Below are 237,143 nucleotides of genomic sequence, written 5' to 3' on the forward strand. Positions count from 1 at the left end.
TTATAAAATAATAAGTTTTTTTATGCCTCTGACATTAAAATAGGTGATTCTGGCAGACATTTCAAAAAGCACTTTAGATTTTCCTATCACGCGAGGATCAAAAGGTACACACACGTCTCTGTATAATGGTACGCATACCGAATAACACGCGTACTGTAGCCGTGAAAATCATTCTAATGTTGGTTTTATTTCTTTATTTAAACCGTTTTGAACGTCGGTAGATACATCGGGGTGGGAATTTATATTTTTACGCGCAATCCCGACCGTGTTTTGACACCGCAGGATATCGAGAGCCAGGTGAATATGAACTTTTACTCGTATTAATATTTATCTGTAAGTTTTTATAACACAAGGTAATACAGATTAAAAGGTATGTACCGGTTAACAAATCGGTAAAGGCTGACTATAATTTAATTAGAAATTAATTCATTTATATATCACTGGATGGCGCTACTATCTTATATAAACTACACTCAGGCAATTGTAACCGGTGTTACCGAGTAATTTCAACTATTAAAAATATAATATATTTTTAAATAATAAAACTCATTTCCCCCTCAAAATTAAATTTTTTTGCATTATATAATAATTAGAAATAGAAAAAGTTTTTAATAATAAAATATCGTAACAGATGGCGCTACACGCTATTTTAAATTTTTGCCGGGAATGTTACGCAACTACGTGCCGGAGTTTTTTTCAATATGTAACCGTGTTATGTAGTGTTCGAGAAAAAGGCATTCGTATTACTTTATTTACAGTAAATATCATTGGCTCTTGCTGTTTTCATTTTGCTACCCAAGGATTGAGACCATAATGGGCATGTGTTTGCAAGGGGCTGGAAGTGTTTACCGTTTTTTCCGATTACCTTTATACTCACTTATCCATATCTACGTTATGTAATGTATGGACAAAGGGAAAAAGGTGGCTTCGATATGAGGTAACCATATAAATAACCGCTCATTTTTACTGTTTTTACATTTTTTTTCCGAAAGGAGGAGGAGCCAAAATTAAAATATTGCATAGGGCACAGGAAACGCTAGTTATGGCACTATTAGCAGGCTTATCGAGTGTTGTAACAAGCACGACTTTCCTTTATTCGGTACAGTGAGGAGCGGCTAAATTAGCGCCGAGCTCGGCATACGGATATTCCTCTTTTCGGCGTTGTATTAAACGTGTGGCAAAACACATTCCTAAATTCCAGCCGAGCAGGTGCCGAGAGGCCATTCGAGAGTGTTTTTGGATCAATAAGCAAACATGGCGGCCACCATGCACGAGGAAAAGAAAAGGAAAGTTGTTTGCTTACGTAGAGAAAACTTCAAGAGGAAACTTTTTTTGGGTGCAGTAAAATACACCCAAAAAAAGTTTCCTCTTGTTGCACTTCGAAAACCGGCGATGAGAAAGTGGCAATATTAATTAGTTCAAGAATAATTCAGTCACAATGCTGGTCTGTAATTTTTTATTTATTCCATTTAAAATATATGCTCTCCACCTCAGATTAGTAGTGGCTTGCCCCCGTGCATCATACTTCTCCTTTAACAAGAGAATAATGCCGGTCATCCATCTAACACATTTCGGGGAAAATATTTGAATTGAAATAACATCACCTCCAGCTTGTATCGGAAATTCGTATATAGTTAATCGGGACCTCCTGCCCCCATGGTTTCCATATTTAGTCTCGGTTTTCGTCCATCTGACTCCATTCTCGAAATTAAGGAAAGACAGACGGACAACATTTGTGGACCACAAATGGTAAATTACACCCCTTTTTATTAAAATTAATCTCGAGAACGGAATTAGATATATACTAAACGAGACCACGTGCAAAAAACCTTAAGGGGCAATCCAGTAACTTCTAGATCCTTTAAATGCAGAACATTCGAAGGATCTAGAAGTTACCGGAGGAGAAATCCTTCAGGAGAAATATTTCCACCTCTTTATTTTTCTTCTACTCTCTCTCTCTACACTTTTTTTAATTGAATGTTAAGATGTCAACGTCCCTTTGCGGGGAAATGGGGAACGAATCCAAATGGATCTAATCCACGATCCACCTCCTTCCACCCCTCTTATGAAGTCAGATGTGGCTACTAACAAACGTGGCGGTTTGCTTAGTGAGCCTAGCTTTAAATCTTCGTTTGGAAACATTTTTACTCTTGGATCGAGTTCCTCCGATTCCTCACATTTTGATAACGTATTAGGAAAACGCTTTGCTATCATTTTATTAAAATTAAATGGATTGTTTTCAAGATTTGACTGGTTGTCTAATTTACATACTGAATACGAGGAACGTCTCGCCGGTATTGCACTGTTCCTTTGACTTTTTTGTTTCTATGAGTATGCTCTACAGCTCTGTTTGGGACCTATATATTATTAAATATAGGTTTTGACGGCCGGATGGCCGAGCGGTCAAGGTGGCAGCCTACCGCTCTGGGGGACCCGGGATCGAATCCGAACGGGTCGAATAATTCCCAGGAATTTTTCGGGGGGTGGTCCGTTCGGATATGTTGGGCCCCGTCCCTCACCACCCGGTCGCCCCATTGTGGGCCTGGCCGAACCCATAATGGGCCTACTAAAAGAGGCCCTCTTAGTGCCCACAGGGCGGAAAGAGTTAAAAAAAAAAAAAAAAAAAAAATATAGGTCCCAAACAGGGCTATATATATATACTATATATATATATTATTGCCTGGGCGAGCAGTAAGCGAGCTCGGGTTTCTGGGATGACTTTTTCGGTTTCGTTTCGGAATTTTTTAAAAAATAAGGTTATGTGAGCCTAGGTATACAAAATGGCGGCGCTTCCGGTAACCTCGATGGCAAGTGTTTTTAGAAAAGAAATGTAGATGGCGCTGACAGTAATGATGCCTTCGTATGCAAATATCCATCAAAAAATTCCGTTCGGGAAACGTGAGGAATAATGTGAATTTCGAATTTTGGTTACGATGTAGACGGATTATGTACAGTACGTTGTTAATTTTTTAAAAGTGTCTGTGTTTTTTTCAAAGTTTGTACAATTTACTCGAAGTCTAAAGTTATCGAGGAGGAAAGTTTGTCAATGGCAATTAACATGATAAACGTGTCATTAATGTGTTTAATGCGTGTTAAATGTCATAAAAGTGTATTATAGGTGTGTTAACATTGTGTGAGGTAAAAATTTTGTAAAGGGTTTATATGTGGTTCAAATTTGCGTTGAAAGTGTGTAAATGTGTTAAATGTGTGTTAAACGTGTTTAAAAGTGTGTAAATGTGAGTTAAATGTGTTTAAACGTGATTTAAATATGCGTTTATAGTATGTAAATGTGTTTAAACGTGTTTTAATTAAAGTGTGTAAATGTGAGTTAAATGTGTTTAAACGTGGTTTAAATGTGCGTTTATAGTGTGCAAATGTGTGTTAAACGTATTAAATTTGTCATAACCAAGTATATGTAATAGTGATTTCCGACACGAAAGACACATGGAAGGCTAGGTGGCCGTGGATCGCAGGTGCCAACCTCTATGGAGACGCTGCCTATCGTAGATGAAAAGTCGAGAGATGTGAATCGTAAGACTGCAGTTCTTAAGAGGAGTAAAATTTATGTACAATACAGGCAAATTTTGTTCGAACCACTGATGTACATAATCTCGTAATTCACTTCGTCCATGCATCGATTGAATTTATACGTAGTATGATGACTTATTTTTCGTTTCTGGTCCAAGAGTAGGAAAAGTAACCAAAAGCAGGGGAAAAAGTAAGTAGCAAATTTACGTTTTAAAAATGTTTTAGTTTTAAAAAAGATTAAATATAGGCACGTTTATGTTATTGTCGACGGTCGCCATCTTGTTTGCACATTTGCGTGTGCAAACAAGATGGCGACCGGAAGCGCCGCCATTTTGTATACCTAGGCTCACATTAACCAAAAATAATTCCACGTTAGATTTTGATGATTTTGGTGTCAGAATGCTCAGTGAAATCTTAGCATGTGCATAAAATAATTTCTGGAAAATATAATTAATTCTGAGATAAGATATAATTAAAAAACAAAAATGTCGACTTTCGCTTCTGATGCTTAATAACAAAAAAGTATTTTGACATTTTTGGGTGCCGATTTTTGGAATATAGAGTCAGTGAGTTGCTTCATATTTTTATCGCCGTCACTGTCGCGTATTCGGTTATTACATACATCTCAAACATATTTCTGTTTACTTGTTAACTCCAGCACGTAGATCATGCACCCGTGTCTTACGTTTTAAGCACTGAATCGTGTTTTGTTCACGCAATATTCTGCACAAACAATACAAAACCAATCGTTTTTCCTGTTTTGGTATTTTTCTTTTTAATTTTCGTTGTTTCAACTGCTCATTTCCTTTTTATTTTTTACTCTTGCCATTGAGGTTGCCTCTGGAGTGCGTAAAGGGTGATTTTTCGTGAATTTATATTATTATTTCTTCCCTGCAATTGTTTTTTCTGTGTTAAAACGACGTGGTAACTTGTTTTCCCGCCAATTGAAGCGCCAGTTTTCGTAGACTAGCTGCAGTAAGCCCAAAGAAACGTGATTTCAAACTCCGTTTGAAATATACAGGTGTAATTTGCTGTATATTATGGTGTTTACTTCGTTGGTGGCTGCCTTTTTTGTTAATTCGTCGGCTCTTTCGTTGCCAATGTCCCGGTGTCCTCTCAGACAATTAAGGGAGAAGGCATCACTTGAATTTTGTAGCATGGTATTTAGCAATACAGTCTTCCACTGCAGTTCTGCTCGTGTAACACTGCGTGTATCGTCTAATTTGAGAAGTTTACTCTCGATTTCCGTATATTTATGATATATTACGTAACTGTCACCAACGTTATTGTCAATTTTAGACCCATCTGTGACCAATAATTTTCTCTTGTCCGAAGTCCTGGGTCAAAAAACCATAGAAGCGGGCCCGTGCCCTGTGGACGGCCCCTATTATATTCGTTCTCAAAAGTAATATTCCCTGTTTTGATGGCAATAGTTCTCTCGTGAAGGTATTCTTTCATCGGTAGATAGATGTTTGTGGGGCATTGATTCATTATAGACACAGGCAACTACAGTAGCCACCACGCGCTGTCGAATGCCTTCCGAATGTCTATACTAAGTCCCAAAACGTATTTATTTCTGTTGTTGACTGCCATAGCGATAGCGTAAACGGTTGATCTTTGCTTTCTAAAACCATACTGATTGTCACTCAGTAGTTTATTTGACTCAAGGTGCCAAGAAAGTCTGTCTGTAAGCAGTTTTTCTATTACTTTCCCTAGTCAGGTAACAGGGAAATCGGTCTGTAATCTCCAGGTTTATTTACTCGAGGGACAAGTACCAGCTTTGTTCTCTTCCATTCCCTAGGGAAGATGCTGAATTGTAGGCAAGTATTGAAGAGGTAAATAAGTATTGTTTCCGACTATTATAAATTCGTTTTGACACGTTTACGGTCTGTAATAAAACAAGAAACATCAAAATCAAAGCAATATTATATGTTGCTGAATGCGGTGTCTTACATCTCGGCAGATAAAAGTTTATAACAGAGTAATTCCTAAGTGGGTACGACTTAAGACACGGCGCGAGTTACATTTGAATTAAACATAAGAAAACACCTAATGAAGCTATTACGATTCTGTTTCGAGTAAACAACTATTTAGATACTTATTTATATATTTAGAGAATTACTATTATTAATTTCCAGGGTAGGGATGGATTTTATTTTAAAAAAATGTAAATGCTAGTAACGGATAAAATCGTCATTAAGTCCGACCGTACTCGAGATACAACACACGATCCCCTTTATCTCCTCGCTCTTTGATCTTTAACCACCGAAATTTAATAGCATTAATACATAAACCTCCCTGTAGAATTTCAGGTTTTGACAAAAAGCACGGGAGTTATTAAACTTCAAAGAAGGTGAACAAAATCGTGCTCCCAACACACTAATATCCACACATACATGGGGAGGGAACCCCTAATTATTATGGATTTCTCGACGTTTCGAGGTTTTCCGATTTGAGAAATGTAAAAAAATCGGGGAGGGGGTCATCTTTTGACCGATCGCCATACTTTCCCTCTGTTGTACAGTATATAACAGAGCCGAAAAAGTAATAGTTCCTGTTGCACACGGACATTGAATAAAAATTGAAACCGCCCCTCCCTTATTTGCTCGGCGTTCGTTCAAAACGTCTAGACACCCGGGCCGCAACCAAATTTGCAAGTTAAGAGTATCATTTTTATAGAATATTACACTTTTTGTCCGCGTTGTTAACGTTTACGTGTCCGTGGTGGAATCGGCCGGGCTTACAATAGGGCAGACGTGTGGTGAAAAGAAGATTCAGCATACCCGAGTCAACCCACGCAGGTGAATTTCTGAATTAGCTGGACCCTTTCGTCGATTTAAAAAGTATAGACTTTACAATTATCTACGTATTGACTAATGTTTCACTCGTAATAGGGATTCGTAGTGTTGCATAAAATGAATTGTAGGATTTGTACCGGTACGGTAGATACTTTAAACATTGAACGAAGTGTTATCGGCCGACTTACGAAACACGTAAGAAGTGAAATAATATGTTTTTACTCGGTGTGGTTGGAGACGAAGAAAAAGACGAGACGTTAAATTGGAATGGTGTTTTATTAGATCACAGCTACAAATGTGCAAGTGAAAATTCAAAAAATAGATTCACAACTCACGATTACCATACGTGCAAATACATGGATGAAAAACTATGAAAATTTCATCTAACGGTATGGCTTTAGAAACTAAATAGTCAAATCATGTTCTATAGAAGATGTAAAATGTTCCGTTAAAGATTCCTCTGCAAATAAGCTTTCAAAAACACTGTAAAAGTGAATACATTGTATGTTTGTATTTCTAATGGCCAGATCATTTTTGGAAAGTGAGAAACTGTTCTTTGAAATCAACTGCTGTTCTAGATGAATGCTTGGCATATCACATGAATTATGAGACACGTAAATACTTAGCGAAAACAGATACCAGCACCATGATTTGTCTCGTCATCACAGTTGGTAGCTTCTACATAGTCTGAGATCCCACGGGTTTTCCTTCTATCAATCGACACATGCTGCCAAACGTACTGTACAAGAAATCATAGGAACTACACTTGGGGATACTAATCTCTTTGGAGTTTTTGGCATTTAACAGCCTGAAAATCTGATACGAGTACATAAACACGTTACACACGAGTAAGTTTCTGTACATCACAAATTACCAATACATTACTACTGACAACCTCGAGGGTTTTTTAAAAATCGATTTGACTTACAGCCATGGCACTGTCATTTGTGAATCATTAAGTGATCTGTCCGAGTTGAGAACCACAATTTTGTGTACAAATACAAAAAGCATATGTTTTAAACAATGCCTTGAAAACAGTTTTCTGTCTTATTTGAAAACCGTCTCTTCCATCATCGGAGCCTTGGGCTCCTGTTTATCTACAGTTCACTCGTTATTCTCTGCCACACACACCTTCTGCTGGTATATATATATATGTATATACGTTCCAACTATTTCCGAAAAAAGAAGAGACAACACACGGAGCACCAATAAAAAGCAAGCCACCACATAAAGTATTACTATTATTGAGACGTGAGCAGAACGCTCCAAAATATTTCGGCATATTGAGCAAGCGACCTCGTCCATCTTCTCCATTCCTTCACGTGGTATCTCCAGTTTCGTATGGTAAAACCCGGTGATTTCAAGTTGTGATTACTTTTTTTTAATGAACGTTGAATATATCCACATGCAGATATAACAATAAAATGGACAACCGATAGGAGTCTATATCACACCGTGGCCATCGTGCAGCAGAGTCGACACGTTGGTATCACCATTTTGTTTTCGGATCAGAAGACAGTAATAAATAAGTTAGTTCGGCGATACAGATCACATCTGAATTAGTAACTTGTGTTTTGGCTTTAGATGATTTCAGAGACGAGTCCTCGGCCACGTTTCCAAGGGCTGCGGAGAGAAAACAATACAAATATTTATTTAATTCAACGCTAATATATCTAAACTACAGTGCTAAGCAAATTCGTGTATGCAGTTTATGCTTAATTTCTGCATACAAGTTTCTACTGTACTGTATTGAACTACACAATTGATAAATTAATATTAAACTGCATACTTCGTGCGCGTTAAATTATTACGTACTGTACTTAGTACGTATTACATACCAAATTTATGCAGTTTTAAGTATGACACAAATATAGTATTTTTTTATTTAAAGAAATGCCAGTCGAGTGCTTTAATATGGAAAATTTGGCACTTCGGTTATCTCTCCAATGCATTTTCGCAGTGAAGGAACTGATACAGAACCATATGTGAATTTATTAATAATAATACTTTCCCGGCTGTTATATATATAACAGAGGGAAAGTTTGGCGATCGGTGGAAAAAATGACCCCTCCCCCAGATTTTTGGACTCGGGACACCTTGAAACGTCGAGAAATGCAAAAAGTTCGGGGTTTTCCCCCTATATCCATGTATGGGGCATGGGCTTCACCCTGTTTGGAGCTTAACTGGTCGAAAATTTCTGATATTTTGCAGGGAGGTTTGTGCATTGGGGATCGATGGTGTTAAATTTTGGTGGTTAAAGGTCGAAGGGTGAGGAGATAAAGGGGGGTCGTGTGTTGTATCTCGAGTAGGGTCGGACTTAATGGCGATTAAGTCGTTATTACCATTTACAATTTTTTTTAAAAATAAAACCCATCCCTATCCTCAAAATTAAGTTTTTTTTATCATTCTATAATAATTAAAAATATAAAAAGTGGTTTTTAATAAAATGTAGTAACAGGTGGCGTCAAATTAATGTAGCAGTGTCCTGTACATTATACAAGAATTTTGGACAAATCGAATACGACTCTAGTTTTTTCGGCTTGTTTGCAACAGCCGGATAGCCGAGTAGTCGGCAGCCTATCACCCCGTGAGACCCCATTTTTCGGGGTGGTCGGTCCCTCACCACCCGATCGCCCCATTGTGGGCCCGGGCAAACCCACAATGAGCTTGCTAAAAGGCCCTCTTAGCACAGAGTGGAGAGTTAAATAAAAAGTTTTTCTCTTCATTTTTTAACTCTCCACCCTTTTGGCCTTAAGGCCTATTTTATACCCATCGTGGGTTCGGCCAGGCCCACAATGGGTATAAAAGCCATTGTGGGCCTGGCCATTGTACGACAGCCGGAAGATTTTTTTGAAAACAAGGACAAGCTAGTTATACGCATACGGATGGCTCGTTTAACCGCTGTAAAGTAAAAAAAAGTAAAGACGAAGAACTTAATTTTGAGGGTGAAGACAGGTTTTATATAAATTTTATATTGTAATAAGCTTTGTAAAAGCTATTGTAAAAGCACAGGAGTCGTTAAACTTCAAAGAGGGTGAAGAAAATCGTGCCCCCCACTAAACATGCAAAAACACGAGGGTTTTTTCCGTATTTCTAGACGTTTCGAGGTCCTCAGAGTCGAAAAATTCACACATCTTGAGGGGCATTTTTGACCGATCGCCACACTTTTCCTCTGTTATATAATTAACAGAGCCGAGAAAGTAAACTGTTGTAAATAAAATTTTGTTTTCGATATTATATTAACAATTTACGGTTAATGTTACCTACGGTTCCAAGATGGCGGCTCGTCTCTGATTCCAGCAAATAGAAGAAGGAAAATAGTAGGGACGCACGTTCTAACCTAACCTATTCTAATAAATTACCATAATTATTAGAATAGGTTTAGGTTAGAACGTGCGTTCCCACTGTTTCCCTTCTTCTATTTGCTGAAATCAGAGACGAGCCGCCATCTTGGAACCGTAGGTAACATTAACCCAATTTACAATATTTCAGTATACTTAATGCTGTATAACGAATTATTATAATACTTAAAATTAATTATTATTATTACTATAATCACAATAAACGTTTCAGTGAACATTAAAACGAAATTACTTTTAATGATGCGAGGCTGCGTGTCTACTGGTTGTGTCCCAAGTTGCTGTCCAAACGGGTGTATTTCGAGGAGAGATTGGGATGGCACAGCTGTAAAATTGTTAGCATTGTTTAAAAAAATGGTTATAGAAATATATTATCTTATAAATACGACGCGATATAGCGATATTGACTTACTAATTTAACAGTACGAGGTGTAATTAATACACTACTTGATACACACTAATCAAGTACAGAACACTCTCGCTAATTCGAACTCCGCATAATCCAAATGCCCCCAATGTACGGGCGCCCCCGTTTGCCTGTAGTCTTTCTTGACTTCCTTTTCTTCACGTCTGACTCCGTTAATCCGAACTGAACGACTTCGTACAATAATTGGTTCGAATTAGCGAGAGAGAATTGTATTTAAAAATAATCATTAAATTTCAGTTTTATACATTTTATTATTCATAAAGTGATGTTTCGCAGGGGCCGCAGGATGGGGGAAAAAGTGGTGTGGCCGAAAGAAGAGAGCGGTTGTCACGGGGAAAGCACTCCCTAAAGTATTGTTTCTCCCTTTCCTTTTACCATTTCCCGTAGTCTATTGGTGTGGAATTGTATTAGTAACGTTGGCAGCAAAAAGCGACACGTTCCTTAAACCAGGCACACACATACCAGTGTATGTAGAAGGTATACGCGCCTGTTCAGGTATACAGTTACGTACTGTACCTACCCCGCCTTACGGCCCTGTTTCGTTAATTTTCCGTTGGGAGAAATACAGAGATTTGGTATTGTTTCGACGCAGTGCACGAAGAAAAATCTATCGTGTTGTTTCCAGCCGAAAATTCAATCGATTCTGTACCGTAATAAAATGAATTACGGAGACAGGAAACGTGATGATTCATCAAAATCACAGCGAGAAAAAGTAAAAAGAATTAAATCAAATGCGGACAGAGATCATCCTCTCAACCTATTCGCGAATAAAATTATTTTACTGTTCTTCGAGAGTCTACCAGTAAGAGTGGTATTATAAAGGAACTAGTGTTTAGCTAACCACTTCATTTATAATCCCTAGCTTATTTACAAGAAACGAAAAATTAAAACTAGAATAATATTGTCGTGTATGGGTAACTGCTGTTTGGCAGAGCGGGTTTTCCCCCCTTCCATTGACGTAGCCAAGGTTTTGTTATGGGGGCCTAGTAGAGGCTGTAATTTTCTGGGGAGGGGCCGTGCCCACCCGTGCCCCCTTCCTCAACGATCTACAGAGTCTGTCATCACAATCATTTTTAGGCCACTCAATATATATATTTCTATTCGAAATACTTAGTAGTTTTATAAGAGTACTGATATAATCCCAGAGGTTTAAGGAAAATATCGATTTAACTGTCTATTTAGGCTGTTTTACCGAGCATTTTTCTGATTCATAATGTAGCTAGGTAATAAAATATCGACGACACAGTATCCGATTCTTATAATTTATAAGAACTGGATTTACGTGTGACGTAGTAATTTTATCTGTAAATATTTACCTCGTTTGCAGCACATCCATTGGGCCTGGTCCTCCTGCTGCCGTTAGTTCGTCATCTAAAAAAAATACGTATATATACATAAGAAACTTCTAAATATTCCCATGCACTAGTATAATGTATTATATTACAAATATACAGGGCGGCCTAAGTCAATCAGCCATTGTATAGTGTAAGTTGCTACCTTTAGCCAATTGTACAATTTACCAGTATTCAGAGCGCGCGAAATGCGATTAACTGATTTTTAAACAACCCTAGATACGTACACACACATGTACAGTACTACATTTTCACGTGTATCTGCGCGTGTGTATAGGTGTATAATTATATTGTAAGCACAAGCGTACACTTTTTTCTGTATCCATAGTCCGTCCACACATTTTACTATTTTATAAATTATTTATAAGAAGAAACAAATATAAAATAAAACAAATTGACCGACATTTCCTGCCACCGACGGTTTCTCCACAAATCAAGATGTCACCGAAAGTAGGTCGAGTTTCGAATACAAATGGTACGAATCTTTTATAAGGAAATATTCCCTGGAAGAAGTCAACGCCGTACGTGGGCCTGCCTAATTTGTATTCGTCCGGGCCCCTTGAAGCTACAATATTAAATCCACGTGTGGTTAACTTTTGTTCATCATCAACTAACACAGTCAGTCAGAATAACAACTTTGGCATATTTAATTTCAAATTAACAACTAAGTTTCTGACAAAAGGTGTTATCGAATGAACGCGAGGACACACTCGAAGCTTTTAACAGTATCTGAGGGCCCTAACCCGCAGGGCCTGGTTAAATCACCCGTGGCTTTGCCTTCTTAAAGGCCTGGTCCGACTACTAAAGCAGTAAGACGAGGTCTACGTCCAAGGTACTATTAAAAGTTATAACAAGTATGCATATTTTTAGATGTTAGAAAAGTACTGTGCTGTATTGTACAACTGTTTTGTATATTGAAAGTTGAATGCATATCATCAAGGCTTTAATAATAATTATCCAGTAATAAAATGTCATATGGCTATTGTATAAATTCATTAATACCACTTGTAAAAAAACTGTTTATTATTTCATTAATTAAGATATTAATAACTAACCGTATTGTAATTAATAAAATAATAATTGCATTTTCAATATTTCCAATCAGTTTGGAAGTATAATATAGTATCATTAATTGTTACATATTCTCATTTCTATGAGTTAATTCTTTTTTATACTGTGCATAACATTTTCAGGATTATGGAAATTTTCAAATAAATTATTCTAAAAGATTTAATTCATTAGACAAAAGTAATTATTAAAATACTTCACTTAGAGCATCCATTTTTGTGAAGTATTTTAACCGAATGGAGGAATTAAAATTTCCAAATTTACTTCGAGTATCGTAATTACAATTATATACAATAGATATAAAATATTTAATAAAAATAAAAATATAATCGCTTATAACCGAATAAATTCGGTTATTTTCTTTTTATATTTCTACGATAACACAGTAACAATGAAGTTGTACACTGTAATGATTCTATAGAATTTTTTTTCCAAACTTATTAATCATTAAAAGTTATTTTCATTTTGGAAAATATTGAATATGGTAACACCTTGTATAATAGTTTTATCTTTTTAAATTATATATGAAATAAAGAAGAGCAAAACTATATGATGATGTAGTTTTGTAAGGCAATTTTCTTTGTTAATAACACATGCTAATACTTTAGTTTATAAAACCGAAAATATCATTTTATTGAGAGTCAAATAGAAGAAAAATGCACTAAAATAGAAGAAAAATGAACTGAAATAGAAGAAAAATGAACTGAAATAGAAGAAAAATGCACTAAAATAGAAGAAAAATGAACTGAAATAGAAGAAAAATGAACTGAAATAGAAGAAAAATGCACTAAAATAGAAGAAAAATGCACTGAAATAGAAGAAAAATGCACTGAAATAGAAGAAAAATGAACTGAAATAGAAGAAAAATGCACTAAAATAGAAGAAAAATGAACTGAAATAGAAGAAAAATGCACTAAAATAGAAGAAAAATGCACTAAAATAGAAGAAAAATGCACTGAAATAGAAGAAAAATGAACTGAAATAGAAGAAAAATGCACTAAAATAGAAGAAAAATGAACTGAAATAGAAGAAAAATGAACTGAAATAGAAGAAAAATAAACTGAAATAGAAGAAAAATAAACTGAAATAGAAGAAAAATGAACTGAAATAGAAGAAAAATGAACTGAAATAGAAGAAAAATGCACTGAAATAGAAGAAAAATGAACTGAAATAGAAGAAAAATGCACTGAAATAGAAGAAAAATGCACTGAAATAGAAGAAAAATGCACTGAAATAGAAGAAAAATGCACTGAAATAGAAGAAAAATGCACTGAAATAGAAGAAAAATGCACTGAAATAGAAGAAAAATGCACTGAAATAGAAGAAAAATGAACTGAAATAGAAGAAAAATGCACTGAAATAGAAGAAAAATAAACTGAAATAGAAGAAACATGCACTAAAATAAAGCATAGATATTTATTTATCGTTAATTACAAATATAAATATTAATAGGATGACTTATAGAAATTATAACCATTTATTTCGGTATAGAATTCGAACACATAATTAGAGAAAGAATTATTGAGTATTTAGAAATGAATGATTGTCGTTAATAGAAGTAATGTAGTTTCGAAATGGAATGGAATAATGAATAATTAATTGTGAAAATTTCTTAAAAAACTCTTCCACTTATTTAACAGAATAAGTACGAAGCAACTGCATTAGACCGGAAACACAGAGTTGGGACGGAGGAGATAGGCCCAGAATAATATTTTAAAATAAAGGCGAAATAGCTTGTTATATAATGTATAGAACACAACTTTAGGTATAAACATTTAATAGAAGATATATTAACAAAAAATACATTTAATAATAGCGCATTACTTTTGTCCTTAAGTCTGGTTCGAATGAGTGAAATTCTGCAGAATGGTGACTATATTTTTAGTGCACGGTGGCTGCATCAATTGATATGGCAGCCACAAATTGACTATAGGCTATTTTATCATACTGAATTCACAAATGGAAGTTTGAATATGCATTGAGTCATGTGGTATCCAGTTTTGGGCTATAAAGACCGGCGGCTGGCTTGGGCTGCAAAGTGCTATCGGCAACAGTTTGCAGCAGCAAAATTTCTAAAGAAGTTTAGAAAATGCCTCGGAGACAACGGTGAGCCGAATACCACCAGTTAACAGCTGGAGAACAAGACCATATCCTAGAGCTGCGTGACCTCGGTTTGTTGATGAGCCAGTTACCATGTGTTGGGCACGACGTGAATACCATCTGGTGATATGTGACACGACGGATGCAGGAATGTCTGCACCACGCCAAAGAGGGAGTGTATTGCATTGGCACGCAACAGATTCGCCGAACGGTCCATTGGACCCGCTCGCCACAGCACGTGACATCTAAAGCTGCCTGTCACTGTCAGTGGGTGCGTCTGTTCACCCAAACCATCTGTAACAGATTGTATAAAGTCAAGCTGCACGCACGGCAACAGGCAACCATTAACCAGTAGACACAGGGTTGCACACCTGGCATGGTGTTGTTGTTATTGCAACTGGATTATAGAAAGTAAACAAGCTGCAGAATTTTTTAACATTACATTTAAGTAAACAAATAGGGCAGTGACTATCCTTTGTTGAACACACAAATCCTTATCGGACCATCCAAATTAAGCAATAAGACATTCAGACAACATTCCAGTTGGAGATGACATAGAATTGCCAGGCACTGTTTACTAATACTAGTTAGCGCCTGATGATTGTGACCGGCTCCAAATCCAGATCAAACGAGAGGGTGGCAACAGGAAATGTATCCAGCCATAAGACAAAGGCAAATCAAAAAAAGCAGTTACCTTACAGAATGAGAGATTAACTGCTTATGAACTGCCTTAATTCTTAATAAACGTTTATTTGAAATAGTTCAACCTATGCAGACTAAGGGCTCATTTTGTTGAGGAGGCAGCAAAATACTGGGAACAAAGTATATATTCGTACGTTAGAGTGCAAAATATTGGAAATGAATAATATCAGTATTGAAAAGGACCCCGAAGAGGCCAAAGTTTACAGGAAGTCCTTTATTGCCATATTTACATTGGGGCTCAAAATTTGAAGCTCTGTTGCTAGCCTCAGACTCTTTCTCTGTTGTACGTGACCCCGAGACCTTCGTAAAACTGTCTCGCAATTTACTAGAGTCATCCCTACTATAGTTATACTTTTGCCTATAATTATGTAGAAAGTGTCCCATAATTTTTTACCATTTTTACTGTATGTAGTAAAAGTATCTCTTGTATTCCTGAAGTTACTAAATACTTGGATCATACATCATTTACAAACTGGGGATACATTTCAGAATCAGTGAAAATAACCAGTTGGTTTAGACTTTATTTTTTAAAATTTATTTATTAATCTATAAATTAGTGATGATATATTGACATGTTAATAAAATTGCTCTATTCAAAGATTGATTTTACAATAATATATTAAAAACAAGCAGAACTGGGGACAGTCCCTAGAAGTTGGGGCCGAGCGGTCAAGATGGCAGCCTACCGCTCTGGGGACCCGGGTTTGAATCCGGACGGTCGATAAATCTCCAGGAATTTTTCGGGAGGTGGTCTGGTCCATCTGGATACGTCGGGCCCCGTCACCCCATTGTGGGCCTAGCTGAACCCCTTTTAGTGCCCATAGGGTGGAAAGAGTTAAACAAGAACAAAAAAACCAGGTAGTTCTATTCATATATCTTTACAAGTTCTGTAAACTTGCAAACGTCAGTTTTTAACACGTAGAATAGGCAGTATACTGATACATGCTTTGCAAATAGTTGTGCCAACGATAGCAAGCACCTCGGCACCCACGTGGGGGCAAGCCCCCACACCCCTAAAACTATATAATATCGAGTACTCTACGAAGAGTCGAGTGGGCTACTCGAAGCCAGCACGGTCGTGTGGGCTAAATAGTTAAACGCAATAATTTTAGCAGACGATGGTATTGTGCATTGGATTAATACAAGTTACAATCATTAACAGAAAAGAACCAAAAATTACTTTATGGCTTTAACACCAATAATTAATTACGAAACAAAGATATGCATGTTTTCTATTTATATTATTCTTCATTTAGATTATTATAAATGAGGAAGATGCAAAAACCTTCTCTGTTAGGGAAATAAATAATTACAACTTTTATAACTATTTATAAATTTTTTAGGGCCTACGTGTCCTAGCTTAGCTAAGACAAAGTATTCGCAGACCTCGCATCCTAGCATTTGTTGGAGGATCTAGACCTGTAGTGGCCAAACTATAGATCACGAGCTGTATGTGGCTCTTCTAGACAGTTACTTCAGCTCCTTATTTGTACACAATTTCTTTTCATAAACTCTGTGTATGAATTATAATCATAACTTACAGCTTTACCTTAAACTGGTAACCGAAAGCTAAGGATGCATTCATAATTGAAGGAATTAAATGAAGAACTTATCATTGTTACTTTACAGCTGGCTAACTATTTCATGTTATATGTAGTAAAAACACTGTACTGTTCCAATAGAGAATGTAGCTGTTGTGTATTTCCAATAGGCTTCTATCATGACGGTTTGACCGTGATCGAGACAATTTTTGTTGATTTTCATCAAATAATTGTCTGCAGCTTTCTTTGGTAACGACTGCCTCTTCGACGAACATAACTTTGTTTTCGGACGTTTTTAAAAAATAATTCTCAAAGGTCTTCTCGGAGACTTGACGCATTACGTTGCGAGTGTATGACAAAAGGGAACTTTGTTACAGCTCTATAGAAAATTTGTAATGATAGTCCAAAGTATTTTTGTAGCTGAGTGGGGACAATCCAAGAGTAACAACAGCAAATGGTTACAAAAAAATTGCTTTTAAAAGTTTAATTAAATGCCCTTGAGAATGCTTCCTTTGAGAATTTTATTCTGTACAGAGAAAAGTTAAAAAAGTCAAACAACTTAAAATGGATCACATTTATATTTCTAACATATAGTATTTGTATGAATAAAATCTGATAAAATTTTTATTCATCGCAACAGCTATTTTGGAGTCACACTAATGGCTCTTCCAGTCTCCTGACAATTGACAGTCTCTTAGGTCCATTTCCTCAAATCTGCTTCTTTACTTGTGTTCTTGTTCTTGAAACCACCTCTCTTCTTTCTCTCATTTTCTCAAGTGGCTCTTGTTTCTTTATACTTCCTCACTGGATTTCTGGAAGATTCTAAGGACTTGTTTGACCAAGTGAAACATATAGGGGTAGGAGTTTACATGCTCTCTGATTAGAAAAGTCAAAAGTTATAATAAAAGAAAAGTCAGTAAGAGGAACACACAATGGTTATCAGATCACAATATCTTCTGGCAATGTTATAGGATCAAGTGGGGAAAATTTTTTAGCAATAATCAAAGATGAACTGATATGATTTCTGTCTAGTTCTAAAGAGTGTCAGATACATTTCACTTACATATTATATTTGTTTTTTAAGTTAGATATAATTTTTTGGTATTATGGCTGAACCAGTAATGTAGTATTTTGCAAGAAGGAACAACACAATCTTGTTTTGAGTTTATATCCGCTTAACTAATCGGTTGTTACTTCACTAGAGCATACACCAATAAAAGTACAGTATTTAGTGTTGATTTCTTTAATACTGCATTTGTGGTGGCTGATTTCTTTAACCTTATACAGTTAAAACCCTCCATAAACACCTCTTAACCTAGACTGTTGAGGTTAAATCCCATAAGAGCTTTTATTAATTAAAGATTCCATCCCACACAGATAAAGAATTTTCTAAATTCTACGTTTCTTTGGAACATTATAAGAGATCATTACTTAACATGCACTTCTTCTAAAGATGCAAAAGATAGTTATTTGGCTTAGAAATCACTCCATGACCAACATTATTTTCATTGTATCATTGTTTGTCAGTATCCACAATTGAAGTTAAAAGTAGCATTTTGGCAATCGTAGTAAGCAAAAGTTTCCCCCGCATGTCATCCTGCAGGTTAGAGAAGCAATCGGCATTATCGACAACGGCAACTATCTGCGAATTTCCCATTCTCTCTTATATTAGCAGAATTTTTAATGTGAAATTTAGAGCAGAAGATATTCCTTGTCCCTATTACTGTAGTATACCATCTCATTTTTAGATTTACATATTTTTCTTACAGGCAGTAACTTGGTGTTTACGATATGCCACAAATTCAATGCCCCTCCTAACATTGCCCCAAGCAACTTTTCCAACCGCTACAATACAGGTAAATAGACATAAGTACGTTAGAAAAATCACCAAATGATCACCTAAATAATACATATCGGGCTTCACAATCTTTGATATACTTGTAAGCACTTTAATTTGTAGCTTTTAAATTTGATATTGTCTTCAGATATTTTATGGGAGTTGGTTACAATCCATTTATCTATGAATATTACAGGTTGCCAAGTGTCCAAGTTCAATTACAAATATAGGTCACTGTTACACTTTTTTAAAAATATAAGTACCTTCTACCAAACACTCTAAAGAGGTTAATAGTAATGAATTGGACACCTTGTTGGAACATTCTGGGATATATGCGAGTCCCCTTTCCCTTCCTACTCATTACTATATTGGTGCCACCATGAGACGGCTTAAAAAAACACATCAGTGAACTTATTTTGGTAACCAGTAAAAAGGGGTTTATAGATGAATGAACAAATTTATTTGTCTAGGAAGAGGTCTTCGGTAACCACTAGAAACGGGTTTCCCTTTCTAGTTGTTACTGAAGTAAGTGATTATATCTGGCAAATATTGCTAATTTTAGCTTTACATATCAATAAACATCAAGTTATCATCAATAAGTGTAATATCAACACAGCTAGTTTTATACCCGAATGGGATGGGGGATATCTTTTTTTTTTTTAGGAGTGTGTCTGATCTCAGACAGGTATTCTTATGAGAAACCTTACTGACCAGGCAGTTATCTCCAATTAATGACTGCGCTACATTAACGTGATTAACACCAAATACTAGATTATCTTGCTGACAAACTAATCAATTGTTAAAAGTGTCAATTGCCATCCAGTCATTTGAACAGTAATCCACTTTCATGTCTTTAAAGCAGTGGTTCCCAAAGTGTGCACTATCACTCTGTGGGCAGTGAGTAAATCTAGAGGGTGAAAATAAGCAAATGGGTGGCAGGGGTACTGAACAGTAACCACAGGAGAGGGCCCAACCCTCTCCTGTGGTTACTGTCACTGACGATCTTTTCCTTTCCTCCATTAAAATAGGTAAGAAGAAACATTGCATTTAATGATTTCCAGATATGGAGAACAATGTACGGTAAGGACACAAAGTGTGAAGTTCATAGAAAAGTTTTTCTACAAATATTTCCAATCCTTTCTCACACACCGAAATGGATTAAGGGTGATTGGGTATAAGTTTACAGAACCAAGGGGTGGTAGCTTGTAAAAGTTTGGGAATAACTGCCTTAAAGCATCTAATAATTAAAAAAAATAAAAAGTAAATATCTTTGAAGGACAAATCTGTGCATTTCTTATTCGCTTCTTTCATTTTGTTCAGAGGAATGGTACAGTACTGTACTTTAATTAAATAGTAATGAAGAACACAGTTTTTGACAAAGCAAACAACTAGCATACAAATGAAGTAACAAGTGCCAGAAATCAAAATTTAAACTACAGAAATGAAAGATTAAAACAAATGTTTATGTATTAATTTAAGAGAAATCGCCGAATCAAATAAGATGTTTATAGTTACTGTAAACTGATTGTTCTAACATTTTCATTAGAATGACAGCTTATCTGTTTTTAACTGTCTGTAAGTAAATTCAAACTTATCATTAGTAACATAATGATATTATAACCAGATTTTAACTTATAAATTAAATAAGCAAGAGTTTCGTATAATGTTGTGTTTTTGGGCTTGTCGATACTGATAATAGATGATTTACAACAATAAGTGACAGTATATCAAACAATAGAATTACTTGAAATATTTTCATATAGTTAGTCTTTATATAATAGAACAGGCCTGGCCAACCCACGGCACCGTCACGTTAAATTGTGTGGCCCTCTAAGCGATATTATATATCTATATCTATTAGAACTTTTGTTTCTCGTTATGTGTATACCAAAACAATTAAATAAATGAAAATTTGCACGTGTCATTGTTACAATGCGCAAGTACGAGTATGAACTCTTGGTATAACAATAAGATCTTATTCATTTTGTATTTGTTTTACTTTTTTAAAAGCACTGTTTGCCTAAATTGTGGCCCACCGTAATGTTACGCGTGATCAAAGTGGCTCGCGAAACAATTTGGGTTGGCCGGGCCTGTAATAGAACATTGATGCATTGTCAAGTACATATAAAATCAAATGGTCCGGATCAATTTTCAGAAGTTTTCGTGATAAAATGAAGTCAAAATTCTATTTTAAATTAAAATAAGATGGACATAATTGCTTTATGATATTAACAGCAATAGCAACTTTTAATACTTACTTAAAAAGGAATTTAATTTTAAAATCAATGTGGTTGTCATACTAACCGTGAACGTATAAAACAAATATCAGTTAGAAAAACATTTACATTAACATAATATAAAAACATAAGTTATAGTGTTTTCAGACTTATATCCATTATCTAAGAAATGCTCGAAGGATCGTAAAATGCTAAATTTTCTACAATCCTTTAAGAGAATCCAAATGAGGGATGGAACTTCAAAAGCACTAGAACTTATATTTCTTACGTTCTGTTTGTTTTTAAACTCTATAAAAATAACAGAAAAATGTTTGCTTTAAAATTTATGAAGATTTTATGTATTTAAATTAAAATTCTTTAAAAGACAACAGAGTTAATGTTCTTATTAGCAAGGTTGAGGCCGAAGTTTTAAACGTGTACGTCGGACGTTCGGTGCCGCTTTCCTGTAAGCCTAGAAGTTTGACAATGGCGTTTGGAACGTCGAGCATGATTCTACTGACTTTCCAAATGCCATTGCCAAACTTCTACACTTATTGTTCACACAAATAATCCAAAAACTAACGGCTGCAACATTCGTTTCTACAAATATTTCGAACCTATTTATTGATAAATGTCTTCCATCATGAACACCACGTTATTGAGTTTTTACAATTCACTATATCGTCGCATTTAAAGTATGTAAAAATTGCTCAATAACATGGCATTCACGATAAAAGTAAATGTATAGAAACAATTACACACAAAATATTCCGATATCAATGACGTATGGGTTTAACTGCAAATAAAATATATTTACAATTTACATTTTCTTTGCCATATATTTGCAAACTAAAACGCATGATAATGGTATTGCAAGTAGGGAACAACGAGAAAAAATATTAACTAATAGAAATGAGAATTTATACACAATTTATTATTTTTTTGCTTAATTCTGGAATAGTATTAAAGAACTTTTTATTTAAAGAAAGAAAAAAAACCCAAATGCCGAAAGTTTTGAATAAAACTATTAAAAAATGCATTTGACATTACGAAAGTAATATAATGGAAGGGGAGAAGATGTAGGTTAACCATGATTTTCAGTTATATTTTTATGACTATGAATTGAATAGATGCAAAAGGTGATAGAAACTCAGATAAACTCACTGTTTTTAAATAAACTATATGCTCATTGACAAAAAAGTTACACATAGATAGAATTATCCATATTACTGTACTGATTGCAGTTGTGGTCCAGTTGCACACCAGGTAATTCCACCAGAATGACTTAAAATTGTTATCCCAGTATGCTATGAAAAGGCTTGCAGATGCTCATTGTGTTCGGAACTTTTGTTAGATCTGTTGTTTGGAGGTCTGTATGAAAGCCAAACGATTGCCAAATTATATTTGGCTATATTATTACTATTATTATTAAATGCTGAATAATTTGGCATTAGAGGCAGGTGTTAAATATCATCTCAATATCTTTTACTGCATCACAGTATGCACACCTGAGAGTTTGAGAAAGGCTGCATCATTGGGCTGAGGAAGCTGTGTCTGTTTTACTGAATTGCTCACCATTCTGATCTGACTATGAGATGGTGTTGAGGGCAGTGGATATATCAAACACTTAGTACTGTATATGACAGTAGACTCCGAATCACCTCTCCTAGTGGTGTGTCTGGGGCATCATCTGATTATGAGACAAGCACAAATGCTGCAATAGCATCTTTGTCCATCATTCAGAGACAAGGTTCTGTAGTGAGGCTTTTACCTGTTATTTCCCTTATTATTGGCAGGCAACTAGTACAGACAAATTTGCATGCACGTCGATTGCTACACGTCCTGCTATTAGCAATCCAACATTATTGACTTCCAAGTGGAGTAGGGACAGAAACATGGCTGCTTTGGACTGACAATGTACCATCATTAGTGACAAATCTTGGTTCTATTTGTGAATGTGGGACTACTGTTTTAGTGGGGAGGAGTGCTGAATTGAAGTGCCATTGAAGTAACCTTCAATGGCACTTCAATTCAGCAGACAGCACCCTGCATCCATTGTTGGCATGCTGGACTGGAAAGCCATCTTATATGATAGTTGGTCACTCCTAGTATTGGTATGAGGGACATTGACAATACAGTGGTATATTAAGAAAATTCTGCACTGCTGACTGCAGTCCTGCCACGAAAGGCATTTTTCAGCTAGATAATGCTTGGCTACACATAGCTAGGGGCTACACACTTTCTCAGAGAAGTCTCCATCATGTTGCCATACTTCTTTAACCTGTCCAGTCTCTACATTTGTTATCCATCAAGCATTTTTAGGACCAGATGGAATGCCAACTTCAGCCATCTATGAGCACAATACATTAAAAGTGGCAGTTGCAATATCTGTGAGCAATTCTATTGCAGGATAGCATACAGTGCCTACATTTCTCAGTGCTTGATTTTGCTGTAAATCTAGGCCGGTGGTGTTCTATTAGGTACTAAAGGTTCCTTTAAATTGTACTGTTTTTTCTACAGGAAATTATGTCTTTGCTATGGCACCGTAATTGCTTATTACCATTCATTACGCGCTTTTAAAGACTTTGTTAGCAACCTCCCTCTTATGACCTACTCTGGCATTACTGCAAACCAGCCTGACACCGCCTCTACATTTTCTTAGTCAACTTGGCCGGGACCTCTGCAAGTTCACCCTCATAAAGTTTGTATTCTGCCTCATCTTCTGGTGGCCCCACTGCTCGGGCTATTTTCCCCGGGCGTGGCGCCCCTTTGTCGGGGTTTCTGTAAATCGGTTTTGACCGGCCTTCTGTAAAATGGACTTTGTCGGGATTCTGTTAGAAAATTATTGTCGGAAAGTGACGCATCTGTTCTTTTGTCAATCATGTCCTCTTATTCCTATTTGATAACCCTACTTTGCCCTTCACTAGGCGCCATTTGTTTCACACTGCATATACCTTTTTCTGTTAATTTATTTTGATTGTAATTAATTATATCTCCCGGTGCGCGCCACGAGACTACCCTTTTCATCTCCTTTTCTATCTCACTTTTCCTTCACCTTCGACCTTCTACTATGCTCTTAATCTATCTCTCCTTTCACACTCAGGCAATACCAGTTGAGTAGACCTGAGCCTTCACCCCCTGTTAATGAGTATGAGTATGAGTATGTGATAAGACTAAAGAGGAATTAGTAAAAAAAGAGAAAGTTCTTGTCCCTGATATTCAAACATGAGTAACTACCCTGAACTAAGACAGATTGTTAGGCAGCCAAAACTAGAATCATTTCTCACCCTTTCTACTCCAGTATAGTGGAAGAATGCAAAATCTTTAACAGAACAGGAACAAGTTCTCATCTAGCACTGGCAATCCTCTTACGCTTGTTCATGCATAAAGATGACCCAGTCAAAAACATTAAAATTTCTCTAACATTACCCACTATTGAAGATATATTGCTTATTTCATTTTATTTAAACTGAAATGGCTAGTTCTACTTAAAATATTCAAGCAAAAACTTGGTTTCTGCTTGAATATTTTAAGTTTTGGTTTGGTTGAAAACAACCGAATTAAAAACAATAAATAGCTGTTTAAATCTGGTTTTAACTGTTCTTAACATATATCTTAGTTAATATGCTTTGTATATGTCTCTCTGTATTCTATAAAATCAAGATTATGTAAATGCTTTTATATTACCTGATATTAAAAAAATAATTATATATGTATGTATATAAGAAAAATTAATCATTTATTTATGACAGTCACTTTTTATAACAGTTTTTAAATATAATATTTATTTAAAAAGATAAAACTATAAACATATAAAATTCTAAATATATAAATTTGTATAAAAAATATATTTCAACTAATTATTTAATAATTCTTAAAACATTTTAGAGTTTCAATAAATAAAAGAATATTTATAATTAAGTTGATATGAAAAGTTTTGGTTATACGTAACAGTTAACTATCAGATATCCAGAAATATTGTGCGCTGAATTGTTAAATATTATATCAAATAGTTTATAAAGAAATAATTGAACCGTTTTATTTATTGTAGTTTCAATATAACATTTCTATTTTCTTGTAAGGTTGGATTATAATAGAAATTCACCAACTTAATATAATACCGGCATGCTCGTAAATTGCTATCAATACTTTTGAAGTATAATAGCGAGGTTGAGGCCGAAGTTTTATACACAAAAACGCCTACGTCGGACGTTCGGCACTGCTTTCCCGTAAGCCTAGAAGTTTGACAATGGCGTTTGGGAAGTCGGTAGAATTGTGCTCGACATTCCAAACGCCATTGCCAAACTTCTAGGCTTACGGAAAAGCGGCGCCGAACGTCCGACGTAGGCGTTTTCGCGTTTAAAACTTCGGCCTCAACCTCGCCATTGTTTCATCATCAGATGCTTCAGTTTAAAAATGAAATCAGTTTCAAAAGGTTATTTAAGAAGCTCAGTTATAATGATTTAAATGGCTTTTCTGTTTAATTTACATAAACATATTTATATAACTTAAATCCAGCATTAAATCGTGAGTCGGCCGAATAGATAATGCCTAATATATTGAACATACTAAATAATATGTTTATATTTTTCTATTGGTAATAAAACTAAGTGCAATGCAGATTGATAATGAATGTTATAGTGTTTTTTAAGGCCTATTTGTAAGTCTGGAGATGGTACACAAGCCTGAACTATTTCAATTATCAAATCATGAGTTGTTCTTTATTCTTAAAATTAAATATATACATATATTTAACTATTTTGAGGCTGCTAAAATCACGAGGCTTTTCACACTTATGAATTGCCAATGTTCTCGGATATTGCTTTGTAAGATAGCAGTGTGTTATAGTTGCATCTTCCTGATTTATTTATCCAGCACCTTTTCATCAGGGATTGTAAGGAATTGAAAATAAAGCAAGAAAACCTAACATATTAAGTAATAATTTTCTTTAGTAAGTTTGGGAAATATTTAAAATGCAGTAAAACTTTTAATCAAACAATAAGAAACATGTACAGTACACTGACAAATATTTTCAATCCCACTCAGATCATCCTCAGGTCAAATATGTTCACAGCTATTTCCTTGTTAATGATGGATTTCAGTTATATCAGTACAGTAAAAGTTTAGTCCTGTAGATTCTGGATTAATGGAGGAGTGCCAAATTATCGGACGTTTCTGTATTTTTGAAAAATTCTTTAAGTTATGAAATCTGAATGATGCGGACACGTACGTTTTGTACCAGCACGTACTACTATGCACTTCCAATTTGTTTATATATGCTCATTAATCAGTCTGATTCAGTTACGTATATTGCATATACACTGCCTTTGCCACTAAGAAGAAGCTGACGGTCAATGTTGGCAACTAAGAGTGCCAGAAGTTTGGTTTAGATACAAGGTGCATTGCCTAAAAGTCAGATTGGCAAATCGGTTCTATTTTCTTAACTTTAATTGTCTGTAGGTTATAAAATGAGCAATGGGCAATTATGTAGAAGTTTCGTCTGTTTCAATCATGTCCATTACAGAACAGTGAATATTTGATCACATTATGTTTTTCACCATGAGGTATTCTGTCTAACAGTATACAAATTACTAATAATTTCTAATGGTTCCAAAATTTTCATTTGTATTATTATTAGTTTTTTAGATTTCATCGTGATATTCTCCAAGATCAACTGTATAAAAATGGATATTTTTCTAACCAGCTCAAAAGGTTTATGTTACAAGCTGCCATAACTTTTGAATATTAAGTGTTCAGTTGTTAGCGGATATAGCCCATAGGCTGCTGTTTGAAATTATGCCTATAGATAGACATCATCAATGTCTGTAAATGGTTCATTGCTTGGTAACAGTCTATATACATCCATTTTAATGGATGAAATTGTATAATTGAAACTAGCCTTTATGGTACTAAAAGAAAAACGTTTCACTTAATTCCCTATGAATGTTTAAATGAGCAACGGGCAATTGAGTGATGATTTATGTTAAGTTCCTAATAGTAACATTAACCCTCCTATGTCAAAAGACCTAAATAAAAGACTTGGGTTAAATCTAGTGTTTTTGAATGTTTTGCATAACCACAGATGAAAAATATTTTGAATAATGATGAAAAACACTGTGAAAAAGAGTCAGTTTTAATAGGAATGCACGACGATTCGCTTGATAGGATGAAATTCCATTTTGGATTAATATTATCTAAGTATATTTTAAGTTATTATTTAGAGACTGAGAGTCTGTCAGGTCTGACTCTGATTCATAATAGATCAAGTCCAACTCTAAAATTCTGACTCCATAGCCTGAATGAAAGCACCTTTTACTGCGCAGACATTCTTGTCGAAAGCTGCAAACATCAAACAATGTTTGCACTGACTTCTTCTGATTGAAACAATAAATAAACATAGTTGAAAAGAACTTTGAAGAGAGAGTTCAAGCCCCCTGACTTGAGTGGGTGCAAGGCCCTTAGCTGCCGTGGTCGCTTCGGGATTCGACCTCGAGTCGTTTGGGAGTGCGGCCATAAATAAACATATTATAGTAGAAGTTTGTTAAATCCAACAAAGTCTTTCGACACTTTTTTAACCAGTTTATATAACAAAGTTCAAATAAAAATTGTTTAATTTTTCATTTGAGGCATCAGATGATGATATGCTTTGAAAATAATAATAGTAATAATGCAATGAAATTGGTGAACTTCCATTACATTCCTATTTACTACAGCAATTACGAGCAATAACATGAAATAAATTAGAAGCCATTAAACAGCGAAAAAATTATTAATACTTAAGGTAATAATTAACTTAACTAAGAATTCCAAAATAATTATCTGGATATTTGAGAGTAAACTATGTTAATCACATGCAAAAATATACTTATATAAATATAAGAATTAACACATTTAAATACTTAAAAAACTACATTTAAATGAAAAATTCCATTTCTAAACCATAAAAAATGTCATGCACATTCCCCAACCATACAACCCACCCACCTCCAGGAAAGGCAGTCTGTGGCAGGAGGGGCTGGGGTACTGAAAACTGGCCCCTGTAAGGGGTGTATGTGGTTCCTGCAAAGGGTGGGGGTGCCGAAGTGGGAAAGCCTAAGAAGAGGATAAAGGAATTTGTGAGGATATAGCATCATAGTAAAAGAAATGAAGTGCATAAATAGCAGCCAAGATTTTTAAGTGCTTCTAATTTTGTAAGAAAATGATCGGCGTTAAAATTTCGGCACAATTAATAAATGATATTTATATCGAAACAAATAGTAAGACGACAATTTCGATCGTTTCTTTTCCTTACGACAGTCCGAATAGCAAAAAACATTTTCTTACAAAATTACTAATATTTAATATATATTTAAAAGCAAATTAATTAAGATATAGAAGATTCAGGACAGCACTATGATTAAATTCGTCGTGTCGAATAAAGCTTTTCAACTTACGAGCTTTGGTGCGATTCGTTAATACTTATTAAATTTTGATTCGAAAATTTATGGTAAATATTAGCTATAATATTTTAAAGCCACTAATTCAGTTAATTCTAAAAAATCTATTGAATAGTCTTCTTTCTTCTCGTTATCTGTTTTCAGAAATTCAAATGCTGAAATTTTATATACTGAAAATACATACAAAAGATAAACCGATAAAATCTGTAATTACTTCCTTTTAATGATCATAGAACAATAGCAAACTGCCATTAAAAAAAAGGAAAAAGAAAACATTATCAGAGGTCGGGAAACCAAAGTTTTATTTTATTCAATTTTAGCCATCCTCGGCTTACAATGATTACAAACCAATGATGCAGAATACCAATTTAAAATTTATATTCTATGATAATCATATATAAATCAAAATTATTAATTTACCATGTTCGTTAACAAGTCTAAATAACACGCATTGCAAAATTAGAATTATCAAAATCATCCACACCAAGAACCATTGCTATGATGATATTACTATTGATAAACAGATTATTATTAACTTTAGTTTAAAAGCTATTATTGTTTAAAAACTTTTATGGCAAAAATTGCATGCGATTGTATACATCGACGGTTCCCAAAGTGGTGCTACCGCCCCTATGAACAGTGAGTAAATGAGTGAAAAGAAGCAAGTGGGCAGCATGGTGTGCTAGAGGCAGGGTACAGAACAGTGATGATAGGCAAAGGTGAGGATCACTTAACAGAGAAAAGGGAAAAGTTGTCAAACTGGTAAGAAGAAATATTGCATTTAATGGTTTAATGTTGACAACAACGTATGGTAAGAACATTGTTCTCAACATCTAGGTGTGAGGTTCATAGAAAAGTTTTTCTAAGAATATTTCCAAGCCTTTCTCATACAAGGAAAAATGGGTTAAGGGGCATTGGGTATAACTTGATGGAATTGAAGGGGTGGTGGCTCGAAAAAGTTTGGGAATCACTGGTGTACGGTATATAATATAGTCGAGTCCACTTAACAGAGTATTGGATAAGTGAACAGTTTGCTGAAGAGAGCACTCTCCCATATCTGTGATTTTCACCCCTATGTTTTACATTAATGGGATTCCTGTTAACGAACAACTAGAACCATAGATAGAGAAGTCCACTTAAATGAGTGCCGTGTTGGCAGCATTTTTAGAGAAGAAGCATGCATAAAGGAGCACTGTTCTAAGGAAGATTTATAAGGATCTATCTTTAATCTTAGGGGACACAGTTAGTTTAGAAAGCTTTGACAACATATGTTGTGAAAATGTAACAAAACCTTCCATTGCCCAGTTTTCTGATACACAGACAGTCAAAGCATTTCTTACAGAATCATAATGAACACACACAAGAAGCATATTACATATCACAAAATATGTATGAACAATCAGTGCACATCTTTTCAGCTAGATCACCTACTGTATTTCTGGGAAGAAATGAAAGAAATGCTAGTAGCAAATATACTTATTTTCTGATTATTCAAGAAAACAATAAAATTTATGACATACATGCACAGATCCAAGGACTGCTATAGGGGCTTCAACCCTCTCCATTGAACAAATAGATTTTTATTTGTGTCAAACTTCAAAATACTAATTTATTTTTAAAAACATTTATGATGGCAAGTATGATTTATCAGAGCAATCCACATTATGCACACGTTAATAAAAGGTCCTTATTAATTAATCAATCAAATATTTCAGTTATCCCCGTTGGGTTCTTTTGGATACACTACTGTTGATATAAGAATGGAAACCAATACTTAAGTAGAGTAAAATTATATGATAATGAATTTTAAATGTTGTCGAGCGTGTAAGTTACATAATTTCTAAGACACGTTAATGGTATTTGATTTTCATCACTTTTTCAATTCCTGGGTTATGTTACTTTGGATAAGGGAGCATGACGCAGTGATCCCAAAGGTGCTCTGTTAAGCAGACTTGACTGCATGTTAATTTATGTAATTAATTTGATGTTTGTTATTATATCAATTTGTTGAGTAACTTCATTACTAAACTACTAATTAATTGATATTAATATACAATAAATAATAAAAAATATTTAAGTGCTTAATATGCTGAAAGTTAACAACAGTTAATCACTAACATTTTATTTATTTATTTACTAAGCTTTTAGTCTGTGTGATGCTTTATTTATATGCACAGTGAAAATTTAATAATAAATCATTGTTGTTTTAATAATAATTTAAATAATTAAGTAATTATTTAAGATAGAACTGCATTGTAATTTAGGTTATCTTTTCGAATTAACAAACATTCCACCAACATTTGACTAACTTTGTCATACAAGTCTCATCTTATAATTTTTCTGTCACGTTTCGGCCACATGTGGAGTGTTAGATCCCTTTCACGTGATCGGGTTTGAAACTGTGACCATAAATTACCATCGACTGGTGATTTCCATGATTTATGCTGATAAAAGTTTGTATGATAACTTAAATATAAATCTCAAAATTTAGCCATAAATCAGCAGAAATGAATTTCGAAGAAATAAAGCAACCTTTTCTGGATGTGGGCTGCAAGTGGATTTCATAGCTCGCCAAGTTCCAACATACTCCATAACCAGTATACTAGGTACTAAAATAATAAATTCTAACAGTATGAAAACTAGTAATATACAGGGTGTCTCAAAAATGTACCAACAAACTTTTAGGGGAGTTAGATAACATCTAAAGGAATGAGAATTGCATAGGAACCCATAACCGAAATGTCACTGTAAGTCAATAGGCAATGCTGTTTATCCATATGCTAAAGGGGAAATTTAGGATTTCCTCATTTGTGTGATAGCTTGCATACAACAAGCATGCAATGGTATATGAGTGGGAAGCTGGCAAACATGCACTAAGTTTATGGAATAGCTGAGAGCAATGGATGAGCCGCAGCACAAATTTATCGAGAATGCTTCCCACACATACCAACTGCACCACAGTTCGTTTGCATGTGTGCATCGAAATTTGTGCGATACCGGGTCATTAAAAGGTAGCATGACTAGTGACGGCAGGCCACGCTCGACGCATTCGCCCATTATGGAAGAAAGTGTGTTGAATGCCATGGAGACCAATCTTAGTACCAGTATACGTGCCATTGCCTCCGACTTAAGAGTGTCTCGTTGCAGTGTACAGTATATTTTGCATACTGAGTCCTTACATCCCTTTCATCTCCAAAGGGACCAGTTACTGGTTCCCAATGACCATCCTATACGTGTGCACTTCGCACAATGGTATCTGCAACAAAGTGCCCAAGATGTGAATTTCCCAGCATATGTTTTGTTCACAGACGAGGCCTTTTTCAATTGGGATGGCATATTCAATCAGCACAATGCGCATTTGTGGGCTCACAAGAACCTGCACGGTGTGCAGACCCACGTGGCACAACATCACTTTGGAGATAACGCGTGGGTAGGTTTGGTGGGCGACTGCTTAGTCAGGCCGTACCTTTTACCATTCCGCATGACCGCTGCGAATTATCTGATCTCTCTGGAACAAGTCCTACCGACCTTACTTGAAGATGTTCCAGCAAATGTGAGACACAACATGTGGTTCCAACACGATGGGGCACCTCCCCATTATGGAATGGATGTTCATGTGCATTTGAACAGGTCTCTCCCACATTGATGGATTGGCCGTGGTGGTCTGGTTCCCTGACTCCCATGCTTACCTGATTTATCAAGCCTTGATTTCTTTCTGTGGGGGACCTCAAGGCTATCGTGTATGACTCGCCTGTGGAGTCTGAAATGAATCTTGTGGCAAGAATCATTTGTGTTGCTGCTACAATCAAAGAAACTCCCAGTGTGTTTAAACGTGTCCGGCAATCAATGCATCGCATCTGATAGTGGAAACTTCGAGCATCTGTTGTAACATTATGAACTGGTATGCCATTTGTACTAATTATGTCCAATAAATGTTTCCCCATTAATCACTGTCTTGTGCCTTTTCAGATCTACTTCTACTACCACTTTTCCCTGACATTTCTGGTTATGGGTTCCTATGCAATTCTCATTACTTTAGATGTTATCTAACTCTCCTAAAAGTTTGTCAGTACATTTTTGAGACACCCTGCATAGTTAACTCTGATGTTTTTACTGGTCAAGTTTAGTTTAATGTTCTTAATCACAAATATCAGTTAATTAGGGTTGCATAATGACGGCAGTAAATGGAAAAATTAAATTACATTGTCAAAGATCTGGGAGCTGCCTATTAGGACCACAAAAGCCACAAATTTCTATTGACTGAAGTAAAGTATTGTACAAGCTACTCAGTAATTCATCAAATATTGACTCGGACGTACAAAAGTAATTAAAAAATTTAGAATCATCCCACCTTATCGTAGAAAGAAGTATGCTGGGAATAATATACTATACTTCTCTTGGATACATTGTTAAGCATTTGACTATTTTTTATTTATGTAATACAAATAGATGGTAAATTTTATCTGGTCCATCACAAACCACTGCTCCAAACTAATTGAAAATATAGAAAGTATTGTATGCATTATTGCCACAAGTAGCCATGGTCACAGTTTCAACCTGAATCATGATAAACCTTCAGGATATTTTATTAATAAAATTCAAGTAATCATTTGAGACTGAACAGTAAAGGTTTTATCATATGACATATAGCGTGTAAAGTTTGATCTGATTTCCTTTAGGCTGATAAAATGCATTATAAAAATTTTGCTCGTCAAGTTGTGTGTTTTGGAACCTGCTAATTTTGATAGCATTACTTTAAAGTTGTATATGCATACATTCCGTTAATCCATATGTGATTTATTTAAACTTTTACTAATTAAGATCAAGTCTAATGCCCAGCAAAGAATTTAAAGAATAAAGGTTTAAACCTTAATTTGGATATAGAATTGAGTTTAATGTAAATTTTTCATCAGTAGAGTCATATAACTTTTGAACAAAGCACAAGCTGTAAATATTAGAAAGTCTGAAGGGTTTATTTAATTGAGAATACGTAAAATGACTATTGATTTCACTTGTTTCTCACAAAAATTTAATAAAAATATTATTGCATTATGATAAGTTGACAGACCCAAAATGCAATGTCAGTATTAAATATATTATATACAGTGGACCCCCAATATAACGCACGTGTCGGGTGGGAAACAACACCCATGTTATACTGAGCGGCGCGATGGCGACACAATAAATTTACTCAGAATGATTTGAGCTATATACTTTAGCAATAATGTCAAGCTTTTCTTTTACTCATCATGCATACAATAATTAAACAGTATTCAAAATACATGCAGAAACTCAATACATACACAATTACTCAATACGCAGTAACAATAAAATGTGCTACTCGCTAATGCCACACGGACCCGTATAAACGTGTTTGAGCTTAATGCGTTGCGAACATCGCCCGCGCTATAGCAAGCAGCGCTATAACGAAGGTCCACTGTATATATATTTTTTCATTAGTAGCAGCTGAAGGATAGTAACAAAAACCTGAAATGCATATTACCGAAAACTGCTATAAATTATAGAACTGCAAGGTCTGTCAACATATAGTGCAGCAACAATGGAAGATATAATATGGTTCAAAAGGAAAGAAACTTAGATTATTACAGTTAAACGGATACATTTTTTTTGGTATCCTCTTTTGCATTGTTTCTTCGTGGATATTTTAAAAACACGTTTTTAAGCTTTCCGAACATCTCCATTTCTTTCTATTTTGAGTCAATTTCATCTCCTCGTGTGCCAGTTTGACTGACAGATGGAGAGTGATGGCTCAACATATACGTACTATCCACAATACATTAGAGAATCTGGTTTCAAACTCGTCCCAGATTTTTTTATGGCAAAAGGCCGAGATCTTATGCGTAGATGACCTATCACTGACCTTCTAAAGTCTCTCTCTTTAGTCTTCAATAATTATTTATAATAATATAATTTTCTTTGTATATTTCAACAATACTTTCAGGGTTCTTTCTGTTCATTAGCTAATGTATGTTTTTCAACTTGTTTAATTCTACATTAAAGCAGCAGGATATTTTTAATTATTGTCTTGAGATACGAAAAAAAAAACACGGTATATTAATTCAATTTTTGTGCTAACTTCTATTTTATTGCAATTCTTACCATTGTTTGATCTAATTTTTTCCATCTTACATTATTAACCTAGAAGAAGTCCTAACAATTTAACTAGGATTTATATTAAAACATTATTATTATTTACTGTTTTAGGAATGAAATTCATTTACCGTATTTTACGGACTATAAGACGCACCTTAATTTTTAAGCAATTTAAAAAAAAAAATACCTATAAGACGCTATGGACTATAAGACGCACCTGAATTTTGGAGGCAATTTTTCGAAGAAAAAAGTGCATCGTATAGTCTGTAAAATACGGTATATAATACTTATTTACAATAAAATTTCAACATTTTTTTTTCCTAGCATACCTAAGTAAAATAATTTATGTATATTTCACAATACAACATATCAAAGTAAGACTATATTAACAGACTATATAGTAATGTAAGTATTTTTTACATGTTACGGTAACTAATGTTCGTGTCGACTTAAAGACCAATGCCACACGGTGCAAAATTAAGTTAACGGCAAATGTCGACGAGTTTGAAAATCAACACAAAACGATTGGTCGAGGCCAAGAAAATCGACTAGTTCGACAGTATTAAATTTGTCGTCTACGTGCAGTGTCCTCGAGACATTTTCTTCGTGTTAGTATGTAGTATGTTTTCTCATATTTGCTTTATTTTTATTGTTACCATTTATAAGTTTTATAAATTTTTTTTAACCGATATTATAATGCAATAGGTACTTTCTCTGTCAAACATATTTGTCTGTGCATACTAGTTTTAGTTTTACCTTGAGACATTATTAGTTGAGTTAACATAATAGGTAATAGTTTTATTAATTCTTTAGAGCTCTTACCAAAAATTGGTCTTCATCAGTACTAAATAAGCCCAGCATTGCCTGGGCAAAATCAACAAACATTAAAACAAACACCATATAGAGAGTTTGGTTATTTTAGTCTAACGTTGTCACATTTATTGTGGTACTCGGATAGTGCAAAAATGGCACAATTTCGTTGGTCAAATTTTTTGAGAGTATCCTGTTTACTTAAGATGTATTTTTTTTCTAAACATTAACTCTAACATACCGTACCATTTAAAATTTGGCTGTGAATGGTTTATCTGCTAATGAATCAAATTTTGCAGTGTATCTTTCATTACAAAGAACAAATACATATAAGATAAAGAAAAAAAATTATATATATAAAGATTGATGACAAAGAAGTAATTTAAATATAGGCTTAGGGATTGAATCTGGGCGGTTTGTCCCGGGTACGTTGGACCCTGTCGCTCCCTAGAAAAAGACCCCTCGATGCCCACACGATCCCAAACGTCAAGAACGAGAGCAGTTGCCAAGATTTTAGTTTCACCCCCATTAATTTCTCTTTTTCTCTATAATTTTATACCCATAGACTCTATAAGTATATCTATTCTGGTCGAGTGTTTAATAGATAATATTTTTTTTTCAGTTCAATTCTTAATTTCGATGGATAATAACCAGAAAAGTTCTAATAATTTTATGGAATGCTGTCGTCGGACAACAATTGGCACCTATTTTCGGGTAAATTTTTAAATTACTTTCCAAAACTAGCACAATCGGTTTCTTTCTCCACATATTTCCAAATTGTGGTTGATTATGACTTCAATTGTTTCAAATTTCTTTATAAGGATCCTTTTACACTAAGATTTTATGGGAAAAAGAACTGTTTAGAGATAAGACTTGTTCTGATTACAGACTAGACATTTGTGTGCTTTTAAAAATTAAAATTAAGTGTGCATATATATATATATATATATTTGTATATATTTCCAAAATTTGCAGGTTTTTTCTATTGGTCATTATTATTATTAATAGAAATTTAATTTAAAAGAAATAATTGCATATACAAAGCAATTATTTGCTCTTACTTCATTAATATTAACTGAATGTTGAGAATAGATCCTAATGCAATATTTATAAAAGTGTGTTTTTCCTATCTTTTCCGATTTTAAATTTTCTGTAACGACAAGGGTAGTTGGAGCCACGTTAGCTGCCTGTTATTAATCTAAGGACCCAGAACCGAATTTAGACAAACCGCTGTACAAATTTTTTATGGGCAGTCTGTCCTGGTTATTACCAACCTCACTGCTTTCATTTTGGGTACAATTAAAAAGGCTCTCTTAATGTCCACACAATGAAAGAGTAAAATAAAATATTAAAAAAAAAAAAAAAAAACAGATATGTATATAGCCATTTTTTCACTCCCTCACTTCATTAAAATTTCTTTATTTATTACGTGCTGGAATTCGCATGTAGTATTCGATTAACTGACACCTTTTACATTTAATTATTGGAAATATACACCTACAATATAGAACTGAATAAAAACAATACACTGGACACCTCAGTTTTCAAGGTTGGTTCATTGTTGGCTATTGTATGATGATGAAATTTCAAAATTTTCTTCCTCAATTTGTTTCCAATTTACTACTTAGCAAACCAAGTTCAATAATAGCTTTGACATCTGTACATAAGAAAATTTCTATACGCAAAAATACTACAGTAAAACCTCTAATCTCTTTTGAAGTCAAATTGGATTGCCAGTCTCGGATACACCCTATACGGTATTTTTCTACTCCTAAAGCCGAACGAAATTTCGCAATCTCGATGTTTCTATCCGTAAGTCCAACCGGTCGATGTCGGTCGAGACCTGCCAAGACTAAGTTCCGTGCCACTTAACTGAATGAGTTGCCTGGTTAGGTAGCACAAAATTTAAGCTGATATGTAGTGGATAAGCAAGATCTGTAAATTCCCACTGGTGTACGTCTGTCTATCTGTCCTTCCTCAATCTTGAGAAAGGAGTTAGACAAAAGTCGAGACCAGATACAGAAAGCTTAGGAGCTGGATGCCCGATTACATGTATATGAACTTCCGATGCAAACCGGAAGTCATGTTATCTCACACAACTCTATTGTTAACAGAAAAAATTTATGTTGTGACAAAAACTTGCAGCCTGGCATCGAGATGATGTCGCAATAAATAATTGCTTGTATTTACTTCATTATACAAAGCTGTAATAATGATTTAAATAGACAGCATTGACTTAAATATATCACAGAATCAATCTTTCATTCTATGCTAAAATTTTTTACTTTTAAAACCACATGTAGAACTCTCCATAACTCAAAGTGGCCACTTTTTGATTTAGAAGTTTTACTATAATTTATTATGTATGGGAACCAGATCAAAAATGTTAAACATTGCATATAGGGATTGCAATTGCTGGATCCCTCATCCAGCAATCCAGCTGGATCCAGCGCATTCTTTGGCCTGCTGGAATCCAGCAAATACTCAATTAACTTTCTAAATAATTGCTGCAAAAGTCTACGTTGTCGCGTTGCCGCTTTGCTAACTATTAGACTGCTACTAATTACTTACTCACTACTTTACTAACACTAATAATTAAATTACTTATAAATAAACTATACCTTAATCAATCCAGCAAAATTTAATAAAATAATAACGTATTCAATCGCTTTTAACGATCTTCCTCAGTTACAAAAAAAAAAAAATACAACATTAACTATAGAACATAAAATGTGTTTCGAATAAATATAAAAAGAATAGTGCTTAATTACATCCCATTTTTTTAAACAAGATACATAGATGTACTGCCAGGTCTGATAATTTTCGTATTGTATACCGACGTAATCCCACTGTTTTCAAACTTTAGAAACGATTAAAAAAAAAGCGGATCGGAATTCAACAATGGGTATATATTCGGTGCCTTTACACAACCAACGTTTCAATTCCAAGCTTGTTTATGTGGGTGCAACGATGCGCAGTTTAAAACAAAGGCTCAAGAGCAGAAATATACAATCAGTAAGAACCTTGACAACACTGCGCTGGCATCATACGCAAGACAGAAGGATGTTAACGTCCAATGGGATCGAGCGGCAATTATAAAAACGACGACGAATAGGCAAACGGTCAAACATCTTGAGAGATTGGAAATCTGCATGGCGCACATGACAACTGGTTGTATAAACCATAGAGATGCGGACTCATTGTCTACCATGTGGAGATCCTTTTACATTAATTAATGTTATTAACGGACAATGCTGGTTTCGTTGTTATATCTTATAAACAGTAATACCCCGAACTTACGCGATAGGTGGGACCGAGCGATAACCGCGTAACTCGAATTCGCGTAAGTCGGGGTATAACTTCGCATATAAATACATACAAATTATTTTTAATTGGGGCCAGAGACTAAAGAAAACAAAAATTTAGAAAAAAAATGTTTAATAAAATCTTAGATAATACATATGTATAACAAATTATATTATTAAAATCGTAAACCGAAGTTATTTTGTTATAGAAGGCTTCCTAAAATCTAACAAATTCGTCTGACGGCTCAAAGATTTTTTTTTCTCCCGCAAAATTTCCTCGTAGCATGCTAATAATTTTTTTTATTTCTCGTTTTGTAGAAGAAATGCGCTCTTCGTTGGAGTCTATATTTTATAAAATTTGTAACCTCTTTTTAATTAAACTGAGGCCTGTCAAGTTTCCAACCGTCATTCGATCATCTGATTGAACTGGGTCTAAAGGATCAAGTTTTGCCAATTTACAAATTTTTATTTTTGTATCGAAGTCTTTGGAATGTAAAGTTAACATTATTAAAGATGGAGTTTTTTTTTTCTTGTTTGATGCAGAAGAATCAGTTCTACTTCGTTTGGATGACACAGTAGAGTCTCAAGTCTCCGTAGATATAACAAACACAGAAATAAATAAGACAAAATAAATTGTAGCTATGCGCCGATTCCGCGCGACACGTCCGAACCTATAAGCTGAACAATAGTTTGGGGGGAGTGAGTGATCAAGGGTTACGTGGCGCTCAAACAAAAGACGAATCCTCGAGATTTGAAAATCGCGTAACTCTGGGTTCGCGTAAGTCAAGGTATTACTGTACAGGGTGTTTTTTTAAACTGACGATACTCAGAGACATCTGTAGAGCAATCTAACATCCGTACTGTCGCCAAATTTGGGAGAGTGACTAAGGACGACATGGGAAAGAGATTCCGCGAAGAAAAAAGTAGTACCCAAATTTGCCGGTAGGGGTGGATTTGGCGCTGTTGTAGCAAAACAGCTAAGAATCTGCATAAAATCCAGCTGCAGTTAACAAACACACGAATAAATAATCAGACAGAGGTTTCAGTGTAATAACGAAAGTTTAATTAATCAGCAAATAACCTTCTCCCTTCTTCAATGTGATCACCGTCCTGCTGGACAACTCATTGCATCCTGAACACCGTGTTCTCTATGGCCGAACGTAACATGTCCGCAGGAATGTTCATCACAGTTCGAGAAATGTTGTCCTTCAAAGTCATGAAGTTTGGGACACTACTAAGATAGACCTTGGACTTTAAGTAACCCCACAGGAAAAAGTAACATGGGGTTAGATCCGGGAAGCAAGGCGGCCATGCAAGTGGAAAAAAGCGACTGATGACCCTTTCTTCAGTGAAGTGCTGGTAGCTTTTTCGCTACAACAGCGCCAAATCCTCCTCTACCGGCGAATTTAGGTACTACTTTTTTCTTCGCGGAATCTCTTTTCCATGTCGTCCTTAGTCACTCTCCCAAATTTGGCGACAGTCCGGCTGCTAGATTGCTCTACAGATGTTTCTGAGTACCGTCAGTTAAAAAAAAACACCCTGTATATATTTTTTCCGCTATTTATTTTGTTTATTTATCTATATTTTGTCCGTTTGGTCGTTTTCCGTGAATTTTCATATTTATTCAGAACACATTTTATGTTCTATATTTAATGTTCTATTGTTTTTGTAACCGAGGAAGATCGTTAAAAACGATTGAAAACGTTATTATTTTATTAAATTTTGCTGGATTGATAAAGGTGTAGTTTATTTAACTTATTCTACCTCCAGTACATAGTTTTATATACTTATAAATAACTACAGACTAATATGTAGAGCCTATATATGGAAATTGGTAAGACTGATAACTACTTAGCCACTGATTATCCGTCCTTACATTATTATAATATATTAATATAAATTAATCAGTAGAATTACCTTTGCTATTATTTAACTTAAAGATTACATTATAATTATAATCTAACTAAACATTTAAAGTTAATTATCTCTATCTCAAGTGTTAAACCGAAACAAAGTTAAGTTTACTACCTAAATGTGTAAGAAGTTTTACTGATTTATAGTGACCAGTCTAAATAATAAAAGCTTCTTAAGTATTTTTTAGACAGATAATACTATTGCACCAAAAATACATCCATGCTAGATCCGCGCTGGATCCAGCTGGAATGATTTCAATCCAGCAAATATCCAGCTGGATTCAAAACACTGATGGATTGCAATCCCTAATTGCATAGGATAAACCAAAAGTGTAAATAATTTGACTAAAATTCAGGGTGTTTGGTGCCACCCCATTTTTTAAATACTAAGAATGTTTTTTCGTGCTCAACCTATATGGGATCGCTGGATGGTGAGGGAAAGAACCTATTTTATTTGGATTGACTAACTTGGATTTGAAGAAGACCAGTCCCAGAATTGCATACTAGTACATTACCACTTAAAAAGTATTCAGAAAAGACAACAAAAAAGTGCAATCTCAAGGTACAAACATACTCAAGCCACCTTGAAATGCAGTAATAATTTAATAATTAAAACATTCACAGTTGTTTTTAATGACCTCCTCCAAGTAGAATACACAGCAAAATGAAGTTTAAACGATTACATTCTAGAATACAAATTCAAATATTACTATCAAACCATTAATAAATTGTAAGAAGAATGCACAACTTTGAACATATTCAAAAATAAAAACAACACCAAAACTAAACAGATTAACTACATTAAGTACAAAATAAAATTTTAATGGACCACATCATACCCGTCGTATGGCTTTGAGTCACTTAAGTAGCGGGTATTCAAAAAAGGACTTCCACACCGCCAGAAGAGTTAATAACCAAAAATGTTTTAGTTATTAAACTACCATTGCATTCGAAGGTTGTTTGAGCGTGTTTGTTTCTTTCCACCGCATCTCTCGAGGAATTTGGCAATGCCATTAATCGGGGTCACATACTACCAACTCCCCAGCATTAGATTAAGACATTTACAGCTATTGCAACACTTAATAAACTGTGTTTAAGAACTGTCTTGATTATTTAATTTGAGCATTTCGACAAAAAGAATTGAAAAATTGTATTTAAGTTTTGTCTGTCTGTTCGGTTTTCATAAAAATCGAAACCACTGTTTGTCAAGTGAGACAGAGTTGTCCTTACTGCAAGCACACGACCACGTAAATATACAGAAATGTAATGAGTGAGTGACCTGCTCGGAAACAAAATGAACTATTCTCTTGTTTAATTGCTACTCGTTCTCCCGATACGCTTATCGCTAAAGGATCAAATTTTGCCGGAGAGCAGCAAATCATACGAGGAACATACCAGTAAATGGAATAATCAGTTATTGGTGTGTTCTTTGTATGTTTTGTTCTCTTCAGCAAAATTTGTGCTTATCACTAAGGAAAGTAAACTATTGTGTTTTAAAAGTGAAATCAGAACAAGATTCCTGCAGTTTTTGCAAATTTTCCCAATTAATGTCTATGAGCTTAGCATAGACGCTGTTCTATTTTATAATAATGCTTTTGCAGCTATTGTCATATTTTTCCACTGTAAATTTTCCCTCGACGTACTCTATGTCAGAGTCTGCCCTCGAGTAAAAACGTACATCGCAAAAAAGCAATGCTGGGCATACTTTCCTTTGATAGTGTATTCGATCTTTTTACTTTCATAAAAATTGATTAAATCGAGTCCAAACAAAAATAAAATGTTTACAACAGATAAATTATTATTCTACATTAATAATGCTTTAGAATCTTTGGGCCAATTTTCAATTAGCTAATTCCGTTTTAGATCAAAATTGAAGTAACCGAACTAGTTTGCTTAATAAATTTTGGGTTACTTCGGTGTTTCGGTTAAATTCTACCCGTCTGATCTCTGCCATCCTTAAGGACCCTGTATCTAATCTGCTTATCTTTAGTAATTATGTTGGAAAAATGTGGTATTTACGAAGTTTTCTTATGAAATTTAACTCCAAATAACTTTACGTTTTATATTGGTACTACATCTAGAATGCTTGCTATGCACGTATCAGAAATTACTACTCTGCAAATGTTGATTAATATGTAAAAAAAAAAAAAATGATAAAAAAGATCACATTATGTAGAGATTCGTGTAGCCATTTTGAATGTGTTTAACATCTATTTGCAAACTAAACTGTTATTACAGATATTAAAATTTATATGATTAAAAAAAATTGTATGTTTTTCTTTGCTACAATTATAAATTTTTCTATACATGATCATTTTTCCCTGGATTTTGTCAAGTATTTGTAATTTTATAGGCAAAAAAAAACTTAAATACATAAAACAAAACCCTTTGCTATTAAACGATAATTCCTTATAACTATCACACACTGAAACTTTCATAAAGCTAATTTATTAAATAAATATTCATAGAATAGTCAAATATTTATTTAATAAATTAGGTTTATGAAAGTTTCAATGTGTTATTTATAAGAGGTTAATAGTAAAAGATTGAACTTGACAGAATGGGATTAGCTGCTTAATACTTAGCATATTAACAAAAGTTTTATCTTTTATAAATTTTATTGAAAGAGTATAAATCTGACCCAATTTATATATTTTGCTTAACACTTATCATAAATTACAAAAATAATTCCTCGCAAATGCTGCATATGGTAAGTCTGGCATATTCACAAAGCACACAGTTATGATATTTACAACATTGTGTTATTTAATAGCTCTTGGAAGTCAACATACTAGGAAAAATGGCAGCCAAGTACTCGACTTTAGCATTAGATAGCAAAATCGATTAATCCCGACTGCCTCTAAAATATTTGACTCAAAACCTCTGTAAAGTTGTCATCAAATGCAAAAAAAAATTTATCTAATTCTACTTATAAATTTATATATATATAACGTTAATTTACATTTACAACTATAGTTTATCCTTATTTTACTTAAGTGCATACACAAATTCAAAATGAAGACCTTAGATTATCCTTGAAGATCCTTAAATCAAAGCATAAGAATACCAAATGGATTAATACATTGTCAAAATGACAATGCAAATAAACAACTCAACAGATCGTGACGAGCACAACAGACTTATCCTAAACTTTTAAGCAATACTTAGAAAAGAAACAGTTATAACACACTGTTTTATTTCTGTCGTGTAACACTTCACAATAGTAAGATATGTTTACAAACCGTCGAAGTTTGTAGATTCAAACTGCCACTACACAATATGGAATATACATGGTACGATCCAAAAGTTTGGGGAATGCAGTAATCTATGATAACAAAAGCGTGTATTTGAAGTTACAGCGTATGAAATGGATTCTACCAAACCACCTCTACGTGTGTAGGTTAATTTCACCCATGTCATGTGATTAAACCGCGAGCGCTGCTGTTTTTTTCCGGAGATTGATTACGTCGCAGGACAAAGGTAACTATCTCCAGAAAAACACAGCAGCGCTCGTGGTTTAATCACATGACATGGGTGAAATTAACCTGAACACGTAGAGGTGGTTTGGTAGAAACCATTTCATATGCTGTAACTTCAAATACATGCTTTTGTTGTCATAGATTACTGCATTCCCCAAACTTTTGGATCGTACCATGTATATTATATATATAATGCACAGTAGAAACTCAATTATTCAAAACAGGTAAGAAAAACTGAAGGAACACAGAAGGTGCAGCATCGCATATTATTTGCCAATGACTACAGTATTAAACTGGGCTAGTTCTCTGCCATTATTTTAAATTAATTTATAAATAATTTGTCGCTAGAGGCAAGTGTTAGGCATCGTCTCTTATTAAATTTAATAAGAGATGGCAACTAATGCCTGCCTCTAGCGACAGTAACCCGGTTTAATATGGCAGTCATCTGGCATATTACTAATATATCAAGTTTTGTGATCTTTGTATTATGTATTATACTCTTATATATACAGAAATCAAACTCCCCATGTATCTGGAAATTACTATGTCATCTGTCTTTGTACCATCGTGTAACTAAATCATATGTATTAACATAATTTACTTTCAAACATAATAGTAATTGCATTACAGTATTTATAGTTCACAAACTTTAAATGCACAGAGCTCGATGTACCCAAAACGTAAGTTTCTAGATTATCTGAAAGACCATTCTCGTCAAGTTCCAATAACTGAGTTTCTACTAATATGTATATATCGAGCTAATTTTAAATTTCTTGACATTTAAAGCTTAAAAATTGTTAATGCTGAGTAATGAAATGTTTTTAAATTGTCAATTATGAATAAAAAAAGTTATCTAAATTCTAATTTGAATTTAGAAATTAGATTATGTGTCAAAATTATTGTTAGCGTTAGGTTACGTAAGAAGTAAAACTGGACAAATAATAGTAAAAATTGACGAGGTTCTTTTTTTGAGTTTTTAGATGTTAATCATAAGAAATTTGGATTCATTTACGTCTTGTAAAATTGAAAGCGCGTCCTGTAATTTCCAATTGGTTCTATAAGTGCACAATAAAGTAATACCAAGGAACTAAAACAAAATTAAATCACTTAGTACTGTAGACCACAAAAAATTTTTGTTTCCAAAATTCAATAAGTAAATAGGCTTATTGGAAACATGTTTATATTTGATTAATAAAAAGTATATGACTTATCATCTCAAACAGTTAACAAAGGCTGTTGATACAACAGATTTACTTTCGTATAAAAAAAAATATGCACTGAAAATAATTTTTAAAGATATAGATTATATTAAATATCATATGGATCACCTCAAATATTTATAAAGCATATATAGTATATACGATAACATCCATAATCCGATTTACTAGGATAACCTAACGGTCTGCTTGATTTTATCTGTCATAAGTGACCGGCATGTTTATATCCAGATTGATTAATGGTCCTGGAAGTAAAGATCGGGAAGACGTCCGGACGGTGTAACTTGGAACACGATTGCACAGCAAGCGAGAATTGTGGATTCGAGTCCCGCTTCAAACAAATTCTTTTCTTCCAAAGTATCCGAATTAAATTAAAATTTATTTATAATCATTAAACTTAGGCAGTTATGTTGCCATCTCTCGATATCTCTAGATGAATTACTTTGTTTTGGATTATTAATTAAAGCACTTAAAATAATCCGATAAAAATCCGGCAGACCATTTGGTTATGATATCTAAAACAACATTAAAAAATTGAATGTAAAGTGAATTAATATGCCTAAAACATATTAAAAAATATTTCAGGAATATTTTTTGACATAAAACAACAATCGAGCAAATGCAGAAAGCCTAATTACGGGAGCGATCTGAAATGATTTGGACCGTTTCCTAACTGAAAACAAACCCGGAATCAGAATTAATTTCTCTTTCGGACTAATTCATTTGATTAATTCTGGTTTTAATTTTGTGTAAAGATACTAGTTTAAAAGAACGTCAACACTTTGTTAGTTAACAGTCCCAATATTTTCTTAATATTAGAGCCGAAAGATTAGTAAAATTGATTTTTTACCTTCTTTGTCCGTCGTCCTGGAATATTTTGTGTTTGATTTTAAGTTATTTATAATTAAAGAAAAGTTATAACTAGCTCTTAGTTTGCAAATCACTTCCTTTGAGACAACAATAAATTATTATTTTAATGTGCAACAATCCTCAAACTAACGAATGAAAAATTCGTATTACTACTATTTTTTAAATTTTGAATCGTCCCGATTTTTATAGTAAAATTCTACCGTACGATAAATACCCACGTACTGTACAAACGTATTAAAACAGAACGTATACTCTAAACGTTATATTAATTTCTCACTTTGACAAACGTTCGGCATCGGCAAAATTGCATTCGTCAAAACAACAAATTTCTACTGGCATGTAGTTTAGTTTTGTAATATTTATTGCTAGATTGTTATCGTATTTTATACTGATTAAATTTAAGTTAATTTTTATGTTAAAATGAGCTGTCCTGAACACTTCTTAAAATTAAAAAAAAAAAAAAAATTACAAACTAACAAAATCACATTTTTTAAAGTCAAATAATTCAATTAATAATTTATAAAAAACATTTAATATTTATTGAATTGTTTATAATTATAATACTTAATATTTATTTAACATTTTTAAAATACAAAATACTACTTGTATTTTCTAGGGTAAGATTCAATAATTCATAATTTTAAGGGGGAAAAAATGAATTTCAAATTGAAATATTTTAGTATCTAAAAGGAAAACAAGTTTGAATTAACAATTATTAACAACTCAATGTTTAATTTGCATTATTGCTTTGTTTGTCTCGTAAGATCCGTTAAATTCTTTTCTAGTTGAAATTGCTCGCATTTTTTAATTGGAATTATTATTATTATTGTTATTTTTTTTTAATAGAAAAAAATCCGACAACAATGCACTAAAACAGTGAGTTGAAATTATGATAGTAAACAGCTCGGCGTAGGGAATAAATAGAAAACAAAAATTGTAATCCCTACAAACCTAGCTATCACACCACAGCAACTGCTTAGCCCTGTTGTGACAGGGTGTTTAGGTACAGAATCATCGTCATGCATTATTTCCTTTCGGCAAAATAAATCTTACAGAAAAAAATATATGCAAATAAATGACACCAACAGCAATCAGTTTAGTAAAAGCAGCAAAGCTTTAATCCTCAGCAACAGCAGGCACTACAGGCAACAGAAACAATTCCTACCTAACATGGGATGGTTTCATGCTCTAAACAATCACAGGGACACACATGTACATGGACATGATCAATAATAATAATAATAATAAAAAAAAGTCAAATGAACTAATATTTTGCATTCAATCCTTTTTTTTTATATCCATAGAAAGAAAAACTTTCATTTTTTTTGTAGTGCTGTTTCCATTTCTCACCACAATTTAGTTTATTATAAAAAAACTACTATGTGAAGCAACATACAGCAATGGTGCAAGATAGCAAAGTTTTAGGAATCATACAAGAATGAAATAAATGGCCTTTTAACACAACATTCATTCACAACATTCAAATTAATCACAGTAATACATGCCAATTACTGGCATTCCTATCTCAGCATTGTTTGGCCAGAATAAATAGAAAATCTTTGTACCACAAAAATCACTGTCTGTTTAAGAATGGCCAAAGCTGAGTACATGATGTGCACCTGAATGGTATTGTTCATAGGAAAAGTCCAGCACTTATTTACTTTTATACAATAATATACTGGTAAAGAAAGGCAACACCACATGCCACATGCTGTCTGTTTTTCTAATTTGCACTCAATGGAATGCAGAACATGCTGGTAACTGCACTAGAATAAAAACACCATTCCCTGGCTTGATTGGCTGCATTGGCAAATATCACTGGTTGTGTCTTTGGTCCACCAGCTGTAATCTTGATGCATTGTAGAGAACAAGATGCACAGGAACTGGATTGGATTGAACAAGTACACAAACTAAATGGATGCAGACCAGCAAAGGAATGCCAAAGTACCAGCCAAGCAACACGAAAGGGTCTAGTCATTCACCCCCGTTTAGCTGGTTACTTAGACAAACCTGCTTGCTGCTGAGACTGGGGAGGGGTTGGCTGTTGCTGGTGCTGTGGTGTAGCAAAAGCGGGGGTCTGGCCTGGATTCAACGAGTTGACACCTGGTTGAGGCTGCCCCGTGAGACGTGACAGTATCCCGCGTTCGGACATCTGGAGACGTTGCGCCACGGGCGGTATTCGGGCAAGGGTGGCGGGTAACCTGCTGACATCCGATTTCATATCACTCAGGAGTTCTTCTAATTGATTCAGAACTGAAAGAAAAAAATTGTTATTCGTAATTAACAAATATCACAGACGACAACTAAAACACTGCATATTATAAGTGACATTGAATGGTGGCAATAGATACAAAACAATTCTTTAATCTTTATTATTAATTAATAATTACAAACACTTCTTTGTAAGAAAATCATTAAAATTTGAAATGTGTGGTATTCAATGATTCTATTTTTAAACAGTAATAAATTTAATTAAAACCATGTAAGTACAATGTAGCTAATTTATATACAATTACTGAAATTCCTTTAAGAAATATTCTGTAGAGTTAATTCAACAGAAATAGAAAACTAAATATAGTGAAATTCCATTAAATCGGCACCGCATCCGTCTGGACAATGCCAGGTTATCGGACTGCAGAAATTTTTCCAGTGTTTTTCAATCCCCTGGCTCTGGATACAATTTCTGATATCTTTGTGTGTAAAACCGTACGTATTTGCCCGTACATCTCAGAAATTTAGAGTAAATTGAAATTTATAAGGCTGCCAGCAAATATACCACTATTAACTTTCACAATGTGGATTCCTTCCCCAGGCATGGAAGTTGTTCTATGAATTGTAAACTTACTATCTTCTCCCCCTCCCCTCTCTCATGTCATCTTTCCTCTTCACGCATGTACGACAATCTTATTGTTTCAATAGATTCAGGGTCATTTAGCCTGATAATGTCTGTTCAACGTGGGCAAAAATGTTAACTCTATCTGCTTTCTTCTTCTGGTTACTTGGTTTTGGTGACTTTTTTATTTTGTCTTTGCAGTTTAACCAGCATGCCAATTGTCCTGGGGTTTCTAGCCTAATGCACTGATAACTTGCCCCCACGACAAGCTGGGCACGAAGGCTTATAGAGTTTTCCGGCATACTGGATGCAGAGTTAATGGAATTTCACCGTACAAACTGCTATTTCTCAGATTTAAGAAAAAATTTAAATGAATGATCATTTTGATAGGTATAAAAGACAACTGAATATTCAGAATAATATATAAATGATTTGAGATGATCAAAAAATATTTAAATGTATTGCTAATTGATACAGATTATTAATTCCCACATTCAACGAAACAATCAACTTCAGGATTCATTAAGATTTAAAACTAAACAGCTAAAAAAGAAAATTATTTTTCAGCTGTAACACTATAATAAATTTTCAAAGTTTGGATTAATGTTTTTAAGTAACAGGATTCAAAGCAGAATTTCAACTTTTTATTAAGTCACAATTTAAGTTCTATTAATTGACATGAGATTGGTAACATCGATTGATTATTGAAATAAAACAATGGATCAGAGTAATTAAAGCTAACTTGAAACTACCAATTTATAAAAGACAATTCAATTAATTTTTAAATTCAGAACTTCGTTAACAAAGAATTCAAATTATTCAAAAGAAGAAAGACCATTAGTTGATACATAATAATAGTCATACCAAAATATTGATAAAAAACAGAATAGACATTCCAACTCCGACCATACATATATGCACACAATGACACTTCTCGTACTTATTCCGGCAACTTTAAATAGATACGAATGTTTTCGGTCACTTTTAGTAACCCTCTTTGGGTTACAAGCTGCTTCATTTATCAACCATTTAAATGATAAATAAACAATTTTTTAAAAAAGCATTCTACGTTAACCAACGCCGATTAAATCTGAATTGTAGAATGAAGTCCGTGTATAATATTAAAATAATTTAATACTACGAATGTAAAAATATTATTATTAAAATATGATGCATTTTAGACGAGAATGAACTGCTAGATTCTGTCGTGGCAGTAAGGCAATAGTTTACCGTATGCCACTAAGACGACGGCAAGAACTACCCAGAACTACAAACTAAGCCGAATAAATACAAAAATAAGTTTATTTGTATGATGATTATACTAAACTTATATGCAAACACTTGCGTGCTTTGTATTTTATAAGGAGAAATGCAAGAAATTTAACTCCATCCGACATATTATGTTTTTATATTAACATGTATACATATATATAATTGAGTCATTATATACACATACACATATGTAACATGCAGAATTGAAATACTAACCTTTATGTAATACAGCATTAGCTGGTTTATTTCCAGCTAGTGACTCTTTTGATAGATGTTGATGAGATTCAGCCAAACATTCTAATTCTGCAAATCTGTTTTATAAAAATAAAAATCAATTATGAAACTGTCTCAAATGGGAAAACAATTTCCTTAATTTCATACAATGCTATTTTCAAAACTAAAACCTAATGTTAATCAAATTTAATGGTTATAGGATTTAATTTTTACAATGGTTAAATTGCATTATCTGTTCTTCAATGTGCACAATAAACTATAATAATAAACTAAGATGAATGTTTCTCTTAAAAATATTCTTAGAAGACAAACACAAATAGGAATCTTCACAATTTCTCTCGTATGCCATACAAACGTGAAAATCAACAGTGTAGACTTCCTTTTGGAAAACTTACATATTTAGGACAAGGAAGAGTCTATAAAGAAAAATTGACTCTGTAACACGAGTTTACCTTCCCATGGTGAGAAAGGGACAAATTGTGAAGATTCCAATTTTTTTTTAATTGTTGTCATAAATTAGAAAACAAATGCTTTAATGTAAACACCATAAAAATAATATTATAGATTCTCATTATATAATATTTGTTCTCTGTTCTTTAAAAAATTTCTGGTAACAGCTAAATTTAAAATTAAGAAATCCGTAGCAAAATCCATTCCGGCTCAAATCCTCCACTTTCTACTTTTAAGTACAGCCAACACCGAAGTAGTTTCGCTTACTATTATTAAAGAAACACCAATTCTTTTTAGTGTTTATAAAAACGAAGTTGTAATTGCACAATGGTATGTAGAAGTTTTTAATTTAAAAAAATAACAAGTTAAATAATCAAATTTCATTAATATAATTTTCAATTTTCTCATATATTTACCTTGCATTTAAGGCCATTGCTGGATGACTGGGGTCTTGGGCAAGATTTAAATAAGCGGCTCTCCGTAATTGTTCTTCGATAACTAATGCTTGTTCCAGTAACTGTAATTATAACGAACTATTTTTAATATGGTAAGCTTAATAAATTCATTTAAACAGATTATTATTATAATTAACAACACAAGTGTGGCCAGCAATGTGCTATAAATCTACAGTACCCAAGAAATCGGCAAGGTTTTGATATTTTTGAACGTTTGTGGCTTTAAAGTTGGTCGTCTCGAGGCAAGTCGTTCCATAGCAAACATTTAAATTTACGTTTAAAACAAACATTACATTTAAATTTAGATTATTTTGCTCTTTTTGACTTGGGCATTTTAATTTTTACAAGTAAAATTGTCCAACAAAATATAAATAAAGAATAAAACAAACCAAAATATATAAATTCTGGTTTCTACATATTTTGTTCAAAGCAGATGTATAAAAAAATTGGAAGAATATGAGAGAGTAAATTTAAATGCAATTTATTACAGAACGGCAGATTTGGAGTCAAAAACATTCCAAAGTATCAATGTCTTTTTAAAGATATTGTCAATTTAATAATTAGATTGTTTTAACTTAAACATTTGAAGTAGAGAAAATTTCTGATTTTTTAACACCTGTCATCTGTATTCTCCAAGCTACCCTATTTGCTGATGCAGCCTTGGAGTTAATTTCATTAAGCACACCGGGATCTTTTCGAAAAACCAGTTCCCTAGATCTGCTAGTGCAGCCAGAAATTGGAATTTCTCACCTTTAGTTAAATGAATCGATTTATTGAGGGGAGTTTCTGAACTTTCAACAAAGAGGAACCACATACAAATGAAAGATTTGTTCTGTAGATAGAGGTTGGGAACATCCCATTACATCTACACTGCAGGAAGAATTCCAGTTTGCAAGTTGCCTTAACTATTCAAAGAACTATTTTCTCCATACACTTTGGCTAGTGTCGTCATACAAACTTATTCTTTGAGTTTTAATAATCATCTATTATTTGTTCAGTGTTGTGTTTTAAGTTCAAGCGGATCGAGCAATCACTTATAGCTGTTATATTTACAATTTCTATCAATGACAGTGGAATATTTTACAAGTGAAAACCGTAAAATATCAATTTAACAACTCACACCAGGCACATAGGAGCAAAAGTATATATTTTTTTTTATAATTAAAAACGTTTTCACACACTTGTGTTAATATTATCAGCTCATTCAACATACAACATTCTACACTGAGAAAGAATGAGAGCAATTAGTGATTTTTGAATCAGATGAAATTTTTGCTCCTTATATGTCAACTGCTGTGGGATAGAATCATCTTCATACACAAAGAATATATGTTATTTTAAATACAGTATTTTCAAGTTTCTTTTTCTCAAATTACCAAAATTCAAAATTAAAGAAATAATAATTTATAAGAATATAAACTAGTTTAATAGCAATATATCTAAATTTACTCTGAATGCACTTTTATGTATAACAAGTAAGAAGTTATTAATTTACTGCTTATATATATTCTATACAGAAGAAAAATATACTACCTTAAATCTTCTTGCAAGGAATTTATTTTTGATTTCTAAGAAATTTCCTTTTCCCACGTCCATTTTAAATGGCTCATTGATGATGGCAAACACTGGATCGTTCTGTATGTCTTGCCAACGACCGTAACCGTGTCTTTTGGCAGGTTAAGAATTACAAAGTATTTTTGCATTATTAAATGTAATTTGAAATAGTCTTTTTAAAAATTATCACATGCATGAAATAAGATGACATTACTTATAATAATCTTTATCTATTATAAAACAAAAATACAACATTACAATGGGAGCTTTTTACACTGAGTTTCTCATAACTTATTAATGTATTTTATATGTAATTTAAGTTTTGTTTTTAAAATCTTTAAATAATCATTAAGAAAAACTATAGTAATTATATTCTAGACAGTGGCATGCAAACATGCCACTGATCTAGAATGTAATTAAATAATCATAGGGACACGACCCGAGGGACACGAAAAAATTATTATTCTTACGTGTTCCAATAAAGCAGCCACGATTGCTAAAAAATCTCATTAAATCTGCATAAAATAACTCCAAAACTTCAGTATTATTTTTTCATACAAATAAAATATTTAATCCCACTGACATTAAACCTTATCTACAAGTTAAATTTACTTTAATAACAAAACTACACACACCAGGGGACCTATTCCGAGCTCTTCCGATAACTCGACGAGAGCGATACACGGGACATTCGTTAAGTCCCCTTAGCGAAACACAGTTAACAAACCTTAGACAAATCGCTATTCTGTGCTCTGCGTTAAGTGAGTTTCACTACGGGTAGTTGGTCAAGATGCGTCTGGGTTCCATGCTATCGATAACTAAACTGTGATTGGTTAAAGCATAATAGTTAACATTATATTTTTGTCATGTGACTGCAACCCGCCATTTTCTAAGCATTGTCATGTACCAGCACTAGTGAAATAGTTTTGTTTTAAAATGTCGAAGAAAGGACAATGGAGCCGGCAAACTACAGGTCGCCAGTTCGAGATGCTTGTTAATTTTATGGAAGACAACCCTAAATTAATGTCAGGGAGTTTAGATGCTTCCTTTACCGTAAAAAAATCGCCAGAAATTGTGGCAAGAAATAGTCGTCTGAATTCCGACGGAGTCTGATCCAGAAAGATGGCGAAAAGTAACTGATAGCTTTGAATATAAATATATGACAGGTTTCATTTGAATATGTATAAATTAAAATGATAATTTCAGAAATAATGTTCATGCTATAGCTACTTACTTTAAATTTTAACAAGAAAGCAATTACATTATTCATACAATATTCATAAATAGTTAAAGTAATTATTTTTAAGCAATACAACAACATAGTTTATTAACTCTCTCCCCAATTGCTCGTGAAGTAAAATCAAGAGATGCCATGTTGTTTTCGCTTTTGTTACGTTCCTAACAGCAGCTCAAGAGTGATCGATAACAAAAGCTTAGTTATCACACATGGCTATCAGAACTGAAAATGAAACATATGGCTTGGAATAGCATTTTCACAGTTGATTAAACACGAATCGTGGTTCCGATAGAAACTAGTTTTTATTATATTCGTTAGCTTAATGATACTACTCAGAATAGGTCCCCAGATACTAAAACACCACTAAAAGGAATAAAAATATTTACTTGTACAAATGTTTTTGGCCTGTCTAAGTAAATATTTTTATTCCTTTAACTGGTTATTTTTTGTATTTGGCATGTGTCATTTTATTCTGAACAACCAGTGGTGAGAATGTTTTTAACAATAAAATCACTTATTGTAAGTTATGCCTCTATTGAAAGTTTTACAAACAAAACAATGAAATACTTTCTGGAATTAATATTTGATATATTATAAAAACACGACATATTATCACAATTCGGCTGCCGTCGATTAAATACGACAAATATCGTTTGGACGGTAAAGGATACTTCACGATTCCGGCGAGCAACCAGTAATCGTGTCTTCTGTGCCAAATTTCGTATTCTCTTCCGGGAACTGCCGCCCTCTCTTCGTTTTGCCATAGCGTGTGCAATTCTGTAAATCCGCCATCTGCAATGTTAAACATAAATTTGCGTTTTGGCTTATTATGTTGCTGATCTAATTGATCTAACTGCGACTGATCTTTGGTTTCGATATCTTTGGTCTTATCGTCGTCTTTCTCTTCTTTGTCTTTATCTGACGGTTCTTTCTTGATTTCTAAAATAAAAAAAGTTAAAGCACATCTCTAACTTAGTGATTTTGTAAACAATTTGACGAAGACGATATCTGAAAAGTTTCTTCCGTGAAAAGTGTGTGATGAGATTTCACATAATGTTTATAAACATTTACATATTCTCTATCCATGATAATTTAGTAAATATCTATCTGAAAACTTATTTTAGTCAGTCATTAAATTCAATCTATAAAAAAAAAATTACTACTACTTCAAAATGATGATAATTACACGAATATTTGATATTGCAAATATCGTTATGTAAATATTTATTAAAGTTATGTAACGAATCTTGTACATTACAGAAACTTATATAATCAATAAACTTAAGTTCATAAAAACAACAGTGTAAACAAAAAAATAAACTGCAACATAAAAAGAATTTAAAATAATACAGTCTCCTACATTTTTTTTCAGACTTTTTCAATTTATTTGTATCAAATCAAGAAGGTAGATCATTTCAAAATGCCACCGTTCAAATGTCCACTTTACTAATCGACGGGCTCGGCGGAAAAACGGCATATCCCGCATTAGGAAGTTTGAGAACAAGAAGGATGTACGTTTCGGTTTGCCAATGCTTTAATGTGCAATATTTTATTAATGCAAATGTGCGATCCATGGGACAAACAACAGAGCTGTAAGAGTTTCTTTGAAGCTGGATCGACGATGCACAAGTCTAAGCCCATTAATTTTTTTTAGTAGTTTTGAAGTATATGCCGCTTTTCCACCGAGCCCCTTGATTCTCAGAGTAATATTTATTTCTGTAACAGATTAAAAAATATATAATACAAAAAATTTGAAATAAATAAACCAAAATTGTTAACTTATATCATCGGTTTTGTCTATAAGCATAGAGGAAAGCATGTTACAGATTTGCATTAAACAGTTCCTGTTTAATTTTGCTTACAATGAATGATTTTGTGAATTTAAATTTATGTTTGAATATTTATATATGTAATAAACAGTTTAAAATTTCACTATGTTTTTTTTTTTATTATTAAAATAACGGTTTCAATAAAAAATATTAATTAAATTTAAAATTTTCATATTATTTTAAATAAAACTTTTATAAATTTATTTTATACACCATATAATAATTTCGATATTTTCTACAGGTAATACATAAAAACGAAACTATCGAAATTTTGATTTTCCCTCTAATAGTTCTTTTTCATCAAGTCTAGAATCCTGCAGTGCATTATTACAGAAACAGAGAGATTTTCTGGAGTTAAAAATTTTCAGGATAAACTTATCTAGTGTTAACAGATGAAGAAAAGGTGAACTAAATAAGAAGTTTTACTAAAACAAATGTAAATGTTAAAATGCCAAGTATACGATAATCCACAAAAATAAAATTAGAAACTGCTGTCGGAATAGAGATTTTTATTTTTGGACTGGCTCGCGATAACGTCTTGCAAGAGATGTCGCTAATGTCCGAGAGAGTCATTCCATTCCACATTGTGCAATTATAATCAGAACATCACATTTGCTACACTATTTTTACACCAATTAAGCATCACATTATTGGTAAAGTTTGTAAAAAGAAGATTCATCGATAGATTAATATCTGTAATTTCATTGTCAGTGCTAAAATCCACCAAATGTATTAAAGGTATCGACTATAGAACCATAATAGTGAAAACAACAACAACCCATATGCAGGGCTAAAGTTTTAGTTCTTTCTCTGAGAAAACTTTCTCGTGGAATAAGGACATTATGAAATTGTAATAACTAATCTGTCCAATAAAATATTGAAATTCCATTTCATTTAGTCCATAAGAAGTTAGTGATATCCTCAAGGATTATTATTATTATTATTATTATTATTGTCTTATGCTACATTAATGCAAAAACTGAATTCTATAGTATTTTAAAATGAAATGAAATCAGAACAAAGACAATGTCATCTTTAGTTTGGTCTTGTTAGGAGAATGTTAGAAAGTAAATGTTATCGTAAGAAAAATACAAATAAGAACTAATATTTAATTTTACAATATATTAAATGTGTACGATTTTTGAAGACTTAATATGCCAATAGCCAGCCAATCAACAGAATAAACTAATCTCTTAAATATAACCTTAAAATTTCATTACAACAGCATTTATATATTTTATAAAGTACAGAAAAGATGTCTAAAAAGATTTCAATTATAAACAAATCCATAATATCTCTTTTTAACACTCCAATAAAATTGTCCTCTTTCTGTCAGAATCCTATGTATATACTGCCTGATGAAATAGTGTATGATCAAAAGTACTTGGACACCTGTGCTCAGCCATTAATATTCCATCTACATATGGGCATATATTTGATGACTGTAAGTCACACACAGATTTTTTAAAAGTATTTGTAAATACTCACAATGAAGTGGATTGTATGACATAGCTTGGAAAGGAGTCTGAGAAACATCTGCCTCCTTAGGTACCGCGATCAACTATTAGTGTTACAGATATTACCACACAATACTGGTATAATGCATGGCTAGATGCCTGAACATAAGGATTAACCTGTCCTTCGCTGTTCCCGAAAATTTCTGTGTCTGCATCGAAACGTTTTTGATACTGGATGTCGCTATGCATCACTATTTTTATATTAAAACGAACTTTTAAAATATAATTTTTAATGACACAGTAAACAAGATTATTATTTTTAAAAAAAAAGAAAAATTTGTTAGGCTTAACATCCACGAAAATTCAACATGGTGTCGCAGGCAACAGAGAAAAATTTCAACATCGAATAGGTTAAGGAACATTGTATACAATTTGGAATGGGCTTTACACCATGATGCTGGATAGTTTCGCAGCTGGTAACAATGTTCAGATTGAATCTGGTAAGCCATGTCCAACCACCATCACCACAAAACACCACTGATGATCCTGCCCATCTCAAGTATATTTAACAGACTGAAATACATAAGGCTTTCAAAAGGGGCACAGTGGCTAATTACAAGGAGGTGGACTATGTTTCGACAGTGTGTCAAGCATTATACGAGCTTGCATAATTCTTGGCAATACCATACAATATGTAACAAATATTAAAATATATATATTTTATTTGATCATCAAACCACACTGTACACACACATTCGTGATGGTTTCATTTTTTAAATTTGTAATTATATTCTATTTTCCAAATTCTGATTGTATTTTTGTTTTTACTAACATGAAGATGAAACACAGGAAAACATTTGTTTTCTTTAAAATACAGTAGAGCGTCGTTTATCCGAAAGCTGATCAACCGAAACGTCTGTTAACCGAAAGCTTTCCAGTCGGACTATGTCGTGCCGAATCGAACGTTTTTGATACTAGATTAACTTCTAAAGTATAATTTTTTTGTTTTTATATTTTTCAATATATTTATTTTATTTGTACAAAATAAAGTAATAATTTTTAATGATACAATAGCCACGATTATTATTATAAAAATTTTTGTTAGGCTTAAAATCGACGAAAATTCAATGCAAAGCGACACGCGACAGAAAAATTTCAACACGGGATAGGTTAATATATTTTTTCGTACATAATCAGTTATCCGAACAACCCCAGTCCTCAATTAATTCGGATAAATGACGCTCTACTCTATATCCAATTTTCCTGGTTATTGGCATCTAGGTGTACTTATTATGCTGTTCGTCACATGGAAACACAGCAGTCACAACCTGATAAATCACATAAAAATGACAAACCAGAACTGCCAAGTGTATAGTAGTGTGTGAAAATTGCCTTTCTTCAGTTACAATACTTGAGGCCATATTCACTAACAATTTTAAATTGAGAGTTTTGTAGTCCTAGATTTCAAGCTGGTAACTCTAGATTAAACATTGCTTTACTTTTTGTATTTGTCCAATTTGTCGAGTCTAAAATTGGATTATGTAATCCTCAAATTAAAGTGAATAGGCATGTTACAAGTTCCCCAATTTGTCAAATGCACCATGACATGTTTGTGCAAATTGTAATGTGCAAACTAAGCAAGAAATTCTAAAAACTGTAACTATTAGAAACTACTGTCTACTAAAAGAAAAACTATAATGTTGAGGCAGAAGTGTCATCACTACTAATTATTAGAATTGTTTTTGTTTTGCAACAAATTTATTAAAAAGTAAAAAAATGCAGTAACAAATATAGATACAGAATATAACAGTTATCCAGGAATTATAATACCACAAAATAGTAAGCAATTGTTATTTTGTTACAAAAACCTAAAAACTAAATTAAATAAAAACAGAGCAGAAATTTTTGAGATGAAATCCCGATGATGATGAAATTGATTAAGTTTATTGTAAATGATTACACCGACAGTTCAATGCAAATTATCTTATTTTCAACTTGCAAGAGTTTAAAATAGTCATAAAATCAAATGTGTCCATATTGTGTTACAAAGGTACGAATAGCACATGCACCTATAATTCAGATTTAAGAATTGGATGTAAAATTAATGTGCGATAATGATTTTAACTAAATTGTGATTTAAATCTTACTCTAGATTTAACTTGAGATATGTCAGTGTTTCAAAATGCTTCTAGAAGCAACACTAGTATTATGATGGTTCGATGCAAATTATATTCAATGGATCTTGACACTCGAGCAGCAACTTACGAGCACAACATCAGCACAGCCAATGCCAAGTCTCAACAGGAGCAATGTAAAGTGTGGCTCCACTAAACTCTTGGAGGACAGTCTGTAAATTGCTAGTGTTTACACACTAGCAATTGTTGTCCTAACTGTAAATTTTGATGTATGAACCAACATGAACTGGCACTGTTTTTCATAGCTTGGGCTGGGTCCAGTTTCTAGTAAGAGAAAAGCTTGTTGCAATTGGCTATAATGACATGCTTGACAACTGTTTCCACCTTTCGGCAACAATTTGGAAGGTTCATTCTTATACCAATATGACAATAAATTCCATCCACAAAGCAAGGTCCATCAAGCAGTAGTCTGAATAGGGAAGTGTCGAACTCGACCGACCTGCACAGAACCTGCATTTGAATCCCTTCGAGGACGCGTGAGGTGGGATAAACCGTAACGCCAAGCCAGACCATAATACTCGACATCGACAACAGATCCAACTAGTGCTCTAGTGTAAGAATGGAAGACAATTCCCCCAGTGGAAAAATCCTTTCCCACAGAGTGGAGCAACAAAGATAAACCAACCTCATTAATTCTCATCCTAGTTGAGAACAATAATCAACGACTAGGTGTCCAAATATTTTTGATCAACTAAACTGTTGTTATTAAATATTACAATATACACTAATTAAAACAATAACATTCTTAATTAATGCTTTATTTAAAGGTTGAAAATGTTTTTAAAAGGAAAATTGCATTTTAAAATTTTGCTTTTATACTTTAGTCATATTAAACTGTTCAAAAACAATTATCTAATTTTTGACAACGCTACAGATAATTTTACTATACTGTACGTATCAGTAATTACTAAATTAGAAAAATGGCAAATACAAAAACACACTACCTTTCAATTTGCCTTGAAATTAATAGTAAAAGAATGAAGATTATTAAAAATTATATTTCTACAAAAATAACATTAATAAAAACAGATAAAGATACAAATCAGTAAAATTTTTCACTCATATATAGAGAGATCATTCAATTACTATTTTTAAAGTACACTGGTGCTCAAAACTAAAAGATAAGATAATTTGTGCAAAATTGTGTGTGACTTTGTGTAAGGAAATATCCCAAATTTTGGTATAGAGATTTGTTAGAGGATTCATCAAATGTGGGAGAAATGTCAGCACTATTACGAAATTTAAAGACATTTTACAGGAAGAAAACAAATATTTACATTGTTTGATACAGGGGAACATAAAACCTTAATACAATTTATGGTTACCTCTGACAGTCGCACAGTTTTCAACAATTCCTCAGATCGTTGACAAGCGTATTAATCAGATTTTCGATAATATTGCTCATTCCTGTACAAGTGCTATTTGAAGGTCCTAGAGGACTCTGGGTGGAAGTTAGCATATTGCAATGCATCTCCCTAATACATACCTTGCATTCTCAATGTAAATGAGAGCATCATTTTCCAAATGTTTTCAAGCTCACCAGTAGTTTAGTGGCTAAAACCACTGAACACTGGTTGTGGGTTTGCATCTGACTGGCCTTGTGGAGTTTTCTAGACTTTCTTCACAAATCTAAACCTAAATAGGGACCGATTTATCATAGAAAGTCCTTCTGGGATGCATCCTTTAGGGCAGATTGACCAAATGCTGTATTGCCATATCTCATCACCAAAATTGAATTCCTTCATTTTCTAGGAGGTTGTCCACCAGCTGGACATAACAAGATCACTTGTTTTCCATAAAATTAAAATCCAGGCCAACGTCTCCTGAAAAGTCTGACTGCACATCCATCATGGTCCCTATCAAAGAGGAGTGCCACTATTACCAAAACTCTCTCTTTTTCCAACATTAGAGGTAATGTAGTATGTCCTTGCTTCTCACCAGTTGACACACAGGAAATCAGTAATTAAATTTAATCAAGACTCATCTGACAAGATTAATCCATGCCCACCGATTGGCACTCCAAAAGGTGATATTCACAGCTCAATGTTAAGTGAGCACTTTCTGCAGGAGAAAGGGGACCAAATCATTGGCCTTCTCAAGACCCCTTTCATAAAGTACTCTGTACACAGTATGCCAAAATAGCTGCCTTGCTGTCGTCTCCCTGGAATATCTGGCAGTCAGACACAGATAGCAATCACTTAAATTTTGCAGTATCTTAATAAATTGTAGGCCTGGTAAGAGGAAGTTGATGTCAACAAGTTTGGGCTGTAAGCGCACCCACAGCAGACCCAAAATTTTTCTGCTAAATACATAAATTTGGCATCCAATCTGATGCAGTTGTAGCATGAGTACAACCTTGTCCTGATTGAAGGGCATCACCTGTTTCTAGAACCACTTCTAGAATCTCAAGAGGCCATTTTTGTGAAAACATTTACAGCTGATTTCAGAGACAGAGTTTACGTTGAACGACGTTTAACAGTCGAATGGCATCTAGATGTTGGCTGGCTGAACCGCAATTTAAAATGCGTTGCAAACACGACAATAGCCTATTTCTGAACACCATCTAAACAAATCTTGGCAAAACGTTGGCTCTTACTTTCTTTGCTGTTACTCACCTCACACAGGAGTCATTTAACCAATCGGGTCATTCATTTATAACGTCAGAAAAATGGCAAGGAACAACGTGTTCAAATCATGCTGGAATTTTTCTGAAGAAGAAAAAGGTGTCCTGGTGGAAGTTATAAAAGATTATTGTGCAGTTGAGGAGAAAAGTTACAACAATCATATTCTGGATATGAAAAAAACCACATGGGAGATGATACAGAACGAATTTTTCTTCATCGTTTCCTTGTCAATCTGCTCGCAGCAGACCTTATTCTTATTTGTTAAACAAGACCTCGTTCTTATTATAAACATCTATCACTATACAAAAAATTTTTAAAATTTATTTAATGGTAGTTTGATAGATACCTGCATACAGTAGAGATGTGAACGCCAATAAGATCACCAGCTACCCTCCGGTGGCATAAAATTGTAATGTTGTCAACAATTGTTGTTTAGTAGTTAATGGCAATCCTCTTCAATCTAGATGCTTAATTTCGTTGTCAATATGATTTAAAATACGAACAAATCCAGATTTAGAAAATCGATACCAAATTTGTCTTTGGAATAGATTTCTAAAAGATTATTCTGATCTCGTATAACCCTTTCTCTCTTCATAATTGTCGAGATGAATAATTTTCTTGATTTGCCTCGTTTACAAGATTTATTAAATGAACAATATCCACTATAACATAAACTTTGCAACCAACAAATGAAAATCGTGACTTCTACTCAAATAAAATGGTGTCTAAACCTGCTATCAAGGGAGTCTAGAAAGCAGGTCAAATAACTTGTTTCTAATTGCTGTTTAAACTGTGGCAAGTGAGAAATGCCATCTCTGCAATGAAATTTTTCTGAACCGCTGCCTACACAATCTCTAAACTGTCATCGGCGTTTAAACGTTGTCTCTGCAATCGGCTGTTAGGGTTCTGGACACTTAGATTCCTTTCATACAATCCAGTTTAAAACCACAGTCATGACACTGTAAATTGCTGTTGACTGATGGTTTCTATGGAGCCTTTCACACAATGTGGTCACAGCAAAATGCTGTACACATTGAGTTTTGTATTACTATGGCCCCCTATGCCATACACAGTCAAGACTGTCTATCTATACTCTTTCAGACATCAAGATCTTTTGCTGTGTCTAAGCTTTGTGAGGACTGATGAATATGACAAACGCGACACATGGGCAATCTGCCCAAGGGGTGCCTCTCTTGTGACTAGCCCATTGGGGAGATGCAAACTTGAAACCAACCAACCAGTGTTTAATGGTTTTATCTACACATCTGGTGAGATAAAATTAAATTTTCCTTTAATTAAAGATAAATGGAGTACTATGAAATGGATGTTGAATTAATTACTAATGAATTTATTTCAAGAAAAGTTTTGTGGGATATAAAACTTGAAGTTTAACAGTAAACAGGTGAAATACATTTTTCATTTTAGAATTTCGACAATTTTAGAATTTAAAGTAGTGCGCAAACGATTTAATAATTCATCAAATGTTGATACAGTCGTACAAAATAAAGTAGAAAATGCTCTCACCAAGCTTCTTTCTACATTTATCGATTGATAAATATAGCACTCTATTTTACCTAGTAAACTATTTTACTCCAAACCTTCTTTGTAGTACCTTCTATCAATTCTCCAGTAACTTAAATTATCGACTAAGATTTTCAATTCTTCAGCTGGATCTTCTTCGGGTTGAACATAAACATTGCATTTTTGAAAAATATTCAGTTAATCGAATGAGTCTTCTGGTTAAATTCGCTGTGTGATGTCATTGTTATAAAGATATTAAACCCGTTTCAAACAGTTATTTCTTTAAATTTTTAATTTTTTTTGCTTAGAAGGTATTACAAAGAAGGTTTGGAGCTATACTTCCACTCCAGTATTAATAAGTGTGAGTAGAACTACTTTATTATTTTTCATTTATGTAATAAATATAGATAGATGGCATGTTTTCCCTGGCCATCACAAGCCACTGCTCCAACCTAGTATAAAAAACAAACTAACTGAAAATATAGAAAGCAGCATACGCGCGATAACTGCTATATACATGGTTGGTTGCAGTGTTTGGATAGGCACCGTCACTAGCCATGCCTTTGAATCAGATTGTGCGGAAGCAGCCTTAGGGTCAGATTGACCAGCTTCTATCATACCGATCTCTCCACCATTGAAAATTGTCCATAAAAATACTCATTAAGACACGTTGCTACACTGAACTTTATTGCATCATCACAACTTAAGCATGGTATCGAAAGTGAGAGACCAGCATGCCTTTCAACCCATCCATATTTGTATTTTCAATTTTGCAGATGTTCGTTCATCTTCCAAATTGCTAAGATTGTGTGAACACAAAATTTCATCACATTTCCTTGCTTACAATGCAAGTTTTGTAAACTATCCTTTAATTTTGAACAGCAGTGTAAAATTTAGTTACTTAAACATCTCTAGCATTTCAATATATAATAGTTTATAAATCTAGTATTAAAATTTATTTGTACTTTACTATATCCTTTGTCAAAAAAATTTACTTTAACTACAAGTAACACTAAAAATATTAAATACTAAGGACACAAATATAATTCTTTAACACAGAATAAGACATGACTACAGTATGCAAAATTACAAGCAACACCACGACTAAGAAGTTAGCCAACAACTTATTTTTTAAATTGGGATTATAGGCTCTTTCGTAGCAAGTATTGAAATAATTGCTTTTCTGATGCCAAGTCAAAAATGCCATGTATCATTACATGCACATGATAGCATTTAAGTAAAACACACATTAATGGCAGTGTCAGTGACCGAAAGCAGAACAAACTGGAAAATAACAGATCATTTATAATTTTAGACTTTATTGGCCTATGTTGTAAACTTGTAAATATTCTTTCTATAAAAATGGTTTGTTTGCATTAAAACCAGTTTTCAAGATATTAGCAAGGTCGAGGCCAAAGTCTTAAACGCGAAAACGTGTACGAACGTCCAGCACCGCTTTCCTGTAAGCCTAGAAGTTTGACAACGGCGTTTGAAAAGTCAGTGGAATCATGCTAAACATTCCAAATGCCGTTGTCAAACTTCTAGGCTTACGGGAAAGCGGCGCCGAATGTCCGACGTACACGTTTTCGCGCTTAAAACTTCGGCCTCGACCTCGCCATTTGCTACGACTTTCATTGTTTCTGTAAAATTTCATTATGCGAACTTTAACAAATAAGCTTAGTTCAATTTTTTTTTTCAAAAGTTTTAAATTATTCAGTCTTAGGACCTAAAAATCATAATTAGCAACATGTAAATTATTCAAATCTCTTCCTAATCAGTTTGTTTCTGTATTTCTAAATTATTTAATGTTTAAATTTCCTTAAAGGTGGCAACATGATATCTGTGATGACAAAATTTGCACAACAAACTTTTATCCAATTTTCAATTGTTTTGTAACCAAATTATTAGCAAATTTTGTGATTATTATTATTAGTTTATACTCAGATACTCAACAGAAGACAAAACAAGAAGCTAGATTAGCTAGTATTAAAGATGCCATAAAATCCAGTCGTATGTAATTTGTCATTACTGCAAAAGTAACACATCATTTGAGCACTAATTTGTGGCTAACAAAGTGCTTCAGTAACAATTCATTTTACATAATTATAATTAAAAAATGCATTACATAAATACAGTGCTTACAAAAGTATCTAATGATGGAAGTTTAGGCACTAGTATATCTTCAGGATACACTTTTTCCTCATTTTTATACTTGTCCAAAGTAGAGTTATACTGTAGTCTTACAATTGATAACATCTTACGTTTGCCGTCTAAAACAACAATTGGCAGTCACCAAAGCATTCCAAGTAGTAGGTTGTGCACCAATAACAGGTGTGTCGAGCAATGTAGACAAAAATATTAATTCACCGGTAACGAGTGTTTGCTTTAAAGTCCTTTTTAATATTTAAAATGACTTTGTAATGACACCTTGATGCTGCTTTAAAACAAATATTTATTACATATAATCAAGTGGAAATGGAGCCACCAAACATTGTCTGTTTTGTGGCATCTGTATTGTTTTTCTAACTTAAAATTTATAAAGTTTAGATTTTTTAAGAGAAGAAAAATTTTTAAATAATCTTAAAATTCAATTTTGTAATTAACGAAATTCGATATTGTCACTCCATTCGGCAACACTTATTTTGAAAATTACAATCTGATTAATTATGAATCATTTTTGATCCATAATCACTCTTCAACAGCAATATCTTTGTCAAATGACAAAGTGCTTTTTGATGTCAACTTTTAGTAACAACCAACAGTTATGATATATTATTTCAATTACACTACAATTTGGAATTATATTTTAAGAGAACTTTTACAATGATGTATAAAAGTTCATTATTCTTTATCCTAATTTCATTTTTTATTTCTAAAATATCTAGTATTCATTTAAACAGAATTGCTAATCACAGAAAATACACTGTCGTACTCAATTTTTTTAACAACATTTTAATAAATTGCTAATTTGAATTCGCATACCAATCGGATTTTTACTTATTAATCTACTCTTCCCGAGCATCTCGGTTATCCGAGATGCGGAAAACCTATCGAACGCCGGCAATGACTTTTTAAAACTAAAATGCAATTTCTTATATTTATATAAAAGTCAAACATTACCAAAAAAAAAAAAAAATACTAAAACTTTAAGTATTAAATAAAACTTAACTAAAAATTGACACATTACTTCAATAAAAAGGACATAATGAAAATCATCATACATACCAATTATTTCTTTTTCTTTCTCACACTCTTCTGTATCATTCTTTTGATCTAGAAATAAATTTTAAATATATATGTAAAAAAGAACAACTCCAATTTTGTTAAATAATTGATTTTGTTTTTTTTTAAATCTAGGACACACTTTTCCCTATTTTTATACTTGTCCGGCCAGATTATTTTCCGGCTAGAATTAAGCTAATTATGAATTAAATTGCATAATTTGGTTTAAAAATGAGAGAAGTTTAAATCTTCATCCTATGCTAATATAAATTAAATTTCTAATTATTTAATATCTTTATGCGAGATGACGATTAATTGTCCGTCCGTTCTTTCTTACAGTAGCCATAGTAAGTGACGTATTTTCCGTTAAAAATCGGATGCAATTATAACAGTGACATTCATTCATTCATTCATTCATTTTAAGTTTATTAAGTACCAATTTTAGTACATGTCCCGGTTCCGCTTTGGGCACTACCGGGCGATTAATTGTCCGTCAAATTCTGCAATTTTTATAGCAGGTTTATCAACTAACACACATTTAAGTGTTAGTATCAGATAAACTACACCAATATCGATTGCCAAATTAAATTATGTCAAATATACAAACGGTTGGCAAATAAAAAAGATTATTGCACGTTAACAATTGTATTCTACATATAGAAAACAATGATAAAGTTTGAACTTAATAATTACATTTAAACCAAATCCAATATTTGTCGTTAATCAAATAATACTGCCAGTTTCTTAGCTATGCTGTAATCAAATAAGAATCTGGCTTAAGAAATATTTCAAAAGCAAGCCAGGACTTAATTACGGTAATTATTTTGGTATAAACTACTGATGACATTAAGCCCACAATATATTATAGAAATATACAATACTGCAAGCCTGTATCAACATAACCGGCATCAAACAAAATTCTTTCATTGTACAAAATAAAACCTTTTCAATCGGGGTAAAAGGCATAGTCCATACTCTACTCTGTGGCCGTCCCACAACAGATTTCGAACGGGAATCACGAGGTTCACGGGAGAGTGGGACAAACGACTCGAAGGCCAGGGCAATCACACACTTTATTGTCACTGGCTGGTTGCTTATTGATCATCCCTTATACATTTTTTACAACTATACGGGAAGTCGTCTTCGGCAACATCAAAAGCCAACTTACAATTGCAGACATTTTAATCTCGAGGTTAAATGCACTTTAATTCACGAAATTGCCATCTTTGAGATAAACTGCTGCCTAAGTTAACCAGCCAATTTTAGATGGCTAAAATTTATTCTGTAAATTAGCAAAGAAACAAGTTAGCCGACAGGCTCCGATTCCAACTCAGTTTATTTTAATATTCTAAATAAAAGTTATCCATCTTAATATTGGTAAGATACTTTTAAAAAAGATAAGGTTTTATAACATCGTATAGCAATTGTATATTTCAAGAACCGATTTTGATTCAAAAAGCTATAGTTTTATGTTAACGACGAGAGTTAAGCGAATCTTATTTTACGTAATACGATCGTCATTTCTCATTATAAAGTACAGTGCATATATCAAAATATCGTAGAATGTAGCTATCAAATCTACTAACATGTATTTTCATCTATACTCTTTTGTGCTTTTCAAACATGTAATTTGGGAAACCAGTGCACATCCAATTCAATACATGCATTTGCAAAAAAAGTAACTCTTAATAATTTAAGGGCTGCATCCCAAAATTTGGTCAGTCCACTTATGGTCAAACTCATATGAGAACAAGAAATCAAATTCCTACAAATTGTCCTTTTTGGGAAAAATGGTGGATTTCAGAATGAGGTTATGATGTTAATTTCAATGATAGGAAAACGTAATGCATGTAAAAACTCTGTCGATCCAGCGTGCGTGCCAGTGCAGTACTGAGACACAACTAGGTAACAAAATGCTTTCATCAAAATTGCAAGCACATTTTTGACATGCTTCTTCAACTTGGGCTTTGGACATGTTCCTATTTTGAGAAATAAGAAAAAGACAGTTTCATTTGCAAAAGCATATACATAACACTACAGACAGAGAATTTCATAAGGAACGCAAAAAGCACTCGTCGGGAGAAGCTGATTTTTGCTTGTCGGCAAAATCGGCCTCTCTCTTAAAACTGTCAACAACAGATAACTTACATGATGCACATAATTCATCTATCATTTTAAACTCAGCAAACCCAACCACAGGCCTTGGCTTATAGACTTTTTCTAGAACAAAGTTTGTGCAATACATTATGCAAATCTAACCAATTTTCTTTCTAGGTGTGAAAATGTTAACTCCCAGTAATGACAAATGAAAACGCTAAGTAACTGGAAATTTTAGGACAAAATTTTGTAATCTTGTAGACGTACATTTCTGTCCGTAATCCCGGTTAATAAACATTATAGTTACGGCTCTTCTTTCGTGTATGGAACCTATGGTGGCAGTTTATAGCTTTCTCGAAAAATTTACTCTCCTGGACCACGCGAGTTTTGGAATGCAACCCTTCAATTAAGTAATATTGACGAAACATTAAATTTAGGTACTACGGCTCAATACAGAAAAAGTTTGTCATCTTTTTACCCGTGTGTTTTCTGAAATATATAAATGTTACGATGACGAAACTTCTTGAATGTTGGAGCAAATTTTCAGGACGGAAATCAAAATTTTAAATCTTGCCTACAGACTCAAAAATAGGCTCTCTGTGCAAATATATTGGACGATAAATATTTAAAGTCATGCAGAATTTGAAGTGATATTTATCAGATCTTACTATATATTTTATTTTAGCACAATAACAGATACCAATTTTATAGTGCAAAACCTCTTAAAGAACCTTCTTAAATAAATCTTTAGTACATCATCACCTTTAGAATGACTAACAAACTCAAACCTTTGACTGGATCTTCGTTGAATTGAAAGCGTTAGTCGTTCTAAAGACGATAATGTACTGGAGATTTATTTAAGAAGGTTCTTTAAGAGGTTTTGAACTATACTTCCACTCTAGTCTGACCAATTGCGAGTACGTACCAATTTTAATTGAATTTCTCGGATCTTTGTAGAAAAATCGGTGATCATTTGATCATAGTTATGTAAGTACAAGAGGAGGAGATGAGACAGAAGACTAATTCATTAGTCTGATTTTGACATTCAAATTGCCAGAAATCAATACCAAACATTCTTTGACAATGTCGATACTGAACAAATGTCATTAGATAAGAAATTTGATATTTTCGAAATTATTCTAGATCAGTAGTTTCCAATCCGTGTCTGCATAATCTTAGGGGGGGGGCTGTAAAGGTAGTACTGGGGACTCTGAGTGAAGTTCAAAATTTCAAGAAATTGCAAGGTAAAATGTATAATTACAAATGATAAAGAATTTCAAAGCCATTTTCAAATCGGCAGAAACAGTTTAATTTTTTTACACTTGGCCTTAGATGTAATCGACTACTTTTCAGATTATTCACAATATTTATCAAGTTGCCAACCTTCAAGAAAAGGAAGTGTTGTACGGTTTGGAGGGGAAAAAACCGATTTTGGAATGAAAAGGCTGGCTATCACAAAATCATAATTGATATATAGGATCTATTGGACACAACACTGTTCCTGCAATATACTAAATTAATTAATGTTTGTTCCTACGTGTCAATCGGGACAATGCCACCATATTCTACTTATTAGTTACCTGTGTTAAACTTACCAGAAATTACTCACTGACAAAATACTATAGCCACACGAGATGCACGGTATAGTCAACGCTGCCAACTTAGAGCTTTTTGCACTAGATTTAGGGTCATTTTATGGTTCTGTACAAAAAAAAATAATGTTGACAGTACAAGTACAAATGCATTAAATCAGTGCCTTTTAAATTAATTTAAAGCAAATTAGTGCTTTGTAAAATTTTGACCATCTTAACTTTTGAAAAACCCTGGTAACATGGAAACAACATGATGCTGCTAGCAACTTTGTATCATTACTGGATTGAGTCATAAATAAATTCCAATTGAGGATAAGAGTAACTGTCATTTAAACACTTGACAAATGATATGTAGCTTCAACTAAAGTTTTATTTATTAGTGGCTATTAGTGACTAATCTCAATCTAAATTTTAAAGCTGAAGTGTCGTGTGCAATAAAAACATATCTTTGAAGCTGTTTGAAACAGCACATTTGAGAATGCATATATACCATATTATATTGTAGGAATATAAACATGGCGGTAACACTACGGGAACAATTTTCGGTGTCTACGGCAGTGGAGTAATTTCAGATAGAACAGTTTCAAAATTCCATTCTGGTGATCTGTCCTTCCAAGATGAACAAAGACCAGACTGTTCCTCAGACCTCAATGACAATGTTTTAGAGGCCTTGATTGAGCAGTATCCCAGGCAAACGACGACACAGTTAGCAGAGAAGCCAAACACACATCAATCAAACATATAACTAGGGAAGATGAGCAAGAAAAACTGTTAGGGATTATTTCCTATATCATGCTAACAACAAATGGATTAGAGATCCATTTCATGTAATGTAAAACATTTAACTACAGTGAGGAAAATACTCTTGTTGAACTTGTGTGACACCTCCCCAGCAGTCAAGCTCCATTCGGCACAACTTATCAAACTTTTGGTTACATATGGAGAGAGAAAGTACCGAAAACTGGTGTCCAAAGCACAGATATTTGACGTCATTCCCTCCACTGTGTATTTATACAAGCCGGCTTTTCCTGACTGTTTTGTATAAAATCAAAATACAGAAACGAGATTAACATAAAGCCCAACCTATACTTTAAACTGTCCACCATTAAATCTGAGATTCAAAACATTGTATCAGCAGCATCAACTATCTCGTTAAACACGAAAGTTTTTTATAAAATTTTATTTTATATATGTTTTTTGTTCAGATGAAACTGAAAAATCTGTTGTTTAGTTAATAAAATTGGTTCGATCGGTTGATCAGTAGAGTAATACACGCATCTTTCAAAAGCTTGTGTCGTGGAGCTATTGATTTAAATAAAAGGGATTCTTCACAGTGAAAATGTTGGGAACTACTGCTCTAGATAATATATTAGAATGAGGAATAAGTATGTAGAATCCTGATTGTATGAACAAATATAATTTAATGACAGAACAATGCAACAAACTTTTTAAATTAAAGTTACTTTTGCCTATTTTATTTAAGGCTTCTTAAGGGATTTGTGCAGGATTAAAATAAATAATTCTTTCTATTTAAAAGTAATCACATTTGCTTCTTTACACAATAATTTTATAAAAACAGACTTCATTTATCAATCAACCCCCATACAATGTGATATTCCCTGCACAATAAATGATCATAATTCAGTTTGTCAAAAAGATGATGTTCTAAGTGAAAACTTAGACTAAAAACATGTAAGGAGATAATAACTGAAATTGATTATTATTAAATTCCGCATCCAAATATTTAAACGTTTTTCTGGAGTCAGTAACCAATCAATGCATACCTTGAATCTTCTTTCCCCAATTTCTGATTAGTTGAAGTTAAAAAATATTGACACAGACTCGTCTCTCTACATTTGTCCAGAAACTTTCAACTGGGTGCACAAAGTCGCGTTAGGAAGGCTTCGATGCTCGAACGGAATCCGTAAATGCCCCGCGGTTTATCCGATGTTTCTTTAGCCTAATGAAAGCTGGCAAGATGTGGTCAGAAGACACCATTTTCACCTCAGTGCTTTTCCTTAATGAATTCTGCAACTTTTGGTGGACAAATTTCTGTAACATTTGGAATTTGTAGCCAACCCAGACTCTAAAAACTGCAGTTTGGACATTTTCCACTCGTCGATGGCCAACCGTGGTAAAACCTTCTTTGGATACTTAAATTTTGTGACATTTCACTTTGTTAGCATCGGGACGTATAGGATGTTCTTAACAATTTTTTCCTTACTATTCATTGCCATTCAGTTTGAGATGTTTTTTGTTATCAATCATACAGCTCGTCTTGATTTTTGGCAAAGAATATTTTTTGCATAAGCTATTTCGGCTGTCCCTTCCTTTTGCAATTCTTTTTGAGCTTCACTCGTGTCTGGTTTAGTTTTTCTGTCTCTTCTCTATTCCCATGTCTGCCAAAAATGCTTTTTAAATATATTCTTATCATCACATTTAAACTTTCTACCTAATTTCTGAAACAATTTTTCTATATGGGCTGAAGTTGCAGCTTTGTTTCCTCCTTTCTTTAGGATTGCATAATGCGAATTTACAATCACAGGTTTTCTATTGTTTTCTTTATTCTCCAATCTCTTGTGTGCTGACTGAAATTCATAGTAATGAAATGTTTTACAATAATTATTTCTCCCTGTTGAATGTTCATATAAAATTTACATATTGTATCTCAATGATCTCACTCTCTACCTTCAACTTTTTTTTTTTTTAACAGAAAACATCATAATTTGAACCATGTTTCTATACATATTGTTTGGTCATATGGAAAGTACTGTACATGGAGTACAACACAAGCATAATTACATGTGAATAATGTTTTTAAAGCAACTACATTTTGTGCAAATTTTTTTACTATATGTTATACACTATTTCCCAGATATATGACATCTCATCATGAAATTCAGCTTACTATAAGCATATAAAATGCAAATGTGTTTTTTTAATGGCTGTTTTAATGAAAAGTTTGATGCTTAAATGTAATCGATTAGATACTCTATTAAAAGTATATCCCTACCCTATCTATTTCTTTGATTAAAACTGTCCTAGTAAAGGCAAATTATATAAAGGCAACTGAAGTTCAGAGTGCAACTGCGTCTTTTGTACAGTACAGTTAGGCTAGTGTAAAATAGCCAAATACATTTGTGAAGTATTGTATTAAACCTAATTTTTTGCTGGAACTGTAGAAGGCATGGGTATACTCTGAACCTAACAGAGACCACTCGTTATGATACTGTAGTTTTATTACTAAGAAATTTGTATTTTAACATATAGTAAATGATGCATTCTAGCAAAATAACTAAATATTTTAAGCTGGTACAGAAAATTATAGCAGTGGCCAGGAGAAGGTAGTTATGGTAGTCACAAAAATTCAAGAAAGCAAACTTATTTACGTATTAAACAAACATAATACAATCTTTATTAAGTGATTAATCAAAACTTAAAGCAGACTTTACTGTCAGCTTTCTTCCCTTTTCAAAATTGTAAATGTTAGGATTGTTTTCATATTTATTCATCCCACAACTAAAACATTGCAAACTTCATCCCTTGTACTTTTAAACTCTTAGCTATAACAGAATTTTAACCATTCTAACTTACTTCATGAATACATAAATTTTTGTGTACCGCCTATCAGATGATTCCAGTGTTTTTGATTTTAAAAATTATATTTAATTAAGTCTCTTACATTTTCTAAAACTATTTTAAGTTTACAATCTTTTCTGTATAGTTCATTTCTGTGCTATGCCGAACTGTTGGCTTTGCTTCCCTCTCAATTACCTGCGACTGTTTGTGAATCTAAATTTTCTTCACGCATTTTATACATCTTCCTTTATTTCCATTCTAAGATTTTTGTTTCTTTTCATTTGATCCTTAGTTCTTTCCTTATTACTTCTTGTATAGAGGTTATGGTCATTTTCTCTATTTCATAATCTTCTGTATGTTTGTTCAATTTATTCTAGAGTTCTATTCATCTCATCCATGGTATTTCAGTTCTATGGTCTCCTCTTCTAAGAATTCTATAATAACCAAGGTTCTCTCACCTCTTCTTATCTCAAAGCCTCAACGGGACCACATTCGTAGTAAAATAATAATGTGTATTTTTTATGCACAATACACTAAATCTAGTTGTTCTGATCATATTTCATAAACAATACAGCAGTACAGAAAACAAATTTTGGAACTATTATTGGCTTATAAAATATTTAAAAAACAATTTCAAGTATGAAGTAATTCAAAGAGTCATTAATTATGGTCTTCTCTCCCAAAACTCTTTTTGCCAAGCAATCAATAAAAACTGCTGGATGTATTCAACCTCTTCATATAAATAACATGATTCTTCTCATATGAGGCTACTGACAGCAGCTTCAATGTCGTGGTTTCAAATCAAGGGTCTTGCCATTTTGAAACTTTTATTATTAATTTGGCCACTTAGTTTTTTAAAAAAATAAGTAAAATTTGTCTGGTTTGACTTATATGTTCTGATAAACTTATGTTAAAAATTGCGATCCAACTATACTCCAAGAATATGAACAAATTGTATCTGTTACGTCCAAGAAGTACAAATGTACACACACACATGCATTTCTTATAAACTTTATTGGCTGGATATGCAGAAAATGAATGAGACACATGGCAAAAAGGGACCGGGGGAGAACCCAAATTAGATATAAATTTTCTTTATTAAATATCAAGAATGAGGAGGAGGAAAAAATCAATTGCCACGTGACAAATTTAAACCCCACAAAATCAAAGAAATAGTCTGCTAAGACAACCTGACCTAGCTACTTCCGACAAACTTGATTTTAAGTGAAGTTAAAAATAAATATCTGATGCCATTTCTTGGTACAGTGAAATTCCATTAACACGGCATCCAGTATGCTGGCAGACCAGTAAGCCAGCATGTCCAGCTAGTGTTTGGGGGGAGAGTATCCGTGCACTAGGTATTCATCAATTTATATGTAACCAGGTAGCCAGTTATTAAAACTAACAATAATAAATTAAATATTTTAAAATTTAAATCTGGCCTTTATACTGAAACCAAAACTCAAAATCAAATCAATTGTAACATAATATTTTTGGAAAGTGTGGATAAAGTACTTGTTGTCTGTCTTGATTGATTTGTTTATATTTCATCCTGGCAGTCAGAATCAAGTCTCTATTTATGACACTTCTCTGTAAAGTGTTAGTTTCAGTTCAGCAGTGATGAAACATTTTGCTTTTAATATGTAAAATATATTGAATATAGATAAAAGTGTACAAAGCATAGAGTAAAATTCTTTTTATAGTGTGTTCTTGTTTCAAACTAACCAACAGTAGGAATAATCTGGAAAAATTGAACACACTAATCTGACTTTTTTGATTGTTTAATGCGGTGTTAAACAATCATAAAAGGCAAATTTGTACAGTTTTACACGCAAAGGTATGTAAAATTATGTGCAGGGAAAACCCCTAGAAAAATTCAATTGTCCGATAAGTTGGCATATTCGATAACCCAACACTGCATCGGCCCAACAATGCCGAGTTAACGGAATGTCACTAGTATCCGATACAGTAAAACTTGTCTATGGCGACCACACACAATTCCTCTCAAAATAGGTCTTTTAGACAGGTGGTGCTGTAATACCGTATTTCCGTATAGTTTTTAGCCGCTTCTACTAAACAAAACTCGAGGTGAGCAAAAATAAGCGAATTTTTTCGACGACACAGCTATATTGGTATTGTATTTTATTCTTATCGGACGACTCAATTAACGGGAATTGTCACAATTTTATAAGACAGATTTAATACCGATATTTTAAAGATTAATATAATATTCACATTTTTTCCATTAGAATGCACTCTTTCTTTTTTCCAACTTAATTAATTTAACTTGGTTCTCTTTCTTTGCTCCTCAGTTGTGTGTATAACGTCATCGGTATAGACGTGTGTGGTATCTCTCCACCACTTCGGTTTTGGTTTTCGTTATTTTAACTTAAAAAATAATCTTAGTTTACAGTATTTTTAACATATTTTCTTAAGTACATTAAGAAAAATTATTAATTAATAATAAAATGATTTTATTATTTCTTCTCATAATACGATTTCATTCAATCACGGAGTCAAAAAAGGAAGGTTGCCTGTAAAACTGATTTTTGCATTAATACATTTATTTGTTTTTGAATATTTTGTGTGCGAAAATTGTGTGGATATTTTTTTAAATATCTTGAAAATAAGGTAGGTTGATACAGAAACTGTTTATCGCACATGTAGTGTATATGAGCTTCAAAAAATAAAAAATAAAATAAATAAATAATGATAAATAATATCAAACATTGAGATCAGTCGATTAATTGTTTCGTGTGTAATATTTTATACCCCTAAGGAAAATACTGTAGGTCTACAGTACAATAAATTGCATTTTTCCACAGTTAAACTTCGCCACTAATTGCCATTGTGATAAACTATTTTCACTTTCTCTGATAACTTTAACACGATCTTCTAATGATAGCACTTTGCATTTTTCATTTTTCGGACATTTTCAAACAAACCGAAATGAATTTCTTTTGTAGCTGGACTAATTCATTAACATCTGCACCTAATTTCAAGTGTGGGAGAAGTGCCCGAGGTGGGTTCGAACAATAGTTTAGACCAGATATATTTGCATAAGTGGTCGTTTATTACAGTTGTTGTATTGTACCAAAAATCAACGCCTACGGTCGCGTTACACAGGTGGTCGTTTAATACAGGTAACTTATACGAAAACTATGTATAAAGCATTCCGAGCCAGAAATTTTTGCCCGTTTTGACGAGTGCCGTCGAATGCAGGTGGTCACCTAAGCAGTTTTCACTGTATATAATATTATTTTTCTTACTTCCAATTTTGAGAATTTTAGGTTCCTTTCGTTGTTAAAGTATTTAAATACTTTATTAATAATGGACATCAAATGGGTACGTGTAAAAATAGTAACCAGAGAGAAAATATGCAGTTTAAAATAGTAGCATGGGTATTGTAATAATCCCTGTCTCTCTAATATATTACACAGAGGTATGATGCATCCTAGACATCAGATACGAGTAAAAATTATAAAGTTTAATAATACTCACTAATGAAAGGTCATTAACACTATTAATGTTTATATTAGCATTTGCTAAATTGCCCTATCTAAACTTCCTAACTTGGGATTATACTCGTAACTGTTATGTGTGTTAATGATAATCAACAATAATAATTCAAATAATGAAATTAAAGCACAAAAACTACAAAATTTTAAAATGGTACTTATTATTAAATTAAAAATCATTCTATCAAGAAATAATAACTATTATTTAAAACTGATTTAGATCAAACAAATTATATTACTATTCTCCACAAACTAAACCAATGCAGACCAATAAAAATGCCTTCCAATTGCCAAAATCTTTTAATAACTACCTTTATTAGTCGTATTTTTTCATACATTCCGTGTACTGCCTGTGGCAATAACAACTACCTATTGTCACGTCAAGCAAAAACATCTGAAACTGTCTATCTTGTTATTGCCTATCACCATTGGATACAATAAAATTACAAGGCTAAGTGCCACCTACTTCATTTACATTTATTTGTCAGACTTTTGATTCCAAAAACTTTATTATGCCTATAGCAATCTTTAAACATTGTGGCTAATCACTTGGTAATACTACAGTTATTTGATTTTTTCTTAATTGTATATTCTAAATTATTAAGACCATGTGAATGATAGTGTTACTCTAAAAGACAGACGGTCAGATAGTCAATTTAGAATTTTGGTAGTTGGGAGTGTGAAATTATCACCAAAAACCAAGAAAAAGACCAAAATAAGCATAAAATTAACAAGATTTATAGAAGTGAATAATTTACCCTCAAAAAGTGACAAGAAAGTCATTGTCAATGTTAAGATTTGTGATGATTCAGACATTTCAAATTGTTTTGTCTGGTGCAATGTTATTGACAATAATAAATGTCTGGATTATTTTTTGAACAAAAATGTCCTAGAAGAAACTTCAGAATTAACAGATTATGCCAAATACAATATAATGATATAACTCCATTCTCTAACACAAAAAGTTCTGAAACTGAAGCTCAACAAGTAGTGGAAGATGATAATTAATCTCTTTTTAAAAATGAATTTCAAGCTTTTGTTGCTATAATTTACACAAGCATGAGTGGATGCAGAAACATTGAATTTCATTAACTTTAGTCAGAAAATTGGAGATTATATGCCATGAATTTTTTCACAAAGGACAATCGTGTCTACAAATTAATGAGGTTTCTTCATTTTGACATGAAATCTGCCTGCTCACAATAGCAAGGTTGAGGCCAAAGTTTTAAACGTGAAAACGTGTACGTCCGGCGGCACTTTCCCGTAAGCTTAGAAGTTCGACAATTGCGTTTGGAAAGTCAGTGGAATCACGATCAACATTCCAAACACCATTGTCAAACTTCTAGGCTTACGGGAAAGTGGCGCTGAACGTTCGACGTACATGTTTTCACATTTAAAACTGGCCTCAACCTCGCTAATAACTCAAGAATAAATCTGCCTTAATTATTGATGAGCAACACTTTCCCAAAAAAACAAGATGTCTGTTCATGAAATTTATGCCTTCCAAATCAGATATAGTCAAAAATATTGGCTTGCTGTGGATGTCGACAAAATATCTGATAAATAGGGTTCCCATATTTGGGAAAGAATAAGGCATGGCTACACAATCAACGACTTTGAATATGTCATATTGTCTGATAAAATTTTTTGAATAGTGAAAAAAAAATGTAAACATGGTCAATTACTTTATCTCCATAGAACTGACAAAATAATGAAAGCAAAGAAGTCTTGTGGACAATGAATAAAACACAGAGTCCATATCCTTGGCAGTGAAGCATGAAAGTGAACCTCTTTTTAGTATGAAACTACTGAAAAATGACAACTATTTATCATGGGAAAGAAGTCACTGATTTGCCTTTTCTTCATTCTACAGTTGTTATTGCAATTAATGAAAAGAAAATATCAGAAACTATATTATAATGACACACAATATAGTGTTGACATTCTGGACAAAATGGCCCGACAATATAGTATCAAGGCTTTATCTAAAAAGGGGCTTGAGCATTCACTTTATAATATACTAGATTTAGTCACAACAAATGGTACAACTTACACAGAAATGGGGCGTAATCAAAAACTTCTTTAAAAAATGTATACATAAACTCACTGAAGTATTTCGAGAGGCATTTCTCTAGTAGCATATAGTGAAGTAGTTTTTTAATATTTGGCATTTATTAGAAAACAATGAGCAAAACAATACACAGGTACTTGCACAGTATGCAAGAAGCTTGTCTGAAATTTGTATTGAGAAAAACTAGTTGTCATTTAAGTTGTATGGAAAATAAACATAGCTTTTTATTAAATTTTCTTTAAAAACTACATAATAATAATAATAATAATGTAGTTTTTAAACAAATAATTCAAAAGTCATTATAACAAAGTGTAAAAACTGGATCTAAATAGACAAAATTATTATTCTCTCTGGGAATTCTATGGTATAAGGTAAGTCCAGGTAAGTAAGATAAGTTTTTAGTGTAAAGAATCCTCAATCTATTGGAAGCAAAAAATTTTCAATAGCAGCTGCTTATTCTCATAAATATCAATAATTTAACTACCTCAATGAGAATACCTTTAAAAATAATAATTAATAGTAAATAATAATAAATAATAAATCATGTTAAACCACATTTTTTGTGTGTGACATATTTTCTTTTATACATTAAAACACGTTAGAAATTGCATTTGAGAATGAATCTAATCTTAACACAAGCTGTCATATTTTCATTTCAGGTAAGTTTTTTTTGTCAATCTAAATAGTATTTTTCTTGGTAAGGTCAAAAACATACAAAAATGTGTATGTCAATAAATTGCATCTTGTGAAGTTAGTTTTAATATCCAAGTGTAATGTTGCATGACAACAGGTACCTCAGGCAGTTATGGAAAATTAGTAAGGACTCTGTTTTTTTTTTGTAATTTTCATTATCTTTGAAGAGTTTTTAGAAACTTATCAAACACAAATGCATTCCAATAAATAATAAAATAGATTTTATATTATTCTCTCCCAACTAAATCTTTGTTGTGAACTATTTCAAAATAATACTTATAAATTTTCATAAAACTACAATTTACAAATTGTAAAAAGTAGCACGAAAAATATATACACGCATACCATCTTTTTCTTGTTGTTCTTCCATTTCCATTGTTTCATCTTTCTCTTCTGAATCTTCCTCTTCAAGTTTAGTTTCTCTCTTTTCTCCTTCAGTTTCTGAATTAATTTCTTTTGTTTCCTGGAAAAAAAAAACAAATTTTACAATAAATTTAATTAAAATTAATCTAAAAAATTTAACTGTAATTTAACTTTTAGTAGAAATTAATTAAAATGTTTAAACATATATTTTTTTTATTAATGTAACTCAGAAGGCTTAAAAATAAAGAATTTAATTTTTACATATTTATAATTTTAGATTTTTAATAGCTATTATTAAGTATAGTTTACATAAGTTGTTAAGTATTTTTTTTTACTGACAAAAGAAATGTATTATCTAATTTTATAATATTCAATGTATCAAATTATTTCATTATCCTAAATTCTAAGTACAAAGTCTAAAAATACATACATTTACATTTTCTTCCATTTTTATAGATTTATCTTCTTCGTCTTTTCCACCTTCTTCGGTTATGGGAGCGGGAGTAGGTGCGGGAGTAGATGCAGGAGTCGATGCTTTACTATCGTTTGGTGTCGAAATTGTCTGACCTAACCCGGGAATCATTGGGGAAATTACTTGATTTCCATCACCACCACTTCTTGATTGTAGATCTTCTGCTGGCATGCTCCAAAGTCCATTTATGTGCTCAAATTCTTGGACCTAAATTAAACACAGAAAATTGAAATTTTGACAAATGTCAGATATAAATATTTTTTACATTTAAATTTAAATTATATTAAAGGATTATCAGAAAATAAACGGTTATATTTATGAATTAATCAGTTTCACTTATTAACATTCATATAAGTATGCTTCAAACCTACAGAATTTCTCCAAAATCAAAATAATTTTTGACTTTGTAAATAAAGTTTCTGCAGATTTCCTTACAAATAGAGGATTCTCATAGATCTCTAGGACAAAGAAATACGTAAACAAAATTCCAGTTATCTAACATTTTATTTGTATTTGTATTGTGAAGTTATAAATCTAAACATTATGCTTATTTGCTATTCAAATTGCTGATTATCTAGTTAGAAACTGTATTATAGTCCAGCAAGTATTTTTATACAGCAATTAATTGTAGTTTGCTTCTATAACATTTTCAAAGCAGTTTTTCCCTAATGACAAACCATCAGAAATTCAAGAAAATAACAATTGGTCATTAGTTTGTGAATTCCTACATGTCTACTTGATGACGATAGTAAATATTAAAAAAAAAATTAAAGTGTATTAATATTCCTATTTAATAATAATAAACCAAAAATTTGATATATCATTCTCATAATAAAATCTCAAGACAAGCCTATTTAGTCAGAAAATGAAAATTACAACCACCATTATATTTAACTTTGCCAATTTCATTCTAGAAATCTACAGATTATAAACTAGCTTATAAAGATCTTGTAAATCATAACTAAAACATATACACTTGGTTAAATTACAGATACTAAATATATAATGAAATTAAATTTATGAAACTTTCATTAAAATATTTATAACATGTACCTTTTTCCTAATAAGAGACATTACACCTATACGAGTAAGTACATGTTGACGAGATAAACCTTCTCTAGGAACGCCGTCGGCAAATGTTTCGGAATTATCTGCTCCCGGCTCGCACAAATGGCGCATAAATAAAGAAACGTAAGCTTTGAAATTCTTTTCGGATTTTCCTCGCAAGTCTCTAACCAGCCTAAGGAAAAAAAATTAAATATTGTAATAAAATTTCAAATCCGACATAAAATTAAAAATATGCAACAGATTAAAGCAATAAATATGAAATATTACAGAAGATTCATATTCTTTCTATTTGTAGCATTATTGTAAGATCAGTAATAATTTAATATTACACACACAAATAAATATTAAGTATGCTAATGTGTAATGCATGATGACAATCTTCAGGTCCTACATAATTAATTAAAAATAGAATTATATTTTAATAATAAATTTCCTCGTGGCAAGGATCTTTTGATTTAACCAGTTCTGCTAGAATTTTAATATCTAAATGAAATTATCATCACGTTAATATTTCATACAGTCTTAAGACAAGCTTTCTTCTCATATTTAATAAATATTAGTTTAATGAATTGACACTAAGTCTCTTCTTAAACATTATTTCTTTAACTCACCATTGAGAGTTGAATGCATCTTGTGGAGGCATGCCATATCTCATAATAGCATTTAAGAAAGCCTTACGTTGTCTTGCATTGAAGCCAAGAACCTACAAATGAAATTTTTACCGATTAGAAAATCAAAAATTAGTGTCGTTAACATATATAACAGACACACACAAAACAAACAGTTAGACATTAACTGAAAATAAAACTAGCCTATAGTAAAATTCATGAAATATCACCATCCAGAAAGAAGTATAATTAATCGATTTTGTGGCAAAAAGCAGGCACTAAATAGCTTTATTTAAAAATTAAAATTATATAAAATTATGACTTAACGTTAATTCTACATAGAAAAATTCAGTTAAACAAAGTATATTGCAATGTACTGTAAATGTAATGGAATGCCTTTGAAAAAGTTTTAAACTTAAAAAATTCATTCTAAATTTTCCAATTATTTCTATTTGTCCACAAATAATTTTAGTCATCATTTTACATGAAGACATTTTTATGTGGACATTTAAAAATAAACTCAAAATATAAAAAATACTACCAAATTTATCCCTTTTTTTTTAAATTCTAAACAAGAAACATTAGCTTGCTACTTAACTTTAATAAGTCAGATGAGAGAATTTCTCTTAGATCTACTAAGATAAATGTGTTTATCTTCATATATAATTAATAGTTTATTTGTAAATAAGTAAGTTAATTGTGTAACTTTTAATACAAAGTAATCCAGCTATTAGATATGTTTATGTTTAATTTTTTTCATTTAAATTACTAAAAATAAGCCAATGTTTATTGCTATAAGAATAAATTCCAAGTATCAAGTTATACAGCTAAAAATGAATTCACTTCAACTCACTTCAATGTTTCCTCCAACCCTGGCCAACAGTGGAGGTAGAGGCTTATCTTTGTCATTTTGCAACGAACGGCTTTTCCTCCTAGTATTCTTTTCTATAAATAAATAAAAAGCATTAAATTAGTTTAGTAAATAGGAAGTTAATTTTATCAAAAAGTTTCAATTATTGTACATTTTTAATTTTAATGAAGAGATTAGTAAACTGAATAAATATCATTTAAGTAAAAAAAACAAACAAGTAAACTACTCTTAAATTGAATTGTAGAATTAAGTATTTATTTGCATAATAAAAAGTGTTAATTCTAACATTGCTTAGTGCGGAGTTATTGTAATATCGAAATAAATCTTACCTTCATTCTTCTCTTCAAAGTCATCATCATCTTCATTGTCATCTAAAATAAATTAAATTTATCATCCAAAAAAATTGCCTTAAATCTAATTATTTAAAGTGATTATTAAAAAAATTAAATTATGTTTTTGGTATTGATAAATTAATGTGAAGATGATTTTTGATTTTGATTTTTTTTCGATGCCAAGCAAAAAAAATTAAAAATTCTATTTATCAAATGTTAATCTAAACAATACAATAATTAATGAACTTGTTTAAACAAGACAGAGGTTGAATCAGGGTCCATACAGGTGTGAGATCGAGGGAGGTAGGAGAAAGTCGTATCTCCCCTTTCCGGTAACAGGTCGTTGACCTTTCACTTGTCAAGATGGCTAGTTTCGAATTCAGTCCCGCGAGTAGGAACTCTTTTTGTCGGGCGAGTGGATAGGAGGCGAGATGGGGTCGACGATAAGGCGAAAGCGATATTCGAGTCAAAGAGGACACCATTTAACAATTAAAACAAGATTTATTGGAATTAACAAAGGACACAAATACAAAATCTGACTAAATTCCCTAATTCGCATAGAGTTCGAGAGAGAGAGCTTACAGTTTCAGTTCATACCTCCTAATACGTTCCTTATTGAGTAAGCGCTTTGATATCCAGAAAGTGGAAATCGGTATCCGAAATTGGCACAGTTTTATAAAGTCGCAACTGAGCGCGGAGACGTTGGGACTGTAGGTCCAGAGCGATGACGACCTGCGATGGCGTTCGTCCGGCAGATGATAAGAGACTCCCCTGAGGGAGGGAAGAAGTGGCTTTTATAGCTTTAGGCTGGGAAAATTGGTCACGTGATCGATGGTTGATGGCGATTTGGGTCATAGGTGTTCCCGGGACCCAAAATATATGACTAATTCGGACGTTAACTATAAACTTAGGTTGCAAGATGATCTGCACACAGCTTAAGAACAAAGGATAGTTGACAGTTATACGGCCAGGGACGCATATTTTCTCGTCCAGGACCTTTTCTAGACAGGATGTTTATAATAGGAAAATTCTTCAATATAATAAAGGAAACAATTATTAAAAATTGTTACGTTTTTACGAATTTACGTTCAGGGGAATTTCCGGATCTCACAGGTAATTTCATCTGTGATTCCATGACATTCCCTGCCCAATTATAACATTGTTCCCTGGCCTATTAAGGTCTCCACATTTCCCTTTTCTATTATGTAATATTCGACCAAGTCTAAGCTCATTTTGCATGCAACTATATAAATTTTTTTTATTAAAAACAAACTTTATTCGCTTACAAAAACTTTGCGTAAAGTCAATTACATAATTAGTTATGTAATTTCTAAACCAACAAAACAAAATTTCACAATTTTATTTAAATAAGAAAATGATTTGCATCACAAATCAAATTTTTTTAAATCAAAAATAATTATCAGAATAAACCGTCACAGATGTACACCTCCACTACCAACCATTTTAAACACAAACATAAACCCCCTCTCCAACAAAATTTTAATCATTAGATCGTCGTTTATAGTTCATGAGATATAAGCCCGACAAATCTTGCCATTCTTTTGGTTGCTCCAGTTTTAGTAGACCCGTCCATACCAAACCGAATTTAAAGACATATACAGGTCAAAAATAAGCAAGAGCAACAGACGAATTCCGGGTATTTGCAGATTCCCTAACTTTCCCTAACAATTGATGCCATTCACTGACTTTCCAGGTCTGTATGGACCCTGTTAAATTGCAAGTTGTTTAGATAAAAACTTCTCATTTATCTATCTATTTCTTACATAACTAGTTTACTATTAAACTTAAATATATACGTAATATTACTGTGTGTGTGTGTGTGAATTCCTTATAACTCCTGCAATTCTTGTCCAATCCAAATGAAATTTTGGTATTATTCGTTTTATGTTCTGATGGAAAGCATAGGCTACTTATTTTGCAGAAATATTAGCTATAGAAAAAAAAACGTTTTTTCGATTTCAAAGCAATGATCACACTTATGTTGCAGTGACCACATGACATTTGCCTTGACAAGGAAATTTCCCTTAAGTTGCATTTTTACATATTTTGGCAAATAGCATATTTTAAACTTACTTCATTAAATTTAAATAAAGGATGGCCTTTATAAAAGTTGAAAAAGTTTGTTTTTCAATAAATGTTTTTGTTCTTTTAACTGGATTATGGTTTTGAAGTGTTCTTATACTAAATTTAAACTTTAAAAATGATAGCTGCATCATGTCATTTCTATAACAAATTTTTTAAAAAATCTTTCCACAGGGATCACATGACATTCTATTACCCAATCAGAAGAAACAATCTAACAAGCCCATTATTTAGAAAGTGTTATTGCTCATCTAATTAACATATGCACAATTCATATTTGTTTAATCAATGTGGAATTAAAAAAAACTCACTTTTTTTGACAAAATAAAGCCTAGGGGAAAGCGTAAGAGTAAAATTTGTCAGGTAAATTCTAAATCTAAAAGAATAAGATTCCTGAAGGCCATTGACTTGAGCAACATCGAGTAAGAATGGCTTTGCTAAGGGCTGCAGAAAAGCGTCACAACCTCAAGCTCGACTTCAAGCTCTTCTCAATTCTTCAATCTCTACTTTCTGACAAAAAATATTCCATCATGCTTGATGGGAGAATTTCTAGTTTATTAGTACTATTGATTATTATTATTGTTTTTCCATGAAAACATTTTAATTTACTTCATGTATATATCCATTTTGTCTACAGCATTATTTTTATTAAACTAATTTTGTTTTTTAACTTTTAGATGTGAAAACATTATTTAAAAAATTTACTATGCAATATCTCTAATATAAAAAAGTCAGAGTTGTGAGTAAAATCAAAATGATTTCCTTATTCATTGTTTAGTAATTTAGATATTTTAATCTGTCCTTTTATCAATTTATCTTTAAAGATTTGTGATACTATATAAAGAATCAATAAAACTAACATTTGTGAATTTTGTATTTAAGTTAGTAGCATATTTAAATTTTATATAAATTAAAATTGTATCAGCATTAATTAAACTAATTTACTTAAAAAATATATTAAGTATATCATTTTATATATTATTACGATATATTATTTTAAGTAATTATGTGAACCATTTTAATGAAAACCTACCCGATGGGACAGAAAATTCTGAATTATAATCAGATAAGTTATCTTGCCACGTCGAATCGTCCTGTGGTCCCATCGCATCGTTATAATTAACTTGTTTACGAACTCTCTTTCCTTTACCGAGAGAACGAGCCATATCTTCTTGCTGCTGTTCATAGTGATGCCTAAGAAGCTTTTCCCAATATGCAGGATCCGCTGATTCAACTTCTTGTTTTAAAATTTCAGTCTCTGGTTCTTTTTCTTCTGCTTCCTTTGTTACATAAGCAGCAACTTTGAAAGAACTTAAGTATTCATTTGCCCACAATTCTTTCTGTTCAATTCCCTCTTTTGTACGATCTAATAATCCATCAATGGCTTTTTCGTCGTAATGAATAGTATCCTCTGTAAGATAAAATTTATTGCATTATTTACAATAGCTACACCAAAAATTAATACTCTGAATCTATTATCATCATTACAAATTAAATTCAAAGTAAATAAATTAAATAAATAAATATATATCTATATATATACACACACACCGTATTACTTTGAATATAAACCACCCTAGTATTTAAGCTGCAGGAGGAGTTTAAGATTGGAAAAAGTAATTAAAATAATTTAAATATGATTTTATATACATGATCTGAGTCAATTGCAGGGTGTCTTCCTTTTTTTAGGCTCCGAGAATGATTTTCACAAAACTTTTCCTTCGTGGCTTCAACCATGCACATTCTCTTCATCAGCCATAAACATTTTACCAGCTGCGTAATTTCCAATTTCTTCGACACACAATATAACTTTTCTTTTGAATTCAGCATAATATGTAATGTTTTTCCATTATTAGTGAGTATGGGTAATAAAAAAAATTAAAGTCCAATTCTACACAGCTGCTATCAAGCAACAACTGCATTAAATCAGAGTGCGAACGGAAAACCATCAAATAAACTGCTATCAACGATTGTAATACTATGTGCACGTGTAGACAATAAAGCAAAGACCCAATCGCAGGGAAATGGGAGATTGGCAGAAATAAGAAGTTAAAATATTTACTTTGAATTTAAACAAAGAAATGCAAATTACAAGGTCTGTTGAAAAAGTTCCTGCACTTTATTTATTACAAAAAAAAAAAAAAAAAATTACTTCACTTACAATTTATTGGTCAGGGGTCTCCTTCAAAGTAGTCTCCTCCCCAATGTATACACTTATCCCAACAGTGTTTCCACTTTTTGAAACAGTCCTGGAATGCTTCTTCCAGAATACTCATAAGCTCCTCCATCAAGTTTATCTCTGTCTCTAAAATGATGGCAAATCTTTTTCCTTTGAGTGGGATTTTTAGTTTGGGAAACAGTAAAAAGTCACATGGGGCTGGGCCAGGCCAATAGGGTGAGTGGGGAAGCACAGCAGTCTTGTTTTTGGCCAAAAACTCAAGAGTTCTGAGGGACGAATGAGCTGGCTCATTATTGTGGTGAAAAAACCACTCGACACCCCTCCAAAGTTTCGCTTAATTCTGTCTCTTATGCACTCCATAACCCCCAGATAGTACTCCATGTTGACTGTCTGGTCTGTAGGTAGGTATTCATAATGCACAATCCCCTTTGCATCGAAAAAAATAGTCAACATCACCTTAACATTTGAGCAAATTTGTCAAGCTTTTTTGGGCGGGGAATGTTTTACCCACCCATTGTGAAGATTGCACTTTTGTTTTGATGTCATATCCATAAACCCATGATTTATCACCTGTTGTGATCTTGTACGAGAAGGTTTCATCCTTTTCAGCTCGAACAAACAGTTCCTGACAGAGTTGAACTTGAAGTTGTTTCTGGTCTGCTGTCATCAGGCAAGGCACGAATTTGGTGGCAACTCGATGCATCCTCAATTTTTCAGTCAGGATTTCATAGCACAAACCAATTGAGATGCCACGCTCTTCTGCAAGCTCCCTGACAATCAAACATCAAATTTGCACAAACAAGATCATTCAATTTCTTGATGTTGGGGTCATCAGTCGACATTGATGGTCATCCAGAATGCTCGTTGTCTTCCACTGATTGCCATCTCTTTTTTAACTGGTAAAACTTCATAACTGCTCATAACATGTGGTACATTTCATAGCATCCTTACCATAAGCCTTGGTAATAAACTCAAAAGTTTCCATAAAGGATTTCCTGAGTTTCACACAGAATTTCACAGAACAACACTGCTCCTTCAAAAAGCTCATTTCCACAGATCTGATTTTTCGCCGAATCCTACGAACACCCCTTCACATAAATGGCCGAAACTGATCACCAAAACAAGTTATCAACAAATTGGTTGAGGAGGTTACTCGGGAGGTTTCTGCAGACACGACACCTCCAAGTGGATTAAAAAATAACCAACTGGAGGCACGCTATTCAAAAAGTTCGGGAATTTTTTGAACAGACCTTGTATATCAGACACAGTATGAAAGGCAGGATTTTTCCCCAAACAATTCCCCAGCAAAATTTAAGTGTATGTTGTAAATACAGAAAAACTTCAATACCTTTAAGCTTACCTTTGCCGTCATCATCTTTAAATAACTGTTCGGTACCGAACCTTAAAATATCATCTAATTCTTGTTTAGACATTGTATTTGCTCTGCTTCCTAGTCCAGGTCGTACTACTAAATGAGTCAACATCATTTTCTTTTTAGCCACCTAAACATTATTATAAATAAAATTCTAAGATGTCAAATTCTGAATAAACAATTTAAAAAGATATCATAACAGAATAAAATTATTCGTAATGCATTTAATTGGACAAATTTAATAAACTTCAATTAATTCATTTCCAAATTACAAATATAATACTGCATTCCAAGTGGTAATTTTAAGGTGAATTTATGGCATAAAATATTTATATCAATCTATTTGAAAGCTGTACCTTGTACAATTTTTCTACATACTTTTCAATATTAATTGCATTCTCCTAATTTTAGTACTTAAATAATGACAATTTAAGAAGATAAACAGTATACAATATTTCTGAAAACTCCATTCAGTCATAATTCCTATTCTCTATACCTCACATAATGAAAGTTTATTAAATACTAAAATTACTACTGGATAGTCTAATTATTTCTAAAATTCAGAAAAGCTAGATAAAGAAATTATTTTAAATAACAAAAATAGTTACCTGTGTAATACGTTCTTCTACAGATGCCCTTGTCACAAACCGATATATCATAACCTTATTTGCTTGACCTATTCTGTGAGCACGACTAAATGCCTAAAAAATAATAAAAATTAAAATTTTAATTATGAAGAATTTTGATAATATTTTTCATAATTATGCAAAAATTTATGCTACATTGTGTGCTGGAATCATCCTCCAAAAAAATGTTAATATAATTATTTAAAAGTAAAGTACAAATGTAATTTAAACTACAGTAGAGCATCGATTATCCGACTTAATTGAGGACTGGGGTCGGTCGGATAACTGAAAAGTCGGATAACCAAAAAGTACGAAAAAATACATTATTAGTATAGTGTATTAGGCCTGGTTTAAATACTAGCCTCCCTTTCATGGTCGAGCCAGTGCTGCCAGCTAAAACATGCAAAAATTTAACAAAAATAATATTAAAGTAGCCAAGACGTAACCAAATAATGTAGCGCCACATCACTAGCGGACATTTGAATTTGCCGACTAGAACGCGGTCAGTTAATCGGGGGTCGGATAATCGATGCTCTACTGTATTTTATTTTAGTAAAAAAAATTCATTCTTTGATAAAGTTTTGTAAAACTAAATTAAAATAAACAAGTTAAACAATTTCAATTTCATTTCAAATGAGTAAATAAAGCAAACTAAGAAAGTTTAAAGACTTCTTGCCTAAGAACTACTACTTATTTGAAGAAAATTTACTTAATCCAAGTAAACCGACTTTCAGCAGCATAACGTTTAGATGAATAACTCGTTATTCATCTAAACGTTATGCTGCTGAAAGTCAATTTAAAAACAAAATAATGGATGATATTTAGATCATCTAATAATCTAGTTCATAAATTTAAATACCTGAATATCGTTGTGTGGATTCCAATCAGAATCATAAATTACAACTGTGTCAGCAGTTGCTAAATTAATTCCTAAACCACCTGCTCTGGTTGAAAGTAAAAAACAAAATTGCTGTGCTCCAGGTGCTATAAAATAATTTTTACCTCATTATTATTAATACATATAAGTTTTCAAATTAAAAACAAAGCATTAATAAATTTTTAAAATATTAAATACATAAATTATTAAATGTGAAGAAAAAGTAGCTAGAATGAATTATTTATTGTGTGTTAAATATAATAAAACATGTATATACATCAAAAAACCTGTAAGAGTTTATTGGAAAAAAATAATCAACTAGAAAGTATACTTTAGTCATGGGCAATTTATTCACACTAACATGTGAAATAAGACAGAATCAGAATAATAATCTATTTTCCCCCACTTAAACGCTTACCTTAAAATGTACCAATTTTTTTGTCTTGCAAAGAATGAAATTTTGTAATTAGAAAATATTTTGCACGTTAAAACTTGGCAATCACCAAAAACTTGGGTCAAACAATATCCCTTACTGCCAGTCTGAACTATATGGTCAATAATTTGGTAATATTTCTGCATATTCCATCTCAACTTTCTCATAGATGTTTTGCTGAAAGACACTAGATAATACCACCAATTTTCTTGAGACTATATCTCTAGGCATTGTCACCATTTCAACAACTAACTATGCATCTGTAAGATAGCAGACCTATGACAAAAAATTATCAATAGGCTTTACATACAACTTTGAGGGAACTATCATCATTTCAGTATTATATATATTTATCTTTGTAATACTCATTAGAGCTGTCCATAAATTACGTAAGGTATTTTGGGGTGGGTGGGAGGGTCAAGGATTTCTTACAATTTCTTACACAGGGGTAGGTGGTAATAGATCTTGTCTTACGTAATATATTGTTTTTATTTTTTGATCTCGTTGAGGTGAAGTTTTGAATTTGGCTTTAATTTGGTGGTTTCTATTAAAAACTCTCGTTGAACTGACGCCATCAGATGTGACGTGATAGAATAATAACGCTAGCAGACTCACACTCTACACATTTTTTATCATGGAAGAAAGGCTGTGTAGGGGTTTCTCACTGTTTGTTTTTATTTGAATAAGGGGTATATAACACTATGGGTATATAACTACTATGGGTATATAACACTAAGAATACATGATACCACCAAAATACATGATACAAAGTAAACATAAAATTAGTATTCGATTTTTAGTGAAAACTAAAATGTAAAATTAGGAATTAGAAATTATAAATAATCTTATCTTCTATATTTTTTGAACATAATTGTAAAAGTATCAAACAGTGGCTTCTGAACAAGCTTATCGAGTGGATATGGCCACCTGAAGCCAAGCGTAAAGATTTCTAATTTCAGAATAAGTCTATCTTGATCATAAATTGGACAATGATAAATCATATGGTCGACGGTGTCTACGTTTTCTGTAGAGCAAAAGCAAGAGGCAGTTTCTGTCCAGTTATACATGCTCAGTAAGTAGTTGAGCAGTAGCAAACATTAAATCTCTAAGTGGTGATGAGAACCTGCATTCAACACTAGGAAAATAATCTTTATTCTACCAGTTTTACTGCTCAACCATTGTTGATTTCACTTTTGCATAGCGTGGTCATAAATATAATTTTTAAGGCTGCTGCGTGAGAGAGGGTTGCGAGTGTAGTCCAAGTCAGTGTCCTTTGCAGCTGACTTAGCCTCAAAGTCGGCTTTTTCATTTCCTAGGATGCCAGTATGGCCACGAACAAACATAAAAGTTATCTTATTTACAAATTTTTAATATGGTGCTGGATATTTGTGATTTTATTGCTATTGAAATTGGTATTTATTAGAAATTTTAGGACGGACTAAGAATCACTGTAAATGTTGATAGACAGTTATGTTTGGTAGTGAAGTGGCCCACTAAACAACTTGGTAGATAGCATCTTTTTCAGTTTGATATGTGGGGGTATCTTCTAACATATTTTGGGCAAAATATGTCAGTTTGGAGGAAGATACTCGAGCGGACATGAAGGGGGCTTTTGGACCCATCTGTGTAGATATTAATGTCTGCATGGTTATCCATGGAAGAATGTACCCCGGGATAACTTTGTTTAGAGGGTGATGATCAGAGATAGGGTAATTGCAATATGGTAGCATTTGAACAGCTGTAGATAGGAATAGAGACTGTTGTTGAGCCTTGATGTTTATAGTTCTGATGTCGTTCAGAACCTTTTCTACAATACATAGTGGCAAAGGCAGGAGCTCTGCTAGAATCAGAGAGGCATTAGTAGAAACAGTTCTGCATCACTTTGAAATTCTGATGGCAAACTGTCTTTGAAGAGAGAGTAATTTACTTGCTACTGAACTTTTACTAGTTACATGATCCCAGCTAGAGACTGTGTAAAGTAGCATTGGTTGTATTGCCCCATTATATACAGTTTTATAAGCTTTATGATTTAGTCCCCGGTGCACCTGGCACACTTTATCAGCATGTAGTTTATTTTCTTGGCCTTAGCCAAGATGTAACCAATATGGCAACAGAATGTGGTTTCTATTCTCTCTTGTTTTATTTTGTATGAAGTTTCTGTTTACACGTGCACTAGCTGGTCGATCTGTTGAAGTTTTTTGCGTCCTTTTGTGAAAATTAAAAATAATATAAAAATGAATATTCTGATGTTGATTAATGATAATAAATTGCCCTTACGTAATTTATGGACGGCCCCTTACAGGTCTACTGTCCAAACAACCCTGATGTAATTTTAACACATTTCTGGTTATCTAATTAATCAATACACTGGAATAGTTCACAATTGACATTGACACAATAAAAACATCTTGCATACTTACTCCAATGGGAATAAGTACATAAGGTATTTTTTGTGTGTCAGTGTCAATTGTATTCCAGTTTTTTCTAAATTTATTATAACTTGATAGATGATTTTAAAATTTAACACTTTTCATACATTTTTATAGTAATAAATGTAAATGATTCTAAACTTAAAAGCCGTGTATTTGAATTTAAAAACACATTCACTTAAAATTACAATGTAAGCATTTTGACTAAATAAAGTGGCCAGTAAAGTAGCATTGTTTAATTTAAAAAAAACTTCAGTTATTTAACTATGACCATTTTTTATATAACATTGTGTTATAACTTTTTAAAATTACTTTATTAAAATCTATTCATCAGAAAGAAGACAATACACATGAATGCTTTCGGTGTTCATTCCAGTTTCAATAAAAATACATAAAAACTGAAGTATCTGATAATGCACAGAATTACTGTAAAAGATAATCTTTCTTAAAGTATAATGAAACGTAAAAACTATGTTTGAATTACATTAATAATCAAATGACAAAGCCATCAAACTATAACTTAATCAATTAAATATACAAATGTTACAAAATGTGAACTAAAATTAAGTTGCAATCTTGTAATTTAATAATTAGAATTTATAAAATTAGGGAAATTTAAAAACTCGCGCCAAAACTTGTATAATGTTTTGATAACGAGCACAGAGTTCAGCGTTAATGCAATATAAAAAAGAAATATTGCGTTAACGCTGAACTCTGTGCTTGCTATCAAGACATTAATTAGAATTTAATTAATTCAGAGTATTTTGAAGTAAAAGATCAATCTGCATTGAGAAGTGGGACTCAAACTTAAAATACCTGTTTACCATAAATGTGCATTTTCAGTTTTGCTACCCAGAGCTGTCCAATCTTTCGTAACAGAACAACAAGATAAAAGCTAAGACGCTAGAGAAAATCTACAGACAAAACTAATCAATTTCTTCCAATTTTTCTGCATTATCCAATTTCATTTTCCAAATTTCAGAAATAAACAGTATTATATTCAAAATATTTTGCATGTAGTAGTCATTTCCTCCTAGAATTATATTTTAAATCTCATTCCCAAAAAACTACTATTAATTTAAAATACATAATTCTTAATTCAATACACTGCTGTCATTTTTAATAAATAGATATCTAATGCAGCAGTTTTGCCTTTGTCCTCTACTGTGTATTTTTACTATTAAAATTTAACTATATTTAATTCTTACCATTAAATCTATCAATTGCCTCTTGTCGTTGAGTGCCTGTAACACCTCCATCTATTCTTTCATATTTGTATAGTTCATGTTCTAAGAAGTCCTCTAAAATATCCAACATTTTAGTCATCTGTAATTAAAAAAATATAATCGATCAATAACATACAGAAAAGCACAAAATTCTTATAAAGATACAGAGAATTTTTAAATAATATAATATCAAATATAAGCAGAGAATAGATATTAAAAATTATCCGTAAATTAGTTTAAAATTGTATGATCATTTACAATTAAAAAAAATAGCAGCATTGACACAGTAGATCAAAACCTCATTAGTTACCCAAATTAAATCTAAAATTTATATTTTATTCTTAAATATGAAGTAACAAATATTATAAGTTGTAATATCTCCTTTTTATCATAATCAAATTTCAATGCTGAATTATTTCAAACTGTATCTTGGCTAACCATGGATATGATATACTGTATATGGAATATATTTATAATATTTTGCCAATTACGTATCATGCAAAAATTTCAAAATAATTAGAATAAAAATTAATACTTAATTTGACAAAACGGAATGCAAATAATTTATTCCCATAACTTACCTGCGAAAAGATAAGAACTCTATGACCACCCGAGTGTAACTTCCTTAGCATACTTTGTAGGAGTAATAGTTTCCCGCATGCTTTAGTTAGTGCACTCCCTTCATACGCTCCGTTTGGTAACTTCGGAGCTTCCTATAAATCAAAAAAAATTTTTATAAAGGTATTATTAAAGAAATAGACAAGTTCCAAAGTGATTATGCCGAGTAAATTCTACAGTACCAACGAAAGTAAAGTTTTATAAAATATTTTTTAATGCATATTATATAGATGTTTTTTTAATCTTTAAGTTTCAGATTGTTTTTGATATGATAATTATTATTATATACTTGTGTAACTATATAATATTCCCACTTTATATGTATTAACAAAATATTCAAAAGTATAAATCTGAAAATGTTTTAAAAAATTAGGAATTAAAGCATTCAATATTTATTTACTTCGGCACATTTCTGACAATATCAAAGTTCTCAAAAGTCTAAACACTGTCTGAAATACATGTATCAATTTATATAATAATGTAAAGGCAGAATTATTCTTTTATATTACAACAACAAACCATTTATATTAAAAAACAATGTTTCAAATATAAATAAGCCATTCAATGTGTATTTGGCATGTGATAGAGCTACCCTGAAAACATCATCAATACAATATTGAAAGTATTAGAAAGTTTTTTAATAATGAAAGAAGCAAATGCTGATACAATTGTTTACTTGTTAATTCGTCAGTAAATTTTTGATGTGACATGCACAAATTCTTTAAATAAGCCAATTTTACATTAAAAATCATTGGTTGTTACTACAATTTATTTTCTCAAGCCATATTAAGCTATTTTATCATCTAAATCTATCTATCTATTCAAAAAAAAAAAAATTTAAAAACATTCACAATTTTAATTTGTTTTGAAAATGTTCAAATAACTAAACGTATTGTATTCCAATGATTATAAGATTTAAAGCGCACATTCTTATAACGTAGATCAGCTAAACGTATTGTTTAAAATTTTATTTGACTGTTTTAAAATATAAAATTCAACATCCAAATAACTAAGAAATATAAGTTATTCAAGTCAGAATAACTTAAGCTACAGATTATAATTATTGATGAACTCTCATAAAATGAAAAATAAAATCTCTTACCTGTGCAGCTCCAGGAAATAAATAGGGATGATTGCAACATTTCTTTAAATCCATCATTATATTTAACAAAGAAACTTGATGTCCTCCACCCTTAGCATTTAATGCTTCAAAATTTCTTGTCAGAATAAATTTATAATATTTCCTGTAAATAAAGTAAGTATTCGGCATTTTTATTTATAAAAAAGGAGGAAATAAATTTTTGACACTATTTTTGTAAATTTTACAGTATATTGAAAGATTCAAAGAATAATATACAAATAGTAATATTAGGCAAAGAACGAGCATACAAAATACAGAAAAACTAAAGTATTTTTAAAGTTTTCGCAAATTCATTTGTCTGTCTTATTTTAATATTGGAAAAACATTGTGATTATCTAGTCAATAATCTAAAGTTCTTATGGTACTGAAATCACATCTAAATTCAAAATAAGACAAAGTTTTATAACTAACAAAGATTTTAAATTTTGTTTTCTGTATAACTAAGATAGAATCTATTTATTTTGAATTATTTAAAGTTGACTAATTTAAACATATTTGTAATATTTGAAATCAGATTATGACACGTATGATTTAATGCATGTCCCTGAGATAATTATATAACAGAAAAATAACTTATCTGGTGATGCTTTTACAAATTTACTTGTTCTCTTTACACAATATGTTCCATAAAAAACTTTTCAATTCTATCTATCAGCTATTTTAAATGGTATTAAATATAATATATTGCCAAAAATTTTCAAGTAATTTGACTACATTAAATATTGATTAGAGAATATTAGTTTGAATTCTACAGTTGGAATCAAAATCTCCCAAAGAAAATTTTGAAGAATTTTAAATCTCCAGTTTTCTACTTTTCAGTTGCAGTATAATTATTTTATTAAAAATTATTTATGTTATTGCTTGAACAATGCTAATCTGTTTTTATTCTTGAACAACTTAAAAAGTAAACTCTAATGTATTGTGAAAATATATAATCTAAATATTAACATGATAATGCTTTGTTTGAATTTTAAATGATTTTGATATTTGAATCTAAGGATATTTTTGTAAGTAGAATAAAATTACTTTCATTCCACAGTTTTGACCTTTTTAGCAGATTCCCTTCCAATAACTCTAAATATTCTTTCCAGAAGAATTGTTAATTAAACAATTGTTTTCCCAATCAGCTTATATTGTGTAATAAGAGAATTATAACATAATAATCATTTTCAGTTAAATGTTAAAGGAAAAAAATTCACAAATGTCAATTTTTATAATTATGGCTATACAAACCAGTACACAGATGACTATTTTTAATCATAAAAATGAATGGAAAAATATAAATTATAATGTACATAATGTTTGTATTAACACAGTAAGACCCCACTTAACACTGCCTCGCTTTATGCTGATTCGATATTACACAGTCTGCTCAAAGCCTTAAAAAAAGGTCAAAATTTATGCTGATTTAAATTATCATGGCATTTCATTGACTTGTATATAATACGATTATTTATGAACACAAACCAGTCAGAAAAAAATTCGCAAAAAGGTGCACGTTCTTTAAATCTATGTTTGGTGCAATTTTGGAAAAAATATAACATCATGGATACCATAGGCAATATCGGCTTTGCTTGGCAAGAATTAACTGATAAATGCATGAACGACGAAGTGTGTAAGAAGTTATGGCTGAGGGTATCCAAGTATTCTCAACAAGAAGAGCCTATCACTGTATCGTTTAGGTTGACAATTTGGTCAACCTATCGATACAGCAGGACTAGGTGGGTAGACAAGCATGATATCGAGAAGTTACCGCCGGTTTCTGGTGAGTGTCTTGCCAACAATTACCTTCAAGAACTGGCAGAACAAGGAATTCATGTAAAACTGGAAAATAGAGATTCTGAAAACAAAGAACCCAAAAGCTCTCTCTACAGATTTCCTTAGTAAAAGTTTGATAACGATAAATGAAATCATTGATCAAATTGTAGCAAATGATCCAGATTTTGAAAGAAGTGCAAAAACAAAATGAGGCAAGCTTTTGGATGTGATCTTCTGCTACCAACATTTGCTTAAGGAATGAAAAAAGTGACAAACAAAAATTCATGACTTTATTGCAAAAAAAAAAAAAAAAAAAAAAAAAAAACAAGAATTTCAGAAAAGTCAGGAACTTCTTCACAAAAAATGAACTTTACATTTCTGTTTGCATATGTTTGTGTGTTATTAAGCATATATTATTATACAAATTAATATAAAAACTTAAAATTAAAGTAAAATTTGTTTATTTTTTATCACGTGTTCCCCTATCCCTATTTACTTTATGTTAAAATGACCTCATTTAACACTGTTTCATTTAGCACTTTGTTTTCTAGAAATGCATCCCCTGCATTAGGTGGGGTCTTACTGTACATTAATATAAAATAAGTGACAAAACTAGTAGCTTAATCTAATTTACATTAATTTCTTCATTGCACCATATTTTCAAAAGGAAAAGCTTAAAAGAAATAAGACTTACTTTTGAAGGGGAGTTAAATCGACTCTGACAATAAATTCACTTTTTGCAGGAATATTCTGAAAGTTAACAAATTTTATAATGAGATAAGTAACAACACACATTAAAAACTTACTTTCACAAATGAGTTTTAACTTAAAAATGAGTTTAAGCATTATATGTACAGTACATACAAGCACTTAACTTTGTGATTCACTCATATAACAGTATTTATACTACTACAATTAAAATTCTAAATGATATTAACTTTAATGATGAGAGGCATTAGCATTTTCTGTATTTTCTAAGCTTGTTTTGTTATTCTTATCTATTAATATTAACTAAGTTTATAAAGTCAAGTTTTTAAAATATATTATGAAATATATATTTTTAATATCTAATAAATTTGGGTTTTCCATCACAACTATAGATTTCTTAACCACCCCAACAGAAAATTATGTACTTAATATCACTAAAAATAAATTAATTAGAATTAAGGGAAGAAATTAATTTGAGTGAATTCAAATAATACAAGATTCTGTAATTACAACTAACAAAGATTTACATAAAGTAAAAAAATTATGTAAATTAAATTATATAAATTATAGTTAACAAGTAATAATTCAAGAAAGTGTCAAATATTTTATTTAATACAGCATATAGCTGCAATATTTTGATGCAGAAAAATTGCGAACTTTTTTAATTATATATCTGAGTCAGATAAAAAATATGATAGTGAAATTGTATATATATATATTATAAAATATTATTATATATATTGTAAAATATTATATATGAGAAATTTTCTCAATAGATCTGATTACACTAATTAAATCAACTGTTCACAAAGTTTTCATAGTCCATTTCCAAAAATTCAGAAGTACCATTTATTTTTGTTTTCAATTGTTCCGTTGATGATCATTATTGACGTAGTATCTTCTTTTTCAAATATAATTTCTATTCATTCCTGTTTCATTTTTATTAAAAATTCAAATAAGCCACAACTTTTCTTAAAAATCTGCATTCTGTATATTCTTTTATCAAAATTGTTTCAATACTTAGTTCATTAAAATCACTACTTAATCTTGGAACGAAGTGCAAAAAAGATCAAGTGTTGGTTTTTTAAAGATATTTATAATTCAGCAATTTTTCAACTTTGCTTCCTCACATTAAACTTTTCAAGTTACTTCATAAATATATGTGCAACTACACTCAAACCTGTTTTTGTGCGGTCTTTTTTTTTGTGTAATTTTTTATTTGTGCGATATATGAATTTCAATCAAATTGGTATACCGCACAAAAAAAATTGCACAAAAACAGGTTTGAGTGTATCAAATACTTCAGCTGTACTATTAAGCAAAATCATAAGATTAAAAATATTTCTGAAGTAAGATTTTAGTATAAAAGAGAAACATTTTAGTTTAAACTGAACATTTGATAAAAATAGGTGCAATTTCACTAATACAAATTTAAATCTTCAGTTTTAACACTATAGCAAACGTACCTTTAGAACATCCGCTTTTAAACGACGCAATAAATGTGGTCCCAGCAAATCGTGTAATTTTTTTACTTGTTCTTCTTTTGTTAAATCTGCAAATTCATTTAAGAAGCCCTGGAGATCACTGCGGGAAAAGAAAACACACACAAATAATTAAGATTACATAAAAAAAAAAATAAAAAAAGATAAGATTCTCGAGAAATTGAATATTTGATAACTTACTTGAATCTGCCCGAATTTAGAAAGTTCAATAAGTGAAACAATTCTTCAAGATTATTTTGAAGAGGTGTTCCAGTTAATAAAAGCTTATAATTTATTTTATACGAATTAAGTATCCGAAAGAACTGTAAATATTAAACATTTAATATTACATTTTGGTTTTTCTAAATTAACAAAAACAAAAAGAAATTTAATTCATTAGTCAGATTTATATTGAAACACTACTGATCCAAAATGTTGAAATGTTGGTAGCACGGTATTAAAACAGGTACTGAAATCTGGAGCTCAAACTGATTTTACCACGAGGACTAATTTTAATTTAAGAGAACTATCAACAAAAGGCGGGTGAGTAGAGATTGTTTAAATAATGCTACATAATAAGAGTAATGACATGTTACATAAAATTTCCTTAGCTGATGCCTTACACACCACAAAATGTCCCTGGTAGAGATTTATGAAACTAATTTCTTTTTTGCCATAAATTTCCTTCCCTCATTAAGTCATACTAAAATTTTATGCAATTGTGTTATGCAGTTTTTGATGCAGACTGCTTAAAATACATGAACTTTATATACACCCTGTACATTATTAATATAAAACTACATTACACATTCCTTAACACATTTTCACTAATATAAAATATTTGCAACTTTTATTTTACAAATATAATTTATATAAGAAAATCTGTAAAATATTTTAAATATAAGCACATTATATTTAAAAAAATACAGCCATTTATATTAATAATTCAACATTAAAATGGTGTACAATTTTTTAAAAAATATGAATTACTATTATATAATCAGAACAATTTTACTAATCAAAATTATTCTAATTTCCATATAATGTGATCATTTTATCGTAATTTAATAAAAAATCATTCTTGCTTCTAATTTTTAAAACTGAAAATTTAAAGTGTTGAATAATGTAGAATTTTTTGATATAATTTCTCTCAAAAATCACTTAATCTTTTGTATGAGCATATATAAGAAACAGAAAGAAATTAGAAAGAAAATAAACAAAAATATCTTACCTTGGATTGATTGTTTTTTAATCTATGGGCTTCATCAACTACTAAAACTTGCCATTCCACAGAACCTAATGTTGCAGCATCTATACATACTAATTCATATGATGTCAATAAAACATGGAATTTTACAGGACAGTCTTTCTGTAAATATCAAATAAGTGAAATTGTATATACATATCTTATATAAATTTTTATTTTACACTACATTAAAGTAATTATGTTATATATCATTATATATTTTTTTTTTATTATAGCAGACTAATTGCAGTTAAGTATTCTGGCTATATTATTTAGGTCATTTTTAATTCAAAGACAGATATATTGTTCATATGAAATTAAATACAAGTGTAATAATCGGTCTGTTTATGTGCAAAACAAATTTTAAAAACTTGTTATAATGACCAATAAGGTAAGTAAATGATGTGCCTTCAATTAATTCTGTAATAATGACATTGTTGAAATAAATATATCTGTAGTATTTTATATCTAACAAACATTCACCTAAAATTGAAAAGCATAACTTGATTGTCTAACAGATTTTGTTTCAATTCGAAATAATTTAAAGCTATCCTGTTGCTCCTAGTTAGTGCTGAACACTGTAGAAATTTTTGTACCCAGGTACCAGAAATAATCTGGATAACAGCATTTCTCAGCCTGTGGTCTACAGACCCCCAAAGATCCACAAACGTGTTGTTAGTGTCCTTGAGTTAAAAAGAAAATATTGTACTGTGGAATTAAAAAAAAACGCTTCTCACAATATTAAATGCATCAACTAAAGTTTAAATTTAAATATGAAATCATTTAAATTAACATTTTTAAACAAAAACTTGTTTAAAATCTGCTCTAAGGCAGTGATTCTCAAAGTGGGGGTCGTGAAAAATATTTGGCGCGCGGGGGTCCACTGACAAATTGAAGCCAGATCAATTTTTTTTTCAAATATTTTATAAATTTACTATGGATTCATGTTTAGAAATAATAGAAATAAAAAAAATGTATAAAATAATTTTTACTTAAATAAATTGCAATATAAATAATAAAAACAATATAAATATTTTAATACGAGCCTAATATTCATAAATTTGTGCGCTATTGGGGAATCCCCCAAGTTCCACTCTCAGCCTAAACTATGATAGAACAACACTGTCATTTGGAATGGTGTTCGCTAGCAGCGTTGCGTTTGTAGGCAAGTCGAGTTAGAAATACAGCAGAGTGTCGTTATCCGAAAACCGATCAACCGAAAGCTTTTCAGCTGGCAAATTTAAATTTCCGCTACTGCTGTGGCACTGCAACATTTGGCTACATCTTGGGCTACTCCAATATTATTTTAGTTGGTATGCATTTTTAGCTGGCAGCACTGGAGCGACCATGAGAGGGCACTTAACCCCCTCCCTCCAGGATGTTTTCCTACACATCCTACATAACTTTTCAGACATTTGTATTAATTTAAATTTCCCTCTCACAATTTATACAATTATGTCCACTTCTATTTAAATCAGAAGAGTTGAAAATAAGAATATTAAAACCAATTAAACATTACACTAATATTTTGGTTTGTTAAATGTGAAGAATTAAATAACATATGATAAAGTTAAATAAAATGTTAGACTTATGTTTACCGTATGAAAAAAAATTCAACTTAGTTACTTGTGTATTATTTACATTTATACTTATACTAGTGCCATTCACCGACTTTTTTCATTGCTGGAATTTCACTTCATACAAAGTTTTTTAAATCTTGCACAAACATATATGGCAAGTTAATTTTCTTACATCATGCAATAAGACTAATAAGTGTCCTTTTATATTATATGATTGTATTATTTTAAAATTACAATTCTACTGTATATCTTTGTTAAATGTTGGAATGTTAAAATAAAAACATTTACTTCTGGATACAAAAATGGATACTCTAAGTTCAGCACTAACTCTAGTCCCTTTAGAGTACTGAATATATATTAATTATGTAATTATATACAACAAAACTGTGTACAAACTCTGTGCTGACTGTATATCATAATATATAATGATATATGCATTAATTAAAAATATCATGCTTGAAAATTAGAAATCATTTATCTGAAGTAAATTGCATCTTTGTATCAGTAAGACTTAACAAGATAACAGGATAGCAAAAATTGAGATTACAATCTGAAAAGACAGCAAGCAATATTGTGTTACTGCTCAAAAATTTAAAAAATATATAATAATTAGTTCTTTAATTACATGTTTGTAATCATTATTATATAAAGTAAATTACTATTACATTTCAGAATATTTTACATTCTTTGAAATTAAAATATATTCTAAATATTTTTAATTAAAATTATTTTTAGAAACAAATGATAAACAGAAATTTACCCTTATTTTTGAAGCTTTATTTCCACTTCTTACTGCACCTTCTTCAAATGATAATTCATGTTCTCTAATAACTGCTCTACTATCTTTATCTCCTACATAAGTTACAATATAAAAGTCAGGAGCCCAAGCTTCAAATTCTCTTTCCCAATTGATAATTGTGGATAATGGTGCACTGACAAGAAACGGGCCACGGCAATGACCCTAATTTTAAAAAATTTAAAAAGTTTATTTTAGTTAAAACATTTATTATAATCACAAGAAAATTAAAATTTACATTTACAAAATTCAAACATTCTGATATTAAAAATAAACCTGATCTATACATATATTTCTATTTGTTTATCCAGAGTTTTTCTTATAAGTCGCTTTTGTATGCTGCATTATTATTATTATTATTATTATTATTATTATTATTACCTAATATATAATTTGTCATCTCTGGAAACCAACAGTTGGAAAATAATGGATCTGTGATATTTATTAATTCCAGCTACAATTACAACAAACTATAAACTGATGTAGTTACTGTACACAAACAACCAACCAAATGGAAACTAAGGGTGCAACTATGCAGACGCGAGCGAGCGAGAATATGTGGCGAGAAGAAGCGAGATGCAATAAATATCAAAACCTGTCGGATATGTGCGAGAACCAGAAATTCACTCTCGCCAGCATTATTTCTCGCTTGTGCATGGTTTTCCTTTGCAAAAACTAAATCGCTCGCTCTAAATTCGCGCCTGCATAGTCGCACCCTAAGGGTTGCTCGGTTGATCATTATCACATAAAATAGCTGGCAATTGCACTCTAGTTCGTCGATATGAAATTTCATATAAATTCAATCTATATGACATAAGAAAACATTATTTTATTAAAATCAAATGAATATATCCTGCAACGGCAATGGATTCAAAAATCAATATAATTTATTAAATACTCTGTATTTGTACACATACACACACAAATTCAGTATCAAATTTAGATAAAAATTTTACCAAAACATTTAATTTACTTAAAGAAACATCATGGTAAGGCAAGATACCATGTCATATATACAAGAATTCATATGGCATAATCAGTTTAAAGGTGGCAGTGACTCAACTGATGGGAAGGTAATGCTTATGGTTCATTTTCATGTAAAAGACTTAGTGCATTATGAGTGTGTCCCTAACAGTATATCTTAATAAGGAGCCCCATATTGGCATTTTCAATTGCCTATAATGCAATAAAAAAGAAAATGACCTCTCTGTAGCAACTGGAAAGCTAGATTCTCCATTACAACAATCTCCTAGCACATTATGTTTTCTTGTATGGTAAATATCAAACGCTAGATACATGTTATTAAATCCATAGCCTTCTTACTCTCCAAACCTTGTTCCTGCAGATTGTCACATCTTCACTAGAATAAAAGCTCTACTGAAGAACTATGATATTCTAATCAGCAGACGTAGTAAAACATTATAATGATTGCACTCTAAGAGGTACAGCAGCATAGGCTGTGAGACTTTTTTAGTAAGTATTCTGAAAGTTGGGAGAATTAGGTAGTTACAGAAGTTTCTTTTTCAAATGCAATCTTCTGTGAATACTTGTAGTGTTATTTAATGAAAGTTGTATTAAACATTAAATTTAATTCTGAATACCACATGTGCATGCACATAAAATACATGTGTATCTATTATCTCATTTTTTAGCTTTTACAACTTTGGTCTTGGCCTGAATCCTGTTCAAATTCAACTATAATATCACATCTGTTTTTTCTTTTAAATTAATTTAAAAAACAAAAACTTTCAAACAATGAGCATATTAGCATATTAACTCATCTTTATTATGAAACAATGCAACCAATTTCTTTCCTTGAATAATCAATAAATTATTATTATTTTGTTATTCATAATTTTATTAGGTGACCAAAACAATTCAAGCAGTTTTTGAGGTTAAAATTAAAACCTATGTAAAAATTTAAAATATTTTGTTCAATAAAGTAAGAACCGTCACAATTTACAATCTTTTCCAAACGAGATACAAGTTTGTAAAAACCACTCTGAAAACATTCCAATCTTTAGAAACAAAGAAATCCTTCAACTCGTCACTCATGCTGTGTGAGGTTGTGCACTGTCCTGAAAGAATAACGTCTTTCCAATTAACAAATATAGGTTGTTTTTGCAGCATTGCATCTTGAACCCGTTGCAGTTGTGTCAATTATGCATCTGCAGTGATTGTTTGGCTAAGGGGGAGAAGCTCATAATGAATGATTGTTGTGTCTGTTGGACTACAACTGGAAAGTTTTTTTATGAATGTTAGATTTTGATGTATGCGGCAGAGATTCGTTAGATGACGATAACCAATGACAAGAACATTTGGTGTTGTCATATATAACCCATTTTTCATCACACATCAACAAACATTCCAAAAATGGATGGCTCATTGTGTTGTGAAAGCAGCAACAAACAGATCATAAACCAATGGGGCTTATCAATGGCACTTCATTCATGTGCTAATTGTGCCATTCATATATTTGCTCAGCTTCCAGGCTCTTCCTAGTTAATGCAAATAGAAATAAATGGTTTCATCACTCACAATGAACCTTTTTGCAAGTTCCTGACATGTTTGTCTTGAACCCAACTCTATATGGCTTTTCTTCAGTTCATCCTCATCAATGAGTCTTGGTTTTCTCTCATGAGGAGAATCTTTAAGAAACTCATCACCCAAAGCAAATTTTCTGAACCATTTTTTGGGCCAAGAATTCACTGTGTTCTCTCCAAATGCTCTACATATCTCACGGGTTACTTGCATTGCATTAGTACTGAGTTTAAACTAAGAGTAAGCATTTTCAAGTAACCGTAGTTAGAACAACCATCTTTACTTCACTCTTCACTATTTCAAGAACAACCTTTCACACATTCTTGATGTCACCTTATTCAGCATATGCTATGCTATTGACTGTGTATTGACATATGAACATACCTGCAACTTTGTCGAAGTAATTTTCATTACAATAACAACAGTGAAAAACTGCATAAACTTTTTTCATCACCTGATATATTTTCACTTTCCATATAATATGTATCTTACATATAAAAATATATTAATAAGTATTTTTAATATTTTAATAATAATATTTGATGTAACATCCCAAAGCACAATATTTTTTTTAGTAATATGACAAACAATTACCACTTCTAATAATGCTACTTTACCCTATTAGAAGTTTATTTAGAATTTAATTAAAAGTCATAGCGGTAAAGTAGCCCAATTTAATCCGGCAATCATTAATTGGCATACTTCATATTAAAATTTTTACATATAAAATCGATCACTTGGCTAAATAAACAATACTATACGTGTAAACATATACCTAAAATATTATTAAGCTTTTATCCTGACTCGAGTTCAAGTTTTATTTATTAAATATTTCTATATTATGAAGTTAAATTTCTTATATAATGTAAGATAAATTCTAAAGCAACTTACCTCTTTGTACAATGAATAAAGGAAGACAATAGTCTGGATGGTTTTACCAAGTCCCATTTCATCTGCCAAAATGGTATCAGTGGTATTTGCCCAAGAAAATCTTAACCAGTTAACACCTTCCAATTGATACGGATGCAATTCATTTCCGGTAACATCAATAAATGGAGGTTGTTTGTCATATTTCTTTTTTGGCTGTAAATATATATAATTATGTATTTTCAAATTTAATAGTAGTATTTGTTAAAATCATTAAAAAACAAAAACATTTAGTATTAAACATCTGGATTTTATTTCATTTTGTGAAAAATGTTAAGACTTTTTTTTTATTAAATTATTTTCCGCCTTATTTGCTGAGAAAAACTTTAGAATAGGTTGAAAATGTTTGTGAAAGATAAAAATCATCCTCAAGTGTTAACTACACATTACCATTATAAATCAAGCATATATTTTTGAATATGTTCAATTTATAATGATATTTGTCTAAAAATGCATACAAAATATGCTTTATTGGACAAACTGAATTTGATGTACTTTGGACCAAAATCGTGGTTTTTATTCAGGTTTCAACATCAATATCATTTAAGAAAAACATGCATACAAATCTACCCTTTAATCATACCATTTTGCTGCTTATATGTTGGTAAACAGAACATTGAAAGTTCTATGCAAATTTTCAGGACTCGCAAGACAAAGTTCTGAATTGGTGTTCTCATTCTAATGCGAGGATCCGAAACACCCCCTTTTCCCCCTTTTTGTTGAATAGTATCATTCTTTTTATAAACCTTTATTTCTACGGAAGAATGTGAAGTAAGAAAGTTAAAGAGGCCTTCCAAGGGTAACAACCGCAACGATCTTTACAAAATAGCTGTTAAAAATATATGTATAAACAAGAAGGAAATAATCGTTTGTATTACAGTAATTCGATAGACGATAGAATCAACAACACGGGAATAAGCGATGTTCTCATCCCCCTTTTTTGTTGCACGCGACACGTGCAGCAGCAATAAATCCCATAGGTCGTCGTCGAACCCGACATTGGACATAAACAATATCGAAATAGTAGACAAGATTGTAATAATTATTGTCAGCTACACGCTAATTGATGGGCGAGAGCTGTCATGTCAATAGAAATTTATATTTTATGTTCACCTCAGTGGAGCACTTAGGTCTGTAATTAAAACAAACATCTCAATTCCCGGCGTCCGTACCAACAAAAACCCAGACATGACCACAATAACAGGTGTGCAAATAAATCCTGGCTATATGACAGTTCACACCCCTTGAATTAGATATAAAAAGGTGTTCACACCCCCACTAGAGTGTGTGACGTCAAGGGTCTCGAATAGAATTAATCCACGATCTTCCTCCGTGCCCTCCACTCGAATTGACGCCGACGACTTACGGATAGCAAGGTAATTTTTGACTTAGTATACGGAAATCTCTCTCTCTCTCCCCTCAGTTGGTCGAGGTTTAGTTAATAATAGACAGAGGAAAGGGTTAGAAATCTCTCGGAATGCGAGTACGAGCGTCAAACCCCCGCTAGCCACCTCATTTGTTATTCCGTGAAGGATTATTGTCGCGTCTAAACTATTATTATTAGTATAATTAGTATTATTATTGTCATTTTTAGTAATGTATGCATCTTTTATATAATATCCTCATTAAATATGTTTAGAATCTTAAAAAGGTGTGATTACTCAAACGCAGCCAACACCTTATCGACTTATCCACGACCTCCCACTCGATTTTAGCCCTCCTAAATTGCCATCCACTGACCACGTGAGCGGGAACCACCTCCCCATTGTCGGATAACGGGTTAGACCTCGTCGCTTAACCCCCGATTCTCACACTAATATTTTAAAATGCAAAAGTGCATATTAACGAATTCATTTAATTTTTTGAAATAATTGCTTTGCATTTCGTTACAACATTCTCTACACAAAAGCTTTGAGTGCCCTTACTCATACTTGCAAGAAGATTATTTAGTAGCCATACTTCTGCAAGTAGTACAGTACCTAACAATATATAAATTTTTACAATACTCTGATTTCTTTAATGCTACTCGTATTGGCTGTATTCGGGATTGAAGACAATAACAAAAGTGAATTATAAATTAAACTTTACATTCATTAATTTGAATAAATCATTAAAATCCAAATTAAAATATTAACTAGGACTAATTAAGAAGAAAAAAATTTAATATATATAGCTAACAGTATAAATACTCACATCAACAGTAGGTTTCTCTGGAGGTGGAGTCATGCGTTTTCCATCCTTATCATCATCCTTTATATCCTTTTCTTTTGACTTTTTCCCTTTATTACCTTTGGTCTTACCGGAAGTTGGTTTCTTGCCAATGCCAAATTCTGCTGCATTTCTTTAAAAATAAAATACTTATGTTAAGATCTTTCAAAAGCCCAATATAATGGAAATTAGAATAAAAGATTTTATTACTCCTAACACTAACAGGAATTTTATATATTTAAGAAGGTGAACAATTTGAAATATTTTTTCCAGAGTACACTAAAAAATGTTCATACTTGTAAAGCCTTTACTACTATGAATCAATTTAAAGATAACTTAAAAACAATTCATTATGAAATTCAAATTTACTTTTCTAGTACTGACTTTACAACACATACAGTCAATCCCAATCCCATTAAATGTTACCAAATTTAAAGACTAAAAATGACAAAACATATTTCCAAATTTTTTAACTAACCTTCTATGAACCTAGGGTTGTAATTCAAAAATCATATAAACCAAAAATTAATTCTTGATCCATACCTTAGGTCCCAATAGAAATTAATAGCTTTCTGCAGATCTGGGATTTCAAACTCCCCCGAATTATCACCAAATTCCCACGATGCTTGGTCGTACGGTAAATCTCTCCATTTGACTAGGTACATTGTTCTTCCATCTTTTAATGTTCTATACAAGAAGTTTTATATATTTAATTATATTTAAGAGAATTCGTATAAAATTGCGTATTAATATTCTATTTTAATTAAAACGACACTAAAACAAATTTAAAAATTATTAACCATTCATAAATTCATAACTTGTTAAATAAAACTGAAATAAATATACACAAATATGATTTAATACTAAGAACTTAAATATATCCTTTTACAAAATGCAATCAAAAAGATGAAAATCTAAATCGCCGTCATATATAAATAAGTAGTTTATTAAAATTTAAGCTTTTGCTTAGTTTTTAAAAATTCTTTCAGTAATATAGAGATAATCATTACTGATATGCAAATGAGATGTCACTAATACTATACATGTAAACATGTATAGATTTGAATGCTAGCAGAATATCCCAAATTGACAAATATAATTATTAAAAATGATCCAGTAATGGAAATACCATTGTTATTGATGTTATAATAAAAATAAGCAAGCAGGAATGTCGTGTCAAAAACCCAAAGTGTTATCTTTGGTCTGTAGAAGATCTAGCTTCCTCAAATTTCAGTACATGTATATTTAAATTTTAACCAAATGCCAGATCATCATCATCATCATAATTATTGACATTATGATAATTTTCACCAATTTATCAAATTCCAATAATTATTTAACAAAATTCCTTAAACATTGCAAAAAATTAATTCTACTTAAATATTTGATCACATCTTATTTTACACATTTTTTTAGATAACAATAATGTGTTTCCTCTCTGTATATATATATATATATTCTACATAAAAATCTTGCTAATTCTAAAATTCTACTAGATATTTTTTCATAAATAATTTAATATATACATACTTGTGATTAATAACTCTGTGTACTTGTAGCCATTCTGGGCGAATACCGTAACGATAAAATCTTTCTTCGAGATTGTGGGGATCGTCTCTGGGAAGATCGCGTTTTTTCTCGCCGTCTAAAGTAGAACTACCATCATCCAGTGCTGGTGGCTCATCCATGTCATTTTTACGGCAATAATTACGATATAGAGCGGGATGATAAACGTCCAACTATATAACATTGAATAAAAATGATTATTATGTTAATAGCAATCGTAGTCATATCTTGTTGTAAAAGTATTTGATTAAAACAGTTATTATTATAAAATATAATTATCACCACTATAATCATTAAATTTTTATTTGATGAAAAATAACAACGTGATTCAAAATCATCTTATTGTTACAAGAGAAGATATGTTCAAAATAATTCTGAATCTAATTAATTTTACATATCTAAAATGAAAATTTATTCTTCATTAGTGAAATCTGGCTTTCTTGGAGAGCTAAAAGTCTAACGAGCCTTCCAGATCATCATATGAGGGATTTACTTAATGAATAATATGTAAAACTAAAAACTAGATCATCAAATCTCTTGTGTAAAATTAACAACACTTGTTAGAAATAAAAAAATATTACATTAATACACAAGTTTTTCCAGTTGGTTTATCCATGCTGATCTTGAAAAATCTGAAGTGAAACTATGTTATTTCCTCTTTTTAGCTAACACTATTAATGAAAAGACACTCTCTCTTGACCAGATGAAGTAAAATTCTAAAATTTCTAATTCTGAATAGTAACACAATACAAAGAAATGTGAGCATTAAAAAGTTTAAAACTGAAAAGTTGAGTGACAAAGCAAGAATAGTCACAACAACAATCACACTGTCCTTTCTGAATGTTTTTAAACATCAGAAGAAATTTTCTTGAACAGCATGATCTGCTTCCACACAACAGACTTCCGGTTGTACTGCTGTAGAAGATTAGACATCTGCATTATATTCTTGAAAACTAACAAATATACATGTATACGGCTTATCAAAACAACTTAAAATATTGCTTTTGGACAGTGTTAGGAAGCTTATGAACCAATATGAGAAGCATTTAAAGAAGCAAGAGGACAAAATTGAAAAAAGTTCAAAAGTTTTTGGACACACTTGCTTTAATAAAATTAAATTACCTTTCCGACTTATACTCTTTACATAAACAAAATAAAAAAACTGAATACAGTTGACATATTTTCTTGTAGAGATAAACTTCGGAAATATAATTATATCTATATCTTACATAATTTCTTAAGAGGTTAAGTGGTTAAGAGTCGGCCTATAGATTTAGAGGACCACAAACAAATCAGATATGTTGAAAAACACTAGGAGTTTTACAGAGGATTGATCTGTTAAGATATGCTGGGTCCCACACCTCACCACTTGAGTGCCTCATTTGGGCCTAGGCAAACCAATAATGGGGATAAGTAAAGGAAAATAAAGATAATGTACAAATGTAAACTACAACAAAACTAACTTCTATCTTGAATTCCTTTAAATCTGAGATATTTCCAATTCTATGGATATATTAAAGCCTTCCATGTATCAGAAATTTTTAATGTGAAAGTAAAAAAAAATCTTCAAACACATCTGATTTAGATGTGGAATCACAAGATAGGTCATTTGACTATCCAACTTTCTAGAGAATGACTCCATTCCCCTTTATCATCAACAACCACCCATCATCTCAATAAATGTTTTATCCTCTTTTAGTGAATACAAAAAAACACCTTCTTCACATTATATCTTTTGTTCAAATTTTATTTATTTACTTTCAGACTAATGTGTCTGTTATTAATAAGAATAATGAAAAATCTTCACAATTCATATATTTTTCTGTTTGTGAAATCTAGATACGTTTACCGAATTCGAGGGTTGGATTTCACACGATTGGTTAAGCAAAAGAAGAGCAAATTATCACATGGGCGTTAATTACGTATAAATACTGCTATATTTGCAAGCGCTTTCGACGTGCTATAAAACGTCACAGATATGTTTGATTGAGATAGAACACGATAACTTTTCCCATTCAAATTAATGGAATTTGCTTATTTGTTTAATAACTTCATTTTGTGACAGATTTTAAAAACAAATTAAAGGCAATAAGCAAGGGATCATTGTATTAGAAAGGACTCGAGCAGTGATTTTCAACCGGTATGCCACGAGAGGATTCCAGGTGTGTTGCAAAAATTTTTGAAGGTTATTAAATAAATTATTTTCGAAAAAAGCCCAAAGAACAATAAGCGTACATGTCAAAACTAAAACCTCTTTACACTGATTATACAAGTTTTTCATTGTTATAATAAACAAACATACATAATGTAGTAGAAAATATATCTTCATAAGCAAAATTATATGTGCATAACACAATTATTTCATTTAAAATGAAATTTTCTTTATTCAAAAATTTATCTATAATTGCCCGTATTTGGTTAAAATTATTTTAACTTAGAAATAGCTAGACATAGGGTAGATTTATAAAGGCAATTACCATGCTACTTTTAAATGCAATTTAAGATTTAATGTTAATTGCTTCTCTTAGGTAAATGAAAATTATTAATTTAAATAACTATTGTTCTAACCTGCTGCTGTTTTATTTAATTCATAAAAAATATAGACAAAGCGAATTAGGTTAAGTGGCAAGTAATGCGACGACGGAATGTTTACGAACGCGACTTTTTTATTCGTGATTTATTCCGAGGAAATTTTTGCTGCAGAAATTTATTTATAGGTTTAAGTGTGCCGTGGGATGAAGTTTGAAAAACATTGGACTAGAGGAATGCCCACTCTCTTAATTATAAAATATTCTAATGACTAATAATTCTGAGATTATCCTACTGTACATTATTTGCTAGAATATACTACTAATTAACATTTCTTATCAGTTTTAAATAGCAAATCATACCTGCAGTTCTAAAACCCAAGAACAATGCCAATATGACATATCTTGCCATTTTACGAAAAACTCTCTTTGAGGTTTCGGTTGTATTTTTTTACTTGTCGACGGTTGAACTCCAGTCAGATCGTCTTTATTTCCGTCGTCTTTCTTGGTAATTTCGTCGTCGGATTTTGGAATTTCGGCCCATCTCCAAGTCAACACTTTTGCAACCTTTCCTTTTAAAGGCTCCACCTAGTTAAAATATAATAGATTATAAATTTGTCAGTAAATTATGTTTTTAATCGAAATAAACATGATTATAATAATAATAATAATGCAAAAATGTTCTGAAGCTTCTAGTATCATTCTTACAATTCTAATTTTAAAAACTTGAAATACCTTTAATACAATGAATAGAATTTATGCATTTTAATACGTAATTTTATTTTAATTTTCTAAACAAATCTCAGCCATTAATACATTTTTCATTTCCTCTTGATCCTTCATTTCTTTTTAGATATAAAATTAAAATTTAAAAAATTAACCAGTTTATTTCATTCAGTACAATTGCTTTTCCAAATCTTATAAATATTTTGAGAACAGCTTCAACTCAAACTTCTGTAACAGACATTTTTTGTTTTCCGAAGAGTATCAGACTGAATAGTTTCTCAAAGATTGGTTAACAAAGAAACACAAACAATTTACTACATTTAGAACACTTTAAATTCATATTTCGAAAAAATTTTTACAAGTTCAGAAAACTTTGAGATATGCACGAACATTTACAAATCTTGAAAACTGAAATTTTCACAGTGCAAATATTACAGTCAATGTATTGATACGCTGTCTTTAACGACAGTAAAAACAGCAAATAAAGTGCTATTTTTATTATCGTTAAAGAATTTTAATACCGAAAGACAGTATTGTTTATTTCGTATATAATTACTGGCACAAAGTTTATAATTTTCTTTACGAAACATTAAAATCGACTAGTCCATAAAACATCCGTAACCAATCCCATTGCGTTTTCTGTTTTTGTAATCATTTACGAGTGCTCTTCCGATTACGAAAACAAAAAACATCTGCAACTCGGGCAAATAAAGCTAACTGATCATCTACGTATAAAAGCGAAGACGTCTAAAACTTCAATAAAAGTAATGATTCGTTCGGCACCACCCCGATACGATTAATCAGAAGAACAGGAAATATTAGCGAGAACGAAAACAAAAGTAATGAAAGAAATCCCAACCTACAAAACAATTTTAACGAAAATGTGATGAACATTAGATACTCTGACATCTCAAACAGAAATGCTTTGCAATTGTTTTTTCGTTAAACAAATTGTAATTTAGCATGCATTGTAATACTTATTTTATTTACGCTATCTTGGAAATGACGTTCGATTTTAGAATAATGTACTTGAAACGAGGAGTAAAATTTTTGAAAACATTTGAATGTTTTGAATTAATTCAAATATTTACTTAAATTCTTCAACAAAGCACACAGTTTGGTTACTATCCCGATATATACGGGGTTATCGGGTCTTTGAATTTGATCGGCATTCTCTGGATGGATAAGAAAAACTACTGGCAGAAGAGGAGAGAAAAAATATAATGTGGTATGTTACTATTTCATCAGATACGCAAAGTTCATTAGCTACTGTAATGAGCAAAATGCCAGTTATGTGTAAGTCTATACAACTGATCATTGCAATCTTACTGATTCAGTTTCAAATTTTTGTTTTATCCTCTTCTAATGGTCAAGATAGACTGGCTAGTACTTTAATAAAATTTTTAATAAGCTATTGGCAATACCGTTCGTCAAGCAAATAAAGCATGTTACTCAATTATTTTTCAAATAATCAATGGCCGGTCGACTGAAAAACTGGCGGCAGTTACAACCGTTGCAATAAGTGTCGTTAATAAATGCCGTATTTCATATATTTTTAGCTTATATTTATTTATAAACAATTAAAATTCATTAAGAAGTGCATGTTAAATTTCTTAAAAATTTATTTTATGAACATTTAAATTCCAATTTTTGTATTGAATATAATCTAAAGGACACTAATACTATTCAAAATGATAATATTCAAAACTTATGTAAATAAAAGTGCCATTGATAAAATCTATAGATACAGAGTATTATTAATAACAATCCATAAAAACTGCAGTGTATTTGGAAATTACTGAACTTTGTTACTTTCACACCGATTCGATTAATGCAAGGTTTTATTTTGTATGCTTTGTATATATACATATACACACATATACACGAAATGCTTTTTCTTACAAAAAAAATTACTGCCAGCATCTGTATATGGTGACTGAACATTTACAATTATTTTTACTGACCGAGTGCTGGTATTACATGCAAGTTATCAATACATTTCAGAAATAATAATAAATAGGGGAGACAAGGGAGGAATGGGACACTTGAATTTTCTGATCTATTTATTTATTGTAATTCTTTATTTGTCCCCAACTGAGAGTAACAGCACTTGTATTTTCTTATAAAATGACTGATGAATCGTTTCAACAGAAGAGGCTTTAGAAGAGAAAATTACATTACAATGCTCCAGGTAAATATTAATACCAATAACTGATTTAAACATAAAATTTTAGATTACGATAACTTTTAATGCCTAATACAAGAATTGAAAGTAATATTTTAATAGTACAATTTTGCTATATTACTTTCTTGCTATTTCCACCATATGTCTAGTTATAGCAAGCATAATACAAAACCTCCCAGTAGGGAGGACTGGGACACTGCATAATAGGAAGGGATGGGACAGTGTCCTACTCCTCCCTAATAATAATTTGCCTGATGTGGTGTTAAATTTTATAGTCTATTTTTATTTTCACGAAAAATGCCACATAAATGGAATCCGACAAAATCAACACCAGCCAACAGTATGATTCTTCGAGCAATGAACATGGTGTATGACGAGGGGGAAAAAGTATAAGGAAAGTTGCAAGAGCTATGAATTTACCAAAACCAGCACTAGCAAAACATGTAAAAAAATTTAATAGCATTTCAGACAAGGAGTCTGTAGTATTCTAGTCTAACCTCATTTGTGGAATGGTTTTCTCTGAGGGAAAAAGCAAAGTTAAGAGATTTCTTGCTTAGTGCAAGTAAAATGCACTGTAGCCCGACAACAGTGCAGGTAAGAAATTTGAGTTTGCCGCTGCCTCGAATAGAACATATCCCAGTGCGTGGAATCTCAATAAAACTGCAGGATGTGACTGGTTCGACAAATTTATGGAATGTCACTCACAGTTTTCATTGCAATCACCAGAAGCCACTAGCTTCAATAAAAAGAATATTGATGACTTCTTGGACAAACTGAAATCTATTTATGAAAAATATATTAATTTATCTGCGTACAATGTCCAATAAATATTTGCAGTGATTGTTGGTTCATTATCTTATGTTCGCAGTTAAATGTTAATGTATTCAGAATACTGTGAATCCTTTATTTATAATCATGTGGTAAAATTTTCTTTTAATACCTCAAATCAAGCATTTCAAGAAAATACTGCTGTAAAATACTATAAGATAATTTAGCAGATATAACTATTTATATTTGCTAAATAAGTATTTTATACAAACTTTATGTGAATTTGTTATCCTTTTATGAACTGTCCCATTCACTATCCTACTCCTCCCTAATAAAAGGGAGGAGTAGGACACTTGTCACAGCATACAAAAAGTCAATTTTTCTACAAAATGTTAGCATTGAAACTTCCAATACTTTTCAGAAGATACAGATGGTTCAAACTAACAAGTTAAAAAAGAAAGATTCAAAAGTTTTTTCTTTGCTTATGTTTTAGACATACTTTTCCCAAAAGTGTCCCATTTCTCCCCTACTAAAAAACTTATAATAAACAGGAGAAAGTATTTAATATATAAAAAACAGTAAAATTCTTAAACAACAAATAGAAAACAAAGCAAGAATTGCTACAATTACCATCAACAAAAATTATTAATAGGCATACACGTACAAAAATTCACAGAAAAACAAGTTCAAATATGAAAATTAACTAAGATTTTCCAAAAATTATTGGACTGCAATTTGAAAAATTGTTGCACCTATAAATTCCCACTGTTATCCGTCCGCCCATCCTTAATCTCGAGAACAAAGAACAGATATGGAAAGCTTAGGGAAAGGAGGCCTCAATTAACTATATACAATCTCAAACTTCCGATGCAAAGTGGAAGTGATGTTATTTCAATTCAAAACTTTCCCCTCCAAAAGAAGTTAAATAGATGACACACGACTCCACCGCTAATAGAAAAGTATAATGCACAAGGGCAGGAACAGGAAGTTAAAGGAAAGGCCTGACTCAATGGTATAGCCTTGGGAAGGAAAGGGGAATAAGTATGGTTAAGTAGAGGATGAGGTAGGGTGGAAATGAGAAGGAAAGGAGGGTCACAGAGCATCTGCCGGGAAACAAATGTAGAATGCAAATAATACAGAAGGATCTGCGTGTGAATAATTTACATGTTAGAGGGTTAGACGCGACAATTACCATCTGGTAATTGTCACCACCATAACAACAGGAGCCAAGAGAAAGGTGGTAAGGTACAGTAAGAGCTGATAGATGTCGATATATAATGCATTCATTTTACAGGGCAATGCTTATTGCAAGGAAAATACATAGTACAGTGGTTAAACATAATACAGCAGATAATCATAGTACAATGGTTATACATGTTACAAAGGTTAAACATGATATAAAAGAAAATTGACGATGCCATAGTTAAACAAGATACAATACACTAGTAGAGGCTGAATAGCATTAGGGTAACACAGCAAAGTAAATGTGGAGTTATAAGTTGCTTATGTTGGTCTGCTGGCAGTTCATAAGCTTAAGGTTGCGTACAAAGTTCATAAAGACATGGTATATTTCTTGTTGTCTATGAAGGTATTTAGATTGCGGGGCCAGTGGTACCCGTAGTTTTCTGTCAGTTGTCTCAGATGGAGTGGTGAGTAGTATGTTCCGTACAAGAATGTACAGAGGCAAAACATTACTAATTTGAGATGGAGGGCACATATTTAAATTAAAAAAAATGATTAAAAATTGCAGCCTGACATTGTGGTGTCATCACAATAAGTAATTGCTTGTTTGTTATGGTTATTTAAAATTAATGATAACATAAGTTTCTAACAAACAAAAATTTCTGCCAGAATATTTGATGCTCAAACTTAACTACTTAAGAACCTGTGCTGTTTATATTAAAAATAATGTTTTAGACATCGGGAAATGTGTTGTACATTTTTACACAACACATTTTTCTAGTACGTAAATGATTCTAATTGTTAATATATCAATCATTTCGATTTTAAAGTATGTATTTCTCTGTAAAGTTTTCTATATTGTACAGAACTTAAATATATGTAAATAGAGAGAAAGAAAGAAAATGTATCATTTTTGCTTAATACTTATCAAAAACATTGGACATCTACTAAAAAAACACTCCGACATTTTAGGAACTTTGAAGTATTAGAAAAATTGTCATGCATTAAAATCTTAATTGATTTTGCAATCTTTTCAAGTGACGATTTTTGATAAACATTCCGGCAAACAGGAATTAATCCGAGTACTTATTACACCAAATCAATCCAAGTACTTATTACATCCATTTAAGAACACATCAAATAAATCAACAGGAATGAAGAGATAAAAACCGTCGTCTTGGTATTAAAGACAATAATGAGTTTGAAAGTAAGTACTTTCAATGATACGCAATCTTCTTCGGGTAAAAAAACTTGCTCTATTTTTTTAAATCCGCTTTTACTGTAAGATAATTACGTATCATTGATAGCACTTGTTTTTAAACTCATTAACGTCTTTGTTTTAACAACATCAAAAAGACAAATTTTTATTCCCCCAAATGAGAAAACTTGCACATTTCGATTCCGAAGTTTAAAATGCTTCAATTAAAGCAGATAATGCATTCGTAAAACATTAAATTTTTCTCCGACGGTAAGTCGATCCGCACGATTGGCACGTTACAGAAATCAAACATTAGTAATTATTAAAATTTTTAAATTTTCTTTTTTTAGTAACTAGTTTAAAAAAAATTTTCATTGTATATTTGTTTTTCAATTTGTTCAATCATTTCTTATTGAATTATTATTTATACAAGGCAGACATTAATGAATTAAGGCAACTGAAAATTTCATTTTTGCAGAAATTCTTTGCTTTCTTGAAGTCATTGGCTATTTAAATGGAATCGTTACTTCATCAACGGTTCATTTAAAATTAACATGATTTAAATTGCAAGATAATGAACATAATCAGGTTTAGAAAGATAAAATGTTACTTCAAATTCAATACTTTGATGAGAATTTTGCCAACAATGATTGCTAAATTCATAGCAAAAATTTAAATATTTACAACTGATATTTAATGAAATATTCACAGAGTTTTCTTTTAAATTATATATATTCATAAACTGAAAGAAAAAATTTAACATAATGTAAAATACTCTGTAAATTAATACTACCGTAGCAAAAGTCGTTCTAAATATTTAAGGACGACAGCACCACTTTTGCTTAATTAAAGTGTAACAGCCTTAATACTGGTTTTATAGACGGATGTCGACCAATAATTTGAATTGCAAAATCAATGAAATAGAGGTTTATCGTCAAACTTTGCTGTTAAGTACTGTTCAATTTTGATTATTTAATACACAAACTTCACTAAATGAGCATTTTAAAATGCAGACAATTCGAGTAAACGACAGTAGCAATAGAAACAGTGCATGTACCATACGAAATCTTGATACAGCGTAGTGTTGATCACAATATCAGAGTATAGAACACAGCAGCAGAATTCTACCAAATCGAATTTAATAAACTTTCATAAATTAAGAAAACTCTTTAATTACCCGAGATTATTCCTGTATTCTGTTTAAATTTGGCAGTCTTACAATATAACTAGAATAAGCAAAGTTGCATCAACTGACCAGCTAGCTTTTCTTATACTTGTGAACAACATATTCCCCTCCAATCAGTTACAGAAAAAAAAAAGTGTATTAAGATTATACGAAATATTAAATGGAAGTTCAAGACGAGAATTAGACGACGTTTTTGCCGCAACACGTTTTAATAGTTTTATGCAGCATCACTGCGGAGAGAGAGACTATTGCTTTACGGCGCCTGAATCGTCTTTGTAATTGTTATTTCTACAACTAATGTTTTTGAATCCTGCAACTTTTAATTTCGTAGAGTTACATTTTACTACAATACCGAATCAACATATGAAATACTGCTACATTGTTATTTTTTTATAAGACATTTACACAAAACGTACTTCAATATGTAGAGAAGCAACGTAAGATTACGATTCAGTTTAACCGAAATATTAAGTAAAGACAACAAAGTGTATAATATTACAACTTCAAAAATTTCTGAATACTTTATATTGCCACCCAGCACATCTTATTGCTGCAAATAATCCTCAAGTATGCAACATATTCTCCAAACTAAATGCAAATAACTTAAAGAACGATCTGACTATAAATTTTAATAAAGCTAAATAAGAAATGTGCTCGTTTCTCAAATGTACTTGCATTTTCTCTTAATTAATATAACAATTAAACCTTCTTTAAGAGAAGGAAAATCTAATCTAAATAGATTCTGTAAAATGAATAAATGTAAGACGAAGCTTTGATGACATAAAACAGAAATGTTCCTTAAAAGCTTGAAAAACCCAAGAAGTGGGCAAATTTTACAATATTTTCTAATATATCGTCTGCTCCAATCAGAGTTTTTATAAACTACAACAAATAAACTATTACCAATACACAACTTATAAATGCACTTTACTTATAATTATTAAATTAGTTGAAGTCTCGTTATAACATTATACCCATTTATGACAATGCAGTTTATCACGGGGCACTTTTTATTAAAGCAACTACATGTAATATTTTTTAGTAGTTATAAAAGCTTTATACTTTTGTTAACTATATTTCTGTTCACTTTAATTATAATTCTTTAATATTTCTGATTTTCTTTAACATAAATCACTTATTTACTCAATCTTCATTTGTATATAAATTAAAATGCAATTTTGACAGCCATCTTAAGTGTACGTTAATTAAAATTAAAGTTCATAGATGTAATGTATGTTTGTTCTTTTTAATATATAAAAAAAGGGAAATATTAAATAAAAATTATTCACATCTGATCACCCTTTTTTTAATTATAATTTATCTTCCTAACATAAACACCAATATAGTCTGTTAATAGCAAGGTTGAGGCCAAAGTTTTAAATGCGAAAATGTGTACGTCCGACGTTTGGCGCCCTTTCCTGTAAGCCTAGAAGTTTGGCAACGGCCTTTGGAATATTGATTATGAATCCACTGAATCTTAATAATACTCTATTGTAAAAAGATAAATTTAATTTACTTTGATACAAATGATGTATCTATATATATAATCGAGACGAGTTGATAATAATAATAATATATAATAATAATAATAATAAATAATAATAATAATAATAATAATCAGTGCACAGCCCAAACGGTAAGGGGTTGAAAGTTGAAATTTGGTACACAGTTAGGGTACGTCATGAGAACGCACACTAAGAAGGGATTTTTCGAAATTCCTCTCCACGGGGGAGGGACAGGATTAAGGCTTAACACTTCCATCAACAATGGAAGTGTTAAGTAACAATGGAGAACAAGAGAAAGCGACGTGCAAGATTTACTGGCGCTGGAGGAAAAAAAGAAATAGAGTAATATGTTAGAGCATTATCGATTTTCAAATTTAAACAGATTAGTTCGGTTTTTCTCGACTTTTCTTCTTTAGAACATTCGATTTTCAAATTCGACTTTTCTTTAGAAATATTTAGTTTGTTGATGAAATTACTCTTTTTCTTCTGTGACTATAACGTAATAATCTTAATCTTCGCTATCGTTACTTTCGCCCGAGCAACGCCGGGCCTATCTGCTAGTTACAAATAAATTTGAGTCTCACAAGATTCAAAGATGTTTTTATCAAATAATGACTCGGCTTTGAATAAAACTAAGCAGCAGGTATTCATTTTGCAACAAATTCTTTATACGATAACATAAAAGGATGCCCATTAATGTTGGAAATCTGAAATCATATGATACAAAGATACTTCATAAGTTTATTTTTAATCGTCTACATAGAAGATAAACGATAATTTGTTGTAATAAAATGGTGCAAGACAGTTATTTTTATATCATAATGTTGTCAACTAAAACTTTTTTTAAATATGTTTTTATTAATATGCATAAAATGATCGATAAAAATTAATTTTCAAAAAGGAGAAGGTGTTTTTAATAAAATAAATATTGGCTTTGGCTACAGAGGAAGATCAAGTTTTACAAGAACGGTATAAACCAAACTTCGACGTCGGTTAACGGCAAAAAATTAAAACAAAAAAATAATCCAATGCTAACGGAAAGAAAAATTCTCATTTATATAGAAGAAAGAATAAATCATTTTTTATATTTTAATAGCAGCAGTAATAATTTAAGCTAATTATAATGTTACATTATACCTCAATTAGCAACTTTTAAAAGCAATAGTCAGATTTAAATATGTTAATGTGCACGTTACTTAAATTAACATTTTCAATTTAACATCTATCTATATTTATAAATTAATCGTTACTAAATATAGACAAATTTAATCATCGTTGATTTGAAAATTTAAACACATTTTAAAATATTCTAGTCGTCTCTAGTTGTTTATAATGTACTTTTGAATTGGATGAGAAATTGATCCATAAACATTAAAACAATTAAAAACAAGTCAATTTATTGTAAGCTGACACCTACTGTAGACAACAGTAGACTAAGACACATTTCCTTTTGTTTATTGGTTTAAACCTACGTCTATCAATTAGAAACAGTGTTGCATCTCGTTCGTCCACAGAAAATAGTTCCCGGTTATTTATAAAATCATTAGTGAACTAATTGTCACTTAGCTACGATTATAAATGTAGTTACCATATTTTACGGACTATAAGACGCACTATTTTCTTCGAAGAATTGCCCCCAAAATTCAGGTGCGTCTTATAGTCCGTAAAATACGGTATTTCATATTTGTTAAATTGGTATTTTTAATAGATATTTGCATGTTCTGAATCATTAAATGTAAACTTTTTCCGGTCACAAAAATTATAATGTTTTGGTTTTGTTCTCCATTCATTGCAATAACTATTGTTGTTTCAAACTTCTGATACAGATGATTGATAAGGCAAGTTTACACTATAATTACTTTTTAAAACTTTAATTATATATATCACACAGATAAATTCAGACATTATGGTAACATTTTCATTTAGAGGTTTACAAATAATTTTTAAGAATTTCCAGTGAATTTGCTTTGTTTTATATCTATTTAATAAAATAGTTATGTAGATAAAAGTTCTGAAGTATGTTCAACTACACAATTATAAATATATTTTGTGTAAGTCTTAATAATATATATTTAATAATAATTTTTGACAAACTATATTTCAACAACAGAAATAATTTAAACAGCTACATAAAAATGTTAAAGTAGGCCATAACAACTTTCCTAAGTGTTATCTCAGTAATTTTTAAATTGTTGTGACCACTCTGACCTACTTTAACAAGTGCAGAGAAAAGGGCTTAACTGGTCGACACGCCTCTAGCCACTTCGGACTGCGATCGACCAACGAAAATCTCTGGAGGATCGATACCGACAAAATATTTTTTTACAGTAAGCGCCAACTTACGATAAATAGACTAGAGAAAAAACTTTTTTGATAAAGTTTTAAGTGGAAATAATGCAAATAACGAGAAATTATGTAATTTAATGCACATAAGTAACATTCGTTTGTGCATTAGTAGTCAGTTAATCAGGACCCCCTGCCTCTAAGCTTTCCATATCTGGTCTTGAATTTCATTTATCTAACATTGTCCTCGAGATTAAGGAAAGACAGATGGACGACAGTGAAAACTTATAGGTCTACAATTCTTTTCAAATTGCAACCCAATAACTACTACTAAAATAAGAAAAAAAAATTTAAGATTTACACAGTGTACCTAACTATTTGCATTCGAAAAAAAAATAACCAAAACGTCAAATTTTATAAATAAAAATCAAAACTAATCGATTAGGTTTTTTCGGACAGTTAAACAAATCTGTTTTAATGGTAGGTTATTATGCCACATCTTTTAAGTGTTAAGAAGTGAACTGAATTAACACTATCAGGTCTAACAAGAAAACGCAAGACCAGACTGAGATAAAGAAGTTTCCTGTTGACTGTCTCAATGGTCCAAATTAAATTACGAAAAGGGAAAAAACTGTTAAAGTCTGGTGATTACGTTTTCATTCTGGCCGAACATCCAATAATCAGTAAATGCAGATTTGAAACAAAAACTCGTGCAATATTCGTGTTTAGGCTCGTATTGACTTATTCGTGGCTTCTACAAGTTTATGCCATTATGTTATACTGATTGTACCGTCTTTAACTGTTGCAATTGTCTCGGAGGATGTAACTTATGCTTGTCCCAGAGTCTCTCGTAGATATCTATAAACATCAATACAGTCTGTTAGACTCGAAAGTTGTAACAGAAAATAGTTGATACAGACCGAAAGATTTAAACATTTTTGACATAACAAATTATGTGTCTTTACTTCAGTCTGTTCCATTTTAAAATGACTCGTGCTCAATATACACAAACGGGAAAACAAACAAACAAAATGGGGGAACATACCATAAATGACACTTCTATTCAAATGTTTCAACATTCTGCAATTTCTGATACAATATTATACTAGGGACAGCAATTAGTATGTTTAAGAAAATAAAGAGCACACGTTCATAGAGTCAAAAGATTTATTTTCATATCTGATCCTCACATTTAAAACTAATAGAAGAAATGCTTTGTTTTTGTAACTAGATGTAGAGAGAAAAAAATTATACAAAAGTTACAGAAATTAAGTTTAAATGTAAATCTAAACTGCTAATTTGGCTACAATTTTCATGATGATATTCAACAAATTAGAAATGACGACAAATGAAATCTGTTTAATACAGAGATGGATCGAATACAAGTACATTAAAACCAAAAGTGAAAATTTCTAAAAATCACCATTATAATAGCACAAGTGGACAGTTATAAAATCAGCCATTAAGAAATCTCTCCGTTTATCATCTTGTCAAAAATGAAAAGGAATGCACACGACACAAAATTTGTTAAATATCTGCTTTTTTAAGCAGATACTTAACAAAATCTGATTATTTTATAGGTCTCAAATCTAACACATTAGGTAACAAATATCTACAGGTTGGTCATTAGATACAAAATTCAAACAAACAAGACTTTATATTACAAATAAAGTGCTATTATTTATTTATTATAAAAATCTGTTTATATACAACTGTACTCATTAAAGATGAGAGAGAGAGAGAGAGAGGGGGGGGTTTGAGTTGCAAAACTCTCATAATTGTAATGAAACCATAAACATCACAATGTAAACAATATATGGGGTGGGGCAGAAATGACAGACATTTTTGAAATGGCTAGAACTCGCCACCAGTTATAATGGCATATTTGTGGCAGGTAGCATGAAAGTAGTGAGGTCTTAGCATTGCCTTTTCAGTTGAAGGCATGGAGCTGTGAATGATAGAACACCGTGTGTTTGCGCACGACTGAGGAAACATATCAGTCATACACATCTGATGGGAATATGTTTCCACATGCTTGCATACGATGGAAACATATTCCCATCAGACGTGCGTGGTTTCAACTGGATGGGGCGACAGCCCACACAACTAGATCATCAATTGATGTCATTTGTCATCTCTTCCCTGATCATCTCACTTCCATTCAATAGCGAGGTTGCAGCTGCAAAAAATGCAAAAACATGTATGTCGGACGTTCAGCACCACCTTCCAGTAAGCCTATAAGTTTAACAAAGTTGTTTGGAACGTCAGTGGAATCATTCTCAACATTCTAAATGCCATTGTCAAACTTCTACACTTATAGGATGGCGGCACTGAACGTCCAACGTACACGTTTTTACATTGAAAACTTTGGCTGCAACCTCACTATTGGCCTCCTTGTTCTCCCAACCTATCCACGTGCAATTATTTCTTGTAGGGACACCTCAAGGAATGTGTATATGAGCATAAGCCCGTTCTTTGCAAGAACTGAAGGAAGCTATTCGCATGGAAGTTGCCAAAATCGCCTCCAGAAATGGATCACTGTAAAATGCTATTTCAATACAAACTCATATCTTCCAACAAATATCTTATGTAGTAACAATTGTAGACGTTGTGATTTTTTAAAAAAGTCCATCCTTTCTGCCCCAACCTGTAGTTAATTTAAATACATTGTATTTTATTATTTCTGACATGCAAAATAAAAACTTTCCAAGCTTTTCTGGCTTTCACACATGTAGAGGAAGCAAGATATTTGTCTTTGATAGAATTTAATTCTTTATTGTTTACCAGGCTCATAGAAAGATTGTTCCAGACTGACCACATTAAGGCCCTAGAGACCCTGGAGATATACAAAGCTAGCCGGATGGGGAAGTATATTAATTTCAAAGACAGTAACTTAATATCATATACTTGGCGATATGCATGTGAGGGGCAATACCAGCCATAGCCATTAATCGACGCTTATTATTCCCGTTGAGGTGGTCCCACATTAATATGAAAATATCGGGGAAATCTGTCTATTTTTTGTATATATTAATTTATTACGTTATTTGAAATCAGTGTTCTTAATTCCAAACTCATTAAATAGTTTGAATTTCAAAATGTTTGAACCTTAGCATTCCATAATTGGTGCTCAATTGATCGAAGAACCTGAGACAGATCTTGGATACGATCAAAAACGTTTGTTTTATGTATTATATCTTACTGGAAGTAAAGATTTAGCAGTGGTGTATGCATGTATTGGTAATTGGTCTAGACATTTGTTGGTAATTGGTCTAGACATTTGTATTCCAAACCAGTTATTTAAATTTTTGGGCTTATCAGACAAGTGAATATGTTACCAAAGAATTTCTTTTGTATACTTAGATACAAAATAAACTAAAGAATAAAGAAATTTTACAATGATTGAATCTAAAACATAATCTAATATATCCAAAATGCATTTCAGACTCTTTTGAAGTCCCTCTTTATTTGGTGTTTTTATAAATATGAAGTAAAATATACATAAAATTTACATTAAAAGATTTAAATAACTACAAAGACGTCACAATTAAAGAAACTGATGTTATCCCATATTTGCTGTACAATAGATTCCATCATTTTACTTATAATCAATGCAGCTATAGACAGCAGTACATTACAGCCCTACAATTAACAATAATCTGCAACAAACTATATTTAGAATTAAGCAATAATGGCAAATGGACTTAATACTCACAATTGAGACCTCTTAACATTACACCAAAAACAATTACTATGGAATACACCTTTACAATAATTTTTGTTTTTGGCATTCATGTACATGCCTAACTATTTCTCAGAAAAAAGCTTTCATCTCATCCAAGTTCTCTTATTTGATGCATGCTGTATAAATATAAGTAATGTCTTGGCATTGTAGCGACATCCAAGCGTTAAAGTTTTTCCAATTAATAATGGCAGTTTTTCCACTATCTGTTACGTTTGCTCCCAAAAGAAGTTACGCATTCTTTACTTTTTTTACTTCTTTGTCATTAATCATCTTTAAACACCATTGTTTTATCTGGTAAACATTTAAAAATGACACCAAGGCTACAGTTATGTAAAATTTCCTAATTTGTATAATGTATAAATTAAATAGAAATGAATAAAAAAAAAAAAGCTTTAATAGATTTTATTGAGTTAAGAATGATCATCATCAAACAAAGCTTTTAAAAAACTGGGATTGAAGAAGTTATAAATTGAGGTTTGTCTAAGATTTTCGATTAAAAGAGGAAGAAAATTTTTTTAAATCAACAAGTAAAAAAAAAATATAAAAGTTATTAACAAACATGCAGAAATTTTTTCATTAAAAATTTATAAATATACAAAAGAAATTATTCATTTTTATATTGAATAGTAAAAAAAATGAAACATTGAAATATCCCCCATCCATTTTCTGTGATTCCATTTCCATAAATGTTAACATTAATTTACAGAATAAACATATTGTGTAAATGTACAGGGTTATACAAAAACTTCCTGGTTTAAAAAAAAAAGTTTGTTTATTGCAAAGTAATGCTAACAACATGTAAAGTACATTTCTAGAAAAACTCTCAAAGAATTTTGAGACATGCTGTATGCAACTTTTGCATGATAACGTATCAGAGCAATATTTTAATTTACCTCAAACATTGTTGACATGGATGTGCTAACAGTATGGATTAATTTCTAGATTCTTTTGTCCACACAGTTCTTTCTGACATTTGATGCTCTCAATTTGCCAAATTTGTTGAATTCTGTGGGCTTCACTGAAAAGCTTCATAAACCCAAGTCCACAGTCCCATTTGACACTGATGGTCGGCCACTGGATTTCCCTTTGCACAGACAACCGAAAGCCACAAATTGTCTGTACCACTTATACTTTTCTCCACTGGTTGCTATGAAATTGTCTTCCAATGTCATTGTACAATCGTAACAGATCGTTTCGTGGAACTGCAGGACACGAAATGCCTTCTCTCCAGATGCCACCATGTTGCACTGCATGCTCTTAGCAGTGAAGCGTAGAACCAGTGATGCATAGGATTATTTGCATAGAAACTTACGGACACAAGGCACACAGGCACACTCCTAGAACGAAAATATGTCCGTACATTCCCCAGAACAAAGTCACAAAACCGGGGAGTTCTTTTTGAATAACTCTATTGCTAAAAGGTTTGCATTATAATAATCAAGCAAGCAAGACGAATGTTTAAAACTTAGTGAAATGTGATTTACCCCTAGAAATTCTGTAATGTTAAAATGTTTTATATTAAGCTGATTACAACTGCTTCAGCTTAGTATCCACGAGTAATTTCACTGTGTTAAGTCAGTGTATAATCGGGCAACTTCTGCACGATTTTCACTGTCGACGTCACGGCAGAAAAAGGTGAGAATAAATCAAAGATGGACAACGAAACCAACATGATCAGCTTAGCAACATACCCGCTTTCATGAAAAATGGAAGAGAAAAAAACTATTGAATTACTATTATTTTTCATTGTTATACTTTCCACTCTTCTTAACAAAAATTTCAAAAAAAATTGCAAACTTTGTCTATTAATTAATCAACTGCTGCTTCCATCCACTGAGCCACGTTATAGAAAATGACAAGTAGATAGTTTTACTGGCTGATTGGCTGTCTGATTTGTGCAATGAGAAAGTTCCTCCAGTTCAAGCATCTCAACTTTGTATATTGCATAATTTAGACACTCATTTTTAGGTCACATACATACAATGTCAAAAGCATTCAAATAATATGGTAAAATTACTCATGTAAATATCTAGATTTACAGCTGAAAATTTGTGTAAAAAATTGCTTGTTATTAAAAATTAAATTTTGCATTTAATGAAGATGCTTTCTTATAGTGTCATTTTAATAGATCTAGTTTTAAAATTTTATTTATATTAATAAATGTTAACGTGTGCAATTTAGATGTCAAAAATGGTCAAAGAGAAATAAAAGTGTATTTAAGAGTTCTAAAATCTGACAGATGATAAACGATTTCTGAAGAAAATTTGTAGCTAAATAATCATTATATAAGTTTCTTTTTAACTGTTCCGGGATTGTCACCGAAGAACTTTCAGATTGTTTTGCATGTTTTCTGCAGGGACGTAGCCTGTATAGAAAGGTCGTCTCTGCCGTGGAAGACTGTTGTTCCTGGCGATTTGACATGGCAAAAGTAAAGACATTTTTAATCTCTTTTGCATATTTTTATTAAATCATTATATAAGATCTATATTACAAATCATCTTTTAAGTTTGTAACAAATGTTAGTAGTAATGTCCCACCAAAGGTAATTTTCTCAACAGAAGAAGAAATTGTACAGTGCTAAAAAGTAAAGTTTTTTTTATATAATCATCTGTTAGCTTTTTGTAATTCCTTTTTCACTTTGAAATCAAAATTAAATGTTTATTTTTAACAGTTCAAATTTTCTGATGCGCCAAGAACAAACAACGATAGACCAAGAGTTGTAATTCAAAATAATACTAACACGTCAGTTAATATTAAATTATTTTAAAACAATCAGTTTCTTGTATACTAAAAGTAATAATTTCTTGCTTCATAAACGTAATAAAATCATACTTTTCTGTATGCACAAGCAATACAATCAGCAAATTAAGCATTAAATGAACCTTTGGCTTCGGGGAACCCTTTGGCCCGATTTTGGCCAAAGCCATTTATTTTACCAAAGGAACAATTTTTGGCCAAAGGTGGCGGCAAAGCTGAAGCTGATTATTTGATCAAACAATCGGCAACAGACTATAATAAATTATATTTTTAAATAATATTGATTCCAATTTTGGATCCATCTTTTCTTCCAGAATTGTCTAAATAATAATCAAAAATTAACTGACTAAATTTTTATACAAATAGCAGCACGACCACCTACCTTTATCCCGAAAACTGCTAATTAAAAAATTAGCCTTAACGTATTTAAAACAATTGTCAGTTTTAAGTTTGTATTTAATTGATAACTAGAATATTTGCAAAAGGTATTAAAAACTGACTAAAATTCTGTTGTCACAGGTTTATTTTCATCATATTCAATTTCTTTACTTGCTTGTTATTTCTTCTGATAATACAGTTTGATTCATTACGCCGCGTAAGATGATACACTTCTTTGAAATCACCAACAAAATTTTAGATGCGTAACAGTATAAAAATGTTTCGAGTCTGACTTCCTCCAATAACTTTTTGAATCATCTTCCTGCATCATTACAAAAAATATGAAGACTTTTTCTAGTGACCATTTTCTTAGCATTTTGTTCATTGCATCCTCTGCTGAAGATAATCAACAGAATAATTTGATCTACTTCACTATCATTTTTGGTTAAAAAAAAAGAAAATCATCCTCTTCACTATTTTCAGGATTTTTCCTCTATTCATATTAAATTAAATAATTATTTCATAAATGCTTGATAGTCATTCTTTACTAAATAAAACAATTGAAATGAAAACAAAAGTATTAAGCTTTTATGGAACGTCAATATCCCCTGTAGATAAAATGAGATAAATCCAGAAAAATCTAATTTAAATTGATTTCATTTTTTTTATATGGAATGTCCTGAAACTTATTCAACAACAACAACTTTCTAATTCAAACAACAATAAACTAATGCCTTCAAAATCATTTAAAATATTCAATTGTGTAATTTCATAAGGTTTATTGTAAATTAAGTCTTCACTTAACTCATTGATAGTAGATTAAAATAACTGATGATTACTTTTTACGAACATTAGCACATTAACGGAACAAAAGCTATGCACGAGTTGAAACGACGACATCCAAATTACAAGTAATGAAACAAGACTATCACATAAATGGAGAAATAAAGACTTTTGTATAACACAAAAGCATATAATGACGACAATAATCAAAACAGAATGAGTGATTAGATCATGTATGTGACCAATGCATATTGATTAATAAAAGAAGGGATAGAATAAACAGAAATTAGTAATACGAACAGACTAAAGCAACATCTACTTAAAAAGCGGGTGGGAGAATTAAACGGGTCAATATTCGTTATCAATTCAAATAAAATTTTACTTAGAACTAATTAATTCAGGATTACACAATTTGAAATACAAAAAGTAATATAAATTTTTCCTGAAGCAAAACAACAATTATCAATAACAATATACAGTGGAATCTCATTTTAAGAAATTGCGGAACAACAGATTTCTCTGAATAACAGATATTTTTCTCCAGGTCCTGCCAAATTAATATAATCTAATCTCCTTTTAATGGATCCATAACTTGAAATAATGAACTTTTTCTAGCCCCATCTATAGTAAACTTCAGATTTTTTTTCGAGGTTCGTTAATATTTTGGTGTTTCTGTAAATCTGTAGAGTTTGATGACGCACTTGTTACATCCAGGGTGTGTGCAACTGAAGAATTGCATGGAGAGAGTAAGCAGGCTGATACGATTGAGGAGGAGCCATCTAATGAACATTCAGATTCTGATTGTGGGCTAAGTGTAGTGCTAAAATTTAGCGAGACCATTGAGTCTTTCCAAATCATGACCTTCCTGTTGAGTTTCAGCATAAACAAACAAGCTATAAATGACTGCTAATATCAAGCAGTTATTGTAATCAATAGACAGAAAAGCATCATCAAAATGAACCAAAATAAACAAATATTTTAATAAATTGTGAAGTCAAATGAAGTTCTAACGAGCATACGTAATATGCCTCTTTTTGTGCTTACAGTATATACAGCTTCTGTCAGTTTGCCATACACGTGTACAGTATAATATATGTTCTTGTAGGTGTTTCTATAGAATAGAGAGATGTCAAGAGAGTAAATAATTTTGAGTACTGCTACTTTTTACAGGTAAGGAGTTTAAAAAAATGAAAATTTTTTGAAATTGATATTTTCCTGGATGTGGGGAAATCTGTTATTTGAGATATAATGGATTCTCAGAATGGATGATTTTCAGCAGCCCAAGCAGTCCATTAAAACAAGATTCTACTGTAACAATCTATTCCTATAAATCAATTTACCTACGAACAAAATCACAAATCTTTATTCTTAAAGATGTTGCATTCAATCATGCATTGATTCAGTCTTTCTAGAACAACAAAAAGATAACGCAGTGCAGTTCTCTCCAATTGGAAAATCAAATGAATAAGATTAAACAAATAAAACTACACAAGTTCAAATCCTAAGTGTTATGTCTTTTTCATGGGTAAACAACCCATAAAAAAGAAATAAAACTTAAAACTACACAAATTTATTCAAAAATATGCTGTAGTTTTTCATTCTAAAATGAAGACAAAGTATTTTAAAGTATTTTTAATTTCTTTAAACCTAGTTATAAAATGATATGTAACATTAATTATACTTAAATTTATAATTATTATTAATTATAAATTTTAATTTTGTAAATATATATATTAGCAAATAATTTTGTCAAGATAATCACTTTAAATACAAATTGATATCTTAACAATTTGAACATATTCCTTAGTTCAAATTAAACACTCCACCAGTTTTATATTATAAACAATACACACACACACACACACACACAATGGCAAGCCTTATGTATGTATGATACAATTCTTATAAACATTTACCATAGAGTTAAGTTAAAAATATTAAAATTATTTTAGTATTAGACATATTTAATAAACAAACCTTTACAGTTAGAAGAAATATGTAAACAAACTCAGATATTAATATAATAGGATTTAAAATTTCAAGATAATATTAACGGGAAATAATAATATTCACCACCATTTAGAATATATTATAAATGTTAAGTCAGTTAAAAGAATGATTTTTGAAACAAGTGAAAATAATTTAGGTCTGAATATATTGCATTGAGAAATTCATATGTCAAAACACATATGTGCAATAATGCAGATAGCCTAACGGATTCTTTAAGTCAAATCATTTGAATTCATTAAAGTTATTTCTTTCAGAAGAAAAATAAAATTTCATTATAATTACTCATGTGACTAGAGGTAGATTACATTTAGATTAAAACAAAGCTAATTAATAAATTGTTAAACGATTGAAATTTGGCTTAAAGATGTGTCAAGTTTAATAATTAGCTCCTAAGATACCGACCTCAGACCTACCTTTAGGACAAACTATGGTGTTTAATCGTTTATTAATTAACATTATTACAGCCAAAAGGTAAACAGCTCTAGTCATTTGAGTAGTTAAAATTCAGAATAGTTTATTATAATGCAAATATATTCAAAGCCATGTAATAGAATCCTACTTAACAAATTTTAAATTACTTTCATGTAAATCACAATCATTATTAAGGAATACAAGAAATATAAAATCACAATATATAAAAAGTATACTTTATAAAAAATAAAATTACAAAAGCCAATGCCAAACACAAACAAACAGAAAAAGCATTAAATAAGAAATTTTAATTCCACAGCTGTGTTAGCATTTATAAAAAGTCAGATTTCATTAAAAGTGTCTTTAATGAAGACCCAGGTGGTGTTGCACTGTCATCGTTAAAATAATAATATAAATATTTATAAATAAATAAATGATTTTAAATTAAACATATATATGTGTGTAAGAAAAATATATTGCAATATTTTAAAACAGATTAAAATAATTTAATTGCATACAAAGATAACTGGTAAAATAAAGTTAAGGAACTAAAGTTAAGTATTTTTTTAAATATATTTCTTCTATTACATCATGTGAAATTATATAATGTGGAACTTTTTTCTCTTCTTCAAAAATTTATAAAATGGTTCATATAAATAAAAAATAACAATTGATTGTAATTAGAATACTGAAAATAAACAAATAATGAACACAGATCTTAAAAAATATAATTTCAACAATCATTTCAAAAAGCACAAGTTAAAAATAAGCACGAATACAAAAAAGATTTGAATCTCACCGAACAGCGAGGGCAGTGCCATTCACCATCCGGAATGTTTTTTAATGGAGGATTGAGACAATGAGTATGGTATGCGGAAGGACAACTGTCACAGCATAGCAATTCTCCACCATCCTTACAGACACGGCAGAACTCCATATGCTCATCCTCCTCCTGTTCCTGAATACCTTCCCCTTCCTGGAAAGTTGATAGCATTTTTAACAAGTTTTCCTCTACATACTAACACAGCCATGTGTATAACCAATTATATCTGCCAAGCATTTTTTTTAAATGAAAAAGCAGAATATCATCAGCAGTCTAAACCTTTTAATACGATGCATGGTTGAGAAACCAAAATAATAAAATAACTTCCCTGAAAATTTAAAGCAAAATTGAAAATAATGGTAGAAAGAGTTTGAAGAATTATCTAACTAAGCTATTCTCATTTTGGTGAGGCCAAATCTCATTCCATGCAACCAAAAGTTTATCGACTGCATAATACCATAGAACAGTGGTACTCAATCAACAGTCTGTAATATTTTACCACAGATCCCACCACCAAGATCAGGAACAACAAAAATTAATCCTAACTAATTTTTCTATTAACTAACAAGGAGGACAAAGTTCTGCCGACATATTAATTGCCATAAATTCAAATTGTGAGGGGATAAAATTACTTATCTGTTCAAAACCAAATGCATCCTGATTCCTGATGAGTCGTGGTTTGTCCGTGGTTTCAATTATTACAATATTTTTATGCATGCGTTAATCGAACATGCTACATACTAAAAGCACATCCTCCAAATAATGGTTGAATACCACTGCCCCAAGGCCAGATTCAAAAATATAACAAATTTTAATCTACATAAAAAGTTAAAGCAGAAATTTATAAAAGAAATCAGCTCTAAAATAAAAAAACATTTGTAATGGATGTTAATGTTACACACATTCAAAGAAATTACTTACACAATGAGGACAACTCCATTTTCCTTCAGGTGGCTCTTCTAAATCTGGATCTAAACAAACTAAATGATATGCTCGTGGACAGGTATCACATAATATTATTTCCCCTCCTTGCTGACATACTTCACAATAATCTTGATGATCAGTCTAGAATAAACGATTTTGTTTTATAATTTACTTTAAAATCAATCGACTGTTAATAAATTATAAAAATTGAAATTAAAATATTCAAAAGCCATTTGCATAAGATAATCTAACTGAATTCTCTTAATCTATAGAATTGCATTCAATATATAACCCTCCGAATATAAATTACTTTGATTACAAAAAAAGCTTTTAATTTTCTTATCATCATCAGGATTATGGTACACTGTTAAAAAGTGTAAATAAATGCAAACTCTTCATCAATAAATTTTCACTGTTTACTTAACAAATAGAGGCTAAGATAATTTTTGACGTAAAAATGACATTTTTAAAAAGAAATTTCGAACATTACTAAATTACTTTATTGATGAATAATAAAAATAAATGTTTAATTTACATAAAAGTAATTTGTTCTTGCCTGTAATAAATAGAGAAGAGATCTTTCTAAATGAGACAATTTTACTATTTGACACAACATAACGATTAGAAAAATCTATCAAGCATGTTAATTGATCAGCTTCTACTCTCGACAAAAGAAAAACAAACAAATAAATGAAAAGACAAACTACTTACAGAAAACCTATGTAATGATTCAAAATCTTACTTATTAGCTAATCTAAATTGTGTTGGACATAAATTTTTTATAGGAAAGAATAAAGATGTTTTTATATAAAATAACAGTAGAGATTTCAATGTCTTTTCAGGAAAAACAAATTGCAATCATTACTACCATTAAAAATTTAAATGTTTTAGTACTAACTGTCACATTTATGCTGGAGATAAGTGAAATGTACAGTACTGTACATTATATTAAACACAAATGACTCTGATAATTATTACTTAATCTTGGAAGTTGTAAATTCCATTTTTTTTATATTTTTCATAACCATTTCAAATTTATCAACAGAAAGAAATTGTATTTAAGCCAAGTGGCTTAAACTATCTTTACAGAGTGTATTTTATTGAAAATATAAGAGAACTTTGATTTTGGACCATTATTCTTCTTCATTATTCATTATTCAATGTAAACTTACACATCTTTTATACACAAAATTTTTACCAATCAAAAATAAAACATTTTCTAGACTAAGTCAAATATGTAAGGTTCAAATATTTCACATTTATTAGTAATCATTACAAATTGCTATAATCTTACACACTTGGTCATCAATAGGAAAGTTGTGTTAATACAATATGTATAAAAAAAATTAGTTTGAACTTTTTTTTGCAGATGATAACCATTAATATAGGAATTATCCTACAAATCAGACAGAAGCATCAATCTATTATATGGATGAAATAACTGAATCCCTCCAATTATTTCACTTAGAAAATAAACATGCATGCGTGATCTCATCTGTTCATGTTCTGATTGCTCTATGATAAACTATGCTCTTGACTTGATTATGCAAACTCTGTTAGTTAAAATTTTAACTGAAAAGTTCTAAAAAATTTATATTTTTTAAAAAGTTAAATTTTAATGAACAAAAGCGATATTTTATTATTCGTGAATTTTTGATATTCAGAAAATAGCTTTATCAGCATTTTTATCGGAAATACGCAATAATTTGATAAATTATTTTACTTAGTCATTTTGATCTAACAGTTAAAACAGCTAATACTATTTACTAAAATAAAAATCCTCCAATGTTTTTATACTTTAAATCTTAACTATTCAATATAATGAGAGAGAGAGAGAGAGAGAGAGAGAAGGAAAAAATTCCAGACCCATTGACTACAACTCATTTCTTAATCTAAAATACGACTGGAATTCATTTTTACTGTTAAAATAAAAAACAAAACCTCAGTATAGTAAGAAGCTGTCCATAAATGATGTCCACACTGGAAAGGAGGGAAGAAATTACAATAAGTCAGTCAAAGGGGTTGAGCTTCAGTGGAAGTCCATTTTACAGGTTATGCATTTTATTATTTGTACAGTACAGTGAAATCTCAATCTATCATTTTTGTCAGGACTTGAGGGAAAAAAATTTATGTGGGAAAACAATTAACACTGGAAATTTATGACATTGATGTTGTTATTATCTTGTATGAAACTTGTATTTTCCAGTGATACACCTTTATGATGGCTTTCTGTAATACTAAACAATATGATGCTTGTACACAGACAAGCATTCTGCATTTTAAAAAATTGTTAAGAATTTACTGTAATTTCTATTTTCTTTTGTAATTTTTTCTATGTTCTATTTTCTTCTATTAATGTATTGATATATCAGACAGCTGATCAAGAAAATTTGATATTGTGTAAAAATGCAATTATTTACATAAACAACAAAAGGATTTAATGTTAATTATATTCTAAACAGAATTTCATTGCATTCTTTTTCTAGTATTTTAAATAATAGGAACTTTTTAATCAAAAAGCACAATTATTCTTATTAATACAATATCACCACCACAAAGTTATAAATTTTGCAACTAAAAATACAAAAACTCCAAAACATTATGAACATCCAAATAATAGAAACAACTAAAATCGACAAAGAAATCTAAAGATAATGACAAATTGTTTTTAAACGAGCATTAATGTAAATTTTTTTTGTGTGTAATGAAAACAGAGAAAAATAATAGCAAATCTGTATAATATTTGTCTATTTAAAACTTTTAAAAAAGAATATCAACTTATTAATTAAACAAACCTCGTAACCATCATTTTCTGCATCAGATCCAGGAAAACTGGAAGTCGTGCTTTGTTTTTTTCTTTTTCTTTGGTTTCTTGTTCTTACTTTTCTTTCGTGTTTCACTTTTGGGTGGTGGTGTCATATTCTGTGCTTCTTCAAGTGCTGCTTCAAAATCTGCATCACTTTTATCACTAAAACTGTCTTCGTCTTCCTTAATAAAAAATTGTTTTTATTAATACATATGAATTGTATTAATAAATTATTTTCATGCTTTTTCAAAAAATTAACTCTCAAAAATAATTTTGAAAATATGAATAACTTTCTATAAATTTTTTTTTTATAATAATGTCAATTACTAGCATAAAATTATTACTAATTTGCTTATTATCCTCTTACAATTGCATTTCCTTTTTTTGATTTATCAATATTTCTAAGTTGACATTTGATCAATAATATAATGCTTTAATGATAGTCTTATACACTAAATCTTATTACAGTGGAACCTCGCTTGTTAACTAGCACCTCTCATAATGAGTAATTCACACAACAAACAAAACAAATGGTAAAAAAAGGACTCGCTTAACAAGCAATGCTTCGCATAATGAGTGACCAGGAGTGGGGAAGTCCCGAATTGTGCGCATGCTATATCAGTCTGTGTTTAGCATTCATTCCACTAGCATCTTAGTATCACTTGTGATCACACATTTTTCCAAACTTGTGATCAGACATATTACATATGAACATAAACAACCATAGCCGTTATATAATAAACATCGTTTGCATATCATGGCATATCGTTTGGCGTGTTTATCAGACATTATTTCAACTATTTCTTCTGTTCTCTGCAAATCAAATTCGCATTTCAGGTTGGTTCATTTCACACTAGAAGAAAAGATAAAGATAATTCATGGTCCTTAACAATGTTCACTTAAAGAAAATTATACACTATACATTATACATAAAATATTTGAGTATTTTTTTCGGAATGGAACACATTATTGTATTTTACACTAATTTATGTGTGAAAAGTTGTTTTGCTTAACGAGTGTTTTGCATTACGAGTAAGATTATGGAACAAATTATGCTCTTTAAACAAGGTTCCACTGTATTTAAAATTCTAAAAAATAAGTTTTTCTTAGTTATAAACATAATCACAGATGATTAACCTCTAATTGGTATTAGAATTTATTTCAAAATAAACTGACATTAATTATATTTCAAAAATAAGTTACTAGAATAATTAAAAATTTTTTTGTTTTCATTAACTAGATTAAGATTATATAAAGATATATAGTAAATCAGATTTCAGAAGGAGTTGTGAAGTAACAGATTTAAATATAGAAAGTAATTGTCATCAATGCTGAATGAAATGTGCATGTTTACTCCATTACTCATTCAGTATAAACTGTTTGAAAACACATTTTCTAAATACACTTACTACTGATATAGTTATCTTTGATTTCAAAGCAAGAATAGTGATTTATAAAATTAGTTTTGCCTGATTTTATTCATAATTATATTAAACATTAAAATATCCTATTTTTTATGCTCTGAATATCTATCTGTATATAATAATAATACTTTTTGTAGTTATTTAACTATTAGAATTATTTATATATAATAATTGAATACTTACTGAGCTTTGTTTCTTTCTTTTACCAAAACCACCAATCTTAATCTTTAATAGTGGTACCGATTTCTTTCCTTTTGACTTTTTACTTTTCATACCACGTTCATCTAAAACAAGGAGGAAAAAAGTTATAAAATTCCCTTCATTTTAATACACCAAACATAGTTTATGAGTTTTAATTAATATAATTCATAATAGCTTTAACACAATTAAACAAAAAATCGAAAACAACAAATATAATTTTATTTTTTTATTTCATCTTTTGTCATCATTACCCACATTCACATGTGATAGTGGTGATCTTACATTATTAATTTTTTCATGGAAAATTAGCAGTTGTGAAAAATTCCTCCCATCATTTATCTCCGGCTGAACTCATTTCACATTAATCCACACTATCATAAAGTTTCAAAGGTACCCTAGAAACTTTTGGGATAGCATGGAAGCCTGTTCAAGAACACTGTTCTGTAAACAAAACTACCTTAACTAAACAATGTATGATGTTGAAATTTGGAACATGCAGAGAAGACATTACATATAGCATAATTAGTTACATAAAAAAAATTGCCATGTTACACATGTTAAAGAAACTGATTGCGATCACAGCTTAATCTGCTCTAACTCTTTCTATTTGCAGCATTATATATTTTTTTAAATCTGTCATATTACTATTCTTATATGGGAAATATGTGAATTTAATAATAGTGCATTTTAATATAATATATTAATTAATTATAATAATAATATTGTTTATATATTTTTTTACTAAAAAATTTAAAGTGGAAAAAATAACGCAGAAAATAATCATTTGATATGAATGAAAAAAACGACATAAAGAATTCAGAATGAAAAAATGCTGTATTTTTTTTCATAACTGTAATAATTCTAATTAGTATATGTCACATCACTATATTAGCATTTGTTTGTAAAATTTACATTGTTATTTCTAACATTTGTCAAGGCAAAATAAAAAAACTGTTACACTTTTACCAGACTGCTTCAATAAAAACAGAAATTGTTGATTCTAATTTGAAATATTAATATATGACTATCATCCTAATTTCAATCATTAAACATTCTGATTTATTAACTTAGAAATGTCTACATAAAATTCAAAATAAAAACAAGACTTAAAACAGGATATATGCATGACCTACATCCCATAAAAAATACAATTCTATAGAATGAAAAAAAAAAATCAAATCTGTTAAATAAAACAAGTGATTTTTGAATTTCCACGTTTCATACAATTTTGAACAAAAATTATGAAATGAATTAAAATATAGGAAATCCTTAGAATTATTATGAACTCATTTTCATTTTATCTTTATTAAATAACAAATTAATTTCTTAAAACATTGTGAAAGTCATTTCAAATTTAAAAATATATATTTTAGTATAAAAACAAGCTTGCTTTATTCCTTTTGGAAACATTCAGTGTCCTAATAATGAATACATATATTTAACTCTTTCTTGACCGGAGTACCGATCTGTCGCACCCACAATTGTTAAGCAATAGGCCAGGGTACCGATTCATTGAAACCCTGTTACAAATTGATTTTTATAAAATTTATCGACAACAGATGACAGCATTTGACAGCAGTTATTGTCTGTTTCACATATTTTTGTCCAGGTAATGTTTTGACTTGAAAAATTTTAATTAATGCTTTTTTTTTCTTCTTAATTTTTCATTTCCTGATAATTTTTTATTTCATTTTTAGCATATTCATGCAATATTACTACTATAATAAGTTTATTCATGCAATAATATATCAACAAATTATAAATATTCAAGTTGTGACCTTCAGTTCTGATATTTTTTAACTTTTATTTTAATCTAAAATATCAGCAAATGTTGCATCTATTGCTAATGGTAATCATATTTTTATTAAAAAAAAATTTATATTCTTGTTTGATATGAAGTGAATAAAGTATATTAGTTCATTATATTAGTCGGTAGCAGAATAAAGTTTTGATTTCAAACAAATGTTTCATATAATGTGCAATAATTTCACAACAAATAAACGTACATGCATAATTATTATATCGAGTTGTACAAAACAATTTTCTACGTCTTCCTGGCTCAGTGTCGACAAAAAACTAGGTAACTAGACAATGTTAATTTTGACAAAAATTTACAAATTATCAAGTTTAAATGTCAGTTCTCATATATATTATTTTTTTCTTATAAATTTTTCTTATAAAATATATTGAAAAATATTGTATTTAAAACTAAAGATGTTAATAAATGTATGTGATTTTTTTCATATGAATATAATGATAATTTGATTTCTGGTGAATTTTTAAAATATCATCGCCTGACTGACCCTGACTGACTTATATTGCCCTCGGCTGTTTTACAAAATAAACGTAAACAAGGGAGTGTGGCAAACGGTCAAGAAAGAGTTAAATATCCATATATTCATTCAATGTTTACAAATATTTCTCAATTAAGTGACAAATTCTATCGATAAATAATTCCTAAAATATAAAAAACATCCAAACAATATCAAAACCAAGGAAGTCCCACGATAGAAATTGTGTCTTATCGATAACTTTGTAAATATAGTACAGTACATATTACAATCAGTATAAAAAAAATTTAGATTCAAATAAAAGCAAAGACATATTTTTGTCTCAATTTTAGTTGTAAGTATACTACATCTAATGGCATTGACAAATTAGGTAATTTCTTGCTCTGGAGACATGTTTCTGAGCAACAAAAACATGTTGACATTTGGCAATATTAGAACACACGAGGAGAGAAGTTGCAGAAGTCATGCGATCAACATTTCTCACCTGGTAATCGTAAATTTTCATTAAAGGCATGAAAGCATGTATCTTTGAGTACTTTGTCATGATATTCTTTAATAGTGTGGTTATACCATGAATTGATTCTTAGAAATGAATTAATGAAATTAAACGTCATGTCCTATCAACCAGTAACTACCCTCCATTTTTATTTCTGTATTGTAAACAAGAACTGTACTCGTACGATAAATCTATACGTGCTCGTTGGTAACAGCGAGCGACAGGAAACTTTTTGTCTCCCAAAAGTTAAAGCAATTTGACTCCCAAAGACTGCTCTCCCACTGCCTAAGAAACAAGTATATCTGTCACCCGACAATGTATCTCCCAAAAAATCACCTAGTGTATCACAGCCTTCAGATGTCTCATGCTCACTAGACATACAAGCTATTTGGATATGCCAAAACATAACTGCATCCTGTTCTGGACAAATATACTACTATTAACAGAATTGTAGGTGATGTGTATGTTCTAATGTAGCCCGAAGGCTTTTCAACAGGGACAGAAATGTTCGCAATAAACACAAAAATTTTGCTTAAAGCATAAGGTGTGTTTATTTGTGATTTTAAATTTATCCAATTTGTCTAATTAGTGGTAAATGCATCTAAAGTGGATCTAAATATTACTATATTTTTAAATGTCCAACTTGAATATTAAATATAATTTTATTGTTGAAAAAACATTAACTTATTATAATTTGTACAGTCCTTGAAAGTAAATTTAAAAATTAAAAAAAAAAAAGCCCATACCTTCTTTTGATTTAGTTTTGGTAGTTGTCATTTTTTCTTCCTCTTCTTGAATGGCCTCACGATTCGGATTATTATCGAGAAATTCTCTCCATTTTGCCGATATTAAAGTAACCATTTTAGAAATTGCTATTTTTGGATTAGCTTTAGCAATAATTGGTCTTATATGCTGTGAAAACAGTTTATAATTTGTGAGATTCTGATAGTCTGCTTCAGTGTATTCTAATTCAACATCTTGTAATCCCATTTCTTCACATATTTCTGCAGAACTTTTTTGAGGCTAAAATTTAAAGCAAAATTTATTATATTATACTATATATATATATATATATATATATATATATATATATACAGAAAGTAACTAATTAACTTATTTTATTATTATTAAATTGTGGTTTTAATATAAAATTCATGAAAAACTAATAAATATTCAACTAATTATATTTTCCATTGAGTATTGGACATTTTTTTAAAAACTTCAAAGCAGCCACAATATTTTTCTTTTTGTTTCAATAAGCATCCTAAAGTGTTACAAAGTCAACTAATAGCTATGAACATCGCTTACAAAAGCTTGTTAATTCAATATGCATACTAACTTGTGACAAGCACAAGATAGAATATGCAGACATATTTCCATCTAATTAACAAACTGTCATTGCTGAATAATCAAAAAGAACCTAAAATAAAGTCACTGAAAACATTTTATCATATAGGAGCCATGTTTGTAAATTTATCTTAATGAATAAAACAATGATTACATTTTAAAAATTCTTCTCTCTCTTTTTGCAAATTTTTACTCTTAAAAACTACACAGAGGTTAATTGCCACCCAATATTTCAACACAAACAGTATAAAATTTTTTTTATTCGCAAAGAAATTTATAGTTATTAATTAATAAAAGTTTTCACAATTGTTAAAAACTATCACCATCCACTTGATATTTTGTTCAAATGACTTATAATTATAAAAATTGTTGTTACTGGATAAATGAAGCGTGCAATGCCATAATGTTGCAAATGCCAAGAAAACGAACATTCCAGAAGAGGTAAAAAAAAGAAAAAAACACTTTCTAGTGAATAAATTTATATCAAATTCAGTTATATACTTCTCTGAAAACTTTTCATTTCCCCATAAAGTTTACTTTATTAACTTTAACATTTTTTGAATACAAGAATTTGAAAACATTCTACACACTTTTTCAAATGTAAAAATTCACAATGCTGCATCCTGTTTTTGAAATAATATGATTGCAAGAAATATATTACATTAAGACTATTATTTTTGATTATAGAGTTGCAAATCACACCTAAACTAAAGTTTTCCAGCAAATAAACGTAAAAAAGAAAACTTACAGATCGAATGTTTTCGGCCATAAATTTATCGGCCAGGCCAAGCTAATTCGCGGGGTCTTTGACCGGCAAAATATTAAAATTTTAGAAGCAGTGGAAATCTACAAGGCGAGCAGGAGTGGAACCTGCATCAACACAGATGTCATTCCTGTATCGACGGCTTGGAAACACTATCTAGACTCATAATAGACGTCGTACGCTATACGTCACAGCCATTTACGATCTTTTAAAATTTACAAGGCAGCAATGTTCTATTTATAGAACGCTTTTTCCGTTTATTTTTTTCTTGAAGAAGGCCGATAAATTTGTGGCCGAAAACATTCGATCTGTAAGGTTTTTTTACGTTTATTTGCTGGAAAATTTGAGTTTAGGTGGGATCTGCGACTCTATACGTACGGTTCCGGTTTTTGATGAAGTTATATTTATTTTTGATTACTTCAATTTTTCCCCCCTCTTTCTATTAACAATTCAAAATACAGTAAGTTCAAGATTTATATGAATTCAGAGATCTGCAATTGTGTAATTAACAACAAATAATACCATTTATCGCTTTCAAAGAAATAATAATGGTAGAAATTTTTTTCAGACAAACTTTTTTCCAGGTTTTTTTCATAAATTGTTGCTGCTTACTGTTATCCTTTAATATATACAGTCAAACCTGTTTTTATGCGCTCTTTTTATGTGCGATTTTTATTTGTGCGATTTTTTTAATGCGAATTTTTAATTTGTGCGGTATAGTTGGCGACTAGTCTCGTGCGATTCGTCATGTCTCACGTTGACTTATTATAGCTAAATAAACTTATTATAGCATAAATGCACTTATTATAGTAATAATATTGCATGAATATGCGAAAAATGAAATAATTTACTTTTTAAGTCAACAAAACACCACCTGGACAAAAATATGTAAAACAGACGATAGACCAGACGATGCAGTCAAGTGCTGACATCTGTTGTCAATAAATTCTATTTCGTACGGTTTTGAGTTATTTTCTATGTGAGACTTTTTTTTATGCGGTCCCTGTTGACCGCATAAAAAAATTATTTTTTAAATTGTGTTGCGAAAACTATTATTTACAGCCATTCGTGAAGTTTCGTGAGATTTTTTTTAATGCGTTTTTTTTAATGCGGTCCCTATCCCCCGCATAAAAACAGGTTTGACTGTACGTGCTTATGTTAAAAATAAATCATATTTAAACATTACGAAACTTGCACAATTATTCAACTTGTATGGAACCTTTGGAATGAATTAACTATGTCAATCGAAGACTTGCTGTCATAAATTTTTTAGTTTCTATTTTATAGAAATATATAATTTGATAATTACTACCATACAAATTCTTTTTCCACTCTAAAACATACCCTGAAATCATGGAAAGTGCACTTTATTATTTAATTCTTTCCAATAAAAATTGCAATAAATTTCACTACTTTGTAGAAACTACATGTTACTTCACTGTTCCTTAACATTTTAATTTCATTTAAGAAACAACAATGAATATGTAAGAAAAAAAGTTTTTGTAACCAAGGATTACTATTAAAAGTAATAAAAGATTAAGAGAAATTGTCTTTTTCTCCGTAAATTAATTTCAATAATTAAGTAAAAAAATCACTATGATAATTTAGTGAATTTCAAAAATAAAACCTTTCATACCTGTGTCACAATTTAAATTTGATTTAAAATACTAATATATAAATGAAATCATTCATTTGAAAAACATTCGTAATTTAACAAAATTTTATCACAGTTTGATCTGTCATCACACTACAATAGATAAAAGGATAGAATTAAGATGATATCCCTATAACTTCGAGTATCACAAACTCCTCTTATTTATTTTTTGGATTAAAAGTTAGAACAAAATGGTGTCAGTTTTAAATACGGCACCAAGATTTCTATGTATATAACAAATCATAACATTATTTAACTAACTAATGCCAAATAATCTGCCAAATTATTAGGCTATTTTTGGGCTTACATTAATAATTAGTAATTTATTATAATTATTAAAATTGATACAAGATGGCAGCATATCTGCCTACCTCTAGTCAAATTAATTAGTAATTAATCATTAATGTAGCCCAAAACAACCCAATAAATCGGCAGACTGTTTGGCATTAGTACAACTAAGTATAAATAATTAAAATTTCATAAAAATTTTCAGTAAAACATGAAACTCCCCATGTATTCTGTTTTCTAGAAAGTTGTCCTTTTATGCACAAAATAATGGCATAAGTTTAAAACACAAAATTTACAGGAAAGAAAAAACATTGAAAACTTATCTTTAAACACATTAATAATGCATTTGTTAAACACCGAGATAAAAAAAAATCACTTCAAACTACCATATCATTTTTAGGCTGTAGTACGGTTAATTTATTTTATTTGTTAACTTGAAACTACGTCATTGTTTTCCCATCAATTTCAAATTGAATTTGAAAACTTCTAGACAAAAATAACTAATTCAGAGCTATATAGGAATTTATGCAAGACTATAGAAATTTTGTGAACCAAAACAAACATTTAAGAAAATTACAAGAAATTCTTTAAAAAGTCACTGTTCTAGCTATTTACAAGTTTTATTAATGTTAAAAAAACCATGTTTATATGCACTCTGGTACATAAAACTTCCATCTGATATTTGCTTTCTAATATATTAATTTGGAGTTACTGTATAATCATACCAACACAGACTATTTTCACTAACTAAACAGAAGTTTACAAATTAGATCAAACCTAGAAGAGACAAATTAGTTTTTTAATATAGGGATAGAGAACACTTTAAAATCAAAAAGTCTTGAAAAACAGAAGAAAAGAAAGAAGTCTAACAAGAGACATCAAAAGCTTTGATATTGTAGTTTTTCCTGAAATTTTAATATGTTTTAGTATGCCCCTTCTACTAATGCATGACAAATAACATGTGACAATGAGTAGCATTTATGAGAAATCTTTGTTTAACTTCCATATGTATTATATACCCAGTTCTATAAAGGCATCATAACAAATAAGGATGGTAAAGTGAGTAACATGTGAAAACTTAGTTATAACGTTAGAATTATGGTTATACGATAAACAACCGTATAACCATAATTCGACCGTGGGATTTACTCCATCCCGATAATCGAGCAATGTTTCGGATCAAGGCTGGTCTATGTGGGTGCCACTAGGTGCAACTTGCAGCAACAGCTTAAAGAACATAAATATACTATTGATAAAACTCTCGATAGCACGACACTGGCAGCTTACGCACAACATCAGGACATTCAAGTGCAATGAGAGCATGCTTCTATCATCAAACCAGAATCAAATATAAATACTATGCAATATCTAGAAAAATTGAAGATATTTAAAGCGCATAAAAAACGGGTTGCATCAACCATAGGGACACCGACGGATTGGCTACCGCATGGCGGTCCTTTTTATAAATATTAATTTATTATGGAGTTTTTTTTTTTATTCGTCTATTTTTATTGTTTAATTTATTTCTGTAGTTATTTATTTATTATTCACAACTATGATTTCAGTTATGTATCTATATATTCATTTTAGAATTCTGCTTAACATTTATTTTTAAATTTGCATTTTATTTTCACAATCTGCGTCATCTTAACTGAAGAAGATCGGTAAACCATTCGAAAATGTTTTTATTAATAAAAATTTTTTTTGCTGCATTTTTAAAAGGTATGTTTTTCTTATTGACTATTTTTATCCAGTTGAAAGAAAAAATATATTGATATACCTATGGCTACACTGGCCAAACAATATAGGAAACTGGTCCTTAAAATACATAAAGCAAGGGCTAAATTGGATTTTCTACATCAATGCCGCCTCAATGGAGCATTTCCAATGTCTAGATGGCAACACACACAAATCAGCAATTATCTGTCAAGCAATTATTTTATAAGAAAGTTGCACTATTCAACTTTCTTATAGATAGTATTATGTTTGGAGAACAAAGTAATTAGTGAGAAATTAGCAAAACATGTGAGAAGTCAGAAAAAGTGACATCATGTCACTGTGCTAGATGGTACTACATTTATGCATGGAAAGTATTTTATTAACCTTTTGAAGCACAGAATTTTAGAAAATAAAAAGACCCCACGTTGCACAGAAGTTTTCTTTTTAAATTGCACAATTTTTATTAATAAAGGAATAACATAATATAAAAACATAAAAAAATAATAATAACACTTTCTGGAACCTTTTACCGGTGTTAGACGTAAAACGAAAAAATTTCCGTTAACGTTTTCGAACTTTGTAGTTCTTCTTCAGACGGTAAGTTCGAAAACATTAACGGAAATTTTTTCGTTTTACGTCTAACACCGGTAAAAGGTTCTAGAAAGTGTTGTTACATCCCCGGTGTTCCTTGATGTATGTAGATTTTTAAAATAATAATAATAATTCAATTAATTTTTTTGTTATAGGGTGGGACTCAAATAGTCCCATTGTGCCACATGGGTTCATGAATGGTAGTTATTAAAACACATCTTCCCAAGGCACAGAGATACTTAGCATACAGTACAAGAATGAGATATGCTAACTTCATTTTTTTTTGGTACTACAAAGCACACATCGTCTACGAGTAGAGCATTGCAGTTGATGTTTTGAATCTCATCATCTTATTTCTAATGAAATGCTAGGTTTGGATTTGCTTATTTGTATTGGTGGTGACTTAGATACAGTTGGTACATTTTTATTTACCAATGTTTGAGCAACAAAATTCGTGTCATCTTCATTTTTGTCTCTAAGTCGTTTGAGTTTAGAAATTTTAGAATAAAAAACTTGATGGATATTTTTTTTGCTCATCTGGAATCTGAAGGATCAAAAATTACATATATACAAATTACAATTATAGTTTTAAGAATATTAAAACAAACAATAAATAAAGATGTGCTTTTTTGTATTACTCCCAAAGTTGCATAGTGGTAAAAAATAAACCTATGTGCACGTAGCTATTACAAAATTTTGAGGTGGTTCAAACAATATCCCACCTTGCACATTTATGCATCAAAAAGGTGGGAAACTTTTAATACTGCTGTGCCTCAAAATGTTAAAGTGTTTCATGTGTTCATGATTACTTTGGCCTATCTATTTTTGTATAAGTGTTATTTCTATACACTGAATTTTTCATAAATAATGTCTATTTTACAACAGCAAAAACTTAATGAAGGTTGTAATTCTACATAATCTTATTTTGTGCAATTTTTAAATAAATTTTAATAACAGCAATAAAAAACTTATACATATACTAGTATGTTTCATACTTATAATACACATTATTAAAAAAAATCATCTATAAATAAAAGAGCATAAATGTATTTATTGACATTATTAAATTTTTTGATACAATATTTCATTTATAACAGTTGATGCAGATTGGTTTCTTAATGCATGTTTATTAGTAAAATAAAAATAAATCAAAAATTTTACTTATGGAGCCTCCTATGGCAGCACTTCTAAGATTCATGTTGTTGAAATTCTAGGATAGTTATAATACATGTCACAGTTAGCTTAAACTATTACATCATATACTATGGTTTCTAGATTACATTTAAAACATTTCACATTTTAGATAGTGAGTTAGCAGCCTCCTGAAATCACATAAATGCAATAGTCTTAATGACACTAATTATTTAGCACACTTGACTGTTTGTGGAGTACTTGATGTTACATAATTTTAGGGGTGTGGGGGCTTACCCCACCTGTGCACCGAGGTGCTCGCTATTGCTTGCACTGAAGTGCATGACTATATGTGGAGTATTGGTCAGGGCGAATAATACGGAGCCTTGACAATGCAGAGCATGGCAAATAGGTGGTAGTACTGGTACTCAAGAAAAAGTGACCTTTGGAGTTACTTTGGCCCCAAAAATAATCCCGAAGAAGTCTGAACATCGTAAGCAGAAGCTTGTCGACAAGAGTGTTAGAAAACAGAAAAATACCTACAAAGGAAGTTCAATTTACAAAAGATTCAGTGTGAGTAAAATTTGTTTTATTTGAATGTCTGTGTAGTTAGTAGATGTGCCAGTCGTCATCTTATTTGTGGACATGTTCACAAACAAGATGGCAACCACAAGTGCCTCCGTAAGTAAAATTTTACCATAAATTATTATGATAAAATTTGAGATATATGTTTAACAAAAGATGTTTCAATCATTTTTGAAATAAAAATACATTAATCTACTCTCCAATATAAGTTATATTTTAAAACAAATTTAACATACAAAAATTTTCAAATAAGTAGACGTATTTTTCTAAAATTCTGAATGAAATTAGAACATTACTGCAAGAAGTCCTCCTTAAGTAATAACATGTGAGATATAATACTTAAAATAATACACTGAATTTATATTGAAAGTTTATCCTCATTTTAAATATTTGCTATAGTTTATATATATATTTTTTTATTAATAAAAATTTAATATACAACAATAAATTTTAGTTTTTCTAGAAAAGTTCGAACAGTTTGTTTATAAATTTAAAATTTTAAAAGGAATAATAATCAACTGCACTGATTATTATTATTATTCCTGTGTAAATAATTGATAATAATAATGATAATAATAAGCGCAGTTGAAACTTGAAATTTGGTACACGGTTATGGTATGTCATGAGAATGTACAGTACACTAAGAAGAGAATTTTCAAAATTCCCCCACAGGGGAGAGGATTAAGGCTTACCCTGAAGAACTCTGCTTCTACTCTACTATTTTAGATGCAATTTTTTGTTTTTAACTGTGTTTTAGTAGGGTACTACGTGGGGATGAAAGAAGTGTATTCCTTAACAATGGAAGTGTTAACACTTCCATTGTTAAGGAATACCATCCAGAAGTTCCATTGTTAAATTATGAATGGAAGTGTCAACACTTCCATTCATAATTTTTATTTCTCGAAAAATCCCTTCTTAGTGTGCATTCTTGTAACGTACCCTATTAAAACGCAATCAAAAACGCAAAAAACCGCATCAGCGCCTGTAAATCTTGCACGTCACTTTCTCTTAACACTTCCATTGTAGAAGCCTTAATCCTGCCTCTCCCCAGGGGGAAATTTCACCTGTGAGGTTTAAAATAATTAGGTTTATTTTAGATATATTTATATTACGTGTAATATAAACATATGAACCGCATTTTATTTCTCGATATAATGTTGTATCTAACACAACAAAGGGGAATGCTAGAGTAACAGAAGGTAACTCTAACACATTCAACCTCTAACCAATTTTGTATTTAACAAGTGTTAAGTAACAATGAGATGTATAACTGTCTATTTTGAAAAGATTTGTAAATAATTTTGTTACGTGTGACACACCTCTAACCAATTTACCACTAAACCAAATGTTATCCACTGGGCCCTTCAAAAAACCGGGCTCTAGACACTTGTCTCATTTGTCTATGCGATGATCCAGCCCTGGGGAAACCCCCACTTACTTTTATAAACTTTTTACTGCCAAATTTTGCATTGATAGCAAATTAATTTGACACATGTCTTTTGTATATATATTCAAAATAAAACATTACTGACCAATAAAACTGAGAAAATTTAGACTTTATAAATATTCTTTGATTATTATAAAATTTAAGTAAATATTTTATATAAGCCGAACGATTGCAGTAATGTGTTGGGCTATTTTTCTGTTACTATTAATAATTAAATAATTTGGAATTAGACATAGACATTAGATGCCATCTCTTATTAAATTTAATAATAACAATAAATTAATATTTTATTACATAATTAATTACAGTATAATTATTAAATTTAATAAGATACATTACGGCAGTCATTTGGCTCTGATTAATAATGTCAGGTTTAAGACGTTTATATATAAATATTTTATCATTTAATATTTACATATTACAAGAATTTAATATTTTATAACTTATTAAATATTTACAAGCATTGTTCTGTGTTCAAAAGAATTTAGAACCTGAAGAAGAAGACTCAAGACTGCCAAAAGCATTTGTTCTACTGTGTAAATATTTGACTTTACTGCTAGAGTTTGGATGTATTATATAAGTTTATTTTACCATTAAACCATTTTTGCACATTAGATTATTATTATACAGATTTTTTTTTATAACACATTCAAAATCAGTAATATTTCATTATATTAAAAGGAAATAAGAATAGAACTACAACTCATTAATTTAATTTGAATTAAAATAGATAATTAAGCAAAATACCATAATAGCTGCATAACTAATTACTAGTAAATAAAAACTGAAAACTGGGTGATAATTTTAGAACTAAATCAATGGATGAGATATCAAATTCTTGTGATTAATTCAAATATAATGATGCATATTAATTTAAAATTCATATATGAATACATACCGTATATCTCGACAGATAAGACGACCTTCAGATAAGACGAGGTATAAATTTTCGTCAAAGTTTTATGGTTTTAGCATATATCTGTCCTATAAGACGACCCCCAAACTATCAACGGCCTATGAATTTAGATTAGATCGGCGATCATCATCTGGATAACACTGTATAGTGTATATGGAATTATGTCCTATTTGTAATTTTTCAAATAAATTTTATTTTCTTGCATCTGGCAGCACTGCCTTGCGATTGTTGCAAACATTCGCACTGATTCGGGCATTCGGGTAATGACTATTCACAAAAACATTCTATGGGCTATTCTATTTTGAGCACATATCCGACTCTCTTCTAGTAAATAATTACAGTTTGTCTGTTTTTTATAATGGTTTTAATTTATATAAATTTCAATCTAATTTCTTTTTGTATCTGTTGTATAAGATGATCCCGGATTTTGGGGGCATTTTTTATGATTCAACTATCGTCTTATCTGCCGAGATATACGATACATATAGGAAATCCTCATTAATTTGAACTTGGATAGTACAAAATCCTGTTAGTTCATAACTGTACTTTTGTCCCGGCTAGGAATATAGAGATTTACATGTTACAGAATTCGATTAGTTAGAAATAAGGCTACTTCAAACTTTGAAGTGAAAATTCTGTCTGAACTATGATATGCATATGTTAACTTATTTGTCTAGATTGAAGTATAAGAGAACAGAAGACCGAGAACAACTATAATCTGGTCAATATGGCTTTAACACATTTTCAGGTGTCACCTTAACCATGGACTACCACTTTTTCCTCTTATCTCATAAAATACAGCTGGTTTTTGGGATTGCAAGATCGGGCTGCAAGTAGCAGATTGAGATATTTTTAGGGCTCCATTTGGAAGACTTACTAATTTTAGGACTGCTTTAAAAATACAGTAATTTAGGCTACATTTTGAGGAATTCTGCTTTAGTTTTTATAAAACCTATCTAGTAATCTGTGAAGTTCTCACCAGACACATGCTGCTTACCTGCAATTTATATTATTATTATTAATTAACAAAAATAGCATTCTGTATACATAGCCATATTTCATTTGCTTAATTACTAAATTGCATCAGTTACATGGCATTTGGCATACTGTACAAAAATATGTAAATCTCAGATAATTTGAAGTCGTGATTATTTCATCCCTTGAATTTCGAACTATCAAGGATTTCCTGTACATGCATATCTTCACACTCATAATCCAAAATGCATGAGCAACAAACAAAAGGAGATAGCATCTTTCTCCAATATCTTTCTTCCAGAATTTCAAAGAATTAATGACATCATCTTTTCTTCAAATTCACCATCTCTTCTAGCACACTTCCTCACATTTTTCTAATTCAACACTTACGTAATTTCAGGTACTCATCCACTTGTTCTAACCAAGACATTTTCGGTCTCCCTATTGCACTTTCCATCCACTTTTCTCACGTATACTCTCTTCAACAGTTCTCCTTTCATTCGTGGGGCCAATTTCCCCACCTTTTCAACCACATTCTTTTCACCACACACTCTTCCAACACTTGTTCATTTCTCATGTGGTCTCTCCTTAAAATGCCACACACTTCTTTCGACTACATCTCACATGAACTAATTAGACTCCTGTGACTCTTCTACCATACATGAGTTTTGCTACCGTACTTGAGCACAGAAACCACAACACTTCCATCCAACATATTTGAATATTAAATAGTAAATGAAACTGAACATAAAACCAATATTACTAAATTTCAAAGAATTAATGAGATTACTTTCTATATATAACAAAAAATTTTATGTCAAATTAAATAATTCATTGAACAAGTTATATGATAATTTATGATATTATATTGCAGATTTGTACCGACTACTCAATTTCATCATTGTAGCAACTGTCAATGCATTTTCGTATTAACCTACACAAGCAACTGAACTTATTACAAAAATTTTTATCTGCAACAAATACTGACTTATTACACACAATTACATTGCATGATGACAAATCAGAAGTGGGATAAGAATAAAGGAAAGCAATACACTTACGAATATGGATAATATATAAAATATTTAAATTTGAATTTTATCTTATGATTTTTATCATCATCGTGTGTGAAAACTTCATATTTTCTCTTTGATACACAAATATCTGTTTTTAGCCTATACAAAATACACAATTTCAATGAGATAGTGAAAATGCTTACCTTTTCCAATTTCGGTTTCTTGGCCTTTCTACTTTCCACAATATAATCACTATCATTGTCTGAATGGACTCCAAGTAAATTACTGTCACTATCCTGTTGAAATAAATTTCATTGATATTTTAATATTGTTTTTAGTAAATGTTTGAAAGTTTAATTTATTTAAAAAAAAATTAATTTGAAATTCATCAAATAAGTTAATTTGTATGAAAAAAAATTCTTATAAATTAACACTTAATAAAGTGTACTTCACTAGCAGCACCGTAAACCCGAAGCTGGAATCAGATGGATTCGTGGATTGCTACATTTTATATGTTTTGCCTGAAGCTAAACAGGTTTAGTGATCTGAAGATTCATACTTAAGTTGTTCTCACTCTAAAGAAACTTGTGATGTGCAAACAAAAAATGTACTAAATCTTTATTATGTAACAGTACTGCTAGATATTTATGCAATTTTAGATAAATTATTATAGGCGTGTTATTCCAATATTCCTCCAATGCTCCTTTTCTAATCGTTGATAAAAATGTGAATATAAAGTATTAAAAGTTCTGACAGTTATTACTGTTAAAACTGTGTAAAATTCTCTTAACATTTGAATAATTCGCAATTTAAAAACATTTGTGCATTATGCATGAAACTAACAACAAGATCTTAAACATAAAGCAATAATAATATAAACATTGCATTTTTTATAGATAAAATTTAAAGACATTTCAGATTTGCATGAAGTTAATATTGCAATCCAGATTTGATATATTAATATCGTATTTTCTATAGAATTTTAAAATTTTAGTTTAATATGAGAAACAAGAATTCTAATGACTTTAAACTTCGTTGTTGTTATTGAACACAGCAACTCTCCAAACATATTAAAAAGATATATGATAAAAGGAACACAACTAAACAAGCTACTGTAAATTTGTTACTAGTGAACCAAGCCAAAAATATTCAAAATCTAAACACTATATGGGAAAAACGTCATTAAAAATTTTGGTTTATTTATTTTAGCAACTATTAATTAAACTGAAATTATTATTTACCGGCTAATTACATACAATTACAGTTTTTTTTCTACTTCGTAAAATAAGCCATTTCTTTTATAATAAAATATCTTTAAACAGAAAGTTAAAGATTACAGGGAAAAAATAAGCATGACAGACAGACTATATTTACAGGCATATATGTAGAAATTTCATTTATCAGAATGTACAGGAGTCAAGTCTGAATGTTAGTTTTTATTTCTGGGTTTTTGTTTTAGTTGAGATTATAATTTAGTTTGGTGACACTTTCTTTTGTTTAAAGGACTAAAACTTCTATGCCTGCCAATTCCAAATTCAAGAGACAAAAATTACTTTTACATATAACTATCATTAATGAGAATCATCACACAAATATAAAATGGCATCTTGGATTAAGTGATTTCCAAAGGAAGTTAAGCAGCAGTCACTTAATCACATTGCTACCAATTCTAAAATTCAGCAAAGTAATTTACGAAAAGACTAGACTGACTCCTTTTGGAAACAAATTGCAATGAATTAAAACTGTTATGTACGTATATAAATGGGGTAGAGTGGCATATGCTAACACGATGTCACACTTGGATGGATAAAGCAATGGCAAGCAAAAGACAGTTGAAGTGATGCCACTGAGTGCAAGCATGGTGATTTTTTTCAAGTACAAAGTCTAGTGAGTAGTAAACAGATTGGATTCTTTTGACATTCCTGATGTAAAAGTTAGGTAGTTTAGATTCTAAGAGTTTTATAAGTGCTTTGATATTGAGTTATTTTTTTCAGTTTTTGTGGAGAGTTAATTTTAAGTTTCCCCAATTGTCAGGAAAGTTTTATAAATACTTTTTAGTTTTTGGATTGAACTAATTATAGTTTGGGTTTTTGTAACTTTCTCACTTATAGAATTATTACAACTGAATTAGCATTATGCTTAGTATCTAATTAACCCACATATTTATACCTAGTCAGTTTTGTAGTATTTAATAAATACTTTTCAGTTTTGAAGAGTTGTCATTTTTGGTTTTTCTATTTATCATTTGTGAACAAGAGTGCTTGCTATCTAGATATTTTTTATTTCTTTCTTGCCTGTGTTTGAAATCCAAGCCTGGCAACTGATCAAACCAATTCTTGTTTATGTAACACCATTCTTTAGGTGTAATTCTGGGTAGATCAAACAGTGCATTACAAGAATATTTTATATTATTTCAAATCATTTAAGTATACACTGTAAAATTAAAGCAGATTACTCAGCTGTCTTAAGTTCTTTATTATAGATATTATTATATTAGAGTGAATGTAGATTCTGAATAGAAGTTTATAAATACAGTAGAGCATTGATTATCTGATCCCCGATTAACCGACCGTGTTCTAGTCGGCAAATTCAAATGTCCGTTAGTGATGTGGCGCTACAATATTTGGTTATGTCTTGGCTACTTTAATATTATTTTTGTTAAATTTTTGGATGTTTTAGCTGGCAGCACTGGCTCGACCATGGAAGTGAGGATAGTATTTAAACCAGGCCTAATACACTATACTAATAATGTATTTTTTCATAAAAATATGAAATAAACCGAAAAAGGATAACCTTTTTCGGTTATCCGACTTTTCAGTTATCCGACCGACCCCAGTCCCCAATTAAGTCGGATAATCGATGCTCTACTGTATTTCTGTGGTTTTATGTATTTTCATCAATAATTTCATTTGATCTAATATATATAATCGAGATAGGTTGATGATAATAATAATAATAATAACAATAAGCGCAGAGCCCAAATGGTTAGGAATTGAAATTTGGTAAACAGTTAGGGTATGTCATGAGAATGTACACTAAAAAGAGATTTTTCGAATTTCCCCCACAGGGGAGAGGGAGAGGATTAAGGTTTACCCTGAAGAACTCAGCTTCTACTCTACTATTTTAGATGCGGTATTTTGATTTTAACTGCATTTTAGTAGGGTACCACATGGGGATGAAAGAAGTGTTGAGTAACAATGAAAGTGTTAAGAGAAAGTGGCATGCAAGGTTTACAGGTGCAGATGCAGTTTGTGTTTTTGCAGGAAATCAAACATTTTTAGACCCATCTACAAATTCTCTAATTAGTCTGGAAACAGGGGGAACATAATTCTTGCATTCTATGAAAACAGGTAAGATTGGCTATAATGTAATAATCTTAATCTTCGCTATTGTAACTTTTTGCCCAAGCAACGCTGGGCTTATCTGCTAGTATAAATGTAAAATGAAATTTATATACAAGATAGGTCTATGATAAAAATTTATTGTAATGATTTATATTCAAAAAATGCATTAGAGATAGAAGAATAATTAATCATTCAAATAGTCAGAATAAAAAATATATATTCTTCTAATTCTGCACAAGAAAAATTTTAAAAATTGATGTGCATATATGATGCAGTGCACTACAGAATCAAGGGTCCATAAAATATACAGAATACTAAGAATTTGAAATTGGATTCCATTCTAACTGAAGTTAGAATTATAATACAGAGCAAGCTCACTTTAATATTTGTTTTTATGCTTTGTAAGAAGACTACTAACTAAACTCTGTTTTTTTATCTTAGCAAATTTAAAAAAATAATGAGCAATTATTGATTGTGACCAGTGTCACAATGCCAGGCTGCAATTTTTAATCATATTTTTAATTTATTTAATTTAATATATATGCTCTCCACCTCAAATTATTGGCAGTGGCTTGCCCCTGTATATCATACTTTTCCTTTAACAATAGAGTCGTGCCAGTCATCTATCTAACACCAGGGGGAGTTTCGAATTGACAACTTCCAATTTGCATTGGAAGTTCATATATACTTAATTGAGACTTACTGCCCATAAGGTTTCTATATCTGGTCTTAGATTTCATCTATGTAACTCCATTCTCAAGATTAAGAAAAGACAGACAGTGGGAATTTACGGGTCTACAATTTTTTCGAATTGCAGCCCAAAAAATTCTCTTTTGCAAAACAGGCATATGTCAGTCCAAAGAAATTGATAATGAAACCAGTCTACCTATCTAGCTCACCATCAACTATGTATGAGCTACTTAGCTCACTTTTTTCATAGTAAATTTTATGCATCTTGTTTTAACATAAAAGTTAGACCTCTTACACAAATTATCTATGTCACTGATCCAAATAATTTAAACACACACACACACACACGTGTATATATATAAAATAGTTAACAGTCATGTAACAGAGGAAATGTAAATAACAAAAACTTACTAAATACACTTTCATGCTAGAACTGTAATAATTATTTTAAAATTAATAACTGTATATAAATATTCTATTTGAAACTATATTTAAATATTAAGGAATCTACATTCAAACTAAATCATTATATGAACAATTTAAATGAGCAACATTACACTTTCTTACTAAATGATGATGATAAAACCCCTTTAATCAGAACCCAATAAAATACCATTTATTTATATTTCAAATACAAAATGAGCATAGAACAGTTTCGTACAAAATATAAAACTATTCCATGTTCCATTTCCTGAAACAAGTAGTTTTGTATTTGAAATATAAACATCTTCAGCATGTGTGTAAATGCAGCATAGAATAGTTGGACTAGTTAACCATTCTAACTATTTCATGCTCCATTCCATCTACACACATGCTGAAGACAGCTTGAAGCGATATTGAAAAAATTATGTAATAAATATTTTTGGTCTCATGCAACAAGCATATTATTTCTACTTAATATACTTTTATTGTTTATTTGGTAATAATATACAGATATCCTCTGTGTAACACAGTAGTTAGGTTCTAAAAAAGTGCCATGTTATGCAAATCCATGCCATACAAAACAAAGGACTAGTACATAACATAGAACTGGGTTCCAACATTAGCAAAAGTATACTATTCTTTTTTTGGAACTAAGAGAAATATGTTTATTAAAGCAATCAATAATTAACCAACAATCATAATCAAAAAAGTATTGCACATTAACATTTAATTTTTTTTCAATGCTAAACACCATTAAACAAGGACATTTTTTTTTATATTTGCCTACGATTCCTTAAAATCTTAATCTTTTATGTAGTAACTTTTAATTTAATATAAGGGAGACTGAAAAGTAATGTCATATTTGCACATATCAATACTTATTCAATGCTAATCAGTTGATTGCATATGCTGAAGTTGTGCAAGATATTTTTGCAAGTGAAAGTGACTTCTTTTCTTTCATTTTACAAATCAATATCATTTTTACAACATCCCTGTTTGAAACGTCAAACCAAAACCAGAAGAGTTGCATATTCGACATTGCATGTTATTTGAGTTTCAGAAAGGTAGCGATGCAACAAAAGCAACTAAAAAACATTTGTGATGTTTATCCAGCCACATTAGATGTCAGCAAATCACCTTTGGCATTTATGAAGTTCAGGTCAAGTAATTTTGATCTTTGTGATTTGCCTCATTCAGGAAGACTAATGTCTCTTGATGATGATGTTTTACGAGCAGAAGTGGAAGCAAATTCTTGTCAAATGATTGAAAAGTTATCAGGTAAGCTTAACACATCTAGGTTCACCATTCAAGAACACTTGAAACAGATTGGTAAAGTTAACAGAGAAGCTGTTTAGGTTCAACACACACTGTCAGAAGAAAACAGAACTAATCGTTCAAGCACTTGCAATTTGTTGTTGCAACAACATAATGCAGAAGCATTTCTTGATCGCATAGTGACTAAAGATGAGAAATGGGTCATTTTTTGAATCTCAAATGTAAAAGAAAATGGCTCTCCCCCAATCAAACCCCATTAGCTATCCCAAAGCCAGGCTTACACCCTAAAAGGATACTGTTGTCTGTCTGGTGGAATACTCTGAGCATAACTCATTTTGAGGTGCTAGAACCAGATCAAACCATAACTGCAGACCTTATTGTCAACAATTAGATTGAGTAAACCAAGCTTTGATTGAAAAGTATTCAACCCTTATTAAAAAGGTGTCATTCTACAGCATGACAATGCAAGACCACATTTTTCATGACTCTGGGATAAAATCAAAGAATTGGGATAGGAGGTGTTACCTCATCCACCTTATTCACTTGATATTGCACCCTCAGATTACTATTTATTCAGATCTGTGCAATATTTGAGGGGTAAAAAATTTTGAAATGTAAAAGAAATCAAACAAGGAATTTCCAATTTTTTTTAATCAAAAACCATCTTTGTTCTATAGATCTGGAATTGAAAATTTGCCCACTAAGTGACAAATAAATCATTGAAATGAGGGTGATTACATCAAGTCAAAATAAAAATATATATTAAAATTGTTTTATTTTGATGAAAAAAATACAGCATTACTTTCAGGACCCCCTTACATATAAAAACAAACCACAGTAACAGTCTTTCAGGTTTACAACACTCACCCAATGATAGTGACACCTGGTTTATAGGAAAGCTAAAACACGAAGCTAGAACAAGGAAAAAATTGTACAATCAGTTCTCATTAAAGAAAACCAGGCAAAAGGCACAAAATATTAAAAATTTCAATATTCTAAAATCCGTTGGCAAATATGAGAAAACGCACATGCTTGTTTGAATAAAAAAAAATTTAATGACAGTGTTTGCACTTGAAAATTGTGATGTTTTGTATTATAAGGATGTCTCAAATTGCTGAACCATGTTAGAGTGAAAGTGTTGAAGGAAAGTTGTTTTGTAGAGAGGGACCTGTATATTTAAATAATAAATATATATAAACATCCCAAAGCCCGACGTATTAAAACTAAACCAAACAATTGTCATAATTAATCAGGCTATCTTTTGTTACTATTAATAATTAGATATTTGGTATTATTGGAAGGCACTAGGCATCCTCTCTTATCAAAACTAATAATTATAATAATTTAGTATTTATTAAATAAACTATAGAACAGGCTAGAAGAAAAGAATAGGCCCAGAGCAGGATTTAAACCTGCAACCTCCACTCACACTGCACGGTGTGTTGTCAGTTATGCTACCCAAACCTTCAAGCAATTCTTTGCTTCCAGACACTATTTAAATCTTGACGTAACCATCTGCAATTCACTCATGGCACCGACTGGGGATGAATCCTATGCTCACAGCCTTATACACTCATCCATTATGGCACTCAGCTGGCTATTACTTTACACTGGCATGGTATATGCATGAGTAGGAAATTTAATAGTGGCAACAGTGCTGTAGAAACCCAACACAATGCAACCAGCTAATGCCACATAAACCAGATATTGGTTACATACCTACATTACCTCAGAGCAAATGGACTTTACCATCCAACTCCATGCATCTGTGCAGTAACAAGAAGTGTAAGGCCTATTGCTATCACCTGGTCTAATCATGATATTCTCAAAATTTAAGCAGCCAAGTTAGATAAAAATTGAAAGTGCCAGTGGTGGTACTGCATGACAGTGTTGCCAAGGACTCTTAGTTTGTTTAAGTTACATCAATGCAACACTTGAGCAATCTGCCTAGGGGGAATGCCTTCTAGGAGGTCTTTTTAAGGCTAACTGGCCCCTATTCAGGCATTACAGACATGGAGAAAACTCAAAAAACTCTACGTGGCCAGCCTGTCCTGGCGAGACAAACCCACAACCGAACTCCCAGTGTTCAGGGAATGGAACCGCTTGGCCACTGAAGGGCCCTACCAAGGACTCTTAGAGGCTTGTGGAAAATCTGCATTACCATATAGAACAGCAACAAGATGGGTAAAAACCTTCAACAAGGGACATGATAATATGAAAGATAAGCCTCATCCAAGTCATCCTTGTGCAAGTGAAAAGTAAGTGAATGCTGTTTTTTCCATGTTACTAGATATAGATCTGTGTCAAATGATTCATGAGTTAGCTCAAGACCATGTTGTCACATACAATATTGCTAATCATTGTGAAGAAATGTTCGGAAATGAGGAAAATTTTGTCATAATAGGTTCCACATGCTATGACTGCTTGTACCCACTTTAAACTCTACAAATGTGAAGGAGAAGCTTTCTTATGCTGTATTGTTATGCTAGTTGAGACATGGGCAAAATCATACAAGCCTGAACTGAAACAGCATTCAAATGAGTGGCAGCATCGGAGGGGGTCGCCACAAAAGCCAAAATTTTGTCAGAATTCCTGCAAAGTGAAAGCTATGGTTATTCTCGTTTTTGACTGCAATGGTGTTATTCTGATGTATGCTGTACTCGCAAGCCAGAATGTAAATATGCAGTAGTGCTCTGCATTTTTGGAACACAATCTGTAGTCAGCTTTGAGGAAAAAAAAAAGTGGAAACACTTTCTACAGAACCCACCTATCATCTTGCCTGACAATGCTTGTGTGCATGTTGTACAATGTGTAGCCACACTGTTCAGTTGCTGGAACTGGAAGATTCTCTACCATCCACCATAATCTCCAGACTTAAGCCCATGACTTTGACTTTATCCCTAAAATGAAGGAACCACTGTACAGAAGGTGATTCAGAACTATTCCAGATATTCTTCAGGCAATAAACTGTTCTATTCAGGTGATCAACCAAATAGGCTCTATCAATGGCATCCTGCAACTTCCACATCACTGGCAAAAGGTTTTACACACTGCTAGTGACTACATTGAAGAACAGCAAAAATCTTCATAAAGATTCTAACTTCAGAGTTACCATTATTAAAATTCCAACCCTCGTATATACATATATAAACGTCCCATGGACATAGGAGTTGTCCCCAGCTGGCACCATGAATAACTGTAGATGGTTATATCAAGATTTACGTCTGAAAGCAAAGAATCACTCAGAGGTCCAGGTAGCATAACTGGCAGCACACTGCAGTAAGTGGACATTATGGATTCATATCTTGCTCTGGGCCAATTCTTTTCTTCCAGACTATCCCAAAATTATTTAATAAATATTAAATTATTATAATTATTAGTTTCGATAAGAGAGGTCACCTAATGTTTATCTCTAATACCGAATTACTTAATATCTAATCTAAAAATTAATATACGAAAAACTGTAATCATGTTTTTTTCACTCATTTGTAATCCTCAGTTGCCCACATTCTATATTTACAACAATCCTATAAAACATGTCAATTCTGATAACAACCTTGGGATCATTTTTGATCCTGAACTTACTTTCAAAGAACATGTTGATAAGATTATTAAGTCTCTAGCTATTCGTCGTGGAATTCTTTGGCATTTTTGCAAAACTATTTCATCAAAAATAGTCTTACGATCCATTTATTTTGCCAATATTCAGTCTCTACTCTATTATTATCTGCCAATATGGGCTGCCTCATCCCATTCACAAACACTTTTAAAAGAATTATATAAAATATTTCTTATTTCAAATTAACTCTCCAACCTTCCTTTTACCCCTAATGCTAGATCCAGATTGGAAATTTCCGATTTTACCAAACATATCAAATACTTTCACCATTTATTTTATACAAATATTTCCATGATTCCATTCATTCTGATTGGCTGTGCCTAAGAGTTACTCTTAACCTAACTTTTCTTTATCCCATCTTTTAGGCTTTCCATTGCTTTCAGATCATTTTTCTATTGGTCTATTCAGAATATGGGCTGTATGGAACAATCTGTACGTAAAGATTCTAGTTTTAAACATATTTGTAAACAGTTACTTTTTAATATATAATCTTCTTTTATTATGTATATTGATTTTTATTCTTTGTTATTTGTACTTTAATCTTTTGTTACAAGCATTATTTTTGAGGACGATATCAATTGCCTTTTAACATTTCCTTTTGTACATATAATAAATAAATCTAATTGTTAATAATAGCAAAAAATAGCCCAATTAATTATGGCAATCACTTAAGCTTAGTTCACACTGAGCGAATAGCGAAAGCAAATGAGAAAAGCAAAAAACGAGTTTTATTCGCTTAGCTAAATTGACTCTACAACCAAAAGCGAAAAGTGATTGCGAATTTTAAGGAGCCAATCATTTGCAGGCAAGAGAAAACGTCATCTCGAAAAACAAAATGGCCACTTCCGATATTCCACCGTTAACCACGTTTGTTTATTTATTGAGAATGAATACGTCAAAAAGAAAACGATGCTGGGCAAGAGAAATATTAAAAATTCATAATTACAACATTTACTCTATTGCGTGAGAAAGTTTCTGTAGCCATCTTGAAAACAACAATAACCACGTGACAACTAGCGGGAATACGATTGGTGGCAAAATTTTTTCGCTAGCGAAACAGTTTGACAGTTCCAAACTTCAAAGCGATTCGCGAAATGGTAAAATTCACCGGAAACAACGTCATATCTGACATGTTATTCGCTCTGTTTTTCGCTTTCGCCAGCGAATCGCCCTCAGTGTGAACTAAGCTTTAGTTAATTATGTTAGATTTATTAAACCATCATATATAATTATCTAATATATATATAGATAGATTTCTTAATTTAAAAATACAAAACAAATGTAATTAACATAATTTAGAACAATTATAGGCAAACATTTGAAATTACAAATCATTCAGATCAATAATTCTAAAGTTTTCTGAAAATAGTTCTTCATGTATAAAATAAAAATAGTTTTATAGATAAAGAAGTAATGTCTGAATTTATAAGGTTACATGAAGAATTAATTTTAAAACTTAACATGTACAGAAGATTTGAAAGATATTTTACTTATTTGCACACTTATTAATTCGTTAATATATACTAAATTCTTTAGGTTAACCTATAAAGTTCAACAACTAAGTAGTATTGTTGTTTGAGTTGTAAAAGATTTAAAATACAGATGAAAAAATGGTGTTCTGTCCAAAACTACCATTGTGAAAGGGTGTGCAAAGCTTCATGAAGATCATAACTGTGTGTACAGTACCTCCATGTTGACAATGTCACCAAGCAGATGGCTACCTCTAAATGGGAGGACACTGGAGCACATGTCATAAAGGTCAGTTCTCTCACCATGTGATTTTCATGTCTGAGACTTATCAGAGGATTGAATTCCAATCAGACAATATGAAGATGAACTGTATCAGTGATTTTTTATGCAGCAGTCAAACAAATTCTATCAAACAGGCATCATAAACTGAATTCATCAATTGGGGAAATAGCCATAAAGCCAGTGACAATTTCCTCTAAATGGAATGAACATACTGGGCCCTACAAATCCTCAAACTTTTTGGCCATCCCTTATATTAACTGTTCCGTTATAGACAGGTTTGACTATTTTATTTGGAATTTTTAAGTCCTGTTAAAGTGCCTGATTTTAATTTACAATTGAAAATGTTTTGACAAATTTAAAATATTAAGATGCACAGAAAGATAAATATAACAATGTTCTTCATTTAAAAAAAACAATGAAATTAGTTGTAACGTCTATTGTTTAATTTAAAGCAATAAAATCATATTTGTTAATTTTTCCATCTTAGTCTGCTGAAAAAACTGTCTAGAAGGAAACAATCAAATCCACAAGGTCCACAAGATTTATCTATAACCTTGAATTTTAATTAATACTGTATATTCAACATTATCTTCAATAATTAAAAGTTTTAGTATGTGAACAGAATGATTATAATTTCTTTAAAAATGAAAAGTGATGATGATAATAATAATAATTTTTGAAGATAAAATAGCTCAAAAAATTACATTATACAGCAAGCTTCTGGCTTTGTGGATTTGTAAATATACAGTTGCAATACTTCAACTTATGATTAATAACGTGATCTATCATGCAACACTCTATATAATTAGATTATAAAATAAAAGTTTATTTTCTCAAGTATTTCTTTATATAAGCAGAAGCTATTTAGCTTTGATTAGCCTTTAAAATAAATATACATTAAAACAGCATCACATTTAAGAACCATTCAACTTATGCAGAAAAAAAAATTATCCAAGTCAAGGGCTTATTATAATTGCTTTAACAGAAGTTATAATAAAAACTCGAGCAAATAATTTATGCTAACATATAGCCCTTGCTGTTGTGAAGTCTGAAGTTATGCAATACCCAAAAATATTTGCAATTTTTTCCTATTACAACTTTACTTAAAACAGTTATTCGTAAAACAGATACAATTGATTTTCTATGCACGATCCAAAAAGCAAAAAATAATAATATATAACTTATTTTTCAAGTTATACAACGACCTTGTATGATGGAAAGAAACGCATAAAAATTACAAACATTAATTACTGTCAACACCCAAACACCAAAAAATCAGTTACGAAATACCAAACCTTTACTATAATGTTTTCATTCATCTAAAACAGTCAGGTAATGCAAAATGAAAACTGTACAGCACACTTTTTAAATAAACCAAATAAAATCAAAATTTAAACAGATAGAACACAATATTTAAATATTGTCGTGTGTAGTCGCATCACATTATGAAACTAAATGTTTAATTAGCAATGCAATATTACTCTCTATTTGATAGCCAAGATGTATAAAAATACTATTCTGTCATAATTAAATATGAATAAGGTGAGGTCTTAGGAAAGCTCAATGTATGCTTTCCGTGTTTTTTGGTGTTTCGGCATTTTCTGTCAACTACGACCAGTTTTTATTGACGTAAAAGATTAATTACTACTACTAGTTAAGTATCGTCATCGTTAATATAAATTTTAAAATTTATCCACCTAAAACAAAGTCCAAATTACTTATTAAAAAATTCTAAAATAGACCACTAATTATTTTTGCTGCATTGAGTTGTGTGATCGATATTCTTTGTCAAGTATTTTCATGCAATCTATGTTTCATCTTTACATTTAAGCCAATCAACAACCTCCTATCTTTTATCAAGATATCCATCTTGTTGAACTTCTTACAACACTATTTGCAGTGTTACATCAGTGTATGATCACTTATCCATTTAATAGTGGATTCACCTTCAACAATTGCTATTAATACAGAAAATTATACCAGCCAGCTTATTTTTTATCTGATGGTGATAGATCATTTATGATTTATCTACTTGGATTATAATCACTTTATAAATTTTATTTCAGATGAGGGTTTTTTTAATATATATTTCCTCTCTCTCATTTTTTGATCTCGCACAATCCATTGTAATTATTATTGTATTTTATCATTGTTATTGTATTTTTTCTCATTTTAGTTAATTTTTATTTTTTGTTTATTTTACCTTTTTTATTTTTGCTTGTTTTATTTTCTTCATATATTTTTAGACATATTATTTCTTCCATTATGTCTTTAAATATCCCAATTAAAATATTTATGCAATATATTAGTTCTATATAAAAAAAAAAGCTCTCCCCTGTCTATATTAAGTGATTTTTATGTTATTTCTGAAAGTTTGTTTACCTCACTGTCTTACGATATTGCTAATTTTATTCCTTTATTGGGTTATTCACATATATCCTTAGAATGCATTAATCAAAGAGGTGGAAGAATACTTATCTTCCCAGTCTTTACAAGTTTCTAAAGTATTTGAATATTTTGATTCTATTCTTATTTTAAAAATCCGTGAATTAACACTTACTTCATACATTGTCTATATACCTCATTGTAAGAGAATCCCATTTTCTATTTTTTATTTATTATTTCTTCTGGTTTTAAATTCATAATGTGTGGTGATTTTAATTTATCCAGATAGTTTTTCCATTAAGAGAGAATTCCTATCTCAACTTAACATTCATTAGTAACTCCGGTGCTACTGCCTACCCGACCAATGGATTTCTGTCCGACCACATACCTATTTGCCTTGACGTTTCTCCCTGTTTAAATTACGGTAAATTGAAGCAATTCCTTAATATATCCTTATGGACCCAACTTAACTAGAAAAAAGTCAGCACCCACTTCTGTTTCATGAATTGGTCTTATCTTGAATCTAATATCATCACTATTAATACACTATTCTAGCTTTACTTATAAAGTTCTTTTACCTATTACACATAAATATTTGTAATACCATAAAATCGATATCTTATGGTATTGCAAAACTATTTCATCAAAAGTAGTCTTACGATCCATTTATTTTGCCAATATTCAGTCTCTACTCTATTATTATCTGCCAATATGGGCTGCCTTATCCCATTCACAAACACTTTTAAAAGAATTATATAAAATATTTCTTATTTCAAATTAACTCTCCATTACCCCTAATGCTAATGTTGCTAGATCCAGATTGGAAATTTCTGATTTTACCAAACATATCAAATACTTTCACCATTTATTTTATACAAATATTTCCATGATTCCGTTCATTCTGATCGGCTGTGAGAGTTCTGCCATGAGTTACTCTTAACCTAACTTTTCTTTATCCCATCTTTTAGCCTTTCCATTTTTCAGATCATTTTTCCATCAGAAAATGGGCTGTGTGGAACAATCTGTACGTAAAGATACTACATTTTAAACACATTTGTAAACAGTTACTTTTTTAATATATCATCTTCTTTTTTAATTTATGTATATTGATTTTTATTCTTTGTTATTTATATTTTTATCTTTTGTTACAAGCGTTATTTTTGGGGAGGATATCAACTGTCTTGTAATATTTCCTTTAATATATGCAATAAATGAATGAATAAATAAATAAATAAATAGTTTTCCAAAACTTTCCAATCTAATAATTTTCCAATTTTTATTTATAATCAGCAGCAATATTCTGCATTTAGTGAAATTATAACACAATATATTTTAATTTCATGTTTTCGCTATAGCATTTAAAATTTTTCTTACCTCAGCACTGTCAGACATGACTTTCTTTTTCTTCTTCTTCTTTCCTTTCTTTCGTTCACCATCGCCTTTTGTTTTGCGCTTTTTCCCTTTTTCTTTCTTTGGTTTTGGAGGGGTTTCAGGTTCTTCTAATTCTTCTACTTCTTCCTCTTCATCAATTTCATCATCAACATGTGGAACATCATGTTCTTCGGGCTGTTCAATACTTTGTTCTTCTTCTTCCATTTCTGGTTCTCCTTCGTCTTTTACTTCCATATCTTCTTCCATATCTTCTTGATCATCAGGAATTGTTCCTTCATCTTCTCCATCGTCATCAACATCATCACCTTCTCCGTCACTTCCTACAAAAAATTTTATTACATCATTTAAGTTTAATACAGATATTACAGAAATTTTATCTATTATTAATTTTAATAAATATTAAAAAGAAAAAAAATGAATATGATAAAGCATTCTTCAGATTATAGATAGTTTTACTATTAAATACTATTAGAAAGTACATAGCTAATTTAAATTTCCTACATTAAAACTATGATTATTATCTGAAAATTCTGTAGAAACCAAGCAATGAGAAAAACTCAATTTCACATCTTTCAAAATGTTTGATCTTTGTTAAAAATATATAATTTTTTTATGAAATAAATTTACAATATTAGAAAGCAGTTTTATGCAACTTAAAACTCAACTATATTACAAAAAACCACCACATTCAAAAAAAATTTTTTGATGTATTCGTATATCTTACAAGAGGAGACTTTGCTATAAAAATTTATATATACTAGAATTTAAGTTTGGTTTATTTGTATATAGCAATATGACTTGTGGATGATGTCTTCCAAGAGGACTTTCTATGGAAAATTGGTCCCTATTTAGATGTTATCATGAGAAAAACTCTTAAAACTCCATATAGACTGTTTATTGATGAGGCATGAAGCCACAACCAACCACCAGTGTTTAATGGTTTTATCTACTTGGCTTCTGGTGAGCCCTAAAATTTAAGAAAATATTCTTTAATTATACAATACAGTAAATTGAAGTATTTCTATTCTTAAAACTTATAGAAGTAACAAGTAAAGTGGCAAGGCCAATTTTTGGAACAAGACTATGTCTCAGACTCAGGACTCTATGCAATCGTTCAAACTTTGCCGGCAATGGCCACGAGGTCGTCCACGAGACATTTTCGGTGAAATTAACCTATCCAATGTCAAAATTTCTGTCTGTTGTGTTTCACCCTGGGTTGAATTTTTTTTGATGCCTAACAAAAATTCCTGTTTCTGAAAAAAATAATCGTGGCTATTGTATCGTCCAAAATTATTTTATTTTGCACAAACAAAATAAATATATTAATAAATGTAAAAACAAAATAAAATTATATTTCAGAGGTTACTTTTAATATAAAATTATAATGACTAGTGCCATCTAGTTTCAAAAATGATCCAATGCTGAAACGAGATCTCTCAGTCAACCAGACAAGGTCAGCAGGTCGCAACCAGAGGTAAATAGGTATTTTCAAAACTTTGTCAAAATTTGATTTTGCCATGTTCGCATTTCCAACTTCCCAACAATATACGCATGTGCAAATCTCGCACTCTTGCCTGTTTGTAGAAAGATGTTGCTATTTTGTATTTTATTTTGACTCTGTTCTCTGTCCCAAGTACCTACCTACAAGTCTGATTTTTTTTTTGTGCATGCATAATTTGAGCACCTAATACTCTGTGCCAAATTGCAACTCCTAACATGTCCCCTTATACCTCTAAGGTGTGCACCCATAATAGCACTACAATTTTAAAATCAAGACATAGTCTTGTCAAAAACAAAAATCCTCAAAATATTTAATTTTCTTCTTAACTCAGAAATATTGCTACTTGAAACATTTACTAGAATGTCATTTATAAAAGCAGAATAAACAACAAGTCGAAAGGCCCGATGCAGGCATTGGAGCATACTAAATTACAAATAAAAATAATATAATATTGAGTATTACACTGTAAAAATATAAAATAATTTATATTGTTTATTTAAATTAATTTAAATAATAGCTAGGGGAGCCCCTAGTGGCTGTTTTTGGTATACTGTGACAGAAAGAGACTGCCCATTTTTTCAGCCTTATATAGTAGATTTATGCAGTAGTCTTTCAAATTATTATAAAAACACACAATACTGTAGAGAGAAAATAAAATACAAAATTTAAAACATTTATCCAAGTAGAAATTTAAAAATATATAAATACATATATTAAAAAGAAACTAAGTACAGTAAGACCTCGTTTAGCACTTCCTTAATTAACGCTGATTTGATATCAAGCAGTCTGCTTGAAGCTTTAAAAAAAGGCATTTTGTTGATTCGTATATAATACGATTATTCACGAACATGAACCAATCAGCAAAACGTGACCATTCATTGTAGCACTGTACTTCCCGTAAATCTGTTTGGTGTAATTTTGGAAAAAATATAACATCGTGGATGCCATAGGCAGTATTGACTTTGCATGGCAAGAATTAACTGATGAATGCATGAATGGGGTGTGGAAGAAGGTATGGCTGAAGGTATCCAAGGATTCTCAACAAGAAGAGCCTATTGTTGACCAAATTGTTGACCTAATCGATACAGTAGGACTAGGAGATGTAAATGAGCAAGATATTGACGAGTTACTGCAGGTTTCTTACCAACAACAACCTTCAAGAACAACAGATTGGCAATAGTGATTCTGAAAACGAAGAACCCAAAGAACTTGCTACAGATTTCCTTAGTAAAAGTTTGGTAACAATAACCAAAATTGTTGATCAAATTGTAGCGAATGAGCCAGATTTTGAAAGGAGTGCAAAAGCAAGATGTGTTTTGGATGTAATCTCCTGCTACCGACATTTGCTTAACGAAAGAAAAAAAGTCTAGGACAATGATGATTAACATTCCAGAAAAATTCCATTACAGATTAAAAAGTAAGATAGATAATGTTGCTAACTAGTTCAACCAAGTCATTTGATCTAAGCCATTTTTCATATTTACATAATTACTTATTTGTAATGTATAGGCCTATTGCAAATTATTTTTATTATTAAAAAACTTTATTAATTGTATTAAAATTAACACAAGCAACAATGCTGATGTCTAAAGAAAATGACAATACAAATTATTATTAATGTGAATGTATGTCTCTTTAATCCGAACAAATAAATCCGGTAGACTTCCTCACAGCTATCAGGTATAGCTGTGAGGAAGTCTACCGGATTTATTTATTTGGATTAAAGAGACATACATTCACATTACATATATACATATACCACATCTGACACTGAAACAAATTATTAAATTTAAATTATCTGACTTGGACTCCAATACAGAAATACTTTTTAATTAAAAGGATGAATGAAAATTAAGGTTTGTCATTTCCCGGTCTTTTGCTTGCCCCGATATTTCAGAAAAAAAGTGAGCCGATACCCGGAATAGAATTAATTATTTTTAAAGATATACAAAATATCTTGAAATCAAATGATATACAGTGGATGATTGGTTAATGAACATAATCCGTTCCAAGACTTTGTTCACTATCCAAATTGTTCATTAGCCGATTATCAATTTAACATATACTCAGACCCAAAAAAAAGACCCCAAAAAATATACTGGATACCCCAAAAAATAAAAACTATATACTTTCTTACTGTGTTTATTAGTCATGTTTTTTTCCCATTTGTGGGGGTTAAAGAACCTGTCTAATGTCGATTGCTTTTCTCTCTTCTTCAGGGAGTTTTTAGAAGTAATTAATAGCATTGTAATTGTAGAGATCCCCAAGCCTATTAACCTCAACCTGGTTTGGATGCCATTCTAAGACCGTTGTTCAGACATCCTCCACTTCTTCAAAAGATCTTTAATAGCAGATACCAGAATTAATCCTCTTTTTCAGAAGAAAACATCTTGCCAAATTTCTTGGTGTTCATTCAAGAGTTCTTGGCGTTCTTCTGTCGTCAGATACGTTTTAGGTTCCATTATGAGCTCTTCAATGTTCTTTATTTCTCAGATGTGATTTTTGTTACTCCTTTAGATACTTGAATTTTCTTGATTATACTGTATCTTTCTTAGATAAGATTGAACTGCAGCCTACTGCAGACCTGTTCGAGCCATACTGCCCAGCAACATCAAACATCTTCTGTCCACTGTCTTTGCTATTATACTGGCACTTTCCGAAAATAAAAACTGATGCAAAACTTAATGAGTGCCCTCCCAACAGTCTTGCGAATACTATAAAAGAATTGTTTCTGTCAGAAAAATAAAAGGCTGGAATTGCAAGAGAAAGTTTCAAAGTTTGGAGGAATACTATCTGATCAGTATATACCAGATTGAGCGTAAATGTCGTCTCCCATGCTCCGAAAAGTTTTGAATTGTTGCCCGAAAACAAGGGAAGACCAATTGGTATTCATTATTTTACGTTGCTGCTTCTTGTGTTTGTTCTGTGAGGTGTTCATTGTCCGAACATAAAAATCTTTCAGGAAAGTGTTCATTATCCAATTTGTTCATTAACTGATAAAACCCACTGTAATTATTTTTCATCTTTGAAGTAATTTAATATGATCTGCAACCTCCAAAATCATTAATAATGCTGTGTAAGATATATATTAAAAATTACCTTTGAATTACATAGAAATTTTCACAAACAGAAGCACATGTAACGTGTTGATAGTTCTGCTTTGGGCTTAAATTATTAACAATATTTGATTTTAATGTTAGTTTGTCTCGAGAAGTACCAAGTGGCTGTGCTGTGTGTAAATCATTAAATCAGATATATATCTGTATCAGTACAATATTTTTGCATTTATACTAGTTCAGTTTTTCTGTTTAAAAGTAGATCAAGTAAGAGAATTATTGTTTTTATACAGCAAATGTAGTTACTTATTATCATTGAAAAGGATTATGTTGTGACAATAGGAACTCGAATTAAAAAGTAGCATTTGCATGGACCGAGTATATATATATATCAGGTGCGGAATGTGTGCCTGTGTGTGATTGATAGAGTTATTTAGGTAATATTGGACTACTTTTACATTGTGTGTGTGATAGAGTTGCTTAGGAAATATTTGCATTTTCCTACTTTTGTGTTCATTATTTTTTGCTCTATTTTTACTAAATTCATATATGTTGAAGTGGAGACAATACAATGACAAATTAAGGAAAGGCGTACGTAAAACAGCTGCTGTCAATCTGACAGACATTCGTTATCTATTTACTATCAGATGAGCCTGGTGTTGCTTGGGAAAAAAGTAACAATAGCAAAGATTAAGATTATTAGATTATAGCCAATCTTACCCGTTTTCACCGGGTGCAAGAATTAGGTCACCCTCCTCTGAGATTAATTAGAAAATTTTTACAAGGTCTGAAAATGTGTTTGATTTTCTGCAAAAACGCAAAAAACCATCTAAAATAGCCATTTGTGACATGCCATAATGAGCAGAACTTTAAAAAACTAATAAGTAGGTTTAAAATTAATAAATACAAATGTATTCTGACAGATTATGAGTTAATTATACTTTCTATTTGAAAAATTTCTTCAACCTTAACACAAAATAAGAAAAGAGGGAACTTTTAAGAAATTTGAGGAATTTCCCGGGATATTTCTTGAGTTAAAAAAACAACCTGGATCCCAGGATCCCATTTGAGAAACCCTAATGAAAATCCCAGTTTGAATACATTAAGATTTTCATTCTCCATCTTCAGTTGATAAAATTCATAGCATTTTCATTATACATTTTGCTTTGATATTATACAATTCAATCTGCATATAGTAGAACTCTGAGTAAAGCATCAACTAAGGTTCTACATTATCCAAGACAAACCTGTATGTATATACAGTATATATATACACACACAAACACACACACAACCTTTCTTATTGTTTCAAACTTTTATAAATTACAGTATAGCATGTATTTTTTAATATAGAGTAGAGTAAGAGAAATAAATCATTTTGTATCATTTAACTTCAATAAGACAAATCATAAAATGCAACAAAGTAACAGAACAACATAAAAAAGGTGTGTGTGTGTGTTGCTGTGTTAATTTGGACTTAAACCAGTTTTAAGAGGTGTTTATTACACATTTTTTGTTTTTAAAAAAACTATTGTACAAGGATTGATCAAATGAAACCCATTTGAGTAAATCTATTAAAACAAACCAACCAGTATATCTATTAGTATGGAATAATTAAATGAAGCAATACATAAGGAAGCTGGAATGCACTGTTCATTAAAAAAGACATCATAGGCATTCAGACATTCATCCTACTGCTTGGAGAGATAATAGATACTATCTGTGAAAAACAATGTTGGTTGGTTCTTGAACCATTCAGTGACTGCTTCCTTGACTTCTGCATTGGAGTGTTTGTTGTTCCTTAAAAGCTTTTTTTATAGGTCTGAACAAATGAAAGTCACATGATAACAGATTGAGAATATAGGAAAGATGGTGCAGAACCTCCCAATCATTCCAAGTGGTAGCACTACGTTTCAACCTTGGATGGATTTCGACTAACTCTGGCCATGTTTTCACTACTCTCTCAAAAAATTAAAATGCGCAAGACAACTAAACTTATCTGGTTGTTAATTGGTGTATGCTTATCATGTCACGTCACCTCATTCTCTCCCCCCTGTGCTGGACCATGTGACACATTATGAATAGATTTCATTTAATCAATCCTTATCCATATATTAGTTGTATAATAAATAATGTAAAAAAATGTCTTTGTATACAATTTTTCATAATTTTTAATTCATAATTTTCATTGCCATCCATTGTATCCAGAAACAGAAATGGAACTTTATTCCATATCTATAAAGTCCGAACATTGCACCCTCCAGTTATTACTCCTTCAGCCCCCCTAAAAGAATATTTGGGCAGAAAAAGGATTGGCAGTAATGAACACGAGGTACAACCTTCCACAAGTGTATTGATTGCAAAACAAAATTATGTTGAAAAGCAGAACTTTCAGTTTAAGTAAATACATCAAAGATTTTGTTATACTTACAAAAAATAATTCATATTTGCTCAAACCTTAGTTTCTCCAATTTCATGCTATACTTCTTTATTAATTTTATATTTTTCTTCAACTCTTAGTTTTATAAAATTATAATATTAAATCTTATCTTTGAACTCTTCCATCTCATCAATTAAATTAAAACACAATAAATACTCAATCACACACAACCTTGAATAGCAGCATAAAGATTTGTTCACTTTGAAAAACTAACATTTTCTATCGTTTGATGATTTTCAAAGTTGTGTGAGATTGAGTACATAATGTAGCAGCTATGCTTTTGAAATTATTATACAAAAATATGCAGTAAATGTTCTAATAATAAAAATTCAAAACTTAATTATAAAAACAGTCACTCTGTAATACCATTATAAAGACCACAATAGTCATCATAAAGAAAATATTTTAAATTTCTTCAAAGTATCTTCTAAAATAAAGCTCCAGTACTTGTTTACTCATGTACAGACTAACATTTTTGATCCCTCTCTCTGGATCTTCATTAGGTCTATTGTTTTTAGAATCAGAACACCGTTGATTATCTTTGCAAACACTGCTTCGAACATCATTCCATTTTGTGTGTGTTCAGTTTCCCATATATGTTTAAAGTTAAAATCTTTCAGTGCCACTGACATAATAAAATAACAACCCTCATGTTTTTGGTGGTTTTTAAATAATTATTCTTGTGTTCGTCATGTTGTTCACTCTAGTCTGAAAGAACTGAGTAGAAAAAAATATTTCAAGATTTCCAGGTAAACAATTTAGCCCTATACTAATATAGTATATTAACAAAACCAAAGTATACTTTTAAACATGCTGAAATAATTCTGTATCTTTTAAAATATTTTTCAATTTAAACTTACTGTATTCCAAAGAGTTTCATTATAATTGTTTAAGTTCAAAAAAGCTTCACAAAGATCAAGTTAAATTTATAATTAAAGTTTTTATTAGTGATGTAACGAATATTCGATTACTACCCAGTATTCAGCCTATTCAGCCTATTTTTCGCTATTCGGCCGAATACCAAATATTTAAATCACTATTCGGCCGAATACCGAATACCTAGAAACAGGAGTAAGAAATAACAAAAACACAACAAATTAATCATTTTGGTAACTTTTATTAATGCTGAACATTAAATTATCATTATTAAGGTTAGTAAGAAATAGCATCAAACTCTAGTATTAAATTATTTCGTAATTAAATAATATTATAGCCTTTATCTTGCCCAATATCTTATGGCATTGATGGCGTGTAGGTTAGCATGTATCGGGCATTACTGTTATTGTTTAGTTAATTATGTTATATTCGTATTCGCGTACATTTTAATATTTTTTACAAAGCGTTTTATTGAAACTTGTCGTATTTAATGAAAGAATTATTTATCTATTTCTAGAAGATGAGTCACTAATATATAATTTATTTTATATATAAAGCAAAGAATGAGCATTTCTCATTATATGCAAAAGATAACATGTGAAATCGTGTTAATTTTAAAAATATTGACAAAAACAATAGCAACAAAATATCACAAAACTTCACAAATAGAAACCCCCAATAATATATTTGAACTGTTCCACAACTGGGGAGAAACTAGACCATATGTCCCACTAAAGTATATCCTTAGGGTACTATTCAGTCTACAAATACCTAGTAAAAACAAAATTTTAGTGCTTAATTAAAAAGATTGATTGCAAATAAAATAACTTGTAAGTTATAACTTACATCTAAATACCAACAACTGCCGAATCATATTGAGCTATTTACGGCTATTACATAAATTATAAACCAATTTGGCACTAGAGGTAGACGTTAGACTCCATCTCATATTAACTTTAATAATTATAATTTAATTAATTAATTTAAATAATTCAGACCTACTGGAAGAAAAAATCGTAGTGACAGTGGACCAATAGAGAGCAGGGTGCACGATCCTTGCCATAATACAGTTTGTGCACCAATTTTCGTACGTGCGTAATCAAGCCGAATAGTTTGGCCGAATATTCGGCCATTCGGGCCACACTCCTGGCCAATATTCAGTATTCGGCCTGAGCCGAATATACTATTTGTTACATCACTAGTTTTTATTCTAGTAACATTAGTATATGTGATCACCTTCCAAAAACATGCAGCCTATTTTAGAGCTTTCATTCCAATTCTTCATTAAAAAAATTGTTTTCAAATAAACAAATTATAAGAAACTACAAATTACTATTTTCTTTCATAAAACTTCCGAGACAAAAAGTTTACACTTTGAGAAACAAAAAAAGTTACAGGAGAATGTTAAAAATACAAAAAAAAAAAAAAAGACAATATATTAGGATATGTAGAAAAAACAAAATGAAGACAATTCAGGAAATAACACTATTGGTACAGTCAACCTATATTTGTAGGTCTTGTTCACCAAAATATACAAAAACATTAAAAATTTACAAAATATTAAAAATTAAATTTGTAAAATTGCCAAGATGAAAAGGAAATTTTTAATGTTTTTGATTACTTAGGCAGACAAGAAGGCTAAAAGTAAAGGTTGACTCCACTATGAGCATTATTTCCTGAAGTGTAGAGAAGACAAACAAAGACCTCTTAATATGTTATCTTAAAGTTTTTTTTTTTTTTTTTTGAAATTTTTTCAAAGTACTATTTTCTTTTTCAGCTATATTCTTCACAGATTTAGACTATTTAAAACCTTACCAAATTTTAAAAACAACAACAACAATGCAAAGATGAAATAAATTAGTTTAATAATTATAAATTAAAAATAAATTATTAAATTTATTAGACAAATATGTACGCACAAATATGTATTAAAAACCTAACGACGACCTTTATACAAAAGCAAAAATGTTAGTCCAGTTAATAAATTTTCTATACGGAAAACAGTAGTATATTTGTATTGTCTCCTCTAAGCCCTGTTAACATACTTGTGAGGTGTCACTGGTTACTCTAATATCCAGTGAACTTGATCAAATTATTTTCTTACATACAGAAAAACATGACAAATACATTTCAAATCATGAAGCTCCATCTATTATACTAAAAAACTTTGTCTAAATAATGTCTGAGTTACCATTACTAGTTCCAAATGTTTGAAGTAATTATTCCTTATTTTTCATTAACTAGGAACAGTTTATTTTCTATCCAAACACAAACTAAGAATTGAGTCTAGCAATATTAATAAACTCAATAATATTGTTTTGGGGACCATCTATGACAATACTGCAATATTGTAGCACTGACTTTGACACTTGTGTGAGATTAGAGAAGATATAGGGCGTTAATTTGCCAAATTATTTAAATTAATAGTTTAATTTTTTAAATTGTTAAAATAATATTTTATAATTTTTGATAATGATTCAAAAGAAGTTTCTGTTGAAATAACTTCCTGGTCGATGACATCAAATACGTCAAGAACTTTCGATTTTGTCTGTTTGGATAAAAATCCCTACTTTTAGCCTAAAAGAATTATATGACTATAATCAACAGTCAATATAGAATGTTATGTAAAAGAAATAATGTCAAGTCAAATTAAGACATTTTAGAAAAATCATTAAAATAATAAAATGTAATATCGAAATTATCATCAAATCAACGGAAGTAAACTTCCTTTCCATCGACAGAGTTGAGACGAATCATAGAACAAGTCTTGGCCGGCTGCAGGCCGCTAGGCCCCATAGAAGGGAGCTGTTTTAGTGCCAAAATGCACAGGCCATGGAGGGGAAAGCCATAGAAGCCATACCCATAAGATGTAATTACGCAGTTCATGAGAGGAATAATTAGAACCTGATCCGGCCATACAGAACTTTAAGGCGCAGTCCATAGGAGGAAAGCCATTCAAGAAATGGTTATTGGGTGCAGTTCCCGCATGTATAGACATTATCAGTATTGTTATATGTGAATATGAGAAGATTACAAGTTCTTCAAATATGACTTGCTATAAGAAGTTGCTGAGGTATTGATTGTTAGGTATCTGTAAACACTCTCTCCACACGCAAACTAGGTATAGATTAAGTTAGTAATAAAATAGATTGAATTATCTTTTGTTGCATTTCATGTTTTCATGATATTGTTTGTGATTTGCATTTATTGTATATTCCTATTTTAGTTTATATTAAATTTGTTTATTATTTAAATGCATGACTCCTCATTCTACCGCTCGCTTGATGCTCTCGTATAATTTGCAAGACGAATTACTACAAGTGTTATTCCGCGCATAACAAAACTGAATAACTGGTGTTGGGCTCCTGATGTTAAGAACGTTGATTTTGCGATCATCGATCTCCGATCTTTTATCTTTAAGTCCCTCCTACCACTTCGGAACCGTAAGGTAACCATCTCCTAAATTGGGTATGACAACTGGAGGACTGTTCTCGCAAACAGGTTCGATTAAGTGTTACTCAAGTTCTTCCCAAACTCAGATAGGCAACCTCAATTACGTTCCCACACTTGCATTAAAAAAAGTTTTTTTTGATTGTGTATGCTTCTGCTAGCAACCTTCTATCTGAAAAGCTAAATCATGGCCACCCTTATTTTATTACATTTTTAATTTCCTTACCTCATTATGTAAAATGATAAAGTTTAATCAAAACTGACTAATCAAATTTTGAGAACTCGCTCAATTCTGTAAGCCATATAGAAGAGGTTTCTCTAACACTGCTTCAATAAAATGAAACCATTGTATCACTGCCACGTGTTGAAATAGAAATGCTGTTGAATGTTGAAATAGAAATAGATATGTCACTTATTCTTGCACTTTAGGATGTTTGTTTAGAATATGGTCTATTTGTCATTTATGAAATGTATCATTCCCAAAGTGTGTCTTGTCTACTCTCATTTAAATTTTCAATATTAAATAAAGTCTTTTTAAAGCTTGAATTTGATATTGCTAATGCTGCTTTATAAACCAACATGTAGAATAGAGTTATTAGCCAATTGAATTACAATTTCCACAAAGAGTTGGAAAGATATTAACGTTTGTAAGTTGGATAAGGCAAGTTTTGGAGAATTACATTGGATTACATGGATAAGGTTACATTGCTCATGATATTTATTTACTGAATAAATGTGACTGTTAGTATTCAATCCAATGATAAGGTGCAAAAATATCTCAATAAACACTCAACTGAAAATAAATACATTGACTTCTAATTATATAGCAATACTCTGAATTAAGTAAACAATGGAGTAGATTGTTACAACACGTAAGAAGAAATGTTTTGTACAATCAAAAAATTTTAGTGTTATCACCTGCTTGAATGAATAGGAATATTACTTCTTAAAGAAATACAGTAGAGCATCGATTATCCGACTCCCAGTTAACCGACCGCGTTCTAGTCGGCAAATTCAAATGTCCGCTAGTGATGTGGCGCTACAATATTTGGTTATGTCTTGGCTACTTTAATATTATTTTTGTTAAATTTTTGCATGTTTTAGCTGGCAGCACTGGCTCGACCATAAAAGGGAGGCTAGTATTTAAACCAGGCCTAATACACTATACTAATAATGTATTTTTTCATACTTTTCGGTTATCCGACCGACCCCAGTCCCCAATTAAGTCGGATAATCGATGCTCTACTGTAATGTCATAATAATTGAGGTAGCATTGGTTATCTATACAAATGTTTATCTGCATCATGGTTCATCTAAATAAAGATTAATAAATTTGTATGTATCAAAGAAAAAACATTAAATTTTTTCTTTTGGAAAAGTTTGAAATAAAATAACTTTAAAAATTTAATTATAACTAAATAATTAAAGTTATGATAAAAGTTCTGAAAACAAAACTAAATGTATTATAGGAAAAAACCAACAAACTAACCCATTAAGTTCATTGATTGTTATAAAAACGGATAATATTAAAGCTTTTATTTATTTTTTGTATTTTCTGCTGGTTTTAAAAGATTTATGACCACAAACAGTTTACAGTTATCAAACAATATTTTGATTATAAAACAATGCTTAATTTTATTTAGAAGAATGTTAACTATAATTTTTATAAATACTAAAAAAAATTTAAATTTTACATTTATATGTATGCAATTCTAACCATCCCCAATAACCTGTTGTATTCTAAACCTTTGTTAAACTAAGATTTATGAGAATGTTTATATATCCTTTTTGCAGAGATACTTTGGCATCTGATAACTCATCATTGAAACTTTTCATCAAAAGGGACTGAACTTTTCCAACTGAGAAGAGCTCAGTTGGAAACTTTCCACTGTGGAATCAATGAAATCACATTTTTATTTTTTTTTTAAATCTGAAAAATTACTCAATGCTGCTTCTTGTGCAGAATGCAAAAACAAAAAAGTTGATATTCTTGAATAATGTTTAAAAATGATTCTTCAAAACATTACAAACAATTCTCCAATTACAAAAGTAAAACAAATGATCACATTGATTCCACAATGGAAGGACTCTCTCCTCAATTAATCCTTTAGACAAAGATTGGAAGAGGCAGAAGTAAATACTGGAGGAGGCGATCGGACCGAAGGTCCGGGTAGCGTAACTGATAACGTGTCTGCACGGATAGCAGAAGTTGAGGGTTCGAGTCCCGCTTTGGGCCGATTTCTTTTCCTCCAGTTCCAAATTATTTATTTAATTTAATTATAATTATTAACTTTAGTAAGAGATGGCGCCTAACGCCAAGCTCTAGTGCCAAATTGTCTTATTAATTATTTATTTATTATAGCCGACTCTAGCCCGATAATTCGGCTTTGGTGGATGTATAGCTTTGTAACGGGTTAGTTGGTATTTATTTATATTTATAGGCAGAAGTAAAGTCAACTTTTATGTAGCCAAAAGAATGTTCATTACGAATTTCAAGTTATGTCAATTATAGAACAAAGCTTATGTTGTTATGTTTCTGTAGTCAAAATATTAGAAAATTTTAATATAAATGAAAGATTTTATTTTAATTTTATTATTTACTATAATACCACCATGTGTTTGGACTATGCCTCTAGAATAGTTGAAGGAAAAAAATTAGTGCTCAAACAGGTTACAAGACAAAAATAGCACAAATTTTCTTCCATTTAATGTAAAAACATTAATTAAAACGACTCATTTAAGTGTTATCTAAAATACAAGGCGAATGAGGAGAAAAATTGCAAATGACGAGTTTTTTCCTTTCTTCAAAGGCTATGATTATTAATTCTAAAATGGATGAAATATACAAACCAGAAAAACATTTTGGATTATTAAAATTTTCTGACTAAATTTATTTAATGCTGCAAATGTGTTAATGTTTTTTTAATCATGACTACATTCTTAAATTATTAAAATATAATTTTGTTGATGAAAGGTCTAATAAATTTTCTTTTCCATTTTCATTATCGTTCAGAATAATAATAATAATAATCATTATTAAGTTATTCACGAGATTACTTTGAATTGAATAGATGAGCAAAAGATTTGCTCATTAACCCACAACAAAACTATGAAGTGGAAGATAATATTTGGTATTCTGTACTAAAAAGAATGCAATTAGCAAACACAAATACTCACATTGTATTAGATTTAGCAAAAATTAAATTCACTAATAGAACTCAGAAAGGAAAAAAAGAGGATGTATTTTTGTGTCAAATAAGCTATAAACTGTCTTGATATAGCAATGTCAAAGACAATCAACTTAAATAGTCAAATGTATTTCAGAAATTATTTCGATGACCAAAAATTATGTAACTTCAAAGATAAGCTTTAAGAAAACAAATTTATTAAATGTATTATAAAGAAAAAAATGAGAACAGACATTTCATATACTAATCATAATATAAATATTCATATTTAATATACTATATTCCATTAATACTTTAAAAAGGTACACACGATAAATTATCACTTTAGAATTGAAATCACCAAGCAGCAGTTAATTCCAACACACATCAGATAGTACACAAATAGTAACAGAACAAAAACTATTGTCTTTAACTATCTTTAACTGTTTTAACTTTCAAAAGTCTTTAACTTTAAAACAAAAAATAAAAAAGATTGTTTAACTAGAATCGATTAACACAGTAGGTTTTAGGAGCAGCAGCAAAATGAATTTAATGTAGCTATCACAAATTTTAGATGCTTATCATATAGAGATCATCATCATATAAAAATAATTTAAATCAGCTGCAAAGAAAATTAAAATCTTTTATTTTACCTGCCTACATCAAAGAATGTATTATATTTATTGATGTACAAATTATAGTTTATTTTGTAGCAATTAGATTTAATAACTTAAAAATATCAAAGTCAATGTGAAAGTTCTCCTCCTTCAGTAACTTACTCAAGGAATAAGACATTTAGCAAAATTATCAAGTAGTCTTGACCAATGTTCCCTCTAATTTTTTGTAGCTGAGCAGAACATGTACTGTACTTCTCTGAGAAAATGTTTTTCTAAGCAGATACACAGACAATCTTCAATCTTATTTTTTCTTTTATCTTCACACAAAATATTATCTTTTGTCAATTATTTAATGTATTTAACCAAAATATACATCAGTAAACAACAGTTCAAATCAGTGTGCATGCTCGCCTGCGTGGCGCATAAATTCACGTGTGCAGCAATAATTTGAACGTTGGTCTTGGGAGAAGAAGAAACAAAAACACATCTCAAATTCTCCACCAATAATAATAATAATAATAATAATAAGAAGAAGAATTGAATAGAAACATTAGAATTGAATAGAAACACATACATCACACTACAGAAGGCCACTATATTGAATACATGTCATATTGTGAGAAAATTCCTGAATACAGACACACACACTGATACACTTCTTTAATTTCTGTTTTGGTTACTATGCCTTGACTTTGGTCCGGCATAGTACACAACCACCGGTGTTAACCGAGTATCTCTCACTTAACCCAACATAATAATAATAAGGCATCTGTGGAGGATGGATAGGGTGCTTATTGTACCTGTTGTTCTCTCCTCTACAGGTGTGATACCACACACACTACACAAAAGTCTGGAAACATTACAATTGAATATAAATACATGCATCACACTACAGAAGGCCACTATATTGAATACATGTCATATTGTTAGGAAATTCTTGAATACAGACACACACTGATACACTTCTTTAATTTCTGTTTTGGTTACTATGCCTTGACTCTGGTCCGGCATAGTACACAGCCACCGGTGTTAACCGAGTATATCTCACTTAACCCAACATAATAATAATAAAGATGGCGGACGTGGCCTGATTGACATAGTTAACCTTCACTACAAACAAATACAGTCACTGCGAGAGTTTTTCTACAAAAAACAAGAAACATCACAATTACATAAAGCAGTAACTCTAGCAGACTCAAATAACACACCATTAAACTTACACTCACGTCATATGGACACAACGCAACATATAAAAAGCATAGACACCATTAAGCAATCGTGGGCTCGAAAGCCACTCCACAGCAGGCATCCTTATGATCTGGCCCAGGATTTTGTTGACAAAACTGCGTCAAACAGCTGGTTAGCTCGGGGATTCCTCTTTGGGGAGATGGAAGGATTCATGATTGCCATACAGGATCAGGTCATAAATACTAAAAACTACAGAAAACACATACTCAAAGATGCAACACTCACAAATGACACATGCAGAAAATGTCACATCATGCCAGAAACTATACAACACATCACCTCTGGTTGCAAGCTCTTGGCACAGACAGATTATTTACACAGACATAATCAAGTAGCAAATATAATACACCAAGAGCTTGCAAAGAAACACAAATTAGTAGACATCCACAAACCATACTACAAATACATTCCGCAGACAGTATTGGAAAACAACACGCACAAAATGTACTACGACAGAGCCATAATCACAGATAAAACAATTTATCACAACAGACCAGACATCACACTCATTGACAAACACAATAAAATCACATACATTATAGACATATCCATTCCAAACACTCACAATATACAAAACGCATGCACTGAAAAAATTAGCAAGTACACAGAACTCGCCCAGGAAATAAGGCATCTGTGGAGGATGGATAGGGTGCTTATTGTACCTGTTGTTCTCTCCTCTACAGGTGTCATACCACACACACTACACAAAAGCCTGGGCACATTACAATTGAATAGAAACACATACATCACACTACAGAAGGCCACTATATTGAATACATGTCATATTGTGAGAAAATTCCTGAATACAGACACACACACTGATACACTTCTTTAATTTCTGTTTTGGTTACTATGCCTTGACTTTGGTCCGGCATAGTACAAAGCCACCGGTGTTAACAGAGTATATCTCACTTAACCCAACATAATAATAATAATAATAAAATACATACAACATCCAATTAAAAATTCATTTCATACAAAAACATGGTTATAACACTAAATATATCAGTAGGAAAACAGTAAAAATATTTTTAAGCAAAGGAAACTGATACAACTTTCAGCCAAAACAGAGTATTAAATAATGGCAAACTCAACCAGAAAAATAACTATAACCATAACAAGAAAGACTCAAATGTGAAACTCCAATTATTACATATTTATTAAAATTGAAAGTTGTTATCCTACAAATGCCAAATTAATAATTAGATAAACAATTTGGCTAAATTATGTTTTTCAGCTCTCTCTCTAAAGCCACTGATAATGTTTTTAGAAAACTTGAAAAATCCTTTATGAACCATAAACAGTCTCATCTGCCATTCCAATTTTTCTCCAAAACACCAGACACACATGCATCCCTCACTTTTAGTTCTCTCCTGTTCATTTTTCTGTGAATTCAGTCCATGTTATAATTGATAGTACTAGGTTACTTGAATGTATATCGTAAAAGATAAATTTTTTGTAATTATCCCATATCTATATAATGAAGTAATTTCAATGAACTTTGACAATTACTCAAAATGATGACGACGGCACTGCAATTAATTATAAAATCACTATCTTTTTCCTCGCTATAAAGTGAATTTATGTAATTAATCATCTCTCATGCACTTTGAGAAGCAAGATTTATATAGGGCTTATAAGAAAAATATAACCATAAATTACAATAATAGAAACTCTCTTCCTCAAGCACAGACATCTCTGAAATCCAGCAATAAATACTACACATATCATCATCAATCAATCAGAAGACATTTCTTCCTATAAATTACAATGTTCAATTCACCTATGTTCTTTTTTCAAACTGCATATTTTAACCTGATGATTGACTAAGTTATTGAAAATGTTTGTTTTTCTCATTCAAAAGTGTTTTGTTTTATGCTGGAGTTTTGATTACTTCATTCTTCTATGTTGCTATTGACCCCCTTTATCTCCATATCCCCTCAACCTTTAATTACTAAAATTTAATAGCATCAATCCCCAACTTCCCTGCAAAATTTCAGAAATTTTAGACAAAAAGGAGAGTTATTAAAGCTTCACAGAGAGTAAACAAAATTGTGCCCCCCACACAAACATCCACGCATACAAAAATTACCCCCCAAATTCTTTTTGCATTTCTCGACGTTTTAAGATCCGAGTCCAAAAATGTAAAAATCTTGGAGTGTCATTTTTTGACCAATCACCATACTTTCCCTCTTATATATAACAGCTGGAAAAGTAAAATGTAAATAAACAGTATATTCACAGAAGCTGCATTTAAATCTCATCTCCAGAAATTCATTCTTCTGATTGGTGCCTAGTATTTTCACTATAAAAAAGTTTAACATGCTAAAATGCAATATTGTAATTCATAAAACACATTTTCTAGTGAATAAATTCATTTCAATTTTACGATATAATGGTAAAAAACTAACTAGTTTACAAATTCTTTGAAATATCAAAATGATGTAAATATGAGCTGTAACATTTTAAGTGCCAAAAGTTACAACTTGCATTTTTGCACTTTAAATGTTATGGCTTCACATAAATTCATCTTCAAAATACAGCTGCTTACAGTGCCAACATTGCCAAAATATTTTTTTTTGCAGAAGAAAATATTGCATTTACAACATTATGGCATTGCACACTTCATTTAGAAGTTTTGAGTTAATTAAAATTAACTCAAAACTTCTAAATGTAGTGTGCAATGATATTCATATTTATTCATATAAATATGAATATCACTTTAGCATAAAATAAATTTTAACACTAGAGTTTAATAAATGAAGTAAAGAAACCAAAACTATAATGCTGTTATCTGCCAAATGACTGCCAGATTAAATTAGGCTACTTTATGGCTGTTATTTTTAATTCCAAATCATTTGGTACTAAAGGTAGGTAGGTGTTGGGCAATTTAATTCGGCACATTACTAGAATATCGTGCTCTGCAATGTTTATGAATGTTATCTTCACACGTTTACATTTATGACTTTTGTTATACTCTTATAAATGGCAATAAAATATAGAAAACAGTGAGCCGGTTGAATAAAAAGTAGTAAATGCTTAAAAGTTATTAGTAAAATTACATACTATAAGTAAAAGCTTTGAAGTATTGGGTTGTTCAGAAAGTAATTTCGTTTTTTTATTACTAGAGGAATTAGATGTATTTTTACCAGCCAATTTTATTTTAAACCACATTTTCGTTATATACTTCGACAGCTGACATTTTAAGGCTTATTTGTAAAAAATTTTGTTTGATTCTGTACAATTGTTTTTTTTTTCGATGACCCATCAAATATGGAAAATCAAAAGCATCATTTTCGGCATATTTTGCTTTTTTATAACTAAAAAATCAAAATGCTGTTCAAACAAGAAAAAAATTGTGGTACATGTTTGGAGAAGATGTGTTGAGAGAAAGACAGTGCCAAAACTGGTTTACAAAATTGCGTTCTGGCAATTTTAATATCGAAGATACACCACATTCTGGATGGCCATTCGAAGCCAATGAAAACAAAATGAAGGTACCGATTGAAGCAATCTGCCGTATAACAACACGTGAAATCACTACGAGATTAAATCTGTTAAATTGAACCGTTTATTATTACTTAAAACGAATTGGTTTCGTTTCAAAGCTCGATATATGGCTGCCACATGTTATTAAAGGGAGATGCTCTCTCTCTATGGTGGGATTTTGAAGAAATTTGTTTAAGCTTTTACCAGACAATTTAATAACTGATTCGAAAGTGTACTGCCATCGGGTAAACAAATTGAGTAATATCATCAAACAGAAAAGACCAGAATTGATCAACAAACGAAGTGTAGTGTTTTACCATGATAATGCCAAATTTCACACAAGTTTGGTAACTTGTCAGAAACTGTTATAGCTTAGATGGGATGTGTTATCACACCAACCATATTCGCCAGATCGGGCACACTCAGATTATTACTTGTTCCAATCTATACAAATTTTTTTTAACTAAGATATTTACTTGAAATGACAATGTCAAAAATCACTTGGATCAGTTTTTTGGAAACAACAATCAAAATTTATATAAATGTGAAATTGTGCTACTACCAGAAGCAATGACAACAGGTATTTGGCCAAAATGGTCAATATATAATTCAATAAAATATTTATTTATTATAAGAATATTGCGTTTACTTTTCTATGGAAAAAACGAAATTACTTTCCGAACAACCCAATAAAAGTACTTACTTTTTCAGTCTGAATAACAGTTTATTTTTACTTATTAGTAAATACTTATACTTTTAAGTAAATACTGGAAAAACTATCATAATGGCAGCATCATTTGAAGAAGGGAGCCAACTCATCTTTGTGAATGTTTTATCAATAAAATATAGAATATCAGTAAACAAATCACAGGTTTCTGCTATTAAAAGAAAAGAAATCACCTTGCAACAAAGGATTGAAGAACTAAATATAATAAATATAAAAAATATAAATACGACGTTACAAAGTTGAGACTTTGTCTTTCGTCTTTTCTTCCGCCGTTCACAACCATCAGCAATCCTTAAGGCTTCACAGTCCCTCGGAGACGACCTTTCTTTTGAGGCTACTGCCTCCGTAAAAGAATGCAAAACGGGCAAAGCAAAGAAAGGTCGTCTCCGAGGGACTGTGAAGCCTTAAGGATTGCTGATGGTTGTGAACGGCGGAAGAAAAGACGAAAGACAAAGTCTCAACTTTGTAACGTCGTATTTATATTTTTTATATTTATTAAATGTAATAACGCCGGCCATGTTTCTTGTAATTAACTAAATATAAATCATGCAAATGAGATGAATAAGAAACAATTCCTGAAGAAGCTGAACAATGTGAAAACTGACTTTAAAAAGAAGATGGATTTGAAACAGGCTGGGAATAAACTGATTGTGGTAAAAGAATTTCTCTCGCCATCCAGCAAATCAAAAAGGTGATTTTTAATTTGCTGGATGGAGAGACAAACCTGACTGTAAATTGTATTGCAGGTAAAGTTACAAATTTGTCCTGATTTAGCAGAACGAGTCATTGGTCAATGAAGGTGTTTTGGCTGTATTACTTTCAACTAGTAAATAATTAATTTTTGTTAATTATAGGTGAACAGTTTATAGGCATATCGCCAGGCTCCAGCAGTCGAAACCGAAGCAAATTTGACGATGAGAGAATTGAAAGGACTGAAGAACATTCTTTTATATCTTCCATACTTCCACCACCCTCCAGAAATGAAATGAAAAGAAAATGTATTCTTCCGAAGGAAACCAAATTTGTATCAAACAGCAAGTTACAATGATTGTTGCTTCTTGAACAACTGGAATTCATACGAATAAAGAAGGGGCGACTCAATGAAGGAAAGGGCATCTCTCCTAATCTCTACACCAAGAAAGTGGTTGGCAATCTACTTCATGTTCTCTTCATCAAAGCAATATAATTTCCTAGAAATCTACAGTTACTGTATTGTTTCTGGGTCTATACTGCTTAGTTTTTCTTGACAACATTGTTGGATACAACAAAGCAATTTTCTTATGTTGAGAATCAAAAATATATAAATATGAAACCATTTACTTGTGTTTTATAGGTATAGTACCTGTAGAGCTAACTTCAATGTTTTGAAGTATTTACTTAAAAAAGAAAGCTTTATAAATCTGTGAATAAAAAGATTCACAGATTTATAAGCATTTACTAGTCTTTATAGTCAATGTGAATAAAACCAAGCTTTTACTTTTACTACCTTTTACTGTCAGTAAAAGCATTCATTACCTTTTATTCATCAAACGTCTAGTAAACACTAAAAAAATTGTAGTAAAAGTATTTACTACTTTTTGTTCAACCAGCCCAATCTGTTTTGTGAAGTTAAAAAAAATTTGAATATATTAGTTCCCCGTGTTCTGTTCCTAACTGCTTTTAACTTTGAAAAAGTCAAAAGTACTTCAGAACAAAAAAAAATACACAAGAGTTCACAGTAAAAAGAAAATAATGATTAAATTAAAATATGTTTAAAAAATTCTACTGAATCTGAAGTAACAAAATGATTAATGAAATATTGATTAAGCGTAAAATTTACACTCTAGGTCAGCACTCAGCACACCTTGGACTTGACAAGTGCCAATTATAAAATTGATCCAACATTTCCTATAACAACAGATTTTTATAATTCAAATAGATGGATTAATTCATGTAAGAGATATTATCATTGTAAAATTAAAATCAAAAAATGGTTACTAGAGCAAAATTTTTCTAAAAGGGAAAAAAAACTCTTTTCTTAAATTCACAGAAGTGCTAAATTACAGAATATTGACCTATTAGTTTCAATTGTATATTACATACAATTTGTTTAATAAAAAAATTGTTTTTATGTATTACACTATATTACATTACATCATATAATATTGAATTTAATTTTAATGTTGAAAAATATTGTTTTTCTCAAAAACAAGTAACTTAAACAGTATTTATATATGCATCATAAAAATCACTTAAACAACAAATACAAATTTTGTTGATTTTTGCATAATTATTAGTGATGTAATGAATATTCGGTTACTACCCGGTATTCAGCCTATTCGGCCTATTTTTCGCTATTCTACCGAATACTGAATATTTAAATCACTATTCAGCCAAGTACCGAATACCTAAAAACAGGAGTAAGAAATAACAAAAATACAGTAAAATAATCATTTTGGTAACTTTTATTAATGCTGAAAATTATAATTATTAAAGTTAATAAGAAATAGTACCTGTAGAGCTAACTTCAATGTTTTGAAGTATTTACTTAAAAAAGGAAGCTTTACTTATTTTTATTCACAGATTTATAAGCATTTACTAGTCTTTATAGGCAATGTATTAAATTATTTCGTAATTAAATAATATTATAGCCTTTATCTAGCCCAATATCTTATGGCATTGATGGCGTGTATCGGGCATTACTGTTATTGTTTAGTTAATTATGTTATATTCGTATTCGCGTACATTTTAATATTTTTTACAAAGCGTTTTATTGAAACTTATCGTATTTAATGAAAGAATTATTTATCTATTTCTAGAAAATGAGTAACTAATATATAATTTATTTTATATATAAAGCAAAGAATGAGCATTTCTCATTATATGCAAAAGATAACATGTGAAATCGTGTTAATTTTAAAAATATTGACAAAAACAATAGCAACAAAATATCACAAAACTTCACAAATAGAAACCCCCAATAATATATTTGAACTGTTCCACAACTGGGGAGAAACTGGACCATATGTCTCCACTAAACTATATCCTTAGGGTACTATTCAGTCTACAAATACCTAGTAAAAACAAAATTTTAGTGCTTAATTAAAAAGATTGATTGCAAATAAAATAACTTATAAGTTATAACTTACATCTAAATACCAACAACTGCCAAATCATATTGAGCTATTTACAGCTATTACATAAATTATAAACCAATTTCGCACTAGAAATAAACATTAGGCTCCATCTCATATTAACTTTAATAATTATAATTTAATTTAGACCTACTGGAAAAAAAATCATAGTGACAGCGGGCCAATAGAGAGCAGGGTGCACGATCCTTGCCATAATGCAGTTTGCGCGCCAATTTTCATACATGCGTTAATCAAGCCGAATAGTTTGGCCGAATAGTCGGTATTTGGCCACGTTCCTAGCCGAATATTCAGTATTCAGCTGAGGCCAAATATACTATTCGTTACATCACTAGTAATTATAAATTAACTATTTTTTGATTTTTTAATAATCAGCATATTCATGAATATATATGGTATATGTAAGTCCTACATTTCATTATGAAACCAACTTCAATTTAAAATACCAGTGACAAAAATAAACCAAAACCTATTTCTGGAAACAATTAACAAAAATCACATCATTTGTAGTCAGAGGAATCATATTTTTGCTGTTTTTTCCTCTATTGCAATTCAATACATCATTATTATTACGAAGTGTGATGAGGATTCTACAGTAGAATCTTCCACTGGCTTTATTTTTAGCGTTGGAAATAATTTCTTCTTTCTAGAAAATTCAGCTATTTATGATTATAAATAATAGTTTATACCACTTACAATAAATATCAATAGCAAAACAACACAAACCTTAAACAGCAGATATTCACACAATTATAACGTTCCTTAAGAATTTGCACATTTTAAGCAGTGCATATTTCGAAAAAAAAAAAAAAAAAATTGAACTAGCTATTACTTGTTTAAAATGGGTTCATTTATTCCTAAATATTAAACTTATCAAGAGACGACAACCTAACCACTTACCTGTAGACAAATTACTTTGATTCTTATTATTAAGTAGCCTTATTAAATCATAGCCCAATAAAATTTGGCAGCATGTTTAACAATGTTAAAGGATCGAGTTGTCATAATTTAAATAGTCTAGTATGATTCTAATATCAAAAGGAAAGTTATTGGATTAGTTCACACTCATTTATGTACCTGCTTTTTCTGTAAGTCATCATATACAGCTAATGTAGAGATAACACCAGTACAAATTTAAAGTTTCTGATCATTGCATGAACCAAATCAAGAGGTTTTTATAATTTGTAAGTGCTAAATACAAAAAGAAATTTGTTTTCTTCATTAAACATGATGATCTCTTGCAAAATAGTAATAGTTATATTAAGTTTTACAAATATTCTGTACAACCAACCATTTATTCGTAAATTATTTTCATTCAAAAACTACAACACAGTCTGTATAGAATTAAAACAAAATATAATTTTGAATGGTTATTAATAAGTGCCAGATTTGTATGCATGCGAATATTGGGTTCCTTAAATGCTATGTATCGTTAAAACCTTGATAGAAACACACAATGAGTCCAACTAGCTCAAATTCAGATTGTCCAATATAGTATATTTTATTTTAAACATGTATATAAAATGTACATTTATGACTTTTACTGCATATTTTGCAATCTGACCATTTCCAGGACTAAACAAGTGTTTTAAACTTTATAGCTTTTTTCTCATGATTGTGCTGTTTTTTTTTTTTAATGATCTATAGACCATTTCTGTTATCTACACAGTGGATCTTTTTTGAGCATTCACATGAGAAACACCACAGTCATAACAACTGCAGATGAGTGTACAAAATTCAAATATTTTATATTTGAACCATCTAACTCGCATTATTTTAAAGTCCTGCAAATGAACGTGTTTTGTATTGCAACGGAAATCTCTCATTTTTCAAAGTTTCAAAATCCTTTAAACTAACTGAATTAAAAACTTATTTAATGATATCAAATTTAAATATTTCAAAAAAATTGTGTAAATATTTTAGTTTATGGGAGATAATTTCTTGTGAGTGAAGTAGTCAAACTTCCACATATGAAACATGCACAGAAAAGATCTCATATAGAGTTCAGTTCAACCAACAAAACAGTAAAAAAAAAAATCTAACGAATTGTTATGAAAGCACACATACAAGTTTGGATGTAAACATTTAAAACAGATGTACCATAAATTGAAACAGTAAGTTTTCCATCACAAAGTGTTTCTAGCTGTTTCAGTGCCTCAGTATGTTGAAACAGCTTTACATCAGCACACCAAGAAGCATCAAAACAGCAATTCATCACAAGTAAATTGAAGTTGCATTGAAACTATCTTTAGTAGAGTTCATATCAGTTTGGACCAAACCATTTTTATCAAATTCAACATTAAATCTATAATAGAATTAATAAATGAGTAAATGCTCTTTATCAAGTTATTATTATTTGTACAGGAGCTAGAAACAAAAATACTGTATAATACATCTTTAGACCAGCAACATAACTACAAGATGAGGGAAACTAGGTTAATCCCCATCCATCTCCAAACATCTTGTGTGTGTGTAATTATGTATTTTTGGCTATTTCTAATTTTTTAAATCTGCGTTTAATGGGCATTGTCTATGTTGTCTATTCAACACAAGTGAAAATGTTCGCTTGCTTTCTTGTAATTTCTTCTAGCTGGATATTGGTTATGTGTGAAGTGTTTATTAAAAGTTACTTCCACTTCAAGATTCCAATGGATTTCCAACTCCACTGAACTTGAAATCAAAACATTTATTTTGAGACCATTCCAGAGGACTCATGTATTTAACAACCATTCATCTACTCATCACAGACACATACACATTATGCAGCCAATGCACTTGTATATGCTACATGCCAGACAGAACATGAAATGTAAAATGTAAATAAAAATCTTGACTCAAAAGAAATTCAAAGGCTAGTCTCCTTCAACAGTCATATACAGTGATATCTCAGTTTTCATCAATAATCTGTCTGAAAACACTCAGTGAAATTCTAAACATACAAAACCAAGGCAATTATTTCCACATAAATCAATGTAAATCCATTTAATTCATTCTAGACACTCCAAAATACATATTTTATAGAGAAGGAATGTAGTATTTAATAATAAAAACAATAAATGATTAATATAAAAATGGTATAAAAGACTAATGTAAAGAATAAATAGCATTTAATATGGCATTTGAAGGGCTGCTGGCTCTGGAAACTTTCTTTGGTCCCATAATGGAGCTAAAAGGAAAGGAAAGTAACGGAATTGGCTAGACATGCGGGGTAATGCTAACATCACCACACTGAAAGAAGAAGTGAGAAACAGCACAATAAGAAATAACGCCACACTAAGAAGGAAAACGCATGAATCACACATTTGTTTTCACAAAATTAGCAGCGAAGTCATGTGGGCATGCTGACAAAATCAGAGGCAACCAACAGAAACAGACAAATTTTTTCCAGAAAATAAAAAAATAAAAAAATAAAAAAAATTGACGAAAATCGAAACCGACATTAACTGATGTCAACAAAAATCGAGGTATTACTGTACTTGTGCTGCCCACAGAAAAAGAAGTTAAATTCTCCACATACATGACTCAAGTTGTCAACATAAAAAACCGACTAGTATCAGTCATTCTGTCATTATACAATGGTTATTTATTCAACTAGGCTATATTGAAAGATTCCACATTAGTATAATAATTTCTCACAGTATGACACTTCTGTAGCAATCACATGATCTCTTCCACTATCATTATATTTTCATTTGTGTATACTATGTCTAACTTACGACCAAGCTGTCAGAATTAAGATCTATCAATTCAAGGTGTATCTATAGTAACTAACATTTTCAGACTATTTTACTCTTTTCCTTCAGAAGCTACACAGTAAATTTTAAATTAATTATACAGTTTCTAAAGATGAATTGTAAAATGATCTAAAAACATTAACCACCATACTCACAATCCAGAAATCATTAAATAAATGATTCATGAACTTGACAAAATCAAGGCTAAATGGACATACATGATGCATAAAGAAAAGCAACAAGTTTGTAGTAAAGGTAATCTGTTGTTACTCTACAATAACATGGAAAATAAATGCCAATCCAACTTTTGTAGCAATTACTACATGTTACTGGCAACGTAACTAAGGGGCAATGTGCATGTGCCCCAGATACCATCCTTAGCAGTGCTAAAATAAACCAACACAATTTTTTTAATTAACATGGAATCAAGGGCAACAGATATGAGGTTTGCCTCAGACACCAGAACTGTTGAATACAGTTCTGCATGTTATGTTTTCAATATATTAACATTAATTCATTACACTGATGTGATGTCAGTTAACATGATTTATCACTGTAAAAAGTTAAAAATGAATTTTGGACTACCAAAACTTAGGAACTGTTTACAAATATTCATTCCTTTCAAGTAAAATGAGTTTAGACACAGTATTTAAAACACAATTTAGCACCCCAATTATCATCATCATTACAAATCTGTCTCTCACATACTATATAAACAAAATACAATTCACTGTGTATGGGAATGCTCTTCTGTGGGCAGCATTACACTTTCAATTGCTGCTTTTCATTCTGCCTCTTTTGTATGCATCCTCCTTAAACGGTTAATTCCTGACACTGATTCTTATTTCTGAAATGTGAAAAATGGATGTAAAACTATCAAGTAAGTTCAAATTTCTGAGAGTGATGTTGGATTTGCTTCAGAGAACTTTAATTCTGATATTATTTCATGTTCACAATAAACTTTAAATTTCTTAAAATAAAGCTCTCCTCTCTAAAGAATTACTTTACTGTTTTATTTCTCTCAAAAACATATGAAAATATTAACTTAAGAATTATAACAAATGCATGTAATTGAATGTTGGGAATTTTTTAAAAAATGTAATATAATGGAAAAATAATGGCAATATTTTTGCTGGACACTAATGGCACTCCCTCTAGTCGGATCACTCCTAGACAGTAAGATCGTGATTAATGCCTGGAATATATTCCAAGCAATTTAGAGCAGTGGTCGGCAACCTTTCTGACCTCACGGACCTCTAAACTCAACTCACAATTTTGAATCCTGCAGACCACTATCGTGAATTTTTTTAAACATACAAAATCTGTAGAAAATTGATCATAAAAGTTCAATTTTACTATATTAATATGAAACTTGCATGTTTAATTATAAGAAATTAATGCAAGCCTAAAGTTCATTGCTGCCTGTTTGAAATAAGTTTATGGATTCTTAGCACTTTCAATGAAGGATAACAATTGCACTCACAATATTGTTTATTGTTCATTATTTATTGATAACAGTCACTTTGTATTTGGTTTTAGATTCGAATAAAAACCCCCAATGAGTGAAAAAAGCAACTGAGTATTTTGCATTTCTTTCGTAATACTTCGCATAACCTTCAGTCGATCAATGTCCAAATTTCTCCACGAACCACCCAAATTTTCTTGCAGACCATCAATGGTCCACAGACCACTAGTTGCTGACTGCTGATTTAGAGCATTGGAAAAATAGTGCTGAACAGGATCATTTTAATGTGTGTGTGTGTATGTATAAATTTCTCTCTATAGTTTTACAATTTTTTAGAAAGACCAGGCTTTAGACTTTGATATTTAAGTATTTTGGTGAGACACATCTAGAATTATTTCTTCCTCTATTCACAAATTAAATCAACAGCTTACGATAAAAAATCACACCTTTAAAAGATCAGCAATGAAATTTACTAAATAATAACATTTTCGATCAGTTTAACTGATCATCTTCAGTTATGATAAAATAGAACGTAAATACAAAAATTTAAAAATAAAAGATAACAAAAATTCTAATTGAAATTAATAAAAAAATTACTACAGAAATAAAATAAACAATAAAAAGTAAAAATAGACAAATAATTCAACAGCAGAATGTCATTTCCATAAAACTTCACTCAAGTTTTAAAGAGCCACTTATAATCTGAATAGTTTTCTATAAATTCTTCCATAATTTTACTGTTTCTTACAATGCTATTTGTCCTGTTTTTACATCACCTTCAGAATCAAAACTATTTGAATACCTGGTTCTATCAGTAGCAAATTAAATCATTGCTACAACAAATTTGTGAAGCTAACATTCAAAACATGTTTTGTCATAGTTATTGAAAATTTAGTAACAAAAAAACTCTGTTCATTATTTTTAAGGAAAACTTACAATGAAAGGATAATGTGGTTTAAAAAGATCATTACTTAAAACCTGATATTTCAGAAATATTGAGATGTAAAAACTGTAAAAACAAATTTTTATGTTGGACAAAATACATTTTGAAGAAATAAACATACTGCTCCTCCATGTTCAGTCTACTATGTAACAGAAAAGACCCCTCCAACCCCAGCAGACTTCCAGACATATATAGGGTCCCCATCAAGGACAACAGATGGGATAGGGACTTGGTGTACATTGGGACAACTAAACGTTCAATGGCGGTCAGGATATTAGAACATAGATCAGATAGACAGCATGATTATCCTTCTCCACATCTGTAATATCAAGATCTGTGGCATAAGACTTATCCAGAGCCCAACCCATCCTTACTACTCCACATCCAGAACATCTCAAGTGGCTAGAGGTGATGGCGATCTTTAAAGCATATGCAAGTCCATTTACATAAATTTTACGGAAGAGATGAGTTTACCGATGCCTTGGCAGGCTTTACTTGACAGCAATGTTTAATGGTCAATCTTTTTTAAGGTTAAAACAGGAATACACATGCAAATAAATCCCTAGTTCAAATTTTTTGATCTTACTGGTAGGTTCTATATTCAAATAATACATTCTAGAATCAATTTGGACAAACTTGCAAATTCAAATTAAAATAATCTGAAGAAATCTGAAAAAGTTAAGAAAACATTTTATAATTGTTGTTTAACTTTACTTCACACTGGTTATTGGTTTTGGAGAGTGTTATAATAAACACAAACTATTGGTCAGCATGAATCCTTTGAGTTTCATACTTGTCCAAACCAATTAGTTCCTTTAGGTGCTGTGTAAAGTTTTTGTTGCTTCCATTTTCTTTATTCTTCTGAAATTTCTGGTTTTCTATTTCCCACATTCTTTATTCTGCATTAACTGTTACATCTGTATCATCCATTTTCTATCCAAGAATACTCTCACATAATTTCATTCAACATGAACAGAGGGTTTATGTCACAAAGGATAATAAATCAACTCCTAACTTTACTTAAAAACAAACACAAGTAAAACATGATGTGGAAATTATAGTGTACAGTATGGTTGTGCACATGCACGCACACGCGCTGTTCAGATTGGCTGGATTGTACAAAACATCTGAATGAATCTGAGGATTAGACAAGTCACCATTTGAATCCATAATTTTGTATGTCAATTTTTTATGGTAGCAAATGTGTTATAAATTAAACTATATGTTTTATGTGATGAAAATCAGTAAAGAGGAGACTCCACAGTAGTTAACTTATATCTGAACTTTTTGTGACAAACACATATTGAACATTAGCTACTAATTTATTGTTTGGAAATTTTCTGGAGTACTACAATTGTTATTCCAGAAAATTATTGTTTTATTGAGCATTATTAAAAGCACTTAACAAATCAGCACTGAATGATGTAGCATTAAGCAAGGTATCATCATCCTACACACCGGGGTGTATAAAATATAAATCGAACTCACTTGTGCCTATTGACCGGTGTGAAATAAATAACTTCAATTCAACGAACGTTTTCTGGACGCCTTCCGTGTCCTTCTTCAGGTTAACTGCTGGATTCTATTATTTTTAAAAAACTGCGTTCCGATCTTTTAAGAACAAATTCAAATGAAGATAGTTCGAAAGCGCGATGACCATCGCGCATGCGCTATATCTGTCGTGCTCCTTGTCATACTGTATCATATTCTTTTTAATCTTTTTATTCTTTTTTATCTTTGGGTCACATGATTTCATGTGTTATCGGACCCAAATAAATCTTTATGCATCCTCTTGTAATAAAGTTTGCCAAGCAAGCGAAAGAGTTATCTCGTCGCGTGAATTAATGCATGTTGTTTTAGTTTGCGCTTTATGTATCTCTATCGCTTCCAGCCATTTGAGATGTTCCATCCGAGTCGTTTTAGTTATTAGCGTGGCCCCCGCGAAGTCCACATTAATGCCCGGTTCAGAAGCGTACACTGCAAGCGACGTGGTAGCTCTGTTGTATCTTATATCCGCCTCATGTTCTTTAACCCTGACTTCCATAGAGCGTTTCGTTGATCCTATGTAGATCAGATCCCTATTAAATCTCTCGTCCTTTATCGGGATTCGGTATACGCCTGCCATTCTATTCGGGTCCGATGGGTCCTTTCCGTTACGTAACAAAGTGTAAATGGTTGGGCCTCTCCTATAAGCAACGGTGACCTTACGTCTCCTTGCGATAGACGCGTATACGGATTTCAAGGTCGGGTTATATGTGATGGGTATTCTCTCCACCTCCGTATTTTGGTTGTTAGTTTGTGCCACTGCAGGTGCGTTTTGGCTCATTCGTGCTCTTTGGCGTTCCGCCATTCTTGGAATAATGTTGCGGTAGCCGTGTATATCCGCAATCTTCTCAATATGTTTCAACTCTTTCTTAAGCGCTTGTTGAGTGGAAGAGTGCGTGTATGCCCGTCTGACCAATGATCTAAATGCTGCTATTTTGTATTGGATCGGGTCGCATGAGTCACTCGGGATGTATGTGGGGCTTGCACATTGTTTGCGATACACAGAGGTATGGATGTTGTGCGAGTCAATCCTGATATCCACATCCAAAAAATGCACATTGGTATCACTATGTTGCTCAACTTCGATTGACAGACCATACGTGTTATCATTCATCTTTTCTACGAATTGCGCCAAGTTCGGTGTTGTCTTCCATACGATGATGACGTCATCTATATAACGTCTGTATAGTAGGATATCGTTGGTGAATCCCGGGAGTGTTTTGGATTCGAGTTGTCTCACCACCAACTCACACAAGTCCCCTGACAGTGGACTTCCCATCGGGACACCCCGCGATTGTGTGTATGTTACATTTTTAAATTGAAACACCGACCCGTAACACATGAGGTGCGCTAATTCCAACACATTCTGGTGAGGGCTGTGTCATTTACTTTCGTAAACAGGAAGTCTCGAAGTGCGCAAAAGCACGGTGGTATCTTGATGGAAGGATACAACGATTTAAAATCCAGCACCGTTATGTAAGCTGGGGAGGTGATCTGTTTCAACTGAATGATTAATTCTTCCGGATTAGAGATGGTGAACTGATATCCGCTCATGTGTGGAACAATTATGTTGTGAATCGCTTTTTCCAACTTACGGGTGGGAGCCTTGGTTTTATCCACAACCGGACGAAACTGTTGGCCTTCTTTGTGCGTTTTCGCGAACGCAAATAATTTGGGTACGTCCGGGGTATCCATTGTGATGTTCTTTAGTTCTAGCTTCTTGGCCAATTTCGAGCACGACAATCTCTTAACTCGTGAATGTAGTTTTTCTACCCAGTTACTTCCAACCTGATTGCATTGAGTTGCGTCTATGTATTCCTTCAGCCCTTTCTCGTATGTTTCCCTTTTCATGATTACTATGTTCTTGGTTTTGTCTGCTCTGGTGATCGTGACCTTGTTCAGACGTGCCCATCTAACCGTGCGTTTGATATTTTCTCTCAGAACTAGAAGTTCCTTGGAACTCCTGTTGTTTTTAATTTTGAGTGTGGCTACCCATCTGTAGTATTCTTTCTGCGTGTCGGTGAGGCCTCTTATCAATAGCTCTAAATCCGGTATCGTGGATGTGAAAGTTTCTGCATTAGGACGTGTCGGTGCGAATGTTGGCCCAAACTTGAGAATATCCTTGACAAATCCAGGGATTTGTAAATTATCCCACACAACGTACGGGCATTGATGTTGTCTTTGGTCTTTAGGGATTTGGAACCTTAAAATCCAATTCAGTTTCTTGCTGTACCGCTTTCTTAGATTCATTCGAAGTCTATCGGCCATGTTTATGATTCTATTATTTTCCATCTCCAAAAGGCGGGGGTCCTGTTGGAATAATATGTTTTCAACTTGTATTAGTTTCGCTAGACTGGAAAATACTAATTTTTTGGTCGTCTTTATGGCCCTGTTCAAACACATCCATCTGACTTTCTTCTTTATGCTCTCATTGCCTGGCGGTAGGTGGATGCGAAATATTGTCATTGGGAACACTCCGTTTCTCTTGCATGTGTTCAGGAAATCCAGCCTTTCTCTTGCCTTAGTTAGGCCTACTACTATCTTCCGGTAATCGTTAGTCGGCATCACTGATTAACATATCATCATCCTACACACCGGGGTGTATAAAATATAAATCGAACTCACTTGTGCCTATTGACCGGTGTGAAATAAATAACTTCAATTCAACGAACGTTTTCTGGACGCCTTCCGTGTCCTTCTTCAGGTTAACTGCTGGATTCTATTATTTTTAAAAAACTGCGTTCCGATCTTTTAAGAACAAATTCAAATGAAGATAGTTCGAAAGCGCGATGACCATCGCGCATGCGCTATATCTGTCGTGCTCCTTGTCGTACTGTATCATATTCTTTTTAATCTTTTTATTCTTTTTTATCTTTGGGTCACATGATTTCATGTGTTATCGGACCCAAATAAATCTTTATGCATCCTCTTGTAATAAAGTTTGCCAAGCAAGCGAAAGAGTTATCTCGTCGCGTGAATTAATGCATGTTGTTTTAGTTTGCGCTTTATGTATCTCTATCGCTTCCAGCCATTTGAGATGTTCCATCCGAAGCGTTAGTTACTACGTGGCCCACTCGAATTAAAAACAACAGGAGTTCCAAGGAACTTCTAGTTCTGAGAGAAAATATCAAACGCACGGTTAGATGGGCACGTCTGAACAAGGTCACGATCACCAGAGCAGACAAAACCAAGAACATAGTAATCATGAAAAGGGAAACATACGAGAAAGGGCTGAAGGAATACATAGACGCAACTCAATGCAATCAGGTTGGAAGTAACTGGGTAGAAAAACTACATTCACGAGTTAAGAGATTGTCGTGCTCGAAATTGGCCAAGAAGCTAGAACTAAAGAACATCACAATGGATACCCCGGACGTACCCAAATTATTTGCGTTCGCGAAAACGCACAAAGAAGGCCAACAGTTTCGTCCGGTTGTGGATAAAACCAAGGCTCCCACCCGTAAGTTGGAAAAAGCGATTCACAACATAATTGTTCCACACATGAGCGGATATCAGTTCACCATCTCTAATCCGGAAGAATTAATCATTCAGTTGAAACAGATCACCTCCCCAGCTTACATAACGGTGCTGGATTTTAAATCGTTGTATCCTTCCATCAAGATACCACCGTGCTTTTGCGCACTTCGAGACTTCCTGTTTACGAAAGTAAATGACACAGCCCTCCACCAGAATGTGTTGGAATTAGCGCACCTCATGTGTTACGGGTCGGTGTTTCAATTTAAAAATGTAACATACACACAATCGCGGGGTGTCCCGATGGGAAGTCCACTGTCAGGGGACTTGTGTGAGTTGGTGGTGAGACAACTCGAATCCAAAACACTCCCGGGATTCACCAACGATATCCTACTATACAGACGTTATATAGATGACGTCATCATCGTATGGAAGACAACACCGAACTTGGCGCAATTCGTAGAAAAGATGAATGATAACACGTATGGTCTGTCAATCGAAGTTGAGCAACATAGTGATACCAATGTGCATTTTTTGGATGTGGATATCAGGATTGACTCGCACAACATCCATACCTCTGTGTATCGCAAACAATGTGCAAGCCCCACATACATCCCGAGTGACTCATGCGACCCGATCCAATACAAAATAGCAGCATTTAGATCATTGGTCAGACGGGCATACACGCACTCTTCCACTCAACAAGCGCTTAAGAAAGAGTTGAAACATATTGAGAAGATTGCGGATATACACGGCTACCGCAACATTATTCCAAGAATGGCGGAACGCCAAAGAGCACGAATGAGCCAAAACGCACCTGCAGTGGCACAAACTAACAACCAAAATACGGAGGTGGAGAGAATACCCATCACATATAACCCGACCTTGAAATCCGTATACGCGTCTATCGCAAGGAGACGTAAGGTCACCGTTGCTTATAGGAGAGGCCCAACCATTTACACTTTGTTACGTAACGGAAAGGACCCATCGGACCCGAATAGAATGGCAGGCGTATACCGAATCCCGATAAAGGACGAGAGATTTAATAGGGATCTGATCTACATAGGATCAACGAAACGCTCTATGGAAGTCAGGGTTAAAGAACATGAGGCGGATATAAGATACAACAGAGCTACCACGTCGCTTGCAGTGTACGCTTCTGAACCGGGCATTAATGTGGACTTCGCGGGGGCCACGCTAATAACTAAAACGACTCGGATGGAACATCTCAAATGGCTGGAAGCGATAGAGATACATAAAGCGCAAACTAAAACAACATGCATTAATTCACGCGACGAGATAACTCTTTCGCTTGCTTGGCAAACTTTATTACAAGAGGATGCATAAAGATTTATTTGGGTCCGATAACACATGAAATCATGTGACCCAAAGATAAAAAAGAATAAAAAGATTAAAAAGAATATGATACAGTACGACAAGGAGCACGACAGATATAGCGCATGCGCGATGGTCATCGCGCTTTCGAACTATCTTCATTTGAATTTGTTCTTAAAAGATCGGAACGCAGTTTTTTAAAAATAATAGAATCCAGCAGTTAACCTGAAGAAGGACACGGAAGGCGTCCAGAAAACGTTCGTTGAATTGAAGTTATTTATTTCACACCGGTCAATAGGCACAAGTGAGTTCGATTTATATTAAGCAAGGTTTTATTGTACAAGAAAAAAAATCCTAAAGGAATCATAAACCTAGATGCAACTAAGATACTGTTCCAAGCTAATATCTCTTCTGGTAACCTAAATACATATTTAAAAATTGGTCATCTCAACTATTTGCTGGAAACAAAGTTCATATTTAATATTTTAATTTTGCTATGATGTACAATATAGTAAGTACAATGTATGATATATCTTATCAACCTGTGCACTAAATATGTTAGCAAATACTCATGTTAAAATACACCTCACTTCCTACACATTTTTATTCCATTCAAGTAGAAAAGGGAAAACAAATGAGAATGATAAACAAATCAGTAAAAACTATTTAATTAGATCTCTCTTCTTACATTTAAGTTTAAATAAAATTCAAATATTTAAAAAAAAAATCAATAAGAATAATGATTTTTAAATAACCTCCACTTAATATTAAATCAAAAACATCTTAAACAAATTTTAAACTATTCTTTTTTCCTGTTTTAACAAAAAATTTATATTGAACAGCTTGAAAACATCAATATCAGCCATTTTAATTTTAAATAAGAAGCAGAAAAACAGACAATAGTGTTACTTACAGACAAATATGTTCAATTTCAACAGAATGGATGGTCTTCAATACTACTGGCATGACATTTGGCAGGAATCTCATGTCTTTTCCAAGAAAACCAATCCAAAACCATAACCTTGGGAGTAAATTTTTTTCAAATGGTAACACATCACTAGCATTCATTTCTGGCAGTTTGACATCCATTTGGCATCATGAAGTTCAGGAAGACCATGCTTTACATATTGCCAAAGATATCTGTGACAAAACCTGGATTCTACAACAAAATAATGCTCCAACATCATACACAAGCAACACAAAAATGTTTTGGAAATGCTTCTTACCAGATTGTTCAATATCGTTTGATTCTTAGAGCCATAATACAAACAACACAAAAGCGGTTGCAGGAGCAAAACATTAACATTATGACCTGGCCTGCAAGAAGCCCAAATCTAAATTTTAACAAAAATGTTGTGAGTTTTTTGTGTGAGAAGTTTACAAAAATGGAAAACAATATTTTTTCAGTTTCAGAGCTCAAACAGGAAATTCTAGATGCATTGCATAATACTGACCCAACAATCTATAGAATTTAACTATCCACGTATGCATATTTCACTTAAGGGAAATTGGGCTGTTACCAAATTCTAAAGAACTTACTGTCAGTTTTTAAGATAATTTTTGCTTGTTTCATGTGTCTAATAAAATGTTCAACATAATCCATGTAACATTTTGAGAAAAATATTACTTTTTATATACTTGGCTAATAATACAACATTTTTATTTCTTTAAATGATAATTGTGATGCTAAAGTATGCTCTAATTATATTTTAATTAAAAAAAAAATTAATACAAAAATGCATTGCACTTGGTAAATGTCCAATAAAATATGAAACACTATATTAATTTTTCATTTACCAATTTTTATCTGTATGAGTACTGTATTTTTATGCATGTAACTTGTGGTGAATATAATCCATAGAAAATTGACAAAACAAAAATAAAACATTTGCCTCAATTCAAGTTGAAAGAAAAAAGAAATTCACAAAACATCGGAAAAAAAACTCAACTGTAATCTACACACTGCATTGGTGATTCCAACAAACTAACTGTATGAATTTAATTCAATTCAGTGTCCAGAGCTTGCATTGTGGAGGAGTGGGAGATTGCTCTTCTTACCAGGGTTTTGAATGCAGTTGCTTTATATGGGATCCTGCGACCTATTCTCATAGGTATGTATATTTGCGTTGCAGTTGGTTTACAGTAGACTGACGTTTGGATTGTAGATGCCTCTACTTTGATGGCTATGTTGAGGAAGTGGGCTTCCTTGTTGCTTGATTGTTCTATGCCCATAACTAAGCCGTAGGGGGTTGTTGTTAATAGTTTGTATGAATTTAAAATGGCAGATGCAAACAAGGCAAGGTAGATTACATTGACACAAGGTATCTTGTGTGTTGTTAATGTAAATATAAGTTCATATTATTTGAAAAAAGTGAAAGCATAGTTAATGTAAATTACATTAAATCAGATTTTTTAGGAAATAATTAAGATTATTCTTATTGAATAGTGTTTGCAATCATTGGCATTTATTCCTATAAAATCAGTTATACTATTTATTAAAAAAATCCAACACTTAATTATGAAGAACAGCAAATGTATTTGTTTTGGTAGAAGTTCAGAAAAATGTAAACTCACTTGTACATTATTATTGTTTGCTTGTAGGTGAGTCACATTTTAACATAAATGATAATAAGTTCAATATTAAGATATTTAAAATACACAGGTGACATTTATAATATGCAGAAAGTCTCTCATAACATAGTATTTCTAAGCTTTTGTATGTGAAAATCCTAGTATTATGTTAGATGTAATTTTGATATTTCCATCCATTTTAGTGAATTTCAATTATTGAATCTAATAGTACTTAAAAAATGAAAATTGAAAAATTACTGCACTTTATTTTGTTAGGCAATTCCCTTGTTAGATTCTGTGCTACAGAACTTAAAAGATTTTATTCGGGTTATTTTGGTTTATATTTATAATTATTAAAATTTTTTCCGGTGTATATCACTGTTATGATGAATCATACTCATTTCATAATTTTTTTGTTATGAAGTAAATTCCACTTCTAAATTAGGTTTAATGAAGGTTAAAAAAATTATTGTTCAAAAAACTTAACTTTCTAGAATAAAAATTAAAATTTTTGATTATGAAAAAGAAGAAAACAATCATATGTTCAAAAAGGTTTATAAATTTAAAGTAAATCTGGATCATAAAAAAAATGAAAATAAAATTTTAAAATGTTATTGCTGCAGTGTATTTCCACAAAGGCTATCGCAGGATAAGAATGGTAAATCACCTCCAGACAGATAATGGGATAAAAATTGACCCTAAAGTAGGTATCAGCAAATAATTACTACCCAACATTGAACCAAATTTTTCACTAATTTTGAAGTTATCTACAAAAATACGATTTTCAAATTTTACAAAATATCAATGTTTCTTTGCTTCAAAAAGCAGAGTAAAAATACAGTAGACACCCTATAACACGGTAGATACGTTCCGTGTTATACGAATCCGTGTTGTACGAGTCACTTAAATACATGAGCCAATCACAGACCGGAACGTGTGCAGTTTAGGGGCTACGGCTGTTTGAAAGGTTTTCTTCCATAAAATTAATTGATTCTAGACTAATTTGATTCAACGTTTCCAAATCACGTATAATTTTTTGGAAATAATCCATATAAATTATGCTATAAACAAGAAATTGTAGGATTACTTACCGAGTGCGCACCGTTCGATGACATCTTCGCTTAAGCTTGTTTTCGTCGCAGAGCGGCTCGTCGAATGATGGGTGGTGTTTCCTGATCAGTGAATTTTTCGCAGAAAAATAACAACTTTGGAGACTTCATTAATAAAAATATAATTTTTTATGCCGTTGAATAATAAATGTTTTTTAGTAGGTCCAGTGCTCGTTTAAACTCAATGGTTTGTACAATATTTGCTATTGGTCCAGATTCGACCAATCCTGTCGCAACACAAGTCGGCGATGACGTTTTACCGTGTCGTAAGAGTCTCTTTCAGCGTGTTATACGAACACGATCGCTATTTTTTCGCAACGTTATACGAATCTGTGATATATGAACCCGTGTTGTAGGGGGTCTACTGTATATCGTTATTGCAAAAAATGACAAGATGGTGTATATAAGAGAATTTTTTAAATGCAAAATTAAAAGACAGTTTTCAAAACAGATTTCACTGGTTCAGAATAGTGACAATTTTAGACATTTTTAGGAATCTTTGTATTACCTTTCTTAAGAATCTTTATAGTCATTTTTATTAGTGTCTCAGATCATCTTTTTTTTAACCACACTATACTAAACGAATCAATTTTTTTTTATTTTGGTAGATTATCATAGTTTGATAAATGTACTTCAAAATTTTAGAAGTTGCTTCTTTGCTTTAATCTACTTAAATAATTTTAAAATAATATATTTCTTTTACACATTTTCAAATTTGAATTTTGTACAAAAAATTAAAAAATAAATTCAGTAGTATTAGCTTTATTCAATATTACAAATACAATAATTAATAAAATTACTGAAAACGTCGCACTACTATGAAACCAGGGAGAAAAAACATATCTTACAAACATCCATTCCTAGTACCATACTGGCTAGATGTTATCACTAAATCACAATTTTCATAGTTTTTCAATTTTATTATGTTTTTAACTATGTTGAATTTAACAGAAAAATTAAGACTTCAGTCTATGGTATTACAGATGGATCCAACAAAAGAGGCAGACCATATAGAGAATAGAAGAAAATAGTGGAAATGGCGTCAGACACCAACAAGCAATGAACCCAGGGTTAATGATGATGATGATGTGTGACATCATTTTTTGACAAAACTTTATTTCGTCTTATTTTTTTCATTTTAGTTTCACACCAAAAAATGTTCTTAAATGCCTCACTTTTACAGTAATAAAATTTTTACTTTGATATTTAATGCAAAGAAAGTGTCATTTTGAAAGAAAAAAATTTCATACATCAAAATTCATGAAAAATTTGTTCCAATATTGGGCAATAATCACTCACTCACTGATACCTTTTTTGGGGCCAATTTTTATCCCATTATCTGTTTGGAGAAAATTCACCGTGCTTATCCTGCTATAGCCTTCGACAGCTTTTTGTTAGCTTTTGAAATGCAACCCCCCCTTTTTCTTATTGATATTTAGTCCCATGTAACAGTCATATTACACAAGATTTTTATAGGAACCTAATACCCTGTTATACAAGGTTGCTTGCCTTCAGAATATTCAGTGTAAATCTTAAAATAAATTAAGTTGCACCAATATTAAAAGAAGTGCATGGAGTATCTTTGGAACAATTTATTTTAAAATGATCATAACACAAAATATTTACATTTGATAAAAACAAAGTATCATAAAAAATTTATCACTTATCTTCTGTCAATCAATACAAGATGCATAATTTGTGTTCACTGTTTCCATTAACAATTATTTTCATTAAGAAAATGAAGCAAGGATAATATTTCATCTTTCTATCTAGTCAATGTACATTGTGGTGCATGACAATCTTTCTAACCTTTATTGCCGTTTTCAATTATTAAAACATAGGTTATTCAATTTTCTACCCTGTTGGTGTTAAGGATTTTGCTGCCAGATGGAGTCCATTTGGCTGGAAACACAAATACCCTGTGTGCCTACAGAACAATTGTTGTTCATGGACAAGTTCATAATTACAATTTAAAAATCAAAGTATAACATGTACCCCCTTTCAAATTATCTTTTAAAACACAAAACTTACAGATTATATGCACAAAAATATGATAATTACATACTGAACAAGAAATATTATGTTTAGTATGTATGTTTACTTGGAATTTCAATCACCCTCTCTCACTAAGAAATCAACTTCCACTTTACAGCTTCGTTTATAATTCTATGCAATTTTCAAAATACCTTTTTTTTTTAAATGCTAAAATTTTTCAAATAAAATCTGATGATAAAAAATTTTATTTTAAGACAAATTTTGATTCTTTCATTCATTTTTTTGTTATCAAATGTTTTAATAAAATCAATATACCATATTAATGAAATTACTAAAACTAAAGTAATTTTTACTGAAATTATTAGTAATTATTTTTAATAACATTCCACACAAGAACAATGTAATTCAAAATTCTATTTCTACTATTAATCAGAACTAAAACCTTTGTTTTATTAAAACATTATTAAATTTCATTTTTTCTTCAGAATTCAGCAACTAATAATAATAAAAACTATAATTTTTCTATTCATTTATAACAAATTACCATAAAATTCCATACAATAAAACATTGAGTTGTAATTATTCCATATGTTGAAATAATGATGTTAAAATGATTTTTCTTTTTTAATTCTGTCCTGAAAACATTCTGTTAAAAGAGTATTTTCTCCTTGGTTATCGAAGGATTCAGCCAGACCCACAATGTGTCAAATGGATGGTAAGAGGAGAGGGACAAATCAGTGAAAAAAAAATTCAAATGATGTGACCCAGGACTCTTCAAATTATTAGCTAAATATCTTTTTCGCCTCAGTTATCTAATAGTTATAACAGCATTAAAATATTAATAGCTTACTGGCATTCTAAACTGTGGATTATAATTACACATACAAAGTCAAAATGATGAACAATCTCTGAATATTTTTTATAAAGAAACAGTTAGCAATATGAAAATGTAACAAGCTGTATTTGAGACAAGAATTCAGTTTCAGATTACATATGCACAAAAATTAGTTTTGGTGATTACCACTAGAACGATAGTGGCAAGTGGACTAATATAAAGCTTTGAAATGAAAAAACTGCACATCATAGTTATTACCAAGCAATAAGCATTTAGAGGAAAGTATGGAAAGCATCCTCCTGCTACAGACCTTATGTAGCTGTAAATCATTCAGGGGACAGTTGAAAAATACCATATTTACCTCGCATATAAGATGAGGTTTTCATTCATTTATCACAGCTTCAAATTCCTAGGTCGTCCTATACACGCAAGTGAAAGATTCTTTGCATTTTTGCAAATGATTTTTGTGAACCGTGTATTTGCATTTTTTACCGGATGCTCACCCCCTTGTATTTAGAGACATAATTATATTATTTGGGTCATTTCAACCATTCTTGTATACTGTCAGAAGTAAAGATGAATAGCGATAGGAAAAGCAAAACTTTTGAATTGAATTCCAGATTGAAATTCCAAAATCACATGGGAGGCAAATTTAAGTTATAATCCATTCCCATGTGAAAACAGATGATTATTCGGAAACCAGAATTCGAAGAAACTCATAAGCGTAATCGACGAAGAGTGGATTCGACAGTTAAGAACTGGCAAAAAAAAGTTCCCAATTGTCCAGCTTTACATGAACAAAATTATGTTGTCGATTTTACAAGATTTTTCCTTAAAGTTTAAAATGCCAATAATTTTTGCAGGACAATGTGTGCATTTAAGTGCATTTGATATTTTACTTGTGATTAACTGAAATAATGATGAAAATAAGCCAAGTGGTCGCTGGATTACACTGCATCGTGTGTTAGAAACAACAATAGAAATACGACACGATTTCAAGTTATCAAAATAAATGAAATAAAATTAGAATTGTATTAATAAATCTAATTTTCTTTATTTTGATCTTTAAAGTTACATCTCATCCTATATGTGAGGTCATCTTATATGCAAGTAAATACGGTAAATGTTTTGTGCCCTGACAAAAGTTTATTGCTTCACATTTGCTGAAAATACTAACCAGAATTGTGTATCTTGACATGGTGGCGTTATGGCCATTACCGTAGATTCTGAACAACAGACCCAATGCTATCTTTTAGGAAAATGGTTTTGGTTTTATTTGTATACAGCAACATGACACATGCACAATCTGCTGAGGGAAATGCCTCCTAGGAGGTATTTTACAGAAAACTGGTGTTTATTTAAGGTGTTACTAATGTAAAGGAAACTGGGAAACTCCACGTGACCAGTCCATTAGCAAGGCACAAATCCATGACCAAACTGCCAACATTCAGTGGTTTTATACACTGTCGCCAGTGGATGCTTCAGCAAGATAGAACACTGCTACAAATCCATCACAATATCATATTCCTTTCGAACATGATAGGTCAAAATGGTTCTAACAGCCTGGCCTGTGAGGTCATTGGACCTTATCCCAAGAGAAAAAAACTCTAGAAGCATACATAAAGGACAAAATTTGCACTCTGCTTCTGGTACAAAACAGTTGATCTGGGTTGCACATGCAAAGCTGTAGAAACAACTGATCATCAGACGTTGATTTATGATTAAAAAAAATAATCGTATATTATTTCAACACATGTGTACATTAAACTTTCATAAATAAGGTTAAAAAAAAAACATTTCAGTGACTATTTCAAATAACGCAAGTTTTACATTGTACGGTTTCATTCATAGCTTATTTTGAATAAATTTTTCTTACTACTTGCATTATTTTGACTCACCTTGTATAATACATGAAACTAACTTATATTAAGTACACAGTATTTTCAAATTTATTTCAAAATGAATTTTTTTATATTATTAAATCTATAAAAATATTGTTAGTGTACATATTTACAAACACAAAATATTTGCTGACTTCATTCTTCAGCAATACAGATTTCTTTAAAGCTTGCCAGTAAGAGACAGTGAACAGTCAAATCATACTCCTAGATTGTTATTACCATAAATAATATTTCTGTTTATCATCATATTAAATTACTATACAAATGGATTAGATGTAATTAAGTAAAAAATAAAACAAATGGTTTTAAACCTTCAAAATGATCGAAATAAAGTAAATTTTAACATTAAAATTATATATTAAAAAAATACTATTCAATAAAAATATTTTATAGATCATACTTTTATAAATTAAAAACAATGCTTCAAATGAAAAATATAATGCATAATTGAACAATTTAACAAAAGACAGGAAAAAAAACAAAAAAAAAAAAAAAAGCTGCATTGTAATTATCCGTATAAAATTACTAATTAACTAATTTCTTAAGACTGGAATAACAGTTTGAATACATTATTTAAACAAATGCAAACGATGATAAAATAAGGTAAATCGCATCGGTAATTTCTTACATTTCGAATCAATGAAATTTTTTTATAGTTTGATTTTTAAAAAATATTTCATTAAACAAAATCAATTTCACACTACCAAAAAGAGACAAAAAATACATGACATCACTTAATTACCATTACCAAACCAATACATAAGCAGGAAACTATTCAAAAAACAACAACAAAAAAAAAAACATTCAAAATTAAAACAAACATTTCACAGTAAAATTTTAAAAAGTATCTATAACCAATAACTAAAATTTTTTAAAAGGTGGCAAATTTCGATTTGTTTAATTACAGTCAAAACAGTGGAGCATCCTCTGACAAATATAGAAAATGAATTACAAAACATTAATTTTCTGATGTAAAACTTAAATTTCTTATATAATCAATAATGCTATAAAAAAAAAAAAATATATATATATTATGTGTGTGTGTGTGTGTGTGTGTGTATATATATATATACACCACACAGACACCAGACATACTATATATATATATATGTATATATATATGACTTCACTCAGTTCTTACCAAAGAATCTACCATAAAAGAAAACAAATATTCGTCATGTAATTGTGAAGTTTTGCAAAACAAACGGCACATCGACGGTAGAGAAATGTTTTATTTATTTATTTATTAAACAAGAAGGGAAGAAAGGAAGAAAAAGAAAAAAAAACAGTTGGAGGGAGGGAAACCCCGCGAAAACCTCCACCACCCTGAACGAGCGGAGAGTGGACCGTTCCGGAGAGCCTCGCTCTGGCACCAGACTAGCACGCCATATTAATATGTTAATGAGTATACTTATCCTAATATTTATCCTTTCCATCAATCTCTGTATCAGAATCGGCTAAAAACCTAATATAATTCCCCAAAAGGTAGAAAAAAGTGGGAAAATGACCGCCGGCCGACCGCCTGGTACCCGAACACGTCATTTTATAAACAAAAACCGCGTGGTTTAAACCTAAAAAAGCCGGCGCGCGGGCTAAGCCTAACGTTAGTCCTAGCGGCAGAAAAGGGACAGGCGAACGTTCGGAAGCGAAAGGGCGCCAAAAACCGGCCGATTTTCTTGCTATTTCGGCCATTTCGTTTTACGTATCGACTCGGACCGATTGATACGAGGCCCGGCGGCGGGAGCAGAAGGCATCAAAACCACCCGTCCGATATCTTGACGGCGCTCGACTTCAGGTAGGCGAACAGACGATAGACGCAACTTTTCCCGTCCGGAAGGCGATATATATATACGTTATTTACCTCCTATTGAATCGTCATCCCCCTCTTCGATGCCCATATCCTGATCCTCGGACGTCTCGTCGTCTCTTCTGGAAGGTGCTGGCATCATTTAATCGAGTCGCAGAGGCCGACCGCACTTCGAACTTTCCTAAGATGTCTTCGACGTTTGTTCGTCGCCCCCCGAAAACGACAAAGTAAAGGGACGTCGGGCCGAGGCGCATGCGCCGCAGTGACGTCACGCGGGGGGAGGCCACGACATCCCATAATAGTATTCGTGTTTGTTTAATTGGCGAGGGCCTAATAGTTTCCCATTAGTTTTTTCCATCCCCCCTTCCCCTCGTGCAGATTTTTTACGTCGGTCCGAAGTCGAGCGGAGGAAAAAAACATGGAGGAATTTTTTTTATTTATTTATTTTAATCGATTATATATATATATATATGTATAGAGAGAGAGGAGGATATATATATATTTTTGTAAATCGATTAATTCGTGGCTCTTTCGGAATGACGAGGCGCGTGTGGAAGTTCGCTTTTGACAACAGGTGACAACGGTGGCGCGTCGTCCGCCGGGCAATCGCCCGGGGGCCCCACCGAAAGGGCCCCCTCCCAAACTAATCTTTTGTAAGGAAATATTTCCTTACAAAAGTCGACGCAGTACCGTACGTCGGGTCCCCTAGTCCGAATTCGCCGGGCCCCACGAAATTATATATACTATATATTTAGCAAAAGTTCGCTTAGTGCCGGATGATCCTTCGATATTACCCTGGAAGCCCTAAATTTCGACGGTGTTGTAGGACACTCGGAATTCCGAAAAAACCGTTAACCGAAAGAAATCAACGCATTTATTGAAGAGAAAAACGGCAAATTGTGACGTAAGAATTCCAGATAATCCCGACGTATCTACAAACTTACGTTTGTTGTTTTCTACAATTCCAGACTGGTTAGCACGGTAACAGAGGAAGGAAGTATTATTATTATTTCGGGTCGACTCATCCTTAAAAGCGAATTACAAATAAATTATTTAGGAACTCTTAACGGGAGAGACATTACTAAGTTTTCCTCCATTGTTGTATTAGAAAACTAACTTATTTATCGGTTTTCTCACCCCCACGTAAATTAAAAATAATATATAACTGCTTAATTGTCAAAATATTTAGCTTAAGAAATTAAAACAGGAGGAAGAAACCATACCGTCCCTTAAGCCCAATCCCTAATCTAACTAGAGAATCAACGTTGTGTGTAATAATATATCATTAAATTTATTTTTCTTCGCGTTATAAAGGGTTAATAGTTTATTTTAAACTAGAACACATCGAGAACAAGCACCGATTTAGAAAAAAAAATGATAACGAACATCTTTAATTAACTTTACTAAATCCGCTCTTCGGTTAATTTCGAACGTTCCCCCCTCCCCCTTTGGATTTTTTTACCTGTGGATTTTTTTTTCCTTTGTAAAATTTGATAAACAGGTTTATTAGTTTCTGTAATATTGAAGTTGATCAACCCGTTTAAGGAGTTTTTGCTGGATATGATAAACAAAATCTTTCTATTTTTTGAAGATAGATTTGAAGGTTAACGTTACCTATGGTTCCAAAATGGCGGCTCGTCTCTGATTCCAGCAAATAGAAGAAAGGAAACACGTTCTAACCTAACCTATTCTAATAAATTACCATTATTATTACCAACTAAATTATTAGAATAGGTTAGGTTAGGTTAGAACGTGCGTCCCCACTGTTTCCTTTCTTCTATTTGCTGGAATCAGAGACGAGCCGCCATTTTGGAACCATAGGTAGCATTAACCGATTTGAATAAGGAGGCTTTAGTCGCGCGAGATTAAACAATAGGATCACACACAACTTTCTCGTCCAGTAGTTTTTCTTTCGTTTGAACGGTGTTATATAATTCGCCATGTCGAAGTTTTTATTTAATTACTTATTAATTTTTCAGCATTTAATGATGATAAAAAAAACACTATTACATAACCGGCAATCGGTTTTTGCACTCGTGCCACTTGTTTCGGCGTGAGCGCAAAAACTCGCGCCGAATTTCGAACTTCGTATCGTAATTCAAACAACAATAGAAGGTGAATACGTGAATTAAGACAAAAGAAATAAAAAGAGATATTTTTAAAGAATGGCTGCGAAATTTTATAAATAAATAATAGGATTATATTTAAATAATGTGATAAACCTGTGTAGTGACCTTGCTTCGATATTACCGAACGTTTTCCTCGATAGTATTATATTAGAAACGCTGCGTATTATTTCTTAAAGCTTAGATGCAATCGAAGTTCAGTTAACAGATAAGTTAGTGATTTGATACACAAATAAGGGAACGTCTGTACTGTACACACCGAATACTGTTAAAAGCTAGTCAGTTCGCCAGTCGTCTTACTACTGTGATTGAGATAATGGCTTTCAGCTCCTTGACCTCCCGCGCTATAGAAAACCTTGAATTATTAAAAACATTTTTAAAATATAGCGCTGCTATATATTACATAATTTGCATACGTGCATTTAACTGATTGATTATAAATTATATAGGGGGAAAGTAACGGAAGCAGTGTTAGTTCTGTGTATAAACGGCCTTAATATTTGATAAAACAATTAAAAAAAAAAATAGTAAACTACGTAAACTTTGTTACGTAACTATCGAAGTTAAAAATAGTAAATATAAAGTGACTTTGAATCTGGTCTTTTAGAATTTTAACGAATTAATTTCGTTTTTTCCGTCTTGTAAAAGTTAATTTTTTGAACTATTAATACGCGGTAATGGAAGGGAATAAGAATTTTTCTGTGTAAAACGTAAACAGCTGCTACAGCATCCCATCCAATACACTGGATTTTCGTAGGATTATAACAGTTACTAACCAGATGTTAACGCATTAGTTTCCCCCTATGTATTAGTATACCTTGCAGAATATAGTAGAGAGTCGTCGTATCGCTAACGAAACTATAGTGGTGTTTTTTTTTTTTCCTCCCCTTTTGCACGGGTTCGAATTTTTGTAAAATGAATCGGCACGAAGATAATAGCGAAAGTTACATTACATAAGTGTCTAAGAAGACGGCGGCAGTTGGACAGCATCAAATCAGTTGACTCAAAATCGATGCCAAGTAATTATCTGCAAACTCGCTGGTAAAGGTGGTGATGTTCCTTTGTTCGAGTGCGCCGCTTATGAATCGGGAAAGTGAACTTGCAGGCTTTTCACAGCATGAGTTTTTGCATCCCTTTTTCACATCCATAGATTTATTAATTGAACAAACTACATGCCTTTTCTTAATGATAAATAGTACCGGAAATGGAGGGAAAATGGCTGTGTCTTTTTTAACACGTCAAATTTTAAAGGCGTCTGTGGCGAAACTTTAAAAAAAAAAAGTTAATTAAACACTGCTTTATTATTTTATATGTGGATTATTGTATTTAAAAATGCAGTTAAAAAATTTTTTTTAAGTCTAAATCAGACCCTCGACTGAGGGAACGGGAACGAAAATAGATTTTTTGGGGGGTGAAAATTAATTTGAGTGATGTAAGAAAACTATCGGATGTAAGATAATGGGCGTACACGGGGGGTCTAAGTAAATAAACACACAAACTACTTAAAATTTTGTTTGGAAACGATTAGAAAAAACTGAAATCTTTCTTTTTTAAGCTTCTTTAGGGGACGATTTCTAAGGAAAGATGGAAGAAAACTGTTCTAAACCATAATAAAGCACAGTGATGGCCGTATACACACGCTGTTACTGTCAAAAATTTTATGCCAGTGCTTTAAAACGCAATGTAATTATACAAAATATTAGAATAAATTCGCTTGATTTAAAACTTTATATTCTCAAACACAAGTGGATCTACATTTTCTCTTGAGCTTAGAAATTACAAATCATATTTCATTTTTATTTCTATCATTGTGTGTCTTTGATTACTTTTTTTATATATATATTTACAAAGTTTTGCTCTATTATCTACGCTTTTTCCCTTCCAACTTTAGCGAAAACACTTCGAAAAAAGTGGAAAATTACAGACGTAAACAACAGGGAATAAGGTTCCTTCCTCTCATTTGAAAATTGTAAAAAAAATTATTATTATTGTTGTTGTTAAGATCTTAAAAGATTATATATATTATATATAAACTTGTTTTTTTTTTACTTTTATATATAAACTATATATTTATTTCTACTTTATCACCTTCAAAATAAAGACCTAAACATATTATAACTATAAAAAACAATTTAAAAAATCAGTAAGTTTACTTCCAAATAAAAAATAAAAAAATATGCCTGAAGTTTTTAATTTCAGACACTACAGAAGCATTTTTTTTTTATTTAATAAATTTTATATAATCTAATTTAATGTTTTAATGACCTAATTTTTTAATTAAACATTAGAGAGGGGGGAAAAAACCTGTAAATTTGCAAATACTCATCCATAATTTAAGGCATTTACACACTTAAATGCTGTATGTATACATACTACGGTACTACACGTACTCACATTATATATAAATTATAAATTAATTGCAATACGAAGACAAATGTAATTTAGATTCAGTAAGTTTATTAATAATTTTGCATGTCAGAAGATATGACGATAAAGTCTGATACTTGATAAGGTTTTGAACTTCAGACCTAAAAATTTATAGATTTTTAGACCTCGGTTACTTTATTATGAACCTAAATATAGTGTTTACATGCCTGAGAAGACAATCTCCGAATCTAAAAGATACTTTAAAAATTAGTAACTAATACAGAAGAATTAATTTTAAAACTTTCATGCGCGATATTTGAGTGAATTCGTGTTTTCTGTGTATTATATTTATAAATTTGCAATTGAAGTTAATACTTAATATTCACACAGATCCGAAAACAGTCGACAAAAAAAATTAAACTTCCATTTTCTATTCATTTCTTAATGTAGGCCTTAAATACAGCAAATAAATCCATTGCACTGGCATGGCTCTTCAAATTAGACTGATAGACGAGAAATTCTAACTAACTCTCCACCCTGTAGGGTCGTTGAGTGCCCCTAGTTTATTAGCAAGGCCATTATGAGTTCGGCCAGGCCCACAATGGAGCGGCCGGATGGTGACAGACTACCCATTGAAAAAATTCCTGGGGGATTTCTCTTTGACACGTCCAGATTCGATCCGGCCCACCCTAGATTCGACCATCCTGCCGTTCTGTTGTTTGAGGTATAGAGGTTAGAATTCGTAACACGTAAATTTTCACGAATAATTCAAATAAGCGCTTAATTTTTCCGTCTCTTACGTTCTAATTACCATTTCGGATAAAGATCGACTGCAATGGATTAAATTTAGGCCACCTGTATTACCTTTGTTTGCTTGTACGGTACCATATGTTACAAAACTAATCCGGATAATTATTTACTAAACTGTCGAAAGATTCGTATGTAAAGTGCTTTAATTTTAATTTGTGCCATATTTCCTAGCATATAAACAACACTTGTGCCATGTAAACAACGCTTAAAAATACAAAAATTAACGGAAATTCCTAGAATGTTTCTTAGATTCGTTTGTTGTATAAAATGTATTCGAGAGACTTATAAAATGCGTTCAAATAATTTATGATAACCTTGTGTAGGCGTAGGTTTAAATTAATAAACAGGCCCCAAGTCAAAAGTGAGAGACCTGCAAAGGATCAAGCTGATCTTTGTCCATTCTTTTGCAGGTTCCAGACTTATGGGAACCATGTTTATGCAATATGTATAAGCAAATATATATATATATAAAGACTGAAAAAAACATCTTAACTCAAAACTGATGATTGCAAAACATATAAAATAGTATATATTTGATTTTCAGATTGCACTAGAAGCCATAAGAGAGAGATCAAGTTCCTCATCCGTGGACTAAGCAGTGGAATAAATAACTATGCAATTTAAAATGCCCTCTAAGTTATGGATTTATAATGATACAATTTCAATGCGACTGTTGGTACTTAACGCATTAATTTTTATTTTAAAATACTTCTGTTATCGTGAATAAATGAACTAATTTCCTTCAGCCTATATTCGAAAGAGAAATGGGGGGAATCTCGTTTAGACTATTGTCTTTTTAATAAACAAATAAGAGAATTTTTTTACTTTATAATTCAGAACTGCACATTGCAAATGATGTTCCAATTAAATTAATTATCGAGGAATTTGAATAGAAATTCTTTAATCGTTTCGTTCCATTCTTGAAGATGCAAACCAAAAGAAAAAAACAAAACAGAAAAAAAAACTTTCATTAAATTATGAATTCTATTTTGTATAAATCAGAAATTATTTCACCTTTTTGTTTATAAATTATATATTTATTCCTGTGAAAAGCTTAGATCTTACTCAGACTTTCATACTTCACTATGATAACTTTTCTTAGAATTGAATAATTGAGACCAATAACTAATCTCATTGAAATATTAATCAATTAAACTTAATTATTAAATTTCCAGTAACGTATACCTAAGCACGTAACAGCCCTATAACTCATTCCTAACCCAATAATTACGTTTCTTATTGGGTTCTTAACTCAATACTTTTGTAAATGCGTGGATGATTCAATCGATTAAATTTTTCCAAAAATGGTTTCTAAGTAGAACAGTTAATAATAAATGCAAACAAATGATCTAAAACAGTGGTTATTTCCACTCGGAACCAGATTTATTATATATATAAGTTAAATTAGCTACATCTTAGAGCCCCAGGTTCAGTAGCGCTTCATATAAATATATAGGCTATATATATTCATTATAACTTCATGGGTCCCATATAGGCTCAGTGTTCACTTTATACATTTTTCATAGAGGGAATGTTTTGAGGAAATATCTTCTTATAAAAGATTGGTTTGGGGTCCTAGGCAATTGCCCCTGTTTGTCCATAGGATAACGCGCCACTATTCAAGCTACCAGGGATTTCGTTCTATTCTTAGAGACAGTATATATAGGGTTTTCAAAGTACTTTTCACAATTACAACTGAATTAATTGAAAAACTGCCGTAGAACATGCAGAATATTTAAAACAAACAGAAAATTGTTTGATTAAAAATGCAAATAAAAACCAAAACTCTCATCTAACGATAGCGCACAGCCTGATTATTACAAGATTATTTTTATCTGAATATTTATGATTAACGTATCTGTTATGTACTAAAATGATTTTTTTAATTGATAAGATAAATGATAAGAACCTTTAAAAACACAACATTCTAAATTAATCAGAAACATCTTGTTAAAATCATATCTGTAATGGGGTCTAGGCCCATACACCGATTCTTTAAATTACTGTGATTTCTTCCTTCTTGGGTAAAAATATGTATAGTTTGATATGAAACTATAGTAACTATTCCCCAACAATTAAATTATGAGAATGTCAATAGATGCTACTTATCTTTTGAATAATTACTCTAAATTATTACCTAAAATTGATATTAGGAGGACCCGAATTAGAACGTGCAAACCTACATTAATCCTTGTGCCACTAGCTGTGTAGTGTGTGTTAACTTTTAGACATCGTACAGTACATATCTGTGTATAATCTTTTTCCTGTACTTATTTTATTTTCTTAATTTTATATTTGAGGAAACCCGGGTGACTCTCTTCATGATAGCCCACCCTGAACGGGGAACATTAGTAGTTGGTTGCGGGTTGGCGCCTAACCAATAGGTTGGAAACGTGGGGTTTTCCGGGATTTTTCGCACGAGTGACATCTAAATAGGAGCGCGTTTCCTGCAGAAAAACCTCCCGGGAGTAACCATCCTGTGGCTGTCACATTAAATTATATGTTCTATAAAGGAAATGATTATAAAATACTCTAGCTATATGAAATAATTTACAAAAGGAAATCTTGAAATATTTATAAAATCTATGGAAATTTGTGGGGAAGTGGTCCAACATATCCGGGACAGACCACTCTCAAAAAATTCTTTGAGCCAGCTGCTAAGGAGAAGGCATCCCGGGAGGACATTCTATAGGAAGCCGATCCCTATATATGTGTTACAAATGAGGAAAAACCCTCTGGAAAGAACTGCAACTGGCAAACTGCTTGGCACAGGTATCATAATATTACCACCCACGCCTACCTTCACAACATCAAACATAGGAATGACCTAACGTGGCTAAATCCCAGTTATAACCTTAAGATTTCTAAACTTTTAATTAATAAATTTACTAATTTAAATATATTACATACATTAATAATGCCGAATCTTCAGAAATTAAATAATTTTTAAATCTTCCTAATAATAATTATTAAATACAGTTATATAATTGAAATAATCTAAATTAGAAGAATGGAAGATTATCTTCCACCCCAACAATTTTGCTGTGAGAAAAATACCATTTTATGCTAATTCATACGTACAGTACTTTCCTATTGTTTTTCAGACTGACGCTATACTCCAATATAAATAGAATAATATTTTAAAAGAAAATCCAGCAACGAGTTGCGTAACTTTCCCGGCCAAACTTTAAAATTATGTACAACGCCATCTGATACGAGATTTTATTTTAAAAACTTTATATTATTATTATTATTATAAAATGAAAAAAAGGCTTAATTTTGAGGGCAGGGATGGGTTTTATAAAAGAAAAAAAAATTGTAAATGCAAATAACGAGTAAAAGCGTCATTAAGTCAGACCCTACTCGAGATAAGACACCCTATATCTCACCACCCCGTCGATCTTTAACCACAAAAATCTAATAGCATCGATCCCCCTAATACATAAACCTCCCTGCAAAATTTCAGAAATTTTCGACAAAGATCACAGGAATTATTAGGCTTCAAAGAGGGCGAACAAAATCGTGCCCCCCACACACACTAACACATACATACAAAAATTACCCCCAAATTCTTTTGCATTTCTCGACGTTTCAAGGTGTCCTAAGTCCAAAAATGTAAAAATCTTGGAAGAATTTTTTTTAAGACCGATTGCCGTACTTTCCCTCCGTTATATCTGATAAACAATACCCTTCTATGGATGTAAACATCATTTATTTAATAGTAACGATTTAATTCTAATTACTTTAGGTTACACTTTAAAAAAAAGTCATTAATTGTAGAATTTATTAGCTATTTTGCCTTCATACATTGTAAAACATTAATTTTAATTTGGAATACTCTGATGAATAGACATGTAAAGGTGTGCCCTTATTATTTTACTAGTAAAACACTTAAAAAATTGTTTAAAATTACATTCCTTGATTAAATGTTTTAGGTATTTCAAGCTTTTTCCCTTTTAAAATCACGTATATTTTTAATTAATTATTTAAAATAAATTTTTATTTACCTTGTATGCAATGGCGGATTTAAGGCATTGGAGCCTCTTCTCACTGTCCAACAGTGGTACCCCCTTTTACATCCAATACTATTTTATGTATATAGAAATCAAGCTATATTCCACCTGAAAATATTAATTTTTTTTTAAAGATAATATATAAATTTGTGTGTAAACAGCTTATTTTATACTTCTCAATACAAAACAACAACAACAAAAATAAAAAAAAGCCTTTTGGGTCCGATTTCTTTTTATAGGTTTACTGCAATGCGACACGTGGGTAATCTGCCGGGAAGACTTTTGAAGGAAACTGGCCCCTATTTAGGTATTACAAACGTGAAAGAAAACCCGAAAAACTCCACAACAAGTGTGGGGCGCACCCAGGTCCAATATTCAATGGTTTTATAATACTTTTTGGGCCCGAAATAGTGAGACCCTTCTCGCCAGTGTGCGAACCGATAAATTCGCTAGTTCTGTTGAACCCTTGTGTTCCCACATTAATATAACTAATTCTTACAGTAAGGATAGAGCATGCATATTTTACACAAAATGCTAACAAACTTGGGTTAATGTTACCTTAGGTTCCAAGATGGCGGCTCGTCTCTGATTCTAGCAAGAAAACAGTGGGGACGCACGTTTTCCTAACCTATTCTAATAAGTTGCCAATAATTATGGTAATTTATTAGAATAGGTAAGGTTTAGGAAAACGTGCGTCCCCACTGTTTTCTTGCTAGAATCAGAGACGAGCCGCCATCTTGGAACCTAAGGTAACATTAACCCAAACTTGTTTTTCTGAGATTATTTGTGTCAAATAGATTCAATCAAACTGATTAGCCCATATATTCACAGTTATAAAAATAAATACATATAAAATCTGTTTATTAATGGATGAGTTTTCTACATTATATTCACAAAGGACGGGATTTTTGCATATAGGCCTACTAGCTATTGACTTATATACATGCTCATGTACTGTACATTTAGACTGTAGACTCATATACTAGGCCCTAAGCAGCAATTTATGGCCTCCATACCTTAGGGACTCATTCCTTATATATCTCATTATTTGATGAAAAGGAGAAGGGCCTGTTATATGTTATAGTTTAGGGCTACAAGTCTAAATTCAGTTCTGTATTCATATGATATAGCATGCTTTTCTGTACACGCAATTTTTGTTATTATTTTAAAAAAATTCAAAATGGCGTTTATAATAAAAATTTTACCATTTAGAAATTATATTACTGAATATTAATATAAAAATATATTTCGGCAAAGGAAAATTCTGTCCGGGAGTCCCGTCCCTTACCACCAGGGCCGGATTATCGAATAGGCAAAGTAGACAAATGTCTAGGGCCCGTAATTCGGAGGGGCCCGGCTTTAGTGCAGAAGATTCCTCTGGTTGAAAACGAGTTACAAATTATTTAAGAAATTCGATAGGACAGAAAAGGGTGTATTTAACAATTGTTTTCTTACTAAGCTCCGCTCGACTGGCCATTACCTCAAAAAAGGTCAACAGCCACCCGTGCATCAGAAGTAATGTACAGTACGCCACGGGATCTCTCGCGCCATCTACAAATATTTCTAGGGCCGCGTCTCGTGGTAGTACTGATGTATGGATGGTTATGATTTATCTTCTAAATCTACATTTATACGTCGCGACATCGCATATTCGATATAGCGTTCAAGTTGCTCGAATGCGAAGATATTACAATTCAATAGTGTTTTATAAAAGAGTTAAAAAGGGTGACACTACGGTGTGACTTGGGGTGACACCACGATATCCGCACCGGGTGTCACCCATGCTAGCTACGCTAATGTCACATTATATAAGATTTGTTTAGAAGCAACTTATCTAAATGGGGTCCCAATTTAAATTTTGTCTAGGGCCCGCTAGAGGCTTAATCCGGCGCTGCTTACCACCCATGCGCCCCCATTGTGGACTTAGCAGAACCTGCGATAGACATGGTTAAAAAGACCTCTTAGTGCCTACAGGATTGAAAGAATTCTTTAAAAATATCACGTTTCGGGTACTCACACTCAATTTAGTCATTTTCAAACAGAAATGTACCGCTAAATCAAAATCTGACTGTAATCGGAGTGTCAAAGCAGGGTGTAGGTGAATTGCAAACTATCGAGCCACAAAAAGTAAGCTGTTGAACTAGACAACAATTTAAACTATTAAAAGAAAAGCAACATTTTTCAATTTTGTAATTTATCAACTAAATCCCTTTCTTATTGTTTGCGAATGTAATTTTCCCGATATTAATTCCAACCAATATTTACTCAAAATAGTTAATATCTACTTTGCAAAATTGGACAGAATACCTGTCAAAGTTGTTATTTTCATTAGTAAGTTATTTGCTCAGGTCAGCAATGACTTACCCAATAACTCGGTTTACTTTTCACTGCTGATTTTTCAATTTAGTACTACTTCAGCTAAATTTGAAATTTCAGTAAACAATTTCGAAACATTTTCTGAATGTATTTCGATATTTATCATCATCTGTTTATAGCTCACGTAAATATATTCGTTGCACTACTTATAGTAGTTGACCAATACCCTTTCCGGTTAATGTTACTCTTGGTGCCAAGATGGTTACTCGTCTCTGATTCCAGCAAGGAAACACTGGGACGCACGTTCTAACCTAACCTATTCTAATAATTTGGTTGCTAATAATTTTGGTAATTTATTAGAATAGGTTAGGTTAGAACGTGCGTCCCAGTGTTTCCTTGCTGGAATCGGAGACGAGTCGCCATCTTGGCACCAAGGGTAACATTAACCTTATTTTTTAAATGTATTTCAAACTCGCTGACACAGGAAAGTCTAGTGTTTTGAAAAAAGCTACAAATCTTACTTTAAAACCAATTCCTTAGTTAAAAACTAAGAAATTGTAGTAAAATATACTATTTTTACATATGAATATATCCATAAATTTGTAATACGGATCACCTTTCGCTCGAAAGTTTAACTAACCGATTTCAGTTCTTTTTTCATAATTAGGGCCTACTTCGTGTATCATCTACTTACAAAATCATTAACAACGGCAATTAGAATAGAGAGAATTACAAAGACAGAACTAACTGAAGCAAGAAAGCGGTGCATTGGCATCTCGAAGCAACAACCCCTTGGTAGATCGTTCACGTGTTGCGTGGACGATATGCCAAGGAGTTGCCTCACGAGAGAACTTTCAATGGAGGATACTAGCCCCTATTCTTAGGTGAAGAAAACCCGGGAAACTCCACACGACCAGCCCTGAGGTGCAAACCCGCGACCTGTGTCCAGTGGTGGGTCTGTCTTAAGAGAATAAAGCAGGGAAACACGAGGAATTAGTAGAAATTGTTGGCAGTCAATCTCCTGAAGATGATCTGTTAATTTTTGAATAGTGCATTCAGAAATTACGTAAGCTTCCAGCAATTAATATCGCATTTTATAATTGAATATCGTATTTCTACTTTCATAGATTCAATTAATTTAAAGTTTAAACATTACTAAAGAATTACCATTAAGAGATGCCAATTTTATTGTATTTAACGCCATGCTTTATATTGTTATAATTGCAAATTCCAAGATACCAAAACTTTAGCAACTTGATTATGGCCGAATTGTACGCAAATGTTCTTAAAGATAAATACAGTATTAGCGTTAAAACATTTGAAGCATTTTTATATTTGTTTGAGATTAGTATTAAATTTTGGCACATCGTCTCAATGTGCCAGAATTTTTGCTTATTGTAAATATGAAGACAATATTGAATATGATCAATTGATCATGTTTCTGTATTTTCTATTTAGACTTTATCTGAAAGCATTCGCGCTTTCTACAAAAACCGGTATAAACCGGAATTATAGTACCGAATTTTCCCACTTTGGCAGGTTTGTTTCATTCAGCTTCCATTTTAGACAGGTTTTACTGTTCTAGAAAGTTTCGCTTAACAACTGAAGTAACAATAATGATTCTAGATGATAAAGGAAAGTTATCACATTAATACTTGAATGATATGATAGTTGATGTACCGGTACACAGAGGGTGGATTGCCGGGTAAAACGGCTTTAATACAGCCGGATAAACATGCCAAATGATATATCCCGTTTCATTTAGACGGATTATCATGGATTTTTCAATAGAAACAGTTATCATGATTTATGAGGACGACGGTACAAATACAGCTCTTCAATTAGAAGATTGAGACACTATCAGAGCTGTAGACCACTCCAATCGGAAGAAAAAAGGGGCAAGATTGCAGATGGGAATGACGTTGTTGGGACCTTAATAGAGCTGTACAGCATGTCCATAGCAGCAAAAAAAGTCAAAGGAACGATACCTGTAAAAGGTTAAATTTATCTATGGTTACCAAAATGGCGGCTCGTCTCTGATTCAAGCCAATAGAAGGGAAACAGTGGGGACGCACGTTCTAACCTAACCTATTCTAATAAATTACCATAATTATTACCAACAAAATTAGAATAGGTTAGGTTAGGTTAGAAAGTGCGTCCCCACTGTTTCCTTTCTTCTGTTTGCTTGAATCACAGACGAGCCGCCATTTTGATCACCATGGGTAAATTTAACCCCTGTAAATATGCCCCTTCGCGAGATATAACCTGTCTGGAATTTTGAATAACCCCAAAAATAGGGTAAAATTTTGTCATCTAAACTTTGGAAGAGGTCAAAACCCCTCATTTAGAATTGCAATTTACCAAGAAAATCCCTTTGATGTTTTCTGAATTTTTAAAACCAGACTCCAGTAACAAACAATTAAAATTTTCATTTTTTTTTTTTTTATCTTGAGGAAACCGTGTTTTATGTTTTCTTTCTTGCGAAGACACAATGCAATGACAGTAGATTTAAAACACTGGGCAAATTTTCATATTTATTCTATATAAATCAAACTAAGAATTATATGCAGATTAGATGCAGGTCGTTACACTAATCTTGGGATTTTAACGATATAAAAAAATATTTTTAATCAATAAGTGATGTCTTTTTATTGTTCTTTCGTCTTCATATTTTGAATTTAAATTACTTTAAACGAAAAGAGGATTATTTTTAAAACTAAGCTCATAAACTTGAATTCATCAACTGATAAATCTGAATAATCTACTTACCTTTTGGACAAAAATAATTCGTTTACTGCTAATTTATTGTGGAAATTCTTCGCCCCAAAATTATAAATATAAATACAAATTAAAAATTATTCCAAATGAGATGATTTTAATGAAATATTTTGTTGTATCTTTCTGATAAAATTACAATTCTTGCAAACGGAAATTCGTGTCTACATCGCATATAATTTGCATACACGAACGTACGAAAACCGAATATTGCAAACTCCAACAGTAACGGATTATAGATAATTCAAGAAACAAAGGGTTAGAATTTTAAATTATGAATTATTTAATTATTTTCATTTATTTAAAAGACTTTGCAATGTAATTTTATTTATATACAGGGTATTCGTCAGGGAGAATTAGGAATTTTTCTCTAAGCCGTGAGAAACTTAGGAGACTGTAGTGGTTCCTGTTCCTATAAAGTAATGTTATTTTACTAACAAAGACCTTTAAAAATTAATAAAAAAAACATTTTAAGTATTTAATTTGCTCCAAAAAAGGAGACAAAAGGTGTCTACCCTATCACCACGCCCCAGATGGTTGGATGGCCGAGAAGTTAAGGTGGCAGCCAACCGTTCTGGGGGACCCGGGATCGAATTCTGACGGAAACAACAGAAATTTTCAGGGGGATTCGTCCGGATGTGCCGTCTTTTTCCACCCGGCCGACCCATTGTGCATCTGGCCGAACCCATAATGGGCTTGCTAAAGAAAAGTTCTCTTAGTGCCCAAGGGGCAGAAAGAGTTTAAAAAAACTGGGTCCCATACAAGTTCTCGATGGCTATCTATATTAGGCACAGGCGAACTCAGACTATAATTTCACTAGGAATCTCTAGAGCATATCTGATAGTAGAGTTCTCGTGGAGAGGTCCCCAAAAATACAAAATCAATCCAAGAGCTATTTTGAAGAACAAATGGAGGAAAATATTTCCGAATGAATAAACAAAAACAAATTGTTGGAAAGTATTTTATGAAGAGGAGAGTGGGATGGATGATAGGATAAGCAATAAGACAACGCAACACATGGGTAATCTACTAAGGGAAAAATGCCTCCCGGAGGGCTTTCTACGGGGAAATAGTCCCGTATGTGTTACACAAACGATTAGTTAACGTCAGTACGTTACAAAACGCGGATAATACGGGAAATCGCGCTTATTTACGTGCTACCAACATGAAGAAAATCCGGAAAATCCACGTTCCCCAGGCGCAAACTCGCAACCATTTACCAGTGTTGAGTGATTTGATCTGATTGATGGACTTCTGATGTTCTATGAAGAATATAGACTAAAAGCTTTAATATTCCTTATTACTTATCTAGTATATATATTATATATATTTAGCATTTTATTATATATATTATATAATAAAATATAACTTTCCTTTTACGTTTATAGAATTACGTATTTATCTATAAACGCATATACATATGTCGTTAAAGCAATTAGTTAACGCGAGTACATTCATTGTTTATCGAACTTCAAGCCGGATTCTGCTTGTAATAAATGATTCTCATAATCGATTTTTCAACGAAAAATTCTTGTTGAATGAATGTTTGTAGTAGATAAAGCTATTCTGCATAATTAATAAAATGGATCAATAGTCTGCTATAGTTTACTGATAGACTGCAGTGTAGTTAAGGATCAGCTCTTTTATCATAAAAATATAAATGAATCTTTACACAGGAAAGAAAAACCTATTCACGTTTATCTAAGTTCCACCCACGCAAAGATAATTATGTCAGTACCCAACTTTACTAAAATAAAATCATTCTTCTTTCCCGAATTCCTTCAAGAAAAGGTGGAGAGAATGGTTAGAAGAGCTTCTCAGAAACGGGACAATTAGGAATTGTATATTTTGTATGTAAACTTTTACTTGTAGAAATCGATAATTTCGATATGCGTGATTTGATGGGATTTTAGGTATAAGCAGTCTAATCTTTTATTTAAGGCTTCTCACTTTTGGGATCTGAGGCGTACACAGATATATGCTTTTCGATACTCGATCTTGGTTCAATACGTGTAATTCAATACCAGCTACAATGCTAGAGCTTGTGCAGTATCAAATATCGCGTGATACGGGTTTTAAATTTAGAGGTTTGCTTAGAAATCCAGGGTGGACGATTATCTAGAGACACATAAAACCAAGTACTATGACTTGTAATGTCTGCATGACGATGCAAAAGCATATCGTATTTCTATCTTGATGGAATGTGTTTGATCTCTCGGAAAGAAATTCTCTTTCCCTTTCCTCTGTGTCAACTCGGTATCTTTAAAGAAAAGTAATCAACAAGCAAAAAATAATTATTTAGTCTTATACAATATTTGTGTACCAATGTTATTTAATCATCTTACATTTTGCATTTCGGAAATCCATTGAGGCTTGTAGAGTAACTAGGAGGAACCCAGGTAGCCCGGCTCTTCTCGCCTTTGTAAATAAATAAATTATGAAAAAATCAAATAAGTATATAAAAAGGTATTTGAATATGATAAACGGACTTAGGCACATACAATATCTAAGAGTTTACTCTTTGTCCACAGCACTAGTGGCTACATCCAAAGTGGTACAGGGTGAATGTATGCCTACAAGTTTTAATTCGGGCTCCTCATACGATTCTAGTTACGCTACTGATGAAGTAAGTAAAGATAACATAAGTAAACAATGCTCTTCTAAATTTTATTATAATGTGTTACTCATATTGTGTTCTAACAACGAGGCTCAATTACTTATCGTGTGATTACATATCCTGATCCAGATCCGATCCTTGGTCCCTCAAAACGACGTGCTAGCTCCTTACTGCCTTGGCCATTTGACCGTCGTGTTTCGTGGTACAGTACATACCTACAATTAAGTACAGCGCATTCATATACTGTCTACAGAGGTCAAAGTGGCAGTCTACTGCTGTGGGTATTGGGGATCAAATCGTGACGGATCGAAAAACTCCACGAAATTTTATAGAGATGGTTCCTCAGGAGTTAATACTATGAAAGCTTTTAAAGAAGGGGCCCGAATTTGCCAGTTTGTTTAGAATCAGCCAATATGTAAAATGAACACCTAAAAAATATTTCTTACAAATGGTTTACTCTACGCATTTTTATGTATTCAGCACAGATCTCCCTCTTTTGTTACATTTAAAACATTTAATATAATTTTACTTTCATGGAGATTTATGGCGATTTTGCAAAAAATGACTCTTGAAATGTCCAAAAATGCAAAAAAATTCGGACTGGGTGGGTGATTTCTGTATGTATGGGTGTTTGTGTGTGTGTGTGTGGGAGCACAATTTTGTTCGCTCTCTTTGAAGCCTAATAACTCCTGTGATCTTTGTCGAAAATTTCTGAAATTTTGCACGGATGTTTGCTTATTAGGAGGATTGATGTTATTAAATTTTGGTGATTAAAGATCGAAGGGGTGGGGAGATAAAGGGAGTCGTATGTATCTTCAATAGGGTCGGACTTAACGACGATTTTACTCGTTATTGGCATTTACAATTTTTCGGTTGAGGGTTTTTAATGGCTAATAAGGACCCCTGTTAGTCTTTAAAAAGGAATTACAATTACTATAAAAAATACAATAGCAATACTGTAACAGCACAATAGAGTAAGACCACTATGTTTAGCAAAGTAGCAACAGTCACTCCTGCTACATTATACAGGGATTCTGTGTGCGGGTATCAGGTTGTTCGATGCACAAAAGCGGCATTTTCATTAGCCACTCCATTGCAAAATATTAAAAAGATTTAAACTTGAAATTAAACAACGATAAAAATCTGAATGATCACGAGATTGATGGCGTAGAGAAACTCAAAACTTTACAATGTTTCATGAAGAAAGACAAAGTCTCTCACGATTTGAAATTCATGTGTGAGAACAATTTATATAAAATACAATATTCCAATATTATTCGTATTCTAATATTTCAGTTGTTTTAAGAATTTATCTAACACTACTAGTATCAGTGTCTTCAGGGAAAAGAATTCTCTCAGAACTCAAAAATAATTTACGATCAAACATAACTCAAGAACATTTAACAAATTATAATGTTACCTATGGTTTCAAAATAGCGGCTCGTCTCTGATTCCAGCAAATAGAAGAAAGGAAACTGGGGACACCTAACCTAACCTATTCTAATAAATTACCATAATTATTAGCAACAAAATTATTAGAATAGGTTAGGTTAGGTTAGAACGTGCATCCCCACTGTTTCCTTTCTGCTATTTGCTGGAATCAGAGACGAGCCGCCATTTTGGAACCATAGGTAACATCAACCTGGATGGTTTAGATTTGGGTGAATTAATTAAGAAGTTTGTGGCATTAAAAGTACTGAATACAATTTCTGTAATTTTATAAGGTAAGTGATGCCATTCACAACAT

At 31.5% G+C, this 237,143-nt stretch overlaps 1 protein-coding gene across 1 annotated transcript; it reads right to left on the reverse strand.

Moving 5' to 3' along the window:
• Positions 1-6,583: 6,583 nt before the first annotated feature.
• Positions 6,584-218,698, reverse strand: LOC136986456 (chromodomain-helicase-DNA-binding protein 4-like). The gene is given in 42 exon segments (XM_067283983.1): positions 6,584-7,949; positions 9,921-10,010; positions 11,429-11,483; positions 27,913-28,020; positions 48,176-48,325; positions 50,394-50,488; positions 51,278-51,378; positions 52,850-52,982; positions 54,779-55,046; positions 66,959-67,006; positions 80,851-80,968; positions 81,299-81,547; positions 82,394-82,580; positions 83,020-83,111; positions 83,870-83,961; positions 84,217-84,258; positions 87,356-87,733; positions 89,862-90,003; positions 90,482-90,574; positions 91,359-91,483; positions 95,447-95,564; positions 96,046-96,177; positions 97,185-97,326; positions 99,676-99,731; positions 101,156-101,273; positions 101,372-101,493; positions 102,402-102,539; positions 104,757-104,957; positions 108,225-108,416; positions 110,454-110,601; positions 111,012-111,155; positions 111,999-112,207; positions 114,926-115,150; positions 136,479-136,655; positions 137,424-137,567; positions 140,222-140,269; positions 140,271-140,414; positions 141,840-141,940; positions 145,391-145,667; positions 157,280-157,372; positions 171,939-172,276; positions 218,427-218,698. Coding segments are annotated over 41 exon segments (5,919 nt in total). The 5' UTR covers positions 218,515-218,698; the 3' UTR covers positions 6,584-7,949; positions 9,921-9,922.
• Positions 218,699-237,143: the final 18,445 nt, after the last annotated feature.

The sequence above is a fragment of the Centruroides vittatus genome, unplaced genomic scaffold (assembly GCF_030686945.1).
Source record: "Centruroides vittatus isolate TY-2023 unplaced genomic scaffold, ASM3068694v2 contig_1213, whole genome shotgun sequence".
NCBI classification, from domain to species: domain Eukaryota; kingdom Metazoa; phylum Arthropoda; class Arachnida; order Scorpiones; family Buthidae; genus Centruroides; species Centruroides vittatus.